General features: G+C 47.1%; 1 protein-coding gene and 1 long non-coding RNA gene across 3 annotated transcripts; one reads left to right on the forward strand and one right to left on the reverse strand.

The window, feature by feature from the left end:
* Nucleotides 1-41,917: 41,917 nt before the first annotated feature.
* Nucleotides 41,918-192,337, reverse strand: PARP8 (poly(ADP-ribose) polymerase family member 8). Of its 2 annotated transcripts, none has more exons than XM_036020161.1 (27): nt 192,309-192,337; nt 185,719-185,820; nt 184,746-184,800; nt 112,651-112,688; nt 105,405-105,494; nt 104,795-104,865; nt 103,230-103,307; nt 102,404-102,498; nt 93,004-93,064; nt 92,453-92,543; nt 86,437-86,503; nt 84,059-84,184; nt 83,063-83,639; nt 81,441-81,491; nt 81,076-81,171; nt 72,831-72,923; nt 67,566-67,691; nt 66,184-66,249; nt 63,248-63,315; nt 61,458-61,506; nt 59,595-59,707; nt 59,271-59,343; nt 58,138-58,207; nt 55,738-55,811; nt 54,062-54,131; nt 53,010-53,094; nt 41,918-43,568 (listed from the first exon to the last, which is right to left on the reverse strand). In XM_036020161.1, the coding sequence occupies exons 2-27, from the start codon at nt 185,807-185,809 to the stop codon at nt 43,466-43,468; spliced, it is 2,577 nt and encodes an 858-aa protein (XP_035876054.1). In that variant the 5' UTR covers nt 185,810-185,820; nt 192,309-192,337; the 3' UTR covers nt 41,918-43,465. The 2 variants fall into 2 exon arrangements, with proteins under 2 accessions (XP_035876054.1, XP_028369556.1); XM_028513755.2 differs by lacking the exon at nt 192,309-192,337 and adding an exon at nt 185,906-186,469.
* LOC118499405 lies at nt 160,550-177,878 on the forward strand. The gene is made up of 3 exons (XR_004901881.1): nt 160,550-161,752; nt 170,107-170,110; nt 177,868-177,878. It is a non-coding gene; the product is annotated as an uncharacterized LOC118499405 (long non-coding RNA).
* Nucleotides 192,338-288,358: the final 96,021 nt, after the last annotated feature.

Raw genomic sequence — 288,358 nt, forward strand, 5'->3', positions numbered from 1 at the left:
GCAATAAAAGCAGTCAGCTATTAGGCCCCACGATGAGTGCACCTCAGACTAATGATTCTAAGGGGAAAAAAAGCCAGACACAAAAAAAGTATATGCACTGTATGGTTCCATTTATGTGAACCCTTAGAAACTGCAGCCTGTCGTGGCGGAAAGCGGATGGTGGGCGCTAGGGGGCGGGGCAGGTGCAGTGGCAGGAGGCGGTACAGACGGGCACAGGGAAACTTAGGAGGAATGGGCGGCTCGTAACCACATGGTGCGTTCTAAATGCTCGCCGTTTACTGCGTGTTGGTTATCCCTCGGCAAAGAGAAGGGGAGGGTGCGGAGGGGGAGGGGTCGGCGATGGCGGCCGGGGATCTCAGGTGTCCTTCGTGCCTCAGACTGCACTGCTGTCTCTCACCTTGACCAGGGCCCCTGGACTTCTTCAGAGTGTTGGATGTGTCTCCGTGCCCGAGACGTGGCCTTGGAGTCCCCAAGGCCACCAGAGGACCGGTCTTTCTGTGCCATCCCAGCCAGAGCACTGACAAGGTGCAGCCTGAAGACAATTTGGAGAATTGGCAAGAAATGGTTTCAACACATCCTGTAAACCTTCATCTCCACCAAAGAGACCTTTCTGTACAGGCCTTGCAGCCCAATGACACTTCCAACCAAAAATAAAGTAGGCTGTGCAGCTTTGCTGAAGGCAGCCGTGAGATCAAATCCAATTTTTCAAATTTATTACATGGTGACCAATAAATCAATTTCACCTAAGCTAAGCATTTGCCAAGTATATGCCCAACAGATTAATCTTAACTGAAGGCCAAATTACATACAGTGTCTGCCAGAAGTAAGGCTGGCAGGAGTGTGGTGGGGGGGTCTGTGAATGTCTTGCACGAGAGATGGACAGTGATTTGAACATTTCACCTAAAATGTCATCTGGTGTGCTTACGTATGATGTTGTTATGTTACAGAATGGCACGCTTATGATTTTGTAATAAAAAGGGGGCATTATTTGTGCCAGACCCTGTATTTTCTGAAACCACTGAGAACAGAGCCAGAAATACACAAATGCCACCACAGTACTGAACTTGGACCTGTTTAGTTGGTTCAAGTGGTTCAAGTCCTTGCCCCTAACCTAACAATACCCACAGTTTGTGAATATCTCATCAGAGCTCCCATTGGATGATAGCTTGGTAGAGAAAAATTAATACAATGCCCTGAGGTACATGAAATAATTCCCTAATAACTACAACTGATTAAGTTCTAGTTTGAGCCATCCTGGGCTTCCAAGCACCACAAGGAGTAAAGTGCAATTCGCCCCCCTAAATCTGAGGCCAGGCACCTGTATTGGAGAGAACTCTAGTTACCGTCAACCGCATAAATGAAAGCGCTTGAATACCACAGCATGCACACAATTAGCTAATAAACTTCCACTCAATAATTATCTGAAATTAGAAAAACAGAAAAGAAAGAACGAGCTTCACTCCAAGTCCCCACTCCCCCTAAAAAGCCTGGCTCTCCAGGGGTGACAGTGACAACCTGTTTGGGGAAATGCTGCCGGACCTTGCGGCGTTAACGATGCCGTGCGGGTTTCGGCAGGGAGGGGAAGCTTGAACACAGAGCCCTGAGAAGACTGCGGTAATTGTGCTCAATGCCAGGGAAAGAAGCCAAACGGCGAGATGTTGAAAATAATACTTCTTAATGAAAAGAAACCTAAAACAAACTCCACAATAGTGCCCTGTTCATGTGTTCACGAGAGCTGGTTAATTGGGGGGGAGGGGGAAAAAAGGTGAGTGGATTGTGTATGGCATATTCTGGAGTCGAAGGTAAACGTGAAGGAGGGCTATTTGGGGGTAATAGAAAGTACGGCACTAAATCTTCAAGGAGTCGCTGCTTAAAATATTGCCATTTTCTAAATTTAGTCTGTGACCTAGAAAAGCGTGACGGCTCAAAGCCTGCAAGTGCCCTTGGGCGGAACTGGCCACGCATTTGGGCTTCTTAGTCAGGATAATGGATTCTGCGCAAGTAAATGATAGCAAACGCTGGAGATAAAAAAGTATTAAAGTAGGAAATAAATGGAATCATAAAAGTCATAGAAGCGTAGGGCTGGGAAGGCCCTTCCAGGTGATACAGTACAGCTTCCTCTAGTGCAAATAGAAAAATCAGAGACTCGAGAGAGCCCACGCCTTGCTCAGATGCACAGTGCAGAAAACTGTTAAACCATGACTTTCTACAGAGGGTCCAAATGCCTGGGACACAGCAGATAGTCAGTAGCTATGTGCTGGATGAATATATAAATCAGTGCTTTAGCCTTTTCCAAAATCTGCATATTAATTGAGATTTCTAAAAATGCACAGTAGCATTTAGTGATTACTTTCGTCACACAATGTGTGAGCCAGTATGGTCAAGGTCAGGGTCTCTGAGCCCGAGGGCAGCGGGCCCCAGGTGTAAGCTGTTCTTTGGATCTGACCCCACTGCAGTCCCCTGATCACTCACTCGTGCCCCAGGCTCAAGTCCCGAGCGCCTCTCTGCCCTTGGTAGCCTGTCCTCTGCCCTCCGTGCTCAGCGGTCACCTCAGTCCCCACCAGGAACAGGAGAGGAGCCCAGAGCAGAGCTCACAGAACTGGGACTTCACGGGGAGTCTGTCAGAGGGACCAACTACGAGGAGAAAGAAGTGGAGAGACTTTGGAGCGCATAGGATTGAAATCTACTTGCAAGTCCATCGAGGAGTCTGTTTTTCTCAAGAGGGGGCAGAGCGGGAACCGGGAAAACACTGATACGGTATCTTACAGTTCTTCGCACACTGCCGAAGCGCCCTAGAGCACACAGGGTGTCAGTTTGCTAGGCTTGCTAGAGCCGAGCACCATCAGCCAGGTGAGACTTCAAGCACAGAATCGTATAGTCTCACAGTTCTGGGGGCCAGCGGTCCGAACTTCTGAGCCCGGGCGGGAAGGATCTGTCCCAGGCTCTCCATAGGGCTTGTAGACTCTCACCATCCTCTCTCTGCATGCGTCAGTCTGTGACCCAACCTCCCCCTTCTGTGTAAGGGCAGCAGTCGCGTTGGGTGAGGGCCCTCCCTAATGACCTCATTTAAACTTGTTTATCTCTGCAAAGGCCCTATCCCCAAATAAGGTGGAACTCTGAGGTGCGGTGGGCAGGGGTGGAGGGGGGACTCCAACCGGTCATTTTGTGGGGGACATGATTCAACCCCTAACACGAGGATGATGTAAACAGTGAGATTTAGTTTTCAGTTTTTTCAGTGGACAGTTACAAATGAAATTGTCAAATGGCAATCTCTTTTCTTTTGGAACCACATGTTGCATTGGTGGATGGTTTATGTCGGGACAGGGTGCCTCTGGGAAACGTGCTCGTTTTTAACTTGGCATTGACTTTGTGTCTGGACTCAAGAAAGTAGCTTCACATAGTCCATGAAAATGGAATCTTTAAACAGACAATGGCAAGAGAGTCTTGTGTTTTAATATTCTGCTCGTTTCTCAAGATCGTGGCTTTACAAAATGGCTAAGATGCATCTGTCTTCTGCTCTTAATGTATCTGTTTGTATGGAAATGGAGAGCACCTACTTTTTGTAATAGTGAGAATCTCGATCAGTAAAAAAAAACTGTTTTCCAATATTTTACAGAGTGGGTAGAACTTGAGAAAGTTGCAGCACACTTACTCGCTAAAACACCTGTGAAGAATTAGGACCAGAGTAGCAGGGTGGTTAAGAGGGTGGAGCCTGCTAGATCCAAACGTGAAAATCTGGCTTTGGCTCATTGCACAGCCTCGGACAATTATCCAGCCCCATGACGCCTCCATTCACTGTTTAATACATCTGTGATAACAGCACTAACCTCGTATGCACACTGCCAAAATGAAGTATAAAATGCTCATAAAACACCTACTTGTAAGCCCTTCTTATTAAAGCATAAAAGTTGGGAGACTGACTTGTTATATGAGCCAATATTATATATAAGTAAAACACTACCCGATTCAAACATGGTTGTGACACACAAAAGGAAAACATGATCTAGATCCTTTCATTCCAGATTCCCTTTCTAATTACGATGCTAGCTCAATCAACATGTACATCATTTTTACCCAAATTGTCAATATGAAGCCAGTCACGTGTATTCACTTTCCAAGTAAAACTTCTTAACCTGTACTCCCTTATTTTTATCGGTAGTTTTTCATCACAAGCACAGTAGTTAAAAAATTATATATTGTTAGAAATGGGTGTTAGAGATGATTTTGTCCAACACTTTCCTTTTACTGATGACAAAATTTACATACAGAAAGTGTTAACTGGTTTTCTTAATATTGTATGTTTAGTTTATAAGCAACTTTTTTTAAAAAATTGTTTTTATTGATTTTTCAGGGAAAGGGGAAGGGAGCAAGAAAAACATTGATTGGTTGCCTCTGGAGCACCCCCAGTCAGGGATCTGGCCCACAACCCAGGGGTATGCCCTGACTGGGAATCGAACCAGCGACCTTTAGGCTCTTAGGCCAACACTCAACCCACTGAACCACACCAGCTAGGACATTAGAAACTTTTGAATGTCTAGCCAAACAGTCATTGAAGTCCAGTAACTCTTCACAGTAATACTAATAGTATTATATTCAGCCACATATTGTCAAACTTCCTTACTTTTCTACCAAGGGAGATTTCATTGAACTTACCAATTGGAAATTAATTGCAGCAGTAATTCCTGATATTATTTAAAATGACTTCATACAGCAAAAGTTTATAAACACCTACCTTTCAGGCAGATAAAAAGGTATAAATTATTCTATTCAATTGAAATTTAAAATTAAACCCCTATAACCTTGATTTATTTAAAAAAGGAAAGATACTCCTAAATTGGCAGTATAACCAAATAAAATTAAGTTTGTGCTTGAGCCCTTGGCTAAATTTATCTCATTGATTAACATGACAAACCCACTACCGATAAGAGACAAGAATGGTTGCTAAAATAATCAGATCTTTCCACATTACCTCCATATAGAGACAGCCAAAGCCACAATACCTTGCCTTTTTCTCTGATCAAGAGATGAAAAAGAAACTGATATAATTTCTATTGACGAGATTTCTAGGAACTCTCACATCTCTGTTTTCCCAAGGGCCTGCAGAATAATAGCTAGAAGAGCTGAAATAATAAAAATGTAAGTAGTGGCTCCGGTTAGCCTTCTCTGGGGAGAAGAAGGCGGTAGCCCACTTCTGGTCGAAGATATGGAGAAGCAAGTGGCTGGCATCGCACACACTTCTCCCAAGGACAGGGCGACCGCAGAGAACAGCTAAAAACAGAGGGAGAAGTCAGCAAACACGAGTGACGGCAGCAGGAGTGAGACAGAGTGTGGAACAGCAGGGAATTTTCACCCACCCCACCATTCCTGTGGCATTGCTTCTGCGAGTGCTGACTCGAAGATGTAGCTTATAGATGAACAGCGTGTTTGCATAAGAATCTTAGGACCTAACTCCAAAAGATACGGATTCTGACCTTCAGGCATCCGAGCTCTGAGAGATTTGCTGACCTTCAATGGGGGGGGCCAGGATGGTGTAAAGCCGGGATGGTGCACACTAGACCATCACTTGATCGGTTCGAGGTCCTCATTGGACCGTGCTTATTGGCACCGAGAGAACTTTCAGTCCCCTCCCTTGGTCTCTTTGTTCTTCTTTCCCTCTCCCTCCTTATAACACCTCTGCCTCCCCTGAGATGTTGAGATGGGCTTCGGGACAAGAGTCCCCCATCTTCTCGGGGGCTGGTACTTGAATAAACCACTTTCATCCTCGCCAGCATCTGCCACAGGAGCTTGGCTTTTGTGGTGGCAGGCAGCCAGACCTGCGCTGGGTTACAAAACGACCTGAGCAGAAGGACAGTGTAGGCGCCAAAAGCTCACTGGACTCACAGCTGGGGAGTGGTGCATAGGCAATTCGGTTAAGGGGAAGGAACCAACCAATAAAAACTCTGTGTTGAAGAAAACAACCTGCGTTTGTGAGACGACAGCCTGAATTTGGGCACAGTATTGCTAACCTATATGGTTTATCTTTTGTTTAGGGTTTACCAGCTGTCACGTTTTATCAGTGGTGTTTGTGGGGAATGTGTCACATAGCCAAGTCTACAGATTAGTAGATTTAGAAGCTGGTTCTAGTTGTATGCATTGTACCTTTTAAGAAATGCAGCCAGATGCGTATCGGCTTTTGAACTTAGGATCTTCCTAGACACCCTACCTGTTGATGAGACCTGGCTGCCCTGCAGCCTTGCTGAGACACCGCCCCCCGTTTCTCGAATCTGCTGTTCTCTCACTTTGGTTCATTTCCTTATTTTGTCAGAGAAAATCTAACAGCTACCCACAAGAAAGTACATAAAGTATTTTTAAGGCCATTTACCTCTTAAAAATGTAGTTCTTTAACTTTCAACCTGACTCGCAACTTAGCTGATTATAGAATTTTAGGTTGAAATTCATTTTCTTTCAAAGTTTGAGACTTTTGTTCCATTATTTTCTAGCTTCTAGTGTTTGTTCTAAAAAGTCTGTCGTCATTTTGATTCTTTGTCCTTCCCATGGGGCCTACTTTTATTCTCTTTGAATGCTGTTATGATTTTTTTTAAATTCCCATTATCTGAAATGCCACAACGTGAGTTGGTGTCTTTCCCTGCTTATGATGCTGGACCCTCAGAGGGCTCATGTGAGGTGCAAACTCATTACTATTAGGTGTTGGCTATCTCATATTGAACTATCTTGTGTTGTTCAAACTGTCATTTATTTGGACTCTTCTACTTTTCAATGTTTTTTGTTTCACTTTTTAAACTACATCTTCAATATTATATTCTAATATTATTTTTGTGTCTGGTATCATATTTTATTTTTCATAAGTTCTTTCTTCTTTTTGTTCATTTTTCTATATCATTCTATTATGGATGGATGCAATGCCTTCTTTCGTCTCTAGGGAATGTGATCATAGTTCTGATGTTTCCTTATATGACCGGTATTATCTGTTCCCCGAAAACTCCTCTTCGTCTCTCTAGCAGTTTTCATCTGTGTCCTCCTAAAATTAACACAACACTGAATTGGAACCCTTCGTGCATGGGCAGGACTCTGTAACTGGCAGGCTTCCCCGCAGAAGAATTGTGTAGAAATCCGGCCGTTTCATCAGGGGACTTTCCCAAATACTAGTAACGACAGATTTTTTTTCTTTCAGATTATTTTCCATGGAGGAATGCCCCGTTCCTCCGCCTGGGACAGGGGCCTGGTTCCCAGTACTCCTAACACTGAGAAGTGCAAGGGCTCTGAAGAGCTTCCTTTCAGCTTGTAAAATTTCATTCCATTCTCCTCTTCTCGGGATGCACCTCTTCCTTGACTCCAAAGCGTCCGGCGTCCCCCGGTCCTGTGTCTCTCTCATTCCGTCTTTCTACGGAATCCCCACGTTCTGCTGGGGTCGTGGGAGAATCACCGGCTGCAGGGCATGGGCGCCACTTGAGCCCCCGGCGAGCTTCCGCCGGGTGTCACGGTGTCTCCCGTGCGTCACGCACCTGCCACCAGACGGGCAGCTCTGTTTCCTGAGTCTGTGACAGGAGCCGGCTTGCTCCTCTTGGTCCTCACCTTGTACAGCGGATTTCCTTTCACTCCTAACTCGGCTTTACCTCATCGGACAATGTTTCAAACAGGATGTGGGCAATTAGCAAGACATGAACCAGGGCCACAGATTCAAACTAACAGGGTGGAGGGGAAGACAGCCTTGCGTGGAGGGGAATCACACACAAATGGAGCGGTGCAGGCAGAATGAACAGGAGCTGTGTGTGTGTGTGTGCGTTGGGAGAGTGGGGGGCGCCGGATGTGATAGAAAAAACAAAAAGATTAAAAAGAAGAGTCTTTCTGAGAAACAGAAAATGATCCAATGGGAGCCGCTGACTGGGAGCCTTGACCACTGAGCTGCAGGATCTGAAACCCACACCAAAGGCAGGAGGGAGCCAGTAACAGATCTGATTTGAAGCAATCGTTTGATGTCATTGAATGGGGGCGGGGGGCTGGAGCCACCGAAAAAAATCCCAAATGAACTGGCATGAGAGATGAGAGAATAATGTTGTGAGGAGCATACTGGAACCCCAGTTCTAATGGGACATGCCAGGCATCATCCTCTTGCTGTAATGGCCCTTTAAAAGGAAGAGTAATATTGAAGGATCTGAAGTGTGTCTTTAGGATTCTGCAATGTCCACATGAAAAGCAGAGTGTTATTCGATTGCCCCCTTACCCCGTCTGCCATGGGAGCCCCCGGCGAAAAGACAGCTCTCAGTGAGCCCGGAAGTGGGCTTCCACCCAACGCCAAACCTGCCAGCACCTTGATCTTGGACTCTGCAGCCTCCAGAACCATAAGAAATGAATTTCTGTTGTTTGAGCCCCTCAGCCTGTGGTGTTTTGCTACAGCAGCCCCAATGAACAGAGATACCAGAGCTGTCACGGTGTGCCCTAAATTCAAGGGAGGGATGTATCAAATCACTTTGGCCAGAAGGAAGCAGCTGACTAACCCATCACGGTGTTGGTCTCCTAGAGAGGACGCCAGCCAGCCAGTACTTGCTGCCCGTATTGCTTTCGCCTTAGCTCCACTCTCTTCGCGTAGGGTTTTGAGGAATCTGTTGACGTGGTTAAGAAAAGAGTGCTGTCAGCGATTTGAAAATAGATCCTGACTATATTTAGTCCATTACTTCACCACCTCTAGGTCTAATAAAAAATATCAGCGCATACAAAACGATGCTGTATTTTGACTCTCCCCCAACGGTCTCCCCCAAGTAATATGAGTTTTATTGGGCTGTAAGAAAAGGAATCCAAACACCTTCATGAAATGGTAGGGTTCACAAAGTCTGGAGCAGGACTAAAGACCCGCCTTTCAAATTCAGCCACGGCAGCGGGCATTTCAGGGCCAGGGCAGAATCCAAAGAATAGAAGTTGTTGCTTTTGTGGGAGAAAACGAGCGTCCATGAGGCAGAGCAGCCAGGCCGCGTGGGGCGGGCGGGGCTCAGATCACACCTGGCTCGGTGGCCGGACGGCAGACTCCAACATCCGCGCCCTTCCCCGATGTGCAGTCTGGTCTCCTTCTCACTCCACGCCTCGTTTAAAAAACCTCCATTCTCCTGGCTGGCGTAGCTCAGTGAACTGAGCTCGGGCTGTGAACCAAAGTGTCGCAGGTTCGATTCCCAGTCAGGGCACATGCCTGGGTTGCAGGCCACGGCCCCCAGCAACCACACATTGATGTTTCTCTTTCTCTCTTTCTCCCTCCCTTCCCTCTCTAAAAATAAATAAATAAAACCTTTAAAAAAAATCTCCATTCTCCTCCCAAAGGAAGAACATTTATTTCACATGACACTCAGCATCCCAGGTAGTTGCTGTGGTAAAAAGTAAATCACATCTGTGACTATTTCCAGGAGAGTCACCGGCCCCTTTTGCACATTCTAAGTTTTTCGTCTTCCTTTTCTCTCCTCCCTCTATCTCTCTCCCTTCCTTCACTGACGACCATGATGCACCAAGTTCTTAAACTGTCCCTGCGTGTATGTATGTCTATAAAACGCCTGAATGTTGTGGCTCTAGCCAATTGAGTCACTGAAAAATATCGAAGAACTCTTATTTACAGCAGAGGGTGGGATTTTTCAGTTCGTTTCTGAGACATGTCCGTGCACAAAGAAATTACCCCTTGGGGATAGGAGTGCTCTGGTTTTCAGAGCAGAATGGAGCTATTCCCAAACTTACTTTGTCTCCGTCAAGGTTTTCGGAAGGCTGGCGCTAACCCAGCCTACTAATTCCGAGTAGGACAGCGCTTACACTATTTCCACTTCCCTTCGTTTCTCCAGTGGCAATCTTCTGTGCTGCATCCCGTGTCTCTCCTTGTTCCCCGCTGACTGCTCCGCCCAGCCGGAGTCTGTGATCAGGACAACGTCGCAGAGCCTGTGACGATGTAGCCGTGTGTTCATCATCCTTCCTTTCCACTGCTCCCGACAGCCTTCGACTCTCCCCCCAGCCCCCCCACCCCCGTGGGGCTCTCCCGCCACGGTGACAGCCTGGGGAAGGTCCCGCTCCGCTCCGGGGGCTCCTGGAAGTCATCAGCAAACACACACCAGATTTTCGACAGCAGCTGAATTACGTCTTTCCAATGCTCACCCACTGACATGTACCAGAGGCAAGTTTATGATAGCTTTCGGGTCTTGTACCTCACAGAGAAAAGATTCATTTCAGCAGATTGCTTCTCTTTTATTTTTTTTATTCCATGGCTAAAAAAAAACAAACTACTGTTTTGAAACCCTGTCTTAAGAGAATTCCCCATTTGCACTTCAGCTGATAAGAAAGGTTGTAAAAACGTTGATTTGTAGTAAGATAATACAGACAATAAATTCTAAGCATAGGCATAAACAAGTGAATTAGCTACCATGAGATATTTTTTTGTGGATGCTTTTGCAGGAGGACAAATGGCAGGCATTCACAACTGCAAACAAAGACGGTTGCTGACCCAGAAAAACCCCGTGGATCCTTGTGTTCAGATTCCTCATTTGACAAACGACCAAATGAGGTTCTGCAAAGGTCACTGTCGGAGCCTTCAAACACCCAAGTGTAATCTAAACACCTGTGTGTGATTGCCTACAGATTAATTGTTTGTTTACGGGGGGAACACAATAACCTGTTTCACTGCGCTGGAGGACAGGACTTCTCGTTTCTCAGCATTCGGACACCCTAATGGCTGCATAGTCTACATTGTCATCTGAGGCAGACCCTTCTCCCTCTTGCACCCAGAGGTGCGCTCGGAACTGTGTGACCAGAACAACGGGGCTTGCGTGCTTGCCAGGGGTGCTGGGGGCCCTGGGGGTGCTGAGTCTGGCTGCAGTGTGCACCCAGCAGGCCCAGTCGCCTCTTTGAGAGAGGAGAGACAGGAAGAGAAATTCATCTCATTGATTATAAACCGTGAAAGTGCAATTGTGTGATCGGCAATGAACATGAGGCTTTCAGGCTTTAAATGTAAATTGCTTAGTCACTTGGTGCTTCCCTACTGCTTTATACGGCATGCATTTTCTGTGCTTTTGTGTCCTCTTTCCAGAGATGGCAGAGGCCGGGCGTTCAACTGCTCAAACCCGCCACAGCGATTTTTATGGGGCCTTGTGAGTAGTCGCACCTATGGCCCACGGGCTTCAGCTGGGAGCAAAGCACCCACGTTTCCATTGCACCTCCTAGATTAAGTTGCATCCTGCCGTGGAGGACTGAAGGACGGGAGCACGGGGCAACGTGCCATTCTCTATTCGGTGGAGAGTCTATTTTGAGTTTTGAACAATCTTTACAAAATACTAAACTTTCAGCTTTCTACTAAATCCAATTTTTTTTTAGGTAAAATATAAGACAAAAGCATGCCACAGCTAAAGTAAAAGTAACCATCAGCAAGCGACTTCAGGTTCTGCCACCAGCGCACCTGGGTTCATCCTTCCTTCCGAAACAATGTACCCTAATCGGGACAGTCTTCCAAGAAGGTAAGCGGAAGCTCACGCTAGGAGACGCTGATGCTAGGAGACCCTGACGCTAGGAGACCCTGACCCAGGATTCTTCCGGTGACTGCAAAGCAGGTCAACACCTGGTGGGAACTCTCTCACCTGCTCGGGGCCTTCTCCTCGTGGACCTTCCATCAGCCCAGAGCCACCTGAGCCGGACCACAGCCTGAGGCGGGAGTCTGAGCAGAGGCACTGAGCTCCCCGACCGCGCCTTCCTCACATCCCAGGTGCATCTCCCTGGCCAACTCTTTCTTCCATCTTTTCTCTCTCTGAGCAGAAGAAGGAGTGTCAGGGAGGAAGCTGGGGGTCCTCCATTGAACGGAGGTGGGAACACACGATGAGAGGCCGTGGCTCCCCGGGCTGGTTTTGCACCGCAGGCTCCCCTGCTACCGGAGGGCGTGTCCGGGCAAGCAGCTGCTCATGATGCGGGCCGCCCTCCAGCGTGTGGCATGAGCAGAGACCTCGGGAATGTGCTGCCTCTCTTCATCCACTGCTGATGCTTCTCCAAGATAGTCGTTCTGTGGTCCATTTGTTCTTTAAACATTCTCCTCTTGTAAACAAATCCACCTTGCAAGGACCAGTAAGCATCCCACCACAATTTTATTAAGAGAATTGAAAGGGATAGAGAAATAACCTAAGTGTCAGGCAGTAAATGAATGGATACAAAGGTGATATGCATATGCAACTGGAATATTATTCAGCCATGAAAAAGAAGGGACTTCTCCATTTGCAGCAACGTGAATAACCGTGGAGGCCCTTAGTGAAATAAGCCAGCCACAGCAAGACAAATGCTGCACAATGTCACTTATGTGCGGAACCATTAACAAAAGCAGAGAGTAGACTGGTTGTTGCCAGGGGCTGGGGGAGGTGCGGGGGGGGAATGGGGCAATGTTGGTTAGGGGGTACAGACTTCCAGCTAGAAGATGAGTAAGTTCTGGGCATCTAACGCACAGCATGGTGATTACAGTTAATAACACTCTATTCTGTGCTTGAAATTTGCTAAGTGCGTAGATCTTAAGTGTTCTTATCACATACACACACACAAAGTGTGAGGCAATGGATGTGTTACTTAGCATGATTGTGGCATCATTCCACGATGTATAGGTAAGTATATCAAAACATGTTGTACACTTTAACTACACACAATTTTTATTGGTCAGTTGTACCTCAGTAAGGCTGGCAGAAGTGGGGAAAAGGAATTCAAAGAAACCCCTCCTCTCTTAATATTTCTGTAGCACTTGTTATCAGTCCCACACATACAAATCTTATTACAGATGACATCATAGCACACGTGTGTGTTACCTGCCTCATCTTCCCTTCAGAATGTAAGCTCCTACTGGGTGCAGCCAGACCTTAGGTGGTGTTTTGTCTTCAGCATTTACTCTAGAGCTTCCCCACCAGTACTTTGGAAATAAATGGACACATACTTATAAAATAGTAAGTCCATGATGATATATACACACACGCCTTACTGGGACTGAGACAAATTAAAATCAATAAAACACCTTGAACACAAGCAATGCAAATATATGTCCTTTCAAACTCCCTTCCTGACAGTGACAATGCACTTTTACCCAACACTTCCATCATTTTCAGCACCAGATATATTTTTCCCCAGGATTTGGGGCCATAATGACATTTTTAATAGAGTAGAAGTTTGCAGGCAAGATTTATTTTCAGAAAACTGAAATACTGCTTTGCAACAAGCACACATCCCAAGAAATCTTGCTCCTGTGCTACTGGTAAGAACATCATTGCTGGCACTTCTATAAATAGAAAAGCCAGGATCAAATTTTTTATCACAAAGGAAAGAGTTACTGGGGAAATCTCTTGTATATGGTAGCTATTTAAATCATTTAAGAAGCATTATCATAGCCATGTTCTTAGGGCAGAGGGAAAGAAACAGTGATCCAAGAAAAACATTCTGAAATCTTTCTGTGCTCTCAGGAAGTTAGGGATATAAAGATTTGTTCAAGGTGGGGGAAAACAGGATTCTGCTTCCTGGTTTATGTCCTTATATTTGCCTTCAATTTGTCTGCTAGGGAGTCACTTTGTTCTGCAGAAGGGGCAAGGGCAAGGGCAAAGAGACCAAGCCAGCAGGAGCTATCAGAAGGGCAGAACACATCAAGGACTGGCCCCACAGCCCCACCCACACATCTGGTAGAGCAGAAGTCATTCACTCACTCATTCATCTATGCACTCGAAAACCTTCTCAGTTCATGGTGCTCTTGGTATAATTTTTTCACAGCAGCAGCAAGGCCAAAAGAATATTACTTAATATTTTTTAAGTCAATTAGTCCAAACAAATTAATGAGTATTTATGTCCTAGCAACTTAGTAGGCATTTTATATATTTAATTTTTTTTTAGATTTTTATTTATTTTTAGAGAGAAGGGAAGGGAAGGAGAAAGAAAGGGAGAGAAACATCAATGTGTGGTTGCCTCTCATGTGGCCCCCACTAGGAACCTGGCCCGCAACCCAGGCATGTGCCCTGACTGGGAATCGAACCTGCGATGCTTTGGTTTGCAGCCCATGCTCAATCCACTGAGCTACACCAGCCAGGGTGCATTTTATATATTTAAGTACATGTGTGTGGATATAAAATGCACATGCCTATGTATATGTCTGTACATATATATATCCACATAAACTGGAAGAAAAATGGTATCTATTTTGTTTCATTGTTAAACGACCACAGTGGTACCCTCATGGGGCGGGTGTGTGTCTCTCAGGCACTGCACACTCTCTCAGACCTTGGGGACACTGCACCGTCACCTCCCCTTTCATGTTTATTTCTGTGCACTGCGTGCTCTTTATCACAGCGACTGCAGAACACTCAGCTCCTCAAAGAGGGGACATCATTACAAGAAGAGTAGCACAACCCAATGTTGAAACTAGGAATGTCCTTAAGGTGAACACTTGTCTGTGGCTGTGAGGCACTTTGTATTGTCACGTTTCCTTGAAAACACAAATACCAGCTGTGTTCTGTGAGCTTCCTGCGGCCCTGGGGCCCGAGGGCACACAGCCCGGGGAGTGTGGGAGAAATTTTATGTGACGTGTACCCGTGTTCGCAGAGCAAACAGCCCTCAGGGCAGGCCCTGCTGCCCGCCAGATCTTTCCTTCCGCAGACTGTTATAAAATAGTCGTGTAAATAATGCATTAGTTCAGACTTCTAGCCAAAATGGAGGCATCAGTAGATACACTTTGCCTCCTTGCACAACCTACAGAAGGATAACAGCAAACTTAAAAACAAACAAACAAAAAAAACAACCAGAACTGCCAGAAAATCAAACTGTATGGAAGTCCCACAACCACGGAGTCAAAGAAGAAACACCCACCCAGACTGGTGGGAGGGGCAGAGATGGGCAGCCTGGTGGAGAGGTCTTGCAGCAGGGCAGTGGCTGGTGGACGGGGCAGTCCCACATTCACGCACGGATAAACTGGGAGGAACAACTGGGGAGCAAGACAGACCCACAACCCAGGGCCCCAGCGGGGAAATAAAGCCTCAAACCTCTGACTGAAAACACCTGTGGGGGTTGAGGCAGCAGCGGGAGAAACTCCTAGCCTCACAGGAGAGTCTGTGGGAGACCCACAGGGTCCTAGAAGGTGCACAAGCCCACCCACCCGGGAATCAGCACCAGAAGGGCCCAGTTTGCTTGGGGGAAGTGGGAGAAGTGACTGAAAGCCAGCAGAGAGCAGAACAAGCGCCATTGTTCCCTCTTGGACGCCTCCTCCACAGACAGCAGCGACGTGGGTTGCCCCACCCTGGTGAACACCTAAGGGTGGGCTCTGCCCCTTAATACGTAACAGGTGCACCAAGACAAAAAAAATGGCCCAATTGAAAGAACAGATCAAAGCTCCAGAAAAAATACAACTGAGCTACAGATAGCCAACTTATCAGATGCACAGTTCAAAACACTGGTAATCAGAATGCTCACAGAATTGGTTGAGTATGATTGCAAAATAGAGGAAAAAATGAAGGCCATGAAAAGTGAAATAAAGGAAAATGTACAGGGAACCAACAGTGAAGGGAAGGAAACCAGGACTCAGATCAACGGTTCGGACCAGAAGGAAGAAAGAAATATCCAACCAGAAAAGAATAAAGAAACAAGAAGTCAAAAAAATGAGGAAAGGCTTAGGAACCTCCAGGTTTTAAAATCTGTTGGAATCTTTAAACATTCCAACATCCAAATCCTAGGGCTGCCAGAGGAGAAGAGGAAGAGCAAGAAATTGAAAACTTATTTGAAAACATAATGAAGGAGAACTTCCCCAACCTGGCAAAGAAAATAGACTTCTAGGAAGTCCAGGAAGCTCAGAGAGTCCCAAAGAACTTGGACCCAAGGAGGAACACACCAAGGCACATCATAACTAAGTTACCCAAGATGAAAAATTAGGAGAGTATCTTAAAAGCAGCAAGACAAAAGGAAACAGTTACCTACAAAGCAGTTCCCATTAGACTATCAGCTGATTTCTCCAAAGAAACCTTACAGGCAAGAAGGAGCTGGAAAGAAGTATTCAAAGTCATGAAAGGCAAGGACCTACATCCAAGATGACTCTATCCAGCAAAGCATTCATTTAGAATAGAAGGGCAGATAAAGGGCTTCCCAGATAAGGTAAAATTAAAGGAGTTCATCATACCAAGCCCTTATTACATGAAATGTTAAAGGGACTTATCTAAGAAAAAGAAGATAAAAAATATGAGCAGTAAAATGACAACAAATTCACAGTTATTAACAACTGATCCTAAAACTAAAACAAAAACAAAAACAAACTAAGCGAACAACTAGAACAGGAACAGAACCACAGAAATGGAGATCACATGGAGGGTTGTCAGCGGGGGAGTGGGACCGGGAGAGAGGAGGAAAAGGTACAGAGAATAAGTAGCATAAATAGTATATACAAAATAAACAGGGAGAGGTTAAGAATAGTATGGGAAATGTAGAAGCTAAAGAACTTATATGTACGACCCATGGACATGAACTAAAGGGGGGAATGTGGATGGGAGGGGGTGTGCAGGGTGGAGGGCAATAAAGGGGGGAAATCGGACAACTGTAATAGCATAATCAATAAAATATATTTAAAAAAATAGTGCATTATTTCATCAGTATTCTTGGAGTTTTAGTAAATTAAGCTTTCTTGAAACTGACTTTTCCCCACATGTATGCCGAAACTTAAACAAGAAAAAAGTTAAGCCACCTATTTGGAAGCTTTCTCAAATACCCCTCTAACTATTCCTGCGGTACCTTTAAATGCTTCTCTAAAACACTCCTTTGCCGTCTTACAGAGGGGCCGCCTCTCCAATGCCTCTCCAGTGTAGTCTGACTCATTCTTCTCAACACAGCGCTCACCGTGGGTGTTCCGTTCGCCGCCTCTCCCCCTCATCCTGCCTGTCATTCCTCGTTTCTTGGTGTCTCCCTGAACCTCTCTGTCCCCTTCAGGCAGACAGAGAAGCTCCGGGGTCTCACTAGGGCACAGCGTGACCTTTCGGGTCGGAGCCTTGGGCACCAGTGAGCCTCATCACTGGCAGGAGGCCGGTGCAGGGGGACGGGGGGGAGGGGGGACCAGGAAAGCGCTCATCACAGAGCTGGAGATTTGCAGAAGCGCTTTTGAGGGAGAGAACATTTTAGCTGTTTCCATGGTCTGGAACTCTATTCTGAAGGCCTGACTTTGCCTGTGTGGGGACCACAGAAAAACAGGGCTTTCCTTGTATTTACTGTGGGATGCGAACGCGGTGGGGGCGGGGCCAGGAGCGAGGAGCTCACTCGCACCCCAGCGCGGCTGCCACCCTATTCCTGGTTCATTTGCTCCTGCTTCCAAATTCCACTGGAAGAAAGGGGGCACGCCCCACCTCCGCAGGGCGGCTCTGCTGCGGGATGGCGCGGGTGGGAGTCCCGTCTTCCGTGACGTGCAGCAGATTCAAAAAGCCAGACTTACGGGCGTGATCCCTTCATAAGTTATATATAAATGTCTCATCACTACGCTGTACTCCTGAATCGAATAGACTGTTGTCTATCAACTGTAACTGAAAAAATTATTTTTAGCCCTGGCTCATGTGGCTCAGTGGATTGAGTGCCAGGCTGTGAACCAAAGGGTTGCTGGTTTGATTCCCAGTCAGGGCATGTGCCTGGGTTGCAGGCTGGGTCCCAGCGGGGCGGGTGGGGTGCATGAGAGGTAACCACACATTGTTTCTCTCCCTCTCTTTCTCCCTTTCTTCTTCTCTCTCTAAAAAAGATAAATAAACCCTGGCTGGTGTAGCTCAGTGGATTGAGCACAGCCTGAGAACCAAAGCATCGCAGGTTCCATTCCCAGCCAGGGTACATTCCTGGGTTGCAGGCCATAACCCCCAGCAACCGCACATTGATGTCTCTCTCTCTCTCTCTCTCTCTCTCTATCTCTATCTCTATCTCCCTCCCTTCCCTCCCTAAAAATAAATAAATAAAATTTAAAAAAAAGATAAATAAAATCTTAAAAAGAATTCCTTGAAAAAAATACTTTTTAAGAAGCCAAACTACTAGCAAGAGACCATGTTGTGTGGCCTTGTGCCTCCAGGAGGGGGACCGTTCACCGTGCGTGTCCGCTCTCTGGGTCCGTCTTTCAGGCAGCGGGCCGCGCGGGGGCAGCAGGCACGTGTGGGAGCGGGAGAGCGGCACGGATCGCCGCCGCCACAGCCTTCACGTGCCAGGGGCGGCTCCGCGGGCCCCCCTCCGTCCCGGACGCCTGCGAGGGGCTTGCTGGCAGCAAGACCAGGAGTCGTGCTCCCTGACACAGCATCACAGCGTGCTGCCAACACTGCATTTTACCTTATTTTAAAAAGTATTTTTAGAAGAGAATGCACTTGCTTATTCTCCAAGACAGCTGGGTTTTCTACCCTATCGGTTAATCAGCACATGCTTCATACCACTTCTGTGCCCCTGGAGGGCCCTGGCTAATACAGATCCACGCACAACCAAACCTCGCTGGTGACTGCTTCTAATCTGTCTTCTCCCTCTGTTGGGTGATGTCCCTCTTCAAATTACACAGGCCAGAAGCCCGACAAATCTCCCGTACCTGATCTTTAATAGTCCCCCCTGCCGAGTTAGCTCCATTTAAACATATTATCGCATTTACTTAAAAGTAAAGCAAAATGAACCAGAACAGCAACTGTGCACCCACAGTGCATCTAGGGTACATAAAAATCTTAACCTCTCTTTGGACAGAGAGAAAGCTCCTCTCATAGACATTTTAAAGGAGAGAAAGACAGATCTTGCTGGAACAGATCAGTTGTGGCTTCCCGAAGAGCGTTTTACAAAAACACAGGTGTTTGGGGCTGAACTGTTCCCCCAAATTTATAAGTTGGACCTCTAATCCTCTGGACCTCGGAATGTGACTCTCCTTGGGGATAGAACCTTTACAGAGGCGATGAAGTGAAAATGAGACCATGGGGGAGGGATGGCCAATCCCATATGACAGATGTTCTCATAAGGAGAGGAGATTTGGAGACACAGAGGAACATTGGGGCACATGCACCCGGAGAAGAGAACCTTCATAAACACGGGGAGGAAGAGGCCCCCCGCCAGCCCAGGAGAGAGGCCTAACAAGAAAGCAAATCTGCTGAGACCTTGACCTCAGATTCTAGTCCCCAGAGCAGTCTGAATATAAATTTCTGTTGTTTAAGCCACCCCAGCCTGTGGTAGTTTGTCACCGCAGCCCGAGCAAACTAGCACAACCAGAAATCCAAAGTCCTGCTTAAACCCTGCTTCTACAGAGTAAGAAACACTTCTCTGAAGTTTGGAGGTCACCCACAAGAGTGTTGTCCGTGCCACAGAGCCGCAGATTGGCCAGAGGGTGGGGGGACAGAGTGGGAAGGGAGCAGGGGTGAAAAGGTAACACAGACGTAAGACATTAAGATAAAGGTAGAATAGGAGAGCAATAACCCGTATCCATTCTAAATCTAAATGCCTGGAAACATTTGAAAAACGCGAATACATTTTGTTCATGTCAGACCAGCAGTTGAGGCAGACCATATTTCTTTCCTTCCAAATACAACCACCCGTTCGGTTCTAGGCCCTCCAACCATGCAAGCACATGGCTGTGTGCGTTTCATTGAATCGTTCAGGGTTTCACGCTGAAATTTGCTTCAGGCAGATAAGCTAAAGGCACAAGGCTGTGTCGAGTTGCCCAGTGACTTGTGATGGACTCTCAGAGCACCGCGCTGCTCCTCTCTGTTGTTTGCAGATAAGGACTTCTCAAAGCGGTCTGTGTGCTTGAGAAATACAGTGAATGGAAAAGTGTCTCAAGTAGGGCGTACGTCTGATGTTTAAGATCAGTACATTATGTCTATTCCAGACCAAGTCAAGGATGGATTGTCTCCAGGTAAGGACACAAAAACGGGGTTTGTGTAACTTAGAGCTGAAATGGAAGGCGTGAGTGAACTGACCCAGTTCACTAAGAAACTGGTCCGGGGAAGCCAAAAATCTCCCCGAAGACCCCAACGCTAACTGACTAGGATGGCCTGAGTCTCACCCATGATCCCACCTGGGCCATAAATAATCATGGGAAATGATGACCCCATCCCCAGTTTCTGCAGGACAGCCAAGAGCCTCGACTCCAAACGGCACAATGCAGTTTATCTCTCTGTGTTTGTTACGCTCCGAGTAAAAACCTGGACATTCGATACGTGAGAGGAAAACCCAACCAGAAAACCGCAGAACTAAAAAACCAGAGAACAATATTGGAAAACACATCTTGAGAGTGACAGAGTTTTGATTGATGAGAAAAATCTCAAATTCATGGCAAACAGTTTTTCACAGAAGATTTTTCAACCTTGCGATGTTGTTTTGAGCAAAAATGCTACTGGTTTTTAAAAGGTCTCAGAGGAGAGGTGTTTAAACAGCAACTTTCCAAATTCCAGAGAAATCCGATTCAGACACCATTTTATCTGGAATTGAAATTGGCATAGAATGTCTCATTTTTGCCTCCTTCCACAGAGAACCTAAAAGTAGGATCATGCATTTCTTTATATTTTAAGTTATAATTATTTGCAAATACTAGAACTTTTCAAAGTATAATTAAAACTATCAAGTGGAAATGAAAAGGCAAACTTCCTTTCCGGAAAGTGACAATGACAGCCTATTTGAAACTATTTTACTTAGAATACGTGTGATACTTACTGACAAGAAACGGGCAGCGGGGGAAGGTGGGCCAGAACTGAAAACAGAAGAACTCCCTCTGCCTCTGAGAATCGTTCCTTCGGGGCATATTTCATGGCGTAAAATCATATTTCCAGGCCCCTTCCTGGCGTCGCCATAGTTATAACACAGAAGAAGCCCACCCCATGGAACGTGCAGCAAAGACCCTGGGTGTGGAGTCAGAATGCGCGCATTGCAGCTCCGTCCCTTGTCAGCAAGCTCACACACGCTCTTCCTCCTCTCTGCCCCCATATGGAGCTGCCAATGGAGACGACATCTTCTCTAAATATTTATTGAGTCGAGGGAACAAACTCTGAGAACATATAAGAAAGATTTCCTACACGAAATGCTACTTCACTGCAATATGGCGTTGCCCCGATTCATCTAGATTCGCTGTATCAACAACAAAGCAAACGCTCCATAATCTCCAATAAAGACAAGAAACTTTTCGGACGCACGTCTGCCTTTTCCCTTCAGTCGTGTTCTGTCACATGAAGGTGCATCGCTTCTCTGAAGTCCGTGGCCCCTCACAGAGAGCGTGGCCGGGTGCTGCAGGGAGGTCCCGGGGTTGGGGGGCAGGGGGATGTCATGTTTGTCGAAGCGGCACGGATCGGCGGGAGAACACAGCACAGTTCTCTGCCCACGCTCTTCCAGGAGGACCTGTGTGCAGTGTCCATCCCCCACTCCTTCCAGACCATCCCCGCTCGTGCGGCGTGGAGCAGCAACAGAGCTGCCCTGTCTGGGTGGAGGTAGACAAGGTGTCTACATGGGGGGCCTGGCCCCTCTGCCAAGTTCAGATTGAAAGGGCCTGATGAGTCATCTAGTCCCGTGGCTTCCGAACGTTTTGAGCACAAAATCTCTTTTGTGAAGTGAAGTGTTGCCCCAAACTCCGAGAGAGAAGACCATCTAGAGTGGCTCTGTCTTGGAGAAAATGGGGAGGAGCAGTGGCCCGCCCCAGCCTCCTCATCCCCCCCCCCCCGGGAACCCCCCTCAGACGGCCACACCACAGAGGTCTGCGGAAGGATGGAAAGAGAACAAGCCCTTCCTTCACTTACAGACAAGGGCCGTTCACCTCTCTGCCGGCGGGAGAACCTGACCCTTTCCTGTTGACTGCATCCTAGGTTCTCTTCATTGCATTATCCCGTTTTCTTCGTTTCCCTGGTTCTTACTCCTGCAGAGCACGGTGGGGCTGGCTGCCCCTGCGGTGTGCTCTGAGTATGTGGGGAGGCTGGGCGTGGGGGGGAAGGTGGGGTCCCTTTACAAAACCGAGGAGAGAAATGTGATGGGTGCCTAATAACTAAGATTCAGTCACCAAAGGTGAATTACAGAAAGGGGGTTCGATGAGGGCGAAAGAAACTGAGAATGCCAGTTCTCAAACTTTGATTTCCCTTGAACACGTTCAGAGTCACTGGGGACTCCAAAATCCCTCGGTTCACGAAGGATTTATCTCTTGATGTTTATGGTAATAATAAATGAAACGGAGAAATTTCCAGTTATTCATTCATTTAAAAATCATGTTAATAATGTATTACATGTTAACACAACTAGCATATTTTTAAGAAAATAACTATATTTTCAGCCCTGGCTGGCGTAGCTCAGTGGATTGAGCGTGGGCTGCGAACCAAAGTGTCACAGGTTCGATTCCCAGTCAGGGCACATGCCTGGGTTGCAGGCCATGACCCCCAGCAACCGCACATTGATGTTTCTTTCTCTTTCTCCCTCCCTTCCCTCTCTAGAAATAAATAAATAAAATCTTTAAGAAAAGAAAATAACTATATTTTCCATGTAAAAATCAGTGAGAAGAGTGGCATAGTCTTACGTGTTTGCAGTCTCACATCTGGCTGTTGGCTGTGTCCAGGACAGCTGGCCGGTTGCATCTGCTCCACGGCCTCGGTGCTGCCACGCTGCAGGCTGCGTGGTCGCTGACTGATGGCGCGGTGGGCGCTCAGAAGTGCCAGGGACAGGAGGCAAAGGGCACCTTTGCCTGGTTAGGAAAATGGTTCCGATCTCCTGGACACGCTGGGAGGGTCTGCAGGGCCTCACAGAGCCCTCGGACCCCCCTCTGAGAACGGCTGGCTCAGGGAGAGCAGACACGCTGTCACCAGGACCACGGCCAACAGGCTGTGGAGGGTGGCAAAGCTGTCGCTTCTCTGCCGGGCTTCCAGGCAGTGGCATCTCCGCGTGGAAACGGGAAGAAGCGTGCATCAAAGCCTGCAAAAGCCGAAACCCAAAGGGGTTGTTGCACACGCAGGCGGCCCTGGCGATTTGTACTGGGAAGGGCAAAAGGAAGTTTGGTCTACACACTCTCTGAGTGTGTAAAAAGAGCGAAGAATAGGTGTGGGAGAAAAAAAATCATTCCTGTTAAATAAACATAGACAAGGCAAAAACAGTTTCTTTTTTTGCCACCGCACTCCCTGCGAAAGATAAGACAAGATTGCTACCACTCACATGGAGAAGACGTCAGACGTCCACCTTACTGAAAGATTTCCTATTCCTGGCACCTCTCAGTTCCGTAGAACAGAAACTGTAGAAAACTTGCTACAACTCCAACATGGACTTGCTGTGAGCAAATGCAACAGAGTGAGAAATCTATGTTCCCTGGGAGAAGGTGACTCTCCAAGGGCGTCTGTGACTTGTTGGAATGCATGGTCACCTTTCTGTGCTCCGGGCCAGGCGTGTGACGGTCAGTAAGCTTTGGAGAGGCCTGGCAGTGTCTGGAGAGGCACCGTGGGCTCTGAACACTGAACCTTCCCTCATTCCCTTTCCTGTCACAGATGGGCTGTGTCCTGGGCCACTCGTCCCCCTTCTCTCAGTGTGCCCTCTGCGTGCCCCCACACCCGACCTCTCACAGCCGTGCAAAGACACGTGCCCGCGCGGCAGCCCTGGGAGCCGTCTGCAGGCCTGCAGGTTGTGAGCCGCTCAGCCCAGGGCTGCCAGGCCCGTGCTTCCACACGCGCGTGCACACACACACGCCCTGGGACTTGGCCTCAGGACGCTTTCCTGTCTGTGGGAAGCACACTTTCCAAAACCTCACTGCGTCCAGAAGAACAACCACAGAGCATTTTTAAATCTGAAATGTAACCATCTTTTTTCCTGAGCTAATGGCTAAGAGAATGATAAATATAAGATATGACACTGCATTAGAATTGCAACTTACACAACTCTAGTTAAGAAAAAAAATTAAGAGTGTGACACCATACATATTTTTCAACTTTTTAATGTACTGCAAACAATAAATTTTCCATGTACTACAAATAATATCTTGTTATGGAGGAAGGAAGGAAGGGAGGGAGGGAGGGAAGGAGGGAAGAAGGGAGGGAAGGAAAGAAAGAGAAAAAGAAAAAGAAAGAAAGAAGGAAATGAAGAAAGGAAAGAAAAGAAAAGGAGTGTGGAAATTGCATAGATTAAAAAAAACTTCTTTAAATGCAAAGATTTCTTTTGTTTCTACCCTCTGTCTTTGTAACACCCACAGCAGCCCATACCTATATGGGTGCTTCTGAAGCAGCAAGGCTCTGAGAGAAGTGTCTCTATGATTACTTTTGAGGCTTCAAGCCCTCAGTCCTGTTTTCACGACTTGAACGTTGCTGTGGCAGGTATGTTAGCATCCGCAGAATCTGATAGAAACACCAACGGCGGAATCATGCGAGTCCATGCCCTATAGAATGTCTCCCTAAGAGGAAAAGTGTCAGGTGAACGGTGACATTCGCCAGAATCCTGCTGGCATTTAGGGATTAGCGTAATATGGAAAAAGAGTGAGGCAAGCAGGAAAAAAAATAGTTTGGGTAAGTGTGTCTTAGAGAAATACTAGTCTGGAAAATTTACATTACCCTTTTCATTTTTCTCAACTAAAAATACAGAGCGTCATTTTACTGGGAACACTGGCGTGCACATTTCTCACAGGAGGCACCGGCCTGCCAGGTAAATGGCCCATCAGGGAACAGGAGAAGAAAGGACTGGCTATGGGGTTCAAATGACCTCAGTGGAAGCTGCCACGCGGCAGAGGTGAGAACTGGCTGTGCTCCGTCACCGGTGCTCCCTGGCCGCCGCCAGAGGACGGTGCCCCTCTGCCTCGGAGCCAGAGCCATGCCGTCAGAGTGCTCTGGGGGCTGAGAACGTGGGCTCTGCTTCCCCGCTCCACCGTGCTAGCCCACGTACGTGGCCTTGGGTGGGCCAGGGGGCCTCCTTCACTCACCTGTGAGCTGTGATGATGCTCCGCCCGGGGCACTCAGGTGAGGCACAGGATGTGAAGTCTTGTTCTGGGATGCCAGGCTGTGGCCCTCTTTTCCCCCTCCCAGAGTCACCCGGCATGCTCTGGGCACTGGTTCAGTGACACGCTGGTTCGCACAGCCCTAGTCACGGATTTCTGTACAACTTTATTAGAATCTTCAATCAAGACGTAACGGACAAAGAGATTTGCTTGATAGATATAAAACAAATGATAGCTCTGGTAGTGAAGATTTGCTCCATGACATACCTATAAAACCTTCTCACCAGATGATCAGAAAAGTTGGAGTTCAGGTGTTTTTTAGAGAGCATTGATCCATGGTCTCGTGCACACACGTGCACGCACAGCTGAGATCCACTACGGACACCCGTCTCACTTCCCGTCCTGTGTTCCTTGTATACGCTGTCTTTGCTAGGCACTTGTGACGCCACTCCACCCGTGAGCTGCCTTGTGTGTTCGAGCCAGCCCCTGGATTCTGTTTTAGATTTCAGGTATAACCTATGAAGTTTCTATTTTTTTTTTGTCATGGAACTCTTTATATAAGTTTCTGCTCCCAGCTTGCAAATAACGCCGGGGCTTGGCTAACCATTTCTCTCGTGAAGCATGAAATTCCACTTGGCCTTGAGTCACACACACACGCACGCACGTGCATGGCCAGAGAGCGTCTGCACCAAGGCTCACACTTGGGAGGGCAGATTGCTCTGGGCTTTTCCTCCCAAGTCATTCTTGGCACGGTGGAGGGCTCTGGCTGGCCCTAAAGAAATTCTGTCGCCTGGTTTCCTGGCAAAGGGCCTCTGTGAAAAGCACACCCCAAGGACACAAACCCGCTCTGCTGGCACTTTCTGGCTCCTGGGGGCGTGAACACCCCCCTCACGGCTCCGGGAGGGCAGCAGCAGGCTGCTGGGGGAAGCTCTTTTTGTCTTGTGCTGTCTCCCCCTGGGCATGGCTTATAAAATTTATAAAGTGCTGTATAACGTTTGTGGCCTTTCAGCCCACTGTTGGGTTGCGTAGCAATAAACATGAAGGCGGTGACGAGGCAACTTTCAATAAAACAGTGCTTTATTGCTGTGGAATTAGCCTACGTGAGCCTTGATCTAACATGACCGTGTCTGCAACGCCAGCGAGCCAACCAGTACACCAAGGGAAACCCCATTCTTATAAAATTCCCCTTGCTTAGCTAATAAGACAATAAAAATGCAATTTGGGATATCTCATCAATATGCAACTTTACATAAAGTTTAGAAAAAAGGGAGAGAGAACCCCTGAAAGCTGAGCTACCCTATTTTGTGTTTATTCTCCAATATCGTGAGCGTAGTATTTTTCATCTCGCTTTTTTCTGTTTAATGCACCCCAGAACAATCCTCCATGCTTTTACGCAGTCTTCATAATCGTCGTGTTCCATAGTAGCACAACTTTTTGGTTTTTTATTTCAGCAACGAGATTCACCTTCGTGACTCCATTTCCGAGTCACCCCAGTGAATGCAGAATTATGAATTCTCTCAGCACACCTCAGGGCCCAGGAGGCCGAGGTGGCCTGCTCCCAGGAGCCATCTATAGAAATCTTGAGTCAGGCTTTGGATTTCAGATGGTGTTGACTTGTGCATTTAAGCCGACCATGTCTAAAGGTCAGGGATAAGAAAGCAAGACAATTTCTGGACATACGCTTCCAAATCGGGTGGTCGCACAGAACCCCTGTGCTGGACAGACCCATCCGTCATTATTTCCTTCCCCTCTTCTACGTGCTCAGTTGCCTCCAGCCACTGGAACGTAAGTGCGTGTTAATGCATTTAGCAAAGATTCCAGATCAACACAGTTGTAAAATCACGGCTTCCTGATACCCGGCAGCCTTCTCTCTCAATTTCTACATAATTCTAGTCCGTCCATGACATTTCAGGCAGCTGGCACAGTGCAGCCATCTGGCAGCCGGCGAGGCAGGCCCCTCTGACATTCTAAGAGGAGGCGTCAGTGGTTCAAGACAGAGCACGCGCTGGCTGAGGTTCACGGGACTGGCGCTGCCAGGCCCTGAGGCTCTTAAGTGATCCGTACACGCAGAGACATCTTCAGAGTGAAGCAGCCGCTGCCACCGAAAATCGTTTTTAACGAGATGAGATATCCCAGCAGCAGCAGCCTTCTGTGACGAAAACAGACGACAAACAAGAACAGTAGGAAGAAAGTAATCACAAAATGCATGCCTTGATTTTGGGGTGGGCGTCTCCTGAGTGGGAAATTTTTTGTGTGTGCTTTTCTAATTCCCTTGCTTACACGTTTCATGGGTTTTGCAGGATAAGTCCCAACTCCCTCGTTTGGACACAAGGCCTTTTGTAGTTGAGATCCGATCACCGTTCCATTGAATTTCCACAATCCTCAGGCCCTGATCTTATGCCCTGCCCGTAAGGAAAGCCTGAGCAGGCCCTGGTCTCTCTTATCCCCTGGTTCTCTGTTTGTGCAGTTTCTGACCTTGAAAAGCACACCGCCTGCTGTTCACCTGAACGCTTTTCCCTCAAAACTCAGCTCCCCCGCACTCTGCAACTCACCAGGAACTCGTTTCCTTTCGTGTTCGGTAGCCCGCACCCGTCATATTGTGGCTACTCCGTGCGTCACGATCCTGGGTCCACTCGTTGGTCCCCTCACCAGTGGCTCTGTTCCCTGAACAAATACTGAGCAATCAGAGGTACCAGGCTCTGTTCTGAGCACAGGGAATAATACAGCAGCCGTATTAGTCAGGGTCTGAAATACAAAACACTCGAGTGTGTGTAACCGAGGGGATGTGCTAAAGGGCACTGGTGATTCGGGTGGAGGAGAAGGATAGACGCAGTCTGTGATTGGATAACGTCAGGACGCCACCAGCATCCTAGGGCTAGGGGGGCCGAAGAAGGAAGCGATGCTACCAGCACACGTGAGCCTGGCCTGCAGGGGCTGGCATGAGCCACGGCAGACCAACAGACTCGGCTGGAGGAGCCACCGCAGGGACAGAAGGAGGCAGAAATGCCCCATCTCCTCCTTCCTGCTGTCAGGTCTCCAGTGGTGCTTCCCACACTCAAGTCCACGGACGTCCCCTAAGGCAGGAGCATGAGGGCTGCCTCAGGGGACGTGAGGTTCAGCTCCCACGGCACAGCAGAGCCACGGAGGAGTACGGTACAGATGTGAGGGCAACAGCACCCCGGATCAGCACAGGGGCGAGCAAGCAACACAACAGTCGCCTGCCCTCGCGGTGTGTAGCATTTCAGTCTATTTCATGTCTGTGCTCCCAACTCCTAGCAGGGTGATCGCGTTTGATAGGTGGGCAATACACACCTTGGATACCTTAACTGATGAATTAAAAATTATGCAGGATAACTAATCTTTATGATTTCAGTGTTCTCTCCACAGCTTGGACAAACAGCTTCATGAGAAAGAAAATATTCTGCATGGCAGCTTTGTCTCTTAATGCCAAGTAAAGAGCACGGCTCGCCCTTCCCCCACGTGAGTCCTATGTACTTGCCCTATTTTCTGTGGGGTTTTGCTTTGAACCTTATACATCTAATAGCATGGCAAGGCCTCATAGTCCTGAGGATTATCAAGGCCACCGAGTCCCAGGCAAGGTGCATTGTGACAATTCCTGGGCTTTATTCTGTTGCATTCACAGAATGGGGCCTGTCCCCACAGCTTTTCTTGCAGGTCACACATTCAGCATCCGGTGAGCAGGGCTCTGGATTGCCCTCCCGCAGCCCGGGCAGGGACAGGGCACTGGGACCAATCAATCTCCAGCCCTGCTGGGGCAGAGGTTGCCAGGTCTCTGCTGAACTGGTTGGCAAAACTCTCCAAGTGCCGTGAGCGGCATTTATATTAGCAGCTGTTCTCACGCCTGTACGGATCCTCTCACAGGCCAGGGTCTTTTTCTGGGCCGTCACAAATGGCGAAAGGAGTTCAGAGGGCATGGCTAACAAATGTTCATATGCAGCGCACCCTCAGTAACTCAGCTCAGCCAGCAGCGGGGTGCCTTGATTCTGGGCTGGCAGCTGTACGGGCCAGAGGGGGCGGGGCCAGAGTCACCCAGAGGCGTGACTGAATGTAAGCCCAAATGGGAGGGCGTTCGATCCACCATCCACCAAACCAAACAGGCAATCTGGCCCACTCCCTCTGCCTTTCCGTCTCAGTCTCCTGACGTGTAAAATGGGGACAATAAACGTGTCAACCAGCAAGGTTACTGTAAGTGTTGAATGAGAACACCGCCTTGCACACAGTGTCAGAAGTCATCCTCACTGCCGTTCTTACTAACGGGAGCTGCCCAGACCGGCACTACGAAGGGGCGGGGCCAAAGGGGAGTGACTTAAGCCATGATTCTGCCCGGTGCCCAGCACAGGACCTGCAGCTCGGGGGCTACTTCCTGCCCCCCCCCCCCCCCGCCCCACAGAGGTCTATTCAGATGTCATGAAATGCCTCAAATGGCTACTCTATGCCAGAGCAAGTGCCCTGATTCCAGGCCTTAGTTGCCCAACAGGGGAAGGGCCTGAGTTACCCAATAGGGGAAGGCTGTGCTATATACAGCGCCTCGGGCCCTCAGGGTGTCTCCCGCCTTTCCTGCCTCCTGTCCACGCTCGGTTTGCTTTTCGGGATAACTGGAGAGCAGGGGGAGAGTGGGGAAGAAAAGGGAAGCAAACATGCCCGAGAAAGGGAAATTCAGAGTGTGTGGAGAGGGCCCAAAGTAAGACACAGATCCGGGCATGGAAAGGGAGTAACATGATCAGGAAACAGCCCTGGCTGGCATAGCTCAGTGGACTGAGCACCGGCTGCAAACCAAAGTGTCGCAGGTTCGATTCCCAATCAGGGCACATGCCTGGGTTGCAGGCCATGGCCCCCAGCAACCACACATTGATCTCTCTCTCTATCTCTCTCCCTTCCCTCTCTAAAAATAAATAAATAAAATCTTTTAAAAATGATCAGAAAACTACACCCTTTGCACACTCACACATCGGCATTTCCACTCTCACACGGGCCTGCAGGAGGTTCCCCTTGCTCAAAAGACGTGCCTCCTCCTTCCCCTGATCTTCGCTGGTCCACCTGTGAGTTTCCACTGGGCCTTCAGGAGTAGCTCCCACACGGGCCAGAAGTCCCTGATAGTCCCGCGCAGGGAATACTCAGAGGCCCAAGTGCGATCGGGCTGTGTTCACTCATTAATCCATTTCTGCGTTGGGCAACCAGCTCGTTCGGTGTGGTGGACGGAGTATCCACTCCGCAGCAGGCTCCGGATGGAGGCCCCTGAGACAGATTTGTAACTCCAGGGCCTTAGCCTCGGAAGACACAGACCTATAAATGCCAATGAACAGTCATGTTAGTGAGATAACGAGAATGTCTAGGTGCTGTGAGAGCAGAGAAACAGAGTGACTCGATGACATTCTACGGGATGTGTCTTGGCTGCGTATCCACTCTTTCTCCAAACCCAACTTGCTCATTCTCTTAGCACTCAATTAACTGGTGAATTTGGTTTCTGTCTCCGGTAGTTGTTTATTGAGGACTTGCTCTATGCTGAACTTGACAGACATCCAAAGTGCAACTACGTCCTTCCCCCGCCCCCCGAGTCTTTACAAAATGTTTTGTCTCGCTCGTGAGACAAAACACATTCTCACGAAGCACCTTCGAACAGACAGCCGTCCGGAAAGAGGGCACGGAAACTGGCCTGAGCCTGCAGACACGGCCTGGAGATGAGCACGGGGAAGGCAGGCGGAAGGAAGCTTCCGAATGAGGGGAGGAGGCTGGGGGCCCCATGGGAGCGAGCAGGCCCCTGGTGAGTGGAAGGGGCGTGGGAAAAGAATGGAGGGCTGAGTCCAGGGCGTTGGGAGGGGAGACCGTGGGCGGGGAGGTTGGGTCGATGAATCCCAGCAAAACGCCAGAGTAATTAATCAGGGCATCCGGTGCACACACACCCGTGCCCAGGGCCCCACTCTGCACTTCCTGGGAGAACGGGAAGGACTAATGGATGAGCTCCAGGTTTTCTTTGCCGACTCGAATACACTAGATAGTTCTGTGGTGAAGACAAGCTGGTCTCTTGTAGCCTGGACCTAACCTTGAACTCCCCGCCTTGGCCACCTTTTCAGATGTCATTCTCAGTCCCTGCCTTTCAGTCCATTCCCTTTGCTCTCTCTGCTGGTGGTTACGTGGGAAGCCGTGGTTACCCTGATTCGTGAATTGTGCTCACGTCGCTTGCCTTTTGTCCTCGGGTTCTAGGGTGATGACAGCTTGTCCACAACGTCACAAAACCCAGTACTGGCTGAAGTTTCACCTGCTCACCTTCCAGACAGACGCCTTTGAAAACGTCTACACACACAGCTGGACCGACAGTTCTCAGGGGCGGGGGAGGTAAGATTGGGGCGCCATAAGGCTGCAAGAAAATGCATATTTCTGAAGACAAACACACTGAAAAACAGGAGACTAATAAATGTGTGTTCTTCACCCCGAAGTCCTTGATGACCAGAAACAACGGCAGCAGAGCGATGGAGCAAAACCAAGTAAGCATTTAAACAAACAATGAACATTATTTATAAAAAGCAGTGCGAGAAATAAGTGGCTGAGAAATAAGTCTGTCTTGGTATTCTTCTCGGGTTCGGTGGGCTCCCGGATTACTCAGGAGGCCTGGCCTTTTTTCCCTGTGGCTTTGGGCCTGGGCTCCTGCCCCAAGGGTCGGGTCGGGTGCAGAACGACAGGCAGCCCCCGACTTCTCTCCCAGGGTCCACCTGCCTGCAGCCCACCAGGAAAGGCGTTCTGAAGGCTCCTCCCACTGAGCAGGAGGACTTGGCTTATTGGCGCCTCCCCCAACCTTTCCTTCTCTTCACAGGAAAAGGGTAATCACGTGGACACCCAGAGGAACAAAGTGCCGTATTTTTTGCCCTGTACAGTGCGTGTCCATATTTTGTGCACATTATACACGGGATTATTATACCCGTTATTATGCCCGATGGTATGTAATCATTATACCCACGTATAATGCCCATCTTTATTTTTCTGTAAAAAATGTAGGCAAAAAAGTGGGCATTATACATGGCAAAATACAATAGCTTTGTCGACTGTGTCCAAGGATATTTCCGTCCCTGGAACCTGGGCATTTTCAAACTGAAGCTGAAACAGGAAGGGGTGCTAATAGAGGAGGGGGGGAGGAGCCCATTGGGATGGGAGGCTGCCCAGCACTAAGGGAGAAGGGGGTCTTCTGGGCCCTCCCTCCTTTTCCCCTCACTGCTGCAGCCCACAGCCACGGGGACACTGACCCGGCCCGGCCCAGCTGTGGCCTGAGAGACAGGCTGTGAGGAAGGTAGCAAGGCAGCTGTATTTTCAAGACAAAACAGGAAGCAGAGGTTGAAGCTCAACTATTTTCTGTTTTCCTAGAGGGGTTTCTCATTGCTGCTTGCACAAAAGTTGTCATTTTGTTGTAGTGAATTTGCAAACCATGCATCTCCCCTCAGTTTATAGTTCGCTACCAGTGAGGCCAAGGACAGGAACCGCTTAAGGAAGTGTTACACTAGCATATGATAATGCTTTCCCTACAGATGTTTCAAACTATATTTCTTAGTTTATTCATCCAAACATACTTGCTGCTCACTTATTCAGAGAGGTGGAGGGTATCACAAAAGCGATACAAACACTTTTGTTTTGTTTGTTTTTTGTTTGTTTTTACATCGGGAGGAGCTTCCAGTCTTGTGCAAGGCTCTGCAGCCGACTGCGGGGGAACCCACAAAAAAAAAGTCCACGTTAATGGCTCCGAGGTGGCGGCAGGGGAGACAGAGAGTGCACCGGGAGACGAGCTTCCGAGAGAAGAGGTTTCCTTTGAGATTTCTAAGAAGGCAAGGGAGCGGTGGAACGATCTGATCCAGCAGACGGGGTAAAGACAGACCGATTTATCAGAGCCCACAGTCCAGTGGATGCAGGGCTGAATGGGGACGCCTGACTGGCGTAGCTCAGTGGATTGAGCGCGGGCTGTGAACCAAAGCATAGCAGGTTCAATTCCCAGTCACGGTACGTGCCTGGGTTGCAGGCTATGGCCCCCAGCAACCGCACATTGATGTTTCTCTCTCTCTCTCTCTTTCTCCCTATCATCCCTCTCTAAAAATAAATAAATAAAATCTTAAAAAAAAGAAAAGATACGTGAAGTGATCCTGTAATACAGAAATAAGGATAGAAGAGTGTTTCGTTTCTTCACAGGGGGCTGAATGCTCTGCTAGCATGTGGGGTCCACACAGCGATGGGGACGCACGGGGTCTCCCCAGGGCGCCCCTGCCAAGGCCTTCGAGGCTCCATAAAAGGCACCTCCCACCAGCGCCGGGGCCTCGTCAGCGTGTGCAGGGCCGGACCGCCTCCGTGCGAGCTTCCCCTGGCGGCCGCTCGCTCTGCCAGGGCCCGCACGGCTTCCCGCAGCTGAGCCTCGGCCTCTGGACACCTCCTGTCGCCGAAACTGGGACACACCAGGGGCTAAAAAAAGTGTGTTTGAATAGATACATGACAAGATTAGAGTGGGCAAATATAGCAGCAGTCCGGAGCTGCAGAGGGACGTTTTGGAGGGAGACTCAATGGCCCTTGCAGGCGCGGTGGACCGGGCGGGCAATCAGAGTAGTTTTCACCCTGGGGACGGGGCCTGGGGGCGGCTTGGGGGGAGCTGAGGCCATCAGGAAGTCACTTGCGCTGCTATTTCTACGGGAAATGCTCTGTGCCTGCTTCCAGACCCTCATCCTCAGGCTTATGCTAGCCGAAATCGTCTTCTGAGCTGGGACAGAGCTGCCGATTGGACAACAGGTGTACAGTAGTTTGTAGGGGAAACAATGCAATAATCGATCAATAATAATCCAAGAATAAACTGTCTTTCGAGCGCTGACAGCAGTACACCTACGCCGGCCCACCCTGTATTTATGAAGTTAGATGTTTGCTTACCTATTTTTTAAACACTGCTTTATGTTAAAAGGCAAATCGTGTATTTTACAGACGCTTCCTCCCTGTCCGCATGCAGCTTCTGTCTCCCTCCCCTGTCTCGTGTCCAGGGTACGACCCGTCCCATCCACCCTCAACGAGTAAGGAAACTCCCGCAACGAGGAGGAGAGGTGAGTGGCGAATCTGTCATTCATGAAATTGCCATGCAGCTAAATGGAGCCTCTGCCTTTCTATGTCCCCCAGGTCGCCCCTGGTTTGGTGGCAGGGGCGGAGGAGGTATGAGAGAGACGGAGACGGTGGTCACCGTCAGTGCAACGCGGGCGGACCCACTCTTTGCCCCTGTCTTCATTCAGGCTAACGGAAGTTGAAAACGCTGTGGAATTGCAAGGTTCTACGAAATTAAACAACAGTCGGAGTAAAGTCACGTGACTCGGCCCATCAAAGTAGGGGGGAGAGACGAGGGAGGAGGGGGCTGTGGGCATGGTGTTGGGGAATGTAGTGTTTCCCACAGAGGAGCCCCAGGAAAAGTGGCGCCCCTAAGTCAGTGCTGCAGGAGGACTACAGAACATGGCAGGGATTCGGAGCAGAAGGACATCGGTGATGGCCGGGCGCTCCAGGACAGAGCCACGTACGTCCTTGAGGGTGCACGAGCTTGGCCTGGAATTATGGGCAAGTTGGCCGTAGGCAGAAATTCAGGGAAAAAGGATTCCGAATAATAAACTGCGGAAAGCTACACTGCTCCAGGGCCGCTGTGCGTGAGAACTAGAAAATTGACTGTGCCGTGGGCCTACTACTATCAAGAAATGTGTATCCCAGAAGTTAACCGAGAAATACATAAAGAATAGAAATGTTCCCAACTACACAGCTGAAAAAATTTAAGTTGATGTCACAGAGTAGTTAGTGTAATAAAATTCATGTCCGTTACAATTTACACCGTGTTCGAGGAATGCAGTTCCTTTGGGAGGGAATTTACTTCCCCGTTGGCTTACCACTGTAGATGTGCTCAGTCCCACCTCTGATTTATCTTTATTGGTAATGAATGTCAGTCCTCCGGCTTCAAGTATCATCTGCCATGTATGTCAAGGAGTTAATGACCTGTAAACGAACTCTTGGATGTGCTGAGGAAGCTCATTATTTAAGGTAATTATTTAGCAAAGCAATGATCCTTTGGTTATGCAAATTACTGACATTAAATTATAAATTGGTTAAGTGTCCAGTTTTATGTTTCATTCTGGGCCCTCAGAATGACCTTCCAATCCAGGTATTGCTTGACCCAAAGTCAAGGTGAAAAATGAGAAGGCAAAAATGTATATTTCAAGGGTGACAGGGTGGATGATGCCAACATCCAAGGATTCCTACCTTTCCTGAAGGTGATGGAGCTGGAGCCTGTGATGTTGATGATGATGATGATGATGGTGATGATGACGACTTTGGCTTGTTATATTCCACCTGCTGGATAGTTTAGGTTTATGAAAGTTATATGCCAATTATAAAACATTCTAAAGATTTTTGGCTTTCCTGTCACTTTATCTCAAGATCATCTTCATCAGACATGTATAATTTACTTGTTTCTGTGCCAAGTGGCAAACATTGATCCGGTCCCGGAGACCACCTGTGCTGGTGGCGTGGAGGAGGGGGGTGGGGGAAAGCAGGTGAACCCGTCAGCCTCTTCATCGTCTGCGAAGTGACACGGGTGGGCTGTGGTCAGATGCTCGGGGATGCAGGACCATCTGGTGCAGGCTGGGAGCGCGCGGGCTGAAAACTGATGGTGGTCCACGAGGAGTAAAAATTGCAGGTGGGAGTGGGGCTCAGGCAGAGAGAAGGAGCCGTGGGAGGAGGTGAGGAGCCTCTGGCCCACACCTCCCCCCCCCTGTGGGAGGGGCCACAGTGGGAAGGGAGGGGCTGCAGGGGGCAAAGAGGGAGGCAGCAACCAGGGGTCTGTATTTACCGAGTGATAAATTGGGAGATGCAGAAGGATATTAAGTCAGAGGTTTACAAAATCAGACTTGCGCGTTAGAAAGATCAACGCAGCTTCCGAAGGCTGAGAGGGGGCCGAGCCCGTGGTGATGTTAAACACACCCAGTAGCCTACTTAGCAGAGGCCGAGGTGTAGCAGGGGGGTCTCCTCGGGTGCGGGGTCAACCCTTTCCTTGCTGCGTCTGGACACGCGGCACTCCAGGCAGAGCCTGCGAGCATGCAGCGCGTCCAGCGTCTTAGCCATCCGGAGGCTGCACTGCTCGCAGGGGCCAAGGATCTGTTCTGAGCTGAGGGCACCGGATTCCATCAGGAAGGGCCGCTGGAGGACACCGATATAACCCGCGTGCCTGTTACCAAAGCGAGTCACGGGAGAGGCCAGGAACACGCAATGTACCCCGGGCACAAGGAGGACGTGAAACGGCTCGGCCGCTGATTGGTGGGGATGGAGGGGGAGGGCCCGGGAACGCCTGTTCCCCTGGGAACCGGCACAGGTGCTGGTGTGGCACCTTCCACTGGATCCCCGAGAGGCCCCGAGGAGAGTGGAAGGGTGGGCCGGGGGCACTGCTGCGTTTACGTGGGGTGTCCTCGGGACACTGAGGAAGAGACGTGTGCGTGGCACGTTTGATCACATACATTGGACGCTCCGATTTCAGAGGAACAAGAGCTGTAGGCTCAGGGGTCGTCGCACTGCGGTGGGAGTTGGAGTCACCGGCGGTGGACAGTGTCTTCCAAGCAGTGCCTAGTGGAAGAGGCCACCGTCCTGGGCAGTGGGCCTGTGTCCCCGACTATACTGCACTGTACACACACACACACACACACACACACACAATTCAACAGGTCTGGGAAAGAAACGATGTCACATGGACACAGACCTGCTGAACTGCTGTGACCGTTTTCTCACAGCTGAGTTGAAGGGTCTGGTTTTACAGGGTGAGGGTGTGAGGTGTCTGCAAGCGCCCCCTTGTGGCCTACAGCATCTGCCCTCTACACGTCCCCTTCACAGGACTGAGCATGCGCCCAGAGAGCAAGCCACCTGGCCACTGCCTTCGGTGAGTCCTCCCTTTCCTGCACAGAGGAATTTGATTGATCTCTAACACAAAGCCCAGGAGGACATCATTCTCAGGGTCTTCCGTTATCCCTGTCTTACAGACTGGGTCTCCGGCTTCCCCACTTACTGCTTCTTTCTAAATCCTCTGTCTCTTCCTTCTGTCATTTCCCCCAGTTCTTTGTCCCATCCTGTGTGCCTTCATCAGAATGACAACGGATTTCTAACACGCCTGGCATCCTGCCTTGCTCAGAAGCCCTTCCGAATACAGCCGCCGGCACGCTTCCCCCACGCTGCTGTCCTACTGTCTGTCACCCACAGGCTGACGACACGTTCCCCTGGCCAGCCATCGCGTGCAGACGCTCCCCCCAGGCTCTCTAAAGTGAGTTCACGCCCAGCCTGTGCAACGGTCATCCCCTGGCGGAGCGCTGCAGGGCTGTGGGACCTCTCTTCCCGGCAGCCCCCAGCAGTTCCTGTATTTGCTGCGTCGGTTCCCAAGCGGGGACTTCAGCAGTAAGGAGTGTGGCTTACTACAAAGGAGAGACGAGACTCAGGGACCCCCATTCTGGGTCTGGAGCCTGGTGGTCCCTTTGACAAGGTGCTCACCTTCTCACCTGTAAGAGACGGAGGGACCTGCTAGCACATTCCACAGAGTTATTTTGTGTGAAAAACGAGGCAAGCTACATGAAAGGACTTTCTCAATTAGACAGTGGCTGCGAAAAGCAAATCCTGTCTCATCAAAAATTCCTCTCCTCTGAAATTCAAGAAAGCATGATGTTCTTAACTATGGGTTCGGTCAGCATCTTGGAAATTTTCATTCTCTTAGAAGTTGTAGGTCACTATTATTTGAAATAATTTACAAGAGGGGCCTGGAATTGGGACACAGGGACATAGAAGCCAAGTGAATCCTCGGCACATTCTCAGGGATCTCAACAACGGCTTTCCCAAACAAAGCAAGAACAAAGCCTCTGGGGCATCAGGTCACTGGAGCGGTGAGAGCGCACCCTGCCGGCGCCTCCCTGCAAGGACTGAGCACGTGTCGCAGGGAACAGCAGCTCCCGAAGCCGCTGGACCAAGTCTAAAAGTATTAAAACCTTTGGTGGAGGAATCAAAACTTCAAAACATATTTAAGTGCTTTCGGATCTATGTATTACATACAAAGCAAAAGCAGGTGTACAAGCAAGTGACTGTGACTTCGTTGCAAAAAGATTCTGAAAAGCGGCGTCAGTAGAAATCAGGAGTCCACGACTCGCTGGCACAAACGTGAAGATGGAAAACGTCACTGAAGTTGCCGAGTGCCAAAGCACGCGTGAGTCTGGGGAGGCCCACCCGCGTCCTCGCATCCCTAAGCCGGCTTCCCTAGGCGCCAGGTCCCCCTGGGCTGTGAGGGACCCAGTCGGTCCGTTCCCTCAGCCTGGCCTGCATTTTCGGTCTTTTCCACTCGGCATGGCCGGCCTTGTGTTATTCTCGGATTATTTCCAAAGGGGGTGGTTTCCTTCGCCTGAACAGGTCGAAAGCGCCTTCCGGCCACGACAGAATCTCATCCTCTCTATTCCTTGCACCGACCAGACCCTCCCCAAGTGTTCTGGGAGTAACTGGAACCAAGCCGGACAGGAGCTTGGTATCTGAGGTCTCGGCTGCAAATGTAACGTTAGTACAGAATTATTTATCGTGAGAATGTAAACTTAGCTCCTCAGAAACATTGACTGCTGTGTTTATAGAACCATATCCATGTACGGACTCATGTCTTATCAGTGAAATGAGATGTGTTTTACAAAAAGTGGTGTCTTAAAATCATTTTCTAATTCCTAATCAAGTCCAAAGCGCTTCTGGAGGGTTCATTCGAAACACTCCGTTTGAAATTATGCCAAGGCGTCTTTAAACAGAGCATACACACAAAGTGTACAAAAGTGTCTTCAATCCTGTATTCTTGGACATAATTTGAAATTATACTGCTGCTCATACAATCAGTTAAATCGATCGCAACTACTCAGGGAATACTGGCATGAAGAGATGTTTTTTTTTTCCTTTCAGTCCCTCGTATTTTAAAAGTATCTTATGACTGAAAAGGGCAACATCACTCTCAGAGTGTGTTGAGAACGTCAAATACCTAGTCCCCAGAAGCAAGATTCCTCACGAGGAGTATCTAAGCCTAACCGAGTTTTCAAAGTAGCGCCCACATATACCGCACTTGTTGAACAAAGTCAGATTTATTGAAAGTAAACATTTACATTGGCTACAATGTCAGAACTATTACAAAGCTGGATAAAAGAGGCTTAAGTAGCAATAGAAAGCAAGTGCAATAAAAAGTGAATAGAGAAAATATTTGGCCTTAGTGATCTCTTGGCAGTATTTACATTATGTACATATTGTTAAATATTTATAATAACTCTAAGGCACCAAAGGCTAAATAGCAGGTTGCAATACTATCTTTGTGCACAAAAGTCAAAAAATTTATTGTAAAGAAGACTATGTAGTTAAAGAAACATAGGCATATCTTAATGTTTACATAAAGGAGTGGCTGCGTTATTTTAAAACCTCAAATGATACATTAAGTATTGGGCAGATTGAAGAAATTATTTTTAGAACATTAAATTATGTTGACTCTGTAAATAAGCACTATTTTTTACGGACTTGCTGGTAAATGTGTAATGTAATCTATTCTTCAACACGGCTTTTTCACACTCATGGGTATGTTTTGTCTAAAAACTACTTGAAATTCTTTTGACCTACAAAAACTTATCCTAATATATCATAGTGTACACAAAACCCCCAAGAAAAATTAACTGGATAATAATATACACATCAAATTTATATATAATCTGACAAAAATTTAGCAGGCATTCAATGCCAAAATGCTTGAATATTCAGTCTGCCGTTCTGGCCCAGGAGTTGGGTATTTTAATCTTTTAACTGTTTGGGGGTGGGGGGGGGGGCCCTGTTGGTGGCTTTAGGTGAAGGGGAGACAACTGGCCCATGTGGAAAACCTATCTTAAAGGGAACTAGTTATTTTCAAATTTTGCCACTTGCAATCCCCTCCCAGAGCTCATTGGGAGTTCGGCACGTCATCCAGCGCCAGCGACTGAAATATCCAATCACGGCACTGACGAGAGATAACAGACAAGTATCTGTGTCCTGACGGTCTTGACAGCTGAATCACTTGATGACGTCTACTGGTAAAACTCCATTTCTTCCTCATACTGGAAACCCAATTCACCTTAACTGTTTATCACTTGTCTTGAGGTAGTGTTATAATGAAGAATTCATCAAGACAATAGAATAACATCCTAATATTACTAAAATGTGCTTCAAGGGCCACTGTGAAATCCATCCGTTGAGACAGCAGATGGTCCAGGGTGAGTGGCTTGCCAGACGTAGGAACTTACTACCCGATAAAGATGTCCAGATTTTGACAAGGGTAATGAATGTATCCTTACAACGTTCTGAAACCCCATACCCTAATCGAGTTGTAGAATTATGATCAAGTACTGCTAAGATTCTTTCAATGACGATGAAGATGTATAGACTTGCCGATTAAAGGTTTTCTTCCTTTTAGCAAAGGGGAGGATAACTGGGGATTTCTTTTCTACATGCCTAAATTTCTCAATGAGAAATATTCAGGGCATTAACCACAGTTTGGGTTGGTTTCTTATACGTCATCGTATTTGATAGTAAGTTTAAGGGCTTATATTTAAATCTTATACTGTTATATTCAAATTTTAAATTTAAAAACCACCCTCAAGTCCAACATTTGACTGACATTTGCTGAGCAACAAAAATAAAAATCATTTCAATGTAATGCAGTCTAAGGCACTGCGAAAGTACCTTAGTACTTAATAAGTATAGTATTGCTTTTTTCCTCTTTTTGACTGATCATTTCCTTTTTTAGTACAGTGGACAAGAACAATGACAAATTATTCATAGTGAAATAGTCAACAAAGTCAGTAATGCCAGAAAAAGTACAACTAATAAAGTAAGGTATTTCTTCCCCTCCTTCAGGGATGAAAATGATTGCCTTTGCTCAAAGGGTTGGTATCACTAGTAATGGCTACACAATTAATATAACTATTACAGAGCAGCAGTGAACAGACTTCAAACAATTATATAAACACAAAAGAATGTCACATATTTGGAATCAGCAAATACGGCCATAAGTATCATCTTAATGTGGTGACTGAATCAAGGCATGGCAATAATCATGTTGAAACTTCTACCTTTTAAGGACCTGCTTGGACTCTGGAAGCAAGCTATTTATTTACTAATGGTGTTTACTGAAATTAGATCCTTTAGAAGCAAAGGTAAGCAAAGGTATCATCAGTATACTATAGTATTCCCCGTATCCAGGTTCCCATGAAAAGTTTGGCTCCACTTGGAGTATTTGCTTACGAAGGATCTGACAGTTTCTCGAAACAAATCTGAAATTTGTCATTCTGCATCGCAACAGCATTCTATTAATTATCATGAGAAGATGCCTTATCATAACAGGTGTCTATTGTCTATACAGTATTATTAGGCATTAAAACTATGGACTGCATCCCTTGCTCTGAGAGGGGAATCTGCTTTCACTCTTCAATCGACAGAGGTTACTATTGCGCCAGCTTTTCCTCACCCCTCTCTCTGTAGTATCCCTGGTCATAGAGGGCCCCCTTGCTGCTTGGATTCGAACACTACACTCCTGACAGATCGCTGTTTGGTGAACCCTCCACAGATCGGGCCGGTGGTTTTAACATGACCCCTGAAGGCGCTGGAGGAGCCTCAGTGGTCCTCACGGCCACACAGGTGGGGGGCTCTAGGACCTCACTTTCCAAACCCTGCCCTGACATCTTCATATTTATGTCATATACACAATGCCCCATACAATTAACTTGAAAAAATAATTTTGTTGCTTAAAAATGTTTCTGAGACACAGTCAGAGGGACTTGGGTTAAGCAAGCAGCCCTCTTGCCCCGCCAGAAGTCTTCGGATGTCCGCTCCCAGGACACTAGGCGGTGCTATCGCTTGGCCCTTGAATGCCAACATCAGTCCTCGGTCTCATGTGGGTTCAAGGGTACAGGTCGACACAGATCAACATGTTCAGTGGACTGTACCACCACAGTTAATACCCCAACCATTTCCAGTCTCTTTCTGCAGAAATCGATTATTTACAATCTCAGAAAACAAACTGATTAGTAAAGGCTTCCTAAATAGCAACCTTTCATACCGTGTATGACCTTTTCTGTCATCGTTTATATGCCAAAGGACATAAATGCAGAAGTTACAGCATTTTACTTGCAGATGACGCCACGTTTTTATTTTTTTTCTTTCTACGGAAATGAAAATCAGACAGGAGCCTTGATTCAGGGTTCGACTCGGGTGGCAGCCGGGATCATTGAACTGCTCTCGCGAATGACCCTGCTCCAGAGAGGTCTCGTGGAAAAAGTAAACTGTCCATTAAAACTTGTAACGAGCGAGACAAAGCAACAGAAACGAGACGTTGGGGAGCACACGGCCCTTGAAAGGAGGAGGATGGCGCTGGTGTCGTTGTTCTCTGGAAACTTATTTTGCGTCCTTTTAATATAAAAGAAATGTCAAAGTTTGTCTTCTTTCTCAATATGAAAAAAATAAGCAGAGGTATTGGATGAAAAAATATAAAAATGCTGGTGTGCTCTAAATAAATTAAAAAAAAAAAATGTTCCGCTGTAGGAAATAAAAATGCACACTAATTAAGTTCTGAAGCCTTCTTATGAAGCACGGGCTCATTTGAATATGGATTGAGTCCACCAGGGGCATCTATTTTCCCAAATTATGACTTTTAGATAACATTATTAAAGAGCTGAGTTTTCCTGAAGAAAACATTCTTTAAACAAATAGAAAAATTGCCTGCAAATATTTTCAGGGCATGAACAGTAATGGTAAATTTGGCTTATATCTTGGTTTAGGGCTAGACTTCTGCTCACTGAATATGATTTCTCTTCACCGAATGAGGATAGGACAGCAGAGCTGCGCCATCTGTTGTCAAACACACATGTGCATATACACACGTGCATGTAGACACACACGTGCATGTAGACACACACGTGCATGTAGACACACATGTGCACAAGCACACGTTTTGATGCATGAACCTACAGTTATGAAGAATACAAACTTTTGGGCAAAGCACTGCATCTAAGCCTAATTGTTTTTGTATAAGAAAAAGTAACAGGAGAATAGGAAACATCCCTCCTCAAAATATCTGAATGCTCATACACCACTCAGTGTACAGCACATCAGGATGTGCAAACATTTTCCTTATTGCAAAGTATCGTATAGATTTAGACATCATTATAAAACGCTCTCAATTCTATTTTGGCGACCTAAAGTGTCGACATTGTAACTCCAGATTTCCAATTTAAGAGTTTAATATAAAAATATCAGCACGAAACTGTTTTTTCAATCTGTTTATTGTGGGAGCAACCCAAACTTCAGTTTAAGTGCTGCTGTAACTTTTACGACGAGATCCCATCACCCTACAATTGATAAAGTGTGTATACCTTTTTAGGTATTTAAGGAGATACTTAGAAATACTAAGAAAAGAATCAGTATTCAAAGGGTTAATTTTGTTCGTAATAACAATAAATTATTTCGTCATCTTCTTCAGTTCAAAACCCAGCTTTGAACCCGAGAAGGCCTTCAGACCATGCGCGGGGCGGCCCTCTAGCCGGTGGCGGTCTGGTTGCCGATCACCCGGAGGATCTCCCTGTGTATGCCCCCTTCTTGCGTGTTAATGTTCGCATCCCCCACCTGGCCGTCCTCGTAGCTGCAGCAAGAAAGAGAAACATGCAACATTAGAAGCACTGAAACACTCAAAAGACAAATCACAAAGCATTTCCAGCAGCTTCAAAATGTTACTCAGTACCTGGAGCACACAACCTGAAAGAACGAACAGCGGAAGACAGGCCAGTCTCGGTTGAGTGTGATAACGCGCGTGCATCGCGGAACCCAGAGCCGCCTGCATCGCTGAACCCCTGGTTATTCTCTGCCGGGCCTGACCTGCCCCCCCTCCTCTCTCTTTACCCGTGTCTCCCCGCAGAGCAGCACCTGAGCGGCAGGCTGCGCCCCAGCGGACGGCTCCCGAGGCAGTGACGGGAAGTGGCCGTGAAAAACACGCCTGCTCAACGCCCTCCTTTCGCCTGCCCTCGCCCCTGCCTGCTGCGACCTTTACTCATTTCTCAGATCCGTTACACTCCACGCAACCACCACAGCCTCTGCCACGCCAGCCTTCTAATCGTCATTCCGTGGTCATCAGCGATGCTTTGTGTCCCTTTTCACTGCCTGTCCCATGGGGTCTGATGAGAACGCATTCTTTGTTTGTGCTGGTCCTTCACATAACAGTGCAAGTGTGCTAAGTTTAGCTCAGGAAGAGAAGGGAGGATGAAACTCGGAAGGACAGCAATGACCAAGTCCTTCAGAGAAAAACAATTGTATTTTAGATAGTCATTCATTTCCTGAAGAAGCAAGCCTACTGGGACAGAAAACGTTTCCCAAGAATGAATGGTTGAACTTCCGTGATAATGTTCAGAGTAGAGTCGGCGACGCATCCGTGTCACTTCATAAAGGTGACGTCCAGAGAGGAGCTTCGGAGAAGTGGTGGGCACGTCACCCCAGACCCCCGGGGTGTAAGCGCAGCCTCTGAGATGCATCTGCGTCTCGGCTTTTCCTCATTGCGTGTAAATGCTCCCGAGATAGCACAGCACAGGGACCCGAGACAGACGGCACGAGCTGTGAGGACCTACCCCTGACGTAAGCAGCTGCTGGGACCCCAAGGGACGACCGTTTGCACCAAGTTTAAACTCCTAACAACCGACTCAGATTGGCCTGTGGACACGGCTAATTCTCGCCCCACAAGCGTGCACTGCCCCCCCCCCGGCCCCCATATAGAAGACCCTGGGAGGGGGAACACGGCTGGGAGGAGGAGCATGGTGTATGTGGTGCACGGCCCCATTATAAACACTTTCTCAGAAGATCAGGCAGGAAACTCCCCGCTACGAACTAGAGAGAATCTGCAAAGTGAAATGCGTGAGAAGTGTCCAGATCAAAGCGGGTGCTTTGTGGCGAAATGTGTAAAGATGCATTTTATTGGGCAAGAAAGTTCTTCATCCTGGCGTTTGCAGAAACCCTGGCTACCCGTTGGACTGAGGGTAAGGTAAGCCACCCCTAACGCCACGCCCAGGCTGGGGCGGGGGGTGGGCAGCCTGCCCGAGGCAGACAGTGCTGTTTGACCCAGCCTGGTGCCTCTGGGACTTAGATTATGGGAAACGGAAGCGAATGACAGAAAGAGGACAAAACAGACACAAAGGCCACCGTCCTTAGAGAGAAGTGGGCAGGATGGAAGGTCTCAGAACTGTCTTGGTTTTTGACGGTTTCCCAGTTTCCCAGTACGCATGCATGTTGGCTCTGGCCCTACGGCACTTTTGGTAGCCAACACACCTGCTGTGTGCTCCATGCTTTGGACACAAAGTTGACAAAGATATGCTTGGCCTTACTGATACGCAGCCTACATACCACCATTCCCACTCCTTTCAGTTTAGAGTTGGCCTTTGGTTCAGTGCCCCTTTGTCCACGGCAGCGGTATTTACAATGGCCCAGACACGGACGCAGCCCACGTGTCCATCAGCAGATGAGTGGACAAGACATCTATGGGACATTTACACACTGGAACCCTACTAAGCTGTAAAAAAGAAGAAAATTTTACCCTTTGTGACAGTGTGGATGAACCTGGAGAACATTATGCTAAGTGAAATAAGCCAGTCAGAGAAAGACAAATACCATATGATTTCACTCATATGTGGAATCTAATGAACTGAACTAACAAGCAGAACAGAGACGGACTCATGGATGGAGAGCAGGCTGACAGCTCTGGGGGAGGGGAGGGGTGGGGGGGGAGGGGAGGGGTGGGGGGGGGGAGGGGTGGGGAGGGGAGGGGGAGGCGGGGAGACTGAACAAGAGGAAAAGGACTCATGGACACGGACAACAGTGTGGCGGTTGTGGGGGTGGGCACAAGGGGGATAAATAGCAATGGAGAAAAACACAACAGAAAAAGGGATTTTTCTGTATCACCGAACTTCTCATTTCTTCTGCAACCCACTGCGACCGTCCGCCTCACCCCACTGCTCTCCGGACAAGTACTGCCCACGGCTGCCCACGGCTGCCCACGGGCTCCTCGCTGAGGAGCTCCGGAGCTTTGCCCGCCGCAAAGTCTCTAGTCCGCAGCGTGTGGCACGGCTGACTGCTCTCCTTCCTCGTACTTTCACTTTTCAATTCTCGGCGACTGTCAGTAACGCTGCAATGAACACAGGGGTGCATATACTCTTCCCAGTTAATGCTTTGGGTTTCTCCAGAGAAATTCCCGGCAGTGGCATCGCTGGGTCATCGCTGGCAGCTCCATGTTTAATCTTTTGAGGAATCTCCACACTGCTTTCCACAGTGGCTGCACCAGTCTGCAGTCCCACCAACCGTGCACGAGGGGTCCCCTTTGACAGTTGACACTCAGACTTATTTTCTATTAAAGGTGGACAGCAGAGCGGTTAGACACCATACACTTTACAAAGTGATCCCCCCGGCAGGCCCAGTCCCCACCCAGCAGCATCCACAGGGACCACAGCATTAATGACGGTGATCCTTCACATCCCCACACACACACACACGGGGGGAGGCGGGGGCTGAGCGTGAGAGCGAGATGGAGACGGAAAGTACCGAGACAGAGGCATCTTCTTCTGTTGTTTCCGAGGCCTGCCAGGAAGCACTGCAGCTGCAGGCTGAGGGTAAGACCGGCTGAAAGCATTCGGGTCCCCTCCCCCACAAAGCAGATACGATCGCGGAGGAACACAAAGTAGCCTGTGACTTGGTCAACTGGCTGAGCTCGAGAGGCAGTGGGCGGCGGTGGCCCGAGGGCGTTGGCGACAACCCGGCAGACGCAGCCCTCAGGAGCCACTTTATTGGCACCGCGGGCAGACCCTGCGCTGTCAATGAGAAGTCCCTCCCAGTTGGGGAAGCAACACGGTTTAAAAAAAAAAAAAAAGAAAGAAGCAGAACAAATTGTCAATAAAGAAACGACACGCCTGACTGGGGTTTTATGAAGAAAGAAAAATAACTTACGTCCCCAGGAGTATGAAGAGATTGCTAAAACTTTCATTAAAAACACACTGTTTTGCTTACCAAGCGGCAAGAGAGAAATTAAGACGATCGACAGAATTTGGCTGCCGGGGCCTCTCTCGGGGATGGGAAAACTCGGAGAAAACTTGGGGATGCTTTGACAACCTCTACTCTCCAACTGTGACTGCAGCCTGGAGACAGCTCCCTTCCGAGGCTGGCACAGGTAAGTCTGCTGTCTGTCCCCCAAATCCAGGACCCAGAAACGACGGCACTGCTTTCCACGAGCGACAGAAAGAGGTCGCCGTGACTGAATGACACCCAGCTCCTGCCCAGAGGGTCCCACAGGGAACCTGATGCGCCCCCACAGCCCGTGTCCCATCCCATCACCGGGTTAGAACACTGGGTCCCTTGCCATTGCTTCCGTCCGATGTGTGTCCAGTGTTTCTGCACAGGAGGCGCGACTCTGAAACACGGACACCATTTGACTTTAACCGGGCAGATACCAGTTACGAAAACAATTGTAGGACGAGGCAGCCCGGGCGGTACAAAGCAAGGCGAGGAACATTTGGTTAGTAAAAACAGATGTCACGTCTGATGGGGGTGTTGGGAAAGGGCCCCAGAGGTGACCCTGGGGTCCAGACGTGGAAGGCGGGCTGCAGGTGAGTTGGGGGGAAGGCCGGTCACTTGGACCAGCTGACAGTGAAGACGCGGGCGGGGAAAACCACCCCCAGGCTGTGGGCCGCCACTCAGCAGTTTGTGCGGGTAACTGGAGGAAGGAAAATGGGCCCCACATATCAGGGGGGCATGTTTGTTTGTGTTGGTTAAAAATGAGCAGGCTGGGGGAGCCAGGACTCAACAGAAGTCTGCTTGTGGAAAATTAATGTGGTATAAACAGCGTGATCTTAAAATTCTATGTGCATAGCAAGGTAAGCTACACCCCAAAGGATGAACCAGAGTCAACTCTAAACGGAGATATTACGGGCGATTTTCTTCTTTTCTGGCTTCCCCTGATTTCGGTTTCCGGCGATCGACCAGGCGGCAGGCACTAGGGCGCTGACCGTCACGTTTGACAAACCGGGCATCGCGCCAACTAATCAGGGGCGATGAGGAGGTCGAAGCCCCAGAGAGTAACTCGCGCTCTCTGGTGCGCTCCGGGGAGAGGATGGCCGAACCACGGACACGCAGGTGCTGACGGGAGGACGCTGAAGGGACAAGCTGGGGCGCCAATGATGCCTCCGTGAGCAAGGAAAAGGAAAAGGAAAAGGGCAACAGCAGCGTGTGGCAAGTCTCCGACCTGAAAACTAAACGCAGGGGCTGGGGAAGTAGAGATGCTGGCGGGGGGGCACTCAGCAGCATTGGGCTGCCCTTTGCACCCACTGGATTCGAGGTGTCGGCAGACTTCCCGGGGGGCGTACTCAGCAGGCAGTTATGGGGCGGGCAGTTCATCACTCCTCCTCTCCGCCAGGCACCATGCGAGGTGCCCACACCCCAGCCCGACCTGAAGGAGGTCGCCGAGTCGTGCGGAAGACCCTCCACGTGCAGAAGAACGACCCCCTGATGAAACCCGCCCGGGAGCACCCAGGAGCCCAAAGCAGCGGCACCAGGAGGGCAAGGACCGCTTCTGGGAGGAGCCACGGCGAAGAGGGGTGGGGGCCCGAGAGAAGAGGGGTGGGGGTCCAATAGCAGAGGGGTGGGGGTCTGATGGAAGAGGGGTGGGGGTCTGATAGCAAAGGGGTGGGGGTCCAACAGACAGTAAGAGGGGAGCGAGTGGGTGAGAGCACCCGACCCAAGCTCAGAAGGCCAAGAGCCCGAGTGCCCACCGCAGGCTACAAAGCCCGACACCCTGGGGTGAGAAACAGCGGCCGCGAGGCCGGGGGCTGCACCCCCCGGACCTTCCAAGGCAGAGAGGTTCTGGGGGAGGAAGAAGGGCAGAAGGGCGGCTGGGTCCCCTTCCCCAAGGAGACTGGGCTTCCTTCATCTTACAAGCCGCGAGCAGCTGTTCAGGGCTCTGAGGCAGGGAGTGATGTGGCAGTTCAAATCTGGGAGGGAGGTCTGGGCTGGAGACAGGGAAACTGGATTTATTACGGACCGGGGACCAAGCGAGTTCCCCGACCCCGTCGGCGGCGTGCGGCCACGCGGCTCCCCTGAGCCGTGACGGATGCTCTGCCATCCGGCTCCGAGAGTAAGCCGTCTCCTCCCCGGGTTCCCCACCGGGCACCGGTCATCTTTCGTAAAGACAGCGCTCGTTTCACTGAACGGCCGTCCTACGGGTCTTATTTTGTAAAATGTTCTTGTATCTGCCTCTTTAGGTGCAGTTCAAACTTTGACCTGAAATGAAAACCACATGTAATCCGAGATATTTTCCTTTTTTGCCTTTGCCTCTGCTTATTCATTGACACGGGCTGAGGAGCAAGTGCCTGCCGGGCTCCTCGGGGCTTGGTGTGCGGGGCGGCGGGGTGCACGGGGCGGCGGGGTGCACGGGATAGTGGGGGCAGCAGGGGGAGGAGCTGGCCTCCAGGGGCAGTGAGTAAGACGAGGTTTAAAAGGAAGCTCTGCAGTGAGCTGCAGAACCCCAGGGGGATGCATTTTGATTAGGAGCACTTGGGGGGGGGGGGGGTTTGTGCTGGCCCTTCTAGGTAAAATAGGAAGTCCTGAGACTCCAGCTCTTTCCTGCAGATGGTCTGTTTTATTTGAACTTCCCTGTCCTTAAGTTTCTGAGCTTCTTGCCATCTTTCGAGTACTAGGAGGGGGTATAAATCTTAAATTTCGTTAATAGACAAAATGTGGAAACGATTCATGGGCAGACCCGTCTGCTCTAAATCAAAGAAAAACGGGAGCATGAAACACGTGGGCTGTATCCTGGCTGGTGTGGCTCAGTGGACTGAGCGTGGGCTGTGAACCAAAGTGTCGCAGGTTCGATTCCCAATCAGGGTACATGCCTGGGTTGCAGGCCATAACCCCCAGCAACTGCACGTTGACGTTTCTCTCTCTCTCTCTATCTTCCTCCCTTCCCTCTCTAAAAATAAATAAAATCTTAAAAAAAAAGATTCTCTCTTAAAAAAAACAAAACAAAACACATGGGCTGCAACACCAAATAAGCAAGACCCCCAGATCCGGTGTCTCTGAGCCTCTCCTCGGACCCGCGGGGACGAGGGGCTGTGCTGTGGTGGGGGACTCGTGGCACCAGACACACGTTCTGTTTACCTGCCAAAGCATCAGTTACCTTCCCTTGAATTTTATTATTGGGGTTCACTCACAAAAAAAAAAACAATAGTAGGTTTTCTTCTCTAGCCCTCCAAGTTCCACTCACTGTGAAATGCGTATTTTTGTCGTATGCGTGCAGAGCACGGCACGCCGATTCGGTTTCCATAGCCTCTGTGTAAGTTCCGCTCGTGGCCCCTTGTAAAAAGCTGCCTTGGTTTTGTATGTTGACCTTCCTGTCTTTGCACACATAGGCCCCAGGTCAGTCCTGAGACCAAGCTTTAGCAGCATCTCCTAGAATTGCTGAAAATTCTCGAAATTGGCCGGAATCTGTTCATAACATCTGAATTATTACATTTTTTTTGCCTGGAGCATTTGCATTTGATTAAGTTTATTCATTTTGGAATCTTCCAACAAGATGTTTTAAAACCTTCTCATTTTCCATTTTTCCCCCTAAGGGAAATCTTCCTTTAAATTTTACTTTCATTTTTTTCTGATATAGTAGTCTGTTCCCTAAAATTCCCCCCCTCAATTTTTCTCTCCTTCTGTGTTGTTATTTACTTGCTAGAAAAAATAAGATTAGCCTATCTAATGATCATTTTATTATCTCCTTTATGCTAAAAATCTGATTAGCATGGAAGTTACTTTAATTTTTAATATTTTTACTTACTAACAGAGAAAAAGGCAGATTAATTTATATACTAGTCATCAGGCCAAGCATCTAACATAAGAGATCATATTATTAAAAAAATTAAAAAGGAGTGAAGTAAGAACAGAAATAGACTTTCTCTCTGAAATGGGAAGTTTGTGGTAAGTTGCTTCTTTCTCATCAAGTTATTTTTCACAAAGATGTTTCCACTCACTGGGGGGCACTTCACTGGAATTCTGCGAAATCATTTTATAAAGAAAAAAATGGATGGCTGTAATTAGAATGTACATTAATTAGTGGATAGATTCCCCTTTCGACGTGTTTTGAATCTTATCAATTTTAGTTAATTAGGCCCTTCTCTCCAAAGGGTGCAGGAAAAAAGGATGAGATCTCCTTTGTATTTATGAAAAAGTGAAAATCATTATCTTAAGAGAATTCTTTCCTTTGTATTATTTGAAAAGTATTGGAATATACTGGAAGTATCTTCTTCTCTTTTCTTCAGATGATTTTTCCTTAATTTTTTTCTCCTCATGAAATAATCTTTCTCTCCACTAAACACACACACACACACACACACACACACACACACATGCATCCCACACATGGGTCCCTACGGATTTATTTTATACATAATTTATGTGAAATTTCAACAAATTACCACTTGAATGCTTATTGCCTACTTAAATACCTGGAGAGGTTTTTTTTTTTTAGCTCAACAAATTTGAGTGTTAGGGAGATGCTAAAAGGATCAGATTCAGAGATCAGTGGCAAGCTAAGCAGGGGACTTTGGACTCCGTCCGTACGCCCCCTTGGCCCCTGGTCTCCAGGGTCTGACCAATGCAGAGACACTGGCAAAAGGTCGAGGTCGAGGTTCCCTGGTTCCATCCCCACAAGGGCAGCACGGCTGGCTGCCGCCATCCCCCAGTCAAAGGCATGACCCCCTGTCAAAGCTGCTGGCCTAGAGAGGTCCCTCCAGGCGGGTTCTGATGGCTGCTTCCTGTCCTTGTCCTTTTGGACCTGGGGGTGCATGACAGCCTTGGTGCTCCCAGATCCAGGCAGCTCCCCCAGACCCACGGTTCCCTAGCTCCACACCTTGGTGAGTGATCTACCCGTGGACGGTAGGCATGACCCCACTTTCACGGGCCACTGGTTTCTGGCTGGGAGCCTGGCTGATAATGGCCTGTTCTACTGTGTCTGCAGCTGGTGCCTCACTGTGTCTACTGACGGAGCTGGAAAAGTTACGAGAGTTGGCTCGTGCTTCCTTACAAAAAACTGGTGAGTCTCTGCCGCCTCGCCACTAATGAAGGAATCTATCTACAGACATGCATATGCCTCGTAATAGGCAACTCATGTATCAGTATGTATTCTATGCACACTGGATGCACAGATACATAATATATGAAACTGCATCGTAAGAAATTCACAGTTTTCATACCACCCAGAAGAGAGCCAGGCGGCTGATAGCATTCCCGAGGGGAACAGACCGTCAGCAAGCTAACACAGGAAACGCTACAGACAGCTGGGGCTCTGGCTACACGAGCCATCGGAGCCATCTCGACGCCATTGTTTGGGCGTGGTGGATGAAAAACAAGCCGGTGCCACTTTTCCAGCTTCTTTTTAGAAACCCACAGTGACGTGCAAAAGAGATGCTCAACGCCCTCCTGCGGCCCCTTCTGGGAAAGGACGGTGGATGAGGAAGATATAGGGGAGAGAAAAGGGTTGGGGCTCAAGTGGGGGCGGGTGAAAATCAGACCAGTCTACCACCCTCGTTACCTACTTAGGGATAAGAAATAGTGCTTTCATATTTGAATACACTTATGATACAGCTGTGACAAAAAAAAAATCTACAGCACGTCCTGTGTTGCCAACCTATTAACATCTGGAATGTAAATCGGCTTTTTATAGGGACAAAACCTTCTCGTGATTGTTTTCATTCCGTGTTCTAATATCTGTAAATATAACAGCTGAGTATAGATGTGTATCTACATGTATACATATATACACACATATATACATGTCTACATACACACACACACGTATGGACAGATGGTTAAAGAGACTATTTGTCTTCAGTGCTACATTCGCATTGAAACGTCGCCGGGTTTTACAGCTTATTAAAATGAAATGAAAACATGAAGTTGACGAGAAATGACGTCTGTTAGACACCGGCGGCCAAAGTGGCGGAGTGAACGTGCAGTCCCCACGGCCCCACTCCTGGGGAAGCCGGGGGCACGCAGGCGGGCGCCTGGCACTTACACGAAGAAGAACCGGGTGCAGACGTGGTCGGTGTTGGGCACGACCCAGATCTCTCCGTGTCTGTGCAGGTCCGGCGAGGTGATCACTGCAAGCCCAGGACAGAGCGAAAGGCCTTTACTCTCAGAAACCGAGAAGCGAAAGTACGTGCGAAATTAACATACGAAAAGGTGTTTACCCTCATTAGCTATCACGAAACGTAAGGAGCCCTGGCTGGCGTAGCTCAGTGGATTGAGCGCAGGCTGCGAACCAAAATGTCCCAGGTTCGATTCCCAGTCAGGGCACATGCCTGGGTTGCAGGCCACGGCCCCCAGCAACCGCACATTGATGTTTCTCTCTCTCTCTCTTTCTCCCTCCCTTCCCTCTCTAAAAATAAATAAATAAAATCTTTAAAAAAAACTACAACAACAACAACAAAAAAGAAACCTAAGTAAAAACGATGAGATGCCACTCAACACTATGGTGAAAATGTTCAAGACGGTTAACAGTGGCTACCAAAACTCCCAACACAAGAATGAAAAGTTCAGCCAGGGCCAATTTTTTTTTTTTTTTTGGCCAAAAAACAGATTTTAAAGCAAGAACACAGAAAAATATATGATCTTGCAAATTACCTCTATTAATTTTTCTGCCCCAATTCAGAACAGAAAAACCATTTCAGTGCAGGAACAGAAAGGCTGAGGGGTTACTTTGTCAGGGACTGGTTCATCTTTAAACATTTTCATCATGTTACCCATTCAGAAACCAACTGGAAGGGGAAGGTGGCATGTCAGCAGGGGAGGTAACTGGTGCTCGATCAGAGAGACCCCCTCGCCACGCTGAAACATCTGCCAAAAACACAGTGTAGCTCTGTCCGCGCACTGGCCACCTCTGCTCTTCAGTTTTACCCTTTACGACCTCTCTTTACGTCCCCGGTGGCCATTTGCACCCTTAGAGATGGTCGTAAGGAATGACGCTTTCACTAGGCTACTGTGAGCATTCTGCAAATATACGCAAGCTCTCAAACACAGATCAGACTGAGAGTTAACGACACAAGGTTTGCAAAAATGACATCTTACCTTCACATAAGGCTATGCATTTCAAGTTACGGCTTTGCAGGAATTGGGATTGCTGTCCTTTTTTCTGTGACTAAATTCCCAAAGGAAAAAAAATTAGAGTGAAAATGGGCAGTTACTACATGGATCATCAATAAAGAACAACTGTCACTAAGATAGCTCCAATTTTTTTTTTTGGTAACTAAAAGGCCTACAGATACTAGCAGCAATGTCCTTGAACTATCTCCTAGGGGCAAACTGTATTTGCTGTATCATTTAATTCTGTACATAATCATTATTAAGTCACTCTCGAAGTAAGTGAACTAAAAACGCTAAATCACAGTGCTATGGCCTCACAACACATAATGAGAACTCAAATTTATTTCTACTGGAAGCCTGGAATCTTGACTACACAGGAAACGAAATTAAAGTAGCATAATCTTTTCAAACATTAAACTCAATTATTCCAGATCACCTAACCGTGCAAAACCAACACATTTTTTTAGCATCATCAAGCCACAGAGGTTCAGATAAGCCTCATGTGGAAACTCTGAGGTTTTGTTTAGATATTACCGTATTTTTCAGACTATAAGATGCACTTCTCCCCCCCCAAATTTGGGAGGGAAATGGGGGTGCATCTTACAGTCCAAATGTAGCTTACCTGGCTAGTAAAATGTCGTTTACATTTACCTTGGTGAAATACTACGTTATTTTCGTCATTAAATATTTTACCACACATTTTGCTTCAGAATTTTTTTCCCATTTTCCTCCTTTAAAACCAAGGTGCATCTTATGGCCTGGTGTGTCTTATAGTCCTAAAAATATGGTACATTCACTACACTCTTTTTTTTTTTAATTTAAAGTCATGTTTTTCATCAGATGGATTTTAATTTGTCCAGAATGCCTGTTTTCTTTGAAACAAGGGATTGGTACTTGCTCTGCTCTCCGCCTGCAACGCCCCGCCTACCGGAGAACCCCACGGCAGGCGCCCTCACCACCTACGGATCTCTATTCCGACAGAGGCTTCTCGGGCGCCCTCTCCCGGCCACCCCCTAGGCACCCCACTGGCCCTGTCCTCCGTCCCAGAGCAGCCACCATCCCCTTTCCCTGACTCTCCTCCATAATGTTCGTCACCATCTAGCATTCTACCTACCTACAGAAATATTTGCCTGGCTAGTATAGGTCAGCAGATTGAGCTCGGGCTGCGAACCAAACTATCGCAGGTTCGATTCCCAGTCAGGGCACATGCCTGGGTTGCAGGCCACGGCCCCCAGCAACTGCACATTGATGTCTCTTTCTCTTTCTCTTTCTCTTTCTTTCTCTCTCTCTCTCCCCCCCTCCCTTCCCTCTTTAAAAATAAATAAATAAATCCTTTAAAAAAGAGAAATATTTAGTTTATCGATACTGAATACGTATCTAGTGTATTTATTCCCTCAGTAGAATGAAGGCTCCGAGAGGACTAATTTTCACTTATCGTTGTCGCCTAATGTGTTGGGGAGTCTCCATCATTACAGCGAGAGGCCAATTAAATACTTGCTAAATATTTACTGAATAAAGGCATTTTGGTTATTCCATTTCAGGGTGGGTTTTATGTCCTTATGAGTAAGGGCCACTTAAAATAATTTTTCAGACTTAGAGGGCCCAGGTGTTTATGGGAACCCTGCTGGTGGGCGGAGCCCGAGCTCCCGCCTTGCACCCACCTGGGATCCGCTGCTGCTTTTACTGCCAGAGGCCGGTTCGTCCTTGGCCGACACCTTCTGCTTCTTGTTCATCCCTGCAAACATCAGCAGGACAAGGACTTAGGACCAGGACTGCATGAGGCAGCTCAAATACCATCCCTCTGCACTGCCGAGCTCCACCTTCGGCGGAGGGCTGATCGCATCGGGCCCCTGACGGAGACCACGGCCTCTCGGAGGGGCGGCGGCTGTGACCTGGGCACCTGGGGTAGCATCAGCGGGTCCCAGGAGTCCCGGGGGCGGCCGAAAGCAGGCGATCCACCGGCGCTTCTTTGCAATGAAACGGGAATAGGATGCTCTCTCCCATAAAACACAATACGAAAATTCTCCAAGTACGGTTGTAAAAGGCTCTCCGACATATTCTTTTATTCTTACCATCCAATTAGAAGATAAGGGATTGGAAACACGAACAATACAACAAAGCTTATGCTGTAACTTAACTGCACTAATTGTTGACATACGCTCAATTCCATGTGGAATTCACTGCTTCTCCTAGTAAAGAAAAAGTGCATGCACCCTTTTGCCTGTGACACTCTAAGTCTTAGCCTGCTCTGCTAATGCCATGGTTTTTCACTGTGAAAGATCTTCAACAAAACAGAACTGAAATGTCCATGTGTTTCAGGGCTGGCAGACGTGTAGCTCTAGCTAACGTGAAAACGTCCCTCTACCGCTCTGAAGTGAAGGGGCGTGTTCACACGTTCTGTTGCCATTTCAGAGGGCGTCTTGGGCAGGAGAGACAGAGCCTGTCCGAAACCAGGGCGAACTGCACCTCCCTGCGGGGGCTCTGGCGAGGTTTTCTGATCAAAGATGCTCCAGCAACTGGATGGCGGCTGGGGGCCTCCGTCCGGGCAGATGCGCCTTCTCACAGATTTTACTCCCATCTGTGTGCCCCCCAAACCTTCCCGTGGACCCATCTGAGGACCCCCCACACCAGCCTCAGGAGCAGAAATCAAAGCACTCGACGAGTTGTTGAGTTCTCCTTTTCTGCACTGAGGATGGTTTTATTCAAAGTGGTTTAATAGGAGTTTTTTCCTGTGTTCTCTTTTAATAAGATTTAGAGTCTGATTTATGCTGATTTTAATTGTTTTCTCCACTGAACCAGGACATTTCATTTCCTACGCTGCCTCCTTCTTTCTAATGCTATTCACTTCCCCAGTGTTATTCTGGCACAGCGTACGGTCGGAGATCGCGGCAGCGGTATTTCTCAACTCAAGTCACTTCTACGCTGCGACCTGCCCTCCCTGCTGCCAGGAGATGGGGTCTAAGCCCACGACCTTGAGTACAGAAGGGCTTGTGACTGCTATGACCGAGGGTGTGGGCAGGCAGCGGCGGGTCAGCCCAGGCACTCGGGTGTGCCGAGGGCTCTCAGGACGTGTGCTGTGCAGAGGGGAAGGGAGAGCCACTGAGAAGCAAGTGTTGTGACCGGAAGAGCAAGAAGGAGACAGGCGGGAATTGGGCAGGTAGGCCCGGTCAACGATCCCCTAGTCATGAGACCTCGACGTGTCCTTTCACATGAACACTGCTCCCGAAGGGTTTCATGTGATACAATGCACACACGTGCATGAGCACACACACCACGCCAACTACATGTGCAAGTTCCCGAGCACAGAAACACTTACAGCACTTACAGGTGCAACGGGAAACCCACTGAACACCGAGTTGTAGAAAAGGTGGAAGAATTTCATCCGTTACTAAGTACTTTCTACGTCAACAGAATACATTACTATACTGAAAGGTCACACTGATCGCTGTAAACCAGTCCGAAGAATTTAAAAATACAGAGAAGAAGTCACCTGCACTTGCACTCTCCGAGGGTGGTAACCGCTAACAACTCGGCGATCGTCCCGCCCACAGTCTGAATTTCCCACACTCCTCAGCGCACGCCTGCCATTGATGCTACAATGGTTTTTTTTTTCACTCAACTTCATCAAAATACTAACAAGAAGTTGCCAATAAGTAGGACAATGTTAAGGGTGTTTTGCTGAGCCTAAAATTTCAATAATGTTTAAAACTTCTACGTGGGATACATACTAATCCAAAGACAAGAACTGGCATGCTATAGAATCACACCCAGTGACAGTGAAGGAATATGCACGAGTACTTGCCAGCACACATACAGAAACGATTGAAATGAAATGAAAACTGATTTTGAAATGGACCAAACATAATATACCGTCTTGGACACTAAGGGAATTATCAGAAATACATTTTGAAATGTGAGTTTTATGTTGTTCTGACATGTATCAGAAAATGTAACACCAATATGTCCAGTAAGCTCTAGTCACTTGGCAGGCCATTACGCCTGACAGACAAAGAAATAAAAAACCCCACAAACTCGGGGTTAGCAACGAAGCACCAGCTTACCTGAGTAGCCGAATGATATGCTTGACATCGGACTAAGGTAGATCCCGCTTCCGTACATGGCGCCGTGGAGCTACAACGGGAAGAGGCCTCAGTCAAAGGTTTCGAACGTTAGTATGTTACAGCAGAAGGCAATCTCATAGGGAAGCGGTGACTGTTAGAAAGTGATGAAGATTTTATCGCAAGGTCTGATGTGTCTGATCCTTGTCCCTCACATGCAGAGTAAGTTGACATGTGGAACATGACGGAGGCAAAGCTCCCCTCCCCCAGCAATGACAGCGAGAGTCACTCATCGTAAAGTACCGTGGTGGGCTTTGCGTTCATGAGTCTAGCATTCCAACAACAGAACAGGCTGAAACATACGTCACCCACTAGCAAATCAGTTAACTGTCCTACTCAGATTTGCATTATCCAACACAGTCATTCCACTCTCAACCTCTAAATTTTTCAAGTTACCGAGTTTCATTAACTGGAACTCTCCCCCGGTCTGAGAAGACACTCAGAACAACTGGAGTTCTCTTATTCTGTGCTCTAGGGACCTGGCCCCGTCTTCCGTATGAATTGGAGTTATGAACACGGACAGTCACTCAAGTCGTCATCAGTGAGTGAGACCCGTCCCAGTGACGTCCTTACGTCATCAGACTGAACAGGGCCGCATGACAGTGAGGGGTGGGGATGGTGGGCGTGAAGGGCATACATGAGGACGAGGACTGGACCACGATGCACTGGGACTCCAGGTGCTGCCCTGGAGGCTGGACAGCAGCTACCACAAGGCCCTTTGGTGTCAACTTCCCTACTAGCCCCCGCTTCCTCTCCTGTTAAAGTCACCACCCTGAAGCGGTGCTCCAAAAGGTGTGTTCAATGGACAGACAGAATGCTTGCGGGGTTTTGCTTTCTGCAGGAGCCTTTTTTCGGAAGTTCGCAGGGATGTCCCTGTTTGGGCATAAGGCAGGTCCACCTTTCCTTTTCATCCCTGGACGGTGGATAGGCCGATTCTGCTCCAGTGACTTTGTGAAAGCTACTTATCCTACTAATAATTGCATGTAATTAAAAAAAAAAACACACCACCAGGAGGGCATCCAGAACTCTAGGAGTGGAGAGCAAGGAGTGCCCAGGAAAGCGTTCAGAAAGTTTACCTGCAACCTTGTGTTGGAGGCAACCACCAGGCCGTTCCTCAGGATGGAGTGCCAGTTCTCGATGTGCGAGCCACTGGAGTGGGAGCAGGGGAAAAAGCGGAGCCAGAGATCAGCGATCTTTGAAACAGCAACCACACATCGTAATAAAAAAACATCGTAAGTCATGTCGCCTTCTAGAAGTTCTGGGTGTTCAGGTCAAGCATTACGTGGTTGACTGTTCAGTGTCAGCCAGCCGCAGCCCGTCACTAAAGGGAAGGTTGCGCTCCCCACGCAGGCCTGAGGACTGAGGGGAAGACGCCCCTGCCCACCCAAAGCCACACTCACTGGAAGGCGAAGGTGCTTCCGAAGAGTTTCTTAGCAGCTCTGAAGTTGGATTCTTTGGCGGGCGGACTGCTGAGAAGCAGGAACTGATGCGGCGTGTGCATGAACTTCAGTTGCTGCCATGGAAAACAGTGACAAATGGGACAATGTTTGAGTTAACATATTAATCAGGCTGCCGACAAGTTCAAGTTTTACTAGTTTAAGAACTGCCTCGCTTCAAACCATAGTAACTTTATGCTAATCACATTAACGACACCATTCATTTAAAACGGTAACCATCAGTGATGGTATTGTTACCATTACTGATGGTATCACTGTACCATCAGTGATACAGGAATGGTATCACTTACCATTCATGTGTAAGTGCTAAATCATGGTTGCTGGTATGAAGGATAATTCTTTCAGCTAACAGAAAATAAATAGGAGACTGACGATCCAAAGTTGTTTGCATTTAGTTTTGGAATAAACTGTAAGATATTCAAGATCTACTTTCCTAATCACATTTCTTCTGAAGAGTTTTTTTATTGAATTTCATAAGACACTAGCTATTCAACTAAATAAATAGCCTGAGAGTTTGCTAAGCAAAAAAGATAGTTCAACAGGTTTAAATTGCAAAAATTATGATCATCATCATGCTGTATTTCCATATATTGGGTTGGCCAAAGTTCGTTTGGGTTTTCCCGTAAGGTGGCTCTAGTAGTACTTAGTTGTCTCTAACTTCATTGAAAACAATTTTGTTAGGCTGTATTGTGACAGCTGTCATATCAGTGCGTGCTTAAAAAAATTATCAAAATTGATGAATTTTGGGCAGCCATTTTACAATTGAACACGGAAGAAAATACACAGCATGTTTGGCATATTGTGCTTTTTTACTTCAAGAAAGGTAAAAATGTAGCTGAAATGCAAAAAATGATGTGTGCAGCGTATAGAGAAGGTGCTGTGATGGACTCAGCATGCTGAAAGTGGTTCGAGAAGTTTCCTGCTGGAGATTTCTCACTAGGTGAGGCTCCACGTTTGGGCAGGCCAGGTGACGCTGATGGCAATCACATAAAAGCATTAACCGAGAACAGTCAATGTTATGCACCATGCGGGAGGTGGCCGACATACTCAAAATATCCAAATCAATAAAGTCATTGGTAAAAATGAAAAATGTGTCTTTAGTTCACAGAAAAAAAACAACAACCCACATGGACTTTTTGGCCAACCCAGTATTTAGAAAATTGTTCACTGCCTACATTCAAATACTGTTTCCACTTTGTTCTAGGAAAGAAATTGAAACAGAACCTTTTGAAGAAGTTGCCTGACCAAGGTTTGTAAGTTTTGCCTTCCCACCTAGGAACGCACGGAGATGGGAACACCACAAGGACTCTCACGGGCGAGGGACTCAGGGGCAGGGCACCTGAGAGTTCACATGCAGCTCTCGGGTGAAGGCGAGAGCGGAAACCAGGGCCCACTAGCTTTCTCGTTATTTTGCAGGCCTATCGGGCCGATGCGTACGCTATCTGCGGGCATTATCTCCCCCAACACAGAAAAGCAGAACTGGGCCAGCACGAACCTGACAATGATGAAAGGCACATTACTCTTTTCTGGCCAATCCCCAGATGGCATTCTTTCTACCCGCTTTGGAATAACTATCTCACATTGACTTTGGTTTATTTAAAAGTTCAGGGCAACAGCCTGAATTTGAAATCCTGGAAAAGCTTGAAGATGTTGCAGATACGGCCATTTCACACTGAAGAGCTGGCCTTAACTGGAGCCCCCTTTAATGTGCGGGAAAGGCTGGCACACAATCACAGGGGTCCACTCTCACAACTAACAAGTGCCCACCACCCACCGGCCGTGTGTACATGTGAAAAAACCACTTACCCTGTTCACTGGCAGTTTCACGATGTGTGACCTGTTACTCGAAATGACCCTGAAATTGATGAAAATAGTCCATCAGTCAAAAACATTTGCCAAAGGTAAAGTTTTATTCCTTAGTTGGCAAGTGATTGAAACCTACTTTTACTGTGACACAAACTGCATAATAATTTTATTTAATTACATTATTTTGCTTTGCTTCCTGAAACAATTTAAAGAGCTTAGGTAACAAAAATCATACTTTAATCTGAGAACAGATATTTTAATCTTATCTTCTTTAAAACTTAAGATATAATTTTTAATCATCACGATCTCAAAAATCGGCAAAATGAGCATCTCTGAGTATACTTTCAAACAGTAGTAATCTAAATATTAGAAAGATTAGAAGTTGACACATACAACTGCTTCTTTGTCCCTCCCTACATTACCTAATTAAAAATGAGTTTTTAATGAAGATGTTTTTCTCTAACTATCTGAGAATCAATTTGGGCTGATACATACAATGATTTATACACAAACTGTTATTCAACATACTAGACACTGAAGTTGCAAAAATTAAATTCAGGTATCGGAAAGAATTGTTTCATGTATACAAAGTAACAAGCAGGGAAATGATAAAACACTTTGGTAGGGTTTTTTTTTTCCTTGCAAGTGGAGTGACTGACAAGCTGCAGGAGGAAGAAAGGGTTCCGGGTGAAAGGTTCCCCATCAGGAGGCCGACTTCAGGGTCAAGGACCTGTGACCCGAGAGCCGGACCTTCGTTCGGAACGTGACGGAGCGTGAGAATTTTCACGAGTACAGTGAAAACCGTGTGCGCTCTTTTACTGAACTCAGAATTTTAGCAACAGACCCTAAAACATTCCAAGAAGGAACATTTCTAACCCTAATGTCTGTCGGTCGTATCAGGCTAAATTAAATGTGTATCGTAAAATGTTGACTAAGTGGAAGTTACTAGAATCATGAGGGATCCAGAATCTTTCTCCTTTGCCCAACTTCACCTGATTTTTAAAAACGTCCAGGCCCTAGCTTAGAATAAACACTACTCACACCAACCTCTTATAATCTTTACGGTTGTACTACTGCATGAGAATTGTGATGATTTCCATAGTCAGAGTTTTCAGTGGTCTCAGAGAGACATGTACATAAAACCCCGAGAGGCATGATGAGTAGATACTGCTGCTTCCATCCCAGACATGGGACACCAGAGGGCCCATCACCTGAACGGCGTTATGCAAGGTGAGTCCGAGACCCGCCGGCCCCAGCCTTAGCGGGGCCTCCCTCAGGGACCCACGGGGGACGGGTCTGTGTCCCTCGCCTGCAGCATCGGACAAGGGGTTTATCAAGTTTATGTCATCGCTGGTAAGGGAGCAAATTATACAACACATACATTTCAGACAGATGTTCAATCATAAGTGAGTTTTAGCACTCAGTCCTCAGCTAGAAAATGAAATACACCAGAAGCTGCTTCGCCAGGTAAACCTAGTTGACGACATTTTTAAAACTGGAGACAGTGGCTGCCAAGCCCCGCCCCGCCCCCCACCCTCCCACCCCCGCCTCTCCACGCAGTGCATGCAGCAGCATCGTCCTCCCTGTGTGACGTGCGGGGTCTAACCACAGTGGGAGTCACAGCCGCATGGACTGCACAGTCACCGGGCCCCAAGGGCTGTGCAGTGGTAGCACTGCAGGGTCTGCGGAAGAGGCTCGCATCCCGCCCCCCGGCCCCCGGCCCCACTCTCTTAGAGCAGGCAGCAGAACGCGATGCTGTTTTCACTGAGAGGAAAGCTGAAATTGCGTACCACTGCAGCAGGGGATGAGCAAGGGGGTCCTGTTTATCCATCTGCTTCTTGATTTCCAGGTACGGCGCCTGAAAGAAAGTTATTCCACTTCTTGACTTTTCTTAAACATCTCCCTTTTTAAAAAAAATATTTATTTGTTTTTAGAGAGGGGAGGGAGGGAGAAAGAGAGAGAGAAACATCAATGTGTGGTTGCTGGGGGCCGTGGCCTGCAACCCAGGCATGTGCCCTGACTGGGAATCGAACCTGCGATGCTTTGGTTCGCCCCCCCGCGCTTAATCCACTGAGCTACACCAGCCAGGGAACATCTCCCCCTTTTTTTTGGTCTTTCTGCAAAAGGAAAAGCAGACTGAACAGGCAGGCGTGCCTACATCTAGTGAAACTGGAGACACTGTGGCCCTGACCAGGTACCAGTGACCATCGCCTTGTGGCTCCCCTCCCCGTAGGGTGAGAGCTGGGAACTTCCCCGGGGGGACACAAAGGGCAGACCGACCTTGTGCCGAGAGACTCTGGTCTGGTTTCCACCCACTGGGCGTGTCTCGCAGGCCGCCTGCTGCGTCCCCACTCAGGGCAGCCCAGTGCCGCCAACCGTGAAAGGTGTGCTGTGCCCACCCACCGCACCTAACTTTCCAGAAATCTCCACTTAACCCTTGAGGAGGTTTCCACACCCCCGAAGCCCTATTTCCACTTTGCCACAGCGCCTCTTGTCCCCTGTCCTCCTTAAAAATGTCCCTCACTGTGTCTCAGCTGGGGGTGCCTTCAGCTCACCGGTGGTTGGTCCTCCCAGTAAACCCTGTGTTGCCGCTCTCAGTAAGTGCTCCGCACCGTTTCTCTTTGACAGTGAAAGACTGTCCTTAACCTTTAACCAACACTAAAGAAAAACCTGCCACTGCCCCTATGCACGCTCGCACGTGAGGTATGGACTGCAGTGCCGCCGCTCTTTACTTAGAAAAAAACTGGATGAAATTTACACAAGGGCCCTTCTCTTAAAAGTATTTAATGGCACTTATTTACCTTTTCATAGAACCAAGGGCAGTCTGTCTGTGACAGTTCAGGTCTATCTATAGGGCAGAACATTCTACAAACCAGGACAGTATAGCGTGGTGTTTATTTGGAGAGGTTTAAAGAATCGGATGCAGTGACACCGGATAGCACCCCGATGACATGCACGCAGAGAGGGTGCGGTTACTGGTCACCACCTTGGCGGTGAAGAAAGCAGAGGCATCAGGGATGCAGGGACTTGCCAAGGGCACAGGACGGCCCCTGACAAGCAAGGTCGACACATGGGAGCCCTAACCTCCTTCTCCTCGGCTGACACTGTCGTCCCCACCTCCTCCGCCGGAGGAGCTCGCCAGCCCATGCCCCAGAACAAAGGCAGGCATTTCCCACAGTGCGGTCGGGAGCCAGGGGTGAGGCTATTTTTAATCCAAGAGCGGCCCGGGGGTAGGGCAGGGTATAAATATCCCGCACCACAGGCTCTGGGGACTAAAAATGTTTACTTCGCTTTGTGTCAAACACTGCACAGGTTCTCTCTTCTCCCTCAGTGGAAATGTGGTTTATTGTTTTCTTTTCCTTGTACAAATATAATACATCTTTGTTTGAAAAGATTCACAATACAAAAAGGCGCAGGCATGGACAACAACCGGGAAGGGATGTCAAATAAGCAAATGGAGTTAACTTGTGAGTTAAAAGGCTCTTGGTTACCAGTGTCGACACAGACTATTTGTGAATGAATGAATATTTGACTACAAGAATAGATAGGTATCAAAAGACTCAAGAATCAAAGTTGGGAATGAAAAACTGCATGTTTGAAACACATTTTCAGACGGATTACAGACAACAGGAGGGGAGATGGGTGGGGGCAGGGGAGCGAATGCTCCGTCTCCTCCCCATAAAGGAACAGAACCTTTGAGTCCCTCCCCAGAGAGAGGAGGCGACCCAGGGTAACGGCACTGCTCGTCAGCCGGCAAGGGTCTCTGGGCAGAGCAAGACTTGACCCCATCTTCTAGACTCTGTGCTGCTGTGAACTGGAAACGATTCACTTCTATATCAAATGATGAGCTTTAGGCCCTGGCTGGGTAGCTCAGTCGGTTAGAGCATTGTCCGATCTGCCAAGGTTGTGGGTTCGATCCCTGGCAAGGGCACATACAAGCATCAACCAGTGACTGCATCAATAATCGGAACAACAAATCGATCTTTCTCTCTCCTTTCTTCTCACTCTAAAAAGAAAATAAACCAATGAAATGGAACAAAATAAAATGATGAATTTTAAACCTCTCTCCAAATCTTTGGCAGCGGAAAGGGCCCGATAACTCAAGAGCATGTGGTTTGCCAAGGGCCGGACTACCTATGGCAGAGTGGCAGGTCAGATGTTGGTGATGAACCCGACCCGCGCTCACCCAACCCTTCCGTCAAAGCCGCTCTCCTAAAGGCCAGAAACACGCACTCATCCTCTTAGGAAGTCTGCTGTCTCCCCACGTTTCTGAGATTCTGTACTGTCGCTAAAATATTTATGTACAACTTAAGTAAGCTTGATAGAATATTTGCTTTAACACTAAGATGGTACTTTAAAATGATTACCACTAGTTAAAATGGACAGTTTAGGAGGACAGTGCCAGACTTACCCTTTGCCTTAAGAGAGCCCGACACACCTCCATGTACTCCACCTCTCCCTTGAACTTGAGAGCAGACCATCACGACTGTGATTATGCTATTACCGTCCCCCCCCAAGTCACAGTGGTAGTGGGCCAATACGCTTGTGCAAGGCAATCAAACATCCTAGCACAGCCCCACTTCAACGTTTTGGTGGTTTTAATCATACTCCCCTATAGCAGAAAAGCCTGCGTTTCGCTCCACGGCCAGCATGCTCAGGCATTTTTTTCAAATATGATCGTACTCAAGCAAAACGGAAATGTCCGGACCGCAGCTGCCGCACTTACTTGCGTCATTTCTCTGATGGAAGTTATGCTGTCCAGTGCTTTCATCACGCGGTCGTAATTCTTCTTCTGTTTGAATAAGAAAAGAAAATGAAATAGATACATAGTATTTTTGCAAATCTGTGCATTACTAAAGAAATGCATTATTTCTGTACAGGAACCTTCCATCCGAGTCCACTGGAAAGCCATGCCCGCGGCGGGCACCCGGAGGGCAGACTTCCATACGACGGTTCAAGGACACGGGGTGTGTAACGGAGCCAGAGGGGGGGAACAAAAGAAAACAGAGCCGGGCCCCACGAAGCACAGGAAATCGCGCCCAGCCTTTTTAGAGGGGAGCCGATGCACGCCCAAAAAGGGGGCCGGGTTCCTGACGCTGCCCTTTCACACTTAACACGTACGGCACGAAGGATAAAGCAAGCGTGAAATCCTGCTGAAGTCCAGAAATCCACCATTAAGTCTTAGGATTTCATTTCGTTTTTATTTCCATTTAACGAGAACACTGTTAGCCCGAGAGGATGACTGGCAGGTGCGTATGTAATGCCATGCGCTCGGCGGACCGTCCACTCTAAGTACAATGCCAACGGGTCACGAGAGCACCGTGCCAGGGAGGCAGGAAGTTTTCCCAAGGAAATCTTCCATGGTCACTGTGTCCAGAAAATGCTCGCAAGAGGAACATCAATCGAGATTAAGGCAATTTTAGCTGTCCCGCCGTTTGAAATTGTTATTTCAGAAGGATTCTGCTCAGTAGCCATTAATATTTGTGATATCAGTAGCCATTAATACTGTGTTCTCAAGAAATGCCAGCTGATGGACAATATGAATTGAACTATCACTAGCCTTCAGGTAACTGGAAGGGGTGGGGGGGACAAGGGACAGTGAGTGAAAATGCAACAGAAAAAGGGAAATGTGTCCTTTTTAGACATGATTCTTATAAGTAGTTGCATAAGCTAGAAGCTCAGAAAAATAGGTATGAAGTTACAATACCCATGTGGACCACTATCACTGTCGACCAATTGCTGCAGCTATTCATTCAGCCGCCTTCCACGCGGGCGGGCTGTGGGAGACCAGAATGAGAGAGGATTGGGCGGGTCTAGTCCTGTGGCGTTCTGGAAGCACCTTTGCAGCATGAAAGTTTGGGGGAAGGAGCAGGGTACGGGCAGGACAGAAGGTGGAAGCAAATGCGGTTTGTACAACAAGAATCCCGTTCCCAAAACGGGTGCAGGGTCCAGACAGTGGTGGGTAGGCTGGGGGCGGGGGGGAGGGACAGCGATGCCGACAGAAAGCCAGAGCTGCCAGGGCTGAATTCTCAGCTGTGGTTGGAGGAAGCGGTGGCGGGTAGGGGGGTGGGGGGAGGGTAGGCAGGCCGTTGCCAGGCGACTCCTTACCCTGGGGTTGAAGGCCAGCATCTGAGGGTCATTGGGGTCGACCACAGAGGGATACGGCTCGAAAATGACAACTTTTCTCGGCGACTCCAACGCAGACCGGCACATGGACACCAGCAGGTCCACCACCTTGAAACGCACACAGAAGAGAGTTACTGCGCGTCCCTCCAGGGCCTGGCCACTGCTGCTCCCCCCGGGGTAACATTCATTAGGACAGACCCGGGGTTGCGACAAGCCTCTCGGATCTGCCCTTTGTGACTCCAGACCAAGCCTGACTGTTCACTAAGGAACACGTGTTGCTTCCAATCACTCTCATCCTAACATCTCCTAGTCGTGGACACACGAGGTCTGTCCAGAAGGCATCCAGCCACGTACTATGAAAAACAGAGGCATTTACTGAAGAAGATACAAGATACAAGAAGAAACACTGTACACAGGACAGTGACGCTTCAGTCCCCTTCGAGGTGGGTACCGTGGGACCTCGCACAGTTCTCCCCATCGCCATCATCAGCTGCCACGTTGTATTTCCCTGAATCTCACTGACGGTCTGAAATCTGTTCCGTTTCAAAGGCGATTGTAGTTTTGGGAAGAGCCAGAAGTTGCAGGGCGCCAAATGTGGGCTGTGAGGTGGCTGAGTCACCTGAGTGATTCCATGTTTCACCAAGAAGCTCTGCATGAGACAGGCTGCATGAGCTGGCACACTGTTGTGATGAAGCTGCCAGTCACCAGTGGCCCATTGCTGCGGCCTTCTGAATCATCCGAATAGTTTCCATGGATGAATGTTCAAGCTTAATGCAAAATCTGATGCACACGCATTGCTTCATTCGCTCAGTCATTTTGGATGTGAAGGCCACACAGTGCACATGCTCACTCGAGGACATCGACTGCCCCCACTCGTGAGTACAGTGAAGTTGTCATCCTTCACACGTGTGCATTCCAGTCCACTCTCCTTGGCTGCCAGGTCACATCGACATTGCACAAACCATTCTCGGTATATTAACAATGGCTGGACTTTTTCCGGGCAGACCTCGCGCAGTACGTACTAACACTGATCTAGTGTCTATGACAAGACAAGGAACGAGAGAAACAGGTCCTTGCTCTCACAGAATTGATGTTCCAATGAAGATGATGCATAATAAAAAAATCAGTTAAACAGATGCTTAAATACAGTCACTGGTCATGTTAAAGGTTATGAAAAATCAAGCGGCCATTGGAGATGAGGGCAGGCATGGTCGGTGCTTGCATAGGGTAACTTTCCCACGGGGTAAACCATGCACTTTGAAAACCTAAAGATAACAGCTGACTGGGATTCCTTTTACCCAAAATCATGTGTTTCCCCGCTCCGAGCATCTAAAACTAAAGGCTCTGCTAGGATCTTAGGGCATAAGGTGAGTGCTACAGCCAGCCAGTCAGATACCTTTCTTCTCAGACTGAGTAAGAGAACTGAAGAGCAATTTGGAGGATGGCTAAGCCCCTTAGACTAGAAATGCCCTCCAGGAATATTAAATTCGAGCAACGGCAACCACATCGGGCCATTCGACGAGTAAAAACAAAAGGTCTCCGAGTTTACAGACCACATGTCTCCGGAGGCCAGCACAGGTGATGCACCTGGTGGGGCAGGACCCTCCCCCAACCCAGCACATGTGGGCAGGAAGGGGCTCAGGGCTCTGGCCCGTGAGGGAGGCTCAAGTGCAGGAGGATGAGCAAGGCACACACTGGAGCCCCCACAGCTACACGCTGTATTCTGCGAAGAGGGGAATACGGTTTGCAGGCCAGTGGCCTTCAAACATTTCGATTGCGACTCCCTTTCTTCTGTGCAAAGAAGAGCTTGTTTGAGAGCCCGGCACAGGAAGAGTAAACGGAGCTGCTCTGCAGGGCGCGGCGTAACATGCAGGAGTCAGCTCCTGGGAGAGAATTCCCTTCCGTCTGGGGAAACAATCCGTGTCCGTGTAAATGGCAGGGTTATCGCCAGGCTACGGGGCACCTGCCTTCCAGTAGTGGGAAGGAGGTTTCACTTTAGAGCAGACACACTGACTTCTCCGATTTCTGGGTACCAATGTTCGGAGTTGAATCCCTAACTTGATCTGATGAAGTACCTGTGCTTTGTCAACCTTTATACAATCCACAATGAGTTTCTCCTTAAGAACCGTTATTTCTAGAGGCGTACCTTTACTAATATGAGAAAATGCACCTGTTATTCTATCAACCTAGCCTACTGCTGGCATCACGTTGGTTTTCCGTCCAATAAACTACTTCCGACTTCTAGACTGTAATTCATTCCTTCCCTCTTCACATTGTTTGAGGGTCAGTTTACCCCCAGTAAAATGCACAACTGTGAACTGTACTACTGGAAGAATTTGTTTTATATATATGTATGTATACACACATAAATACATACACACGTATATGGCAATGTAAATATACATGTATGTATATTTGCACACACAGCTGTGGACAGTTTAATTATTTTCACAGAGCTATCAACAGTGCACATTCAAGTAGTGGGGGTTTCTGAGCAATATTAGTTCCAGGGATGAAAATAACTTAAACATTTAAAAAAAGAAAGAGAGAAGAGAAAGAGCCACCATGGTCAGACACATCTGAGAAGCCCTCTGAGTGGATGCTGGTCATTTTCTTTCTTTTAGGGATTCTCATGGCCTCTAATTCACACATGTGTGCACCTCGGATGTAGGGCAATGCCAAGTTTTATATTTGAAAATTATTTTCATCGTGGAGCCATTTTATTCCACATCGCGTGGGATCAGTGTTCTACTACTGGTATTATTTCTCATCTATAACTCATTACTTCACAAATACTGTCCTTAGTATTTCACTGTATTAGTTTAACCAGCAGAGAACCAGGTTAAGGTTAAGGGACTGGGCACAAACCATGGCCCGGGCTACCCGTGTAGACTGTGTACCCTCCCCTAGCGGGACGCCTGCTTGTCACACAGGAGGCCTTGACCATGGGAAAAGTGACAATATAGCCGGTGTGTGACCACTTTACCCACCCATCTTGGTGAATTTTATAATAAACGAGAGGCTGACACAATTTTAGTGAAGCTATTTTCTCCTTTCTCTTCACTACCTGCAGGCCCCGATTTGTGAATCGTGCATTCATTTTATCTGTTCATGGGTTACGATGTCTTCCTGGTTTGCTCAATTGTTATGAGCTTTCACAGAATTAGGTTTGTGGCCAAGAAACTTTTTCCTTTTTCTTTTTTTTCATTCTCACCGAAGAACATGCTTATTGGTTTTAGAGTGAGGGGAAGGGAGGAAGAGAAAGAGGGAGAGAAACATCCGTCGGTTTCTTCTCATGTGCACCCCGACCTGGGGCCGAACCCGTAACCTAGGCGAGTGCCCTTACAGGGACCAAACCTGTGACCTTTCCGTTTACAGGGCGACACTCCAGCCAACGGGGCCACGCCAGCCGGGGCAAAACTTCCTCATATTTAGCTCTTAAACGTTCATTATCTCTTCAAGTATAGGCTGTGAAGTATGGCCCTGACCAATGTGGCTCAGTTGGTTACGCATCATCTTGCAAAGCAGAATGTCTGTTCGATTCCCGTCGGGGCACGTGCCTGGGGTGCAGGCTCAGTGCCTGGTCAGAGCACACGTGCAACCGATTGAGGCTTCTCTCCTTCTCTCCCTTCCCTTGTCTCTAAACAATAAACAAACAAAAACAAACAAAATCTTTAAAAATTACAATGTGTGGGCTTCTACCTGTTGCTCTCTTCCTTTATGGTTTATCATTTACTAAATGCATAAACTGATGCGCTGCCTAATTTGTATACAATATTTTTAAACAAAGCTAATTTTCAAGCCACATGGAATTGACACACAGTCCAAAATCAAGAGCTAAACTGTTTTCCCAAGGCTGCAGGTCATTTCTTCCACCCCACTTACTGAATCATCTGTATGTTACCACTTGCTGTGCTACCTCCTTTAACATGTAGTAAGTATATTTACAACGATGTACTTTGTGGGTAATCTGCCACTTTATTTCTTGACACTAATGCATTTTGTTAACGCACTGCAGGCCTGCATGGCATGTTTTTGTATGTGGGGGACCTAGCCTCCCTTAATTAACATTTTTTTTAGTTCTCTCTTGTTCCTTCTGATTTATGAGTAGTTTAGCTAGGCTCCATACAAAAAAAAAAAACAACAACAAAAAACCCAACTGGCATGTTGAGGAAATTGCATGAAGTAGTACATTCTGGCATCTTTATCATGCAGTTCTTCCTTTCCAGAGTCGTGGAGTGCTCCTCCACCTCCCAACTGCTGTTGTTTTGTGTTTCTCTCCTCCTGCCGTAAATACCGCTACCGTCAAACTGAGTGCTCGCTTTCCATGAGCTGCTCTGCCCGGCATCTTCTCACCTAAGTTTTAAAAATGAACTGGCTTCCATTTTACGGCACTATAGCCTTACAAATACATTTTATTTTTTGTTCTTTTTTTAAAGATTTCATTTATTTTGCCCTGGCTGGCATAGCTCAGTGAATTAAGCTCGGGCTGGGAACCAAAGTGTCCCAGGTTTGATTCCCAGCCAGGGTACATGCCTGGGTTGCAGGCCATAACCCCCAGCAACTGCACATTGATGTTTCTCTCTCTGTCTATCTCCCTTCCTTCCCTCTCTAAAAATAAATAAATAAAATCTTTAAAAAATGGTTATTATTTAAAAAAAAGATTTCATTTATTTTTAGAGAAAGGGGAAGGGAAGGAGAAAGAGGAGAGAAAGTTGCCTCTTGTGAGCCCTCTACTGGAGACCTGGCCCACAACCCAGGCATGTGCCCTGACCGAGAATCGAACCAGCGACCCTTTGGTTCACAGCCCGGCACTCAATCCACTGAGCCACACTAGCCAGCGCTATAAATAAATGTTAAATAATATAATGGACGGGGCTTCAATATCCCAACTTCACCACTTAAGATAGAACCACAACTACCTCCCACCCAGTAGAGAGCTGGTCTAGTTTCTCCCCCAGCAACTGCAAGAGCTAAACTGTTTTCTCAAGGCTGGGGGTCATTTCTTCCACCCCACTTACTGAATCGTCTGTGTTTTACCAGACGATTCACTGCAAAGTGACAAAACACGCATAGCATACAGAGAGCAAAATTCAGCTTAGACCTAAGATATACAACCATCGCCAGTTCGCTTTAGAAATGCACTCTCAGACATCTGCCGAGCAGCAGAGTGGAGGTAACTACTGGGCCGGAATACAACGGGCCAGTGCGATCCAGGACGGACAGGACGGGCGTCCGGGTCAGTACCTGCGCCCCCGTGGCGATCTCGTCGGCGGCTTCGTTCATCACGCCCAGTGTCTGGAAGGCGAACACGCACAGCTCGCGCTCACACACGGTGGGCTGCAGGAGAAGGAGGGGTCGGTTACCACCTTTTACTCATTCCCTCCCTCAGCTCCCCTCAGTCAAAGTCATGACATGACACTGACAACAGGAACAGAACAGACGAGGTTTTAGGATGATGGCAGAAAGAGAGGGAGTCCTATCACTTCGATGAAAATTTCTGTATTTAGGTCACAACGGGTAAATACACATTTCCTGAGATGAAGTCACAAATAGGACGGAGAAATCCATCACGGCAAGTTGTAGGCATTTACTGTAAGAACAATTCAGCAATATGCTTAAGCTGAAAAATTCATCTCTCCCGATTAAATACATTTGCACGAGATATATTTTCTCTTTAAAAAAGCAGATACTTAAGCTGGTGATGCAACAAAAAACGAGGTTCAACCTCACATCTGTGTAAAAGAAGTCAACACAGGAGAATGCCACCTTTTCCTGAGTGATTTTCTTTGGAAGAAAGACACATGCCTCTGCTTCCCTGCTCCCCAGCTCCTGCAAGATTGCTTTTGTCGCAAAGACTTTTGGCTTCACTAACCCCCTGGCATCAACAGCACTGAAAGATACACGGCGCAATTGCCCTGCAAGAGCTCCCTCTCATCTCTCACATCTAACCCGGTGTCATGGGTGTGATTGATCCTATCTGCCGCGTTACATTGCATTAGGTAGCTGATGGGGCCGAACACAAGGCAATCGGCGGAGCCCCACGCCGCAGAGAGGAGGCATCTGTGAGGGCCACTGCCCTGCGCCTGCCTATTTCAGGCCGGCTGGTCCGCGGCTTAGCCCGTGGGGAAGCAGGGCCCGCATCCTTTGTGCTGAGAATGGGCTCCCACGGTGGCTTTGTGGATGTAAAGCATGACGGATCTCAAAGGTTTCTGGTTGACGGGCCCCTGAGAGAAAGAATCTTAGGGGGAAATAAAAGGGCTGATAGATTTCCCGTGTCAGCCTGAAATGCGCAGTTTGAGTCCATTTCAGAAACGTCAGGAAAAGCTGCCTATGGGAGGGAATCCACTGGGAAAAGTTCTTCATCTTTCTAGACTTGAGCAACACAGACGACCCTATCTAGCCGGATATACTCAGATCAGACTGTGCAGCGTCTGTTTCTTTTATCTGAATGGTTAACTCGTTCTTAATCTTCTACTGTGTGTGTGTGTGTGTGTCTAAGTGCTTACATGTTTAACCCTCAATTTCCCCCACCAACACTGGCTTGTTTCTTGTGTTTTGGTTTACTTTCTGGGAGCACGGTGCGGTCTGAAATGATAAAAGCCGTCATTTGTGGTGCGTTTGCCACAGTGCCAAACACCACTGCTGGTGTTTGAGTACAATAAAACTGTATCCAAACGGGAGTCCGGGGAGAGGATGACCTCTGGACTTCATTCAGGGCTCGGGAAACAAATCCACGCCTCACTTGCCCCAAGTTCACCGAGGCAGTGAACAGACACAGAAGGTGCTTTATTTTTAATGCCCGTGCCAAGTAACCGCTTCCTATGACTAAAACCCATCAATCCCAAAGCCTTGTTAAGTGTATAGGAGTAACGATTGGTTTTTATATTTTCATTTGAACCTTGGACAATCAACCACACTTAGTTAGTGATTGTTCAAATAGGTGTGTGTGTGAGTGTGCACGTACATACTCCAGGCACTATGGTATCAAGTTGTTGCCTTAAACAATGACAAGGAAAATGAAATAAAATATAACCTGCTACCCTAGACTGGAAGGTCATTTTTAGAAATATAAAGCAGTCAATTTTGAGATGAACATTTGCAAATTAGATTTTGTAGACTACTGAGCCCCCCCTCCCCCAGGTTTATCCACATTCTGTGAGTTCAAATGTCAACTCAAGATGAAACCCTAAAAGAAATCTCTCCAATCATATTATGTAACCACGAGATAGCTCATTGTTCACAGGAAGTACCTGTTACTCCAACAGGAGACCCCGAATCAATCTTCCCTAATGAAATAAGGAGTTACATTTTGGATTAGCATTCTCACACCTTGAACCAACTCCCAGCTAACCCCTTACCCCACACAAACTCCGCTGTTGCTGTTACTTACTCAGAAAAGTCTGGCATGGACTCAAAAGAGAACATAGTAATTTAATAGCTATTACTGGATAAGTGAAATGATGTGTTTTATTATACATACTTTATGTGTGCTTAAATATAACTAAATGTGTACAGTACTTACTAGCTCGTTTTTTAAAACTTCTTCAATTGACTGACTTTAGAGACAGAGAGGAAGGGAGAGAGAGAGAGAGAGAGAGAGGGAGAGAGAGGGAGAGAGAGGGAGAGAGAGGGAGAGAGAGGGAGAGGGAGGGAGAGGGAGGGAGAGAGAGAGAGAGGAAGAATCCATGCATTCACAGGTTGGTTCTTGTTGTGCCCTGACTGGAGATGGAGCTCGCAACCCTGGTGAATCGGGGCAGCACCATCACCAACAGAACTCCCCAGCCAGGGCTGCGCCTTCGTTTTTGCTCTCACAGTAATTCATTTCAATTTGGAAAACGTTACCTGTTCTCCATGTTATGGTACTATATTGCTTTCGAGCAGCAAGTCCCTATCATTTAAACTGCAAAACCAAGGTGAGTGCCTCTTACCATTCCACACCACATTTGCAAGTTAATATTCATTATGCACCATTTAAAAGCATGGGGGATTTTTATGTCCCTAGGATAAAACTTATTTTAGAAGTTTTTAAGCTAAGCGGAACACATTTTGAATTTTATTTCAATGAAATCAACTTAGCATGGTATAGGTGAGTAGTTTTCAAACCTTTTTGCCAACCTCTTTGTTCAAACAGAGCATTATATGCAAACCCAACATAGAAAACAGATGAAAGTGGACACTATTTCCTGCAGGAGCATGTGTGCATGGTTCCGTTTTCCTATGTGCAGAACAGGGATAAAAATCACATCCAGCTCTCCAGGCTGATAAGAGGACCAACCAAGGAAGAGAATCAAGTGAGGTGAGGTTTATAAAACTTCCTGGAGGTTGAGAGCTGTGTAAATATCAACAATATTAGATAACCTAGATTAGCTGCTTCTTCTTGTTTTTCCCCAACATATGCACAAAAATAAGTGTTTAATCAACACTTGTACTGAAGCACATTAGGTAGTATTTTTATTTTCAATTTCGTGTATCAGAATTCTTAACTCATTGCTAAAATCTTTCTTGCTAAAACAGAAATACAAAACCTGCAAGCCTTTAATTCTCTGTATATCTGGTTTTACAATCAATGGTTTGGGTTCTTCTCACGTTTTGGGGGAGACACACACTGGGTGAGGAAAAAGATTTATTGCACATCAAGAAAGACAGGAATCCCAAAGAGACCAACACAGGTCCACAGAAGACAGGATAAGGCCGGACTACACCCCAACACATGGTGACCCCAACTGTCTCCTACAACTAGAGTTACTGTTTGATCGTCAAAACCAGTTTCCACTTAATTTGGATGTAAAAGAAAATCACATTTTTGAACTAAAAGCTTCTTGGTGTAACTGTTATTTAGCTTAGCCTGTAGCTCAGACCTTAAAGTCCCAACTTTCAGGCAGGGACAAACAGGGCTGAATAGGACATACTTTTTCATCCATTCTTCAAAGGTCAGACCGGAATACAGGAAGACCTGGCTCTTTTCCTCTTGGGAGGTAAAATAGGACATATCCAGGTTTATACTCAGTTTCTAGAGAATTCTCATGGAAATGCTTTAAACTATGACCAAATTATAACTGACTATTAATAATTTCACTCTGAAAAGAAGAACCTTAGTGATGAATATTTGTGTAAGGTTGACAGTAAGGCTGGATACTCAAACATACAGATTCTCAGGTTTCCCGGCTGAGTTTGCTACAGCCGGATTGGGCCATGTTCTCCGGTGGTGAGAACAGACTCCCAGACTGATGGATCCACTCGGAGCAAGTCGCCTGGGTCACCTTCGCACGGCCAGAGGAGTGAACGAGGCCACAGTTCTTACATCATACGCTGACGTGGGTAACGGGAAAGTCTATTAACTGAGGACACACAGAATTATCGCCAGTATCAGTGGCGAACTACCCGCTTTGTAGAAACTCTATCTACACAACCGTGTGGTTTTCTCCTTCGCAGCTCGGCAGCTCACGGACGGGGATGGGAGGGGAGGACAGCCGCACTGATGCGGGACCGGGGTGCCCGGGTGGGTGTGAGGAAAAGGCAAGGGCGCGAGGGACTCGGAGGCTGGTAAGACTGAGTGAGCTCTGTCCACGCAACCTTTCCTGCTGGGCAACGCCCCCTGATGAAGATGTCAACAGGTAATTAGCACCTCGGAGCAGCTGCTGCACTAACACTGCAGCTGATGCAAACAAAATACAGGGAGCCTATGACTTGGTGTGGGCGTGGTTTTCCTGGTGAAGATCAAAACTTCGCCACCCCCCCCACCCCCCGGGAAGGCTGGGCATCTCTGAGTAATCCTCCTGATGATGCTGATGGGAGTTTTATGCAGATTAGAGTGTTACACATCAGAACTGACACCTGGGAGTGACGTTTACGTATCAGCTTTGTAAACAAAAGAGAAAACTGGAGCATTCTGCTGTGTCTGAAGAAGTAGTTCAGTTCCCCACGTGGCAGACACCGTGGCAGGCTCACCTAGAGATGAGCCAAGCAGCAGAAGAGCAGACGCAAATGAAAACTTTAGGAGTTTGGGGGGAAAAGAGCGCTTTGGTCATAGTGAAAAGACAGACTTGGAGAAAAGAGAACAAAAATTAAGAAAGACAGGGAACTGTGAAACAGGAAGATCTCACAAAGGCAGTAACATTGGACACAGGATTCTATGGAAACCAGAGAGCTTTGTCTGACTTGTTTAATCACCAACTGGGTTATAAATTATTCTCCTTGTGTCTCTGGGATTTATGGGTTTGTGACATGTCATATGGACTGAATAATGGTCAATGACTCATTATTAATATACCATAAGAAATTAAATTTCTAACAATTTTTATACGTTACTACTAAAATCTTACTAAAACATATTGCAACAGATCTAAGAAAGAGAAAGAAACACTGAGTGAGCTGGATTTAGGTGAAATTTCTAACGGAACCAAAGGCATAACTTTGTTTACCGCTCTTCCTTTGACTATGAAATGTCTCTTTGACTGTCATTTCCCGATCTGATTTCCTCTGTCAATCACCTTACTATTTAAGAAACCAAAGTAATTTTTCTGATTTCCTTAGGTATCGGCCTGAATTACAGCAACACAACGACCAATGGATATAACTAGTCATATTTATGTAACAAATCTTGTTTTCTCTCTTGTTTACCAGCATGCTTCCACTTCCAAAACAGTCAATTTCACTGGTTCAGAATGACGTAAAGTGAAACGAAACTTGAACTCAGGGACAGAGAACACCAATAGCAACTGTGAGATTTCTGGCACTTACTCTAGGGAAGACCTGCCAGTCATTAAACCACAAAGAGCGAACCCCAATGACGTGTAGAGTAAATGTCCAGGACGCAGGAAAAGCCAACTTAACTACACAAGTCAAGGGTCCCTCCATGACACAGAACCACGGCCTCGATGCCATTCTGCCTGAGTTCAAATCCTGCCTCTGTCACCTAATGGCAGTGTGGCATTGAGTGAGTAACCGTCTCCCTCATCTGTAAGGCAGAGACAGTAACGATACTACCCGTCCCTCAGGGTTACTACGAGGATTAAATGAGATAACCCACGGGAAGCACTTTGAACAGAGGGCCACATAAACAGCTCTCAAAGCAGCATGTGCCATTACTACCAACACTATCATCTCCTGCAGTGGACAGGACACTGCTGGGGACCGAGCTAAACAGACCAAAGTTGACAGGTGGACACCCGCAAGTAAAACACACCTCCTTCGGGGATAAACCGAGACGATCAAAGAACTATGAATTCCCTAGTCACACAACTACACATTACCACGCCCACATAAAAATAATTTATGCAGATACATAATAAACAAATGCTGACTTAGTTAAATCTGGGTTTCAGAATCGCAATATAGGTCTGTGAGAAAAAAGCTAACTGGCAAAAAAACTGCATAGGAGTAGCAAGGAAAAAATTTTATATACGTTTCCTATAAAAAGTGAAATGAAACAAATACATCATAAAATCTGACAATTATGCTTGTAGATGCCTATTACAGACGTTTTCTAAAGTATAAACCTTGAAGTACAATGGCTTAAACGTTAAGATATAAACTATGAAGCTCTTAGGAAAAAATACATAGCTAAAAATCTCTGAGATCTTGAGTTACCCAACAGTCCCACTGATAAACTTGGATTCCATCAAAATTAAGAACTTCGTGTGCCACAGAAGCACACGATGGAGCATACAGAGGTCGCGTCCTGGAGCGGCACACCTGAAATTTATGTGCCATTAACCGATGTCACTACAATAAGGTTAATAAACGAAAATTAAAAAAGAAAACCCAGTACACTAGAAACCAATCTAGAATACTGAACATCAACAGTAATTGAAAAAAGCCCACAGAAAAAAGAAAATTTTTGCAAATCATATATTTAATAAGAATATTCAGCATATATCTATATATCTATATAAGCTAAATAGATATATAGACTCATATATATCTAAAGAGTCTATATAGACTCTTACCAACTCAACAACAACAACATAGAGCTGGAAATGGGGAAAGCATTGGCACAGGCCTTTCTCTGAAGAAGACACACAGATGGCCAACAGGCACATGACAAGACGCTCACAATCATCAGTCGTTAGGAAAGTGCCGACCAAAATCACCATGAGCCACAATTTCACACTGTGATGGCTATACATAAATATATGTGTGTGTGTGTGTGTGTGTGTGTGTGTGTGAAGACATGGACAAACGAACCATCATACACCTTTGGCAGGAATATTAGAAGGTCAAAATAGCTTGGTAGTTCCTCAAAACCTCTTAAACAGAGTGTGTATGTCCCAGTAATCCCACTGATCCGTGAGTGGACACACAAATGTTGTGTGCCCGTGGTGGCATGTGACATCCTTCTACCACGGAGGGAGTCAAGCACAGATCCACGCTGCGTGGACGAACCCTGAAAACATCAACGGGAAGGAAGCCCAAAATAAAAGGCCACATGGTGTGTGATTCTATCTGCATGAAGCGTGCAGAACAGGCAAATTCACACAGGAAGGAGGTCAGTGGTTGCCGGGGGATGAAGGGAAGGGAAAGCCGGGAGTCGCGGCCAACAGGCAAGCGGCTCTTTCACGGGTGACAGACACGTTCTGGACCTAGCGAGTGGCAATGGCTGCAGAACACTGCGAACACACTGAGATCCAATAAATAGTCCACATGAAAATAGTAAACAATACCAGACGGGGGAGGGGGCTCAGGGGGAAAAGAAGGGGGGCATCAAGGCAAGGAGCATGTATAAAGGACTCACGGACAAGGACAGCACGGGGGAGGACTGAACATGGAAGGTGAGGGTGGGCAGGGCAGGGGAGAGTCGTGGGGGCGGGAAACAGGGACAACTGTAACTGAACCACAATAGAAAATAAAATAATAAAAATAGTAAATAATGTTCTATACATTGTATCTCAATAAAAAATGGCAAAGCTTGAAACTGGATACTTCTCCCCACAATGCACATCGACTTTATTTCTGTACTCCCTCAATCATACCCCGAATGTCTGTGTCAGTGAGCTGGCGTTTTCCGAAATCGTTATTCTGCCTTTCCGCATGCTACCATATGCCTCTTCTAGCTGGAATGAAGATGACCCTCTCCTTGCAGCAAGCATCTTAAACTGTTTGGCTCTGAAGAAACCCGTGCACAGGTTTCCATACGTAGCCCTGGACACTGATGTCTGTCTCCATCCACACGACACGGACGATCTAGGACACACAAGCAGGCGGACACACAGGCGCACGCAGATAAAGGGACAGGAGGAGAGAGCACGGACAGGCACAGGCAGGAAACACGGTGAGAAACAGTTCCCTGTTGCAACACGACTTGCTCGTGCACGGGTTCCTTCAGAGACAGTGATTCGCTCGCTGGTCAAAATCCTACCCCTTTGGGTATTAAATAATTCACTCCCCAGAAAGCATGTACTGCCCATGCGGCGACTCGCTCATTGTCACAGCTCAACCCTCTTCCCGGACATGCGACATCGACACGGACGCCCCGCCGGCGGGGACTCACCCTCAGCATGGGGCCGTTCTGAAACACGTGGCGCTCGTCGCAGACCACGCAGTACTCGTTCAGCACGGGGATCCGCTGCTCCGCAAACTCGATGGTCTGGACCGCACGACGCGGAGAAACAGGAGGGCAAGGTCACACATGGTCTGAGAACCCACTCAAAGCATCGCAGGTTCGATTCCCAGCCAGGGCACATTCCTGGGTTGCAGGCCATAGCCCCCAGCAACTGTACATTGATGTATCTCTCTCTCTCTTTCTCCCTCCCTTCCCTCTCTAAAAAATAAATAAATAAAATCTTTAAAAAAACACACACCCACACCCACTCAAAACTAAAATATTTCTACAGCGGTTGGGGTCTTCGCTCCTACCTGCACCAGGAAACCACGATCTCGTACTGGAATGCATTTGGCACCATTTGCCTACACAAAGCAAAGTAAAAGAAAAACAAACAAACATAAATTTAAAAATGGGGAAACACGTGGATGATAGCCTGTTACTCTGTACAACTGTGAACACAGGCGTGATCCTTCTAGGGTCACCTGTGATGGAGTTAAGTCATTGATAGGACACTGGGACTGTGGAGTTTCTGTATGGTAACTGCCGTTCTGCCATTACTATTGCGATCTTTTCCTAATAAATGAATAGTCTTCATTTCTGATCTTCTAGTAAACATGACTGGCATCTTTACATGATCACGAAAAAACGTATTTCCTCTGTTACTCATTGTCAAAGGCTCCCGCCTCCTCCCTTCGTGTATTTCAAACTCACTTTACAGTCAGGTACAATTAACCCTTTAAAGTCATTAGTCAGGACTGAAAAGCTTGCAACTCCAAACTATGATATTAAGCTTAACCACACGAGAGAACAGCAAGACATTTTCTTTTATAGAATCTGAGATTATCTATCTTAGGTCTAACTAATACGGGAAACTTTCTACGATGGAACTTTGACATTCTTTTCTGTATGTCCTTCACACCAGTTTTAGTAAGAAACGGGCTCTAAGGATGCCCGTCTAAAATTATCAATCCATCCAAATACATTTTCTTAACACAAATACGTTTTTTGTGGTAAAATGAACAATTGAACTGTAGAAATAAATGTATATGAGAAATACAACATTCTAAAAACAATCTTTTCTTTTTGCAATTTCGTCATGGCTAGGTGTATCCATATTAACACTGAATAAATAAATATGGCCTTCCCAGCACAGATACCCTCCCCCACACTTAGCAAAAGCAAATATTGTATCAGCTATGTCATGTAAACTATATATACATAAGATAGGTCTATTTCTTTACCTGAAACTGACTATAATACAGATCACTTTGGAGGCCAATTTTGTGTGAAACTGACTTCCAACACCACCCAAGTCCTCAAGTTTTAATACCGTCACCTCTCCTCTCTCTCCACCCCCAAAACCAGCTTTAGGATCAAGTCACTGGGTTCATAGCCACCAAGAGCAGCTTCAAGGGAGGCAAAGAGGATTGATTCAGCTGTAAATGTGGCTTCTCTGTACAAGTCATGGTGTTCACGGGCCAAGGAAGTTTCCTCTTAGACATAACAGAAAGGACAATACTCTTAAGTGAATTCTTAGACAAACCTTACCTTCCACTCCTTACGTGAGAAAACTAGAGATCAGGTAAACCTACTTAATCAAACATTAAAATTTTAGCTTGCTTACAAAGACGGGCTCTGTGACTGCAACTGGCATCTCTCCATTTGCAGGAGCACTCATTACCATTTGCACTGGACCTCAAATCAATAACCACATTTATGTATATATTTTTTTTTCCAGAACCGAAACTCGCATTCCAGTACCCGTTGCAAATGTCTGGTAAGCAACATAACGTTTACAAAACCCAGCACACTCTCAAAAACAAACAAAATCGCGCTTCTTTCCTCCACCAGCTCTCTCCCCATCTCTACAAAGCCTCTCCGGCTGCACCTCGGCCTAGGGCGGAAGAACTCGAGAGGAAAAACGGGTACGCACAGCGGGCTGGGAAGAGGAGGATGAAGACGGGGTCAAGATACCAATAAGCCCTGAGGTGAGAGAGAGCCTCCGGCCCTCGGCGGCGGCGGCGGGGGGCTCCGGGCAGAGCTCCGGCTTGGAGGACTTGGGGGCGCTGGCGGAGGGCTTGCCGAGCAGCTTGTGGTTTTTCAGCCCGTACAGTTCGTCCATGCGCAGGTGGCTGGAGTACGACCTGCTCAGCAGTTTGTGGGGCTTCAGGGTGGCGCCGTGCTCGCAGCGCGGGTCCCCGGAGCAGGAGCGAGTCAGCAGTTTGTGCGGCTTGAGGGCCAGGCCGTCCTCCTGCTTGGCGGCCGCGGGGCAGGGCCGCGCCAGCAGCTTGTGCGGCTTGAGGGCGGGCGGCGCCGGCTCCGCCCGGGGGTCGCTGGACAGCGAGCGGCCGAAGCTCCGGTGCGGCGCCTTGGGGGCGCAGGCGTCCTCCGCCTTGACGGTGCCGGGACAAGTCCTCCCCAGCAGCCTGTGCGTTTTGGAGACGCCGTCTTGCTCGGCTTTCAGCTTGGATTTGCTCTTACCGCAGCCGGGGGGAGGGTAACTCGGCGACCTTCAAAATGGAACAGCGATTAGCACAGGGCCCCAGCAGGAGCAGAACTCAGTTGCGCGACAAACGCCACCGCGCCACCGCACCGTCAGCCTACCCAGCTACAAGGGAAATCTAAAGTGTGTGCGGAGTGGTCACAGGAGCTGAAGTGCGTTTTTCCTGAAAAGCAAGAAAAGATCATCAGGTTTCTCCCCTCCTACTTACTCCAGAGTGCTTTATGGAACTAATTTAGGCGGAGAGAACTCTGTGATTGGAGAGCAAGCATGTATCAGAGCCAGCCGAAGAGAGCACTTTTTGATGAAGTGCCTGTATCTCGTTGCCTCTTCTGATGCGGGAGTAAGGGGCAGGCTGCTCTGAACTGAGTGACGGTGGGATCGCACGCGCAGCACCTAGCCCCACGGGGCGAAGGGCCTGCCACCCACCTGCGCAAGGTAGAAAACAAATGCAGGGGGGACTTGGCTTTCTTCTCCGACAGCTTCTTGCTGTGCAGGCAACTGGATTTCTCTTTGCTCTGCTTCCACTGCTGCGTGACGAACGTCTGCATGATCCTGCCAACCCAAAGGGAGCCTGTTAGCACAGCCCCGGGGACACTTAGTATCGGATCGCGGTGTTTATTATGCAGAGAGCGCTCTCGTGGAAGGGAAACGAGCCAGCTCTTAGCGAGAGGCTGCTGCAGAACAGCCCACGAGGCTTCTGCATGCAAAAAAGCACCACGCAGGAACTTTTTGACTTTATGAATTATTAATGTGTATCATCACGACATAGTTAAAATACCAGTGACAGAAGAATTGATCAAAGGATAAACGGATTTCTAAAGATTATAATAAAGTGACAGCCCACGGCCCGTGAATTTGGCGGAAGTGGCAAAATAAAATCTGAACTATGTTGTTGGTGCCAGGCACACGGTTTGAAAAATTCTTAATAATTACAATGTTATTTATGAGGATTCAAGCAACATCAATTTCTTTTTACTCGATTTTGCCTGTTTTTCTTCGTGAGAAGTACAGCAGAATAAAACTATAATTTTAAGGAAAACTAAGCCGGGGGAAACCAACTTCCTAGGTAAATAGGAGATCAGTACATTCTACCTTCGGTACAGCCCATTTTGCCTATAAATATGATGGGTTTTTTTAAATTTTCAGTGACTCTCAGAAGGCAGGGATCGGGAACCCCTGCAACAACGTGTCCTAAGTCAAGCCCACTTCCCCGCAGTGCGTGGTGAAGAATCCTGGCATGCCCACTGTGGACTCACAGCCCTGTTTTCTGAGAAGGGTCTCAAGGGGCAGCATCTTCTCTGTGGCCCCTCTTTCAGGTGGCCGTGGCCCCTTTAGGTCTGATATTTAAGTAGGCGGGAACTTTTACAATTAAGCATGACGGGTGCAATACACTGAGTATCTTGACTGCCTTTCAGGTCAATCCCGCACTGCTTGTTTTCCATGCTCTTCTCGGCTACTGGGAACATGGACTGTTTTTGCAACAGAAAAATGGTACTATCACTTGTTTGTAACTTACAGTACACCAGGAAGTAAAACATGAGCCTCAAATACAGACTTTTTTCTCTTTAAGTCTCACGACACCCGCAGAAAGAAGTTATTATTGCACGTGTCCACAAATGAGGGAAGGAGACAGAATCTGCCTACGTCAGCCTGTACAGTACAACAACAGCGATCACACCTGCATCACCAAATATGGGCTGACACGTGTGGACACGTATGTCATTGAAAGGGACAGGTGTGGCCCTAGGCACTGAGCCAGTACTAATTTCTCAGTATCCGTCAGGGGTCCCCGGACTAACGCGCACCAACGGAGGAGGTACAGCCCTCCGACTCTGCACCCCAGCCGTCGTCTGCTGGCTGAGAGGAGGTCAGCTGTCACGTGCGGAATTATTTTGGGTCTTTTCAGCAGCGGAGGTAGCGAGGAAGGACGGCGTGAAACTGATAATGGTGCACAACGAACTTACCAGTTCGTTGGAAAGTCTCCTCAAAGCTCAGGACAAGGGAAGATTTTTAATGTACACTTAAGTTCTGAAGATTTTCTTCATCCAAGATTGCAGCAAGATTCAAATGTCATATTACAGCGTGCAGCTGTACTCGGGACAATAAGTAATCCTTGGACGTCTCCATAAGTACGAATTCTTAAAGTTAATATTCTAATAACTATGGAATTTATTAAGTTTAGATTCCGACTGTGGCTAATTGAGGTGCACACCCATGTTGCAAAAGTCAGGCTGAGTGGGGCAGATCTATGTCTACAAGAGATAAATCGGCTCATGGTACGAGTCAAAGACCACACAGAGAGTACTGGGTTTCTTTACAAAAGGATCGTTTCAAAGGGGCGCAGGTGTGGGGACAAGGGGCGCAGCGGGAGCCTCAGCAGTCTCTGTGGAACTGTTCCCACCTCTGAGCACCAGGGGACACGCAGAGGGGCCGTCACTAGAACCCACGGGGGAGAGAGTCAGGCACAACCCGGAGCACACAGACCTCCGTGGTGACCAGTCACTGCAGGGCAACTCACAGGAGAGACCCAGAGGCATGAAATACTATTCCCACGGGCCCGGCTCCTCCCGCAGGTGCCCTGAGGGACGCAGGGACCCGGGTCCTCCCTGGCAGCCTCCACAGGTGCCGCGCCAGCTGGAGGGGATGGGAGGGTGACCTTGGGAGGCCGAGGGGACACGGCCCAGCTCTGACCTCAGGCTTTGCCAGCTAAGGAGGTGCTCACTTCAAAATGGGGAGAATGATGAGCAAGGGACAGCCCGAGTCTCCTGCATAGAAAGTGATTTCTTAGTCTTTGGAAAACTTACTTTTTCAGCTGATGTCCCAATCCAAACCGCTCTTTGGTGGAAATCTGAAAGACATCAACAGTGGGCACTGCAAAGAGGGAAAAAAGATCAGTCGAAATGGGGAGCTGGCATTCCACCGTCAGCCGGGCAAGGAAGGGGAGCAACACATGTAACCCTGGGTGCACGCACACAGAGGAAACCTCGTACCTAGAAGAAAAGTTACACAGGTGCCTGTTTATACGTTGTACAGTATGTGATACGCACGCATTTAAAAATGGTGCAACACAGTGCTACGCGTCAGTTTTATGCTTCGTGTACAGAGATTCTGAAGATCATTGTTGATCACCGTTTGTTGTATACTAAGGTACAGTATGTGTGTATATAAATACAGGGTCCAGCACTAATAATGCCCCTCCTTTTATTACAAAATCTTTCATTACAAAATCATAAGCATGTAATTCTGCAACATGACAATATCACACTCAAACACACCATTTGATGTTTTAGGTGAAATGTTAAAATCAAAACTATAAATGACACCCCTATTATGATGCTACCAACCACGCTCCTTCTGCCAGACCCTGTATATTATATATACACAATAATAATAAATAATCTTCATAATACACATAGTAAGTATAAACAGGAATGTGTAGACAGTATACCGGGATGTCTAGCCTTTTGGCGTCTCTGGGCCACACTGGAAGAACAGAAGTTGCCTTGGGCCACACATTAAATACAGTGACACATAATCACAAAAAAATCTCCTGCTGTTTTAAGTAAATTTCCGGTTTTGTGTTGGGCCATCTCCACAGCCATCCTGGGCTGCAGGTTGGACACCCTGGTGTACTTCTCTCCCGGTGGAAGAGAGAGGTATGTGTAAGCTCACACCGTTTTTGTAGCAAGACCACAGGGGATGAGAGTGAGGCACCGGAGCACGCCCTGCCACGGGCTTCCTATTTGGGCTGTTTCTGTGAGTTAACAACGATGTCTATGAAATTAATAGCCTCTCAGAAAAGGCACTCACCACTCACCAGTCAATGGTTTAAAAGAGCCCTGGCTGGCGTAGCTCAGTGGATTGAGCGCGGGCTGCGAACCAAAGCATCGCAGGTTCGATTCCCAGCCAGGGCACATGCCTGGGTTGCGGGCCACGGGCCCCAGCAACCGCACATTGATGTTTCTCTCTCTCTCCCTCTCTTCCCTCTCTAAAAATAAATAAATAAAATCTTTAAAAAAAGATTATTTGAAAGAATATACTAATAAAATAGGTTCATGTTTTTAAAAAGGTGAAAGTCACTCAAATTTTCCTTGTCATACAGTTCAGGTTGGGAAGGGCCGCTTAAGACACATGGAAATCATTCCAACACTCTCAGCGCGTGGACAGCGAGGTCTCTGACACAACATGGTCTGCACAGAAGAACCTTTCAATGTCAGTGGTGGCCCACTTCAAAGTCAAAGCGTCCCTATCCTTGAGATCGGAAACCAGACCACCATACCAACAATTCTGGGAAAATATATAGAACATCCTAAGAATCGTAACCCTCATTTCTTTTTACTTAGAGTGTATTTCCCCACTTACAATAAAGATAAACCTTATCTTTAATTTCAAGGAGGATAAGGAAGCCTATTTCTTCCCATCTTATCACTCCTGTTCACTCATAGATATGTGGTCAGATTAGCCCTCGCCAAATTTAGTTTGCACAGTGTGATTCATACATTCCCAAAGCCTAGCAATAGAAGTGTTTCAAAAAGAACTCAACGAGGTCAGTCTAAACCCTGTATTAGTCATGCAGCTTTTCAAGCTAATTTTACCATAAATACTGATACCCTCCAAGACACGTTGCAAACAGTCAAGAGGTGCTTTCTCACCATTGTATTTGCTTGCAGTAATGCAAATCATAAAGTAAAAATGATCCCTAACTGTTCTTTTCCGGAATAATAAATGCGTTCCTTTTTAGTATCACTGTCTCTTGTTGTTGTCATGTATGTCCAGAAATGCCCCTTTTAAATTGTATGTTTCCCTTGAAATTTTCCTAAGAAGGAGATAACCTCTGGGGACATGTCCTCCTGAGACGGCAGTGAGGGTGGGTGGGCTGGAGGGAGCTTCCTCGTGGACAGTGCACGATGGAAACAGGAGGCACCAGCGAAAGGGACGGGAACTCGCACTGAGGTCATCTCCACATGAGAAACACGGGGAGAATTCTGCCACAGACAGGACGGAGGGAAGGGGCCCTGCAGGGCTGGCCCCGTGCCCGGAACCACGGGGAAGGAAGCTAAGGAAGACCCCACTAATGCATCCCTAAATACGTGCCTCAGAGCAGTTTCCCTGAGGGTCGGACTGGCAGGCTCCCTCCTGAAGCAGACTCGGACCTCTTTCTTGCCTCTTGCTCCTGGGAACCACCATCTAAGGTCAAGTTAGACCCCGAGTGAAGATCTGGGCCCGAGAGCTGACTATGAAATCGCTCCCAGTAGAAACCAACAGAGGAGGAGGAGGGAGACAGGAAAAGGGTCCAGTCCCCGCTTTGGCCTGGCCCAGTGGGGAACACTGGGGCCTAAATCACAGGACAAAGCCCATCCGGACTCAGGGCAGGGTGGCTGGGCCGCAGGACACGCACACCAGCCACACCGAACGAGGGGTGAGGGCGCAGGTGAGGGCTGCCCGGGAGAGAGCGAGCCCCACTGTGTCTAATGGGGAAGCCCAGGTCCCTGTTGGCAGCAGAGCATGAAGACCCTGGGGAGGGGGTCTGAGGGGGCCGGAGGGGGTCAGTGGGTGGCACCAGCAGAGTCACAGACCCCTCCGCCCCCAGCTGTCAGGTCTCAGACTAATAATGCATCTGGAGAAGAGAAAGGGTGCAATTCTTTCTTCCTTCTTAACCGAAGAAATTACACACAAACCACGCTGACTCCTGAAAGAAGCACATTTCAGCTCCTGCTTCCACACCGAGCGAAACAAAATTCCATCTACAGGAATGAACTCATCAGGTGGACGATTACTGATTTACATTCACACAATTCAGACCAAGAGTACACAAACAAAATGAATGCAATTAATGAGACAGAGGAAACAGTAAGTGAAGTCAGGGAAGATGGTAGTTAAATCAAAAATAGAAGGGAGACATTAATCGAAGACTGAATGAAGAAGAAATTCTTAATGGAGTCTTAATGTCTACTTAATACAGTAGAAGACAAATGGGAAAAAAAAATGTACAACACACTCTGAGATGAAGGATGAAAAACTAAGATAAATGACAGGCAGCAGTGGTTGCTCCTGGGAGCAATTAATGTGCTCCCGTGTGCAACACACACCCGGGTTTGTGCGCATTGCACGTGGGGTCGTTACATCCATTACTGTATCCACGGCATGTGATCATTACACCCGTGTATCACGTGCATCCTTATTTCTCCCTCAGAAATTTGGGCAACAATGTGTGCATTATCACGCGACAAAACACAGCAAACGGAAGACAGGTGTTCGATCTGACCCACATATACCACGGTGGGGAGATCAAGGAGGAACAAAATGATTACGTAAAAGTTGTTTGAGGTGAACTAAGACTTAGGCATATCAATAAAAAACATACAAAAGGAACATCAAGGAGAAACAGAAAAAATAGCACAGTAAGTACACATAACGAACTGAACAAAATCAAATAGATTTCTTACAAGGGAACAAAGTTAAAACACTTCAGATACAAACTAGCATGATTTTTTTCTAAAGCATTTTTGTCTTCTGGGGGGAAACTATGAGGAACCCATACATTTATACTCGATCAAACTTGTCTTGCTCACCAAACCAAGGGCCGTTCTCAGGCAGAAAAGACAAAGCAGAACCTCTGTGTCTTTGCTTTACATACTATTACATACGAGATGAAAAGAATCAAATTATGGATGAGTTATAAATAAGTGATATTGAACAATAAAATCATCTAAGCATGAATTACAGTAATCGTTGAAATCTTCACATTTATAAAATTGTTCAACTACTTATAAAAGCAACTCTTCAAAGAGATAGTGTGAAGAGAAATCTCTGCCTGAAACTGGAGGTTATGTTAAACACGAGGGACACCTGGCTGGCGTAGCTCAGTGGATTGAGCAAGGGCTGGGAACCAAAGTGTCCCAGGTTCGATTCCCAGCCAGGGTACATTCCTGGGTTGCAGGCCATAACCCCCAGCAACCACACATTGATGTTTCTCTCTCTCTCTCTCTCTCCCTCCCTTCCCTCCCTAAAAATAAATAAATAAAATCTTTAAAAAAAAACAAAAACGAGGGACAGTGGTGTGATCACACACAAGCAGCCACACTCTTCTCTCCCATATGAGCAGTTGGGGAGAGAGCAGGGGTAAACTGACCCAGTTTCATCCTGAGCCCCGATAATTCAAAAACACAAAAGCTCTGACATCAAGGCTTCTTTTCTTTTACTCACGATCAGAATAAAATTAAATAGGCGCATCTAAAAGAAAGAAAAATATATACACCTGTCGGCTGGAATACCGTGCAGCCACCACGCATCACTCTGTTTCAGAATACTCGATGAGGATGGTCTCGTGACGTAACTCTAAGATGTGTCACTACTCACCGATTCAGTGTCAGCTTCATGAAAATAAAACGCGTATGCATGGAAAACAAACTGTACTCAGCTGCCTGGGTATGGAGGGATGATGCATAATTCTTTTTCTTCTTTACCACATTTGTATACATTCGAAACGATCCAAGTACAAAATATCTACTTGCCCTTGCCTCACATGAAATCACATCACTCACTCTGTTATTTGTACCGAGGGCGGGTTATTTAGGTAGAATGCGTTACACCCAAGTGGGAAAGAGGAGACGACAGAATCGTTTTCAAAGTGTGAACGCTTCCTATATGCTTCATCAATTGGAAAGGACAGCCACTTTCCTTACGTGAACGCTAACAGTAGGTGTAAGTTCCCTGATGTGGCTGAAAAAATAAAACACGCAGAGACCACGCCGACGTGTGCACAGCGGACTAAAGACGGCCGCAACCTTGGCAGATGCCACCCACGCCCCGTCCCCTGATTCCAGGTGGGTGCTTCCTCTCCCGTGATCAAGAGCATACAGTGGAAGGCTCACTGAGCCTTCTCCCAGGCAGTGCCCACACCCTCTCTCTCGGAACACTTCCTTCAGGACCCAGCCACCCTGCTACAAGAAGCCCAGACCATGTGAAGGAGTCCTGCGTGAGGCCGGCGCTCTGGTTAACGGTCCCAGCTGGGCTCTGAGATGATGTCGTGTCGACTGCTGGGCATCCAACCCAGTGGAGCCTTTAACGACAAAAGCCTCATCCACCATCCATCTGACTGCAAAAACATGGGGGACTCCCAGCGAGAGCAGCCCAGCTGGACCCAGAATGGTGAGGGGTGGGCGGTTTTGAGCCAGTATACTTGGGGTGGTCTGTTACGCAGCAGGAGGCAACTGGAACAATGTGACTAGATCCAGTTGAGTGCGTGAGTGTGTGTGCACACGCCTATGTTAGCTAGGAGAACAGGAGTTTAATCCAGTAAGTCTTGGAAACCATTGCAATAGGATCCCTCGTCATAAGTAGCTATCGTTTGAAGTAAAGCAAAATCATCCCTAAAGCTACGGGAAAATGAAAATAGTACTATGACTTCTATTTTCAAAAACAGAAAGATGTTACACTTAGGTTCAATTCATCGGTAATCAAAGGTGAGAAAAACATACATTAAAACTGAACCTCAGAATCAGAGACATAATTAAACCTAAGGGCAACCCAAAATATATTCACTGAGCTATTGCTATATGCGCCGTTCTCTTTGAGGATTTAATGGGCTCATTCCACAACAACTTGTCAACTTCTGAAATCTAAACAACTACATGTTACAGCTTCTCTTTCCATGAGTTAGATTGCCAACAGACCATCTTCGTTGGGATGCAGGTGCATTTAAATTTTTTTATCAAGACAGCTGCAATTACGCTCAGAATTACCAAACGAACAGTCACGTTGCTTAATGCACAATGCACAACTAGTTAGAACTCTAAATAACAGGGAAATAAACCTCACCTGGGCCATTCAAATACTGCGTAAGTGAACAGTGCAGTCGGACAATGATGGGCTCTGTTCGAACCACTTCCCAAGCCACCGCGATCTCCTCCTGTGCAAGTACATGTATTTTGAAGATGAATTAGTCGTCATTTAGAGTCCTTGATGCAGCTTCCCAATTAGAACACATTTTAACTTACTTTGAACACATGCATAAATCATTAAGGCCTACACATTTTCTCAAAATCTGCTGGTTTGTAAAAAGAAAACTGAACTACTTTTAATTTTTGCTTTCTCATGTAAAAGTAAAAATGAAAAGAAATGCTGAAGTACTATTCTAAGAGCACTAAACTGTAAATTTGAGGGTGTATAGTATTAAAAGAACCAACACAAGTATATATATACATAAAATCTGTTTCTTCAACACGTCATATTGGCATTTCTTCCTAAATCACTCTGAAAAAGTCAGTATGTTGTTAATAGTATTAGAAGAGAAACAAAAACTAAATCCACCCCAATAAAAATCAACTTTTAAAAAATGTAGCCGTCATATTGCATCCATTGATACTCACATCAAGAAAGCTAACATCAATATGCAGATCGATATCTACATCGTCAATGGCTCCATATTCCCTGAAAGCAAAAATAAACATCATTTTTTTTCAATTTCCTTAAAAGATGGTGTGTCCTAGGTTATTTTATACTAAAAATTTAATCGTGAGTTCTCATCCCCGATTTCCAGATGGCTCCGAACTGACTGTGGACCTGAATGAACTAACTCCGCCCGCTGGACCGTCGCTGCCTGTGACCAGCGTGTAGCATGCAGACCCCTTCCCATCCGTGTCCGCACGCATTGGTGCGAGAGCTGCTCGGCTCCTGGTTCCAAACGTCCCCGGTGCTCCGTGGCTGATCCAACGATCTTCTCACGCGACCTGTGCTCTCACCGTGCTCCCACAGGATGCGGAGCTGCTTCTGGGGGCCGGCAGGGGGGTTGGGGCATGAGGAAGGGGTGGGGAAAGGATCTACTGCCGCAGAAACAGGTCCACGGGTTTCCCGTCCACGTCCGACGTCCGTGGCTCTGAAATGGACCCAGTGCTCTGCCGCTTCAGTGTCCCTGTGTCTCCACAGGCAGCTCTGACAGCCGGACTCATCGAAACTAAAACTAATAGCAACAGGTACGTTCCACACCAAGACGTTATGGGGACCAACTCTTCTCCAGCCTGGGAGTGCCACACACCAGCACATTGTTCAGAACATTAACAAAAGCGTGTAGAACAATGGGTTTTATATTCCCCACATACACACACCTCTATTTTTGGTGTTTTTATAAAATCCTGGTTACAAACGCTATACAAAGTGAGGGAGACGAGGGTAAAGGGAACAGAAATGGCAGGAGCTAAATGGTCAATATTTATCGGGCACTCGGGGCCCCAACTTGCGCTCAGAATTTCACACACGTGCGACCACCGCGCACTCATTTACAGACGGTCAGGCCAGCCAGCCGCCGTCCCTCTGCAGCACAGCAGGGGTTTGAACATGTGTGTCCTATTTATTAGTGGAAGTGCTTAATTAGTTCAACAGTCAATAAGCTGTAACTCAGGGTTGGAAACCAGGTCATCCGTTAATGGATGATCTCATCACGGCCTCCTCATAGCCTTCAGACAAAGCGACCATTACTGTCCTCATTTGCAAATGAGAAAACTACGGTGTAGCAAAGTACAATTTGTCAGACGGTGGGTAAGAAGCAGACGGAAGGAAAAAGTGAGGTTTTGAGTTGATGTCCGACTTCAACATTGTCAAGTGTAGTATCTGTTATATAGTAAGCACCCAATGAAAATTTCTGTGTATTATATGTATATTCAAATAATGCTAAAATGATACCAAATTGTGGGACTTTTACAGGGTTCAGAGAAGGCATATTTAATGATAAATGGTTTATGTAATTTCACAAATAGAAGAATATAGGCAGTTTTTTCACTTTTGATATCTAGGACCCAAAACTTCAGCATATTAGAATATAATAAATTAGCCTCTCTGTTTTCCCTATTCTCCCCTTAAAAATATATTAACACAATGAGCATATTTTCATTATTTACAAAACTGTACTCTGTGTTTTCTTGGTAATGCTTTTAAAAGTTAAGAAAAGAAAAGGGATAAAAATTATTCACATAGCAATTAATTTTTTTAAAAAATTGCATGTGTCAAAACATCTGTGTCATTCAAAGGAAGATCCTTTATAACCTTATGCAAATTCAGACATGATATGTAAATGTAGATACAAAAACGTATCAAATCAGCTTTGAAATTATACAGAAACCAAGACAAGAATGCAAACCAGGCACACGGAGCACTTCTTTCGCGCCTCGAGTTCAGGGCGCAGTTAACGTTCCCGCAAAGGCCAACACTCAGTTGACCTCAGTAAACACTCAGCCTTTTCACGCCACACACACAGCCTCGGTCACGTACTCCTCTTTCTATTTTTCTCACAGCCCTTTAAAAAAAAAACAAACGCCATCTGTAGCGCACGGGTTGTTCAGAACCAGGGCCCACAGCCCAGTGGTCATCATCCGCTGGCTGGGAACACTGGCAAATTATTCACGATACAAGAAGTCAGCTCTCAGCAGCGAGGCCAGCTGAAGAAGCCTGTGCTGCGGGGGAGGGCGGATATTGCTGACCGCCGCAGGGACACGCCAGTGGGGAGAGGGCGCCTGGGCTGCAGCCGTTCCCAGGAAACAGTCACGTGAGGAACGGTCACACTTGGAAGAACGCATGGAACAGCAGAAACGGGGGGGAAAGGAATGCTGAACAGAAAATACGTCAGCTATGGCATGCCGACACAGGATTTTAAAATTACTCATTACTAACGAAGTGGATATAAAAATATTTAATATTCTGCCCTGGCTGGCGTAGCTCAGTGGATTGAGCACGGGCTGGGAACCAAAGTGTTGCAGGTTCGATTCCCAGTCAGGGCACATGCCTGGGTTGCAGGCCATGACCCCCAGCAACCGCACATTGATGTTTCTCTCTCTCTCTTTCTCCCTCCCTTCCCTCTCTAAAAATAAATAAATAAAATCTTTAAAATATATACATATTTAATATTCCAAGGGAAATGTTCAAATATACTGTACTTATGGAGCAAGTAGATTACAAAAAAAAGTATGGAAACTAGAATACCTTTTTTATACAAAACAGATTTAGGAAAACCAATAAAGTAAATATAGAGTACTTACAGAATAACTATAAATGTGGGCAGAACTTACTTTATAAAATGTGTCATGTATTTTACAAAAATGTGTGCTTTTTCTGATTACCAAGGTAATATAGACTCATTATATTAAATAAGAAATTTTTAAAAAAGAAGTAACTTGGAACCGCCACTCAGAGATAATTCATTCGCTCCCGTCCCATTGCAGACCGGACTCTTTCATACACTAACACATCATATAATACACAGAATATATTAAGGATAAAATAACGGGTAGAGATTTTTGTCCTGTTCTCTCAATTTTCCTGTGGGTATTGCTTCCATATTGTGGAACATTTTTCTAAACTATAAAGTTAAATGGCTGTATTTGTATAAATAAAATTCCCTAAGACAACATTAGGTTCCTTTCAATCCTTTTTTTTGTCACACTCCAGATAGTGATAAAGAGCTCTCTGGATAAAGTATCTAGGAGCATCCATCTTCTCACAGAAAACTTCTAGCATTACTGAGCACAACAAATGGCATGACTCTATTTGGGAGTCTTTTTTGGTTTAGGATTTTATTTATTTATTTATTAGAGAGGGGGAGGGAGGGAGAAAGAGAGAGAGAGAAACATCAATGTGTGGTTGCTTCTCATGTGGCCCCCACTGGGGACCTGGCCTGCAACCCAGGATTGTGCCCTGACTGGGAATCGAACCTGCGACGCTTTGGTTCACAGCCCGCGCTCAATCCACTGAGCCATGCCAGCCAGGGCTCTATTTGGGAGTCTTGATGCACGTACCCCGTTTAGTCACTGAGTGAAAAGACTAAGGCAGTTCCCCATCACTGCAGCCCGGCCATCCCTTCGGCCTCGCCAGCAACACCGGTCTCTCCCCCACGCGTCCCTGCCGGTTTCGGAGGAAGAGTAACGTTTGTTTGGGTTTGTTTATGACAGCAGGACCTAGTACGTGCAGAGGCAGACAGAAGGATGTCAGAGATGCAAACCAGGAAGCAGCTGACTCACAGCTGTCTTCTTCGGGAAGGGACCTCCAGGCCACGTGCTTCTCCAGAACTTGGCCAGGAAGTTGTGAGTCAGAAGGTGACATGTGCTCTTTGAAACCTTTTCCTATGTGAACATCTAAGTATTCCTTACGTGATCTCTCCAACACTTTTCTGGTTAAAAGTTAGTGTCGGCCCAATTCCTAACACTATCCATTCCTTTCGAAGAAAATAAAGGGAAATCAAGGGCTACAGGTGGTGGTGGTCACCAGAGCAGGGCCCAGACTCCCACAGACTCCCACAGACCCCGAATGAGAAGGCGCTGCAGGCAGTAATGTTTGCAGGTGCCTGCATGCTGCCGGAGTAGATCGGTAAACGGTGACTCTGTCTTCATGCCACCCTTCAAAGCACGAACAGGGCTGCGATATGCAAACCGATTTCTGCTGTGCTTCCCTTTGCATGTAATGCCAGTCACTGTGTTTCCCGCTGGGGGAATCCCGAAGCGAGACTACGTGTCCAGACGCGTGTCTGGGACCACAGGCTCGCTTCCCTTCTGAACGACGTTCAGTAGCAGCCCCAGAGCTGACGGGCAGCAAGCAGGATGGAGGCGCACGCTTGTGCCTTGAATGCAACTTGAACTGTGAGGCGAGGGGCCTGACCCTGTCCTGATGCCGAATGGGGTTTGCAATAACTCAGAATAAACTCGCGCACTCCCCGTATCCATTCCCTGTGAAACGGCCACTTCGGAGGGAGCTTGAATTCCGCGTGCAGGTGAGGCAAAGAGCGCAGAAATGCTCTGATGCAGCCACGTCAGCCTGAAACTCGGGGTGTGGAAAGGAACTGCCCCGCAGGTTTCTCCCCAGCCCCCCTCAGCGGCTCTTCCAATGGACGATTCCCAGCTCCGGATCTGGCTCTTTGATTCTGCATATTTACATGGGACCTCGTTTTTTCTAGAGCAGGGTGGGGCAAAAGGAGGTGTACAGTTGTTCGCATGTCAAATACTACACCAATTAATAAATAATAATACAAGGAAAAACTGTTTCACATATTTGCAAGCTAGGAACCTACTTTTGCCCCACCCTGTGTGTGAAATGTATTTTTCCCATGAACACGTATGTTTGAGGGCACTTTGTGTTAGAATTCTTGGCGACTCCTTCTTTCACTAGAAATAATCAACACAACATCCTCACTAAGGAGACACCACATAAATACTCGCAATAGAATACTAGACTGTCTAGGCTGGTTCTCCTTTCTCTGCAAAATTACAGCTTATTCATTGTAGAACGGTCATGTTTTAAAATACTGCCTCATCAACACTAGCAGTGATTTTGCTGGCTCTAACATAGATCCTTTAGATACCTAGCTTTCCTTTATTAACTGTCAAGGAAGTTACATGTACACTTACATACATGAAACTCTACCGGAGCTCCTTGGGAGATAAACCTCTACTGCTATTTAGTTATTTCTGCCTTCAACAACTGGTTGGTTGTATTTTTGCGGCGAAGCACGCTTTGTGAAGAAACAGACACCTTCCTGTGACATCTGGAACCCCACAGCTTGCCTGTCTGTCTCCGCAGGCCTGCTACTCAACGTGTGACTTCGCTCAGCGTGGGAGAGACGTTTGTGAATGGGCCAAGAACTACGCAAACTCAGTCATCGGGAAGAATCCGGGCACGCTAAAGCATCTGCCAGGCTGTAGCCAAAGTAGCTGTAAATTTCTCTAGAGGACAACAGGGCAGAGGAGAACTTAGAAACCAGGCCCAGCTAGGAAAGGACGCCCAGAGACAACAGTAGTGAGTAAGAGAGGCTGCACGAACAGAGGCTGCACCTCCCCCCGCAGCTTAAAACTCCTGCTTTGGCCTGAAGAAGGCGCGGGCCCTGGGAGCCAAGGTGGCCGTGTGGGGACTGACCTCCTGAGGCTTACATCTAGGTCACACGCAGTGCTTTTCAAAGATGCAGTCCCCTTTGTGCCTTTGTCCCGTGGGCCCCCCACTCCTCAGACTCAGCCTGCCTTCTCCCTCGGCTCCAGACGCGGGAGTGGGAGACGCAGTGTGTGGAAAGGACACTGCAAACATCCAACCCAAGCAAGATCCGCTTTCGGCAACTGACACGCTTCAGTGCAGGTTATGCTGGGCGTCAGGAACATCCTCAAAATCTCCGTGTTTTAGGACAAAGCAGGATTTGAGTCTCACTCACACCACATGGTTACAATGGGACCAGGAAGGGGGGAGGGGTGCTGCTCACTGCAGTCACCAACGGGCACAGGGAAGGGGTCCAGAAGCCACGGGGCTCGCACCCCAGCACTGTGCTCACACCGAGCCGACCAGAGCGAGCTGTGTGTGCACGCCTCGTGTAAGAAGGGAAGGGGACCCCAGGGGACCCCGATCCCAGCACAGGCCGGAAGAGGGCCAGAAAGCTGGTCAGCCACCCCGGGGGCCGCTGTGCAAATGGAAACCTAGAAACCCAGAGAAATGAAAGTGCTCCTCCCAGATCTTTGTGGAGGATCCCACTTTCCCTTCCTCTCCCCCCCTCTGGAGATCTGAGTTTGGGTGGAGCTTCAGTACAGTCGCGTAGGCTCCTCAAATCTTAACGGGGGTACCAACTCCAATGCGCCTATTACGAACGCCCGCCCACGAAACGCAATTGAAACACACAACGGGCACACTCTTCCAATCTACGTTCCACATGAGCCGCAACGCCACTCACACGGCTTCAGCTTTTCACAGGGAAGGTGGTGGGTGTGCCATAAAGCAAAGCCTACTTTCTACGGGGTGCCAGCTCGAAACCTCGCAAGTGGATTATCAGAATCGCTTCGTTCCTGAACAAATGAGAATGTTGTGACTTCCAAATCCCTTCCTGTTGAAAAACGTGAATCTCAAATTGCTTTCAGATGACAGCCATCAACGGTTTTTAAAAATAAATGCAGAACTAGAAGAGGAAATTTATAACGGAGAACACAAGCTACCTTCATTTTGTTGCACGGCCCCAGGTGGGGCGTCTTCAAATGGATCCCGGGTTAATCGTGATCCCCCGAGACCTACCTCGCTTCCCACTCAGGAGCCTGTCAGTCGGTGCAGTCAACACAACCAGTACTCTGCCCCCCGACACGGCCAGGTAGGACTGACATCATTTATTTTATGAAAGTCCCTCCTTCTGTGCCCTCCTGCACCCTTTCAAGATGGCTGCGCCTGCACCGAGGCGACCTCGGAGATTCCCATCCCTTACAGAGAACTCCGATGTGGTTAGCTGCCTTCCTCATTAGATGTCACGAGAAAAGGAATGACACCGAATAGCCTATTATGCATATTGAGGTGCTCCTGCTCGTCAAACCCCATTAAGTCCTTATAAACCTCAATTAAGGAAAAGAACAGCTAATTAGAACAGTCTGTTTTCAACAGCAGTAGAACTCTGCAAGGAAGATGAGGCCAAGACCTTATGTCTAACTACTCCCTGTCCCCGGTGCCCGGCCCTCAGTCTTTGGGACTAGACAGTGCACTCGTTCTTGCTTATTTTAAGTGAATCAAACCCGGCCTGCTGAGACTCCCCTCAGTACCAGCAGGCCTCTGGGAGGCGTGCATTCGGGAAACGCCCTCAGTAGCAAGAGCGAATCCAGAGCGGGCCAGAACACGGTGTGCCTATGTTAAGGTTTGAACTGGATCACAGCTTCCAAGTGAAATAAGGGGGAAATATAATCACAACCACGTGTGACTTCAGGAACTTCGTTTAAATAACATTCCATATTCCTCTAACGTCAACCTTTGAAAAATTATCCATAATTTTATTAATAATGGAGAATATTACTAGAGATAATCATTAGGTATTTAGTAAATGCCTACTGAAAAAAATTCATACATACGTGACCATATAATCAGGGTCTAGATAGCATGGAAATGTGTTTTAAAAAGATTTAAACTAGCCGTGACCGGTGTGGCTCAGGGGGTTGGGTGTCGTCCTGAAAACCGGAAGGTCCCCAGCCGGACTGCCGGTCAGGGCACAGGCCCCAGTTTCTTCCCTGGCTGGGGGCATGTGAGAGGCAACTGGTCGATGTTTTGATCTTATGTTGGGATTTCTGTCCCTCTTTCTCCCTCCCTTCCCCTCTCTGTACAAATAATAAAATCTTTTTAAAAAAGTTTCTAACTGTCAAAGCAGTCAATATATGCTATGGTAGTCCTCTAAACAAGAACACATATTTCAAATGAAAAGAACTTGAAGTTTCTGTTTTCTTGTATGATTAATTATACCCCACAGACTTTGTTTTAGTGTGGGAGGGGGTAAAATTACTGTGATTACAGATTTAAGCTTTCAAGCACAGTTCCACTGAAGTTAAAAAAGTAGTCATTGTTCTGGACTCTCTGCAGATAGTCCCGATTGCCTCCTTCGTTTTTTTACTCTAAAACACACTGAATATCCATCCACATGCCCTACCCTGGTGCTGTAGCGGGGGGTCCAACAGGAAATGCAAAATTTGCATTCCCAGCTAATTTGCAAACACTTTGATGACTGCCAAGATCCACTTTTCCAATATAATCCCCATCACTCTCCCTCAATGACAGCTTAGTGCCCCTGCACGAGATGGTGGGTTTGGGTGCACAGCCCCAGCTTATTTAGGCTGCCGGTGCCTGCGAGCTGCTGCTCCTACAGCGGAAACGAAACATCTGGCAAGTATAAATAAACTAGAGCTGCGCTGCACTTCCCACGTAAGAGTACTTGCACGGTCTCTCAGAATCTGGGCATGTCTGTGGGAAAGAGCGTAACCAGGTCAGGAATGCTGCCACTGCAAACAACCAAGGAGGCAGCAGTCTGACGTTCAGATACACCCCGTGCGATGCGGAACAGCAGAACACAAGCACGATCCAAAACCCAACCGACAAAACAGGGCACTGCCCAGTAAACAGACACCTTACAGGATGTGAGGCGGACAACAACCAAACGGGATGGAGGTCCCCGGGGCAGAATCCCTCGCTCCTCTGTGCGGGAGACTGGACGGAGGCTCGGAGAGCTGGCCTTTGCACAGGGCTGGCGGAACCCACAGCGGGGGGCGGAGCGGGAAGCGTTCCTTGGTCAGAAAACCGCTTACACAAACGCCCAAAGTCAAGTGGGACCCTGGCACGGGCAGACGGCGGGAACGTTTCCGGTTTGGGAGGAAAAGGCCAGAACCGAGCTCCGGCTGGAGACTGGCTAGCATTTAGGCAAAGACAGGAGTGTGAGGTCATCGGCTCAGGCCACGGGAGGAAGGCGCCAGGGGGCACAGAAGGGGTTTGTGAGTGAGGAGGGTGGGCGGGCTCTTCTGAATGATGAAAACTAAGAAAAAATGGTCTACACATGTATCGCCACTGAATAGTATATTAAGGAACCACAAAGGTATGTCTTTCCTTCCTGCCTGTTTTTGAGGGCCTGGCAACACACCCCTCCATGATCTGGTCACCAGGGGCCCCACGTTCTGCACTGTCTTGTTCATGTGACTGCGCCTGGGGACAGCAGGGGCCCGAGGGCCGAACCTATTATCGATGACGACACGACTGAAGGCTGAGGCTTTGTCAGACTAGCTCTCTAAATAGGTCGTTTTTAAATGCAGCCAATGCAATCTTAAACCATGAACAAAATAAAACAAAAAAACCCATATAGCCCTAGGGATGCCATTCTATAGAAGTAGAAACACATTAAAATCTCTCAAACATTTTCAAACATAATGAAGCCAGGTAAACTTCCACTTAAACATTTCCGAAAGAAAATCCCCGTGACTCACCCCGAATGACTCTAACTCTTCTTCGCCGAAGGAGCGTCCTTACCTGAGAGAAACCGCGTGTGGCCCGTAGATCTCTCTGACCGCCGACAGGTCGGCCTCGAGCTGCGGGTGCTTGTGCAGCTCCCCGTCGTAGTTCACCTGCGGGGCGGCCACGGGTCAGCAGGGGCGCGGGGGAGGGGGGACCGGAGGAGCAACCCGCAAACCGTCTCCTCATCATGATTCTACCCAACTTACAAAGCCCCGCAGATCAAGTAGTTCATAGAAACAGAACAAGACACCTTATGTGCCCATGTCCTAAAATGGACTGCCCAGTTACAGTGTTAACATTATCCTGGAACAGTACAATGCATTCTTTTATATATACATACAATAAATTCTTTTTTATATATATGTAAAATATATATGTATATATGCACCTAGTGGCTATGCCACTTCTGCATCTTTAAATTGTGATTTTCTTCCTAACAACCTTCAACAAACAGTTAACATTAGCACAACCCATTATCATGGGTTTAAAACGAACAACCCATGTGTTCGTTAGGACCATTATCATTTCTAAACCCTGACCGAGCACAGTGTGCTGAAGGAACGTCAAGCCAAAAGCACAACGAGACGTGGTGTGCACAACCGCATGCAGAACCACGACGATGAGGTAAGCCACACGCACCGTCCGTTAATGACTGCGGCCAAAAAATGCAGAAGTAGCCTTGGTCTCTGAAGATGCGCAGAATATGAGACGCGGATGAGTCCCGGGGACGTCGTCGTTCCAGAATCCGGAACCACACGGGTCCCTCACTCAGGTTGTGAGCACACACGCCCACCCACCGGGACACCCATGTCCTCAGACCTGGAGGACCTTGTGTGCTTACCTGTCCTCCGTAATAGAATTCTTCAGAGTCATTATCGCCTTCAGAGTCCTCCTCCACTGTGCTGCTCTGCCTGGACTCCTGCAAAGGACAGAGGAAGAAGGCAATGTCCATGGCAGGCTGGTTGGCCTCCCTCTTTCTGAAAAGAAAGAAGCAGGTGGCCACACCAGGGGGGTCTCTGCGTATCGCCTGGATTCCGTGTGCAGATGCTCGCGTGTGGTGTGAGCCAAAACACGACCCAGGCAGCAAGAGACTTTCTGGAGAGTTCATTAAGCTCCAGGCACATATTTTGCACATCCGAGTTGTAAAATTTAATACCTGATATATATTTCATATTTAATCAATATATATTATATAACATTATGTTATATATAAGTAATAATTAATCAATTTATAGTATTTCACATATAACCAGTGATAACTTTCCATTTATTCTGATACAACATCTAACAAGCTCATGCTAATTCAATTTCTTTACATTTAAATTTCTAATCAGTCTATACTCAACACCAGCTCGCCCTGCGTTCAGGTGAGCGGGCTCCACTCTGTGTAAGCCCCTCTGCCTTACACCACAGATGGTCCTCACACCCACGGCCAGCCCCACACGTGGCATAGAAGAGGACACGGAGTCCAATGATATAAAAATGACATGATGGGAATAAACAGGAATCGCATTATAAAAAACTTTCAGAATATAGAAATTGCTTTCAATTTCAGATTCAAAAAAGCTAGGCATGATATGTAATATGCTTAACTTGAAGTTTGAATTTCTAATTAACCGAACTACATCTGCTGTGTGTCCACAGTACAAACAATGAAAATGCACCTGAATTAACTAATGGTTCCTATTAGTGACTGTCCCTGCTCCCAACCCTGTTCAAATAATCAGGAAAAGGGTAGCCTCCTTCAGATACGTACAAGAATCTGGCAATACGATGTTTTATCATCCCTAAATTTCTAGACCAGATTTCCAATGCTTAAAACAAACACTTAGAGAAAGAAATCTGGGTTTGATAAAATGCTAACAGTTTTTGGCATTAGCGACAGTACTGCTAAATCAGTGGTTCTCGGCGCGGCTGGGGACGAACGGGGTGACCCGCACAGTGCCAAGAGGGTCCTGCCGCCTGCACTGTTGATGTGACACTCGCCAATATCAATAAGACAACCCCCCGGCCTGTGCCACTTTAGCTAGAGGTCACCTTTTACAAATGGAATGTTAAGGGTTCCATAAAGACCATGGATAGCCATACACAGCTATCAGAACTCTAACTTGCATACATGCTCCTCAGTCTACATTATTGGATGAAAATATAGAGATAGGATAGGTTTGTATGCACTTTATTTAGACAAATAAGACATTCCATTATTTTAAAGGGAGCCTCCTTTTTCGAGTTAATTTTAGGCCACGACCCTTCCCACACAGGAAGTCCCTACGGCACAAGGTTTGAGCTTCACTCACTGTATTCAATCTTAATCTAAATATCAATGACGATATCAACTACAAACATACAGCAAATTTAAAATATATCTATACTGTTTAAAAGAAATATAAAATATAATCTACATACCTCCCCATTTTCCTTCTGCAATTTGGATCTTATGGATAAGCAACAGTTAATGTCATTTGTTTTTCTTAATTCTGAAAGTTATAAATTAAAAAAAATCATTTTAGTTTTCCTATACTATTAACAGACATTCACAAGATTCAGTCTAAAAAATACCCTTTAGATGATTCCCTCCTCTGCAAGAAGATGAGGGGGTGTTCTGAAACGATGCACGTTGGGGGGTCACGTAACATACGAGCCCTCCTGCTTTCTCACGGCTCATAAACACACAGGTGAAGGGAACGCTTCCGCACCCCGTGTGCTTCACGGGGTCTCTACTCCCCGAGTGTGCGTTTCAGTGTGCATTTTGTCTAATGGTATCGTTACACATGAAATGCTTTCATAAGAGTAAATATCCACATAACATACTATACAAGACTTTTTTAAAGTACTGTTAATTTATGCACCTAAAAACTGTTGAAAAACAAACCAAGGTACTTTAGGTAGAAAATGTGTATGAAAAACCGGATTTCTAGATGCTGAAGATGTTACATGAGCTGAAGGAAACCAAAACACAAAGTCACCTACAATGAAAACAATATCCACCTAGAACAAATAGAGTAATTCCTATTACCTGTTGCTATTCGATGAAAAATTACTGGAATGGGTTCTGTAGTAACTAAGACATCTTCATCATTTTCTGAACTTGACACATACGTATTATCTGCATAGAAATATAGACAATTAAAGGCAGAGTAACTGGAAAAAGTACATCCTTTACAAAAACATAAAGTTACGTCCACATCACTTCTAACACTCATGAAGCACACACTATTGTTCTAATAAATGTCAGGAAAAAATGAAGCGAATTGCAAATTTATGCGTGAACTAATTGTAAACGGCCTCCTTAAAGAGGGTTGCATCCGCTAGAGAAAGAGAGACTTTGGCACAGACACTCTCCGAGTGCGTCTAAAATATTTCACATGTGGCAGCGACTCGTCTGGATGCAACTGGGTGTCCCCGCTCACGGAGCAGGCCCTCCCACTGCCAATCTCCACGGCGGGAAGCAGCGTTCGTGGACGGGGGGAGAGGGCCCAGCGCCACACCGGGCGCCAAAAAGACTCCACGCCAAGTAGCTACGGAATGTTAGGCTGAAGCTTTTGTTGTAAATCCTCTTTCCCATGCAACTCAACTACATGTTTTGTTTTCTGTTCTTTAATTTTTACTTTTCAATCACAGTTCACTATCAATATTATTATTTTGTATTAGTTTCACGTGTACAACACAGTGGTTAGACAATCACATACTTTACACACTCTATGTTCTTAAACTGATACAAAGTCTCGCAATTCTTCCACAAATTAACTTTATCTGAATAATAGTGCACACGTTAAATGCATAGAACTTTGAGTTATTCCACGGAACACTGAATCATTCCGTAGATTCCTTACGTTTCTTAGGCATGTTTTGTTTCCTCTGGAAAAGATACTTTTATCAATTTAGGATTGTCCCCTGATAAATACTGATCCTCAAGTATATGGCCTCATAACAGAACACACCGCTGTTTACTCCCCTTTGTCCACTGGCAATTACAGGGCATCTGGGAGCGAGCGATTTAACAGACACGTCACCAGCTCATGAATAATGGTCCCGCAACACATGCAGCGATGCATAAAGCACACGTAAATATAAAAACAAAAGCATCAAATGTCCCCAACACGGCCTGGGAGCCCGCAGTGATCCCGCCAGGGGAAGAGGGTGTTCCGATGACCGACTAAACGCCCCCTCGAAGACCGAGTGGGGTTTTCGTAACCCTGGGCAGTGCCGGGAGGGCACTGACAGACACCAAGTCACGGCTGTCCTCCAAAGGAGCTCCTGTGCTGTCTTCAGACCCCGCGTGGGTGAAGCCTGGGGTGTGAGTCCACAGAGTGGCAGCACCACCCTCAGACCGAGGGCTCCCGTGGCTACCCAGGGAGGTCACAGGACACGCGTGGGGGTGAGACCGAAGTCAAGCAGGTTGCCTCCTGACTCTGACCCGTTCTCATTACAAATGTCGCCTTGCTTCGTGTCCAAGCGGCGTTAAGGAGGGTGTGAGATTTCTGTGTTTGTCAAGTGGGGCTGCAGATTACGAAGCGGATGTGATACGACTTTGCTTTCATTGTCTCATCCTTAGCTGAACCTTCTTATCTGGGGTCTCTTCTTTCAGGAACCTATTATGCTTCCAGGCGAGGATTTGAATAACCCTGTATTAAAGTCAGTCTTTAAGTTTCTTAAACTCTCATGCAGAGCCCTACTGATTCAAAGTCATCTGCTTCTGAATCACTTCACTAGCCTTGCCCTGTGCACGATGGGCCCCTTGAAGCAAACTTACGGAGAAAAGGGAAATTAAAAGGCAGCATCAGAGCAACAGAGGAACAGCTGGCCACCAACCAGAAGGGGAGACACGGAAACATCTGTCAAGCGGACATGGTCTCATGCAGTGTGTCAGTGTCACGGGACGAGGGGGACCTGACTGAGCATCGGGAGGCACGTGAATCAGGGCTTTCTGGGTACGAACGTGGGTGTCAAGGGTGAAATGGCTTACGGGCAGGGGAGTCACAGAAAGACAGCGAGATCCGGTTCAAGAGAATAGAGTCTGGTGAACACACGCTGTTTAAGGCTGAGGGACAGGATCATGTATCAAACTTACCATTTTCTAAGAGATTGTCTACCAGTTTGAATTTTGATTAGTATTTAGGCATTAGAACACTTTTAATTTCTGTTTTGGGCTTAATTTACTCAAACCACAATTGTTGGGAACTGCCCTGCCTGGTTTCTGGAGCTGTATGTAGTCCCCCAAGGCTAAGGCTGAGTAAAGGACCTTGGGACCATACGCCACTTGGGAGACAAAGCTTATCTTCCTTGTAGGGGCACCACCTCTGCCCCCTTTCTCTTCACCCTGCTTGGCCCCAGGGGGATGACTGGTGAGCCGATGACGGGTAAGATTCCTCAAGGGAGGGATGACCTAAGACAGGCATGGTCGAAAAGGGGCTCTCAGGGAAGGACTTGGGGGGGGCTACAGGAAAAGGGGGTGATGGACCCTCACCCCTCAGCTTTGACATAGCCTGAGTCCTCATTCTGTCTGCAAGAAGTCTCCTAACCTCTTGGCTGCCTTACTTCCCCTGCGTGACTTAAGCCTGAAGCAATGCTGGAAGGGGGTGCAGCCCTGTGCTGGAAAGGGCGGGTTCCCTAGGAAAATCAGGCCTAAGAAAGAATGCATAAAATCCTGTGAAACCTGCTTTGCTAATACCCTCAATTTAAATGATAAGAGTCCAAGCAGGAAGTGAGTTTGTTCCCCAAAGTTTTATGGCCCTTTAACTATCTGACCCTGACTCAGAATAGGCCCTCAGAGTTCTTTGAGTGTTATCTATGGTTTAATCATTTCTGCCTCACAATGACTGATGAGCTTTATTCCTGTGCAAACTGAACCCAACAAAGGCCTGTCATGGCAAGGGTCAGGACGCTCTCCCCTTGAGAGAGAAGCCGTGCCGTCCCTGTTCCTCCACGGGACTCGGGGGTCCGTGTGAATTTGTCTCGTCTCATCCATAACACCGTGGACCCCACGAGCTGGGATCCACGTCACACAATGTTTTCAGGTTTCATGACAATATCTATCACGTCGCCTTTACAGTGGAATTAACAGGCCAGATCAGAGAGGTCTACGGGACCGCGGGAGCTACGGAGAAGCACCTGCTAAACTCCGGCTTTTACTCTATTTCCACGGCAACACAATTTAGGCCGAGTCATTCCATTATCCATCCCTATGCAACTTGAGGGAAGTAATGACACACGGCAATTACACTGCTGTTATAACCTAGGTATTTTCCTTGAACGTTATACGTAATAGTCATGTTCACCCCCCAAGCCAATCAGTTATTATCCCTCTTTTGACGATGAAGAAACCAGGGCTGAGAGAATTTAACTTGAGTACTTATGTAAGTAATTAAAGTACTAATACTATAGTGGTGAAACTGACTGAACCCCAAAATCAATGCTTTGATATTTTTTAATAACAAAAAGCTGTCACTGAACAACTGTAATAACTTGTAGAACATATAAAACGGATGAGAGAATTCACACCCGCTGGTGGGTTAGCCTCCTAATTAAAGGTGGCGTGAAGAGAAAGATTCTGCTGTTCCACTATCGCGAAGCCAGTCACCTACGACCCACAACAAGCTCACCTTTGAAAGATAAAATGCTGTCCACAGTGTGAAAGCCATCCAGAAGTATGAGTAACCCAGGAGGCTGTTCTAGTTCTTCACTTTATTTTGAAGAACCCGCATGCCATTTGGGATTTCATTCACCTACATGTTATATCATGTATGCATGCATAAAACTCAATCAAGACCACTAAATTTTCATCTTCGTGAAAAAAATCTATGAAAGGAGTTTCAATACATGGCACAGGTTACTTAATAGATTAAAATGATACAGTGACAAATCTGTTTCCTAAAAAATATCCAGGGCAGCATAACCCTGAATTGGGAGGGTTTCTGTGACAATTTCCACAGGGCAATGAAAAGTTCGTATTTTCAGACTTAGTGATGAGCTGATCATTGAACCACATAACCCAGGAAAAGGGGCGGGGGGTGCTGAAGAAAATTACCAATAGAAATTAAACCAAAGGGGAAAAAAGACAAGAACAAAGACAAAACAACAGAAAGGAGAAATGAATGCAGAGCTATAAAAGACTTTTAGGTTTATACACCGAATACTGAAGAAAACTTGCTAACAAATCTGGACATCTCACCAACACAGTGCGCTTTAAGAATAACACACGTTTTAAAAAATGACTAAGAAACAGAAAAACAGAACAGATCAAATCATGGCAGAAAAATAAGACAATTGCCATATAACCATCCTCAAAAAAGATACCAGGCTCCGAAAGATTTGCTTGCAAGTTCTAGCAAGTGTCAAAAAAGTTGACTTCTTTTAGCAATTTGAAGTCTTTAATAACGAAGTATATAAAGATGCACATAATTCTTATAGACCCACCCTAAGTTATCTGCTAGTATAACCTGCCATCTTGTTGTTGGAGAAAGCAGGTATGGTATCTTGACAGATGCCAAACAGAACTTGATAAAAAAACTTAATACTTATTCTTAAAAAAACTTGGCAGATGAGAAAAGAAACACCGCTTCCTTTTCTGGAAGAGAGCAAGCCCATCCACTGATTCTGCAAGAAAGGACAGAGCTGCCAATGGCTACATCCATCCCTGAGAATTGTCCGGAGAGCGCTAGCCTCTGCAGCAGGCGAAGAAACACCGGTGTGGGCACTGGAGAGGAAGGCAGCTGCAGGACGTTTATGGAACCTTGTCTCTCTGACACATCAACGTGCTCACTGCGCGTCCGTACGAATAAACGTGGGCCAACGCTTAGTAAGCGGGACTATACTGTCACGGTCACACTCACTTTACAGAGAGCAGCACAGAAATACGACGACCACCTCTCCGGGAGTGACAGGAGCCACAGCTGCATCACAGACCTGGTTCCATCACCAAACACCGTGTCCCCGGGAGACGCTGCTGAACTTCGCTCAGCACGTCCCTTTAAGACGGCCGAATAGCCCCTGGTCTGTCCCCACAGAGACTGACATTTAGAATCGAGTCAATCACGTCCAGGACAGTACTCGACATGCAGCGCACTCACCGCGTCAACCAATCCAAAACCCTACCCTAGGATTCACCAATCTCTCCCACTCTTGGCCTCTAGTTATACTCCTTTACTCTTTAGAAACGAAATGATACCGGAAATTCACTACCAACCGCTCCAAGAAAGAAATTCAATTTTTAAGCAACACACATGAAAACCAATGGTCTACTTTTAAGTTTCCATTTTTCTATACTGTTATTTCCAAGTGGGGCTTGTGAATGGTGGGGTAAAGAATAGTACCTCTCGGCCACAAGAGGGAGCTAAACATTTGGTTCACTTGATTTATTGAAGGTGGCGTCTTTTACCACATTTCCTGGGCTACAGAATAATTCCCTCTCTTCAAGGTGGGCCTGGGTTGGTGGTATCATTCCTACCACTCTAAGCTAAAGCCCCGCACTGCTCACGGCTGATACCTCTAGGAGCTGCCACTGACGAGAAGCACGATAATGATAACATTTACAACAAACAGTGGGGCTTTTGTTTTCCTAACATACTTAGCAAACATTCAACATAAAAAAACATACTATATCATAACAAACGAGAACTGACTGCAAAACCATCTACAAAAATATATTTCATTATAAATATATATTTCCTTGGCTCTTCTAATAAAATCTTCCCAGAATACTTTTCATACTACTATTAAAACACAGGCGTATCTTTAATAAGTAACTACCCTTGTAAAGCTATGCTTAAAAAATATGGAGATAATATCAAAAAATGGTAATAAGTAAACTGTCTCTGTGACATTGGAGCCTATAAGAAGATTAAAATCCAGAATGCATAATACAAACTGCCACGGGAAAAACTTTGCATAAATGCTAAGTTTTACAATGTCCTCATGCTGTATTATAAACTAATTATTTTTAGAAAATACTCAAAATACGCATAATCAAAGTCACTTATATCGATCTAGTCATGTCATACAGAAAACCGGGATACCGATCATGCAAAGTACGTGAGTGAGTAAACTCGCTAGATGTCAACAGGAATTGGCATTATGGTCCCAACTTATGGCCCTGACCGGTCACAGCGGCTACTTTGAAAACCATCTGAATTTATTCGGTCAAGAACACTGGAGTAAAATAAACATACACACACAGGGTGGGGCAGGACGAGACTCATAGTTGTGAGTATGCAAAACAGTTTATTCTTGTACTACTATTCATTAATTGTGGCAGCAATAAATAACCTTGCCCCGCCCTGTACATGCGAAACACAGGCAGTTAACATGGGCTATTCCTGCGTGACGGATTCTTGCACCCTTTTCACGGGGGTACACGAATCATATCGTGTGTGACCCACACTAAGTCGGCAGTGCTTCTGCTGGGTTCAGGGTGAAACTATGGACACATTTCTGAGGGAAACACTGAAGGGAAACATCTGGTCAGCATTCCTGGGTTATCAAGGCTCCAGCGTCAGCTCATACGGCCTGGGCTCTGGGAGGTTCCAGTGAGTCTGAACACAAGGCCGACAGGGAAGAGCACGCTGTTTGCTTTGCAGAAAAGCGGGTCAGCAAGGACCTTCCAGCTGGACTCTACGGACAGGTGCATGTGGACCTACCGACGCACCTCAGGGCACAGAGTGCAGACAGCTGTGTCTGCGGAAGATGCCCAGTACAGGCCGTCCGCAGGCTCTGGGGCACTGGGTTCAAATCCCAGCTCTTCCTCCTACAGCTGGGCCATCCCCACTCATTATGATTTCCCCATCATACAATGGGGAAATGAAGGACACACTCCCACACGGCTGCGGTGAGAACTGCTTACATACATACTTAGGGAAATGAAGAAAGGTTCATTATCTTTGGCCATTACCATTATTTTAGCTGTTCCGTTTTTACCAATTATTTTTACATGATGAAAAGCCAAACGATGACCCAAAACCAACAACTACACCAGGCTAAAGAATCTTTATCTCATCGTAATGAAGTCGGTATCGGGGCTGAAGCTCTCCCAGGGGCCCAAGGAAACCCCTTTTCACGGGGAACCGACTTTGACTCTGACCCGCGGCCCAGAGCACGCGCGCGCCCGGCAGGAAGTCAGCAGAGTTCTGCTCCCGTGTGCTTAAGGCTCCCCTGCGGCGCCTCCCCCAAACACATCTGCATGCGTGTCACAGCTCCGGGAGAAAAGCATCCTCCCAGGCGTCGGAGTGCAAATATTTGTAATGAAAGTAAAAAGAAGAAAAACATACCTGGGTAATCTTCAGACACATGTACTGAATAGGATACACTGTTCAAAAGGGGAAAAAAAAGAGAAAAAAAAGGCTCAGGTTACTGCTACGGAAGACATGCTTTTACAAAATAAAAACCAAAGTCCATTCATACAGATGTAAGTTATGCAAGAAAACACACAAGCAGATTAGAAAACCCCTTTGACAGCTGACGTTGGAAACGTACAGATTTTTAAGACGTATTTGCCGTGAGTATAAACAGTCTTTCTCCCAACACTGACAATTTCTTTAATATACATAGGTAGGTCTTTTTCTTTTTTACCTCAGCAATGTCTAATATTCCCTGATTTACAACCACCGGTGTTATTTGCAGAAGTTTTTTTTATCCAATCATCTTTTATCCAATCATCCCCAAATAAAGTATCCCTCCTGTTTAGCACGACGGCCAAGAATCGAAAGACTTGCTTTGAATATCCTTCCCCACCGTATACTGCGCTTTTGAAAGAGATGCTTTTCTTCCAAAATTTAACACGATGGTGGCAGGGGAACTCATAGTTTTTCATCAGCCAGCCCTGTGTCACCACTTCGGCACAGAGGGGCCAACGTGTTCCAGAAATCATCCTTACGCTGCGCTGGAACGGCGCCCCACCCCTGTCTCAGTGAGCCTGCTGCCTCCACGTGACTCACGGGACGCGACCCACGGGACCCGGGGGCCCTCAGGCTCATCTGCGCACCGGTCTCTCTCTGTCAACCAGCCTGTAGGTCTCGCCAGGCTAGGGCCTCATCCGCTTGTGTTTCGGGCAGTCGCCCAGTGGAATGCACGATGCGCAGGCCACACTCCGTGTCAACTGTCCGAATGCATGAGTGCAGCTGCCACCTGCCACCGAGAAGTCAGCGTGTAGTTCAAGTTCAGCCTAATTAACTGCCTGTTAAGACCTAAAACATCAATTCTCCCTGAAGGACCACGCAGAGTACGGTCTAGGCACAGCATCGCTGACACAGTGAGTCCAACACAACGCACGTGATCTGACACGTGAACGAGCAGGAAAACCCAGCCTAGGGCGAGGCGAGCCTGAGCCCAGCACCGGAGAAGCCCGCAGTGGTGGTGAAGCACTCACTATCCCCACGCCTAGGGATGCCGCGGAAAGTGCAACTGAAGAAGAAACAAACAGAAGCACATTTCCAGGGTCTTGTGGGACATTAGCAGAGAAGCAAACATTTTGTGTAATTATTGAGTTTAGAAAGGGGGGAGAGGGAGGGGGAGAGAGGGAGGAGAAGAGAGGGAGGTGGGGAGAGAGAAAGATAATAATGCAGGGGAAAAAGAACTAAAAATCTCCCGACCTGGGTGAAAAACACAGATGTAGACACTGGAGAAGCCCAGAAAACCCCGAACAGGCGAAGAACAAGGAGAACAACACCCAGGCATACAAACTGCCGAAAACCAAATCTAAGGGAAAAAACTGTAAACGAAAAAAACTGCTGCACGAGATACAGGGAAATGACGATAGTGTTGAGTTCCACGAGAAAGCGTGCTGGACAGAGGACGGCAGACAGCCCGGGGCTGGGGCGGGGGTGGGGGACAACTGTGACCAGAACTCTACATCCAGACCACACATCCGAAGGCAAAGGGAGAGGCTTCCAGATGGGGGGGGGGGGACTGGAAGTCTCGCCCCTCGGAGCCGACATGCAAGAAACCCCAGAGCATCGCTTCCCAGCCTTCCGCTAAGATCGAGTGTGAAGAGACCCCAAACGAAGGTCTCTGGGCTGAGTATCAAATATCCAAGGAACAGAAAGCACCAGAAATTATAGATATAAAAGACTATTTTTCTCTTAATGTTTTAAAAATACATGTGACTATTTACAAATTCTCACACTTTACTGTGGGACTTGCAACATATCTAAATATAATAACACACGTGACAATTCCAGCACCGGGCCAGGGAGGGGTTCGTGGTCCCACACAGTTCCAAGGTGCGTACTTCTTACGTGAAACGGTACGGTTTTCTCCCGAAAGAAGACAGGAACTGAGGAACAGAAAACAGCAGGGACGAACAGAAAGCCAATAGGAAATAAATGGTGCCTGAACCCAACCGCTGCAGAAAACGCGTTAAACGCTAATGGACTGAGAGCACTGAACAAACTGAGTAAAAAAGCAAGATCCCAACCCACCAAGCTGTTTTGTGAGAGAGCCACATTCAACAGATTGCCGGCAAAGGACGGAAAAGGTGTGCCCAATGGTGAGCACCAGACTGAAGTGCTTAAACCAGCATCAAAGGCGCCAACACACAGAGCGCGCTATGATAGAAGGGGAACCTCATCAAAATGACGAGCAAAATCACAAACGTGTCAGCCCCGAACAACAAGAGCACGAGGCAAAACGGGACAGAATTATTAAAGGGAGAGAAAGACAGTTCCACCGAGTCTGAGCAATGGACAGAGCCAAATCCAAAAAAAAAAAAACCACAAAATCATTAAAGACATAGAAGATCTGGAATGGATTTGCATGGAAAACTACAACCAGAGAATGCTCTCCTTTTCAGGGGGGGGATGTTCACCGACACAGAGCACATCCCAGGCTGTAAAACGAGGCTCCGTCAATCTGAACGGACGGGGGATGATCCCCAGAGTACTACGCACCCCAGGTTCCGGGCTGAGCCTGCCCGCAGGACACTAAGCCTGAAGTCCTCCCAATGTCATTGCCTTGGACAATTTGTGCCTGACTTTGGCTCTGTGGCCGTGGGCCTGGGCAAGCCCAGGTCTCCGGGACTCTGCCACTCAACACTGACATGCCGCTCAGTCCTTGGAAAGGGGGTGGGTAGGTGGAGGCAGGAGGGACTGAACAAGGACGTACGGAGGACAGAAAGGGGAGGAGGGATCAGTGAGACCCAGCAATGATATACTGAGCTTCCATGAAGCGTGTTTAATTGTTCAGTTATTTCAAGAAGCATTTCTAGCCCTGGCTAGCGTAGCTCAGTGGATTGAGCGCGGGCTGGGAACCAGTGTCGCAGGTTCGATTCCCAGCCAGGGTACATTTCTGGGTTGCAGGCCATAACCCCCAGCAACCACACATTGATGTTTCTCTCTCTCTCTCTCTCTCTCTCTCTCTCTCTCTCTCTCTCTCTCTCTCTCTCTCCCCCCTTCCCTCCCTAAAAATAAATAAAAAAATAAAATCTTTTAAAAAAAAAAAAAGAAGCATTTCTTGGTAACTTGGTATAAGTCAAACATTGTGTTAATGCCAAAGTAGATTTAGATAGAAAAAATAATTGAGAAATGACTCTGAATCATTGAGAGGGAAACAGAGACGGAAACGTGAGTATGACAAAGGAACACCAGTATCTTTTTTTTTTTACTTTTTATTTTAAAATAGGTTCGCATGAAGTTGCAGATAGTACAGGGAGGTCTCACGTACCTTTCACCCAGCCCCCGCACCGATGACACCCGTGTGCCCACAGTGCAGGGAATCTCCATGGGTGTAAAGTGCGGTTACAGTTCTGTGTCATTCTATCGTATTTGCATCCGGCACCCCCTGCCGCCAATCAGGGCACAGAAACTGGCTCAGATTTCCCTCGTGCTCCCCAGTGTAGAGTCCCTTCCCCACGACACCCCACCGCCGGGCAGCCACCCACCAGTTCTCCATCCCTGTAATTCTGTGGTTTCAAGAATACTGTATAAAGGGAATCACGGAGTATGAGACATAACAGTCTTTCAATGCAGATTTAGTTTTTTCAAAAATACACCGAGAATGGCAATCTTTAGGATACAAGGAAGAAGAGGGCGATCAATGTAAGAAGCTACTGTCGTAGTAAAACATGAGCCACGTCGGTGGGGAGGTCTCCGATGGGAAGGAGAAGGCAGGAACAAAAGACACCCCCACCCCCGCCCCCACCAAGAGCCCAGCTTGGGAACCATAGCCGGGAACCCCAGGCCAAGAATCAGGGGGAAATAACCACGTCAACGGCTCCTCCAAGGCGCCGGGGGAAACCCACACTCTCGCCTCACGTGAAGTTATTTTCCCAGGATCCGCTCCTGCACACAGCGGGCCCGCACGCAGCTGAAACGGAGTTACTGACGATCCAGGCGGCCCTCCGCGGCAGCACACGGTGACAGGAGCCTGGGGCGCTGCCGGGTGACACTCAGCACCGAGGTGCATCATTTCCCACCAACAGCAGCGGGCTTCATCTGTCACCCAAATCAATGTCTGCACCCGCGGCGAAGCCTCGATACGTCCCCACGCCGATCTCCAATCAGGGAGCCGGGGGTGGTTAGAGCCAAACGAACAACTCCAGTTCCAGCGCGGGGCCTCACTGGCTGGGTGGCATGAGAAATGCGATTTCTGCACGCTCAGCGCAGTCCTTCTGCAGTGAAATGACAAACTCCAGACTTACTTTGCAAGCCTGCGGTGACAATGTAATGGCTTAACAGGTGTCGGGCCCGCAGGACAATCCCAGATGGCAGCATACGCAGGCTCCGGGTCCGCTTCCAGCGCAAGCGGTAAAAATTCACCGAAGTGAAATTTCACATGAATGAGTGTTCTCTGGGGAACAGAATTTGCCCAGAACCATAACACACACATCGCATTCGTCAGAGACAAAAGCCAACACTGGTGATTTTACTTTATGGCTGCGCGATCCTCAGGATATCGGGAGACATTGCCATGTCCAGGATCAGACGCAGTTTTTCGAGTGTAACACAGAGAGCGAAAGCCCTGCGAAACGATCCAGCAGCACCTGGGCCACAGCGTTTTTTGGGGGGATTGCAGGGGGGAGAGGGGGGCACCAGAAGGAAAAGCCCCAGAGCTGTCAGAAGGGAATCAGTTTCGGTCTGCAGCCCACAGCACGCCCGGGCAGCAGCCGGCGGCAGCGGACAGCGGGGACTGAGAGTGGGACCGACCTCACAGGTAGGGCTGGAAGCAGGGCAGAGGGACCAGCCGGATGGGGTGAGCAAGGGGAGCGGGTGCCGTGCATAATAAACACTGGAGCAGGAAAAAAAAATACTGTGAAGGAGTGAACGCACAAGGTGAGCGTGAGAAGGAAGGAGGTCCTGGAGCCAGCTTGGACTCCTGATCCAGGAGAAAGCCGGCTGGGCATGTGGGAATGCGCTCAGGGGCAACTATACGGAGGTGCGTGGTCAGAGAGAGTCGGGTCGGTAAACGTGTTTGGTATACGCTAACGCACAACACAGCGCTAGGTTCTTAGCATCGCAGGTTTAAAACGAGAATCTGGAAAGTATTTCTAAGCCCCGGAGCATGGTTTTAAATAAAACGGTTGCTTCTGCCGCTCACCCCTCGGAAAGCGTCTGCCCAACCAGAGCCCCTTCTCGACGGCCCTGAGTCTCCGAGGACGGTCACTATCTACCCAGTCTTGCATTTTCTTTATACATTTGTTTACTCCTACGGTTAAAATCATTCCTAGGGTCGTTCTTGTGTCTAAACTCACCACTCACTCCATCGCCATCCTATTCCTTCTGAATTGTCTACAAAGAACTCAGAAAAGGTTGAGTTTAGATCTAGTTCCCAAGTGCACAGACCTGAAAATATTCTGTACAAACAGTAGGGAGCCCATGGAAGATGGCAGTTTTTTTTTCAAAGATTTTGTGTATTTATTTTTAGAGAGGGAAGGGAGGGAGAAAGAGAGAGACAGAGAAATATCAATGTGCGGTTGCAGGGGGCCGTGGCTTGCAACCCAGGTATGTGGCCTGACTGGGAATCGAACCTGCGATGCTTTGGTTCCCAGCCCGAGCTCAATCCACTGAGCTACGCCAGCCAGGGCTAAGATGGAAGTTTTAACACAACAGAGGTGGGAACTCAGACTCGAGATGAAAGAGGGTTGGATTTAGAGGTCCTTGCAGAAGTACTGAATTCAATATCTGTATTTTATAAGTGAGGCCTCGAGTGTGTGCCTTTTTGCCACCCCAGACTCACAACGTCTGGACCCCGAGCTCACGCTTTTTCAAGCAAAACCCAGGGGTTTGGAAAGAGCAAGCAAACCCTAGTTTTTCCTGGGCACTCCCTTTCGCCTTACTCTCCAAAGTCTAAAACGATGTCTCTGATAAACCCAATCCTTGCCTATTTTATCTCTCCCACTTAGATCGCTTCTGGAGTTTACTTGAGAAAAAAGCAAAATGCAGAAACTAATAAAAATGTTGCAGCTGATGGCAAGCAGTCCCTCACCCTAGGCACAAAGCTTAGTTAGGAGTAGGTGTCTCAACCCCGTCCGTGCTCGCCCGCGAGAGGACAGCTGAGACCGGAGGATGTATGGGCCCCACCCCACTCCCAGGCCCCCGTGGGCCTCCACAAACAAAACCCACGCCAGCACTTGGGACGCCTCAGTACGACGGGGTGTCAGAGGCAGCCCAGACTCCCACCTCCAAGAGCAGCCCCTGCCTTAGAGGCCAGAAGAGGGTTTGGCACGCCTGATGCTCACGTCTGCTACCTCAATGCCACGCACCTCCCCAAACTGTCATCGTCCCTTCGTGATCGCTCTTACCTCCCCAAAATATCGTCTAAGGACCCAGGTCAGCCAGCTGTAGCACCCTCTGTCTTTACTGTGTTAGTTATCAATGATTTTGCCACTTACCCCGAGTTGGGGGTTCCCAGCGCACTCTCTCTCTCTTGCTACAAGTGCATCACGCACATCCCTGTGGACAACCGAAGCTGCATGTAGTTCCCCACCTCGTCCCCCACCCCGACCTTCCACCCCCGAACCCATGGCTGCCCCTCAGGCCTTGCGCTGCTCTCCTAAAATCGCAGCTGCCACATCCCACTTCCGAGCCACACTGTCATCAGTTTTCAGCCCTGGCTCCTCATTCCTACTCTGAGACATCATCCACCTACACCCACGCTTTTGCCCCTCCTGGTCAGACCCTCTCGGCTGCCTTCCTTTCCTTCTGTGATCACGGGTACCTGTGCCCCCCACCTCCCCCCCACATCATACACCCCCAGCTCGGCCAGGCATCCTCCTCCTCCCCTAGGCCTGGGCTCCGAATGCCGCTGGAAGGACACTGCCCGTGAGGGTCTGGAGCCACCCCCACCCGTGCCCTCACCGCAGCCATCCACAGCTGGGCTCCTTGACCCCGGAACCCACCCCTCGGGGAGGTAACTCCTGTGCTTTTTCTCCTCCGGCGTTTCTTCAGGCTGTTCCAGCGTTCCAACGCCCTGCACAGCCTGCCCTCTCCCTCAGCACGTCGAGATAAAACAGATCCTCACGTGGTTGCTGCCCCAGGCTCCCTCCCAAGTCTGACTCCCACTCAGCCGCCTCCAGGCTGGCAGCTAGCTCCCTCCTTGTGCCCGGAGAGGAGGAAGTGTCTGTCCCTTCATGGAAGACCAATCCGTCTCCTGGACGTGTAGACCCCACGCTGCACTGGGGACACCTAGTTCTACCAATTTCATCTAACAATTCCACGATCTGAAATTCACCGAACATTCGTAAATATGGAAGCAGGGAAAGATTTGCCCACACAGGTGTTAAAAGGGGCACAATGGAAAATGAAAAGGTATCCAAAAAGGCAGCAGGGCCAGTAACACGATGATATGAACTCACAGCCGCACAACGCAACACAAGGCAACCGTGGAAAAGTCACAGCGTGAAATCACGTGTAATGAAAGAGATAAGCGTTTCTGAGACATTCAGATATGTACAAACATTTGGACAACTGTGACACGTATTTTCATTGCACATGTGTAAACACCTATCTGCTACAAGTAAATACTGACAGAGGCATGGCCTGAAAAATAATGACGAATTTTCAACAGTTGTTATCTCTGGGTTATTGGATGAAAGGTACCTTCATTCTTTCTGTGTCTATGGATCACTCCAATCTTCATAGTAAGTGTGTGAAAAGAATAAAAAGCTAGTAATAGATTTCAACCTTTACCTTGCATCCGTTTGTAACGATCACCTTCCTTTTCCTTCTTCTTAAGTCAAGCTGTACACAGAGTACGCTAACCCATTCCTACTACCTCCGCCCCCGGACGCGCCCTTGACAATCCGGCTTCTACCCCGAGTACACAATCTACAGTTCTGTTTCTTCAGGTCACCGTTGGCCTACTTTTTCTAGTCCTTTCCCTACATGCATTCTCAGGAGGAATCCCTTCAGAACCCAACCTCTGCCTGGAATCTCTCCTGCGTTTGAAGGTGCTCTTCTTAACCTCTCGACTTTCATATTCCACGGGTCGCGCTGTCTCCGTATTCCAGCTCCATTTCTCCACACAAGTCCCTGCACCCACGACCAGGAATCTCCTACCAGCCAGAAGCAGAAGCCCCAAAAATCCCACCCCTCCAATCCAAGCAGGGGCTGCTGCTGCTGCTTTTTTCTTCCATTCACATTTTCAATAGGATACTCTATAAGCTAACTAAACCCAACACACAGAACACAGAACTCACAGCCTTCCTTCCACCCGTGTTCGACTCGGCAAATTAAACACCAAGAAATGCGGGCCAACGACAGCAGCAGCCAAGGTGAGGAGGGGTGGCTCCACCTCCCCCTGGATCCCCTGGGCCTGGAGCCCCCGGTCCCCTTCCGGGGCAGGGAAATTCTGCGTTGGCGGAGCTGGGCGTGAGCATTTCTAGAAAGCGCTGAGCATGTTTCTGAGGAAGGTGAGCTCCAGACCTCGTTTCCAAACACACAGACACTTGATGCTGCACAATCAAGGTCTGACTCCTCAGCACGACTTCTCTGACCCGCCCCCTAACTAGGTGGCCAGCCCGGACCCTGACGGAGACCCGCAGACCTTGCTTCCGACCATTTCAAGGGCAATCGTTCCTGAAACAGGTCCCCACCCCCCACCCCCCACGCAGAGGAAGTGGGGCCAGACTGTCTGGGTTTGAAATCTGGCTCTGCCACTGTTCGCTGCGGGAGGACGGGCCAGACGACTACCAGCTGTCTGCCCCGGGTTCCTCTTCTGTAGCACCTGTCCCTCGGGGCCGTTGGGGGGAACCAACAACTTAACACATGGAAGGTGCTGAGTAGAAAAGAAAACACCAGAGTACCCAAGAAGCCTTAGCTACGTTGTCAGTAGCATCACTATCATTATCACCACCCCTACACCCAGGCTTGCGGGCCTGGAACACATTCCCTCCCCCCTCAGGACTCCACCGCAGGGACGACGGCCCGTGAAACGTCCCCTACACCCCAGGCAGACTCGGGCGTCCCTCCCCGTGTCCCCCGCCCCCTGTGTCCCCTGCCCCCTTGCCGTGACCTGTCGGTCTTCTCACCTGAAGGTTCAGGCCCAGCCCCTTCCATTCCCCAGGTTCCCAGGGATCTGACGCAGTGAGTGAGTTCCAAACGCACGCTCGAATCACTTCCTTTTCTAAAACCACTGAGGACACACCACGGCAATCCCTGATGGGAGTACCTGCCACTCGGGCAAGTGTTTAAATAGTTGATGAAAATCAGCAAATGCTGGTACCCAAGAGCTCACCCCGTGGGAGGTGCACAGCACCCACTCGCCTTCTCGCCTCGGGCTTTTCGTGATGTGCCGGGGGACAGGCCTCTGACTGCCACGGCCCCTGCGTGCTCTCGCTTTCTACCTTCAGATCTACACGAGGAGGGTGCTACTTGCACTATAACCAATCAATCCCAACGGAACGAGATGAAGTTCACTGACACAGTACAGGGGACAATCTCTGAGGTGCTCCAGAACAAAAACAAAACGAAACAAAAAGCCCCAGCTATTTTCAATACAAAAGAACAGAAACCGCCCTGGCTGGCGTAGCTCAGTGGATTGAGCTCGGGCTCCGAACCAAAGCATCGCAGGTTCGATTCCCAGTCAGGGCACATGCCTGGGTTGCAGGCCACGGCCCCCAGCAACCGCACATGGATGTTTCTCTCTCTCTCTCTTTCTCTCTCCCTTCCCTCTCTAAAAATAAATAAATAAAATCTTAAAAAAAAAAGAACAGAAACGTTAGCATTCCGAACTGATCAGCAGTTTGCTACCTGAGTCGTCATGAAAGCCCCACCGTGGAAGCCTTCACGTAATCCGCCCCTGCCGTGACAGTGTGGAGGAAGGAACGGGTCCGGTCCCCTGGACAGAAGAGGGCGGTGGTGTGGAAGCACCGCGGGTCCCGAGCGAGGAGTGCGCCTGCTTTACTCAAGGCCTCTCCTGTCAACGGTGCACACGCCTGCTCCTCCTTACCTCTCCACATGAAGACAGGGCCACTGAGTCCCCACCCACAGGAGACGGCACATCTGTGCCACCAATGAAATAAATCGTTGGTAGAGGACAACTTACGTCACCCTTTACAAAGACAAAAGGATACAGACGCTTGCCAGAGAAAACATTTAGGTTCTCAGTAATAAACATGTTCCTATTCTCAAGGCTTAACTGGATCATCTCTAAAGTTATTCTTTCAGCAAGTGAAGGGTGGAAAGGAATGGTGTCCATCTGTTTGACTTTTCCAGAAGTGGCCGAGTCAGGAACTTCTCCGCCTAAATATCCTACTAGAGGCCACGTGCTTGGACTTTTAAGCAAACTCTCTTCCCAAAAGGGATGAACGTGAGAGACCGAAGTTGGCCCTGCACGGTGCAGCTCAGTCGGTTGAGTGTCTTCCCACAGAGCGAGGGCCTGCGGTTGGTTCACTTCCAGGTCAGGGCGCATGCCTGGGTGGCAGGCCTGGTCCTTAGTTTGGGCACACGAGAGAGGCAACCAGTCCATGTTTCTCTCCCTCTCTCTCTCTCACTCCTCTCTCTAAAATAAATAAATCTTAGAAAAGAAAAGAAAGAAAGATCCATGTCCTCCTCTGATTAGAAACCTAGATGAACGCCTCGTGGATGGCATTGATACACCACGTGGTCTGAGCCGAGTTTTCTCTTACCCTCCCTTAGTCAAGTGCGAGAGCCCACAGTGTATTTAAATAATGACGTTCTGCTTCTTTCTCATCCTTTAGTCATACACGAGAGTAAAAAATGAGGGCATGATGCCATTCCAACCAGATGTGACCAGCGGGCAGAGCGGGCCGAGCCGCCAGCACCTCATTCATCACATCTGAACGTGACCCCGCCCCCCCTCCTCCTCAGACAATCCATGTTGCCATGTTTCTTCTCTGCACCGTTTGCCACCGCAATCCACCGCCGCTTTGATAAATATTCCCCAAAACGTAGATTTGCCTCCGCTGTTTTACATCGGAGCCCAAGTTATAAATGGTGATAAAAATGTTTACAGCGACTGCGAATGATTTACACAACGTATCAAGGCTGAAAGCTAAATATGATGGAATAATTTACAACCAGAGCGAGGTTTTGTTGGGGCAAGAAAACGCATTTTAAGTAAACACCATAAATATTCAGAGATAACTGCGATAGGCACTACGCTATTACCTCGGCAACTTCCTCGGATATTTGCTGGACATAAAAGCAGTTCTTTCCAAAATAATTTTTGTGAACTATCAAGCACAATTCTTTTTTTTTAAAGTTAAATGTATTGCAGTGGCTCTGGCTAATAGCATGACACGCATTTTTAGCGTGCATCAGGCATTGTGCAAGACACTGCAGGGTCCAGCGCACCTGCGCACTGGGCCCTATCTTCCTTCGAACACGGCCCCGCGCCTCTTGGGGGGCAGCAAGCACACATAGGGCCCCCCTCGGCCCTGGAGCGCGCATGTTCCTTCTGCCTGGGGTTCTCTCTCCCCCTTCCGCCCACACTCTGTGCCTTGTTAACTCAACTCACACACCACCCGCTGGGAAAAAAACCTCCTGACCGCCCCTCCTGGACAAGGGTACATCTCCCTCCAGGGCAATGGCACACGGTGCTCCCCCCACTGAGTCTATCATGAGATTAGAAGGCGCTTCTGCTCTGTTCACCAGAGTATCCCCACCACGACCATGTAACTAGCACACAGTAGGGGCACCGGAATCATTTGTGGAATGACTATTTACCAAAAATGGGCTAAGTCCTTTCACATTCCAACTCGGAATGACCTTCATCCCACAGTTTCCCAGTGAACATAATGCGGTTCGCAGCCCGAGGTGCCGAGCATGCAGGCTCCAGAATACCGACCGTTTCCAAGCCGTGGGGCCTGAGCAAACCAAACCACCCGACTCCCTCCCCTTATTTGCTCAGGGAGCTGGCAGCGACTTCTGAGCCCTGCCAAGGGGATTACAGGGAAGGCGAAGCGCCGGAGAAAGCTTCTGGGTTATGAAATGAGAGAGGATCAATGAACACCACTTCTCAGCTCCCTCCTCACCCTGCAAACATCAAGAATGGGAAGAAGCAAAAGCATTCTGTCCTGGATCCCCCAGCCCCTGTGGGGCCCCCCCTTCCCCTCCCTGTTGCAGGCGGGGGCCCTGGGGTTTGCAGGAGAATCCCCCTCCCAGGTGGAGGGGGCGGAACGAGCAGGTAAGCCCAGCAGAACTGCGACCTGTCTCTCCCTACAGTAGGAAAGAGAAGTCCCCTGCCCAGCAGCCAGCCTGTGGCCTCCGTGGCTGGCGGAGGGAGGGCGGTCTGTCCAGAGGAAAGCCCGAACGGTTGCCTGAACGGTTCCCGGTCCCGGGAAGACGGAAGGAGGAAGCACAGACCCCAGCTCCTCTGGGGAGCTTACACAGCAAGGCGGAGCTTAGAAGGTTTCAGAGACACAGGCCGAGCCACAATCGAGCCAAACCCCAGTCTGTGATCAGTGAACTGACTTATTGTTGCCTGAACAAGGGTTTTTCTTTCGCTGTTTAAGCCAGCACGTAGTATATGCCTTTCTTACAACCCGAACCAACCTAATGTGTACACAGAACTACTAAACTGCTTAAACTGCTTATTTTAATGTAAACATCTACAAGCTACTTAATTTTTTTAAGATTTATTTATTTATTTATTTTTAGAGAGGGAAGGGAGGGAGAGAGAGAGAGAAAGAAAGAAACATCAATGTGCGGTTGCTGGAGGTCATGGCCTGCAACCCAGGCATGTGCCCTGACTGGGAATCGAACCTGCGATGCTTTGGTTTGCAGCCTGCGCTCAATCCACTGAGCTACACCCGCCAGACTGCTACTTAAATTTTTGAAAAAAAAAAAAAAAAAACTAATAGATATTTAGCCCTGGTAGAGGATACACTAGTGATTTATTTAGATTTGTAACAAATACCCATACATTTTATGGGACTTAATGACCAAAGACAATGAAAATACACTAGACGTGGCATAACAAAAGTCACAAGGTCACGAGTCTGTCTTTCTGTTTGCTAAAGACAAGGTCATTTGCTTTAAGATGTAATACTCTTTCCCCTTGTGCTGACGTGGGTTCAGCCCCTCACAGGCATGTGACTTACGGCTGTGTTTCAGCGCCACGCGGACACAGGCGTGGGCTTGGAAAGGGGCGTCCCGTCCACGGCCTTTCCTGTTTGCTCTGGACCGCAGCCCGCAGCGAGGCCAGCACCAAACAGGGGAGAACAGCCGGACCTCCAGACCACAGGAGAGCGTGTCTACGTGCTTCCTGAAATCCAGTAGCCTTTCACTCCTCATTAAGCTTTTGAGAAATGACTCATTCTCACAAGATTAATGGGAGAAGCATAATGATTTGAAAACAATGGTACTGTTCTTACATCTGACATGTTTTGACCGCAGAGTTAATCGATGCCGAGATACTTGACTAAGCAAACGCAGTTCATTGTGAGCCAGAGAACATGTAGCTGAAAGACAGCCTCACAGGGACAAATCCGCAGCACCAAGAGAACCACGTGTGTGAACGGCTTTCCCCAGGGGACGGGGGCGGTTGGACACAAACAGTTACAAGCACGGTGCCAGTTCTGAGCATGTGTCTAAACCCAACCCTAACAGTGGGAGCCGAGGGGACTCAGCTACGTCAGAGCCAATGAAACAAGAGTGACAAAAGACCGCATTAGCTGGTGACACATTTAAGCATGACCATTTTTGTACAGGTGCTGTGGCAGTTTTAATTTTCCATTTGTAATGGATATAAGGAAGACTCTCGTCCTTTTTTTTCTTTTTAAGCTACATTTTCAATTCTGTAGGCACTCCTTTTATAAATGAAATGGAACTGTTTTAAAAGAGCACCTAATTCTTCCCTGATCCCTCCAGAATCCAGAACCATCCAATGTATGACCTTACTTGTCACAAACATATTGTTACTTCCATAGGTTCAGTAAGAATTGGCCCCCCTTTTTACCAGACAAAACTACTGTGTAACCAAAGTCATAACTAGAATACATTTGAAAATGATTTTCATTTAATCAGAAATGACAAGACACTCCTGGAGGGGCAGAGACTGCCTTTACACGGGAAACAAATGCCCACAAAACTGTCTCAGGAAAACGGGCCTCATTCCTGGCCAGCAGGTTCCCAGAGTCACTGAGGGGGATCAAGGCCACTTTCTGGGAGAACAGAAATGGCAGCACACTTTGGGAGCCTCAACCAGCCAGAATTTTACCCAACGACATAGAGACTGAAGGTGAAATCTGTGGAAAACAGTTCCTTGGTTTCTTCTAGCCCCACAAAAGCAAGTAACAGAGGCGTTTACAAGTCCAACCAGGATGTCTCGTGAAAATTTCTGCAGAGAAGTTAAGTCCATCACCTTAACAGCTCCGGGCTTCTAGATTTGCCAGCTCAAGGAGGCTTCTCTGGCCACTGAACACTCTCCTAGTAGCTTTTTCTGACGGAAAACACCTGCTTACTCATGATCAGAGGCGGAGGACTCAGGAAGAACTGTCAAGAACTTAACAATGGGCGAGAGACTCGAGGGACTTCCCACTCGGACGCTGGGCACTGTGTAGTGGACGCTGCACCGATGACTGATTCTAAAGGGGTGTCCGACTGCCTCAGGTCGCTTAAAAGCTGAAGCTGTAAAGAACTGATTGTCCTTTAAGTCATTCCTGTCCATGGCCTTACAAATTACTGTATTTTTTCTGGCCAAGAATATATACCTCCAATTCTCTTGTGAACCATTTTTCATATGCAAACATAAGCAAAGCAGCTCTGGGACCGATAAATAAATGCCTCCTTATTTCAGATTAATATAGGCCCTAAACTGATTAAGTCAACTTTATAAATGTAGTGGACTTTGCTTAAAATACTTTTGGTATCTTGAAAAGTTAGTTAACTGAAAGGTTTACAAATAGGGGTGGTTTAATAAATAATAGTGTATTTTTACAAAGATCCTACAGTCACTGGTAGATGCTAAGACCCTGTTTGTGTTAAAAATTTGAATTTACATGTGTTTATTCAAATATGGATTTATAGTTGTATAGGGCCCCGCTTGGGGGGAGAAGGTAGCAAGGGTAAGCTTTGGGGGGGAGGTTTCTTGGATCACTGGTTATTGTTATTTGCCCTTCTATTTATTTCTAGAACGAACCATGAATCGTAATCAAGCACACAGGGGAAAACGACTAGAATTAATTTTAACATTCTATCCCATGATTCAAGGAAGAATGCTTCATGAATGAAACGGGGAAACTCCTCGGTACCCCCTGGCCACATCCTACGCGTCCTTCGGGAGTTAGTTCCCATGTTCACGTTCCCAAGTCCCCCCTCGCCGCTTCCCCCACCCTGCACGACCTGACCCAGACGATACCAAGTTCCTTTGCTAGACCGTCTCATGGGGTCCTACGCTAACCCTCGGAGAACGTGTCGGTCACAGTCTGGGTGAATAGCGGCGGGTCACTGCTCCTTCCTCCCACTAGATCTGACTTCTCCATGTACCTTGGTCACTGTGGTGTCCTAGTTGCCCGAGATAGGTGCGTACTGGCTCCTAACAGGGGCTCGAAATACAAGCATTCAGCTCCCTTGTCAGGCACACTGAATGGCTCCTCAAGTCTGGTAGGAGAAGAAGTATCTCATGTCCCATCAAAGATAAGCAACCTCAACCAGGCAGCCTGCCTCTGCCTCTAAGTCAGGTTTTAGAAGAGAGAGCCCTTGCCTGTCCCTCGGGGAATACATGTTTTACATGTGTGATATTGTAAAGGACACGCTTTGGCCCAGCACGTGTCTGCACGCATCACACCGTTGTGATGGAATTTTATCGTGGTGTGTAATGTCGTGACATGAGAACCAAGGAGCTGCACGGCCTGTGTTTACACATCACACGCAGAGGGTTTGGGGACACGCATCTGCAATTCAAATGCTCAAAATCACGGCAATGTCACACTTGAGGCTTGCAACGTGGAGGAAAGCATCTGAGCAAACAGCAAAGGACACTTGAGCCTCTTAAAATTTCAATCTATGCAGGCCATGCAAGTACGTTTAAGTAAATTACAGAATATTCTGTCCGGACAGCCCCCGCGGAGCCAAACAAACGTGAGCTGGAACCCTGCAGCGACACTGCCACGGGACGGGCGCCCCCATCCATCCGGCCTCTGGCGACACTCTTCCAGTCCCTGCAAGCCCGTTTGCTCATGATGAACTTCCATCACGGCAATATATTAGAGTGACATTGATGATGCTGAGGCCCTAGCATGCAGGCCTACCGCTCGGTTCTGCAGACATAATGAACTCGTCACGGTCTGGATAGAGGGTGGGCGTCCACACCCCGCCGGCTCGGCTCCCCCTTGCCAGGCAATGCACGGTTACAGAGTCAAGCTGTATCTCAGCATCCTTGATGCTGGCGCTGTGCATGCACCGAGGAAAATGGGAAACCCCAGCATCCATGGAAAGCCACTTCTGTTTTTGAAAATAGGTAAAGCTCTTGGCTCCAAAAAAGTCAATGAAGAAACTTCTCAGGGTGCAGAATGCAGAGAAAAGCGGGGGTTAGGGCGGTGGGAAAGCAAGTCAGCTGCCTTTGTTCGGTCCACCTAAGCGAGCAAACGCACACTCGCCATCCTGGGGCACCCTGGCGGGGGATTATACACTTGTAAGGACGTGAACTAGGAAGGAAAATCAATTTTACATAACGGTGAATACATTAGTGGCAAACAGACTTGTCCAAAATGATTATGTAACTCTCAGCAAGCAGGTCGCCTACATGCTGCCCTGTTCTCCCCCGCAGGGCTGACCGCTGAGTGGCCACCGCCACCTTCATCCTGCGGTGACAGCCCAGAGCTCACGACGCACCAGGCGCGGTGCCCCACACAGCACGGAGGTCTCTTCTCGCTTCCCCTTCCCCTTTTCTGACAAGAGCCAGAGAGAAGGAAAATGATGAAACTTCCTTTTGTGCGATTTCCTAACCCCCATGTCATCTCCACCCTCAAGAGGACCTTCAGAAATTATTATGAATGCGACACAGACCAACGGAAAAAAAGATAAATATCCACATGGTCTTTGAAATAAAATCTCCATGAAAGAGGAAGATGAAGGTCCATGTTAATGCCTTTGCATCACTCTCACCCATGTTTTTACAGTTAATATCACTGTACCATCAGCTCCCTCAAGAGTTTTTGGAAGCTTCCAAAGTTACTGTTCATCACAAAATGTGCCACTGAAGTCCGCCTTCCTCCCAGTAACGCCATCGGGCACCGAGCAGGGAGCGGGGACACCTCGGAAATGCTCCACACGGGACCAGGCGGCTGAAGGGAGGCTTTGGGGCATTTGGGTGCAATGCGTGAGGACACCCCAGAAACGGATGACTCCTGCGGATTACAGGAAGAGACGCACACGTGTGTGAACCAGATGTGCAGGGGACTCTGGGGGCGTGGTGGTAGAACAAGTGATCACACTGAATAGTCAAATGAAGCCGCACATCAGGAGACAAGGCTGAAAACGGTAATAAAGACGTTAGCTTCTACCCTCGATGTTGACAGGATGCCCCTTTTTTTCAGGTCTAACAAATTGCAAGGCTGGGAGCTAATAATTAGCAGCCATTTTCTAAATTATTTAACAACCACTATTTCTGTCTCTGGATATAGTTTAATTGAAATCTAAACATAAATACTGTTATTGCAGTGTAAAATAATCTTTCAAAAACAGACTTATTATAAAATATTAAGCAAAGGTCAACCGGTCAGGAAATCATTGAAAAGCTTTTAAAAACAACTTCAAAAATGTTTAAATATGAAGTTCTTTGAAGCAAAAGAAAGTCTTTTTCACCCATTATGGGTATTAGTGATTTGAATCTTCGGTTCTCTCTCTCTTCTTTTTAATCCGTGCCTCAGGACATGCTTAGAGAGAGGAAGAGAGAGAGAGAAACACTGATGCGGGCTGCCCCTCTGGTCCCCAATCAAGGATCAAACCTGCAATCTCTTAGTGCGTGGACGATGCCCCAACCAACCAAGCCACCCGGCCAGGGCTTCGGTTCTTTTTAAAGAGTCAACTGGACCCAAAAGTCCAAAGGAAACCATCTGTTATGCCAGAAACGAGTGTTGAATCCGTTTTGAATCAGCCATCTATGACCGTAGATCAATAACAAAAAAGCACGGTTATATGAAAAGTACTCAGTGTTATTCCCATAGTAGTTACAAAAAAAAAAAAAGATGCAGTTCTGCTGAGTCAAAATTATTGCATGTCATTTACATCTGTCATTAAAAAGAGCAATTTTTACTACATTGCGTTTAAAGCCAAATTACTCAACAAAATGTGTCCAACCCAGCCCAGTCATTAGCTTTTATGCAAATATCATTCTGCAGATCAACGACATCCATTCAGAATTTCTTTCAACCATGTTTAGCAAATCTGTACAAAGCACTGTTTGGATGTGTAGCAAACAGAAAACTGGGTTTGAAATTTAGAGGTAGTCGGCACTGATTTCTATGGGTAAGGACTACCCTATGATTCATGCTTGTTAAGATTCTCTCCCAATACTGTACATAGCTTATTTTTTCAGATTCTAATTCCCAGTTTTCTTACAAGCAAACGCTAAATTACTGTCTTTTTATTGCACTATATTTCCACTGAAAACAATAATAACTAAAGAAAAACAACCAATATTCTTATGCTTATAGGCTAATTCTTTGGGGAAATTAATGGTGATAAATATCATAACTGCTTATCTGAACTCCCAGTGGCTAGATGTGCTTGGAAATAGAGAGTTTTCCATATTTCAGGAAGGCACCCGAGTGCACCTTACCATGAAAAACAGTAATATATCTGCAGAGAGAGGCATGAATGTTCCCATTATAAATCATCCGATGCCAGTTCAGATCAGTTCGTCACTAAATACGGGCCAAATTTGTAAAAATAATTTTGCTTTCAATTTTCAGAGCGTTTTAGATCCAGAAATTCTGAATAATGTATTGGGTACAATCTACATATTTCAGCCTTTAATAGCTGAAAGTATGGCTCACGAGGCCGTGCTCTGTCAGTAAGCAAACACATAACTAAATCATCATCAGGAATCTACACATAAGGAAAGCCTGGAGTCCTATAGCTCATGCTTTCCCAATGACTGTATCCAGAAATAACAATAATAATAATGATGATGATGATGATGAATTAAAATATCTCAAGGGGATAATGAACACTTCCCATCATAGCGAGGGCAGGATGAATACGTCTTCATAGTGGACAGAACAGAAGGTTGTCGAGACCCTACACTCAGGGCTCCGCGACACCCTTCTCTCCCTCAGCACGGAAATGACTCGAGACCCCCTGCCCCGGAGCTCCCGGGTCTGCACGCGCCAGACCCGCACAAGGAAAAGCGCACTGCCGTGAGTTTCCTACTTGGCATTTTCATTTCGCTCAAGTCCAGCCGAGGAACATGCTCATTCTCTTGGCCAGGACAGCAAAAAAGAGAAATCACTTTTAAAAAGACTTCAACATGGAGAGACTTCTATTTTGATTTCACTCTGTCAAGGCTGACCCAAGAATAAAAGGCTTTAGAAATGGAAAAAAAATAATGGGTATAATAAATATGATCCGGATTTCAGGGTGAGAGTGGAAAAGACATCACCCGAAGCACAGCCTCACGCTGCTGGTGAAAAAGTAAATGTGTAGGGATTTGTCCCATTCCCTGTGGAATCGGTAGCAGCGCTGGGTTCTCCGACATTTTCCTCCAAGTCTCCGACTTCTTGGGATTTTGCTCAGAGCTGGCTATGGCAAGAAACTCTGACTACTCTGTGACAAAATCTAATCTTTCTTCCTCAAAATATTTTTAAAGAGAGTCAGCAGAGAAAGCCAAGCCCCACCAGATGCCCTTGACTTCTAGGTAATATCCTCGTCTCCTGACGAAACGCCCATGTCCGTGGGCTTACCTCGTCCGCTAGGGCTCACCTTTGATCTCGATTAACAAAAGAACTTCATACTCCAAAAGCACAAAGTTGTTTTCAAAGGAAATCACTTTACCTATAACAAAGTACCTCCCTGGTTTCTGGCACTGAGTAAATAGTTCATCAGCTAAAGTACTGGTTGATAATCAGCAAGAAGATCCAATTCCATCATATCAACTTCTTTCAAGGAATAAAAAGAGAAGTTTGACACTTATAAAGTTACATAGACGAAGAAAGAAAAAAAATGATATAACTAAGACCAAATGAAATCAAGTTAAAATTCTTCTACAATCTGTATCGATCACCCTATGTTTTACGTTTTTTAAAAATCTGTTTTGATTTTAAAAGAGGAAATATACCCAGGTATTTGCCCTAATCGGTAACAGACAAGCAAAAAACACTTCCTAATACCTTAGGTTAATACATTTTCATATGAGTTCGCTTCAAGAAAACATGCAAAATATTTATTTGACTATACTTCCGTTCTCAAATGCATCTAGTTCTTTTCTCTTCTCACATTCCAAACTAAATTCTGTTCAGGTAAGGGGACCCTTAATAAAGGACAGGAAATGGTTCAAGGCCAGGCCTCACAGTCCTAATGTGTACTGCTTTTTCCCTCTTCAGCCCAGCGAGCATCTTCCTGTTTAAAGGCGCAAGGCGGTGGGTAAGAAGGGTACTGAAGCCGCCCCCACAGTCCGACTTTCTCGGTAACAAGAGGGTGGAAAAACAGTGGAGGCAACTAATCTGGGAGAGACTGATGGAAGATGAGATGTTCATACCCAACTGAAAAGAAATCATTCAAAAAGAGTTAATACTCTCCGAACTGCAAAGAGAAATAAAATGACTCCCGTAACACTCAGACACAAAACAGGGCCACCTACCTGGGCCTCTCCCTTTACTTACAGGTGAGGCGACGAAGGCGCAGAGAGGCCTACTCCTGTGCCCTTGTCACACAGCCCTTGACCCAGAACTTAGGTATTGTCTGGTGCAGATGGCTTTCGACCACTTTGATCATTTTCATAATGATTTCGCTGAATTTGTACAGCACATTTATGAACAGTACGGGCAGCAAACACCAGCTCTTGCTCCAGCTCAGACATCCATCAATAAACCAACCGTGAAATGTATTTAACAGCCAAACGTGAAGAAAAAATTATTTTTCCTCTCTATATTGTTCCCTTAGCAAAGCGATTTATGCCAATGGAGTCACCTCCAACTCCCACTGGCACCGGTTCTGCGAGTCGGTACCGGTGCACAAGGAAGGCTCCCCTCGTGACAAGGCGACTGCTGGAAACGGCTCTTATTTAGTCCAGTTGCCAAAGCAATGAGAGCAAAAATTTGTCTAGTTTTAGTCTTTACATGAATGGGAGGAGCCATGGGCAACCACCGCACATTCACGCGCACCAGAAGGCCGGGCCACGACGCTGCCACGTATCTTAGTGCATTCTGAGAAAAAAAAATTTAATATTTAGTCAGTTTGAATGAAAATGAACTATTGCCTTTTTCTACAATGAAAATCGTTGATTTCTCTCAACACGTTATTAAATATTCTTCAAAGTTAACATATAGGTATCTCCCACACGAAAGGATATGGGAAAACTCTAAAATATTCCACATAAACGTTCATTTTGAGTGTATCGAAATCATACTTTATAAATTATATAACATTCTGAGCTTTGCTGGAGAAGCGACCAATTCAAAAATACTTAAGTTTCTTCATAGTAAAGTATTTTAAATGTTAAAATATTCGTTTTCCTCTCTCTTTTGGAAGTATTTCTACACCAGACAGTCTTGGAACAGGGAAGGCAACACATTCTGGGACGGGCGCATCTCCAAGTCTCGTACGGGTGCCCGCCCCCATGCCCCCCAAAGAAAGAAACAAAACAGTCTGAGGTTAAGAACTGAGCAAGTTGGGGGACCCTAACATTGAAAGTGAGAGTCCCATGAAAGCAGAGGCCCAACATAAACACAGTGTGCCTGACAGCCAAGGGGAAGTGAGCGAGCCGTCAGTTCAACTGCACTTGGAGTATCAGAGAGGGGAACCGAATGAGAACGATGTCCACTCTGAGACTGCATGCAAGTATCAAGACGACAACTTTCTCAGGGCTCAAAAGGTTACAGTCCACAGGGGCATTCTTACCGTTTTTGAAGGGCCAATTCATAGATCATGCAAAGCTGATCATTCCTTTAAGTCAGCCATACAGCACCCACGCGTCACCCGGACCCACTCTGATATCTAAAGCTGCAAACACCAATGAGGCCTCTTCATTGGATGCTGCCACTCCATGGAGGAAGCAAGAGACCAGCTTAGAAATGTTCATGAGGATTAAAAGGAAAGTTAAGCCTTAATTTACTTCCACCCAGAAAAATGGCACGAAGACCCAGGGAACGCTGGCAAGGTTCATGCCCGCCTAGCCCCTATCCCTACCACGAGACCTTCCCTCTCAAACCCGCACCGTCCTCAGCCGTCCCTACAGCACGACTCCCAGGAAGCGATCCGAAGGGGGAGATCCCTCACGACCAAAAGCACTACAAGATGAAAGCGCTTGAGAGACTTTATAGATCTGACAAATACTTAGCCCTTCGGAGAAATGACACTGACACTCAGAGTGAAAAGAATAAGCAAATGAGTTGAATAATGAGTTCTCATCAGTTACTGACAGTCAGAACTCAACGTTCAACCTCGCGTGGAGCACAGAACCGATGACGGAATGGGGACAGGCAGGGCGTGTGACTCGGGATGTTTCCAGTCCACCGAAGGAGAGCGCGGGGAGAATGTCGCCGAAAGAAATGAGAGCTACCATCACGCCAGATGCTCTGCAGAGCGATGAGATTGCGCCATAAACCGGAGCAGGAAACGAGGTAAGGGCACAGGGAGGGAGTTTCCCAGACACAGTGGGGATTGGGCCGACATTTCTACATGAGTTGGAGAAAAGAGTTGGGGGGCTTGAAGCACACCACCCTCATCCTACGAACTGTTGCCATTTCAGCCCGCTAGCTCCCCACCTAAATGTGGAATCCAGGCAAGCTCAAGGGCAGAGGCTGTGCACTGCTCTTCTATGTGCTCCCTGCAGCCCCCGGCACCGTGGAAGGTGCAAATCAACATCAACCTTCACGCGTTTTGTTGAACTGAGAGCCACCCTACAGGTCACATAGATTATCTGAAATGTTTTATCTTTAAAAAACACAGTCTGCACGCCCCACTGCCGAAGTCTGATCAAAGCAGTTGACATAGGAGCCACACCAAGAAGAACCAGGCGGATCGGCGTGAGTGGGTCAGCGTGTGTCTTCTCTGGAGGAAGCAGGCCAGGCTCGGTGGGAAGAGGAGCCAGTGCCGAGACTGGGCACACTGCCATGGGAGGCGGAATCTGGCTCCCAAGAGAGAGCCGGGGCTGACTCACCACGTGTCCACAGGTGCCCACCGCTCTTGGGCAAGGAAGCAGCTCAAACGTTCACAACACGGGGGGAGGTGGGCGTCCCCACCCTACAGCCAGCCCTGCTGAGTGGTCCTGCCCTTCTCGGGGGCCTTCAGGAGCCGGGGAGTCTACGTGAGGCCAGTGTGCACAGCAGCTCCCTCGTGGGTTTTCCCGAACTGTGGACAGGGAACTGGCTGCACCGACGCCGTGCCCAAGCCAACCTGATGAGACAGAGCTTTGTTCCTGGGGGCTGTAAATGGAGACATCGTGGGCAACGCGCAGGCCGCTTCACAGCCGTGAGTGATGCTGATCCGTGTGCTCAAGGGAGAGACACACACAGCCCCGCCCCCTTCAGATTGCGCAATCCAGTCCGAGGCAATCACGCCAGCAAAAACCATCGTTTATACAACGGGAAAGGAAGTAAAGCTTAGACGGTAACTAACGAAACAGATTACATGTCCTTCACTCATTCAATAGACTTCTACCGAGCACCATTTATTCACCAAGGCCTTAACTGCGTCCTGTAAAAAAACACCCCAAATCACTATTGTGCAGTGGAGGAAGCCGAGACTGCCAAGTGCAGGCACTCTCCCAAGTTCAGATACAGGGGAAGCTTCAAACCCAGATCTGCCTGACCTACAGCTAAGGAGGAGAGTTAAAAAAATAAAAATAAAAAGAAGCTGGGAGAGAGGCGGCTGGAAGCAGCACGGCAGGGCTGAGGGAGAGGCACGTGCAGAGCAAGGCCGTGCCAGCGTCTGAAAGGGCGGCGTGGGGATACCGCCGCGGAGGTGGCTCCGCCGCCGACAGCGCAGCCCTTCGGGGAGGCTCCCGCAGTTGGGACTTGGAGGGAATCTCGCGTGCGTGCCCAGAATCACAAAAGCCATCCAAGCAACACGGCTCACACACCGGTGAGGCCCGACAGCAGCAGCGCCGTTCTGAAATGCAAACGCACCAACAGAAAAGAACTCGCTGATTGTGTTTCAGAGACCCTGGCGTCAGACCCGACAGATCTCCTGCCGCCGCCGCCCTGGAGGACTACCGACACCTGTTTCAGCCCCAGTGCGGCGCAAACCCCCGGAAGCGTCTGCCCTGGAAGAAACAAATCAGTGAATTGATAAATCACCCTCTAATTCATCTTATTTAGCCCGCTCACGTTGCTCTAATTCCCAGCCATTATTTCCAGGAGACGTGTGACATTATGTCTGGATTTCACAGATCCGCCCCGACTGAGCATGTGTTCAGGTTGGGGAGCTATAGTTAGCCGATCCTTTCCCACATCACGGTGATGAGTCAAACGTTAAGACTCTTATTTAGCCCTCTGTGCGAGCACCTTGCTCAAGTGTAAATGGGTCAACAGCACACTCTCTCTTCGTACTTACTCAGATATTAGTAAGCCTTTGCCTCTAGCTAATACACGCGTACACAAATATGATGCGAGTGGTTTATGAGAGACAACTAAATGCCTTTAACAGGCATTAAACGACGTCTCCAGCCACAAAAGTTCAGAGATTTTAACTACAATTATAATGATAACAATATTAAACAAGAGTATAATATACCGCCCAAATCTTTATTGGTACTGCTTTTATCAGAAATGTTAAAACCGACAACATAATCACTATATTATCCATTAATAAAACAATACACTATAGGCAGATGAGAAGAAAAGAGACGAATTAGAGGACATGTCACCCCATACAATGAGTGGCTACTTCTGACGGCCACAAGTGTGATTCTCCCTCGTCCACACGCCCACCGGTCAACACCGACTCATGGGGCTGCACACTCGTTTCTGAACCAATCTACTTCTGCTTTTTCAGTAACGGGTAGCCGAAATGACTGCTCCCTACGCTGTGCTGGCACGGGCTCTGTCTGCGTCACTTCAAAGGAAACACACACCGTTCCACGTCTGATTAGCTGTAACTTGTTTTGAATGACTCTACTGAAAAGTTAGCAATGTGCATGCTTACTAAGGTGAGTGAAAGGAAAGAATCCACTTTTACACGTACACTAGAATGCCACCGAACTACGAGTTTGCTTTTTTTCCCTCCGAGAGCCGAGAGGAAAGGCATGCCATGTGAATGGGCGGCAATCGCGGCAAGGGTTTCTATAGTTGCTCGTGGAGAGTATTTATAGGCCGTCTCGGCACAGATGGGCCCTGCCCAAGGAGGATCATCATGTCTTCTGGAGGATTCCAACTCCTTGACTTAAAACTTAGAAGGGAAAATACATTTCTCGTAAATTGTAGCAAACATTTCAGTTTTTCTAGGACTTAAAGCTTTGCAAAGAAACTATGTAAGAATCTCCCTCACTTCTCTAACGTTAAAAAAAAAACATCTAATAGGGAATAGAAACAAACTTGTTTGGGAAAAAGCTAAAAATATCCCTCACTAATGTATATGTTTTCTTCTCTTTATTTTTCTAATTCACTTTTCTCTGTTATTTTCCTCCTTCAAAAACTTATTCTTGCCTTTAGTTATAGGATTACTACCACCCCGGGTCAACAGGTAAACCATGAACTCCACGGATCTCACTGTCAAGGGGCACGGAAGGGCTTCCCCACTTCTCACATTCCAGGGGTGGTGAACGAGAAAGCCAAGCGAGGTTAGGAGGGTTCTTTGCTATCATAGAGTAAGAAAGTGGCAGAATTAGCTAAGAATCTCGAGTTCATGCAAACCCCAACGTCCTACATGAAATTAAATATTAATCCGCCAAGAACAAACAACCACTTCTTTCAAGAGAGAAAAGGCCCAGCCTTTGATACCCACTTAGTCACATCAATAGGATAATCATCTCCGTCAGCGCCAAAATCTCGAGAAGGCAATTCTTTGATCCAGAAAGTGAGAACACTCCACTCCTCGCAGACAGTCACTGAATCGAAGACTCAGACAAGGGCTTCAAGGAGACGTGGGATGGCTCTCCACCCACTGCTCCCAGAGGCAGGGAAGGCAGCACTTACCCTAGGCCCCCAGAGTAAGCTTTCCAAATAATCCAGCTTACCAAAATAACCACCTGAGAAACAACATATTCTTTTAAAAAAGTATCATCCATTACAGGCATAGGAAAGTTGATTCGCAAGGCCAAGAAATGCTTAGCTTATTATCGATATCTGCATCTAAAGCAAAAGCTATTACCCTCTTTAAAAATCCACTTTACCATTCATCAAGTGAAAATGCTGAGCAAGAATTAACAACGTCTCTCTAATCAATGATTTCAAATGGCTTCTGATAGCTGTTGACTGCGTCCACGCTGCAATATGATCACTCCAGGAAGCTGGGAACGGGACAACACCGTCACCCGTGGTCTGCCGCAGACATGCGCACGGTTCAGAGGGAACTGCGATGCCCTCCTGACGCTGGACTGACCCACACACTCCCAGGGAGGACACAAGCCCCCTCCCTGCGCAGGGCCAGGGTGGGCCTGGGACAGTCGGAGACAGCAGGAGACTCTTCATTCCGAGCACGCAGGACACCCACGCCTGAGGACGCTGGCACGGCACCTCTGCCAAAGACAGCGTCCTGGGTGCACAGAGTCCCGGTCCCTCCGGAGCGCACAGCTGGACTCCACGGTCCAGGGGAGTCTGAGAAGCAGGTACCTTCTGCTCCAGATCCTTACGTGACATTTCAGGAGCTCAGCACAAGACAGGCCGACTTCTCAGCCCTGTCACGGGACACGGAGGACAGAGAGGGTTTCTCACTGCACAGGGGACCCCTCGAAGGCTCCGCTCATCCTCCTCTGTGCCCCATCACATGCACAGGCAAGAGCCTCACGGACACAGCCTTGAAGCGACAGACACGCTACGCCGTCCACTCCCTGGGGTCACTCTCAAGCGCGATTGCACCTCACTGGCAGAAAGGCTGGGAAACGAAGCCCAGCCACGCGCCCAGGGGGAAAGGGTTTGGTGAACACACAGAAGCTTGCACCATAGCATCTTTTGACGTTATTAATATGTTTGGCTAATGGCAAAATTTAATGATTTTGACAACTGTCTTGTTACCTACAGAACTTAAGTTTTCAGGGGCAGTAGCTTCCGTTAGGAATGAATGGCACAGGTAAACAAGTACAGATAATTTTAAAACAGATCTCGGCAATCCCACGTTCCCTGTTTAGTCCAGCTGTCCCTCATCCTTCAATGACTGCACGGAAACACTCACTGTGAAAACTGTAACCTGTGTTACCTGGACACAGTAAAACGGACACAGCTCAGGCCTGGAAAATAAAACCTCATTCACTGACTTAGTCACGTTCCTCAGTACTATCACAACATGTTCAGAGCATGATCGAGATACCCAGAAAACACAACGGACACAAACAGGAAAGGTATAAGAACTACCCGGGGGGGAAAAAAAAAAAGAGAAAAACCAGAACACAGCTTTAGCAGTCTTTAAAAATGATTACATGTTGCATACAAAGACAGGACTTCTTACCAACTCATACAACAGAGTTTTACTATGAAAAAATTTTTCTATGAATTCACTCACTGCTTATTGCTAAAGAAAACACTGTATAGATTTTTAAAAATTTTAAGAGATGCAGAAGGCTTCCACCTCAGTCCCAGCTCCCACGTGCTGCTTGGACCGCTCCCCACACCTGAACTCATCAAGTGCAGGACACGGGGCCTTGGGGCGTCACATCGGCGTGACTTCTGGAATTCGGAGAAAATGGGAGGGGAGCTGAGCAAACGGAATGTTCTCTCAGGAACGTGGGTTCTGTCCTCTGAGATGAAGAACTGAGTGCGTGGACACAAGCCGCCATCCGCTCCATGGCTGGCCGGTGTCCACGTTGCAGGGAAACATTGCCAGGGCGTGACCACGTTTATGAAAGCTAACACTCCGCTGAAAAATAAATGCATTGGGTCTGCGGCACTCACCGGTGTTCAGATGGCCTGTTAGCTGGGACGGGGCCCCCACTGCCGCCCCCTCCGGACAAAACCCGAACTGAGGCGGACCCCCCTTCAGAGCAGGGAGAATGCTACTGCAGGTTCCTTCCCCGGGCCGGGGAAGGGCGGGAGAGTTTTATCGCACCGCCAAAGCACTTCGTACAGGACCCTTGCGGAAGGTAGGAAACCAGTTTTTCCACCCCCTGTGAATCCCTTTAATGACGTCACCAGGTTGCCCTTCTGGCCACAAGCAGCAGGAGACGCGGGAGACGCGAGGTTGGAGAAGGAATCTGGGCTCTGCGCACAGCGCCCTGCCGAGCTCTCCGGGGCTGAAGGCCCCAGGGAGCTGGGGTCCCAGGCTGCGCTGGGCCCCGTGGGACGGGCACGGACGGCGCCCTCTCATTCCCAAAGACCCACGAGGAGGGAAAGGGAAAAGCGGAAAGCTGTCTCACGCGCATGATCCATTTCAGGGAAAAGCAGGCATCGGTGGTATCGGGGGACGGACGGGCTGGCAAATGCTGCTCCCGGACCCCAATATCTACTCACCCCCTTTTTCTACAGAAACCGGATGGTTAGCTGGGGACACAGGTGCCCCAAACCAAGACTACTTCGCAGCCTCCCCTGCACCCGGGAATAATGATCGGACCGTCCTGGGCAATGCGGTAGGCACACACAGCAACTCGCCGCAGCGTCGGGCATCATCCGCGCGAAGCGGCCGGACCGCGTCCCTTCCAGCGCACCTCCTCCCCCTGCCCTCCGTCCTGATGCTGGGGACAGGGGACGGGGGACCGGGCAGCACCTGGGCCCGCTACGAAGGAGGGAGCCGCAAGGGCCTGTGTCCCTGAGCAGCGTAACCAGACCTGCCCTGGAAGACTGACCGACAAGAAGAAAAACAAACCAACGAACGAACGAACTGTAAGCCAAGGTTACTATAGGCGTTTTGTGAACTGCAGCCCATCGGCTGGTGAAGACCCCGAAGCCGAAGCCCTGACAACGCACTGGAGGGGCGGGGGGCGGGGGGTGTGAAACCCACAGCGCAGGTCCAGGTCCCCTCGGGGGGCGGGGACTACTGCAGGGTTAGACCCTGACCCCTCGAAGGCGAGCAAACCGGTGTCTACTTTCGGAGCTGTGAGAGGAGACTGCCTAAACCTCCTTCTTCTGAGAGCATCGCCACTTAATGAATGTGTTCCTGCTGATGGAATTCACAACAAGAATAGAACTAGGTCAAATATTCACGTAATTTTGCTGGAGGATTTAATAACAGTTATACCTGACAAGACACTACAGGCTAAGTCTCTGAATTTCCCCCACTTTTGCATAAAAGCGATCAAGAGGAGACTCTGGCCCTCCGTGAAGAAAATCATTTCCAACGACATCCTGCGTATTTTACTTCCAAGGACCAGTCTTTCTCGGAGGGAGCTAGTACAGTATTTTTATAATTTCCCTTTTTATCTTTTAAACTACTTAACTTCTGAGAGGGACGAAGGAAACATTTTAATATGATTCTTCTTAAAGCCTACAAAGGACTAAAACACTGGCAATATTCTCTGTCCAAGTTCCCACTGGAACTGGTGCACATCCAAAACTACATATACGAAAATATGCATCTGCTTTCTCCATGGTTCTAAAAGCATACCCTATTTATTCCATAACACGTTTACAATTTTTGTAAGAAGACATTACACAAGACTGCTTCTTTGAGAGAAAGAAGTTACCAAGGCCCATTTACCTGTGTATCACTTTCAAAATTCAGTACTCAAAGATATCGAAATATGGTCAAAATTCCTCAATTTTAATATGAATTTCAATTGGTCACAACTGTGTAATTCCTTAACACTTATACTCTCAATTCTTTTCTTTCTTTTTTTTTACAATGACTGGTGGAAAAGTTATATTTTTAATTTAATTTTATCATATATACTCAGTACAGTATTCATTTCTCATTTAATATGGCTGTCTCCAAGTATAAAGCAATTTGAGCAACACTGCGCATTATTACACTTTAGATGAAAAACCATTACATGCTGAATCAATTTCTTTTAAAATTTCATTTGAGGAGGCATACAATTATAGGTACTCAGTCGTCATCAATTTTTAGACATCATAATGCTTAAGAAGGATAAACATAACATGAAATTGCATTTGAATTTGTAATTTATTTCAACGCTATTCCAACCACTTATGTTCCCTCTGTCTTGACATTTACATGAAAGAGTGTATCATTAATGATCCAAATGCAAATCAGAGCAAAACGCAAGGCCTCGGTTAATATTGTAGTATTTTTAAAGTTTAATTAAAAACCAAGATAAAACACTGTTAATTGATAAATGGCTTACTCAACTTTAGCATAATTTTAATTTTGAAACTGAATACTGACATCAAAAAACATGAAGCAAATTAGTACACCTTTAGAAATAGTAAAGAATTTAATTAATCCTTTGCTCACAAATTTTACTTTTTTTTTGGTTAATAGAGGTAACATGCTCCTTAACTCATCTCTCTTTTCACTTTGTGTCGATGAAAATAAAATTATTCTCAATGTTCCTAAATCCTTTCTTTTCCAAATGAGGTCATTGTCACAGAGTAAGCAGTCACTGAATGACCGGTTTAAAATCAGGGGAACGAACCATCCGTAGAGGGTGTTAGCAAGTTCACTGTCAGATGAGGAATCACAAGAGGTGGAATTCTTAATTCCACCGTGTCAGAGAACAGATGCAGCCGTCCGTGTCTGTGCTGTCCTACCAGCTATTGCCCTGCAAGCCTGCTTCTCATTGCGAGGTTGCCAGCGGGGGGAGGGGCGGCTGGCTCTTCAGGGCCAAGGGCACCAGTGGCCCTGGTTTCTGCGCCTGCGACAGGGACTATTCCCAGACACGTGAAGCACTGTTCTTGGCCTAATAAGGTAATTGATCATATATGGCATGCATTTCATTTTTTAAAAGCGTCCGAGTAGAGAAATCTAAGTTTCTGTTCTCCCAAAGGCACGAGGAGGAAAATAAATCTCTTTTTGTACCACTCTGAGTCTAAATCACGAATGAAACCATTCTCTCTGGGTATCAATGACTGCTTAAGAATTCCGGCAGTGCTAGCCTACGGACGGAGGGTGCTATATACTCAAATTTGAAAGCTGATTGTTCCGAACTCCTATTTGCCATAAGCAGTATTGCAGATGGGAATAACCTAACAATTCTATGCAGTTCACGGTGCAGCTAACTTACTAATATCCGAGTAAGACTCCACAGACCGAAGCAAGCGAGGACGGCAGACATCAAAGAGTTACTCACACACAGAGTATTCGAAGGTGGGATTCTGTGGGTTTTCCAACCTTACTGTAGCGTCAGTAAAATGAACCGAAAAGTCATTTGATGGAAGTTGTGATAAAAACTGTACTAAATATGTATACCCAGCACTAAACTACAGTCGGGCTTGTTTCATACAATGTACCTGAACATTTAGAGAATTCAAAACAGAATAAAACAGCCGTAAAAAAATAAAACTCACAGCCAAGTCATGTTTCTTCCAGTCAACTGCAGATTACCTCATGATCTGTATTAGTGTTGGGTCATCATGATGAGCCAATCAGATTACAGAAATTTACCCAAGTTCTTTTCACTTAATTCTTTTTCTAACCGATTTTGAGAACTCAGAAAGGAGATACGTACTCACGTGAGGTCCAGATCCCTCAAGCAATATTCCCTTCACAGCTGCTGCTAATACTGTTCTCAAGTCCTAATCATGTTCAAATTAACCTAACACCATGGACAAACAACATAACAACAAAATTATTTCCCTCTTAATTTTAAAACCCTCTACCGTAGCTGAGGGTTAGATAGAATGTGTCCTTAAGGAGGCTGAGCAATCTTCAGCTACTTACTTCAAAGAGATAAGGTGTCCTAATTTTAATAAGTATGACTGAGCATTTTTTAAGAATTATCACAATGTCAGCTTTGGGGAGTGTAAGATAAACAGATAAAACTAATGCTTTCTGCTAATATTTTCAATTGAAATGCACTTGGTTACGAAGTCTCACCGATCTGTGTTCCACATCTCAGCTTCTCTCTTCATCAGAGGAGGATGAATACGCAGACACAGCCAGACAATATCAAGTACACAAACCAGGAAAAAAAGGTTTTGAAAAAAATACTCTTCAAAAGAACAAAAAATAAAAAATTGAGCAAACCCTTGAAAATGAAAAAGACATACTAACAATTGAAAATTTAACAAAAGGGTTGAAGGATAAAACTCAAGACATCTTTAAAAAGCAAAATAAAGAGATAAAGACATGGCAAGTACAAAAATAAGAAACAGAAGATCACTACAGAAGTTCAAAAATAGACTCAGAAAAAGGAATTTAAAACGGTGACCAAATATTGTCAAAGGCAGAGTGTAAAATAATTTGCTAGAAGAGCAGTTTTTGTAGCAAAGGGTCTTGCTGTGAGCCTTAAATCGAATAGACTTTAAAAAAAAATGTCCACACAAGGCAACAACATTGTGAAATTTCAGAACTTTATAAGGATAAAAAGATCTCCAAAAAGCTTCCAGAGATACAAGACAATTTACATATAAAGGAATTAGCATCAGAAAGGTACAAGAGCACTCGATACCACTAAGATTATTGGGCAATTATCTCCAAAATTATGAGGGAAAAGTAGTTCTAACCCAGAATTCCGTACCTTCTCAATCAATTACAATGGAGATCAAATAAAGATTCTGTAGACAGGCCCAGGCTCAAAAACATGACCTCTACCACAGCTGTCCTTTGGCGGCTAAAGGAGTACACGTTTCAAAGCAAAGCAGAGTATGGCGTCCAGAAAGCAGGACGCGGCGCAGGGTGATGCTGAAGAAGAACACACGCATCAGACTGGCAGAGAATGGGGTTCGGACTCAAGCAAACAGGAGGCTCAGCGAGGGCTCCAGGGTGGGGAGGGAGTGGGTAGAGATGGCCATTTGGTGTGTCTGACCATTTGGGGAAAGTACTGAAAGCCAAGACAAAAGTTCTAAAAGAACTGGAAAAAAATACATAATCAAATAAAGGCTAATGGAAAAATCCATAGGTAATTTTTGACCCTCAGAATAGTCAGGTTATGGGAGGAAAAAAGTACAAGATTATAATGTTACAGCAGCGGCACGGGGCACATTGACTGCTGATGCAACCAGAACTTGTGAAATGACGATACTGAGAGACTGTGGAGTAACGAAGTGTGAGAGAGAGAAACACTAGCGACGGGCACTCGACAGGATCTGCCTAAAGTGGATTAAATCAGTCAAGACTAGTTTAAACATACTATGTTAAAATATGGTACATCTGCCCTGGCTGGCATAGCTCAGTGGATTGAGTGCGGGCTGGGAACTAAAGTGTCCCAGGTTCGATTCCCAGCCAGGGTACATTCCTGGGTTGCAGGCCATAACCCCCAGCAACCGCACATTGATGTTTCTCTCTCCCTCTCTCTCTCCCTCCCTCTCTCCCTCTCTCTCCCTCTCTCTCCCTCTCTCTCTCTCTCTCTCTCTCTCTCTCTCTCTCTCTCTCTCTCTCTCCCCCACTCCCTTCCCTCCCTAAAAATGGATGAATAAAATCTTTAAAAAAAAATATGGTACATCTGGTTGATAGAACACCATACTGTCTGATTTCCTAATTACACGTGTATTTACTTCCATGAATATAGAATTAAAAAAACTCCCCATTGATAACAACAGATCAGAGCAAATAGCAGGGTAACACTGGCATCAACTGAAATCCAAAAAAAAAGTGGTCAATACAGTCAACTTTCAAAAGATCGTCTCGGCAGGCAGTACGGTCCCTACACTTGGCTCCTGTCCCCTAAAAAGTGGCAGAACGTGTCCACATACGTCTTTGGAAGACCTCCCAAAGATTAAGCCTTAAAATCATTCCAACATTATAGTCAGACACTAAGAGGTTAGTTTTAATGACTGAAGAATTTCAGTCAAACCTTCAGAATTTGCCTACTGTTTCTGAAAAGAAACTATGCATTCTAAGTTAACTGTCAAGTTTATTTGTTACTGTGAAATGAGAACTAAAAAAAACAAATTCAAAACATCTGCAAAATAGAAAAACACCCTCAGAGAATCATCAAACGAGCAACAACTGGAACTTGTAAGGATCAAAGAAAGTGTCTTTCCTGCAGGCCTTGGAAGGTGAATATTGACTGGTCACGAATTTATGGTAACTGAATGATGAATTATATACTCTTCTCAAGAACTACGCTTACACTATACATACACAACAATTTACATTGATGCATGGCTGACAAGTGTCTGATTTAGTAAATCAATAGATGCTCTTGCAAATGTGTATAAAAGGATTTTATATCAGTTTACAAAGAACATACTGATGGAGTGAACCACATAAATATATGCAGATCTAACACTTACACAAGACTACCCAATAAAAAGTAGCTATATAGATTTTTGTGTAAATCGTGAAACCCCTGAGAAGTGACTTCATAAGCAAGATGTATGTGGACCCATATATGGAAAGGGCAGAAATCAATCACCCTAGGTGACACGCATCACAGTGGACTATTAAAATATGAACTAGATTAACCCACATTTTATTTAAGTAAGAACATTCTGAAAGCACAAGGTACTTGACAAAATGAAAATTGTTGGTTCTTTTTAGTTCTCATTACTAGTAATAATACTGCTATCGCTTCCATTTACTGTGGGTACAGTTCTAATGTGAATTAAATATTTGTGTGTGTGTGTGTTACAGCAAGTTATGATTCCTAATGTACAAAAGGGAGAGACTGAGTAACTACCCAAGATCATGAAGAGCCTGAATTCAAACTAAAACTTTTGGACTTGAAGCCCTGATCTTAACCACCCAAATTACTGGTAGGTAGGATTGTTTCTGACATGAACCACCATAAGTTTACAATCCAAAGGCTCCAAATTTAGTAAAGAGTGACAGAAAGATTAAATGATTTTTCAGATAAAAGAAAACTGATACCAGACCCGAGAAGTTCTGCGTCCCACGATTTTTTAAAAATAGTTTTCAAAAATATTTGAAATCTAGGCTATGGCTGGCACAGCTCAGTGGATTGAGCGGGGGCTGCGAACCAAAGTGTCACAGGTTCGATTCCCAGTCAGGGTACATGCCTGGGTTGCAGGCCATGACCCCCAGCAACCGCACATTGATGTTTCTCTTTCTCTCTCTTTCTCCCTCCCTTCCCTCTCTAAAATAAATAAAATCTTTTAAAAATATTTGAAATCCAATATACATGCAAAAGAATAAGATGTCAATCAGATGTGATTTTACACCATAATTACTGGCAAGAGTGGAGAAAATTACAACTTTCACCATTTCTGCCCAGAATATGACGACACAACCAGTTTAGGGGAGCACTGTTGAGTGGGAGCTTATTTTAGTCCAACAACTCCATTTTTAAAATATAACCAAGAGAGGCTCTAGTTCAAGTATTCAGACACACAAAGATGCTCAATAAAATCAGTACCTAGCCCGGGCCAGTGTGGCCCAGCTGGCTGGGGCATCATCCCATAAAATGAAAGGTCATGGGTTTGATTCCCAGGCACAGCACATGCCGCTGTGGCAGGTCTGGTCCCAGGCTGGGCGCTGACTGATGTTTCTCCCTCACATTGATGTCTCTCTCCCTCTCTCCCTCCCACCCTTCCCCTCTCTAAAGTCAATAAGCACATCCTTGGGTAAGAATAATAAAAAATTAGAATTAGTATTATACTGTAATAGTGATATATGATCATTTCACAACATAACCAATGTAACCTAACCCAATAATCTGAAAGTATAGACATATACCATGCTTTATGAAAAAGATACATTTCTAGTATGCTATACATTCAAAATCTGTGTTTCAGCTGAATAATGCAGGGTCTTCATTTTCAATATAAAATTATTCATTAATGATTTTTTTCAAATAGCACATTCCTTCACTACTTTGAACACATCCAGTATTATTAAAGGATTATTTTGTATATACATATATAAAATAATTGCATAAATAAACAATATATATGCAACGAAGGCACTACAATGTGACTAACAATCTGAAATTTATCTGTTTTACTAAATAACAGGAATCTTGAATTCATAAGTATTCTAAATATAAACTAAAAATCAGTATGTTAAAAGTTTAAAATATTTTCCTGGTCCAAATGACAAACAAGTGTATCTTAACCATTTAAAACTCAACAAATTTTAAAAACTTAAACATTCCAAAAATATTTGTCTCACCTAAACTCTAACCACCTTCTTCCCAATCCTTTTTTTCAGCCAACTTTGTCTCTTTAGCAACCTCATGATTTTTCCAGACTTCAAAAGAGCCAATCTTATTAACCAAAGTCACTTCAAAAATGATTATTCAGCCCTGGCTGGTGTGGTTCAGTGGATTGAGCATCAGCCTGTACACCGAAAGGTCACCAGTTTGATTCCCAGTCAGGGCACACGCCCATGTTGCAGGCCAGGTCCCCAGTTGGGGCATGCGAGAGGCAACTGATAGATGTTTCTCTCCCTCTTTTCCTCCCTTCCCCTCTCTCTAGAAATAAATAAAATCTTTTAAAAATGATTATTCAATCTGTAAATGTAATTACATAATTAGCATGTCTTACATGTTAAGTGCCACTTACAAAAACTATGCTAGGGAAAGCAAATTAATATTTATAAAAAAGAGTGCAGATGGAAAGAAAGCATTTTCTTCTTTTTCCGAAGAAGTAAAGCCTTTGTCCCCAGGTAACCAGACCACTTGGCTTTGAACTTGAACAATTTCCTCAATCCCTACCCCACACACCTGGTCAACACCCAAACCTGCTAATTCTGCCATTTAATATCTCTTCAACCCATGTGTGTATGCCCCCTCTTTAACAGCCTCCTTTATTAAAAATAATCATATAAAACACTTCCCATTTCACTGTTCTGCTGACAAAAACGTGGGAGAGAAAGAAGGGGACAATGACAGGCTGCCAAACCTTCCATCTGTGTTAGGTTAACGGGACTCCAAAGGTTGGAGCTACAGCTTGAGTTTATGCCCGTCATTACCAATGAATCACATCTAAAAGCAGAGGAGGATATTCAAACAAGGTAAGACTTAAAACACAGATTCTACAATAAAAAAATCCTCCGTGGCCCAATCTGGGAGATGTCCATTTTCCAAACAGATACAGAAAGTCCGGGTCATTTAAAAACCATTTTAACGAGCATCAGATGGAGCTGGAGTACTACCTGGAGGGTTATCTAGTAACTGCTTTCAGTATGAGAGTGAGGATCACTAAGTATAATGATTATCTAGGGACAAGGCTTTGCCAAATTTTTTTTAAAAAGATATGCAAGTTTATGGAACAGTAACTGAATCAGCATTACTACATTAATTTAATACTGAATATGTAGGAAAAAACATAACGTTCAGAAATGATGCTGACACAAATGTTATTAAGCATACGCAAACCAAGTGACCACAGGCATATTAAAATGAGAGAAAACTAAACATATATTCCAATTCTCTACGAATTTAAATACTTGCCTTAAACCACTGTTGAGTCAATTTAGGTCGCATTATGTTTACCTCCTTGTAACTGATCAAATTAAGTCTCCGGTTGCACTGCATTACAGAGAAGGTAAAATAAAAAATAAATGCATGCTTGCAAACTACAGGCTTCAAGGGGGGAAAAAAAACGGTTTTATGTGCAAGCTTATTGCCTTGTCTCCCAACTGTGGATGAAGTTATCCACAGAAGAATCAATAGTTAGATAGAACTCGGCTTTCCCTGCAGAGAAGCCTCATGCTCCCGGAGAATGTTAAAGAGGAGAGCCACATAAAGCCAAGTTCTGTCCCCAGCACAGTGGCAACAGATGACAAATGCCAGCTTTCGTCCGTCCTAAACCCGCACGCCGCTTTTGTCTGGAAGCTGCTCCTGGCACAGCTGCCCCTGGCACAGCAGAAAAAGGACAAAGGATCTCAAGTCCGCTATCTCCTTGACTGGAAACCAGCAACAACAGCCGAAAGCCTCCCTTTTCTCCCCAGAATGCCCACAGTTGGGCTCTCAGGAATGGATGTGGACTTAGTCTGGTGTAATTCAGTAATTTTTCATGGAGACAGGTTCCATGAGCCATGCCGTAGACCTTCTGTGTGTTAGTGAAACTTTTGCTTAATGAAATGGGTGATGTTATCCTCTCAAAAATGTATCAGGCAGAGAAATGCCCTGCAGTGCACCTGCAATGTCCCAGCACCTTGGTGCTGTGCGCAGTCTGGCCCACGGTCCAGCTCCCCTAATTAAAAATAGGTCACCTGGGCCCCGTTCAGACCGAGCCAACCTGAATGTCCATTGCCACAGATGCCGCCGTGGCCTCGAGACCCACACGTTTGAGAGTGAACGCACAGCGCAACTTTTACAGCACCCCGACAGTGGGGGTGGCACAGGGGTCTCCCCAGGACCCCATCCGGGAGGAACGCTGGGCAGGTGCGGATGCCCCAGGAAAGACGGAGTCAAGCAGCCTGCCTCTGACCACCCCGTCACGGCGGTGCTGCGCTCTCGGGCAGGCCAGACGTGAGACTGGAAATGAGATCAGGCGGGTCAACACTTCGCAAATGGCAAAGTCTTAAGTCACTGCGGGGGCTGCGGTTTTCTCCGAAGATCCCGACTCTTCCCTCCTCAGTGCAGCACCCACCGGGCCCGCCACTCAGCGCACAATTACCTAACACCACCCCAACCTGCCCGGTGACGGATGAGGACGCAGCCGGCGGAGAGCAAACAGACACGCTCCACCCGCAGGGGACTCCCACCGTCATGTTCCATGACAGTTATCACCCCCTTCTAAAAAGGCCCACCCGGTCCAATGACACCGCGGTGTCCTCATTTCCCAGAGAGAAGGATGGGGGGAAGGGGTGGGTGACATCTTCCCCCCACAGTTCCTAGGAGGCAAGGCTAAAATATTTTTTAAGAACTTTTTTTTTTCCCCTGGGAAACTAAGTGACATCCTGTTCTGTCTTCCCAGCAGGGGGTGGGTGACATGCCTTGAATAGACTCCCTTGGTCCACTCTGAACTTGCTAGTTAGAAGCTGTGGAAGATCTTGGCTGGCTGCTCTCACAGAGCCTTCCTCTCCCTGAGAGCCTTCCAGGCGCTCCTGACCCCGGGCTGCTTCTGAGGTTTGCTCGTTTCCCGTTTACTGCCTTGGGACGTGTCGCCCATTCCGAGAGCCGGTAAGGCAAACATCTCATCGGGACGTGACACCGACCCGCTTCGACTGGGTGCCGGTCTCTGGTCCCTTCCCTGCTCTCCATGGAGATCCTGCCGCGTGTACACCTCTCAGGTGTCATTTCTGGCTTCCTGTGAGACAAAGGGTCATTTCGTCACCGTGATACGTAAAGAGCCTGCCAGGAGGGGAGAGTGCGTCGGTGACAAGACCCACCACCCACTGATGTTCTGGGATTCTACTACCCTGGAAACAAAGGGGAAGCTTTTGATTCACGTGAGCACCTGAAGCGCAAGGGTCGTGTGGCCTCACCTGTCTCCCTGGCGCCCAGGTCTGCTGCAGTGGCGGGTGAGTAGGTCAATACTTCACACGTGTTGTACTCAGAGGGTTTATCTACACCTCCAGTGTAAGCATGAAGCACCAACTCTCCCTTCACGTGCTCAGGGACTCCACTAAGAAACAGTCACTGGCCTGGCTGGCGTAGCTCAGTGGATTGAGTGCGGGCTGCGAACCAAGACATCACAGGTTCAATTCCCAGTCGGGGCACATGCCTGGGTTGCAGGCCATGGCCCCCAGCAACCACACATTGATGTTTCTCTCTCTCTCTCCCTCTCTCTCCCTCTCTCTCTCTCTCCCCCCCTCCCCCCCCCCCCTCCCTCTCTAAAAAAATAAAATAAACATAAAATCTTAAAAAAAAGAAACAGTCACTGGGCACCTACTATGTGCCCAGCACTGGGCCAGACCCTGGAAAAAAAAGGAGTCACTGGGCACCACTGTGTGCCCAGCACTGTGCCGGACCCTGGACAGTGGCGAGCCCCAGGCAAACAGGACGTCCAGGGCCCTGGTGGCGGCCGCAGTCCACAGAAAGAGATGAGACTTTCACCCAATCACCACATCTAAGTATGTAAACTTGCAGTTATGAGACTGTGAGAAATCTCCACTAGGAGGATGTAACCAAATGAGAGAGGGAGGAGCAAGGCTTTGCCATGTGACACGAAGGTGACCTGAAGGACACGAAGGAGAACAAAACGCAGGCAGTGCCCCAGGTCCCGCCCAGCAATTTTTTCCATGATTAGCAAAACTGGTTACAGTAACCGAGAATTCATATGCCACGCGCTAAAGTGCATTACGGATGACAAACGAAAAGATGACACAAGTCAACGCAAGTCGTGTCCACACACGCCGAGAATGTTGGCAAGACTTGATCTGAGCCCAACGTGACAACTGCCCCGGAGCAAGATCTCAAGTGCTCCTGGGAGTCACGGTCTGCAGTTCTTCTGTGCGTTGGAAATTAACGTCGGGAAGAGGACACACAGATGGGGACAGCGAGGCTGGGACGGACCGCAGCATGGTTAAAAAAGACCGTGTGCTCTCCTGAGGGCAGTTGTGTCTTTGAGGGGTGGTACCTGCGGCATTTCCAAGGGCTGCCAACCGGGATGCACAAGGGCGAGGGACAGAACTGGCTTAAGGACCTTCCACCAAGGACGTCACAGGCCTGGGGCATGGCTGCCCACCATGACCTGCCCAGTTAGGGGTGTAGGATGTCAGCACCCCTTTACCATCCACACTCACGGAAAGAAATACAGCTTTGAGTATCCACCAACGTCTATCTATCATCCCCCAAAATGATACACAAAATTTGTTTTAATCAAGAAAATGATACAGATAATTCTGGCTTTTTATTTTCTTTTTCTGGAATCAATAAAAAGCTTTTTGATTTATTAACATCTCAATTTCAGTGCTGGTTTTCTTCTTTCATATACTATTGGCCAGGATCTCAAATAAAAGAGATTAAGATTTCCAGATAAAATCCTGGCACTCTTCGATACCTTTCCAAAAACTCTAGAATCTTTGCTGCAGAAGGAGACGAACATGTTTGCAGACCCATTCCCTTTAAATTCCCGACTGTCCGTCCTGGTGGGATGTCTGGGTCACCACCACAACTGAGAATAAGGACACCCAGGGCGAGGGAACACAGCCCAAGAGAGAGAAGGCGGAGTCCCCCGGAGCTGAGAGCTGGAGCTAAAGGTACAGAAGCACGAGCAATTCGGAAGCTAAAGAGTCCACTAAGGCAAGGGGCAAGCTGACACAGAAGTGTACGTGTAGAAACGTGGAAGCCTGAAACGCAATTAGGGGGAAAAAAAGAAAACAAAAACGAAACTAAGAGTGGTGGGAGTACAGTCAAGAGGGGAAAGGCTTGCTGAAAGACACAAAACAGAAGGTGACGAATCAGAGTGCGTGAGGGCGGGGGGCAGGTACGGAGCACCAGCCAGTGGATGAGAAACAAAGAGTACAGCGTGATTGCAGGGCAGAGGGAAGGGGGTTCCGACGGTAGGGTCCCAGCTGCCTTGCAGGTTTCATCTCCTCCAGGTACAGATGACAGGCTGATTATTCAGGAAACGTAATGGATGTTCTCCACAGACATTAAAGTATGACACCTTGGATGCCCTGATGTAATTCAAAATTTGGGACAATTTTTCAGCTCCCCAAGTTTCAACTAATCTTAGAATGAAACTTCTGGCTTTCACCCAGGTAAAAGCCTGAAAGAATTTTGATTTAATTTCTTTTAAAAAAAAATGTTTTTGTATGGCAGCCCAGAGATTCTAAAAAGTGACTGCCAACTAATAAAACAGAGATCAATCTCTGTCCGCAATCCTTTGCTATATTATCTATTCGAAATGAACTCAGCATAACTGTTTTTTCTTTTCCTCATTTGAAACAAAATCTTCACCTCTCCTGGATAAGCAAGCATTAGATGATATCCTCTAAGTACGGACGTACAGATTTAAGTTATAAGACTTACGTAATTCCTCACACTGAAGAGCATGCATTTCTTTCATCTAAATCATGTGTTTGTTCAAAAAGTAAACAGTAGATTCAAATTAAAATACGGTATATCAAAATAGTGCCACGGGAGAGAATGAGTCCGCATTCACCCCAGTGGACAGGGCTGGGATCTGTAATCCCCACGGGCGCTCTAAATCACGCTATCGCGGCTCCAGTGCCCCGAGGCCCGAGGTCTGCACAGTCACACGTAAATCAAGCCGCGCTTCTGGGAATAACAATTCTGTATCTGCTGAGTGAGCCCTACATCAAAATAATGTATCGCTAGGAAAGACGTTTAGAAATAATCCATTACTCGACAATGCAGTGACGCAAGAACACAGAACCCAGAAAGGGGAAAAAAAAAAACCCCTGAACCCTGACCGAATGAAAAACAGTGACATTTATTTTTTAAAGCACCATAAAAAAGCCTTATAAAAATACTCTGCTGTTTTATTGACAGTAATAACCATCAATTAGTGAGTACACATTGTGCGGGCAGATTCCAGAACCTACCGATTTGCGGTCACGAAGCGTGCGCCTTAACTCACACCCACTTCGCCGACCTGGTCAGACTCGAGCAACCGTGGCCGCCCCGGGCACTGATTTCGCAGGTGTGAGCGGCCCAGCGCGAGCCGGGCTGTGACTGTTTTTCGATCTCTGAGCACCAGGGGCCCTGCACACGGTCACGGTCACACCGGAACCCCAGGCCGACCTGACAGTTCAGCACCGGCGTCCAGGCACTTGCACAATGGGCTGTTCTCACTCCATTTCTACACTTGGGAGCATATCGTCCCACAGGTCACACAGAGCCGAGTACACACGGTCCCTGTCTCCAGGCGGGGACTGTCTCCCAAGCTACACTGTCGGACTTGTCGTTAAACCCAAGGTTCTTGAAGACACTCAGAAAACGCCCCCAGGACGAAAAATTCACATAAGCAGAACTGAAGCCCCTTCCCAGGCCCTCCAAGGGGATTCCGACCAAACCTAGACGAATAAACTAAACATGAAAAACATACTCAAACCCATTATACATTAAATAAATGCAAATTTAAACTGTAGTAAGATTCAACTTTGTGTGTGTGGAATTGGCGAAAAGTAAATGCTAACCTCCTGCAGGAGCTGCGCCACAAGAGTGCTCACACCGGTGGAGAGGGTGTCACTTTCATCAGGGTAGTTTCACAACGTGTGTCAACAGACTCAGAATTTCCACTCTAGGGGTACATTATGAGCACAGAGGCAAGAGCAACAAAACCCGAGGGTCCTTGCTCGCTGCCGCGTGCTGAAAGCAAAAGAAAGGTTCGCAAATAGCTGTTCCAAAGCTAATGTGTGGCACATAAAGGGGTCATAGACATTTATTACTGCTGTTATGTGGAAAAGGCCACTTGCAAAACATTTATGACCGTCCCTCTTGATACATAATAAAGAGAGGAGAGGGAGAGACCAATTGTTAACTGTTAACACATTAGCTTCCGGTGCTGGAATTAAGAAGCAGTATTTCTCTTTTAAAGATTTTTTTTCTTATTTATTTACAGACAGAGGAGAAGGGAAGGAGAAAGAGAGGGAGGGAAACATTAATCGGTTGCCTCTGGCACGGCCTCCACTGGGGACCCAGTCCACAACCCAGGCACGTGCCCTGACTGAGAACCGAACCCATGACCCTTTGGTTTGCAGGCCCATGCTCAATCCACTGAGCCACACCAGCTTCTTCCTTCTTCACAACCTCTGCCTCTCCAAGACTTTTGGAATACGTATGCACATCTCTGAAGTAGGGTAGGGACAGTGTAGATAAGGATGTAACAAAACACAGGCATTTAGAACCCTAACCCACACTGGTCTAAAACGTTGAACACGATCTTCTCCATCTGTACTGGGGTGATGCCCTGTATTAAATCTGCAAGGTCTCATCTGCTATCTACATGGGCCTGATTACAGAAACTAATGAAGTATTCTGCAAATGAAAGTTTAGAATTCTGTAATATTACCCTGGACTCTGAACACGTTCTTCTATAAACGTAGTTAACGTCTATCCTGAGATAGGTCCTGACCTCCTAAGAAAACCAACCCCCATCAGCAACACCCGGACAGACTTAATTTCCTAACGGCTTCCGAACGCGGCTGCAACGCAAAATGGAACCCCTGCTCTGCCTGGAGATGCTCTCCCCTGCAGTGTTAACAGAATAAATGAAGGGTGAGAAAACACCAAGGCATAATAGCTACTTCCCATGCTTCCCCAAGTTCTATTTGTGAGAGGCCATTTAAAAATCAGCAGGGGAATTCAGGATCGATTGTAACAAATAATTAAGAGCAAGGGAAAAGGAGCACTTAAAATACTCCTTTCATTTATCATCACCTGAGAATTTGGCTTCACCTCTACTGAGGGCATTTCCGTTTGGTGACCATCGCGAACACACCCACGTTCGCCTCGCGGGAAGAACCGCTAAGGGCGGTGCCCGCACACGCACAGTGGCAACGCTGAAAGCTCCCCTCTCCCTGGGCCCGTGATTTTGAGACACAGATAAGAACAATATTAGAGTCCTGCTTCGAAGGACTTAAAGGCAAGGGGTGACTACAGGCGGGAAAACCAACCCTTATAAGCCCCGGTTTTAGGTATGCCGCCAGCCACGCAAGCGCAGGGGCCAGGGAGCGGGGCAAGCATCTCTAAAACGAGGTGATGCCCTGGCTGGCATAGCTCAGTGGATTGAGCGCAGGCTGCGAACCAAAGTGTCGCAGGTTTGATTCCCAGTCAGGGTACATGCCTGGGTTGCAGGCCATAACCCCCAGCAACTGCACATTGATGTTTCTCGCTCTCTATCTCCCTCCCTTCCCTCTCTAAAAATAAATGAATAAATAAATAAATACAAAAATTATTTAAAAAATAAAAAAAATAAAACGAGGTGATGACTGACCAGCTGTGACCACGGAGGCTGCCGCTTACCAGATGGTAAGGTTTAGTCAAAGGGATTAGAGAGGTAAAGGGCATTAATTTTTATTGCACCATCTTATGGAAGACAAAGCAATATTGGGGACCAAGGGGCTTTCCTATTAATAGGCCTAATTTAGTTCCAGTAGCATTCTCCTCCTTCTTTCAAGAGCCTTGATTCTCCCCTTTAACTCGGACAGTGTTAATTGAAAAGAAGGAAACTGTTCTTGCCCTGAGGAAGCACAAAAGACAGAGTGGGGGATGGGGGATCTGAGCCACGTGACCTGCTGCACACCAGGCTACGTGTCAGGGGCCACGGTAGCGCCTGCGAGAGACGTGCAACCCGATCTTGAGGGTCTCAGGGGAAAACCTCTCAGGAAACGACGTCTGAACTGAAATCAAAACAAACAGGAGTGAGCCACGCAAAATAAAAACACACGTCAAACGTAACTCCAGCGGCGGGCGGTGAGTTACGGCCAGGACCAAGGAGACAGACCGCACCACACGGCGACCGAGGACCAGGAGAGAGCAGAGTCGCTCTGCGGTCGGGGAGACAGGAGGGAGCGCTTGAGGAGGAGGAGGTCACCCGACTAGATTCACACTTCAGAGAGATCACGCTGCCGTGGGTGGAATGGGGTGGAATGGAGCAAGACCGGGAGAACAGAGAAGCATCGGGAAAGGCTTCGGAACCACCAAGGGAGAGACGGACAGTTGGCGATCGGACCTCGGAGGGAGCTGGGATGGAAAGCAGCCGTCTGAAGGGCAGAAGGAGGCACACTCCCCGGAGAACACGGTGATTCCTTCTAAGCGGGGCGTGTGGGAGACGAGGCATCTTGGGTGCCACCCATGTGTGTCCCAGGAGTAGCTGCGGGTGGATGGTGGAGCCGTGCAATGGCCCAGGACCTTGGGAGGGGGTAGGAGGCAAGTTTCATGCCTGATATGTTTAGCTCGAAGATTCCTAAAAGGTCCAAGTTGCGGTGTGTAGCACACAGGTGGACACAGAGAACACAGGTGTGGGCTGAAAAGAACAAAGGCTACAGAGTTTGGACCATCCGGGCCCAGCCAGGAGCCCATCCACCCCGCAGGCCCGGGGGAGGCCCTGTGGACCCATCCAAGGCCAAACTCGACCACGTGCCAGGGAGGCAGGGCGGCTGGAGCGCCAGAGGTACGGCTGGCTGAGAGTGGTGGTCGGAGGAGGAGAGAGAAGCCGGGGATGTGGAGACGAGAACACACTTCCGTCAGAGCACCTGGCTCTGGAAAGGGGGGAAGCAGGGACAGGAGGAGGAGGACACGAGGGAGTTAGCATTTGCAGGATAGCTTGCTTTTTTTTCCCCTCTTTTTTTTTTAAACAGAAAGGAACTAATGAGAAGAAGGCAAGTGCAAGGGGCCTGGATCACAGAGGAGCTCGATCTGCGGATTCCAAGACACCCTTCGACCGCAGGAGGTGGTGGGTGACGGGGTGCGCCCGGCCCCAGAACCGCACCAGGTGTTCGGAGCCGTGACGTTTGCCGGGTCCCACGAGCACAGAGCAGGTGTAGCAATGCTGGGCAACTCTGCCTTCCCCGCCCTTCCCTGTGACCCTCACCGCGGCGCGGGGGTGTGGCTGGGGGGGGGGCCCACGAAAGGTCTGGGGAAGTGGGCATGTCGCCCCTCGGCTGAGGTCCTGAGAAGCCCACACAGAACACTCCGGGTCCTCTCCTTCCCCAAAATGGAGACAGCGAGACACGGATTTCACAACAATGCGTGTCCATGGCAGGGACTCTTACATCTGACCCCCAACTGATGATAAATATAAAGAGAGAAATCAGCTTTGGTAATAGGAGGCGGCTCGGTCTTCAGAGTCACTTGGTTACCATGATGGAACTAGGCAATACTCGCTGAAGGTAGCAAACGTCACCACTGGCCAGGAAAATCCAAGCTGTCCTCACTGACAAGGAAGGATGGGGTAGAAAAGGGACAGAGAAGCCAGGGTCAAGTTTCAGGCAGGCCAGCCTCCTGGAAAAATCACACCTCAGGTAACTACAGACTAAAGAACAGCTTCCCCAAAGGGCCAGAGGGCCGAACAGCGGCTTGAGAGCCCCCCAGCAACAAGGCAGTATCCCCGGAAGAGCTCCACGAGAAAAATTATGCATCTTTAAACATCCTCCCACACCCCACCCTGTGCCTCTGGCACTAACGAGGAAGCAGCTCTGAATGATGTATCTGTCCAAGATCAAGTGCACCAAAGTAATCGTTTTCCTGTCTCAGTGCCCTGGGCCACCGCGCAACCAATGATGTATCAGTAATATATCAACCAATAATGTATCAACAATATATATGGTCTTCACCGTCTCAGCCCACAAGGCGATGCAATAAAAGGAACACAGTACACGTAACGGCGCATTGTATGTAAACTGGCTTTCCTTCAGGTAAAGAGTTTAAATACCCCTCGCTGGTGTAGCTCAGTGGATTGAGCACGGACTGTGAACCAAAGGGTCACCAGGTTAGATTCCCAGTCAGGGCACACGCCTGGGTTGCAGGCCAGGTCCCAGTGTGGGCCACCTGAGAGGCAACCACACATTGATGTTTCTCTCCTTCTCTTTCTCCCTCCCTTCCCCTTGCTAAAAATAAATAAATAAAACCTTTTTAAAAAAGAGTTTAAATACTACTTGAAGAATACCTGAAGAAATCAAGCTAGACCTAGCTTCTCAGCAATATAGAAATAGGGAAAACTCTCCTAATTAGATTTTACACAGACATGAAAATTACGTGATTCTTCATTCCTGTCATTATCAGTTTACAGTATTAATACATACTTTGTCACACATGGGTCTGGAACCCGAACCGATAAAGTAAGATGAACTGTAGCATATTGTCCAAGAAAACAACATATTTACACGTCATCCTCTCCACCCTCTGCACTGGCTTGGGTGCTTCTTCGTGACATGTCCCCATCTACTTCCGAGGAGTCGCTATCTGCTGTGAGGCCTCTTACGCAATGCCTGCCCACCAGGGGTCTTCGAGGTTCCAGGCAAAACCCCGGAGAGCAGCTACTGAGGCTGCCGGGCACACTCAGAGCAAGGAGTGTGTTCTGCGTGTGCTACAGAGGCTGCGTGTCAGAGTGGAGTGTCCCCATGGGGCACAGGCCCTTTCTTTGCTTAAGAGAAGTCCAGCAGTGCCCTCAGCGTTCCAAGGCCAAACGTCACAGTAAACGATGCAACGAAGACGGAAAATCTCTCTCTGGTGGACCTGGTGGCTGCCACACCAACACGTACTCGCTATTTCTTAGCAGCAGTCATTCCATCTTCTTTAGGGCAGTTAATCTGGGGACAGCTAATTTTACTCCTGACCCTAGTGGGACGGGATATGGAATTAGGCCTAAAATAATCCACTTCTGGAAACCTCTCTCCCTGCCCGGATACGGGAGGGGAAAGGCCACTGGGTTTTTGTCTGCAGCTGTCTCACAGTCCATGAGAAAGCCGTGCGAGCTGACGTGGAAGGCGAGAGACAGCTTTTGGAAGGAAACCAAGTCCTTTAAGACACTGTCAAGCTCCGAGCCAATCAAGCCAGAAACCCAATGTACCGCGGCATCCAGAGTCGGGGAAACTGGAACGTCCCTGGATTGAAGCCAGCGGAAGTCGAGGGTTCTGTCACCAGCAGAGGAAGGCACCCTGACATTGAAACGTCAAGGCCTTGCTCGCGTGGGGTCCGCGTTCCACGCCTGGGGACAGAGATCTGAGCATTCCAGAAATCCTGGCTTGCCTACCCCATTCTCTAATCAACTACAAAAGACATCTTAAACTTGCAACGCTAGGGCCATGATTAGGAATGTGAGGAGGTCTGAATTTCTGAAAAAGGAAGGTATCAGTAGTCTGCAGCAACTGTTGTAAGCAGGACCGGGGGAAGCAAACACTTCATCTTCGGTGGGTGGGCATGCAGCTGGAGCACAGGGTCCCCCCACCCCCACTGCCCACCGTGTGCTGGTGAGCACCCCACCTACGGAGAGACCTCACCCCACCCCCCTCCAGTCTGGGAACAGGAGGAAGGGCTAGAGACACCCGCCACAGGAGACACTTACTGAGCTCTGGACTTGCAAAGGTTCCTTAAAGATGAAAGCATTTATAAAAGTCCACGCTATAAATATGAAACTTAAGGGAGTCCGGGAACTCACTCCTGACACTGGTTCAAATAATACCAGCTTAGCCCTAAAAAACAATCAGGTTTCTCGTAGGTGCGTGGGATTCAAGCCCAAGTTGGATACTATTGCTCTCAAAACTACATTTAGACATCTTAGTAATTTTATGACATTACCTAAGTTGAAAGAAACAGAATCTACAAATACACATAAAACTTTGGCGGTCACTTATTGTTATTCTCAACCCAGCATTTTTCCAGCCCATAACTTCCGTGACGGTTCAGCATCTTTTCGTCTTCACAGGTTTTTAACCGAGACGACATGCCTAAAACCTTGCTTTACCCAGCCAGCCCGAGACATCGCCACCTGTACGCCATCGCCACCTCTACGTTACCCTGCGGATTCCAGCACCATCATATTCCTTCCCCAAAAACACAGACCCAAACTGAGAAATAATCACGGAGAGAAATTCTCCTTTCTATACTCCTTTAGGAAGCAGAGACTTTATTTCTTTTCAAACCCCAAAGACAGGCTCAGGCACACCCTATGAGTTTACCTGCATTTACCTGCTCAGACTAAAATGAAAGATTTATAATACAAGATTAACCTTTAAAGAGAAGGTTGGCATTTTTAGTCCAAGCTGTTCCCTCGCACACTGAAGTTCAAGAACCGACCAGCCAAGCAGCCCCCTGAACCAGAACACGGTCCCCAGACTCTCTGGGAAACAGGGTGCGTTTTCCTGAGAGGACACCCTGCAAACGCACCCTGGAAATGTCCGAATGTATGTCCTTGACAATGAACACGCAGGGCCCGGCAGAAGTCGGGCCTGCTTGAGTGTGGCTGGTAGGGTGATAACACGGGTATGAAATAATTTATAGTTTTAATTTGAACAGTTCACCTAAAATGTCATACGGTGTCCTTGAGTATATGATGATGTTACAGAATGATGTGTTTATGATTTTCTAAGACGTTGTCATAAAAACGGGGCGTTATTTGTGCCAGGCCCTGTATTTGAATTCAACGGTGGCGTGACAAACGCTTTTTTAATGCCAATGAAAGGATGTGGCTAGGAGAGACTTTGTTAAAATTTCTACTTCGTTACATTTCACACATAACAACTATAAGGTTAAAGTTACTCCCCATGTGCCATCTAAGGTAAGAAGCCTGAGGTATTTTCATGAAAAAAAGTCATGCATCATGAGTTTATGTTGGTTGCTATTAAAGTCTGAGGGATTTGTTAATAAGAAAAAAGTTCATAAAGCACTGATTACAATATAAAAAAATGATGTTGTGTCTCTCTCACAGTAGAAGGTAAAGAGTACTTCTAAATTTAGAAAGGAAAAACAAATCCACCAACTAAAAACACACGTCGGCGATGTTAGCCAGAGTGTTGCTGTAGGCAGTGAGCTAGACAAGACCAGAGCAAAGGGGGCGAAGGGAAGTGGACACGGAGCTTCACCAACTGGGGGCGGGGCCTGTCTGCTTCGCCAGGAAGCTGCAGCTTCACACCCCCGGGGGACCACAGCATCGCTCCGCGGAGGGGATGCACACACCTCCCTTCCCCTGTCAGTTCGGGGTTGTTGGGGGGCACAGAGCGCTGTGCCGGGTCATCGAGGCCTGGGAGTCTCACTAGGGGGTTTGGATTCATCAGAGCCAGTGGAAGCTCGGGAACGTCATGGGTTACTTTGAAAGAGCAGCCCTGGCTGGCGTAGCTCAGTGGATTGAGCTCAGGCGGCGAACCAAAGTGTCGCAGGTTCGATTCCCAGTCAGGGCACATACCTGGCTTGCAGGCCACAGCCCCCAGCAACCGCATATTGATGTTTCTCTCTCTCTCTCTCTCTCTTTCTCCCTCCCTTCCCTCTCTAAAAATAAATAAATAAAATCTTAAAAAAAAAAAAAAGAAAGAGAGAGAGAGGAAGGAAGGAAGGAAGGAAGGAAGGAAGGAAGGAAGGAAGGAAGGAGGGAAGGAAGGACGAGCAGCCAGTCTGTCCCCAAGCCCAAGCTAACAAACATAACCCCAGGGGAACAGAGAGGCAGGTACACGCACTCTCTCTTGCTCTCTCGCGCTCTCACCGCCCCAACCCAGTGATGCGCTGGTGCCCCGCATTTGCATGTTCTCTCTCGCCTGCGAGCACACAGCCACTTGGCCGAGCAGCCACTGGGGCCTACGGCAGACTGCGCGGGCTCTGAAGGACCGAGCTCTAACGTGCGGCAGGCACTAGGGCACTGGCTTTCCTCTGGGCCTTGCCAAGGACACAGCTGGGCTTCTTCCACAGCGGGATGGAGGGGGACGGGACGAGGAAACCCAGGGGCAGGTTTCTACCCGAATAACCCATTTTGCCACGTCACAAGCTCCTGCACGTGGGTCCTCGGCATGCCTTCCTTGCAATCCCACGGAAGAGCCTGATTTCCACCCACAAAAAAATCAACTGTTGCTGAGACTGGCAATATGATGTGGCTGTCCAGTAACTCACACTACGATGGAAATTTTAAAAATACGATTTGAATAATGTAATGAGGACAGGAGTCACCCTAATCATCTTCATAGTCCCAATCAGAACACCTGGTACAGTTTCTTCCTCCTACTCGGCGTTCCACAAATATTTCTAAAATAAATTAAGGAATGAACGATGGGAAAAAAGAAAAAGCGATAAACAGCTCCTCTGTCCCCTGGGAATTCAATGCACTACTTTCTTTTAAATGTAATTAATCCTCAACGTCCTTGTAAAATGGCCAAAGGGGAAATGCATTTACATTGCATCTGAAATGGCTGGAGTCGGTGAGCAGGACCAAACGTTTTCCTCAAGTAAACGCGGCACTGGCGCTCCAGCGAGGACCAAGGATGCCAAGCATATTCCCTAGGCGGATGGCTTTCCAGGGGAGCCTGACAGGCATTCCCTGCAGGAACTCTCCTGGATCCTGTCGGAACCCGTTCCAGGGATGGTGTTTGGCCACTAACCAGTGCTCTCCACCATCCCACGGCTTCTAAAGTTCCTTGTCGGCCCCTTCCCCCTTCCTAGTCCACAAATGCTGGGACCGAGTCTTTTTCCTAGACCAGCCCTGATGTGAGGCATTCCACGTGCCTTCCCCAAAAGTCCTCACACTTCTCCGACCACAGGCTCCAATGTTAGTCCAGGAAGGAGAAAAAAAGTTATCACACTTGCATACACATAGAAGAGATCACAGAAAGCCCTGGCTGGTGTGGCTCCGTGGGTTGAGTCCCGGCCTGAGAACCCAGAGGGTGCCAGTTCGATTCCCAGGTCAGGGCACATGCCTGGGCTGCGGGCCAGGTCCCTGGTTGCGGGTGTGTGTGTAAGAGGCAACTGATGGATGTATCTCTCAGAGAAACTGATGTTTCTCTCCCTCTTTCTGCCTCCCTTCCCCTCTCTCTAAAGATAAATAAATAAAATCTTTTAAAATTTTTAAAAGACAAGAGACCACGGAAAAACAGGTTAGTAACATTTGGAAATAGCATTATCACCCTACGTCACCTCAGCTGATGCACAACTCAGCACTTATGTAACGATATCCTATCTTCACTATTCATGAGGACACTCTTTGTGAATTGGAAGTCTGACACAACATTGGTGGGACCTAATTTTAAAGGTTGAAAATAGTACAAGGCCTCCAGGTTTGATTTCATACGGGGAAGATTAAAGGGACGCAAGCAAGCACCGGTGATCTCTGTGCTGGGGACACTGGAGATTGCTGTTTTTAACAGGAAACATCTGGCATTTAAAAGGCCACACTTCCACGCCCCTGCGGTAACACGGCGGCGATCACACTGAGCACCATTCTGTGCTCTCCCTCCAGTGAGCCGCATTAATATCAGCACGTGAAACGAACGTGTTAAGTGACTATAAACAAACCCAAGTGATTTCATTAAAATTTAGTTTAGCAAAATGCTAACTTTCATATTCTTGGCAGAAAACCTTTTTATTCATATTCCAATCCAACGAACAAGTCACAAGCAGAGGAAGTGGCCTCAAACGTTAGCTACACCCACCCCCAAGCCCCCACCAATACGTTATTCAGTCATGCTCAGCTCCGACGTTGGCGACACGGACCACGTACTGACCCTGGGGAAAACAAGTTTCCCACGGCACAGCCTGGATCAAACAGCAAAACTCCAACCCCCTGGACACTCCCGTCTGCCCGCATGACAAACAGGCACCGCCCGCAACACTGATACAGTGTATGCCAAAGCTCTACATCAGAGGACACAGAGTAACAACCATAACACCAAGCACAGAAGAAAACAAAACAAAATAACTTTTAAGCCATCAAGAAATGTCACAAGGCCACGTGTGGTTCCAGAACAAAGCCTGTGCCGTGTTAAACAGGATTCAAACAAGCCCGGTGACGTGGTTTCCAATGACAACCGCTTGGAAAAGAAGAACCAGGTGCGGGAGGCAGAGGCTAGGGTTGGGGCGCCCCTCCCTCTGTTGGGGCCACAGGAAACACGGGAACAGTCCCCCTCAACGATGATCACCCTGAAGAGCTGGTTTCTGCGCTCCGACCCTCCACCAGGTGTTCGGAGAACTCGCCACGGAAGGCAGCTCGGTTCTGGCTCTTGTGTCTCCTCCACGACTTCCAAGCAAGGACTCTATTTTGGATGAACTGCTTTACAACTAATAGAAACGGAACCTAAATTTTACATGAAGCTCTTAAACACAGTTTGGGGCTGTCAAAATAACGAAACCTGTGAATTTGCTGCTATAGATATGAAAGAGGAACGTTCCCCATCTCTCCTTTCCGGCTTCCCAAGTGAATCACCTCTAACTTTAAGAAAACGGGATCTAAGCCCTGGCTGGCATAGCTCAGTGGATTGAGCGTGGGCAGCGAACCAAAGTGTCGCAGGTTCGATTCCCAGTCAGGGCACATGCCTGGGTTGTAGGCCATGGCCCCCAGCAACCGCACATTGATGTTTCTCTCTCTCTATCTCCCTCCCCTCTCTAAAAATAAATAAGTAAAATCTTAAAAAAAAGAAAAAGAAAAGAAAACAGGATCTAAAAGGTGCTCAGAAGTGACCATCCGCCTCCGGGATGACGAAACGACTTCTACCTCATAGACGGTGACCCCACAGACCTTCCACAATGAGTGAACTGGATTAAAAGCCAAACTCACTTAATTTTAAGACCAAAAAATGAAACAAACCTCCACTGCTCAACAGTGTTTCACGGAAACAATTTTTTTAAGTGCCACACGATAGTTCAAGTCTTGCTTAAAATTTTAAGCAAAAGTCATTGTTTTCTAATGGGAGGGATCACATATACTTATGATTCTCCTATTCTTATGTCTGAGGTAATACGTATACTCTTTAGCTGGAACTGAAACTCACTTCTGCTCTATATCATCCGGGAAGTTATCTACGTAAGTTAATTAAGGAAACTAAGGTCCATCTTTTGAATTCAGGGGAAAAAAAGATAACATTCGTCATTTTATAAAATTTTAACCATTTGCAAACTTTCTAACGCACTTAATGTATGCGTGTGCTTCTTTCAAGGAGAAAACCAAAACTAATTCTTGGTTCTTTGTTTGAGTAGCAACGTATGGCTTTTCTGAGAATCAGCCATGTCCTCAGGCCCCGACAAAGGGGACCGAGCTAACGGAACTGTACCAAATGCATCCACATTATACTTTTTTATTTAAATCTGACTCTGTAATCCTGTCCTCTCGCCCCACAGCTTCCAACATGACGCGGAGGCTGCCCCTCACGAAGCGGGAAGCCCGAGTTACCAGCGTGTGTGACCAGAAGGCAGGTAACAGTGAAACACGGTGTCTGAGACAGTGAAAACTTTTAAGGGAAAACCTACAGGAGAAAAGTCAATTGATTTATTTGTCAGTATTTCCTCCAAAGGAATCAATGCCCAAGGTCCCAGTGATCACGGCCGCCCCGTAAAAGCTGCAGATGTGTGTGTATGAAATACATGCTGTGAACAGACGGGCAGACACGGGGACCACGGACAGACAGTGGGAAAACAAGATGGTTTCTGAGTGACCTCCAGACGCGCTGTCCATCCCACTTTCCTCATCTGTTGCAGCAGCTCCAACGCCAGGCGAATCCTCGTGAAAACACGGGGACTCGCAGAGAGCGTGGGAGAGGGGAAGGCAGGGAGCTGGGGAAACTCCTAATTCGGGGCCCTGGCCCCCAGGGTGATGAGGGCAGCTGAGTGGCAGGCCTAACGATGAACATCCAGTCCCAATACACGTACCCTTTCCCGCAGAATCTAAAGCTAATTTACATGATCAAACAGACACTTTAATTAAAAATGTCAATGTTGAAGCAACCAGGCTATCAGTATGCACCAAGTTGTTCTAGGAGTCTGTTCCTTCCAGCAGCTTCTCTGGACACCCCTGCCGTGGGGGAAATGAGGCACCGGCTGGGCAGGGGCCGAGGCCGAGGCTGACGGAGGGGCAGCCCAGAGGGAGGGCAGAGGAACTCTCTGTCTGTCCCTTGTGAGTGGCTCTGTTCACCTGGTGTCCCTTGTTCGCTGTTCAGTAAGCCTTGGTTCCGCTACGGAATCTCCTTATTATCAAAACCCGTGTGTTTTACTTAGGTCTCCAAAATATACCCTAGTCCCTCCTTAGCCACAGTTTTAGTTACCAGTGGTCCACCATGGTCCAAGAATATTAAATGGAAAATTCTAGAAATAAACAATTCACAAGATTCAATTGCACGCTGTTCTGAGAAGTGGGGTGAAATCTCGCGTTGCCCTCCTCCATCCCGCCAGGGACCCGACTCATCCCTCCGTCCAGCTTCTCCAGGCCGCACACACGCCCCACCCACCAGTCCCTTGGCAGCCAAACCAGCCATCAGATCAACAGTCACGGCATCTCCATGTGTATTCAAGTCACCCTTACGTCACTGAGTATCGGCCCCACGGCACAAGCGTAGTGACTCGGGCAATTCAAATACGCGGAAGAGGATCCATCAAGTGCCCCCTGGAAGTGACAGGTTCAAGTGCTCGACCTAATACAGAAGGGAAACCGAGTGCTGAAGGTGCTGAGATCTACGGGAAGAACAAACCGTCTGTCTGCGGACTGGTGAAGGGAGAAGAAATCCGTGCTGGTCCGGCGGTTGCGCCTCAAAATGCACGTGAGGGAAAATCACAGGACAAAAGGGCGTGGTTCCACCCACGGTTCTGACGTCCACCGACGGTCTTGGAACATCCCCCACCGACCCACCGCCAAGGGGGAGCGGCTCCTGCCCATCACATCAACCACCACATGGGGGGGGAGCGGGGGGGGCAGGGTAAATGCATCTGCCATGGGCGTCAGCAAAAGGGAGTATCCGGCTCTCCAAAGAACATTTACTTCATTGGAGTGTCACCCCTGCGTCACTTGCATTGGAACTGCCCCTTGCCTGCTGGGTCAAGTGAGGACACAGCCATGAACTAGAGAGATTTGTTTTCCTATGGAGAAGGTTATTATATGTCAGACGGTGCGAGAAAAGTCAGCAGGAACTGCCAGATGCATCCGAATCCCGAAGACCTTCTAAGGGTGGGGGAGGCTGGCGGGACGTGAGGGACCTGCCCAGGGACCGGCCCCGGGCTCTGGTGGCCCGGAGACGTGTGTCACTGAGTCCAGAGCAGCTGAGCTCTCGCTAGGCCACAGTTCAACTCACAGAAGGGGAAAAACACAAGGGTAATAAGCAAATGAATACAGACCTAAACCTATCATTTTTCAAAATAAAAAAAAAATCCCCACTGTTTTAAAGGGACAGGTGACATGCAGGCGCCCAGCACGTGGCAGAGGGAAGGCAACGTCCCCGGATGCTGTGGTGACCCCACAGCGGCCCAGAGGGAGGCTGGGGTGCGCTGGGGGCGCTGGGGGGGGGGGGGGCTCGAAAGAGCAGACACTCTGAGCAAACAAGTGCTCTCGCTTTTCTTCACTTCTGCGTCCATTTAGTATGTTTTTCAGAAGCTGTTATTGGATGAAAGTGCACCCTGTACACAAATGCCTTTTCATTTTTTTAAGATTTTATTTATTTCTTTTTAGAGAGGGAAGGGAGGAGGGGAGAGAGAGAGAGAGAGAAACATCAATGTGCGGTTGCTGGGGGCCATGGCCTGCAACCTAGGCATGTGCCCTGACTGGGAATCGAACCTGCGACACTTTGGTTCGCAGCCCACGCTCAATCCACTGAGCTACGCCAGCCAGGGCAAATACCTTTTCAATGTGAGAAAAACCTGCATTCCCAAACCAAGTAGGGCCGTCGTCCCACGGGACAAAGGACATCTTTTTGCGTCCGTATTCCGCCTGCTCCTGGGGTCCGGACCCCGGGAATCAGAAGCCGCTGTGAACACTGACATCACGTTCAGCCTGCTCAGCCAGGTTACGCCTGACTCTGTCAGCAGGCGCAGAAGGGGGTACCCCGGGCCCCAGAGGCCCCCACCCCCGCACGTTCCCGAGGAGGGCCCGTCGTCACGCCTGGCCCGTGGCCAGTTCCCAGGAAAAGAGCCCGGAGCCCTCGACACATCCCGCCTGATGCCCATGCCCCGGGTCCCGGGCCGCACGGCTCCTGTTTGCTAAGACAGTTAACGCTAACAAACGCGATTGACGCTGAACATCTGTTTTCGCTCCGCGAGGCCGGAGCCCGAGCGGCTGCCTTCAGTCGCCGCGGTGCCGCGTGGGTGTGAGTCTGACCGGCCCCTGATAAACATCCTGCAGACCACGGTTCGTGGGAGCGCCCCCGGCGGGCCTCTCACAGGCCGTCATCACGTGTCACTGCCGGGAAATGAAGAGCATCCTCGTGGTTCTCCTGGGGAGCCACCAGGACACGTGCGCCTGGCTCCTCCTGGACTGCGCCCAGTGGGTCTCGGCCCTTTGTGGATGTTGGTGTCGGAATAAACTACAACGGTGAACGTAACAGTTTTCCGAGGGCTGTGCTGCCTTCCAGAGCAGCCGGTCTCTGAGCCCTTCCACCCCGTCACCTAATCCCGTCCCGCACACCCTGCAGTGTCACGACTGCCGCTTCCCGGGCGGGACCAGCAGGACTGGAGCAGGATAAACCGTCTGACGGGCTGGGTTTCAAAAGGAATCACGTCAATCCGTCCACGCCGCTCCACCATACGGTAATGTTACGGGGTTGTAAAGAATGTTTCAAATAATCTTAGAACCTAACCAACATTCACCCTATGTCCTTTGGAAAATATTAAAACGCCATTTCATAAAGCTTGAAAAATGTTCGGACTGTAATTAACCTGCAAGTACAGTCCAACTTCGACGCATGCAGAATGTGATGTATCAGAATTCAGAATACCTCTGTGTGGTTCTGCCTGCAGCACTGCGGCCAGCAGTTCCGAAGATTGTACATTGTTCCCTGCCTACTGACTCCTGCCCGTCCTACAAAAACCCATTTCCAGAGTAACAATTCTCAGGGCTTCCCATGTCCGAGAACAGTGGGTATGAGCACGTGCGTGTGTGTGTGTGTGTGTGTGTGTGTGTTAGAGAGAAAGAGGAATGAGTTCCTTAATGTCTTCATGTGTAGGGTGTCATGCACTCTTTGCCTGTTTGGGAGGAAAACCTAAGATTCATAGTCATGTCAATGCTTTGCAGGTTTGTGTACATATGCGTGCAAGAGAAAAATGTCTCCAATATAGTTTACGTTTAAGTGGAGTATTCAGCCTCGGAAATATCGGGTGGCACCAGCTCCCATTGGTTTTCCTGGACAAGCGCAGTGGCGTTAAATCTTGTGTGTCAGCAGCGACTAGGAAATTAACAGGCACGGAATTCGTGTGAGACCTATTAGTGTTTCTTGAAATGCTAAACAATTCCTTTCAGTATAGTTTTACAATCTATATTTCAATAAAATTAGATCTCTCATTTAAAATTGCAATTTTTCTTCTCTGTAAGTAGCTACGTGCTAAACCCGTCATCTAGGTTATGCCGTTTAAGGCACCTTTTCAGTATTTCTCATTTTCTGTTGACACATGTCATTATGTTAGGCTCAGGCATATGACACAGTCACTAGAGATTTATGTCCCTTACGAAGTGACCGCCCCAGAAAGTCTGGTACCCACCTGACACCAGTCATGGCAGGGTCTGGCACACATAACGCCCCCTTTTTTAAAATCATGAAATCTTTTATTACAAAACCAACAGCATGCCACATTCTGTAACGTAACAGTGTCCTACACAAGCACACCACGTGACGTTTTAGGTGAAACATTCAAATCGCCGTCCCTGGCGTGTGAGGCAGTCGCGTACCCGACCAACCACGCTCAACCAACCACACGCTCGTGTGTGCATCTCGGCCACCAGCCCTGGGTACTGACGACCCCCCCCCCCCCCCCCCGCTGTACTTCCCATCCCCGAGACTGTTTCAGTCCCTGGCAATCTGCACTTTGCAGTTGCTTCTCCTTTGCCACCCCGCCCTCAACCTGCCTCCCATCCGGCAGCCGTCGGTTTGTTCCGAGGCGCTTGCTTGTGTCTAAGAAGTCCTTCAACTTCCTGTAGAGAGGAATCTTCATCGAGAAGCAGAAAAAGTCTTGGTAAACACCTGCCTCTCTTCCTGGCTATTTTTTTAAACAGGTCTTACTCTTTCCAGCAGTTTTAGGTTCACGGCAAAACTGAACGGAAGGCACAGAGCTTCCCATACACCCTCTGCCCCGCCCCCCACACGCACTGCCCCCCCCCAGCCTCCCCACCAGAGCTGTGCCTTTGTTAGTAATGACGGACCTACAGTGACACGCCAGCATCACCACGGGGACTCCACAGTGTACCTTCCCCAGTGCTGGACACTGTACCTTCCCTAGTGCTGGACACTGTACGGATTTGGACAAATGCATAATGACACGCACCCACCCACTACGGTACCCTACAGAATAGGTCCAATGCCCCCAAGATTCCCTGTGCTCTGCCTATTTGACCCTCCCTCCTCCTAACCCCGGGCAACTACTGATGATTTTGCTTTCTCTACTTTTGTGTTTTCCAGACTGCCACGTAGCTGCACTCATGCGGTGGGTGGCCCTCTCACTGAGTAATAAGCACGTAAGCTTCCTCCATGTCTTTTTATGGCTTGACAGCTCACTCCTTTTTAGTGCTGAGTAACATTCCACTGTCTGGATGGACCACAGTTCCTTCGCCCATTCGCCTCCTGAAGGACATCTTGGCTGCTTCCAGGTTTTCGCAATTTCGAATGAAAACGGCTACAAACATCTTGTGCGGGATTTGTATGGGCGTAAGTTTTCAGCTCCTCTGGGTAAGTACCGAGGAGCATGAATGCTGGACCGCGTGGTAAGAGCGTGGGTGGTTTTGTAAGAAACTGCCCAAACTGTCCACACTTTGCATTCCTATCAGCAACGAAGGACAGTCCCTCTGGCTCCTCCTCCTCACAGCGTTTGGTATTGTCAGTGTTCTGGATTTGGGCCTTTCTCACCAGCAGGTATGTAGTGTTAAGCACGTGCATTCTGATTTCAAAGTCCATGTGAAATGCAACCTTTCCCAGAATGTACCCTCAAAGCTAGAAATGTCAGCATTCCTCTGTTTTAAAAAACTTTTTGTGAAAATACCTCCCTCAGTAGCTTGTTCCCTGCTAATCCCCCACCGCAGGGAAGAATTTTGTGTGTACTGGACCCCTAGGATTAAGGATACTGCAAATTTCAAGTAAGTGACACAGGAAGTTGTTGGGAACCGCCCCGCCTGGTTTCAGGAGCTGCAATCCCCCGTGGCTAAGACTCAGTCAAGGACCTTGGGACCATACACCACTTGGGAGACAAAGCTTATCTTCCCTGTAGGGGCACCACCTCTGCCCCCTTTCTCTTCACCCTGCTTGGACCTGGGCGGATGACTGGTTAGCCAATGATGGGTAAGATTCCTCAAGGGAGGGATGACCTAAGACAGGCATGGTCGAAAAGGGGGCCCTGAGGGAAGGACTTTGGGGGCTATAGAAAACGCAGGGTGATGGACCCTCGCCCCTTGGCTTTGACATAGCCTGAGTCCTCACTCTGTCTGCAAGAAGTCTCCTAACCTCTTGGCTGCCTTACTTCCCCTGCGTCACTTAAGCCTGAAACAATGCTGGAGGTGGGTGTGGCCCTTGTGCTGGAAAGGACAGGTTCCTTAGGCAATCAGGCCTAAGAAAGAATGCTTAAAATCCTGTGAAACCTGCTTTGCTAATACCCTCAATGTAAATGATAAGGGTCCAAGCAGGAAGTGAGTTTGTTCCCCAAAGTTGGCCCTTTAACTATGTGACCCTGACTCAGAATAAGCCCTCAGAGTTCTTTGAATGTTATCTATCGTTTAATCACTTCTGCCTCACAATGACTGGTGAGCTTTATAAATACACGCTGTATTCCTGTGCAAATCGAACCCAATAAAAGTTTTTCAAGGCAAGGGTCGGGGCGCTCTCCCCTTGAGAGAGTGGCTAGGCCACTCTGAGGCTTTTTCTTCCCTTGAGAGAGAAGCCGCACTGTCCCTTTTTCTCCACGGGACTCGGGGGTCCGTGTGAGTTTGTCTGGTGTCTCATCCATAATGCTGCAGACCCCAGGAGCCGGCATCCGCGTCAGGTCGTCGGCACAGAAAGCTCCTATTAAATCAAACTGGTATGACTTCAAATAAAAAATCAAGGTTGAAGTCTTTCTTGGCAGAAGTTTCATCATTCCGGGGCCAAATTCAGCCAAGAACATGCGCCCCTTCTTGGAATCACCTAATTGAAACTCACGGAAATCACCCTTCGAGGCTGGTTTTCCCATCAAGAGGGGCTGCTGCAAAAAGAGTCAAGAAAGCACTTGATTCACGGTGAATTATCTGAACGTCTTAGTTCGCTAAAAATGAACCTGACCATTCACTGAGCAACCCTATCAAACCCTGTAGTAATCACAAAGCGACGGCCACTTCTCAGCTGGAGGGCCTACCTCTCTCCTTTCGCTGCCCTTCTGGCTGGGGTGCGCTTTAATGAGACATGAGGACTGCCTCCGCTTCCATCTAGGAAGCGGATTCCACTGCCATACGCACGCCAGCGTCTAGGGCTTTGTTCTGAAGATCAGTGACATGCACACGCACAGACCGACACGGGCACTATCGCAATCGCAGAACTCGCTCCGTGGAGATTGTGCACACGGACTTCCGAATGAGATCCCTAGAACCGACCAGATCCTCAGCATGCGTGAGGTTCTCCTGCCTCCACCGGGTCCCCAAAGCCACGGAGCACACTCGCACACAGAATGCACCTGCCGAGGCCGTGAATCATTCTAAGTGCGTACCTGGCCCTGCGTGCACAGGACTGCACTCGTGGGCGGCGGCTTCCTTCCCCATCCGTGTGCGCCCGAGGTGAACACGCCCTAGGTGAACTTCTTCGGGGCGGGCGCAGGGCATGTGCTTCCTGGCTAATGTTGAAAAAGTTCTGGGAATGTTTTTGGTTTTTTTTAAAAAGATTTTATTTATTTATTTTAGAGAGGGAAGGGAGGGAGAGAGAGAGAGAGGAGAAACATCCATGTGCGGTTGCTGGGGGTCATGGCCTGCAACCCAGGCATGTGCCCTGACTGGGAATCGAACCTGCGACACTTTGGTTCGCAGCCCGCACTCAATCCACTGAGCTACGCCAGCCAAGGTAAGTTCTGGAAATGTTTTAAAACTCCAAATGAGTCCATTTCTCATTCCGTCACTGGGAGGATAGGTTTACAAAAGAGACACCGTCGTTGATGTTCTAAAAGTATTTTTTATCCAAGAAGTGAAACATGTAGATCTAAGTCCAGATCTCCCTCAGCATGAACATCTCAAAGAGGACACTCCATCCAAGACGCTCCCCGGCAAGCTCCCCCGCAGGCCAAGCAACGGATCCACAGAGGACGCAATGCACGCTCCCACAACTCAGAATCCTCATCCGTCTCTGACACTTCCTCGCGGGGCCGGTTTCGAACCCTGCACCCAGAGCACCTGCCGACCTCAGAGCGCTGAGGAATAAATAAGTGAGCATCGCGGAGAGCCCTCATCTGAAAGGGGTTCAACACAACAGGAGAGAGACCCAGACAAATGCACCCTCACGTGTAGAGAAGTGAGGGGCATGCAATGCCGCATGCCTTTCACGGAAGCTTTTCCTGTCATAAAGCAAGTTCTATAAAAATCACCGAAAATACATTTCTTGGGGCTCAGTGTGAATCGGCAATTTCCACTTCTGTTACAGTGTACTGTTTATCCAGAAACTATTTTTAATGAATAAGGCGCGGGGTGTGCCAAAGCATGTTCCACAAAGCAACTCTCTCAAGATGTTCCAGCTCTGTCATCAAATAAGTCTGCAAAGCCCTGCATACTTCACGCGCCTCTTGGATATGCACGATGCACACTGATATAAAAAGGCTCTAAAAGCTGAACCTTAACATTGTTTAAGATGGTTTAACTAAGCATTTCCCAGACATATCTGGCCACGTACCTAACATCTAATGAAACAGCATTTAAGAAATACTAAGAAATATTCATTATATTCTAGGCACTCTGCTAGCAATGAGAGCTCTGGGCTTTAAACAGAAAATTTATTTTGTACTTGCCTTATTCTTTTACACAGCTCTGTCAGCAACAGCACTTTTTTTATTGATTGATTTGAGACAGCGAAAAGGAGGGGGGAGGGGGGAAGAGATAGGGAGAGAGAGAAAAAATCAATTTGTTGTTCCACTTATTCACGCATTCATTGGTTGATTCTTGGGTGTGCCATGACCAGGGATCGAACCCACAACCTTGGCATTGTCAGGACAATGCTCTAACCAAACTGAGCTACCCAGCCAGCGCTAGTAATAATATTTTTTCCTGCTTTTGTCTTAATTTTTTTCCCTCCAGAAATGTGAAAGCCTAACAAATGTACAGTTGCTATCAGTCTCTGGTTCACGTCTATACTTTGAATTCAAAAATAATCTCTAAGTGATTCTTGGATAATAACCTCTACTTGTTTTTTAAGCAAAACAATGATGAAAATCCAACTAACTGCAGCCCTGCAGAGATGGCTGGCAAATCCTCAGAACACTGTCAGGCCATTAGCAAATGCAATTTACATTCCGAAATGTTCAGAGAGAAATCATCTTGGGAGAAGTCGGTCGGCAGCTAGCTCGCATCTTTCTGTCTACTAATTTCTCCCAGGGAAAAGCGATCGGACCGCACAACGGTTTGACGGAGCCTCCCTTTTAAATGTAACACTGATTGATTCGTCACCCTCCATTTAATACACCAAGAAGGTGTCAGCCACAAACGAGGATGCCACTGGTGTGTAAATAAACTCCACTCCGGGAGTCGCTGCTGTGATTCTACAATGGATCGCCTGTCATCCGGTGACAGGCTCATCCTGTCCCCCTCCGATTTCCCTCGTCCTCACCTTGTTCCACGCACCGTCTCCCTCTACCCTCTTCGTGAGCACCAATCCGTCACAGAATTCCACAGAGATGTCGCTTGCGGTCCCAGGCAAGTGTCAATGAACTGGTCTTTGTAATCATAAAGCCATGATCTTAATATCCAAAACCAAGTACATTATGCGCCACAGATGTTATCAATCAACGAACCCGGACCGGCCGTGCATGCCTAATGCGCTGACTTACACGAAGTGCCTCCTCTGCGGAGAGAGGAGGAGGCCAGCACAGAGGGAAGGAGTGAGTGGTGGCGGGAACCCGGGAGGTATAAACGGAAGGCTGGGGGAGGCGGCTGGCTCCTGGGAGCCGGGAATAAGGGTCTGCATGTGACAGGGAGGAAGCCAGGGTTGCATTTGCAACCTTCTGAGCAGGTAAATGCTCTGACTTAGAGAGTTCAGATGCTAATAAACGGCTAGGTGAGGAGCTGCCAATCAAAAATGGGAAGACCCTGGGTTCACGACCTTGACTGGAATCCCGCGTGTGGGCAGGTGGAGGGACGACGACGACATCAGTGGGAGTCAGTGGGGCCTCGTAAGAGGTGGAGAAGGTGGGACAGGACACCTGAGACCCGAGCCCCGGACCTGGCTCGGGTGATGGGGCACTGACCTGGGGAAGGCCCGGAAGAGACGCTCCCAGAGCCGAGGAGGGGCTGGTTTAACGTGGTGGGCGGAGCTGTGGGATGGCGGAACCGAACGCTGACAATGTGTCACACTGAGACGGGATGACATGCACTGCCCATAGGAGCGTTAACTTCTTACTAGTCTTTCCTGGGCCATAGGGCAGATGGAACTTCAGACGTTTAGAGACTAAAAGAGAGAAAGCTTAGATGTCAATAACTGGACTAAAATGTCATAGTAAGTCGCTGGCAGCTCCCTTAAAAAGCCAAGATTTATCTACTATTACGGCTCAGTCTATCCCACAGCAAATCTGTGCAGGGAATTACAAAATACGTTTAGGCCTGATGAAATTTCACCGTGTTTTCCTTGTGTTAATGCTGCAGAGAGCAATGACAGGAAATTTCAACGGACTGGCCCAATATTGCATAAGGACCGCACAGCCAAGGCACATAATTTTTCTGACTATTCCTGCTCAGCCCTGGGCTCAGGCACCCCCCACATGCCGACCGGCAGGTTTTCGATGCCAGCCTGGCAGACACACCCGGTCCCAAAACACTCCCAAGTTCTCCAGTCGGCCAATGCTCCTTACCCGGCCCCGGAACAGGCACTCACACTGCAGTCTGCTGCCTCTCAGTCACAGGGAGTCATTTAAATCACCCAGGCCTCAGTACCCGTCACCATGAAACATAAAACAAAACACCTACTCGTCTTGGTTGCAAACTTGGGTTGTGGGGCAGGCAAAAAGGACACCAGAGAGTACGGTACGCCCAATAAACACAACTGCAAGTACTATCTTCATCCATGAAATACATGGAGTTTGCACATTTCGTTCACAGAGACCCTTCCATAAAGGTATACTTGTGTTAAACGTGGTGGTTACGTTAGGTCAGTGGTTTTAAACATCATTGAACAGCACAAACCTTTTTCAAAGAAAATTTCCCCCAGAACAGAGCCAGAGCAGCCGTCACAGAGAAAGGGCCGTGCGAGCACCGATCTCGCCCACTCGGCTTCCTCGACACCCCACCCCCGCCAGGCACCCAGCTTTCCGGGGAGGTCCCCAGGGATCCAGTGGGCATATTTTTTTAAGTCATCATTTTGGATAATACAAAAGTACAATGGCAAGAGAAACCAACTAAATTTACTTTTTTTGAGATTTTATTTACTTATTTTTAGAGAGGGAAGGGAGGGAGATAGAAACATCAATGTGCGGTTGCTGGGGGCCATGGCCTGCAACCCAGGCATGTGCCCTGACTGGGAATCCAACCTGCGACACTGTGGTTCGCAGCCAGCGCTCAATCCACTGAGCTATGCCAGCCAGGGCCTAAATTTTCATTTATAAAACTGAGCCTTCTTTTCATTCTGAAACCTTGAGGAGCACTTCATGGTTTCAAAGTAACTGTCTACATCCAGACTTCTAGAACGAGCAGGTACTTCTTTCCTAATGACAGCTGATGACTCTTTTTGGGAGGATGGGGGGGGGGGGTATTGGGGGGACGACCTCTCACCCCCCCCCCCGCCCCTGCAGGCGAGCCCACTTCTCCTTTCCGAGAGTCGAGGAAAGCAAGTGCACTTGGCAACCAGGCAGACGGGTTCTCATGGCCTCCCTCCCAGGAGGAAGAAATTACATGCCAGGGATTATCCCTCACGCCCGCCCCCCCCCCCCCCCGCCGCCCCCTGCAAAATCTACTCGATCACCAGAGCGCTGTTCACTTTTTAAAACTGAACTAAAAATTTTTCAAATCCAAACTCTCCAGTCTGCCGCAGTTCCCACAACTATGATCCTACACAACGGCACTGTCTGTCTGCCCCCAGAAGTCATGTGAGCGTGTGACCCAGAGAACAGGGCTCGCAACTCCGGCAGAGGCAACTTCTGTAATCCACTGATTTAGTAATTCGGCCAACATCTACTTACTGAGCAAACGCAGTGTGAGAGGCCGAGAGCCACCGCTGGGCACACCGCACTGAGCAGGAGGGCCCTGCCTCCACCTTCAGACAGATACTACGAGAACGGGTGCTAGCGATACAGCTTTAGAAACACCTGGTGGTGCTGGGCAGGGGACAGGCTACCAGGCAAGGCTTCTCAGAGGGGAACCGGGCTCAGGGCGGTCTGGGCGGGGCAGGCAGACTAGGAGTGAGATGGGGAGGGGGCATGCAGGGTGCAGGTGGTGCTCCAGACAGCACGTGCAAAGGCCCAGGGGCGGGAGGAGGTGGCAGACCTCAGTGTGCACATCCGAAATGCAAGGGGCCGTAGAGTCGCAGCACCATTGTGACCCAGTCCATGCTCCTGAACAGTTGGGTGAACACCGGCTCCCCTAGAGCAACGGCGCACTTCAAACCATGCCCCCTTCCCCCGGCCACGGGAAAGGCTGTCTTTTCCTGCGGTCAGGGGGGCGCCTGTGCTGGCAACTCAGGACACCTGCCCACTATTAGATTCCTAACGTATGAACCATGTCTAACACAAGTATCAGATTCCTTACACGGAGTCACATGCCTAGACTGGAAAAACTCCCAATTTAATAAACATGTCTTTATTCTCCTAGCCTGTCCAAAAAAAAGACATTGTTGTATTCTTGGATGACGAGTTGTGAGAGCTCAAAAGAATATAATATGGTCTTTAGGCACAAATATCTTTTTTTAAATTTAATCTTTATTGCATTTTCCCCAGTGCCATTTAGCCCCCTTATACCTCCTTCCCCCCAGCAATCACCACACTGTTGTCCGTGTCCATGAGTCCTTTTTCCTTTTTGCTCAAACTCCCACCCCATCACCTCCCCACCCCCACTAGCTGTCAGCCTGCTGTCCACCTGTGGGCCTGTCCCAGTTCCCTCGTTAGTTCAGTCTGTCCATGAGAGTCCACGCGTGAGTGACATCATATAGTATCTGGGCACACGCATCTTATATGCACGGAGACGGACAAAAATTCTGAGAGAACAAATTCTAAACATTAATGAAAGATGGAGAAATCGTCTTTTTGGTTCATCTCTTTCTCTATTTCTTCCTACAATAAACAATCAATCACCATTTGTGTATGAAGTCCACAGGGCCTGGGCCGGGGCAGGCCAGGCCAGTGGGGTGCGGGGGCCGGGCAGGCAGGCAGTGGGTGCGGGGGCGGGGGGTTCCTCCTGTTCTCCCCGTCCCCAGAGACTCAGCCCATTTCCCATCTCCCAGTAGCTGTCCCCACCCACTCGACCCCTTTAGTTTCTTCCCTCAGTAACTGCAGGTCTCCCTGGAGGTGAGACGAAGGACCAGAAGCCCTAACCTTTGCGGCCTCAAGGAGTTTAAGGCCAACAACAAGGGACAAAGGACAAGGCCGGAGACCACCAGCATGACAGCACAGGGAAGGAACAACGTTTGCCTAAACTCACAAACCACGTACAGCTGAGGGCCCCAGCTTATAGGTCTCGGCACACCCCTGAAACCGGGAGGCAGCCCCGGGCGGGAGCCCACGGCAGGCCCTGGCCCCTGGCAGCTCCGAGGAGCCCAGGCATCAGAGGTGTTACAACGACCATTGCTGAGATGAACCCGTCTCGCCAGACACGCATACACGCTCTCAAGCACATGTGGATGGTGCTAATCATCAGACTCATAACACTTAACACTCCCTTTCTCATCCCGCTGTTTCTCAGTCCAATGACACTGCAACGCCACCCTCAAGAAAGCACCTGCCTCGCTTTTTGATGGGAAGGGGCCTCTGTCCGTGCTCAGAGGCCAGGGACACGCAGGCAGAGGAAAGAGCTCGGGTCTCCAGCCAGCCCGAGCAGGCCCCGCCAGACAGCTACCCCTCCTCTCGCTGAGCCAGCCTGGGCACAGTCCTTAAACGCAGAGCCTTGCTTTGCACGTCCCAAGGTGAGAATAAAATAATTCCATGAGCCTTCCCCTGAGGGAGAACTCCACGAACCCGGTTCTCCAGCTGACCGTCTGCTCCCTCTCCCTCCTCCTGAAGTCGGAACAGACCGACAACCGCCGCTCCAAAGGCCCATGGCCCAGGCCACCGGCCAGGCCCGGCACTGTCACCTCCTGGCATCCCCTCGGAACCCACAGAAACACAAAAGACAACACGTAAAAAAAAAAAAAAACCTCAAGATATTTTTTTAATAGGAATATGTTAAGATCAATCCCTGCCTTTAGAACAAAGTGCAACTCATTCTTGGAGAGTGTCCGAAAAGCAATGGTATATTCAGTTTTATCAACATACAACTGGAGTTGGAAATTATTCTTGACGTGCGTTCTCAATGGTTTAGATGAAATGAAAGTCAAAGACAATGCAAGACAAACACGGACGACCTCACCCTAAAATCCCTTCCGTGGTGAAGTCCAATTTACCGGACCCGGCACTGGGAACTGAATACTTTAAGTCGACGAGCACATGAAGTAAAAAGAGAGCAAGAGTACTGTAAGGGCACAGCTCAATGAGGACTGCACTGTAAGTATGGACGCGCATGGAGTTAAGCAGTATTTTTTTATATTTTTATTTTCAGGGGGAAAAGTGCCTTCTCTGTTAGGAACCCCTAAATGGGTCACGGTTAGAAGGACGGATACTGGGGCACCTGAACCACCTTTGAACCCCGAACTGCCCTGCAGAACCGGCTTCTGAGAAGACGAAGCCGTCGGGTCCCGGGCGGCGGCCCTGATTAGTTTTCCCCTTTCCCAGGCCTCTCCGCCCGAGGAGCCCGCGCCCCGGGGGTTTCGGTCCGGGGCAGAAGGACCCCGGGGCCCTTCCCGGGACTGCGCAGGAAGGCGAACATCTCCCACTTTAACAGCAGCGCTTCCCTCGCTGTACAGACAAGCAAACCGAGGCCACACGAGCTCGGGCATCTTCCCGAAAATGATAAACCTCGGGAGCTGAAAAGCGCACCCTGCGTCTTCCCAGCCCACACGGCTCCCCGGATGAATAGCCATTCTACATAAGACTACAGACCGGCTCGCTCGCCCAGGGAGTGTCTTCAACACACGGTGTGTAGGTGTGCCTAGGCTCCCTGCACTCCCAGATCTTGCAATTTTTGCAGATTGGAAAGTAAGGCCCTCCACCAACAAAGGAATAAGGGCTTTGCTGAAGGCTCAGATGACAGTTAATATCTTTGTAGCAGCCAGGTAATTTTTAAATTAAGGCAGATACTTTGTGTTTTTAGACATAATGCTGTTGCACACTTACTTAGGCTACGGTATAGTGTGAACGTAACTTTTATTTGCACCGGGAAACCACAGTATCCCTGTGATTAGCTTTATTGCGATATTCGCTTTATCTCGGTGACTGGGAACCAAACCCACAGCGTATCCGAAGCATGCTTGTATTTTAACTGGTAACATAACCTAAGAAGACATTAGTCATACACCAACATCCTCTGGATAATAAGTGGAGGAGCGGTGTTAATTTAGTTGAATCTTCTCTAAATTAATTACTCTTTTTATCCATAATTACAAAGCTGATGGTAAATTAAAAAGTACTGTCATTTTATTCTCTCCCAATAAGTACATACAATAGGTTATATTTTCAACGAGTAAATCAAATCAATATCGGAACCCTGCGTGGGGTAGTGAACACACAATACAATATACTGATGATGGACTATAGAATTGTACACCTGAAACCTATATAATTTCATTAACCAATGTCACCCCCCATAAATCCAATAAAAAGTAAAAACAAAAAAACTACATGATAAAAAGACAAAACACACACACACACACACACACCCCAATCCTGAAGCTTAGACGTGCTGCACCTACGAGAAACCGAAGGGCTATTTTAACTAAAGCTCCTTCTGGTTTTCAGATGTAGATTGCAACCCAGACCCTAAGCGCTTTAAAGATTCACATTAATTCCAAGTTTTTTAAAAGATGTGCTCACAGAAGAAAGCGTCTCCTGCAATCTGTAGGTTCGCACTTGTTTCCATCAGCTAAGAGGTATTTTGGAATGCGGTCAACGACACTGAACACCAAGTCCTCGCAGCAAGGAGAGGCCTGGGAGACAGTGCTCTCACCCTTGGAGACAGGGCTCTCACGCTTGGGACCACAGCTCTTTCAGTTTTAGGCCCCGGTGTCCGGAAAGGGGGGGCCAACGGGGAGAGCATCCTAACTTAACCAGTGAAGACAGCAAGGCATGTTCCAGCGGCCACCTTTCCCTTTAAGGCTACCTCCTCAATACAAAACTGCATTTGGACTCCTTTCACACTGCCAACAATTTAGTATTAATGTGTGCACATCATTCTTCCCCCTCAAGAAAGGAGCCCTCCGCTCCAGCTGGAAGTAACTTCCCAACGCTCTCCTGCAACTAAAAGGGAAAACGAAAAACACCACTCCTTCAAAAAAAAAAAAAAAAAAAAAGTATGGAGAACTGGCAGGCCGTGTGTTTATGTCAACCTTAGAAAAGATGGAGCAGCAGCTCACCGGGAAAAGCGTTCCCTGTGGCCCGACTGTGTGTGGACTGTGGGGCATCTGATGCATCTCACACTGCACACACCCGTGCTCAGGTTCTGCACCCGCCCGGCCGTGTCCACCCCCAAAGGCCCGAAGAGCAAACTACAGCGTCAACGTGAAGAGTGCAGCTCTGCTCCCTGCCTGGGGCCTGATCTTAGAAATGCTTGGCTCGAATATATTCCTGTCTCCTCTGCTTTTTAAAACCGAGGACCTCAGGCTTGGGATGTGGTTGAAGGGCAGAAACAAGAGGAAAAGAAAAAGAAAAGAAGAAAAAAAAAACCCCAAACGCGGACCGTACTAAGAACAAAGGAAACGCCAGCGTGTGAACAGGAAATGAAGCAACTCTAAACAAATACCTTTTGGGGCCGCCGACGTAGGTGAAGGTAAAGGTGGAGTCGGAGTATCTGAAATCTGAGACAGAAAAGTCGTGTTACGAGCTGGCCCCGGGGTGGGTCTTCTCCCCGAGTCAGGGCTGGGGCCCCGGGCTGGCGGAGCCGGGCGCCCGCGCCGCCGCCGGGAGGCGCGGGCTGGGGAGCCGCGGGGACCCCTGGCGCGTGGGAAGGGATGCCCCGCGCGACCGCCGCGGGAGGCCGCCCCCCGCAACAAGTGCCGGGCGCCATGGCAACGGCGGGAACAGCCCCGCCAGGGCGGCCGGAAGCGGCCCCCGCCGCGCTGGAGGCTGCGAAAGCCGCGCGCGATCCCTCTCCCGGGGGAGCAAGATGGACGCGAGGCGACCGAGCGCGGGGAGGGGACGCGGGCAGGCCGGGCGTCGCGCGCGCCCGGGACCACGCGCTGCCGGGCGGAGGGGGCCGGGCGGACCCGCAGGGGCCGGAGGTCGGCCCGACGCTGCCCGCGGGGCCTCGGCGCAGCCGGCCAGCGCGGCGCAGCGCAGCGGGCTCGGTTCCCGGCCACCGCCGCCGCTCAGCCCGTTGCGCAAATCCGCCGGGTCCCGCCGCCCCGCTCGGTCGCTGCCGCTGAAAGCCCGGCGGCGGGCTCGGGCGCTCCGGGAGTGCACGGTGGGGTGGGTGGGGGTGGGGGGCTCAAAATACAACCGAGGCCCCCGGCCGGCCCGGCCACCCGGGTTCTGCCCGCGAGGCTGCCGGCTGCCCCAGACTGGGGGGAGGGGGGGAACGGGACCGGCTGGCGCCCCCTCCCCCTGTGGGCTCCGGCTCTCGCCGCAGCAGCTGTTGCCAAACGAGCCCCGGAAGGGGGACGTGCGACCCACCCCCACCCCCGGCCACACACGTCGCGGTCTGCCAACTGGGAAGGGGGCGGCGGGCGACTGGGGAGCAGGCGCAGGGTCCGAGGCTCGGAGCGGCGAGAACTCACCTGCAAACAGGCAGTCCTTCTCGGCTCTGGACTTCTGGATCACGACGTCGATATCCTTCTGAATTCGCTCTTGCCTTGAACACATCCCCATGAAATCCACCCCTGGAAAAGAGGCAGCCGCTATTTCCACCCACCCCACCCCCTCGCACGCTTCCAGCTTTCTTAAATACTCAGTTAAAAATGAAACCTCTGGCCGAGGCAGGGGCTGAAGGCGAAGTGGCTTCGGAAGTGATCCTGGGTGAGGGAGGAGGCGGCGGGGGAGGGGGAGGGGGTCAGCTTTGCATTCCCAGATGTGACCGCCCAGCTGCCGCTCGCCGCCGCTGGATTCCAGTTTCCTGCCTCCTGACAAAGGATGCTGATGACACCGAGTCTCACTTTCTCCCTTCCCTGCCCGGAGCCAGGGCCGTGGGGGCCCGGGGTGCTGGCGGCGGCCGGAGAGCGAGCAGCGGCGGGGCGGCAGGCGCCGGCGAGGGGCGAGCCCCGCTCCGCCTCCCGCGCGCACGCCCCCCGTGGCCCCCACGCCGGCCTCCACTCCCGCGCACACTCGCGCCCGCGGGCGGTGCCGAGGCCGCTGCAGCGCTGCCCGCCGCAGACCCTCCGCACCCGCTGCCCCGCCGCGCGGTCACCCGGCCCCGGCCGCTGGTGCTGCGCTCGTCGCCGCCGCGGTCCCGGGCGCAGGCCGGGTTCCCCACCCGGGCCGCCGCGCGCGCCGGCCTCGGTGGGAATGCAGGTAGTGAAGGCGCCCCGGGGCTCCCCGCCCCCGCCCCCCAATCACCACTTTTATGAATGCCACTCCACTTTCGGAAGGAATTATGAGTCAGATGGAAAACCCTAACCGGAGTGGCCAAGGAGGGCGGGGGAGGAATAAAGGAAAATCTTTTAAATTGAAAAATAAATAAATAAAACGAACAAATCTCTCCTTGTTGCCACATCAGGCAAGGCGAAAAAGCTCTGGAATTACCCCAGACGCGCACCCTCCGGGACCCTTCCAGCCAGAGTCTTCCTCCCCCAAACGGAAAGCGGTTCAGCCCCTTTGGGCTGCCCTTTACGGGACGCTGCCCCTTTTGAGGGGCTTCTCCCACGTCCGAAATCCCACAAGTTCTTCCCTCATGGGCATTTCTGTCTATAAAAAAAAAAAAAGGCAGACTCAACGGGCACGGGTCAGGGACTCCCTAAAATAGAAACATCTGTCTGGCTAGTTGGAAAAGGGCACCCCTGTGCCAGTCAGTCAAGGGAAGCGATTACGATCCTCTGGCCTCGCTTAGAAATGAGATAGATACTACTCTGAGCCCCACCTACTGCTCCGCCTCAAGGCGCCCGGGGCTGGTGCAGCTGCCCGGCCTAGGCGCTGCCCTGTGCTTTGGGACGGGCGTCCAGTGGTCGATTTCCGACTGCTCCCTTCTCCACTGAGAAGGCTTCTCCGGGCAGACTGCGTGGCATCTGCATTCCCGGGGCCTGGTGCAGTGCCTGGAATATGGGAGGGAAGTGGCTATGTTGGTTGCGTGCGTGAAGGGCTGTGCCTTGCAGCGTCTTGGTAGGTACTCCAGTTTCAATCGGCTTCCTCATCAGCTTAAGGACCCCAGAGCAGTCAGACCAGCTCAGACCCCTTTATCAGCCCTGTTCAGACGCAGACAGTGACAATGCGATGTTTAGGAGAATTAAGAATGACTGTCATCACGGGCAGATTCTTAAGATCCTGGGAGAGACAAAGGCCACGGGAGATCATGTGCTCCAGTTGTTTCCTCGTGCAGAAAAGCAAACAGGACACTGTTGTACGGCCCCGGGAATACATCACACTGATGGTGAATGAAAGGCTTCCGGCCCAGGGTAGGGCAGGTTCAGGTCCTTCCTGGTTTTCTGCTTGGCTGACCACGGCACCTCCTCCTCTCCCACACTGCCGGGAGGGTCGTGCGCACTTCCTTCTTCCACTGGGTGCTCTAACTTCTCCAAAAAGCTGTAAATCCGCCCTGTCACAAGTGTGTGTGTTACGGCTGTCTGTCCACAGAGCTTGCATTCCCAAAGCAGAACTTCGACTACGAGTAAAGTTGAAGTCACTTTAAAGCTACCGAGTGTGCTGTTGCCTGGATCACCCTTCGGCTAGACCACTCTGTAAAACTGGCCTCCTCTCGATGTGTGCAATATTTGATTCCCGCCCCCCAAGCTTCACAGGCTGCCCTGTCTTTGCTCAACACAGCTAGCCTCGCTCTGTGCCTGCAAGATGTGATACGTTTCAGTATTTTTAAATGTGAAGGGATAAGATTAAAAAAATGGAACCTAGCCTTTCTCTCTAGTATGCATTTCTGCAAGATAGGTTTCTCAGTCAATACTACACATGCCACGCATGGCATCGTCGAGCCACGCTGGATCTTCATGGCCGGATTCTTCCCACCTCTGCCCACAGCCAGCATTCCGCTGACCCTGTCTTGTCTCAGACTCTTTTTTTTTTTAAGATTTTATTTATTTAATTTTAGAGAGGGAAAGGAGGGAGATAGAGAGAGAGAGAGAGAGAGAGAGAGAAACATCAATGTGCAGTTGCTGGGGGTCATGGCCCGCAATCCCAGCGTATACCCTGACTGGGAATCGAACCTGGGACACTTTGGTTTGCAGCCCGAGCTCAATCCACTGAGCTATACCAGCCGGGGCTCTCGTCTCAGACTCTTAATCAAACATGTGCATCATGTGTGCTCTTATTAAAAACTGTATGCACCTTTGAGAGAAGGGGTTTCTATCCTTGCTCTAAATACTCATGTGTGCATGCACATGCATGCATTCAGGAACAGAGCATGTACTAGGCCCTAAATAAGAGTGTTAGATCCCACCACTCACAGTGGGAGAACTCCGGCCCTATGCCATGGTAAGCTGGAGACAATCTATGTGGGATGACTGAGTCTAGTACAAAGGCTCACCAGTTTAGAAAAAAGGATCCCAAGCCAACAGATAGAAGTTATTAGAGAAAAAGCATCAATTTCCCACCGTGCCGAGAGGCCCCCACTGCGGTGTCAGGTAATGGAGATGTGTTAACTCTCACGCACCCAGAGCGGTGTGAGGTGGCCCCAAACACTTTACATGTGGTCACTCACTTCACATGTACACTAGCCCTCACGGTGGTAGCTGTTCTCTCACGCTTCACAGTGTACAGAAGAGGAAACAGGCACAAAGGAGTTCATTGACTCGTCTCCATTTTTTCTCACCAAACCTTTCAGCAGTTGAACTGAGCTTTAAGAACAATGAATGTTCTCTCTGGGGAGCAAGTGGCAGGGCCAACCAGAGTAGGTGCGGGAGGAGGACAATCAGAATTCCTGTGACCCTTGTGCCCCCAGTGGCCTGGAGCACACGCCCTAACAACGTGGGCTGGTCACAATTTCCCTCCCCTGCCCCGAAATTCCCTTCCCAAAGGAATCCCAACCCTTGGTGACTCTTAAGAAAAAGTCTGCCCTCTGCTATGCCCTGGGGACTGAGAGAAGCGGGTGGGAAGTAGGGTTAGCAAAGAAACCGCCCCCTTTCCCAGATGCATGGGTTGCTGTCAGGAGCAAAGGCCCACAGGCGTGCCTGCAGCAGCCTCTGTGGCCTGTGGGAACATCCCGTGACAGCTTGCCTCGGTGACGGGGTCAAACAGGGACACGGTGGGCCCCAGGGGTTTCGCTGGGAGGAGATGACCAGGGGTCGTTTGGCCTGGGTGAGGAAGTGGGATTTTAGGGAGAGAGGGAGGAGCTCCCAAAGTTCTTTTCGATTATTAGATCTATGTAAGCTCCTCCTGCAAACGGTTCTGCAATGGAGAGAATTCCGTGAAACTCAGAACACCTGCGAGGCCCACCTGGCTTCGTGCTAACCCAGGGGACTCAGGCAGCCCTTTCTGTACTCAGCTGCTAGACTTCTGCTGTGGGCGGGAGAGGCGAATCCTGGAATCCTGACCTCCTCGGAGAGGTCCAGCAATCACAGTACGAGCAACGGAGACTCAACCTTCAATGAACTCAACACAATGAGGGAGAATTTTCAGCCGTTTGCTGGGAAGTATGTCCCAGTTCGGCCCTAACCCGTGGCCGTTTTGTGGTCTTACGGCCTTTTCTAGCCTTAAGAGGTCCATGGCCTTACTGCACTTCACCCGCGTGGAGGCTGGAGCGAGAAACCTGGACACTGGTTCTCGCTCCAAGGGTCGCTTCCCTTTCGTCTGGCCTGTTTCTCTCTAAACTTTAATCCCCGCCTCTCACCAGCCCCGGAGGGATGCCTCGCCTTCCCATGCAAATGAGCTCATCCATCTCGGTTTGGACTCCTGTTCTTTCTACTCTGTTCTGAATACCTCTCATTTCCTTTATTTTTATTTACTTTTTTAAAGATTTTATTTATTTATTTTTAGAGAGGGAAGGGAGGGAGAAAGAGAGAGAGAAACATCAATGTGCGGTTGCTGGGGGCCGTGGCCTGCAACCCAGGCATGTGCCCTGACTGGGAATCAAACCTACAACACTTTGGTTCTCAGCCGGAGCTCAATCCACTGAGCTACGCCAGCCAGGTCATGTCCTTTATTTTTAAAAGTGCATAAATACTGCAACAATAGATATTTTCTGGGAAAACTGATTAAAACAGACGTGAGTGCAGAGAGTAAAATCCCCACCCATCCTAATCCTCAGTTCCCCTCCGCACCCCAAAGGTAACTGGCGATTATAGTTACGAGGCACCCCTTTCATTCTTGCATTCTTATATCCACGCAAATGCTTGTGTGTCCAGAGAGGGACACACACACACACACATTTTAGTGCAAGAGGAAACACATAATACATGTTGTTGTGCAACTTGAGCTTCCCACCGTCTCGGAGAACTCTCTGTGCAGGGACAGCCAGCGCCTACCGTGCAGCCACTGCGGAGAATTTTATTGAAGGGATGCACCCCAATACATTTTAACTGTGCCTCTTCAGTCACGATGGGCTTTTGAAACGTTTTGTGATGCAAACAATTTCCTGCAAATGCACATCTTTATGCACAGCTTTAGCAGTTTCTTTGGGATAGATTGTTGGAAGTGGAAAAACTGGATCACCAGGGACTGGCGATGGAAAAATTTGATAGGTACCAGCAAATCGCTCTCAAAATTACCTCATCACGTTACACTACACCAACTATTTCTGAGAGGACCCAATTCTTGGAGCCTTTCCTAACAACGGCAACCACCCGTTTTTAAATCTTTTCTAATCAGTTGGATACAGAATATTCATCTTGTTTTTATTTCTTTCCCAGATAATTAGCGAGGTTGGGCATATTTTTAAATGTTTATTGGCCAATGAGTATTCAACTATATTGAGTATGATTGCCTGCCCTATCCGCCCTATATTTTCCTGCTGGGGTTTTTTCTGGCTTTTTATTATTTATTCATAGGAGATCTTTATATATTCTGGACAGCGATCCCTTTTCTATTATGCTTTTTAGTCACATGGAAGTTTAACATTTGTATTTATTAAGAATAATGAAAAAAAAATTTTAAGGTAACTTCTTCGGACCAAATACTGCCTGCCCTCTTCAAAAAATCTTTCCTTGTTTTCAACTCACTGTCATTCCCTCTTCCCTGAACTCCTCGTTTCTAGCCGGTAAGTTCCTTGAAAGCAGGAGCTGGTTTTACTCATCTTAGTATCCACCACGGAGCTGGAAGTAGAGACTATTTTAATGTACTGCACAGTAGTAAAATGGATAATTATCAGGTTGACATAAAGTCTTAATCATCGTCTTTTTTTAAGATTTTACTTATTTATTTTTAGAGAGGGAAGGGAGGGAGAAAGAGAAAGAGAGAGAAACATCAATGTGCAGTTGCTGGGGTCATGGCCTGCAACCCAGGCATGTGCCCTGACTGGGAATCAAACCTGCGACACTTTGGTTCGCAGCCCGCGCTCAATCCACTGAGCTACACCAGCCAGGGCCTAATTATCATCTTTTGCCGCTGGTTTAAATCCCTTGACATCTAGATCGCCCGTGACTTACTCTCTGTTTCCACTGGCCCTGAATGGCCTTCCACACAGCGATGAGTCTGTTGGAGGTGCTCAGTAACCGCGCATTGATCCATCGCCTGGAGTCTGTTACTGTGTTATGACCTTGTACTTCTCAGGCTTTGTTCTCAAAAGGGGAGCGCGTCCTCAAGAGACTTCCATGGGATATAATTATCTTAGGAGACTTCCCCCCAAAATGGTTCCAGATTTAAGTCAGTTTGAGGAAAAGCGGATTAAATGAAGTTAAATAGTTTTCTCTCCCATTAATTTGAGTCCGTAATATGCCTAACTGTGAGGGACATGTGGTGTTTCCAAAAAATTTCTAGACGACTGAACACTTGGAGTTTTGGGTTTTTGTCTGTAAGTTGTGTTCCATGTAATTTCTATTTTGTGTATGTGTGTGTGTGTGTGTGTGTGTACATACACTTAATTCATGCAAAAACTTACATGTATTTCTCCTTTGTCACATCAGTTGTGAAACACCTTCAACACTCATCTCCGGGAGGCTTGTGATGACGAGCTCTCACGTGTCACGGGATCAGATTCCGACTCTCCAACTCAGCGGAGATCTACCTGCACAAGGTACACAACCACGTTGTTACGACATCAAATCTGTTTCCTCACCTGAAAAACGGGGAGAATAATGGCTCTTCCCCCCTAATGGCTAAAAAGAGCATTAAATGAGATAAACACCCGAGAAGAGAAATACAGAAGTTGCTTACTCTCTTCTCCATGGCGCGGGCGGAGTGCGTGGGCTGGGGCGTTGTGAGGCCTCCGCAGCCGACGCAGAGATGCCGATCTCGGGGTAGACCTTGACCATGAGCCCAGTGACACCACCGAGAACGTCAAGGCTAAAACCCAAGACAAGGAGGGCATCCCGCCTGAGCTGCGGTGACTAATGTTTGCGGGCAAACAGCGGGAGGATGGCCACGCCCTCTCGGACTACGACACTCAGACAGTGTCCCGCAGCGCTCCGGACTCCGCCTGCGGGGTGGCATCATTGGGCCCTCCCTCGCCAGCTCACCCCGGGGTACAGGTGTGACAAGAAGTACAAGTGTGACAAGACGATCTGCCACAAGTGTTATGGCCGCCTGCACCCCCTCCCCCACTGTCAACTGCCTCAAGAAGGAGTGTGGCCACACCAACAGTCTGCACCCCAAGAAGGTTAAATAACGCCCTTCCATCACCTCCTCTGGCCTATAGGGTGGTCTTCTGCCTGTTCCCGGGGACCCTGAGGCAGCAATAAGGTTTTCCTTTCATTGGCTGGAGCAGTAAACAAAAAATTGCTTAGTAAGAATTAATTATTATTAAAGGGCCGTTGAAAAAATTCTTTCCCTCAACACTATGTACAATGGACTGATTCTGCCTTTATTTTCCCAATTAGCCACGAGTTCTCCACAGGCTTGCACTTGTGACAAGTTATAAGTCTCTGCATAGGGACGTGGTCCTGGGTTCGGAAGCTCCCCGTGCGTGGTGCTCCGTGGGAAGCCGGACGTGTTCGAGCTGGAGGAAGGCACAGCAGGGACTGCAGAACAGGTGCCTCCCGGCAGGTTCAGGTCTCATCATCCATCCAGTCTTGCTCCTGAGGTCACACCCAGGGCTGCTGTGTACGTCAGGCAACACTGGGCTGTATCACAGACCCCGATGCAAACCAGTGAAGGCGAGATGCGATGGGTTGGTTCATACCTGGGAAGGATGCTCGGATGCTTGGAGGAAGAGCCAGAGGAACCTGGGGCTTGGGGGAATTGAACTGGGGACTCAACCCGAATTTTCTCTCCTCCCATTTCCATTTCTGCTTGGCACTTTTCTTTCAAATAGCAGGGAAAATAGCCCCATGGTAACCACAAAGTTGTAACTTTCCAGCTTAGGAAACCAGGTGGCAGAAGGGTAACTGCCTTTGCCCGATGACTGTACAGTAATCCCAGGATAAATGTAACAGAAGCAGCAGCCCACCCCGGGGCAGGGGTCTGCCCTCTGGACGAGCACCGATGCCGAGTGGAGGCGGCGCTGTGACTTTCAAGGCCCTGGTCACGTCCCTGCCCCACGTCCAGGGCAACGTGTGGGAAAGAATGAAGGAACATCTCTTACTGGTCCCCTACTAGTCTGATTTAAAGAAAAAATCATTTACAACACCAGTTCCCGTGTTTCTCTATGCTGGATCTGGGATATTCACTCATCTTTGAGGGGGTGCATGCTATCAAGAGATGGATTATTTTATTCCTCACTCTCGGATTCCTTCTCACTTTCACGGTGTAACAGCTGCAGTCACAGGCCAGGTTGACTAGCGGCTCCCCTCCTCTAGGCTTACCGCTGTCACAGCCCTTAACACTCTCTCCTTCTCCCTTTCTTTCTTCCTCTCATCCTCAGCCAAGGACATTTAGAGACGGAGGAAGGAAATGAGAGAGACATCGATCAATTACCTCTAGTACGCATCCAGACCAGGGACTGACCCTGCAACCTAGGTATATGCCTGACCGGGAATCGAACACACAATCTTTTGGTTATGGGAGGATGCTCCAACCAACTGAGCCACGCTGGCCAGGGCTTTTTTTTTCTTTCTTAAGAGGCTGAGCAACAGTGTTCAGGGCCTGAGCAATTTGCTCTGTTCAACAGTATTTCTCTTAAACTTAAGCTACTGTGTGAAACGCAGAAAACACTCAATAAATACTTGAAAGAGAGGCAATGCCCTCCTGGTGTGCCAAGTAGCGGCCCAGACCCGGGACAGATAGCGGAGGCCGAGCTGGGGGCCGATGGTTTGGGGGTGCCCGTGATGGACGTCGCGGCAGCAGGAGGCCTGGAGGCCAGGCCGTGTGGAGCCAGTGGCACAGGCTTGCCAGACCAACCGCACACTCGTCCTCCCCCTCCGCACCCGGGACTTGCTGCGGCAGTGGGAGCACTCTGTTTACCGCGGGCACCGGAATCAGTACGAAGCAGGCCTCCAGCCGTTTGGTTTTCCACCAGAGGCCTGACTAGTGCACATTCACCATGCCAGCTGGGGCATGGACCCCGGGGGAGGAGACAGGAATGTTGCTACACTTGAAGCCAGGGAGGTGCAAAAAATCAAATCGTGGAGGAAGCGATGGGCTGAGCACAGACCCATGGATTGCGTGGCCGTGGAAGCAGTCGGAAGGGAAAGCACAGGACGTGGCTTGCTCTGTACCTGCTGGCGAGGTCTTCAACCAGTCTGCGCCACGGACTTGGCGGGAGGTGAGGAAAACAGGCACCTGAAGTTACTGCCTGTCTGGGCAGCTCCGTCTTAGCCAGCAGCCTCGCCTAGAGCGATGCCCGTTCCACGTGACCTGGCTCCACCGCGGCCACAGGCGCAGCGCCGCTTTGAGCCAGTGCCACGGCCCACATCCCCCAGCAATGCGGCCCTCTTCCCCTGCCGCCCGGCACGCCCATCCACCGAGATGCTGACACTAGCAGGCTTCCAGCCAAAAGGTTGCCAACTCTAACCATGTTTTTTCTTTTCTATCTAGGTTGTTTAAGGTGTGGTCTGAATAGCAGAGGTGTGAACTAAGTGGGTTTTTTCACCTTCCTTCAGAATCTATGAATATATATATATATATATATACACACACACATATGTATATATGAAAAAGTTTATTTAAGAGAGAGGGAGAGAGAGATGCAGGAGGAGGAGGAAGAAGAAGGAGGAGGAGGGGGAAATAAAGAGGGAGGAAGGAAGAAAGGAAAGGGAGAAGGGAAGGGAAAGGAAGGGAAGAGAAGGGAAGGGAAGGGAGGGGAGGGGAGGGGAGGGGAGGGGAGGGGAAGGGGAGGGAAGGGAAGGAAAAAGGAAGGGGAGAAGGAAGGGAGGGGAGAAGGAAGGAAGGAAGGGGAGAAGGAAGGGAGGGGAGAAGGAAGGAGGGGAGAAGGAAGGAGGAGAGAAGGAAGGAAGGGGAGAAGGAAGGAAGGGGAGAAGGAAGGAAGGGGAGAAGGAAGGAAGGAAGGGGAGAAGGAAGGAAGGGGAGAGAAGGAAGGAGGGGAGAAGGAAGGGAGGAGAGAGCGTCCCTTCCAGAGCGGCTGAGACGGGAACAGAGCAGTGGCAGCAGCAGCACCACACGCATGCCGGGTGAAATGAGGAACTGCATCAGAGCGCCGTTTCAAAGCCACTTTTGTCATTGAGGATTTTGCTCTTAGGAAGTGTGATCTGTTATCAGTGGGCTGGCTCTGGGAAACTTCTGGCACGCTGTCCCCGCAGGAAAACACCCGTCTTCCTTCCCCCCTGGTTCCTGAGCCCCGGAAGCAGTCCACAGACTTCGTTCCCTGCGTCTGATTCTCTCTTCTCTCGGGGTCTTCGGCCTTCCTGCTGCCCTGTGCAGGGAACCCCTTGGGTTGAAAATAATTGCCCTACCTGTGTAAACTTGGTATAGTTTACAAGCAAAATTTATCATTGAAACAGAAATGAGAATTAATATTATCACTTGTTACTGCCACGGAAACGTGGTTACAGAACAACTTAGCATAAATTCAATACAAATGTATTATTCTTCACCCATCCTATAAAAGTGAGCCATCCACAAAAAAAAGGTGTCATAGGGCAAATTTTAGTAAATCAAATGTAAGTGCCATTGACATTGACAATATGCATTTACTTCGATAACTAACAAAGCATTTATTACCATTTTATTGTTTATGTTTTTTTGTTTTTTTTAATATTTTATTTATTTATTTTTAGAGAGGGAAGGGAGGGAGATAGAGAGAGAGAGAAAAATCAATGTGCGGTTGCTGGGGGTTATGGCCTGCAACCCAGGCATGTACCCTGGCTGGGAATCGAACCTGGGACACTTTGGTTCCCAGCCCGCGCTCAATCCACTGAGCTATGCCAGCCAGGGTTATTGTTTATGTTTTTATCTCTTTTTTCCCCCTTCTTCTTAAAGAAGACCCTTTAACATTTCATGTAATACTGGTTTGGTGGCAATAAATACACATCTAACAATGATAGAATATAAAACATAAAATAAACAAACAAGCAGAAAAGAAATAGGTTCATAGATATAAAGAATATTTTGGTGTTTGCTAGATGGGAAGGGGGTTGGGGTGGGATGAGAAAGTTGAAGGGATTAAAAAGTACAAATTGGTAATTACAGAAAAGTGACAGGGATATAAAGTACAGCATAGGGAATAATAGTCATTAATATTCTAATAACTACGTATGGTATCACATGGGTACAAGATTTATTGGGATGATCAGTTAGTAAGTTACATAATGTCTAATCACACCTGAAACCAATATTGTATGTCAACTGTAATTGAAAAAAAGTTTTAAAATGATTTATCTTTTTTAAAAAAGTAAAGAAAAATGAATTAACAAAGCAAACTGCTGATATTCAGTGTTTATACTGAAAAATCCTCCTGCCTTCCACCCTGCTTGGGGTGACTCTGGCTGTCGGGAACCGCCCTGCCTGGTTTCAGGAGCTGTAACCCTCTCGTGGTGGCTAAGGCTGAGTGAGGGACCTTGGGACCATAAGCCACTAAGGAGACAAAGTTTATCTCCCTGACAGGGGTGCTGCCTCTGCTCCTTTTACTCCACCCTGCCTGATCCCCAGTGCTTGATCGGTTAGCCAATGATGGGTAAGATTCCTCAAGGGAGGGACGATCTAAGACAGATATAATCACGGGGGTCCCCAGGGAAGGACTTGGGGGGCTACAGCAAAAGGGGGTGATGGACCCTTACTCCTCGGCTTTGACATAGCCTGAGTCCTCATTCTGGCTGCAAGAAGTCTCCTAACCTCTTGGCTGCCTTACTTCCCCAGCCTGACTTAACCCTGAAGCAATGCTGGAGGTGGGCACCGCCCTGTGCTGGAAAGGGCGGGTTCCCTAGGAAAATCAGGCCTAAGAAAGAATGCATAAAATCCTATGAAACCTACTTTGCTAATACCCTCAATTTAAATAAGGGACCAAGCAGGAAGTGAGTTTGTTCCCCAAAGTTTTATGGCCCTTTAGCTATCTGACCCTGACTCAGAATAAGCCCTCAGAGTTCTTTGAGTGTTATGTATGGTTTAATCATTTCTGCCTGGCAGTGACTGATGAGCTTTATTGCTGTGCAAACTGAACCCAATAAAAGCTTGTCAGGGCAAGGGTCAGGGCGCTCTCCCCTTGAGAGAGTGGCAGAGGTGCTTTGATGCTTTTTTTCCTCTTGAGAGAGGAACCGTGCCATCCCTTTTCCTCCACAAGACTCAGGAGTCCATGCACATTTCTCACATCCCATCCACAGTGTGGCGGACCCCACGAGCCAGGGTCCATGTCATTTGGCTTCTTGCCGAGTAGAGTGTACATCGCCGCCCCTGCCTTTAGACTTGTCTATGGACTTATTTTGGCCAATCGGTTGTTCTCAGATATGAACATGCAGGAGCTTGCCATGGGCCAGTGTGGCTGGACTTGGTCTGTGCACTTCTGGCATCACTACGAGAAGGACAGAACCGAGGTGATCAGGTGGTTCCAGGGAGGTGAGAGGCACGTCCGGCAGATGTGGACCCAACTTGCAACTGGGCACCACACCCAGTCCAGTGCAGCCTGGATCAGGCACAGACACAAGAGCAAGAACAAGTGAGCATTGTGTTAAGTCCTAGAGTCTGCAGTGAATTTGTTACTCAGTGCCTTCGTGGTCATTGTTGACTGGTGCAAACAGTAAAGACAAAAGAGATCAATACAAATGATGTGCACACTCCACCAGACCATTGTGGGTATAAACTAGAAAACTTTGTCTTTTCTTGAAAAGAAAACCTGATCCAGCAACTTTATACCTACAAAGAGGGGTTCACGCCTTCGTGGCGGCTCCCCATTTGTCAGGTGCATGCCTTCTAAGCAGAATGGACATTCTGAAACCCAACTTGTTGCAAAGTCAAATTCTTTACATCTGAGTGGTTAGGTCTCATCATATGCCTGGAAACCGTACTATAATAACATGTTAAGGGTACTTATCTCTGAATGGTGGTCTTATGGATATTTTAACTTATTTCTCCTTACTTTAAATTTTCAATAATAATGTGGATTATTGGGGTAATTAATTATTGGGATAATTATACAATTTTAGTTTATTTTAAGAAGAACAACTTTCGCCTGATTTTCAAATTATAGATTTTCTTTCATGTGTCTCCCTGTGGGAATTTCAGAACAACGATAAATAAAGCTAACAGTGCTACCTTTCAGTAAGTAAGGCATTCATTTTGCCTTTACTCTGTCTTTCACAGCTCCAAAAGATTCTCTGCATGAATGTCGGCAAAACCCTGTTTCTAGGGCCGCATTTCAGCAGTGTTTACATGGTGCTAGTGGGAGGCTCTGTAACAGGGCTGTGTCTCTCCAGGGCTCGCTCAGGAGCAGGGCACTGCTCCTCCCTAGAAACCTCCTCCGTGCCCTTTCACCTGGGGGCACTTTAGGGGCGTCAGTAACCACCCCTACGGGCACTGACGGGGTCACTAACGACCTCAGCTCCATGCAGGGGGCTCTGCGTGGGCCACAGAGGGGAAGTTCGGCCAGCTTCACCCACGTGGTTGGGCAACAGCCTGCTTGTGCAAGCGGTGGCTGGGTTAGCTCCTCCGGGCTCCGCATCACGCTCCCCGAGCCACACGCCCTTGGCTGCACGTCCTCACTGCAGCCTCCTCCGCTCCTGCCAGTGTGACTCTGCGGTGGGAGCTCTCCCTCTAGGTCTTCCCCTTCTCTGCTCTTTCAGTGTCTTCCCTTCCCTCTTGTCCATGTCCACGCAAGTATTTTGGATTTGGGGTTGTTTTTGTTTAAATAAGACAGTGGGGGTAGGCTCTGCTCAGCTTCAAAATACCTTCTGAGGTCCAGAGCCCTCTATATATCCTGCAGGCTTAGAACTTCAGAACCAAGGCCAGAAAGATATTTTTGTGTACTTTATATTTTCCCATCCTTAAAAGTTCTCGAGAGCTTTAAGATGGCAGCAGAAGGAGTAAACACGGCTCACCTCCTCACACAACCACATCAAAATTACAACTAAAATACAGAACAACCATCACTCAGGACCATCCGAAATCCAGGGGAATGGAAGTCTGACAGCTGCAGAATTAAAGAAACCACATCCATCTAGACTGATAGGAGGGGCGGAGATGGGGAGTGGGCCGGTCCCATAGCCACCTGTGGGGAATACACATTTTGAGGGGGATATCTCAGGAGTGAGGAGTTCCAGCCGCACACCAGGCCCCCTGCCTGGGATCCCAGGGCCAGGACGATAAGTCCCCACAACTTCTTGCTGCAAAAACCAGTGTGGATTGGGTTGGTAGAAGACATTTCTGTAGCCCCAAGCAGATCCTCTTCAAGAACCCACACATACATTTATCTACTCGGACTCACTCCCTCTGAGCTCCAGCACTGGAGTAGCAGCTTGAAAGATAACAGTGGCATGAAGGGAGGAACTGAAGTGTCTGGCATCAAGGCAGGAGGTAGGGGCCAGCTTTCTCCCAGGCAGAAAGGCGGTCAGAGGTTGTTGTTACTTTTTTAAACCCTTCCGCCACAGAGCCGGTAGGCGGATGCCATGTCTGAGACTCTATCAACCTGGCTAACACTGTTTGCCCCACCCTACAGATACCCTGAGACTCTGTCCCACCCAACTTACAGGCCCACCCAAGATATGAATTGCTGGTCTTGGCTCATGCTTCACAACTTCCTAAATCCTATTAAACAAAGAGCAGCTGCTCTCAGTAACCCCCTAGCAGCAGCCAGCATAGATACACAGCTTGACTTTGCCTGGGAATCTCCAAGCCCAGCATAAGTAGCGGCCTTCTAGACCGCTTTATAGCTCAGGCAGGGTGGCACCAGGAAGAACACAGGTCAGGGCTGACCTTGGCCTGTATCACCCTGGAAAGGCCAGAGCCTGCACACCCAGGGGACAGCTACAGACCATGTCCAAGTACTACCACAATGCCACCCACACAGCTGAGTCACCATGGAAGGCGGAGGTTGGTGGTCAGTGGTCACAGCCAGTCCTTGTGGCTGACTGGTCTGGGTGAATCCCTCCCACTGACCTGCCAATAGCAATCAAGGCTCAACTACAAGAGGAAAGTGTACTGAGCCTGCACAAAAGGCACACCTCCAGTATTTAGCTTGGGGGATAGGGGAGGTTGTGCCACTGCGCCTTACAGGACACCTAATATAGTAGGCCATGTTTCCAAGACGGGGAGTCACAGTAGCTCTACCTAATACATAGAAACCAACACAGCTAGGCTGCCCAAATGAGCAGACAAAGAAATGAAGAAACACAGCCCAAGTAAAAGAACACATCAGCCCCCCACCCTGCAAAAAATGCTAAATTAAATAGAGATAAGCAATCTATCAGATGCAGAGTTCAAACACTGATTATAAGGATGCTCAAGGAACTTAGTGAGGACCTCAACAGCATAAAAAAGATCCAGTCAGAGATGAAGGAATGAGGGATACACTAATTGAAATAAAGAACAATTTACAGGGAAACAACAGCAGAGTGGATGAAGCTGAGAATCAGATCAATGACTGGAACATAAGGAAGCAAAAAACAACCAATCAGAACAACAAGAAGAAAAGAGAATCCAAAAAACAAGTATAGTGTAAGTAGCTTCCGGGACAGCTTCAAGCATTCCAACATTTGTATCATAGGGGTGATAGAAAGAGAAGAGAAAGAGCAAGAAATTAGAAATCTATTTGAAAAAATAATGTAAGAAAACTTTCCTAATTTGGTGAAAGAAATAGACATGCAAGTCCAGGAAGCACAGAGTTCCAAACGAGATGGATAAAAAGAGGCCCACTCTAAGACATCATAATTAAAATGCCAAAGGTTAAAGATAAAGAGAGAGTCTTAAAAGCAGCAAGAGAAAAGCAGTTAGTTACCTACAGGGGAGTTCTCATAAGATTGGCGATTTCTCAAAAAGAATCTTTGCAGGCTAGAAGGGATTGGCAAGAAATATCCAAAGGCATGAAAAGCAGGGTCCTACAGCCAAAATTGCTCTACCCAGCAAAGCTATCATTTAGAATCAAAGGCAGATAAAGAGCTTCCCAGACAAGAAAAAACTAAAGGAATTCATCATCACCAAACCATTACTATGTGAACTATTCAAGGGACTTGTTTAAGAAAAAGATGAAAACTATGAACAATAAAATGGCAATAAAGACATATCTATCACAAATGGCATCTAAAAAACAAACTAAGGAGACAAGAAGAACAGAGACAGAATTATGGATATGGGGAGTGTTTTGATGGTTGCCAAAGGGGATGAGGGTGTGGGGGAATCAGGGAAGAGCTGAGGGGATTAAGAAGTACAAACAGGTCGTTACAGAATAGCCCTGGGGATGTAAAGTACAGCATAGGAAATGGAGCAGCCAAAGAACTTGTAGTATGACGTTGTAGTACAACCCATTGATGTGAATGGTGTGGGGACTGCCTGAGGGAGTGGGGGTGCTGGATGGAGGGGAGCAAAGAGGGAAAAACTGTAATCACATAATCAATAAAATATAAATTTGCCCTGGCTGGCGTAGCTCAGTGGATTGAGTGCGGGCTGCGAACCAAAGTGTCGCAGGTTCGATTCCCAGCCAGGGCACCTGCCTGGGTTGCAGGCCACGGCCCCCAGCAACCGCACATTGATGTTCCTCTTTCTCTCTCTTTCTCCTTCCCTTTCCTGTCTAAAACATAAATATAAATAAATAAATCTTTAAAAAATAAAATAAAATATAAATTTAAAAAATAAACTAAAAAATTCTTGAAACGATTGGGCGAGAGGGAGACAGAGAAACGTAAAATAAATAAACGATGCCATAGATGGGAAGGTAGCTAGAGATACATATTTAATGAATGGGCATAGTATCCCCTCGGAGTTATTTTTTCTCTGCACTAGGTTTTAAAAGACAACATGTGGCCGCCTTCTACCAGAAAGGTCTAACTTTCCACCCACCAGTCTGCTATTTCCTCTGCTGGAAAGGGCCGACGAGCTGCTGGAATTTACTGTTTCAGAGGAAAATGTGCAGCCAGCAGATTCCGTTCAGCCTCACCCGTGCTTTTTACTGCGGCCTCCACGGATCAAAGCCCTGCCCGCCCCCCGCGTGGCCCACCGCTCCCCCTGACTCACCGCTTCCGGCCCAGGTCTCCTCGCTCTCGGAAGCGTTGGCACAGTGGCCTCTTTGTCCCCCGTGTCATGATGAAGAAACCCGCTGTGTTTCAGTTTCTGTCTGAAAGCCCCTTCTTCCTCGTCTTAACCACAAAGCAACTGCCTGGAAACGAGGCTGCCTGCAGCACCCGAACTTCTCCGCCTCCGAGCTCCGGTCCTCCCCGTGCCCCGTTGCTTTCGGACGCGCGTTGCTCCACGGTGGGTCTCCAAAGTCCAGTTTTTTTCACCTGTTCTCTTTTCTTAGAAAAGATCACTTTCACTTTCGGTTAGGAAAGGATTGCCATCGCTTCAGACGCTTTGAGGGAAAGAGCATCCTCTGATGTGGCCCCATGGTCCAGCTGTGAGTCCTTGGCCCCGTTTGCACGTCGGATGTGTCTGCGCTCCCGCTGTCCTCGAGGACCTCTGCAGGCTGTACACCTTTCTTTCTCAGCACCGAGTTTTGATAATCATTTTTTTTAAAGCTTTTATAGTTTTTTTAAAGATTGTATTTATTTATTTTTAGAGAGGGAAGGGAGGGAGAAAGAGAGAGAGAGAGAGAGAAACATCAATGTGCGGTTGCTGGGGGTCATGGCCTGCAACCCCAGGCATGTACCCTGACTGGGAATCGAACCTTCGACACTTTGGTTCGCAGCCCGCACTCAATCCACTGAGCTATGCCAGCCAGGGCCAATAATCATTTTTTTAAACCTGGGTATTATTTGCCTTTCGTGGGCTGCCTCACATACCATCTGAAAGTGTGATCAAAATAATGCTACAGATGAATATTTTTATTTTGGCTTGTGCATTGGCTGAAGGAGACGCTTACAAAGATGCGACTATGTGTCAGGACACGGCCGAGGAAAGCCTTCCCTGAACTTAGCGTACCCAGAGTTCTCCATGCAAGCACACGTATCCTAAAGAACTGTGCGGACCCAACACCAGCCCTGCAGTCGATCCGGTTCACCCTGCCTTCCGGCCGACTCCGCCCGCGTGCTTCGTGTGGATATCACGAATTGGGAAAGAGAGGGCCTTTGGAATCAAATGACTAAAAGAGAAGCGCTTGTGGGCTGCACATGTGCCGCTCCAGAGGCCGGGCCTGGAGGCGGAGACCAGACTGAGAGAGAGGGCCCTGTCCAGGGGGGTGGGGCGGGGTGAGGGGGTGAGGCCGCAGCAACTTCTCCGCAGCCAAGGCCCTTCCACGTCCAGCGCAGAGACCCGTGCGACCCACGAGGATGTGGGACCCGGGCTTGGAAGGGCTTGGAACTGATTCCCGAGGAACACCTAAGACGTCCCTTTACCACACCTGCGCAGTCACGTATCGGGGACCTGTGTGAGTTAAGTCTCCCCAGGTTCGTCTGCAATGTCTTTAATCGTGGCTTGTTAGGATGTCAAATCGGGATGCTTAAAAGAAATCGTAAGGCCGAGTATAAAGGCTGAAAAAAATGAACAGGCTAGGAAAACCATTCATTCATTCATTCATTCACTCATTCAGTGAGCTGTTTATGAACAAACCTGATTTGCTTCATTACTAATACAGGCCCTTAGGGGCCTAGTACACATTCCTTTGTAAACATCCCTCAGGCTGTCTTCAGTGTATATATGTATATATGTTACACATGCATATGTGTGTACGTGTATATATGTGTATATATACATATAGACACATGTGTGTGAAAACATACACATGCACACATACATGTGGTTTACCTTCCCGAGATAACTCTAAGTTCTCAGAGGAAAGGCCCATAATTCTTATTTCACTTGACTCCCTTAGAGTACTGGTAAGCACGCACAATTAGATGAATGCTTATAACAAGTATCACAGAAAAACCCATCTTTTTGTAAATACTCTCCATCATTTTCCACCTCCCAGGCCCCTGCTATGCTGCAGGGAAGGCAGAGATGGTGACACTCCCTACCCTTCAGCAGCCGTCCCGGAGACACGAAGATGTGTGTTGTAAAATGTTGCAGACGCCGTAACAGAGACTGCAGCGGGAACGGCTGGTCTGCAAGGTGGCATCCTCAGGCTCGGAGTGCAGGGGCCTGGAGTTAAATTCCGGCAACACCACTTACTTCTTTCGGGACTTTGGGAAAATTACTTCCGCTCTTTAAATCACAGTTTCCTCGCCCTTAAATAGACATGGTAAATAGTTCTTATCTCATGGGATTGGTATGAGAGTCAACAGGAATTATGCATCGATTAAACTTCCCCAGTGCTTTACGTTGCCAATGTTGGTCTTTGCTCAACAATCAAATGGGAAAAAAGCAGTTCGTCTCTGAAGCAAATTCCCCATAGGTGGTCTACGGGGAGGTCTGGAAAATCCCAAGCCTAGAAATATTGAAGGCGAAGAATAAACATTTGTTTGTTTACATGAAATATATATGTTAAAGATTTTATTTTTAGACAGAGGGGAAGGGAAGGAGAAAGAGAGGGAGAGAAGCATCAATATGTGCTTGCCTCTAGTGTGCCCCCTACTGGGAACCTGAGCCACAACCCAGGCATGTGCCCTGACTGGGAATTGAACTGCTGACCCTTTGATTCACTGGCCAGTGCTCAGTCTACTGAGTCACACCAGCCAGGGCTGAGAAATTTCACAATCATTGTTAAAAGATAAACACATTGAGAAAAATTATTAGAGTGATACACAGCAGATAAAGAGATAGTTTTTAAAAAGATTTTATTTATTTTTAGAGAGAGGGGGAGGGAGAGGGAAAGAGAGGGAGAGAAACATCAGTGTGTGGTTGCTTCTCGAATGCCCCCTCCTGGGGACCTGGCCCACAACCCAGGCATGTGCCCTGATTGGGAAGTGAACCAGCAACACTTTCCTTTGCAGGCTGGCACTCAATCCACTCAGTCACACCAGCCAGAGCAAGAGATCATTTTTTTAAATTTACAAATTATCCTGAAAACAGTGAGGAACCCAATATACAAAAGGATCAATGCTATGGACACATATTACATAGAAAAAGAGAAACAACAGAGAAACAGAAGCAAATTAACAATGCATATGTGAAAAGTGACTCAATCTCACTGATAGTTCAAGGCATTTGAATCCAAATAGCAACGGACTACCGTTTTTCCACTAATAGGGTGGCAAAACTTACATTTGGTAGCATCTAGCGTTGTTGCTAGCTTGAGAACAGGGGCTCTGCTCAGACACTCTCATAGAATATGCTTAGTGACTAAATCTTTTCTGCATCCAATGCAGTGGCATCTACAGAACTCAGCAGTGTATATTCCCTTTGACGGAGCAGGCCCGATGATATCTTTGTAATAACATGCGGGCAGGGGCACTCGCCGAAATGCTGTTGGCGAGGACATGTTGGGAACCATCCGAATGACCATTCGCAGCAGAGCAGGTCAATAAACAATGGCGTACCTTCTGCACGATGCTCCGAGCAGTGACTAAAAGCATGCGGTGGAGATACAGGCTGTGACGAAAGAGTTCTGCGGCACATTATTAAATGATAAAATCAAGGTTCGTGAATGAATAGGACACACACGGGTGTGGTACACCGAAATTATCTACGGCACCTCCCTCTGGGGAATAAAACCATAGGTAGGGAAGAGGAAGAGATTTATTTTCCATTTTCCACCCAACGGGTTACTTAGATCTAATGCCATGGAGTTTATCATGTTTAGAATGAAATAAAGAAATAAACAATGTAAACGCATTTTAAGCACTTGGAATGTGAATTAAATATCAGTAGACTAGAAGTCTAAAAGGTTAGAAATCATTGGGTAGAGACTGGACTATAGCAACCTCGTAGGTCACAACTTTTAACTGACCTATACCTTTTAGCATCTCAGGTCTTTCCGAGAACATTTAAAGCTTCCTATTCTAGACTTCAAGTAATTCTTTGGTATTTTATTTGGTTCTTTTCCTGCCCAGGCTTAGCAGTCCCAGACCTCAAATTGCTCAATCTTCTTTCTGGCAAGCTAAATGCTTCCTCTTAAAAAAATAATAAATTCTTTTTCATGGGTGCATTTCATAGGCTTTTTGTACGACCTGTATCTGTTTCCTTTTGTCTGATTAGTCCTTATCCCCTTAGATTAGTAGGTCCTCTTTCTTCAGAACACTTCTCAGCTCAGCTGTTGGCTTTTTGGCTTATAATCAAAACTCAATTTCTGATTTGTCCTAGAGAGAAACTCATGGAAGGCTGAATAGCATATTCATTAAAAATGTAAACCTTGCAAAAACCCCTAACATAGAGGCTTTACCCCAAAGACACTTCCAACAGTCAATGTGGCCATTCATTCCTCCCAACCAGCAAGTTTTCCTTTGAATTGCTCCACCTTTAACTCTGTGCATTGCATGTTACCTAGCAGCAGACAGACTGCTGTGAGCAATTATAATACTCATTGCTGAGAGATGCGCCTTCTTCCTCAGGCTCGGCTTTTTAGGGGGATTGCACGATCAGGGCCCTAGGTATTTCGGGGAGCTGTCCCCTGGAACTGTGCTGGCCCTCCGGGGAGCTAGTGCCTCTTTAATTATTTACAGGTTCACACATTCATGAATGGACTCGCACATTCGCTCAGGAGCGGAATAGCGATAACATGAACCGTGTCAGACACCGAGGAAAGAAGGGGAAGCTGACGCGGACGCCGGAGGTGCCATCGGTCCGGAGCGGCCTGCATCTCTCTGTCAGTGTCTGGGTGACAGTGCGGGCCACTGTGCCCGTGTGTGAGTCCACGCGCTAGGCCCATCAGAAATGGAGGGGCCCTCCAAGCATCCACACGGGAGCCTGGGGGACAAACCCTACCTGGAATACACTTGCATATCTTTGGGCTGACAGCCAAATTTATGAAAGGGAGACCGTCTCCTTGTTTTAAAGTAGTGTTTAAATGACGAAAGCATGACACCTCCATCGTGTAAAATAGTTAGGCGTGCGCACTGCCAATGTGAATAAAGTCGAAAGATTCTCTTTTCGTTTGCTGTGTCCATCTTTCTTCTTTCCTCTCTAAGGGAAAGAGTGTAGCACGAAGGCCTCCAAACTACAGACGGTGGTGTGTGTGTTTGTGTATGTGTGTGGGGGGCGTACGTTAAAGTATTTGCATCTGTAATATACTCGTATATGTCATGTAGACTAAACAGTGCGTACATAAATATTCAAACTAATGGAATGCTCTAGACATAGGGGTCAGAAAGTTGCTCCCTGGGACATACGGGCTCATGTGCGCTTCCAGACCATCCAGCCGAAAGCAGGCTCACTTTGTCAGGTCAGCGAAAGTGGGGCTCCCAGGTCGCTCCTCGGATTTCTGTTCTAACAGCATCTCAGTGGCCAAGTTTGCCGCAAGGGGAATGCGTGCCGTGGCCACACACACACTGCTACCTGGACAGTGACCTCCTCGGCCACGACAGTGTTGGAGTGGAAGGGCCACGCGCCGGCTGCTGGTTCTGGTCGGCGGTGCCTTCAGCTGATTAAACACGACAGGGGCACGGCTGTTACACTCAGTGAGGGAGAGCCGAATCGCCTCTCTGCAAGGGCCAGCAGTAGCAGAGGCGTGAGGAGCAAGAAGAGTCTCATGATGACGCGGCACATCAGACCCCAGAACGGAACTGAGAGCTAACAAGGTAGAAGCAGAGACGCACGGAGGGTAAGAAGCATTTGCATTGTGTCATTGCTAAACCTCTGCGTTGGGTTACCCCCGAGTCTTCACTGTCATCTGAATTCTCTTTACTGTGTGAGCCGCTTGAGTTACACTTTTTGCTACTTGCAACTAAAATGATCTGAATGTGCCCTGGCTGGCGTAGCTCAGTGGATTGAGTGCAGGCTGGGAACCAAAGTGTCCCAGGTTCGATTCCCAGCCAGGGTACATTCCTGGGTTGCAGGCCATAACCCCCAGCAACCGCACATTGATGTTTCTCTCCCTCTCTCTCTCTCTCTCTCTCTCTCTCTCTCCCTCCCTCCCCCTTTCCCTCTCCCCCTCCCTTCCCTCCCTAAAAATAAATAAATAAAATCTTTAAAAAAATGATCTGAATGTATTCGTGTTATATTAGTATTTGCCAACAAATTTAGGAGAATACTTGTGTGCTAACATCTCAGTTAGTAAAACAGTCCATGTTTAAGTCCATTTAGAAAATACCAAGGGTTATATTTTATACTTTTAGAGATTTGTGAAGCACAAAAAATATTAAACACTTCAAGCAGTAAAAAAATCTAATTATGATCACGCCCACAAGTTTTTATATTTATTAACTAGCTATTCCTTTTTTCAGGTAATATCTACTGAAGGCCTGTAACGAATCTGTTTTCTGGTATTGAAAACACTGTTCTGGATTGGGGGTAGGGTTTCATGTTCCACTTTTCCCCCAAGATTAGAATCAACATATGTCGTCAGGACATTTGGACCCAAACACCCGAGACCATTTGGACTGTCAGTGTATCACTTGTTTTGTTGCGTTGTTTTACATAACGTGTTTCCGTCCGAGCCAGAAATATGAGGTCTATGTGGTTCCATTTTTAAGAACAGCCAGACTTAAGATATCTTTGATCTTTACCTCGAGTGTACTTGTTGAGTTTTATTCGTTCTACCGGATGTAACACAGATTAGATCTTGAAAAGACAAATGTTTGCTGAGCAAATGGCATTCACACATCTTCGATGCTAAAGCCTATACACCCGAAACCTAACACGTCTGACTTTAACAGTAAAGACGTGTGTCACAGAGATATTGGGGAGCTCGTGGAATTGTTGAAAAGGCTGGAAATGTAGAGTCAAGCCTCCCTGCCAAGAAGCATGCCCCCAACAAGGCTGTAGAACTAACCGATCAGAGAGGAAACCGCCGTCACGGCCGCTGGAGCTGCCCCCCGGCGGGCAGCCGGCAGCCCGGCACCTGCAGCTCAGTCCCAGGCCGGCTGCTAACCACCGCCGCCCGCCACAGCGCTGCGCACCACCCAGCAGCCACCCCAGCAGCTGCTGCACTGCCTCCTCGAGAAGCAGAGAGCACTTCGCTGAGTTTGCGAGCTTTTCCAAGAAGTCCGAGAAGTCAGAGTTCAGCACGGGCAAACAGCTCGGCCGCATCGCGCTCACAGGCTCGGACCCGGCTTCAGAGGAGGCGGAGCGAGCGAGCAAGCAAGCAAGCATTGGGCATGCAGCGTCTCAAGCAAGAGGTGGTGTCTTGCTCCAGAGTCGACAGGCCTGGGGACGCCCTCACGCACAGGAATACAGCTCACACAGTAACAAGTAGCCATGTTCTGATGGGCTCAGTATCAGCATAGACTTTGATTTTTTCTTTAAGATTTTATTTATTTATTTTTAGAGAGAGAAGGGAGGGAGGGAGATAGAGAGAGAGAGAGAGAGAAACATCAATGTGCGGTTGCTGGGGGTCACAGTCTGCAACTCAGGCATGTGCCCTGACTGGGAATCAAACCTTCGACACTTTGGTTCGCAGCCCACGCTCAGTCCACTGAGCTACGCCAGCCAGGGCTGATTTTTTTCAATGAAACCCTAAGGCCCTAGGCTTCCTCCTAACAGAGTGCGACTGTCAGTATTTCTCCGCCAAGGGAACTCCTGCCTACACTCTCTCCAGTACCGTGAACTTCTAACAGCCTCATCGGTCAACGGGGCCCACTCTGAGTCTGAGAATGCAGGCTAATGTCCATTTCTCTTCTGAGTCCCTCGCTGTATTAATTTGACATTACATCACCTGTGGCTTCAACATTAAGTTAACTACCCCAAACATATCCTGTACAAAAAAGAGGGAGCATGGGAGACGAGGGAAGCAGGAAAAACCTGTAAGATGTTACATATTCAATAGGTATCCAAGGTCGGCAGAAGTAACATCATAGTGTGTGGTCGGTAGGTGACAGGAGTGTCTCGCACGAGATGGACAGCAATTGGAACATTTCACCTAAAATGTCACAGGGTGGGCTTGAGTGTGGTATTGTTATGCTACAGAACTGCATGCTTATGATTTTGTAATAGAAGATTCTTAAGTAATAAGAGGGGGCGTTATTTCTGCCGCACCTGTAGAAGACAGCACAGGAAAGGAAATGTGGGCGGAAGCAAAGGCCCTGGTTTCTCTGAATGGTGCCCAGGCCAGTCCTGGGCCCGGTGCCCTCAGCCCGCATCTCTGCTCATCAGTGTTCCACCCACAGGGTAAGGTGGGCAGCTCCTCATTTCTGATGGACCTGTCCTGCAGCACCTCCTGGCACACGCTTTCTGGGGCCATTCTCACATTGTTTTTAAGAAACCAATAGACTGTATTTTTAGAGCAGTTTTAGTTTATAGAAGCACGCTGTAGAAAGTACCGAGTTCCCACACTTTCCCTTTTTGTTCGCCACCCCCACCCGAGGTTGCCCTATTTTAAGCCTCTCGCGTTGGTGTGGTGCACGTGTTAAAACAGAGGACCCGGTCCCGACACAGTGTGATTCACAAGCGCCTGCAGGTGACACCAGGGCTCCCTCTTTGTGCTGCGCAGCTCTATGGGTTTCACCAAAAGCCCGACGTCCTGCATCTGCCAGTACAGGGTCGTCCAGGCAGTTCCGGCGCCCTAAAAATGCCCTGGACTCCGCCTACTCATTCCTCTCCCTTCAAGCCCTGGCAGCCCCTGGGGTTGCCCTGTCTCTACAGTTTCCGGGACATGGCAGAGCTGGGATTTGACAAGATGTAGCTTTTTCACACTGGATCTTCCACTTAGTGATCGCATTCGTGTCCTCCACATCTTCTGTGGCCTCAGAGCCCCTTAAAAAAAAAAAACACTGAATAGCATCCCATTATGTGGATGTACCACTGTTTATTTACCCATGCCCTCGTTGAAGGAGAGCTTGGTTGCTTCCACATTTTTTTCCAATTAGTCTTCATTAGTTTTTACCATAGGACTTGGCAGAATTAGTAGCCATCCAAGGGAATCCCCTAAGTTCTTCTCCTTGTTTCTCAGAAATTGCAACTTAAATTCCCCTCCAGAGTTCAGGGCTTATTGCCCCAGCCAACAATGTAGCCGCTTCCTAAATGACGGTTTCTCCAGAGCCATGAGAAGCCCCGGAAGGCCCCGTCAGTGGAATATTACGGTGATCCTCCCCTTGGCTACTAATTCAGCAAAATCTGGGATCTCAGAGATGGGAGACAGAAATTTGGAAAGATCAGTAGTTGTCAATCAAGGTGATGCCCATGGCCCAGGTCAAAGACTCGTGTATTTTTGCTCTGTGGGGACGCCATGCAAGCTCATCCTCGGTCACCGGTTCAGCCTGCGTACCACACCCTATGGCATCAGCCCAAAGCTTCAAGCCAGTGTCTCCAAAGCTGGCACTGAGCAGAGATGTTCACAGAAGAGTCACCATTCTGTAATCACCGTTGTTTTGGGCTAATAGAGTAAATGATAAGTCAGGCAAGTCCAGTAAATTTACCCTTTTCTTATACAGTGAATTCCTTGCATACACACAATATAGAATCAGATATCACGGTAGCAGACGCGGCGTTCAAGAATCCCAGGGACAGGCACGCTCAGAGCAGCTCCGTGTGCAGATAAAGACAGGGCAGCTCCGGAGTGAATATCTCTCCCCTTATAAAACTCCCTGCCGCCACCGGGAGAGAGAAGTCCCGATATTATTAACAAGGCTGCCAAAAGCTGAGTGGCTTTGTCACCCAAAATATATGATTGGGTGCGCAGCCTTGGTCCCTGTAGCTTGCGTGTTGGGCAGCCAATTAATAGTCCTGGCGGACAAACTGGCCTTGAGGAGGGATGGGGCACGTGGCGGAGCCCCGCCCCGCCGCCACCAAGGTTGCCTGTTCATTCGGTTGTCTCATACCGACGTGTGTGATTGGCAGTCTTCTTGCCCGTGGCTTGGTGAGCATTCGTGTGAAGCACAGATGTCCACATGCTCGGGCCCATCCTCAGGGCCTCATCCATGCGGTTCTTCCCCCAGGCTCATGGTCACTTATCCTCCAATCTTGTTCTTTCCCAGCCCCTGATCCTCTAGCCGGATCATGAGTCACAACCCCTACATCAACAATAGCTCTCTGTGCAGGAGTCGTGCACAGCCACATATACAGCTTGAAGTTCTTTAAGGTTGCACTCCCGGGGACCGCAATGCCTGCGCCACCCGCTTCTGGCGGATGCTGATCTCTGCGCGCGCCGGTGCGTCGGCCTCTGTTCTTCCGCCGTTGGGCAGCTGCCTGGGGAGCTGGCCGTGAAGGCGTCGGTGAGGACTGGGCAGGAGCAGCAGTGCAGAGACAGCTCACGAGCTCACTGTGTCTTCAGGGTCTGTTCCGGCTCACGTCCACGTACACATTATTTCCACCTGCTGATGGAGTAGACCTGGGAACGGAGTAGCACTGATTTCATCCTAAGCATTGCATGTTGTCATGTTGGTTCTGTTGAGGGGACTTCACTCTCTACAATGGCCCAGGATCAAATCACGAGGCATTTCTTTCAAAAAAAAAAGTTATTTTACCAACAAAGAAGCATTTGCTCCAAATTCTGGGAACTTTGGAGAGGCACCCCAGATGACTAGTGTAAAGGAAAATGCTGTATTTACATTTATAGTAAAGTAGGTTAGAAGATTACTTGATGCAAGCAAAGGCAACCATAGGGTATTAAATCAATGGGAATGTCAATAAAGAAATTTATAATGCAAATGAAATAGTGCAATCATAAGGCAAGGAAACATAGGTTATTCAGTGTAAAGTTAACATGACAGGAATGAATGATTAAAAATAAGGACAAATTTATACATTCTTTTTTTTTAAAGATTTTATTTATTTACTTTTAGAGAGCGAAGGGAAGGAGATAGAGAGAGAGAGAGAGAGAGAGAGAGAGAGAAACATCAATGTGCGGTTGCTGGGGGTCATGGCCTGCAACCCAGGCCTGTACCCTGACTGGGAATCGAACCTGCCACACTTTGGTTTGCAGCCGGCGATCAATCCACTGAGCTATGCCAGCCAGGGCTGACAAATTGATACATTCTAATACATAAATATTTACATCAGATTATCCCAGGTGTTTGTGCTTGATGAAAAGCAATGCAAAACCTTATAAGATGGCAACACTGGATTTCTACCTAACAAGGAGTCTTAAAGTAGTTGCTTCCAGGGTTGGTTTGGTGGCTCAGAGGTTTCTTAAAAATCTAGTTTTTTTTCCCCCACTCTTTAACTTGGCCTTCCTTAGGGCATTGAATTTCATCACCAGGCTGATCAGTTTCACTTCCCAGTTGTAAATAAACAGCTGCTTCAGCTCTAGATAACTCGCCCTTATTTGAAAGTTCCCAAAGCAAGAAGGTAGATAAAGAGCAAAAAGGTCTTCTCCTTTTCTTGTGAGGGGTGAAATCTTTCCCAGAAGCCTTCAACAGACTTCCTCTTATCTCAGAGCCAGAAGCAGGCCAGAGACCTGCCTCTCACGATCCCTGGCAGAGGGGAAACGGCGGTGTGTTCCTGACTCAGAATTTTCATGATTCATCCACGGAGCCCAAGGCCTTAAATGACAAGACGTCTGTTTTCCAGGAAGAATGGGAAGGAGCTGTGGGATAAACAGCCAGACTTTCTGCGTCAATTATATTTTTGTGGATGTAGTATCCTTTACAACCATCTGCAGTTTGAAATCTACCCTGTTCTCTAGCTCTGTGATACATTGGACGATTTTGACAGTGTAATATGCAATGATTTCACTAGCGTATTTTCTAAACATTGGACTGATGGAAGAAGGTAAATTCATCTATAAAATAGCCACAGTGAGCCCTGGCTGGTGTAGCTCAGTGGATTGAGCTCGGGCTGCGAACCAAAGCATCGCAGGTTCAATTCCCAGCCAGGGCACATGCCTGGGTTGCAGGCCATGGCCCCCAGCAACTGCACATTGACGTTTCTCTCTCTCTCTCTCTCTCTCTCTCTCTCTCTCCCCCTCCAGTCCCTCTCTAAAAATAAATAAATAAATCTTAGAAAAATAAAATAAAATAGCCACCATGAGCTAGTCTATTACTTGTCTCCAAATCTAACAGAGGCCAGCAAAAGGAAACCATTGACTGGGCCAGAAATTGAGCATGTATGAAAACATTAAAAGGTCCTGACAGATGCCTCTCCATGCACCTCTGATCTGAGGAAAAGAACTACACAGACAAGAACACCACGTGCAGAGAGACTGCTGGGAGAGGAAGGAACATGTAAGAAATATATTTCCCAGTCAAAATTCTGAAATTACGTGAGGGCCGTGTCTGGGCCAAGGTTTCTCAGAGAAACAAAGCCAACAGGGGATTATGGACCGAGGCCGGCCAGTCCCGAGGTCTGCAGGGTGCACCCACAAGCTGGAGACCCAGGGGCACCAGGTACCGTTTTAGTCTGAAGGCCTTGCAGGCTCGAGACCCTGGAAGGACTGATGTTTCGTTCAAGACTGCAGTCAGAGGGATGCTGATGGCCCAGTTCACGAGCAGTCAGGCAGCGAGCCTCCTCTCTTACTCAGGGGAGGGTCAGCTTTTTGTTCCGTACGGGCCTTCAACTGATTGGGCGAGGCCCAACCACATTAGGGAGAGAAACCTGCTTCGTGTGCTCTACTGATTTAAATACCAGTCTCACCCCAAACACTTTAATGGGAATACCTAGAGAACTGTTTGACAAATATTTGAGCACTATGTGGTTCAGTTAAGTTGACACATAAAATTAACCATCATAGACCTGGTCAGTCTTCAAAATGTACAGATTCTTGCAAACTCTGGAATAACCATTGCAGTTGCACTGAAGGTTACTGAACATGCCCACATTACTTTTTATTTTTTTTTCCTGTGTCATGGTGTCCAGTTTGTGAAAAGAACAAAGTTAAACTCAGTTCTTTGGCATTTTTCCATCCTCTGGTCTACTTATTGAGATATATGTCGTGTATGTTAACTGTAAAATTTAAAAAAAAAACACATAACAAGTAACAAATAAGGTTTGAGTTGAAGAAATTAGAATGGGCCAGTTTAGGAAAAATCAGACCCACATACAGACTTTTACTGAGCACTGTGGACCGGAATAGAAGGGGGCACCTGCCCAGCCTGTGGTGACGGGTCCATCTCCACACAGGTGGGAGTGCTTCAGAAGCAAAGGGAGTCCTTTCCATTTAGGTCGCGTCCATGCAGGTAGCAGACTAAATTCTACTGGCGTGTGGTTCTCTTCACATGCTCCTTACATCCCCAGACACCCCCAAGGCCCCAAGAAGAGCCACTTTCTAATTCTAAAATGTAGCATACTGTTACTGTGCAGTGACAGGCCGACTCATCAAGTATTCATTATGCTCTGTCCACGCTGCTTATTTATCACTGAAGTTTAGCAGACAATGGGTGACATACACATCCTCATTGCCTGAAGTACTCAGCTAGCTGTTCAGGCAATTTGCATTTCTAGATCTATCTATTCTTCGGTTATTGCATGTACACGATGTATTTACTTGTCAATTATGTTATTTCTAAGTGGAAAGGGAAGCCCCGGAACTTGTAAGTAGAATAAAATGTGTCTGTTCCCAATTTGTGCAATATTGAAACGGGAATGTAAGACAGAACTATCATCCTTTCCCAGTTCATTTAACTTGGTATGGAAAACACATGGTTGGTATAATAATTGGCTCCATTCACTAAGCGCGCTGCAGCCAAGAACACTTAAATATAACCTCAACCATCTCAAGTGCTTTTTTGGTGCAAGAGGACAGTATCATTCATTTGAAAATTGAAAATCTTAGGATCACAAAGTTTATCTTGCATAATATTTTCTAAAGTCAATAGAAAGAAATAATGCTGATCAGAAGAGAGATTACTGATTGGTCATAAAGTGAAATTTTTTAGATATTGGTAATCAGATTTTAATGAAGAAGAAAAGAATTGTAAATAGTGTACTATAAAGCTTCTGATGCGGAATTACATTTATTAATTACATTACATAAGTGCAATAAAATACATTTATTAATACATTTTTTTAGAACAAGGAGAGTTGACCTTCTAAATGCTAACTGGCTGGGTACAATGCTTTCAAGAAAGCAAAATGGTGGACGGGAAGATACAGAAAGCATGTGTTTACTAGCTGGTTTCTAGATCCCTGAGCTCTGTAAGCTTATTGTTTCTCCTCTTTGCCTTAATGATAAGGAAGAAGAAACCTGCATCCAATTGTTTAAGCAGCCTCGTTCATTCAGCGAACATAATTGCACCACATGCCTGTCTTAAATTAAAAATCTTGGTCTCGAGCTCTGCCATCTCTATTTTCAATTGGAACGGAATAACCTGTTTTGCCACTGAAAGCAGAGCCAGCATTTGCTCCTTCTCATTAAGAAATGTGATCGTTTTTGCTTGATGAACTAATTATGTCAGCTGCAACTTCTATGAGGCGGAGAGGAGAGTCTTTCCGCCTGCCCGGGCAGGGCTCGCTCGCTGCACTGCTCACACAGGTTACCTGGGGAGTCGGAGAAACTGCAGAGTCTGCTTCCCGAGCTCTGGGAAGGGCCTGCGATTTGTCTCCTTAACAGGCCCCCCAGGTGAAGCTCACCTGGTTACTGGTCCCAGGACCTCTCTCTGGGCAGCAAGGTCCAGAGCAGGGCTGCCAAACTCATTGTCACCGGGGGCCACATCAGCCTGCGGTTGCCTTCAAAGGATCGAATGTAACTTTAGGACTGTGTACAGGGAACCACTCCTTAACTGTTAAGCAAGAGCTCGGCACTGCCGCCGGGTAGAAACAAGGTGCCGGCCTGGATAAAACAAGGTGGAGGGTCGGGTTTGGCCCGCGGGCCTTGTGTTTGCCGCCTGTGCTCTAGAGAGTTAAACGCTGGACAAGTATAGGCGTGGACAAATGTAAACAAACGTTATAGACCTGAGAAAAACTTCATTTTTAAAAAAGCGATGTGTTTAGCCTGTTCGGAATAAAACTCAGGAGGGTTCCAGGAACTCACAACCATGCTGTGTGTGTGAGAAACATGGCCTTTAGTCCCTCCTTTATTTGTCAGTACAGCAATTTGCTCGCTCTCAAACTGGTATAATCATTGGCTTTCAAGAGGCTCAGTGCATGTTATTTCCTTATTTATTTGCTGAATGAAGGCAAGTAAGGGTTAGAGCCGCTATCTGGAGAAATGTATTTGAGAAGAAAAAGCCTGAAGAAGTTATATTGCTAAAAAAGAAATAGAATTGAATGAGAATAAGGAAGATCAACTCGAAATGAAGACTATGTAGTCAGGTATGAACTGTTAGACCCTTGATGAGATTTCCCAGGTAACATGAAATAAGAATGGCAGAAAAGGTCAGCTGGAATATTTAAGATGTGGTGGGAGCCTCGGAGCAAGAAATAAAATATCATAGAATCTGGCGCTAAAATTTTTATTCACCTTACAGAAAATAGGAGAGAGAGAGCAGTAGACCAGAATCAACAGGAAATGGAAGAAAGAGGTATATCTGCAATGATTAAAACAAATAAACCTATAAATAGATCTGTTTAAAGGATGTTTTATGAAATTTAGCCTTATAGAAAATATATCCTAAGAAAGACATTATGTATGATCAACAGTTCATAATTAACATATAAAACAGTTAGATTTTATAGGATATAAATATAAGGGAGAATAATCTAATATAAAATATAAAAATAGAACAATATGTAATTTGTCTCCGTGAACAAATTTGGATGAAGAAAGTAGTGACTTTAGGGTTATGTTAATAAAAAAATACAAAAAGGGATTCTGTTGTGTTGGAAACTAGAGGATAAAGCACTGAGTGACTTAGTGCTCCAGTAATCGAGTGAATATGCATTGAGACAATGAGACGCCTCCCAGCCCTCGGCCGGGTGTGTAGAGGGGGCCGCAGGGAGAGCTGGCCGGTGGGGAGGGGAGTGTGCTGACACAGGCGCTTTCGGGTCCAGCCCATCCCAGCGTCAGCTTGTGCCGGGACTTCCGGAATGCAGTTTGGAGATGTGTGTCTCAGGCTTCAGAAACACTCACAAACCGTGATTCGCTCATAGTTCCTGTGGGAAAATGATTACGTCATGTATGCAGATCCATGTTTATTGTGACATGACTTAAAATGGTGTTGATATAAACCGCACTTCCGAAACACAGAGAGGGGCAGATCAGTTCAACGTGTGATAACAAAGAGGTATAAGGAAATGCTGTGTGATTATTTAAAAGCACATTTAGCCCTGGCTGATGTGGCTTAGTGGGTTGGGCCTCATCTCACAAACCAAAGGGTCACCAGTTCCATTCCCAGTCAGGGCACAGGCCTGGGTTGCGAGCCAAGTCCCTGATGAGGGGTGTGTGAGAGACAACCAATCAGTCTCTCTCCCTTTCTTTCTCCCTCCCTTCCCCCTCTCTGGAAATCAATAAATAAAATCTTTAGAAATCGTTTGACATAATGTTTTCAACAGCAGGGGATTTTTTTTTTACCAGCTTTATGGGAGACTAGACCGGCTGAGCCTCCACCCTCGTATGTAACATCTACAAACACTAGATACGATGTACATGTCACTTTTCAAAATGTATTGCTAACCTGCAAAGGAATGAAGGTAAACACCGTGGGCTGCCATGAGAAGACATAAACCTATTTGCCGAAGAAAGTGACTGGACATTGCCCTAACCTGGGGAAGAAAAAGGACACACAAGTGCAGGAAGTGCAGAGTTCCGAACAAGACGAACTCAAAGAGGCCCATGACACGACATATCATAATTAAAATGGCACAGTTTAAAGACCAAGAGAGAATCTTAAAAGCAGCAAGAGAAAGACAGTTAGTTACCTACAAGGGAGCTCCCATAAAACTTTCAACTGATTTCTCAACAGTAACTTAACAGGCCAGAAGGGATTGCCAAGAGATATCCAAAGTGATGAAAAGCAAGAACCTACAACCAAGATTACTCTTCCCAGCAAAACTATCATTGACAATCAAAAGATATATAAAGAGTTTCCCAGACAATAAAAAGCTAAAGGGCCCTGGCTGGTGTGGCTCAACGGATTGAGCGCGGGACTGCAAGGCAAAGGGTCGCTAGTTCGATTCCTGGTCAGGGTACATGCCTGGGTTGTGGGCCAGGTCCCCAGTGGGGGGCATATGAGAGGCAACTACACATTGATGTTTCTCTCCCTCTCTTTCTCCTTCCCTTCCCCTTTCTCTAAAAATAAATAAGTAAAATCTTAAAAAAAAAAGCTAAAGGACTTATTACCACCAAACCAATAGTATAAGAAATGTTAGAGGGACTTCTTTAAGAAGAAAGGAAAATAATTATAAAGAATAAAAATAACAATAAATATGTACTCATTAATAATTACTCTAAATGTAAACTTATTAAATGCTCTAGTCAAAATACACAGGGTAGCTGAATGGATTAAAAAAACACAAAAATGAACAAACAAAAAAACACCCCTATCTATGCTGTCTATAAGAAAGCCACCTCAGAACAAAAGATTCACACAAACTGAAAGTAGAGGGAGGGAAAAAAGTTATTTTATGCAAATAAAAGCAACAACAAAAACTGGGATAACAATATTTCTATTAGACAGAATAGACTTCAGAACAAAGGCTATAATGAGAGACAAAGAAGGACACTACGTAATGATAAAGGGATCATTTCAACAAGAAGACACAACCCTAGTAAACTTTTATGCACCCGACATAGGAGTACTTAAATGTATAAAGCTAATCTTGCAGCACAGTAAAGGAGAGAATGACAGTAATACAGCAATAGGGAGGGGATTTTAACACACCATGGACATCAATAAATCTGAGAGACACACAATTAATAACAAAAGAGTGACCTTACATGACACACTAGACCAGGAGGATTTAATTAGGACTTTCAGAGCATGTCGCCAAAAGCCACAGAATATATAGCTTTTTTCAAGTGCACATGGAACATTTTCTAGGTTAGACCACATGTTAGGACACAAGACAAGTCTCAGTACATTTAAGAAGATCAGAATCACATGAAGCATCTTCTGTGACCACAGTGGCATGAAACTGGAAATCGATGATAAGAAAAAGGAAAACCACAAACACATGGAGGCTATGAATATGTTACTAGACAGCGAATGGGTGAACAGTGAGGTCAAGGAGGGAATCAAAAGATTCCTTCAGACAAATGGAAATGAAATCCCAAAAACAAAATGCGTGGGACACAGCGAAAGCAATCCTGAGAAGGAAATTCATTGTGTTACGGGCTTACTTCAAGAAGCAAGAAAAATCCCAAATAAACAATCTAACACTTAAAGAAATTAGAAAAAGAACAACAAATAAAGCACAAAGCGAGTAAAAGGAAGAAAATAATAAAGATCAGAGGAGCAGTAAGCAAAATAGAGTCTAAAAAATTACAAGAGCTGGTTCTTTGAAAAAGATAAACAGATTGATAAACCTTTAACTGGACTTGTCATGAAGAAAAGAGGGACAGCCAAATAAATAAAGTCAGGAATGAAAGAGGAGAAGTAACAACTGATACAGCAGAAATACAAAGGATTGTAAGAAAAGATTACAAACAACTGTACACCAACAAACTGGACAACCTGAAAGAAATGAATAAATTTCTAGAAACATACAGTCTTCCGAAACTGAATCAGAAAGAATCAGAAAAGTGGAACAGACTGATTACAACTAATGAAATTGAAGCAGTAATCAAAAAACTCCCAGTGAACAAAATTTCTGCACCGATGACTTCACAGGTGAATTTTACAACAGTCATAGGAGAAATAAAACCTTTCTCAAACTATTCCAAAAATTCAAGAGGAGAAAAGACTCCCAAGCTAATTTTACAAGGCCAGCATTATCCTAATTCCAAAACCAAATAAAGACTCTACAAAGAAAGAAAATTATAGGCCAACATCCCTGATGAACATAGATGCTAACATCCTCAGCAAAATATTAGCAAACTGGATCCAGCAATACATTAAAATGATCAGATGCCGTGATTAAGTGGGATTTATTCTGGGGATGCAAGATTGGTTCAATATGTGCAAATCAAAACATGATACAACACGTAAACAAAGGGAAGAATAAAAATCATGTGATATTATTAATAAATGCCAAAAAGCACTTGCCAAAATCTAGCACTCATTTATGATGACAGCTCTCAGCAAAGTGGGACTACAGAGAACTCGACTCAACATAATAAAGGCCGTGTGTGACGAACCCACAGCCCACGTCACACTCAGTGGGGAAAAGCTCAAAGTGTTTTCCTTAAGATCAGGAACAAGACAAAGATGTCAACTTTTAGTACTTTTGTTTGATGTAGTTTTGGAAGTCCTAGCCATGACAATGAGTGAAGAAAAAAATATAAAAGGCATCCAAATAAGAGAGAAAGAAGTAAAACCATCCTTATTTGTGGATGACAGGATTCTATACAGAGAGAGCTCTAAAGATTCTTCTCCAAAACTGCTAGAACTGATAAATGAATTCAATCAAGGAGAAGGATACAAAATAAATATTCAGAAATCGGTTGCATTTTATATGCTACTAATGAACTATCAGAAAGAGAAACTAAGAAAACAATCTAACTTAAAACTGAATCAAAAATAAAATTATCCTTTAAAATACCTACGGATAAATTTAACCAAGGAGGTAAAAGACCCGTGCTTGGAATATTGTGACACTGAAGAAATTGAAGAAAATGCAAATAAATGAAAGCATATACAGTACTCATAAATAGAAAGGATTAATATCATTAAAATGTCCACACTACCCAAAGCGAACTATAGATTTGATGCCACCCCTATCAAAATACCAACAGCATTGTTCACAGAATTAGAATAACTAGTCCAAAAACTTACATGGAACCACAAAAGGCCTTCAATAGCAACAGCAATCTTGAGAAGAACAAAGTTGGAGGTATCACAGTACCTGATATCCAACTATATGCAAGGTCATAGAAAACAAAACAGCATGGTATTGGCATAAAAACAGACACACAGATCAATGGAACAAAATGGAGAGCCCAGAAAGCCATGCCTATATGGCCAATTGATATTTGATAAAGGAAGCAGGAACATACAATGTGGCAAAGACAGTCTATTCAATAAATGATTCTGGGACAATGGACAGATACATGCACACAAGCAAAACCAGACCACCAATTTACACCATGCATGAAAATGAACTCCAAATGGATTAAAGACTTATCATGTAAGGCTTGAACCATAAAACTCCTAGAAAAAAAAAACCTATGGCAGTAAACTCAGCCATATTGTTGCTGATACGTCTCCTCAGGCAAAGGGGGAAAAAAGGGACTTCATGAAACTAAAAAAGTTTTTGCACAGACAAGGAAACCATCATCAAAACAAAAAGATGAGCTATTGAATGTGAGACTACATTCACCAATGATACACGTGATAAGGAGTTAATATGCAAAATGTATAAAGCACTCGTACAACTGAACATCTAAGAAACAAACAATCCAATTAAAAATGGGCAGAGGTCCTAAATGGACACATCTCCAAAGAGGACATACAGATGGCCAATAAACCCATGAAAAGATGCTCAGCATCACTAGTCATCAGAGAAATGCAAATTAAAACCACAATGAGATATCACCTCACACCTGTCAGAATGGCTACCATCGATAAATCAACAAACACCAAGTGTCAGCGAGGATGTGGAGAAAAGAAGACCCTTGTGCTCTACTGGTGGGACTGCAGGCTGGTGCAGCCACTGTGGAAAACAGTGTGGAGTTTCCTCAAAACATTAAACATGGAACTGCCTTATGATTCATTGATTCCACTTCTGGGTACATAGCCAAGGAAACTCACCACACTAATTTGAAAAGATATATATATATATATATATAATTCCACGTTCACTGAAGCATTATTTACAGTTTCCAAGATATGAAAGCAACCCAGGTGCCAATCAATAGATGAGTGGATAAAAAAGCTGTGGTGCTTTTATAAAATGGAATATTGCTTGGCCACAGAAATAATGAAATCTTAGATTAGGGTATTATGCTAATTGAAATAAGTCAGATAAAGACAAATATCGTATGCTTTTTACTTATATGCAAAATCTGAAGAACAAAGCAGATAGACAGACAAAACAGAAAGAGGCTCATAGATGCAAAGACCAAACTGGTGGTTGCCAGGTGGGAGGGGTTGGGAAGGACAGATTGAGAAGGTAGTTACAGAATAGTCATGAAGCTGTATAGCACAGCATAAGAGATAGAATCTATAACATTTTAATAACTGTGTGGTGCCAGGTGGGTACCGGAAATATCACGCAGAACACTTTGTAAAGTATATTATTGTCTAACCACTATGCTACACACCTGAAACTACTCAATAATACAAAATAATATTGAATGTAAACTGTACTTGAAAAATAAATTCTTCATCGACCGTAAAAAAGAAGTATAAAGAAAAAGTATAACCATCTCCCTCATGAACCTAATGGCAAAAATTCTAAACTAAAAATTAGCAAATCAAGTCTAGCAATCTAGGAAAAAACATCATATAAAAACTGGGTTTAGCCCATGAATGCAAGGATTTTTACAACAGAAAAAAAAATCTATAGGAGTAATTCATGACAGTAACAATTTAAAGGAGGAAAAGCAAATCATCTCAGGAGAGACAGAAAGTGAGTTCAATAAAATTAAATAATTAAGCTTGGTAAATCTTTTTAGCAAACTAGAAGTAGAAGAGATTTTAGTGTGCACTTATAAATCAGACACAAGGAGAGGAGGTTCGATGCAGGTGATTGATTACACAGTGTTGGAAACCAAACCAGGAATGGAGGGCCCGCAACTCGAGAGCAGGAGACCAGCAATGCCCCCCTGGGACAGAGGTTAGTGGTAGGAGGTGTTGTCCTCAGAATCCAGAGGCTGAGACTGCAGGCAGGTTCTAGAGCCGCCATCAGCATCGTCTAGTGCAGCTGGCTTCATGGAAGGAGGGGCCATCCGTCAGGAGCTGGGCCCTCGGAAAAGAGCCAGTTCTGCTGCAGACACCACAGGAGGGAGGGAGATGATGCCATGGCCTGTCCCAGTGCCCCCCGGCAGCTGGCCTCGTGAGAACCTGCACGCCGAAGACTCCTGGAAAGCTGTTTTCCTGCAACGCCCATCAGGACAAGAGGGTGAAGAGGAAGGGGTCTGAGAACGAACCAGTCTGGGCCCCAGTAGAGGACAGAGCAGAGCAGGGAAGAGAAGGGCCGGCCCGAGCGGGTGGGCTTCACAGACACTTCAGTGTATAATTTATTAGTATTATGTCATACGTATCTCAGTATTTAAGTACGTTTCAAAACAGCATCATGTAAACATGCATGTGCACTGCAATCCCATTATTGTTTCATACACATTTGCATACGACATTCAAGTACACACATGTGGAAACACACGTGAACTCCGGGGGAAAGAGAATATGAATGGAGACCCCTCAAATTATAGTCACGTTACAAGAACTGAATTCATGAAGGATGAAGCAAATTGCAAAAGAAAAGACCGCTCGCCTTTAGAAATGGTCCGCGAAATGTTCTGTGATCGTTGGAAATCCCCCTGTGGCACCCTTAGGGGCGCTTCATTGGACTGCAGTTTAGCTCGGAAGCTTAAACGTCAGTGACCGCGTTCGTTCTACCTGGAGAAAGGATGTCTGGCCAGCAGAAGGTTAATCTGCACGGAGTCTGGGAGAGGGAGCTTAGACGCACTTGAGCCGTGAGTTTGTCTAGAGCCAAAGGACAGCTGGTTCGCTGGACTGAAATTCCGATGTTTTTTTTTCTTTTGACGTGAATAGGTATCGATATAAGCCAGAGAAAAAATATTGACAGTAGGTTGATTTTAATGGTGACTGTTTCTAACAATGACTTTTGCGTTATTCTTTACTATTTTCTATGTCCTTTCAATGTGTCTTTAGTAGATAGTATTTTTAAAATGTGAAAACAGCAATGAGTAATGCACTAAACCGTGACCTTCTCCATTGCCTTAGTCTGTCCGGGCTGCTGTGAACAGGTTGCCACAGGCGGGGGCGGGGGGGTGCCTCGTGAACAGCAGGCATTTATTTCTCACAGCTGGGGGGCGGGGGCGCTGGGAAATGTCTCCCTGGTTCCGTCATTGCCATCTACTTGCTGGGTGCTCACATGGCAGAAAGGGCCCCGGAGTTCCGTGGGGTCTCTTTCCTATTGGCACTCATCCCATTTCTGAGGGATCTGCCCTCACGACTGGACCACCTCCTAATGCCGCATCATCGTGGGGGTCTGGATTGCAACATGTGACTTTGGGGGGGATACAGGCATTCCGACAGGGTGAGACACAGATAGAAAGCGGCTGGTCCACCTCTCAGTCTGCCCAGGAGGAGGGCTTGCCTGGGTGTGGGGCTTCTGTGGCTAAACTCGAGACAGCGCTGGGCATGCCATGACTGCAGAAAAGTCATGCAGGAGCTCAAGTTTTCACTGCGAATTTCTGCCTTGGTCTACAGCCCTGCCTGTTCTGACGCACAGGGTGAGTACGCCTACAAAGAGAATGGAATCTCTATAGCCTGCCCAATTAAATACACAGGTCCTCCGCTTCCTTGTGAGAAAATATCTTCCGCTTGTGAAACCAGTGTCTTGGCTAATTAGCTGAGAGCAGAGCCTCCGGGGGCTGGGACAGAAGACAGGTTCCCGGGCGGAGAAAAACGGGGAGCTGATAAAAGCAGCTGAGAGCAGGCCCTGGGAAAAATTCTGCAATCTCGTCGTTCCCGGAGGGCGGGCCTTGCTGCAGAGTGAAAACGTCTGTTCCGGAGACGGAGCTCTCGGGAGGAACTCGAACGCGGGTCTTCGCAAACCAGAGTGAGAAGAAAAAGTGCAGAAGAACACGTGTGCATATAACGGTTGCGCTTTATTTCTCTTTGTCATTATCTTGCGTGTGGGTGCCCCTTGGGATCTCTTTGGGAAAGAGGGGCGTTGTATTGAACAAGGCAGGACTTGGAGTTTCTTGAGCATCTTGGCCCTCTGAGGTCGTTCTCAACCTTGGCCGCTCAGTAGTATCACTTGGGGAAATTTTTAAATATTCCAATGCTGATGTGAAGTGCAGTGTAGGGAATATAGTCAACAATATTGTAGTACCTAGGCATGGTATCAGATGAGAACTGGATTTATTGGGGTGACCACTTCATATGTTATATAAATGTCTGATCACTGTGTTGTACATGTGAAACTAATATAATATTGTATGTTGACTGTAAATGAAAAAACTTCAAAACATTTAAAAATAAAATGGAATAGACTGTCCCAATGCCCGGGTCACACTCCTGACTTGGGGAGCAGGGCAAGCATCCCTGTTTCTTTAAAGCTCTCTGACCTAGGAGTGATTCACCCTGTAACACCGCAGTTTCTAAAGGAACATAGATGTTGTGAGAAGAGTTGTTGCCGCCACGCTGTCCCCCAGCACAGCTCAGCCTGCAGAAATCCCTATGTTGTCAGCTGATGCAGACACTGGCCCACAGTGTCCGAGTCATTATGGATGAAATGAGACATTCATACAGACAACTGAGTCCAGTGGAGGAAAAGGGACAGCATGGCTTTGCTCTTGAGAAGAGCAAAAGCCATGGCCTCCACCATGACAGGCCTTTATTGGGTTTCTCCACCCATTACATGATGGTCCTCATTTACTCTGCACAGGTTCGCTTTAGCTGGTTACCTTTTACAGAAAACAAAGGAGCCAATGCTGCTCATCACATCGCAGAAGAGGGAGATTTGCCAATGAAAAGGCAAAAGTGGTTGAACCGGTTACACTCATCCTTGGAAGGGTTAGCATGGATTTTAGGAAGTTGCTTTGCAGTAAATGTCCTCAATTCAGGGTGAGGGAGTTTTAGCAAAAAGCAAGCCTCATAGTGGCCTAAGCACAATGCAGGCCTGATTCCCCACAGGAGAACCTATCCGTGGGCGTGGGTCCTGTGCATCTCCCAGTGGGAGCTGGGCCCACGCCACGCAGAACAGTCTCCTACAGTCAGCACTTGGACCAAATTGAAGAGATGCATCATTGCCATGGAGTGCTGCTCGGTCCTGCTCGAGGGCCAGCTCTGTGGGCGTGACAGAATCAGGCTTGAAACACGTGCAGAAACGCGCTGGTCCCACTTTATCCCAGTCAAACCCAAATCTCCATTTGACTGTGTCAGGAGTATGAGTGAAAAGAAACAGTGATCCCCACGTGAAGCCAGGGCTCAGAGCCAGCAGGCAAAAGGCTATTGTGTGCAAACAGAAGAGGGATAGGCTCCATTTCAGGAGGCAGGCCCGCCAGACTTTGAACTCAGAAGAGGCTAGGCAGAGAACAAAATAGAACAGTCGAGCTGAAGGTCTCAAAGAGCTGGTAGACAACAGGGTGTCAAATTCAATGAATTCAGTTACTGTGTGAAGATGAGCTGGAATATAATTTTACTTCCAGAGATGTCACTTAGGCAAAGAGAGTGAGCACACGGAGTGTCCTTCAAGGAGCCACGGGGTGCTCTTCGAGTGTCTGCAGAGACGCTAGGAGGGTTGGATACGAAGTCCGTCCATTTGCTCCACAGGCACGGGCTTCGTTTCATTTTATTTACGCAATGGGATATGTTTAGCCACCTGGAGGAGTGCCTGAGAGTGGATGTAAAATGGAAAATGTAGTCAGTGAAGACTGATTAATAACCATGGGCAAAAAAAAATAGGCCGAGTGGAAAAAATTATTCATGTAATTACTTCATTTTGCTGACTGCAGAAGGATTTGTTTTGGAAGGGGTTTTAGCTATGTAACCGGGTAGATGGATAGAGCAGGGTACGGTCTCAAAATGACATCACACAATGTCGTTCACCACGTGAAATCAGTTTGACCCGAGAGAGGTATGCCACGTTCTGTATCTGCCTCGGGAGACGTTTGTCTTGAGGAAACCATGACTGTACAACGCAGTCTCCGTGGGAGGAAGTAGGAAGACAGAGGACTTTCCTGAAAATCATGGACTTGGAATTATCCAACTGTACAGTGACAAGGCTTATTTTTCTTAATTTACAGACCAAACTGCATGGGAGGAAACAGAAATGGCTCCTGATCATTTACCTGATTATTCATGCTGACAAAAACATGATTAAATAAAGGCGAAAGTAAAATGTGAAATTCTCCTCTAGTCTGGCACCACCAGACTTCTAGAAGGTCATCGTGGTTCATGGTTTCCTGAGTGTCTTTCTAAAAATGATGTACTGTATATCCCCCTGCATAGAACATATACCTTTTTCTTTGCATGCATATATTTTTACTGATGTTCGAACACAGTTGTCTCCATGTTCCCACCACACTCTCCCCCATACTCCCTACCCCCACCTCCCACCCTCAATCTTACCCCCCTTTGCCTTTGTCCAAGTGTCCTTTCTATGTGTTCATTCATGACCCTTCCCCTTCTTTCCCACGTTATTTCCTTCCCCCCCATCCTAAACAAGTTCTAGAAAATAGAACTTTATCTTTTAGAATTAACAAAAGGATGTTCGGGACCTAAGAGCTGTGCTTTTCCCTGGTTTGACTGAGATATAACAGATAAATAACATCATGTGAGTCTAGGGTGTGCAGTGATTATTTGATTGACATATACATCATGAAATGATTGCCTAGGCTTTGTGTTTTTGTTCAATAATTTATCTCCAAGGCATACACTGTGACTGCAGTGTATGCCTATGTCATGCTTTTTAAAAAATGATCTGCTGTCCAATGACATTAATAACATGCTTTGATTTATATACTCCTGCAAAATTATCAGTGTGATACATTCCTATCTGTGAAGTCGCTGCAGGATGCACGAATTTAACCGTTTCTGATGCTGTGACCGGATGTGCTCCAAAACACAGCCCCAGTTTGCAGTCCCACCGGCCTCATACAGGAATGTCCAGTACCCACACCCTTGTCACTGTGAAATATTATTGCATTTCTTTCTTTTTTAAAGAACAGTTTTTTTAAAACTAATGACTTTTTAAAAAAGATTTTATTTATTTATTTTTAGAGAGAGAAGGGAGGGAGAAAGAGAGAGAGAAACATCAATGTGAGGTTGCTGGGGGCCGTGGCCTGCAACCCAGGTATGTGCCCTGACTGGGAACTGAACCTGTGACATTTTGGTTCACAGTCCACACTCAATCCACTGAGCTATGCCAGCCAGGGCATATTATTGCATTTCTTAAAGTTTCACTGAACACTGAATTTTAAAATATAATCTGATGAAAGAAAAAAACAGTTTCTGCTTCTTCAGTTTGAAATTCTCTGATCATTAATGAAATTAAGTATCAACATAATTTTTTTAAAATGCAAATACTGAACAGATGTGTAGCTATAATAAGTGTCAGGAGTGTATAAGCCACGAGTCCTGGTAAAAACTAAGTGTCAGGATTCCCGAGAGAGCGCAGTACCGACCGGCCGCGGAGCTGGGAAGTTCCCACAGAAATCCTAGCTTTTTCAGCTCCTCGTTTTGCAGATGTGGGCCATTGGCTTCCCTTTCCCTAAATTTCAGTTTCTATAACATCCAAACTGGACTCAGTATCATACCCACTTCTTTGGATGTTATGATAATTTAAGGAGTGACATCTGTGCAAGTGGTTAGCACACTCCCTGGCACACAGAGAGCACTAGTAAGCACTAGCGGTATGAGGATGCTTGTCATCACGTGTGTGTAAGAACAAGAACAGAACGTGTCAGCCAGATCACCTCGGTTGTTCACATTCGAAACATCTTAAAATATGCTGCTGGCGAAACAAGACGCCTACTCTGTTCATCGGGAGAGACCCCTTCTGTAACCTCCATGGGCAAACAGCGTTACTAAGTGAGGACATCAGCGCTGAAACCAGATCACAACAAAACAAAGAAAGCAGAACGCACAGGCGCACACCACACAGAAGCCTTCACAGTGGGCACATGAAGCTCTCGCAGGAGAGTTCGCGGTGGGTGAGGGTTGACGTTTCATCACCTGGAGCAGGTATCCCCTGGGACTCCCTGCCATCAGCTCACCCCCCTCGCTCACTGCTCCTCTTTTCCGCAGTTTTATATCGTTGCCACTTGTCCCTTAAGTTCACTAATCACCCCCACCCCTATGTTCTTATAGTTTGAACCATTTTATCAGTTTACAATCATCTTCCCTTATGAAGCGGCAGTTCACAATGTCTATGCTCGGCCGTTTCAGAGCACCTGGTATCCTTTCCTTTGAATCGCCTTCCCCCCATCCACAACACGGCATTATTTTCAATTAGTTCCCAATCAGCTCCTAATTGTCCGTGCTCTGTTAGCGCTCGCCAGGTTAATCCCGGTTTAAGCCAATGGGTTCGACTTCTTCAACAAACAAATCTTTCATGAAAGCTGCCGACACGCCAGAGTATTAACAGAGTCTGGTTGCATGGCTTTCCCCGGTCCTTGATCTTTCTCTTTCTTTGTCTTTGGGGGAAAGTCCATGTGTCCTGGTGCTAAGAAAAAAAAAAATTATGATAAAGAGCAGAACACACAGTCCAAGGAGGCCAGAATATCCTCCTTAAAGCTGACGTGGTGCCAGGTGCAGATGCAAGGCCCGTGAGCTGGGCGCAGGGCCCTCCGAGCCCCGCCCCTGGTCACGTGCCCGGCAGAACCCACACACCAGGTGGGACGTGTTTTCCAGGGTGCCTGCCCAGCGCCGAGAGTGAGAGAGCGCCCTTGTGTCAGGCGCGGTGATACGGTTCCCACGGGAATTCATGTTAGAACGTGGAAACAACGTCTTTATTCTCAATCTTGAAAGTAATGTGGGCTTATCATTTAAAAAAGTACAAAAATGTCTAGCCCTGGCTGGCGTAGCTCAGTGGATTGAGCGCGGGCTGCGAGCCAAAGTGTCGCAGGTTCGATTCCCAGTCAGGGCACATGCCTGGGTTGCAGGCCACGGCCCCCAGCAGCCGCACATTGATGTTTCTCTCTCTCTCTCCCTCTTTCTCCCTCCCTTCCCTCTCTAAAAATAAATAAATAAAATCTTTTTAAAAAAGTACAAAAATGTGTAAAACCAAAAGGGAAAAGAATTACCAGCAGTCCCGCGTCCCAGAAATAATCACTGTTAATACGTAGGCATAGACGATCTGAACATTTTTTCTGCAGGTAAAATTAGTTTTCACCAAAAAGGAGCATACCAAGCGTGCTATATTTTTATTTTTATTGTATTTTTCCATTACCATGTATCCCCCTTATGCCTGCCTCCTGCCCGCAATCACCGCACTGCTGTCCGTGCCCATGAGTCCTTTTCCCTTTTGCTGGATCCCCCCACCCCCCAACTCCCCCATAGTCGCCACCCTGCTGTCTATGCATGAGTCTGCAAGTGCAGACATTTTTTATATAGACACAATTAGAAAAACAAGTTATTCCAAAATAACATGCACCTCCTCCATACACTTTACAAATCTTTTCTTGCATTTCAGTTACGCTTTTACCTTCCTTGAGATAATAAAGCATGGTATGCCAAAAAGTTTCTTTTTTCTCCCATCTTCACTATTTAAATAGCTGCACAAAAATTCGCCAGTTTTGGTGAGTTCTTTTTTTAAATGCATGCTGATACCACGGCTGTCACAATACAGTGTAACAAAATTGTTTCAAATGAAGTTAAAGGCAACAGAGGGCTACTAGAGTCATCACAGGGGGAAAAAAAGAGCTTTTTGGCCAACCCAATACATTTCATAGTATAACGCATGTAACATTGTTGCATAAAACTTTTACTGAGGCCTCTGCAGGGGAATTTAGGTTGCTTGTGATTTTTCTCTTACAAACATTATAAAAATCATTTTATAAAGATATTGTCTGTATTCTTTGTGCAGGAAAATTACTAGGGAGACTTTCTGGATTGAAGATACACAACAATTTACACCTGACGACAGTGGGTCTAGTTGTCCTTCAACACATGGAACTGTAGAGGATTTGAGTTCTTTTTCTCCGGTTTTGCTACAGCCAATCGCTTTAATCTTTGCTCATCTCTGAAGCAAAATGAAAAAAAAAAGACAAAAATCCAGTACAATGACATACAAGGAGATGAATACATAGACAGAAAGCAGCGATGACCAGGAGTAATAGGGAATGTGCATCATCAGTACTATGAGGAATCAGGGATATCAACGGTATATATTGTTGGTAGAAATGTGGATTTGAACCTTTTGTAAAGTAATCTATAAATAGTCGTTTTAAAAAACGAATAACCTTTTGACCTGCCATTCCACTTTCGGGGCTGGAGCCCCTAGGGATGAAAGCACAGGTATGAAGGACACAGGTTGCAGACACTTAGAATGGGGCCAGGGCACACCTCCGTCGGTAGGACAACTGGTGAAATGACTGGCAGCAGCGTTTTCAGCAGGTGTGCTGCAAGAATGTTCAAAACAGGCAGCGCCTGACTGGTGAGTCAGGGGCACACACCTCTCCTCCCTTAGACTGTCCAACAAAAAAACAACAGCCCATACAACAGTAGCTGTCCGCTGTGAATGAATCAAAATGATACCTATTTTTTTTTGTCACATTGGCCATAAGTCTATTTTTGGTGTGCTGCAGAATTTTAGCAATTAGTTTATGTGTGCCACGAGGTGAACATTTTGAAAGTTGCTGACCTGTACAATTTAGTTTTATATATATATATATATACACACAAACACACACAGATACACACACACACACATTTATCATTTATATCTACACATAAAACTATGTAGGGTAACAGTTTTCATTGTTGCCTATTGACCTTGGGGAGTATTTATACTGTGTAAGTAAGAAAATCAATTTGAGTTGAAGTGGCAAAGTCAAATTATGTTTATAAAGTTTACACAGACTTTATAAAGGGTGACCATTTAAACATAAATTCCTTCAAGATTATTAACAAAGCATGTGAGTTGCTTCGTGCTGCCTATTTTTTATGACCCCGGGCACGTCGGTTCTCGTTTTGCCTCCGTTTTATCACTAACGGGGTCAGCCTGCGCTGAGGCAATGAAAACTCATGGCCCTTATTAGTCTTATTTTTATTTTTATTATTTTGCTCCACTGGGGAAAAGAAGGTTGGAAAGCAATGGATTCTTTTACTCTAAAACTCTTAACAACATTTCAAGGAAGGAATTAACACTTTATCGCATTTATGTATTTATGTCTTCCTAGGAGAAATAAAAGAAATTCCAGATTTGTAGAATTCTTGAATAGCAGAGAGAGAGAGAGAGAAAACAGAATAAGACACCAACCATACTGGCCCTGGTCTAGAGCTCATGGCCTGGGCCCCACCCCTGAGGCGTCCCTTAACCTGAGGAGTCAGATGTTCTGACGATGAGCCCCTGAGTCCAAGACTTGTTGGAGAATCCTTGTCAGGCCACAGCTCTTTAATTTTCTTACATAACCTCAGGGAGCCATTCTCTCTCCAGTGAAAGGGTTGGAGAATCTAGCAGACAGTCTTTTATACATTTAGGGGTCTATTTGTAAAGATTTTGATTACTTCTGGCTTCTTCTTCTTCTTCTTCTTTTTTGCACAACAGTGCAAGTAAGCTCACAATTTCTGTGCTCGTTGGCTGGAGAGCCACCCCTCTGAGATCTGGGTCAGAAATGAAATTAGTAAAGCATCATGTGGGTGAGCAATGCAACCCAAGTTTTCCCAGTCTTACCCTGTAAAGGTCAGTTAGCATCTGCGGTGGTCTGTCTTTAAGTGTTACTATCTTTTCACTCTTTTCCTCTCTCAGAAAACTGGCAGACTCTTTGAGGACAAAAACTGGCCATTTGGGGAATGTTCTAAGGGGTTCTCAGCATCACCTGGGAAGTTGGTAGAAATGCAACCTCGCAGACCTCACCTACTAAAGCACAGCCTGCCCAGTGAGGGCCGAGGAGTCTGGGTCACCTCCCAGGTGACCCTTGGGCACAGGCCGGGGGCATCGCTGCTGCAGCGGTGACGGAGACAGAAGGGAGAGCCTGGCACGAGAGGGTTTGGCTGGGTGCGCCTGAACCCCGCATCCGCGCGCCGGAACGCGTCCGGTAGCGTGTCCGGTTGGTAGTGCTCAGGTGGCCGGAGTTGCATGCCCTTCTGAAAGCTCGGCAGAGTTTCAAAGGTATACATTTCCCCGTTCTCTCCAAAGAAAACAGGAACATCTCGCAGCAATACAAAAATGATTAAAAATAACGCGTGAGGCACGTTCTGGATGTCCACCATGAGGTGTTACTGAACTGTTGACAATCACGCCCTTAGCGTGACCCGCCACCTGACCTGGTGAGCGCTGCAAACGCACGGCACCTCCGAGCACAGAGTTAAATGGGGAGCCCGGGCCTCGCGGGCCCGGAATCTGAGGAGGACCTCCTGTCATTTGAAGGAGTTCTTACATATTTCACTGTCGCTGGAGAAAATTTATGAATTAGGTTCAACAGTCTCTTAAACTGGATGGCACTCCTGTTTTCATCGGCCTATCCATATAATAGACAGGTGACTTGCTGAACCGTAGCTCAGAGAAAACAGTATACAGGTTTACTTCTAGGTTGAGTGAATGGACTTGGACTTACGGCAGGTAAGAATCGGGGAAGGCAGGTGAGTATCAGCAAACAGGTAACGGTGAAGACGTCGCAACTTTAAAACACAACTTGCAGGGGTTTCCTATGTAATTAAAATGAAGTTCGCTATTATTTATAATCACGGGAAATTGCGGGATAGATGTGTATGGTTTGCTAGATTGCTTTAAATAAAGTCTGTGTTTTCTTTCTGATTGTATCACCAAGTTAGCACATTTTTCTAATTTATAAAATACCTTAATTAATCAGGGCTCTCTAAATGTGCCATGCTGGTTTTATGATTCAACTAAATGGATTTACAATAACTACTGTTTTTTAAAAAAGTGTTGTTCCTGGAACTTGAGATAGGGCCACAAATCATTACCCTGTCCAGGTAAAATCACAGCTCACTCTGGAACAAGCTCTTAAAATTTCACATATGACAGAATTTTAATATAAATTTTTATGTCTCTATAATGCATCTGCTTAACCTGCATTCAATATGCTAGTGAACTTTAAGATATTGGGACAATAGTACATTGAAATTTTAATAAATAATCTCCGAATAGTCAAGCAAAAATTTTAGCATATGCACACCCCTTATTTTTTCCCACGATAGAGTGGCCGTGAGGTAAGAGAGTGGGCAGAACGCACACCTGCCTCTAGCGCCCGTCAGCACAGGCTCATTTTCACAGCTTCAAGACTTTTTTTAAAAAAGATTTTATTTGTTTACTTATAGAGAGGGAAAGGAGGGAGAAAGAGAGAGAGAGAAACATCAATGTGTGGCTGCTGCGGGTCATGGCCTGCAACCCAGGCATGTACCCTGACTGGGAATCGAACCTGTGATGCTTTGGTTTGCAGCCCGCGCTCAATCCACTGAGCTATGCCAGCCAGGGCCGGCTTCAAGACTTTTAAGTCAGTGTGCACGTGGGCACAGCGTGGGTAAGATGACCGCCGTGTTTTTGTTTACTGGGGCAAAAAGGGAGTGACTTTCTAACAGTAAAAAGTTATGGGTGTGCCAGAATATAAAAGTAAGCTTTAAAATACAGATTTCAAGGTATGTGATAGTTGTAGAATATGTAAGGGAATTAAAGTTTGTTCACTATGTTTTATGCCTGCAAGTAGAAAGGAAAGCTAACGAGTTAAAAGAGCCTTAGGTTAATTAAATGTAGTAATTGTGTATGGTTACACTGCAACAGTTATGTACTTTTTAGGGGGGACTGAGACATGTTTTATGTTTATGTTTATGTATGAAGACTGGCATAATAACTGCCAACCAATTGATTTTTTAAAATAAGCTTGTCAATTGGTGACAATAATAATATATACTTTGTGGGTAAATTTAAGGCCCTAGAACTCCCTATTATTACCCTTCATATGATCTTTTTTTTTAATGCTATTCACCCTTAAGAGCTTTACCGAATGAGTATGTATTTTACCTCAAACAGAACTGCATTCTCCTCCATTGTGATTTTGTTTGCTATGACAAAAAATATACCCAATTTTTCGCTCTGGTTATCAACATCTTTTTCCCTTTAAATATATCTAAAATCCTTTCCGCAAAGTACCAATCAGAAGTTGAGTCATCTGGAAGAAATATCAAAAGAGCTTCAAAAACTGTAATAGCATAATCAATAAAAAAATAACTTAAAATCTAAAAAAAAAAAAAATGCACCAGGCACTGCTGATGCCGTGAATAGCACGGCAGGAAGTCAGCCCCCGGAGGCGGCCCCCACAGAGCAGCCAACTCCGTGCCCACGGGCAACCTTGTGACTCTAGCAAGGGCATGAGTCAGGGTTTCCAGGACTCGCGTTTCGTAGAAGCAGGTGAATTCAGGAAGGTAGACCGCACAGCTCAAGGCCAGCAAAACAAGAATTACTGCATAGGACTAATGGGACTTAATTAAGTAATTTAATTGGTGTTGATTTAATTTTCTATTGAGTGAACATGATAGGAACCCATTTCTTTCTCCCGAATCTATCTCTAGCCCTCGGTTTAAGAGACTGAAGGTATAAGAACTAAATGGAGAAGCCTGAACAAGTCCTCAGGGTTGAGAAAAAAACACCTTGTGAAACTTCTTCGTAGAGAATCAAAACTAATCAGCTGCCAAGAAAAACATACAAATAATGATTTTGTAAAAAAAATTAGGATGTGTATTACTTGGGTTTGTCTAGTAAAAGACTCATAACATTAATTATAATGGTTAAACATTATACAAAGATACTCTTAATAAAGACCATTAACTTTTCACGACAAAGTAGTTATTGGTATTGGTTCAGTAAGAATCTGTCCTCTTTCCTCCCTGAATATGATGAAAGAATCCAAGTAGCAGCATTACCATGCTACAGAGTTCATCTAGCTAGATAACACAAACCCAGGGATGAAAACAAGTGCTGTGTTTGGCCTGCAGAAATGGTGCCTGGAGCGCTCTTCAAGAGTCCAACCTGGGACTTGTGCTGTGACTTAGAGAAGCTCAGCCCTGCAGGTGGGAAAATACCTCCATGGCACCTCTTGGCAGAGCAGAGACACGGAGAAATGTGGGTACCTTCTGGAAAAAGGACAACCTTAAAATTGTAAGTGCTGCAGACGAAATCAGGCACAGGTGAAGTGGATGGTTCAGTCTGCCTTCTACTGACTAGGAAACACATAGGAATAATTAAAACCGTACAGGCTTTACACACCTATAGACAGCAGAAAACTACTGAGTCTTAGTACCATATTGTTCCATTAAAAAAAAAAGCACTGGCCAGTGTGGCTGAGTTGGTTGGGCGTCGTCCTGTAACACGGAGGGTTGCAGGTTAGATTCCCAGGCAGGGCACGTGCCTGGGTCAGCAGGTGCGTCTTCAGCTGGCCACGTACGAAAGGCAGCCCATGGATGTTTCTCTCTCACATCGATGTTTCTCCCCTTCGTGTTCTCCCTCCCTCCCCCACTTTCTAAAATCAGTAAGTATGTCCTTGGATGAGGATACATCAATAAATAAATAAAATGTAAAAGCATTAAAAAACACACAAAAAAGTAATTATACATTAATCAACGTTTCTGGTTCCATCCATGCAAACAAAAGGAGTCAACGTAAAATACAAAATCAATAACACTGAGACAAAGCAAGTGTCAGCCAACCCATGCAGCGCGACGGGGGAGGAAGCACGACCACAGGCACTGTAAAAACAGAAGTGGCACCTGGCACGGCCACCGCTGCGAGCACACACACCACATCCCACCGCGGAGGGGCAGAGAGGAACAGCAGCCTCGCAGCCCCTTCGAGAAAAGGCAGAAATGGAAGACTCCCCGTGCCGTCCTGGTCCTCCGAAGGAGACCCCCAGGGGGGGGGCATGTCCTCCGAGCTGCTGACTCCTTCTCAGAAACGACGTGACCTTCGACGTTCAGAAGGCCGTTGTCTGGACATATGTCTTGAACTTGGTGACTATGGTAACCATTGTCAAACTGCCAGTTTCCATCAGGAACAGACACATGGGAAGTCCATAGTCTCCATATACTGTTTTGTTGTTGTTGTAAAAACACCTTCATCCTGTTTTTTTAATTCCTCAGGCCACCTCTGAAGTCTGACTTCCTTACGTGTCTTTGCCAGGAAATGTCCCTTTTGCTTTTTCTGTCTGCTGGTGCGCCTGAGCCTTCCTTTCGTGCCCACACACACACACCAGCAGGTAATAGAACCTGCAGCTGTATTGAGGGTTTTATGCTTCACTGTTCACTCTCAGTAGGAAGGAATATTTTTGTCATAGCTTTCTTAACAAAGGACCAAAACTCACCCTGAACCAATACATGTCCTTTATATTCCCTTCCGGCGAGAAGGATTTATATTTCCAGCTCATTATTTCAGGACTGAACTCTATCTCGCCCTGGCTTCTCATCCTCACCTCATCTATGTCCCCGCTGCTCTTACAGGCCGACACTCGGTCCAGCGTCTGGGTGTCCGGCGTGGGCTAGTCTTGCTATGCCCTTGACCGTTGCTCCTCCTTACATATCCTGTGCCCTGCACCCAGACCGTCTTCCCTCTTATTTCCTAACACAGTTCTCCAAGTGGGGTCACCCACGCATTGAAAGACCTAATTTTAGCCCCTGCCCTGATAGCTTGCCTGGGCTGGTTTTTGGTTCTTACCATCTTCAAATTCTGAAAACATCATCCAGATTGTACATCATCTGCAGCCGGCCAGTTCCCCCGGGGCCTGCCTGTACAAAGCAGGGCGTTTTAAAGTTCCGTCTCCCCGTCTATCCCGTCTCGTGACAATCGGAAGGGCCGTGCGCCAACCCCGGACAAACGGTGATGACGGTGATGCGGCACAGGAGAGTGTCGCTTCGGGGGGGAGCTCGGGAGCGCTTCTCGATGGGGCGTCCGCCCAGAGCCGCTCTGGGGACAGAGAGTGCGGGGGGCACGCGGGGTGTGACGTGTTGCAGCAGGAAGGGAAGCCGGTGCCTGGGAGCCGTCCAGGGAGAAACAGGGTCCACAAGCACAGAAAGACAGGGGGTGGGCCGGCGGCGACGAAGGCAGGTGGGTAACCCAGATCGTCTGGGTCGCCGGCGTGGGGGCAGCTGGCCTATGGGGATCAGTGGTTGATGGATCCAATCATGAGCACCACTGGGGGACCTGGCGGACCGGGCGACTCAGGTGGCCGTGCAGCAGGGGGAGTGGCTTCCCAGTCACAGACGCGCCCACAGGCCACTGGACCTGTAAGGCTGTCCTTCATTAAACTGCCCTGGTGCTCTGTTGACCTCTGATGACCTTCACAGAGCACCGGCTAGATGGGTGGATGGCAAGGGACACGAGAGAGGGCAATGCAGGACATTTGTGTGTGAGTCCCTATGTCATTCGCCGAGGCACGACCCGAGGGGGACAGTAAATCCAGTCACAGTAGATGACAGAGGGCGTTCAGGCAGAGACCACAAGCAAAATATTTCACAAGTGTACAGACAAATGGTGTTCGACCTTGCCTTCCAACAAGCTTCTTTTTTTTACATTTTTTAAAAGATTTTATTTATTTATTTTTAGAGAGAGAAGGGAGGGAGAAGAGAGAGAGAAACATCAATGTGCGGTTGCTGGGGGTTATGGCCTGCAACCCAGGCATGTACCCTGACTGGGAATCGAACCTGCGACACTTTGGTTCGCAGCCCACACTCAATCCACTGAGCTACGCCAGCCAGGGCTCCAACAAGCTTCTTGAGAAAGGTCCGGCTGCAGCCCCACCTGCCCTTCTTTGGGCCGGGGGCAGGGGGGGGGCCTCTTCTACCTGCTGAGTCCCTGCTGGGGAGTGCCTGATGTGTCATTGAGAGACGGCATTTTCACACCACTAGCAATACTGACCTATAAACGAAGGCGAGTTTGTATCAAACAAAAGGCTAAAATCAGGGGATGATGACAACAGAGCAATTACACAGTGTCCTTCCTTACCTGGGGATGAGTTAAGGACAACATTATAGAGGCCTGAGGAAATACCACTGTATGAGGAAAGAATATAAAAATAGCCAGAGACCAGGACTCACAAGCCTAGCAATGGGTTCAACGGTTTGGCTGTGTTTCTCACCTGAGCTGCAATGGTCTCTGTGAAAAAGTTTCCAATCTCCATGCCAGGGGAAAGAGGGGAGCACATATTAGAGAAAGCCGATGGCCATCACTTCAAGTTTCACTTCTGTTTTTCTGCACATTAGCTGCCGTTTCGTAAACAACATTTTAATGTGTTTTGAAAATCATTTTTAACCCTGCTGGTTTAGCCTTTGTATCAAGTGAATAGGCGATTCCACTGGGGGAGGATTAGAGGCTCGTAAGTGAGAATCAATATTTCATTTGGGTAATGGCTGAAAAAAATCCCCACTGTCAAAATAAAGGAGAGATTAAGCCACGATAATAACTCAGAAGATAAGAGAAGTGCGAACTGGGAGGAACGACTTAATTCATTCAGCGACTTAAACCTGTGGCCTCCGTTCTTCATGATGTTGTGACACCTGCTTGCTCCCCAAGCAAACTGGTCTGTAAACAAAACACTCGAGGGAGACCAGAACGCCACAGCGAATGCACCTTGTCGGTCACAGTGCACCATGGAAATGACATGTGTTCCTGCTGATCTGCTTGCACGAGGCGGTGGGGATTAAGGGCAACCAACACTGGTCCCTCAGCCAGAGACTCGAGCTCCGTCTCGTTCAGGACTGGGCGCTGACCCGTTCTGTGTTTTGTGCAAATGGGCTGACTTTCTCCCTTTCTTGACCTCTGATGGCCTTCAGGGTCTCTGGGGAGGACACAGCTGGGTGAGAGCAAGGCAGCGTGGTCTGAGTGGGAAGCCAGTCTGAAGCAACGGGTAGATTACCCCACCAGGCAGGGCAGCATAGATTAAGCTGCGCTGCATGTGGGGCCACGCCACGGACTCCCACCGGACTGCTCACTTCTGCACTGCTCAGCACGCCCTGAGCAGCTGCGGCAGGAAGTGTGCGGGGGTGGGGCGGGGGACCTCAGCTGAAAGACGCGGTGTCTGCCCCGGCTGGCCCTGCATGCTGCAGAAGCAGGCGGAAGAGGTTTGCTTGCCTCCTGCCCCTTTTGACACTACGCGGTCAGAAAAAAACAACCCACCCACCAACCAACCAACCAACAGCAAAAAGAAAAAGTGCTGCATGTTTGGAAGAAAGGGGCCTAATGTGTAGGGAAAAATGACAAAGTCTGGAACACAGCACCCCAGAGAAAGAGAAGAGAGATAGCAGTGTATGCAAAGGTTCAAAAAACACTAAGGAGCTACAAAATGGTAATGTGAGATTTTTACCTAAGAGTATCTATCTTCATTATTTTGCGTTTGTTTTTGAAGTGAACCTCCTTCATCCAGGTTATTGTTGTTGTTCTTTTCAGGATGGTTTGTGTGCGTTTGTTTGGGAAGAAGTATCCGTTGCCTTTGTTCACCTATGTCCCCTCGAGCCAAGTGATGTGTATTAAGATCGTATTTTAAAAGGATGTGCATTAGGCACATTTTTAATGCTTCTCTGTAGGACTGGAGGGAAACACTACGGTGATAGTGGAGCGTATAACGGAATGTGTTCTCCAGCGAGTGAGAAGCACTGGACAAGACGCCGGCCGTGTAGGGCTCTGTGCTGCCACCCCAGCAGCTCTGACCAAGGAAGGGCAGTCCTCGGCCGGACTCCCCCGGGGTTGCCGTTGACATGATTAGCGGTTACTGGCCAGGAATGGCTTTGAAACTCATGCACATGGGAAGAGAGGGGTGACAGCCCACTGCAAGGCAATACATAGTATTGCCCCCAAATAAAATGTGACTATCAAATGTATGATGAAGCTGGGGTGTCAGGAGAAGCGTTCCAATACTGACCCAGAAATCAGGGAGCACGGGCTTCTGGTTCCTCATCGAGAAGATGAAGGAATTGCGTTTACGGTCTCCCAGGGGCCCCTTGTGGGGTCTATAGGTGTTCAGTAACTGGCCACCACAGAATTGAGAGGGACAGGACCCGGCCCATTTGGAACCAATAAATAAAGCGGGAAATTAATGAAATAAACGGACTACTTCTGCCCAAATGACTGTTTGAAGGAAAAAAGAAAGAGGAAGGAAGGAAGGAAGAAGAAGGAAGGAAGGAAGGAAAGAAAGAAGAAGAGGAGGGAGAGGAGGATGAGAGGAGAGAGAGAGAAAGAGAGAAAGAGAAGAAAGAAGAAAGAAGAAGAGAGAGAGAGAGAGAGAGAGAGAGAGAGAAAGAGAGAAAGAGGAAGGAAGGAAGGAAGGAAGGAAGGAAGGAAGGAAGGAAGGAAGGAAGGGAGGGAGGAAGGAAGCCACATGAAACCGTATGGTGCAATGAGAAGAGGCTCCAGAAATCAGAGAGCAAATGAAACTGAACACATGGATTTCTGGTGGTGGGGGTGGTGTGAAGGGAGACACCGGGTGGCTGCGGATGAACGAATCAATATGCAGGAAGAACTGGGAGACAGCCCCTGGTCAGCCAAGGAGTCTCATCCACTCGGCAGCGGAAAGGCAGAAGGAGGGAAAGGGTACATGGGCCATGTCGACTAGACGAGAATGATCCAGACAGCAGGGCAGCAGGCCCAGTGGAAGTGGACCGTGTACAGCCCTGAACACCTGCCTTGCATTATAGAAGCGGGGGGGTAGCAACAGGGCCCGAGACGAACGGAAGAAGCAGGGAGTGGAGGGGAAAGGAAACCATCACTATGATTATAATTACCTCAGTATTTTCCACGCACTGAGACATTTTACATTTACCCCTTGAGAATGTGGTGCTTTTCTTTTGAGAGGAGAATAGGAAATTTTCTAATGGGCTTACTCTTAAGAGAAATAGAGTTATTTGAGGATAACGTCTCTACCTACAGCAGTTACGCAGAGGAGATTTCAGCTGCATCCCAGGGAAAAGGGAACAGCACTAAAACTAAGATAAAAGACTCCTGAAGCCCAACAATAATGATCAATATGAAAGGACATCCGGTCAAAGTCCACACATTGGTCTGTACGTGCTAACATCTGGATTGTTAATAACAACAAGGCGAAAAGGAAAGGAAAGGAGAGGAGAGGAGAGGAGAGGAGAGGAGAGCAGAGGAGAGGAGAGGAGAGGAGAGGAGAGGGGAGGAGAGGAGAGAAGAGGAGGGGCAAGTCAATAGCAAATAGCAGTGCATTTGGATAATCCTGTGACGGCTGTCCTGTATTTTCAGAAACCTGGTCTCAGTTGAACTTCCAGATGGCCTTGGGATGGACGACGGCCACTTTCCTGGTAATGTCAAAATCCATTTCTCAAAACTCAGGAAACCGGCCGTGGCACATAAAAGGATGAACATATACCGTGAGAAATGAGAATGCATTTAAAATACAGGACGTACCTTAACAAATATTTTTTAAAAATTTCTTGTGCTTACCCTGGCTGGCATAGCTCAGTGGATTGGGCACGGGCTGCGAACCAAAGTGTCACAGGTTCGATTCCCAGTCAGGGCACATGCCTGGGTTGCAGGCCATGACCCCCAGCAACCGCACATTGATGTTTCTATCTCTCTCTCTTTCTCCCTCCCTTCCCTCTCTAAAAATAAATAAATAAAATCTTTTAAAAAATTTCTTGTGCTTATTCACTATAGTAAAACTTTAGGAACTATTGAAAAGCAAAGATGAATCACTCATAAACTCACCACCCTTACTAGGGAAATTTTTAAACATTTATGAATACAGAGTGAGAGCAGAACCAGTCCCCCTGGGACCCGTCACCCGTGTTCAGCGATTGTCAACATTCTGTCAATCTTGTCATCTATTGCCCCGCCCACTCCAGCACACAGTTTCGATTAGTGGAAACTGCAGTATTCTAAATCCAGTTCCACTCGCCACTACATTTTTTCCAGGAAATACTTCACTCTGCATCACTCGCAGATAGACTTTCAAAAAATATAACCACGATACCATGATGACACATAAAAATTAATAATCATCCCTTGATATAATGTCCCTGATTCTCTAAAAAAAAATGTTACTTTGGAAAAAAAGACACATATGCACCTCCCTAGTTTTGTGAGCTGTTACATTCCTGGTGGAGCTCCGGAAACAAGGTGCCTGACCTTCCGGCGCGCAGTTCCTCTGAGCCGGCCCGGGTTCTGACGTGGCTGGGGCTAGGAGTCCTGATTCCCTTTCAGATGCTCCTAGGCGCCTCAGGAACTCTCCAAAGAGTCCTCATACTCTTCCCTCGGGGAAACGGAGTTGTACGTGCACTGGTGTCTTGGCTCTGAGACTTGATCCCTACAGACTAACTGCAGTAAAAGGGAAGGTGGAAACTCCTATGCATCCGTGTTGATTCTGGAGCGGGGGCAGGACAGTGCGTGTGCTCCTGGTTAGGAGAACGGTGAAGAAAAGAGTTCAACTGGACAGATCCGCTATCAAACCTTCCGTGCTTCCTAATGTCTAACACTTACCATGTCTGATGCCAATATGTCATCCCAGCTCTCCCCCCCAGGGCCGCCCTCATGGCCACTCACTTCCTTGCCCTTGACGTCTTGCCCTTGTTCGCCATTATTGTAGACAATGAGGCCACACTGCACGGAAGTCATCCTCATCTGTAAGTCACCCTAGCGGCCGAGAAGTAGAGCGAATCAACCCAGACATGCGGGTGCTAGGACCTTGCGCTTCATCTGAGAGCTAGACGGGATCCACTGGGGAAAGAGGTTTGCTGACTCCCTTACTGGAAGCTTGGAATTGAAAGCTATACCGCTTCCTTAATCTCCTCCCCAGCGAGCAGCCTCCTTCTCTGGGGGAAACTGGGAATTAATTGGAAGGGACCCTGGGCAGCCCTGAAGTGACCATGTGGCCCTCCCAGCATTTGCTCTTGTCCTAATTAATGCCTCTTCCTATTTGCAGCTCATGTATTTTCTCTCTTGCTATCTCCAGTCTTACACTAGAACCAAAAGATTATTCACTGAGATAGTATACTAGGAAACATTTTTTTTTTGCAGCAACCCCCAGAAATAGGCAAAGATATTATATGTCATCTTGACCATTATCCCCTGCATCCAAGGCCATTGGCTGAAGACATTCCAAACTGGCAAAATTAAGTAAATAAAGATATTGCTTAAGTACAAGGAAGATGATTGCTTAGCTCGACCTCAAGAGCAGCACAGCATTCTGTTGGAGACTCAGATTCCCAGGAGAGGACGTCTCTGTTGGCGACCTGTCGGTCTGGAGGGGCCGGGCCACCGTGACGGGCTCAGAGCACATGTCGTGAGGAAAAGGGCAGGCAAGGGCCCCTGGGAAGGCAGTCGGGCACCCCACTCACAACTGGGGCGTTTGTAGAGAAGGGACGGGAGAGGAAGGGTCAAGGTCGTTCTGCTTATGGATTCCATCTTTACACAGAGAGCTTAAATGTGAGAAGAGTGAAAAGATAAAAACGGGAAGGTGTGCATAAAACCTGGGTCTTTTCAGAGCAAACACAAAGAGACGTGAGAGCGGAAGTGCCAAAAGGGCCAAGGGGGAAAGATGCCAACGGAAAGTTCCTGAAAACCAGCCCTGGCTGGCATAGCTCAGTGGATTGAGCGCGGGCTGCGAACCAAAGCATCGCAGGTTCGACTCCCAGTCAGGGCACATGCCTGGGTTGCAGGCCACGGCCCCCAGCAACCGCACATTGATGTTTCTCTCTCTCTCTTCCCTTCCTTCTCTAGAAATAAATGAATAAAATCTTAAAAATAATAATAAAAAAAAGAAAGTTCTTGAAAACTGAAGGAAGAGAAATCTCGTGTAATCTTTTCAAAACGGTACTTCAAGGAGTCAGTACATAAAAACAAATGGAGCAAACCAGCAACATTAAAATGGTAACAGTTAGACATCCAATCAATAAAACTAGACATTTAATTACATTTAATGAAGCGAAGGAGGATTCCTATCGTTCGTTGCTGAGTGATGACGGCAGCCTCCTTTGGTTTTTCAACCTGAATGTTTCTCTGACCCCAGATTTGACACTGTGATTTGGCATTGTTCCAGTAAACGTAGGGAGGCACGTGCTAGTTTCCCACGGCTGCAGCAGCCCACTGTCGCAAACTCAACAGCATGAAACACAAATCTAGGTTACAGCTCTGTAGCGCCCAGTCTCGCCTCTGATCTGACCTTCCGTGACCTTCCGTCGTCATCACGCCTCTCTCAGAATGAAGCTCTGGAAGCTTCTCTGCTTGTAAGGACTCGTGATTAGGTTGGGGCAGTCGGGGTCATTTTATTTCAGTCTGCCAATGAGCAGCCTGAGGTCCGTCTGCAACCTTAATCCCTTTCATGTGATACAACACGTGATGGTTTCCAGAGGGTGGGGCGTGTGCACCTTTGGGGTCATTACTCTGCCCATCACAACATGCAGTAGAAGGAAGGTCTTTTTTTATTTTTAAAGATTTTATTTATTTATTTTTAGAGAGGGAGGGGAGGGAGAAGACAGAGAGAGAGAGAGAGAGACATCAATATGTGGTTGCTGGGGGGCTGTGGCCTGCAACCCAGGCATGTACCCTGACTGGGAATCGAACCTGCAATGCTTTGGTTCGTAGCCCGTGCTCAATCCACTGAGCTACGCCAGCCAGGGCAAGAAGGTCTTTTTAAGAAGCAGGAATATACTTGTTAATATTTTTAAATAATAAGATGATCACCCAGAAACCTAAGGAAATCTGTAAATACTAATGAATGCATAACTGAATAAAGTGGCCAAAACTAACAATAAAAATGTGAAAACTCTATGTGAATTTATAAAACAGGAAATTATTGATATTATGACCTATTAGGAGTATGATGGTGTGTATGTGCTTTGGCACTTTTCAAAGTTTTCTTTCATGAGTATTATTTTCATTGAAGAAGAATAATTCAACTAGGTTTTAAAATAAGACAAGTATTAGGTACATATTTTTTAAAGATTTTACTTATTTATTTTTAGAGAGGAAAGGGAGGGGAAAAGAGAGAGAGAGAAACATCAATGTGCAGTTGCTGGGGACCATGGCATGTGCCCTGACTGGGAATCGAACCTGTGATGCCTGGTTAGCAGCCCGCACTCAATCCACTGAGCTACGCCAGCCAGGGCAGGTACATATTTTTAAAAGGAACTTTAAAAGGAACAAAATAATATTTGAAAAAGAAAAGAAGCATACTAAGTTGTGAGATAGCAAATTCAATTATTTCAGAATTAATACAGAAGTTTAATGCCATTTTTGATAAGGTTACAATGGGGATCACTGTAATGTAATTTTATTTTGTAATTGAACCAAGTTTTCATGAAATGTATTTGGCAAAATAAACAGTGTGAGCAATCAGACCATTTTGAAAATAAGAAGAGGATGCTAGGGACGCAGCTTCCCACCAGACATAAGGTGTATTTTGAAGCTACAACGCGTACAGCTGGAGTAGAAGTGTGTACAGACGAACTATGAAACCGCACAGACGTGCCAGAACTGGACCGTGCCTGGGCGTCCCTCTGAGTAAGGGGACACTGGCACGCACATGGAACCTGGGCCCGTCTGAAGGTGGAGACAGACAGGTGTTTGCATTAGGCACATGTCAAGCAGGCCCGGGCTTGGGGGAGGAGAGAAGCCCCAGCGTTAACTCAACTTCTCTTATAATTTTTCTTACACTTGATTTACCACCAAAACAGACAAACGCACTTCTAGCATTTGGGAAATCTTATTTAAAAACTCCCAACATCCAAGAAAATCGTTCAGACTCTCCAGCTTCGACGTGACCCCTGTTAAAGCTCCACCAGCAGAAGCTAACCAGGCTCAAGTCTGCAGCTGGACAGAGTCACCCTGACGGACCTACAAGCCAGGGGCCACTGCAGAGCAGCTGGAGTGGGGGGTGGGGGGGAGGGGGGAGGGGGGAGGTCTGGGCTCCCGCGGAAGGGTGCTGCGGCAGCTGTGGGGAGGGGAGACCGGTTCTGGGCGGGGCGCCGCCCCCGCGGCTGGAGTAGGAGAGGCGGGGACTAACTAGGGTGGGTGCCGTGGGGCGCGAGGGCCGTCTAGCCACTGGGTGTCCCCAGGAATGGGTGGGAGGGGACAGCAAAGACGTCCAAAAGTGTCCTTGATAACAGAGCAGCGGTCACACCAAGAAAGAAGGGGTCAGGGTGGCAGGGTGTAGTTGCCCCGTACGACCTTGGAAGAAAGGACGTTTCCCGTCGAGTCTGCGGTGAGTCTTCTCTGAGTCCGTCCTCCCGGCCTGTGAACAGCTGCTCCGTGCGCGGCCCACGCGGGTTTTCAGGACTGGAGTTCACATCGACAGCCAACTCCGGCTGGATTTCCCGTTGTGTCATAGCTTCAGAAAACAGCTGTGTCTGTTGATAACCGATTTAATATTAACAATCCAACAGAGAAGCACGGCCAATGTCCGTGGTGGTGGTTCCAAACTGTGCTACAGGGACAAGGATTAATGACTACAAAAATTCGGCGTAAGGCTCTTGTAAGAAGAGTTTGGCCTGGCTGGCGTAGCTCAGTGGACTGAGCGTGGGCTGCGAACCAAAGTGTCACAGGTTCGATTCCCAGCCAGGGTACATGACTGGGTTGCGGGCCACAGCCCGCAGCAACTGCACATTGATGTTTCTCTCTATCTCCCTCCCTTCCCTCTCTGGAAATAAATGAATAAAATCTTTTTTAAAAAGAGTTTGGGTTTGAGTTTTGCTGTAAAGGAGAGAGAAATTGACAACCAATTCTGACACACCAATTGAGCCACACAGCCAGGCTGTGGGCCTGAGCAGGAGCTGGACGGAGGGTCGGAGCCGTGGTGAGGTGGTGGTGGGGCGGGGCGGGGGCTGCGGAGGATTTTAGGACCCCTTCCCTCCTTACCTTCTTCTGCACACAGCTCTTCCTCAGACCAGCACGAGTGCTTTAGTCACCGTTTTCCAGACGCCGCCTGCAGGGTATCTCCTTCCCTCAGTCTGACAGCCCTTTGGAAAGGGGGCGCTCCTGGTGGGTACCAGGCTCCGAGGAGGCAATGAGGCCCCCCTTTGTCCTGCTCTCCCTGCAACCCCAACCCTCCACCCCCGCCTTCTCTGGCTAAGCTACATTCCTGTTTAACTTCTCCCTCAACCCCGCCTACAGGGGAAAGATGGATGGAGGAATAAATACACATCAAGAAGTAGCAAGGGGGATTCTGCCGGGGAAGAAGGGTGGTCAGAGTTGTTGAGGAGCGCCGTTGAGGACCAGGGCAATGCGGTTTGGCAGGGGCTGGTGTTCGCAGAACTGTTAGGCCAAGCAGTTGATTTAAAACTCCTCCATAGGGGGAAAGCATGCACCCAGAGAAGGCCACAGAGAGTCAGCAAAAGGACCTCTAAGAGTGAATAAACTCCATCCAAGGGGCGGAAAAGTGGGGCGAGGAAGACTGGGCTCATTATATTGACAAATAATCTAATTACATGTAAGGGGAGAAAACAATGTTCCTCCGGGAAATCTGGGCTCTCGGGGCTGCCGCCACTTTGAAAGTACAGCCGCGTGTAGGTGTAATTTGGTACCTACAAATGACACTGATGATAAAATGGAAAAGGCAGCAGAGGGGAAAAAAAGTAACAATTTGAGTTTACAGTAGTCCCCCTCATCTGTTTCAGTCTCCAGAGTTTCAGTGACCTGTGGTCAACCTGTGGCACAAAAATATTAAATGGCAAATGTCAGACATGAAGAATTCACAGGTTTTAAATTGCACAGCAGTTCTGTGTACCATGACAAAATGATTTCTTTGTCCGGTGCCTCCACACTGCACATGCTACCTGCCTGTCTGTCCCTTAGTAGCCATGGGTTACCGGATGGACTGTGGTCCAGGGCCCTAAGGCTATGTCCCCTCCTCTCATAATGTGGACATCACTGTCAACTCACAGTGTCACAAGAAGAGGGGTGAGTGCAGGGCAGTGAGATATCTGAGAGAGTGACCACATTCACATAACTTTTATTTCAGGACATTGTTATACGTGTTCTGTTTTGTTATTAGGTTTGCTATTGATTTCTTACTGTGCCTAATTTATAAGTTAAATTGATCATGGGTATGTCTGTATAGGACAAAAATACTGTATATATAGAGTTCAGTACTATCTGTGGTTTCAGGCGTCCCCTGGGGGGGGGGGGTCTTGGAATGTATACCCCACAGATAATACAGGAATATTGGATAGTGCTTATAATGTTTTACTATTTAATATTTGTGGAGGTTATAGTGGTTTGGTGATCAGAATAAAAGAATGAAAGTTGAATTAAATCAGTGATGGAAGGCGTATAATCACGTTGTTAGACATTATGGATATTTGAGATGTCTATAGTAACTGAAAGGGAAATCCACATTTCTTATTGTGAGATACACATGTTGAAACATTGATTTTCTACTGGGGCGAGAGCAAGGAAAAGGGTAAAACCGATGAACTAAAATGGTGAAAAGAGTTGCCTCAGTACCTGGTGCAGTGGGGGCATGAGGAAATACCTTTTTCAGTCTGGATAAACACAATTTTAAAACGGCATTCAAACATAATATTATTTAATTGCCATAAAGTGCAAATGTCTACACTATTAAAGAGTGGGGAAATTAGCTGAACTTTTTTGAAATACAGGGAAAAACATTTTTTTAAAGATGTGCACAAATTGCGTGCAGAAAACCTGACATGTGGAAGAGAAAATGACAAGCGTTAGGGTGTATGAAATTAGATGCATGAGAATGCGGATAGCGAATGCATTTGATTCCGGACAACGGTAATTTCATGGGGTTCCAATTAGTCGGTACTTTATAAGTATTTATTGAGTGCTAACTGCATACAGAGTAGTGTGCAATTTTGCCTTCAAGAAGAAATGCTTTATCCTCACTCATCCAAAATTAATCATGAAAGTAAAGTAATATAACATTGAAAAAATGTCATAAATGTTGAAGAAAAAAAAAGAGACAGCATCTAGGAGTAACCATGGCAGGAATTAAATGGGACACGATTCTTCCCGATAGCTTTGGATGTCGATTTCCCTTGTGTGTTTTCATTTTCTGGTTTGCGACCAAAACCTTCAGTATTCATCAAATGTTTAACAGCCTTCCTGGTTTTTTTTTTTTTATGAGGTTAACCTCTTTACCAGTAAGTAATTTCTGATACAGAATTTTAATAGCAAATCTCATCGGAAAGCATGTCTCTGAAAAATTAATTTGAAGATGAAGACGTTCTGTGTAGACACATCTCTAAGGCGAGAGGCTGTGGTGATGTCTCTGGGGAGCTCTGAGATCTTCTTCTAAGAGGACAGGCGAAGAGCCTCTCCGCAGCGCGTCCCAGGGGCCGCACGGAGCGAGGAGCTGAAATTTCTCCGGAGAATGTCATTAGGGATCAAGACTGAATTTCTATTTGGCTTAAGAAGCGACAGAGTTCCTGCTGGAGTTCTGAGGAGTCAACTTAAAAGTCAGCTGCTTCCGTCCTGGACGATGCCGGGGCCCCCACAGAGAGAGCAAGCGTGTTTCTTCGGCAAGAGGACGTGGAGATAAAGCACAAGAGAAGCTAGTTTCTCCCTTTTATCCCCCAATTTCCATCGTCCCCACAAATATCCAGGCCATTTTTTCACCCTGGCTGGCGTAGCTCAGTGGATTGAGCTCGGGCTGCGAACCAAAGTGTCGCAGGTTCGATTCCCAGTCCAGGGTATATGCCTGGGTTGCAGGCCATAACCCCCAGCAACCTCACATTAATGTTTCTCTCTCTATCTCTATCTCCCTCCTTTCCCTCTCTAAAAATAAATAAATAAAATCATTAAAAAAATATCCAGACCATTTTTTAAAATCTTTTCCTTGTTTTCATTAGTTGTTGTTTTTTTTTTTTTCACTTTAACTTTCCCAGCTCCTTGCTGCCTGAAAGGCGGGGGACATGCAGAAAAAGCTGGCCCAAATTCATGGCTCATAAATAGCCACAGTGGCAAAACAATTTTTTTTTAAATTTGAATTGCATTGTAGTTTTTCAAGGACTTAGCTGTATGATGGTCTCATCTTACAGAATCCTCTGAGGTATATATGGCAGTGGATCCTACGTATTTTTGACTTGTGAGTAAACTGAGGCATGGGTCGGTGAGTGATGCACTCACAACGGAGAGTAATGTCCTAACGAGTAGTCTCCTGGGGCCTGCTGTGCAGTTCTGAGTCGTACTACCCCAGGATGCTCCCGAGACCGGGGATGAGCCAGCAACTCCAGACCCCTGGGTAACAAATCTGAAAGACCATCCTTAGCCTGGAAAATGGGGGAGCCATGTGGGTGACGGAGTGAGAAGCAGCTAAAACTAAGGCCTGCCTATGTCTGCTCTTCTCTGCAAAGCTTTCTGGGAAGCCCAGAGAAACACAAGTCACTGACCTTCAACCAACTAAAAAGATTGATTTTGAACAAGAGGTACTCCTCACAGACTTAGGAGATTTCGCTGAAATGAGGCCCGAGAACACAGTGTCTACGGGCCAAGTAAATACTGTTGGTTGAGTTTCATCCTCCACGTCGGTGACTTCTAAATTTGTCTCTTGGGAGGACTCCAGCTTCCCGGCCTCCAGACCTCTCTAGGGCCCCGCTTGGGCTAACCCTGCGCTGGAGGTTGCTTTTTTGTTTGGCTGGCTTTTTGTTTTGTTTTAGGGAAAAGAGAGGGTACATTTTTGAAATAACGTATGACCTCGAGTAGCAATTCTCAGTCCTGGCATTTGAAAATAAACTCACAACCAGGCCCTGCCCCAGAGATTCTGAGTTAATTGGACCCAAGCAACAGCACGGTTTAAAGCCCTCAGAGGGTCTAACATGCAGCTAGTGCTGCGAGTCGCTGTTCCCAGGACATCGTAATTGATGTGTTTGTAGAGAAGCTCCAAAGAGAACATCAAAGCTCGCTGTAGCACTACACGTACTCAAAACATTAAAACACCAATTAAGAAGACATGCATACCGAGGAAATGGCAATTTTGAAAAGGGATTCAGAGCTGTGATGGGATTATGAATGCATACAAGTTTGTAACTGGGTGGATTTCACTCTCCTGTTCCAGGAAGCTACAAAGAGGCACATGTTTGAAATTGTGCTGTGACAGGGGGAGAAGATTCAACCCAATCGACGTGGATGAGAGGCCGAAGAGAAGCTTTGATGCTTACGGCCAAGATGGTGGCATGGTAAATGCAGTTCTGGGTTCTCGGAACCTCCCACGACCCCATCAAAGTTACAATCAAACTGCAGAACAGCCACCATCATTTAGAACCACCTGCAATCCAGCTGAACAAAGTCCCACAACTGAGGATTTATGGAAGACGCCACGTTGAGACTGGGAGGAAGGGGAGACCTGGATAGCCGGGCCCACACCCACATGTAGTGGGTAAAAATCGGGAGGGATATCTTGGTTGCAGAGGTTCCCCCCCTCACCCCCCGCCGGCGAGGAGCAAGGGGTCTCAGCCCTACAGCAGTCCCCCAGTCCGGGGCTCCAGTGCCCGGAAGAGAAGTCCCCATAACTTCTGGCTGCAAAAACTAGCAGGGGGCTGTGGCTGAGGGAGGCGGGGGCTGCTGCAGTGCCAGGAGGTCCTCTTAACAGGCCTGCACAGGTACTTGCTTGGACTCACTCCCTCTGAGCTCCAGTGTGGGGCAAGCAGCCTACAGGCGCCAGGGGACACACAGAAAGGAACTGCACTGTCTGGGAGGGCAGCTGTCGCCCAGACAGAAGTGCTGGCAAAGGCCACTGTTGCTCTTCTGAGCCCTCCCCCTGCAGGGTCAATGGAGGCAGTCTGGCACCCTCACCCAGATGCCTGGACAACTAAGGGAAGCAGCTTCCCATAACCTTGAGAACGGGCCTGATACGTAGTTTTCTCATGGCCTAGAGGCTGGGTCTGATGGACGGTTCCCATAACATTAAGTGAGTTCGCATGCACAGGATCTTGCTGTGTTGCATAATGTATTCTGGCTCCCCGCTGGCTTTGTCTGTGTGTAGTTTATCAGGGGGTAGAGGTTTCCCACTGGGGACATGCAGCCTGCAGCACGTGTGGGTTGCCCACCCTTGAATAAAGGTGTGTCGAGCATCCCCACGGCTCTGTGCATTTTCTTCCCATCTGCCTGAATCCAGAGCAGACCTGCTTGGCCTTGACGGGCTGCAACGCACCTGCCCCTGCAGGCACCGGTGTGAGAGCCATAGCCGAGTCTCCATCACCCTGGCTCACACTGTGCCCCTGCTCTGGGGACTCCCAGACACCCCCCACCACACACACAAGATGCTTCCAGTGCAACAGAAACATTTCAGGCCAGAAGAGATTGGTACACAATATTCTAAGTGATGAAAAGCAAGGACCTACAACCAAGACTGCTCTGCTCTGCAAAGCTATCGTTTAGAATTGAAGGACATAAGAGCTCCTTAGGCAAGAAAAAGCCACAGGAGTTTGTCCCCCCCCAAACCAGTAATACAAGCAGTCTTCTTTAAGAAGGAGAAAAAAATAGATTAAAATGTGAACAGTAAAATGGCAATACATATATATTCATCCACAATTCCTTTAAGTGCAAATGGATTGAATGGTCCAAACGAAAGACATGCAGTGGCTGAGTGGACACCAAGTAAGACTGTTACATATGCTGTCCACAAAAGACTCGCCTCCAATCGAAAGACACAGATGGAAAGAGATGGAAAAGTTATATTTAATGACAATGGAAACGAGCAAAAGAACCCGGGTTGGCGATGCTTACAGCAGACAAAACAGACAGAAGTGGACTTGAACACAAAGGCTATATAACAAGAAACAAGAAGGACCCAGCAATTCTGCTCCTGGGTATTTATCTGAAGAAACCCCGAACACTAAATTGAAAAGAAACATGGACCCCTATCTTCACTGTGGCAGTACTGCCGGTAGCCAGTGTGTGGAAGCACCCTGGGGGCCCATCAGTGAGTGACTGATAGAGAAGTGGTGCATCTATACAAGCAAATACGACTCAGCCATAAAAGAGGAAGACGTCTCGCCATCTGCAACAACAGTAGAAGGAGCTGGAGGGTGTTGTGCCGAGGGAAATCAGTCAGACAGAGAAAGAGAAATACCATGTGATTTGAGTTATATGTGAAATCAAATAAATAAGCAAGCAAACAAAACAGAAACAGACCCATAGACACAGAGAAAGAACGTGTTGACAGCTGCCAGAGGGGCTGGGAGGAAAAGGTGAAGGGATTAAGTACGAATGGGCAGGGACAGAATAGTCACGGGGGATGTCGGTACAGCACAGGGAAGATAGTCAGTAACATTGTGATAACTGTGCATGGTGCCGGGTGGGGACTGGACTCATTAAAGGGATCACTTCTTTTTTTTTTTTTTCAATTTTATTTAAACTGTTGTTACAGTACACTTTTCTATCTTTTACTCCCATCCCCGCCCACCCACCCAGCCCTTCCCTCCTTCCTCCCATTTTCACTCCCTGCCCCTAGTTTTTATCCATGTGTCCTTTATCCTCGTTCCTGTAAACCCTTCCCCTTTTCCTCTGAATTCCCTCTCCCCTCTGGTCACTGTCAGCCTGTCCTCTATTCTAGTGTCTTTGGTTATATTTTGCTTGTTTGTTTGTTTTGTTGATTAGGTTCCACTTATAGGTGAGATCATATGGTATTTGTCCCTCACCACCTGACTTGTTTCACTTAGCATAATGCTCTCCAGCTCCATCCACGCTGTTGCAAAGGGTAGGAGCTCCTTCTTTCTCTCTGCTGCATAGAATTCCATTGTGTGAATGTACCACAGTTTTTTGATCCATCACTTCTTAAATTATGTTCTGTCTAATCATCGGGTCATACACCTGAAAAGCCACTCATTATTAATTTAGTTGTGTGTTTTTTTCCTGGATAGCTCGCGACACTTGGCAGCAGGGTCTCGGGGGAACCACCTGCACGGTACCTGGGACTCGGTCCTACGGGGGTCACTCCCTGACTCAGGCCATTTGTTGGGGGAGAAAGGACCTTGGCATAGGGAGCCCTGTGCCCCTCTCCCCTCTCCGCCCCTGCTGAGCATTCCCTCCGCGAGGGGAGGCAGCTGTGCTGACTTAGAAGCATTAGGCAGAACAGAAAGGTGGAGAGAAAAGCGGCTCATTGAAAGATACGTTTTAACTTTCTGTCTAGAATGTTTAGAATAAAAAGAGCAGGCTTTGGGGGAAGCAGAGGGCAGGAGATCGGCCTCACCCCTCTGTCCCTTCCTGGGGGAGCATCACGTGAAGGGGACCGGGCTAGATGAGAAGTGGGGAGGGGCAGGGGGGCGTGCTGGAGGAGTGGGGGGGGGGGAGAAGGCGGGGAGGAAACTTCAGGAGGGCACAGTGCTGCACCTGCTACAAGGCAACAAGGCAGAGGGAGGCTTTGAAGAGTTTCTGAAAAGATTTGCTTGGACCTTCCCTCGGAGGTTCTGGGGCCATCCAGAAATGACTCTTCGAGGCAAATCTATAGAATTGCAGGCCCCTGTGCCCCCGTGTCCAAAGCTTTAACCTTGCCAGGTGAAATGATTAGTTTTCCTCCGTCAGGACTCTGACGGAAAGCCGCTGATGAATTTACTGCCACTTTTGAAACAACGTCTCACCTCTGTAGAGTTTAGTGTTTCCAACCAGCTCACGGAGACACCTGGGTGCTACCATGAGGAGTCCTTACATTCTCCGCCTTGCCTAAATCCAGCTGCATGCATGGAGCATAACCGACAATCGCTCTTTGACTCCCTTCATAGGTTTTAACCTTTTTGAACTGCCTCGCGCCATCCACGTTGCACGTCACCTGTTTGATCCTCTAAGCCAGCACAGGGCATAGACAGAATGTTATTCTTATCGATTTATGTTTTGTGAGTTTCTAAAGCAAATGCCTGTGCCTTGGGACACCTCCGTGTGTGGTCCCGACCGGCAACATCAGCACCCCACCCCTCCCGCTAGAATTGCAGGAGCTCAGGCTCCGCCCCAGACACACTGGATCTGAAACTCACAAAAGGCAATTTAACAATATCCTACAGTAGTATTTGCATGGTTGGAGAAGTACTGCAAGTTCAAGTGCTTAGCCAGATTAGCTAACACCATCCTCTCAGTTGCCTGTTCACCGAAGACACGTGGAAGGGACTAGCGGTACCACTGTGGTATATAAATGAGAAATCTTTATAAGGTGTGTTTGCTTTCCTATGAAGAAAAGACATAGTGTTTTCCATTTTCCTATCACCCCACAATCCCACCAATCCCACCACTGGCTGAATTCCCTGATCCGTGGCCGGTGCGAGCAGCTGAAGGGCCCGTTAGATGCAGTCTGAAGAATTCCCAGCTGAAAGATCACCACACATGGTTAGTTTCACAACTCAAGTATTAAGGACAGTCATTGAAGACTCACATTATAACCTTTGAAAGAAAACCCACAGGGAGAGCTCCAAAACACGCAAGCCTCGCTCTCATTGTTTGGAGGCAGCACTGAAGGACAGATGTCACCAGGGAATTTTGCTCTCGCCTTCATCCCCTCCAGCAGAAATGTCAGTGTCACAACCAGCATGCTTCACAGGGCTTTTAATTTGACCTTGAGAAACATGTGCTTGATAACAGTAAGATTCTTTCTGCACGTATGGATGCCGATAGCATTTAGAAATAGATCATGAAAACCCAGATCCTTGATTCTAAAACTTGACTCCAGGCTGTAGTGCTTTGATGTCTTCTTTTAAGATATCTGAAGAAGCCCTGGCTGGCGTAGCTCAGTGGATTGAGCGCGGGCTGCGAACCAAAGCATCGCAGGTTCGATTCCCAGTCAGGGCACATGCCTGGGTTGCAGGCCATAACCCCCAGCAACCACACATTGATGTTTCTCTCTCTCTCTTCCTCCCTCCCTTCCCTCTCTGGAAATAAATAAATAAAATCTTAAAAAAAAAAGATATCCAAAGAATAGGGGCCGTGGAGCAGTTTGACTTACAAAGAGGCACTTGGTGAAACACCACCAACATGAGTGTCTCAGAAACGTTTCCATATGCACCACTAATCTCATATGATAATAATAATAATAATACTATTGTTTAGTTTATCAACCTGTTATGGGCTGAATAGCTGTGCCCCTCCCCATCCGGCAAATTCATACATGGAAGGCCTCCTGCCCAGGGTGGCTGTATGACGAGGGAGACTGTGAGCTATAATTCGTGGCAGTGGGGCCCTCATCTAATCGGGTTGGTGTCCTTAGGAGAGAAGCCACAGAGAGCTTAGCCAGCCTCTTGGTCATACGAGGGCACGGCAACTCTGTGAACCCAAAGTTCTCTCCGAGTTGCCGGGGGCTCCAGAGTCCCTCCCTGCCACTGGCTGGGCGCCTTGCAGGACTCTCACTCACAGAGCAGACAATTTTTAATGAGTTTGCTTATCGATTTCACTTCTCGTGGAAGATTAAAAACGGAAAGAATGAAAAATGCTAGAAGTCCGGTAAGTTTAGACACACGCAGTGCCGTGGGCATCTGCAGCCTTCTGTTGAGTCTAAAACACAGTCTCCCTGTGCTTCCCTTCAACAGCGGGCGTGCCTCGGAAGTCTGCGGGCCAGTGGGAAGGGACCCACATCCCCCCTGGCTTAAAGAGGCAACGATGAGGTGTCCTTGGCAACGACCCCCTCTAACCTCACCACGCTGCAGGGGGGCGGGGACCGCGTCCTCTGGGGCGCACGCAGGGTTAGCCCAGGGCTCGGTCCAGGCGGCAGGCTTCTAGCGAATTTACGCTGACAGAACGGATAATGAAATAACCGCCGGGATGCCCCTCGGAGCTGCAGGCCTTAGTTACCCAGAAAATTTACTTGTACGAGATGCAGATAACTCCAGTTGTTGACTGTTTAGTTGTGTTTCTGAAAGGAGTTGTGCATTTGTGGGAGGCCAACGCTGAGGCACTAGGTTACCACGGTTTACCCGCTATCATTTCTCGTATTTTCTTCATGGAGTGCACCTAGAACAAATGCACACAGTATACAATTCGCAAGAGTTCCTGACCCAGAGAGATCCGATTAAGGTCACTTGGATCCCTGGGGAGAAGTTGGGAGTGGCGGGTGGAGGTGCTGGCCAGGCAACACAGGGCGGTCTGGGACGGGATTGGCTGGGAAGCGGGTGCCTCCGGAGCCCGTGGAAATTCAAAAAGGGCTGCTGCCTGGCTCCGAGCTGGCTCCCTCTCAGGCTCTGGCTCTCAGGCCCTTCCCCCTCCGGGATGCCTCGGTGACGCAGCCGCAGCCGCCTGCCTCTCCCAACGGCAGGCCAGCACTTTGGGTGGGAGGAACTCAGGGCACAGCCCAGGGTCAGGCCGGCCTGGCAGAGGGTGGCGACAGGGTTGCTCTTTGGGTGTTCTAGAGGGGACAGGCTGTGAGGCAGAAGCTTGCCGTTCTTCCAAAATTGTGTAGTTTTGTATCTTATGTTGTTTTAGTTTGTAAACTAACTATAGAAACAGGATAACAGGGAAAAGATAGAACTCAGGTGGTAGAGTTTGGCCTTAATTGACGGGCTTAAGTGATTAAAGCTGGGACTTGATAGGCTGAAGTGACTGCTTTTGAATAAAGACTCTTTTCCTTTATCACCAAACCTTTGCCTCTGGAATTTTTGCCTGGAGGGCGGCGGCGGGCAGCGGGCCCCAAATGCTGCTGGGTAACATTCCTTCCCCAAGGTTACCTGCACAGGCAGTGCCTTCCCTAGCCGCAAACACAACCCCTGGCTCCTTTCTCATCCTGTCCTACTGTTAAATGTGAGGGAAATTTCATTTTATTCATCTCAGTGGCTTTAGGGATGTTGCCCAAAAGAAAGCAGGTGCTCTTTATCGTAAAGTAAACTTGTAATTACAACGATTTGCATCCCACCGATGAAATGCTGTCTAAAGTGCAATGATCCAGAAGTGTTCTTTGAACATTAAAGTAAAAATGTGTGTTGTTTTTCCTTATCCCTTCCTGATGAAGCTGGGCTTGGCAGGGGCCGAGTCTGGGCTAGTGCCAAGTTTATTTCCAGAGTTTTCGATCGGAGAGCAGTCCGTGTTAGAAACCATGAAGGGAGCGCTGTGAGTCATCACGAGGTGGGTGTTGGGTGTTGGCCAGGAACTTGAGAGGAGAGAAGAGATCTTTATTGATCAGTAAGGACCAATACAATGCGGTAAAAGGAGCTGTGCACCCTCGGGATGCTAGAGATACTTCCTGGACTTTCACTCTAAATAGTTGCCTCACCTTGGGAACTTGCCTTAGCGTCTCAGGGTAAGGGGCCCTACACATAAAACAAAATTCTAAACGTCTTTGCAAAACTGATATTTGGTAATTCTCACAAGGCTGGCTATAGGTTGTCTTAACCATTACAAAATCTCTTTATTGATTTGAAAGTATTAAAGAACCTATAATATTATTTTAGTACACTCCCCTTTTCCAGTTCACCTCCAAAGTTAGGATTTTTTAATTTAGGTTTTTTTATAGGATTTCCGGATCTAGTTTTTTACTAGAGCAGGAAGATTTGAAGTGCACATGCTACTTTTTGGCCTAAAAAAAATGTTTGTTATACTTTATGTGACACTGAGTATGTATATCTGTATGTGTGGATTTTTTTTTTTTTTGGCTACAATCAACAGCAAAGGAATCTACTTGGATGCTATACTCTAAGTTTGCAAAGCAACTGACTTTAAAAAAATTACATTGGAAAAACTTGGGACTGGAGCCCTGACTCTTGCTTTGACCTGAATACCAGTTTTCTCACCTACAAGAATATAGTGAATAATAGCACTCTCTAGAGTTGACATAAAGATTAAATGAGATAATTCACTTAAAATGCTTAGCTTAGGGCCTGAGAAACTAAAATTCCGTGCGCTCTTGTCCTATTTGTTATGTCCATGTGCTGGTATATCAGATCATTTTTTTTCTCCTTTCAGTGTTGCCCCATGGGAGTGACCCCATGAAACCGTTTTTGGTTTTCAACTGGGAGAGAACTCAATTGCTGGAGACAGAGAGATGCTTCCCTGACGTGCACATCCCCTCCCCTTCCTTCATGTTTCCAATAACAGCTTTGTTGTGATAGGAATCACCTCCCACATAATCCCCCTCAAAGTCTACATTTCAATGACTTGACTTGTATTCAGACCGGACCACCAACACCGCGGTGAATTTTATAACATTTTAATCACTCCACAGAGAAATCGGTGCCCGTGAGCAGCAACTCTCCTTTATTTCATTTTGTCTGTGAAAGTGAGTGGAAGGCCATTCTCTTATGGAAACTGCTCTCGGAATAGGTCAGTGTTGAATAAATGAGCAGTCGTAAGAGGAGAGTACGTAACAGCAATACACTAGAAAATGACACACAAAATGTTAATGCCATGATGCGATAAAATTCGGGGAACCCTGTTTCAAATCTGTAGAGTAAGATAATCTCTGTGAAAAGGTGACATGCTATTCCTCATTCCTCTTGTCAAATAACACCATTCTCATGTTGTTCTTTTTGGCAGTCATCACGAAACATTCATTATTCTTGATTGAATACTATTCTTCTAAGACTATATCCTTAGGAAATCATTCAAACTATCAAAATAAACATTTTTTGGAAGAGTCCTGCTGAAGGTTAGGATGAGAAAGAACACGGCAGATCTTCCCCCCACCCCCGAACAATCAGTTTGTTTAAAACCATCACTTTGTGACCAGCCTGTTTCACGGGCAGAAATAAATCTGAAAGAACGAACTGCCCAGAGAGACGAGCCCTTCATGGAGGTGAGGAGCGCTTTCACCTGGCGCGGTGGCTGGGGCTGGAGGCCAGGTCAGCAGAGGAGCAGGCCCCCAGAGCAAGGACGGCCTGGCTTTCACCAAGAGAAGTCCGCGCATGTTTTTCAGCCTGTAGGCTGAGCTGAGGGCTCTGAGTCTGAGGAGGCCTCCTTGCAAAAAGTGGTTTTCTCCAGTCACGTTCTTGACTGTCATCAAGTCTCGGTCGCGCCTGGAAATTCAAAGAGCTTGCATGACCTTGCAACCTCACAGTTTAGAGGCCCCTTATTTTCATTGTCTCCTGCTCTCAGAAGTCCCGCCGTCTCCTAGACATGACGTTGCGTGGTCTCATGGTCTTACGGTCCTGCAGTGACTGGAAAGAGTGTGTGGACAGGGATGCAGGGCATCCCTGCGGGTTGAAATGCAAAATGATGCGGTCACTCTAGAAGGTGGTTGGAACAGATGGACAACTGCAGGACGTCAGGGTGGGGGGACGGAGGGAAGGATGGTGAGAGATTAGCCACAGAACGTTTACGCACGACCCATGGACATGGGCTGCAAACGGGGATGGACCGAGAGAGGGGGGAAGGGCTGGACAGAGGAGGCCAAAGCGAGAAAAAGCAGGACCGCCATAATAGCGTAAACAAGAAAAAAGAAAAGAAAGGAAAGGGTTGAGGAGCTCCTTATAAGATTAATCATGCATCTACCTATGGCCCAGAAATCCCACGTCTAAGTGAAATGAAAACCTGTGTCCCCACAAAGACTTATCTAAGAATGTAGACAGCAACTGAATTCATGACCTCACCAAACTGGAAATACCTGAAGTGCCTCTCAACACAGGAACAGATAAACGAATTCACACCATGAAATACACTCACTACTGGGTGACAGAGAGGAGCGAACTACAGATAATGGACTACGTGGGTAAACATCACAACTATTATGCTGAGCCCAAAAAGCTGGGCACAAGAACGAATGCGGCATGATTGCTTCTCTCTCATGCTGGAACAACCCCGACTAATATCTGGTGAGAAAAAGTTGGCCGGCGGCCTGGGGACAGGCAGATGGGGCAGGGGGACACGGCGGGACTGACGGACAAGGAGAGCTCATTGATCTGTGTACGTAAGGTTCGTGTACTTTTATATATGAATTATGTCTCAACAGAGTTGATTTCAAAAAAGAAAAATGTGCTTACAGGCTTATGTAAACTTTCTAGAGAGTTATTTGCTGGAAAACATCCATTTGAGTGTTCCCTAATACAACAAACAAAGAAACTGAAACCGACTGACGGCCAGCACTCGGGCAGCCGTGCGGCGCGACTCTGGCGCCTCGGCGGGCGCCGCGGAAGAACGGCGTCACGCAGGGCGGTTAAAATCGCTGATGATTGAGACCATGTAGCAGCATGACACATGTTTAGGATATAAACAGAAAAATGTAACTAGGCATCTTAGATTAAAAAAACTAGAATTTTATGGATTGCTGTCATTGAGATTGATGGGCCTCATAAACCGAAGATTTATAATCTTGAAAAAAGTCATAGTTGTTTTTAGCTGAGTACACGTTACTGATAATGTGCAAACAAAATAACCATAATAATAAAAATTATTCTGCCAGCAAAACTCAGGGAGTGAAGTAGATCAAGTATATCCAGCTGGCGTGGTTACATGTGTGGGAATTTATCATCATTTCCTCTCAATAAGAGTAATAAAAGCTTTTGTGGAAATTTGGCATGCTATGTAAACTTTTATCACTTCTAAGCTTATTGTAAATATTAATGTTTGCTAAATAATTTCCTACTCTATTGTATTACTAAGTAAAGCAAGTAGCATAAAGTTTGTATCTCTGTGCATTATTTTTTGTGTAAATAATGTGATGGATTTTATCAATATATCAGTTTATTTTCAAGTGTAGCACCAGCCAACATTTGTATTGTTTTTTTTTTTAAATTATGATTTTCAAGAGAGGGGAAGGGAGGAGAAAGGAGAGGGAGGGAACATAGAGATAGAGAAAAGCATCAATCGCTTGCCTACCATATGCACCCCCACTGGGGACCGAACCTGCAACCCAGGCATGTGCCCTGACCAAGGAATCAAACCATCAACCTTTCAGTTTGTGGGATGACACCCAATCAACTGAGCCACAATAGCCGGGGTGCACTAACCAATATTTGTGAAAAAATGTCTATATATCATCATTCCTCATGTTTTGTAAATATCTAAGATTATAATAAAACTTTACTAAGCGTGAACCAACATCCTACAACTTGCAATAAATTCACGTCTCAGTTATAGACTATTTCTAGGTTAAAAATTCCAAAACAAAACATTTTTAGATTTAGAAAATACATGTCAGGTTAAGTTTCCTAGAAATTATTACCATATTGTTGTAAAACCTGTTCTTCATATAAAAATATAAATTAAATATACTAACCTGCATTCTAGGCCTGTTCGGTGTAAAATAAAACAGTAAGAAAGACACCAGTAGTACCTGCACACATTTTAGTGTGGGAAAACACTCAGAGGCAACTCACCTGTCCAGCATTGTTAGCATCTTCAGAAACAGAATTGATGCTGATTTCAGTTGTATTTGTACCTGTAACCTGTGCTGGACAAGGACGCCGCGCGGTGCTCACAAAGCAGCCTCAGGTGACACAGGAATAGACAAGAATGTGATTTACATTTTGGCCTCAAGGGCAGGGGATACAAAAATAACCAGGATTGGAGCTACTGTGGGAGATTTTCAGAGTAGCCAACAGTCAAGTCAAGTGAGGCTCCCGATCCTTCCTTCATGGGTGGGGAAGGGTGCAGCTGGGTCGGTGCACTGCCACGTTCACAGTGAAGGGGGTCACGTGGTCGGATGTAAGCAGTCAGACTGCACAGGGCCACTTGCAGGGAGAGAGAGAAAGGCAATATTTCCTCCCACAAACTAGAGCTTTCTTAAGTCCAGGGTTGCTTTCTACATGTAGACATCGATGTATCTAGAATAGTTCACAGTTTAGAAAAACAGATGGTGGCCAGTTTTCCTATTGCTTCTGATGTGCTGTCCACAAAACTCAGGCCCCTGGCAAGTGCCCTCAGTGGCCCGTGATTAGTGTCTTGGCAGCTGAGGAAGCACTGTTGCCCGAGCTGCTGTGACACCGACCCTCAGCCACGCGTTTCCCGGGCACAGTCGCCTGTGGCTTTGACAAAATAGATGTTTCCACGCATCTGTGTACTTGGAAAGTAAAAGAAAAACAAACTGGTCGAAAATAAAGTGGATGCAGTCAAGTATAGAGAATTTTCTTTCTTGGTATGGCAGAACTTCCTAAAGAACTGAAACGTTAAAATGAGGTTTTCAGTGTGGGTGGGGTCCTTATTTTTATTTGTTACGTGTGACTATTTATACACAGCATGTAGTTTATGGAAAGCAGAAGAATCATTTACACACGATGAGTTTATCTGCAGTGACGAAGTTCTTCTATACGAAGTAGTGGATGGAGTTTCACACCAAAGCCGAGACCCAGGTAAGACTGTTCGTGTGTTCCATAAATAATAGCTCTTGGAATTTAACTACACCCCTTGGGCCATGGTGAGCAAAATTAATATGTTTTTCTGCTTTTATTTCAGTCTGTGGGGGAAAGAAACGCATTAATGAAATAATTATAAAAACAAGACCTGGCTAACAATCTTGCTGAGAGCCTTGAAAGAAAGCTGAATATTATTCTAAGCATGCAGGGGAGGCGTAAACGGTCAGGCCCGGGCTTTCTGGGAACTAATCATTGGAGCCGAGGCCTGCAAGGCGAGGAGGAGGACCCAGGCAAGGAGAGGCGCTGTAAGAGGAGATGAATGTGAGCGCAGAGGGCCTGGGGCAGCAGACCACCGAGTATTCAAGGACCTGAAAGCTCGAGCGGCTGGAGTTCAGGGCGAAGGAGACGGTGGGACAGCAAGGGGCTGATGAACAAGGCAAGGAGAAGAGCGTGGGGGTGTTGACTTTCTCCTTAGACAAGCGGGGGAACAGTACAGGGTGCTAAGCAGGGGAGGGGGGGCACGATGGTATGTCAACAAGATGCGTTTTGGTTTCTGTGTGCAGCACAGTGGGACTAGATCACATGAGGTGACCGGTCACAGAGAAGACAGAGAGAAGCTTTGGCTGGGGGGATGGCTTTGGAAATGGAGAGAAGGAGGTGGGAGGGTGGGGGACGCAGTTCAGCAAAAAGCGGGCCTTGAAGAGAGACTGAGGACGGGGCGCTGGGGAGCTTCTGGGGAACTGGAAGGTGGTCACTGTGGCTGGCACACGGGGACCAGGAGAACCATGTGCCTGGACCTTTCCTGCAGGCTCCATTAAGGTTTTGTGAAGGAATTTAGCCTTGGGAAACCATCAGGGGACTTAAGCTTGGAAAGGAAATTTATTTATAGATTTTTTAAAAGATTTTTATTTATTTACTTTTTTAGAGAGAGGGAAAGAGAGGGACAAAGAGAGGGAAAGAAACATTGGTGTATGAAAGAAACATTGATCAGTTGCCTCTTGTATGCCCCCAGCCAGGATTGTGACCTGACTGGGAATTGAACCAGTGACCCTCGGTTCACAGGCTGATGCCCAACTCACTGAGCCATGCTGGCGGGGCTAGAACATTTGTATTGGTAAACAGTCACTCTAGGCACTGCTTTGGAAGACAGCGTAGCTGACTTCAGCGTCCCCGTGATCTGTGCTAAAGCCTGCAGCTCAGGTTTGACTTGTTGGAAATGTCACACTATTTTAAAATATTGTGAGCATTTAATAATACGCCGAGGCTTCAAGGGGGTTCACATGCTTATCTGAGAGCAGTTATAAAAGCAGAAAATGAGGAGTCTGTCACAGTGTCAGGATTATTCCTCGTTTCAAATTCGAAGGCATCCTCATTTGCATTCAAGCATATATGTGTATGCATGCATTTAAAATGCTAGCCAGCAGCTTCTCTATTAGCAAAGAGTAGAGCAAAGGACAGGTCAAAGGCAGAGCTGTGTTGAGTACATAAGGGCTGCCACATTTGCCACAGTCTTTGTTCTCAGCATTGAAAACAATTTGGAATAGGTGAGGTATGATTCTTCCCCTTTACTTGTGTGTTACAAAGCTGTCATTTTGTTGAAACTATGATCACCTTCAGTCTAAGACAGAGTCTGAAAACTGAAAGAAATTCTGTAATGCACTTTTACAAATGGATGTGGTGAATTACCAATTACCTTTCTATTCCCCCTTCTTCCTCTTCTCTTTCCCTCCTTCTTCATCCTCTGAGTCTGTTCCTTGTGTAATTTTTCCACTGAGCCAAAAAATGTGGATACAGTTCGATTTTGAGGACTGTTCGGTGCAGCTTCGTCCCCACACACCTGCCTTCATGGTCGTATTTCCTCTTCAACCCTGACCCACTGTCTCACATTCAGTCTCGTTACCCAGTGGACAATTGTGCCCTGTGACGGAGGGTCCCTTGTGTGTCATTGTCCTCGCAGATGTCAAGAGAAAATCATTTGGAAATTGGAAATCCAATAAAGAAAATAAGGCCATCATAATTTTCAGGCAATTATGAATACATTGTTATAAAAATGATTATTGACAAAAACAAGTAACACATTCAGAAATTGTAGTCATCTGGGAGGAAATCCACACTATTGATGTACCAACAGTGAAACTGCTCTACCATCAAACCTTTTCAATCTGATGTTCTTAAAACATTTAATGAAGAGGATGGTAATTTCCATAAATAAATTTTATAATTTAAAAAGATGGAAACTGTTAAAATGTTAAGATCGAAGAGACAATGATACAATTGGAAGAGACTATGTTCTAATATATAACCAAAATAATTATTTTTATTGCACATTGCAAATGATAGCTATTTTCACTGCAAATTAAAACAGACATAAACTAACACTGTATTATAAATATTAAAAATAAGAGAACATAATGAATAAATACATGCCAGTTAATTTGAAAGCCTAAAAGAAGTAACAATTTTCTCAAGAGAATACATTAAGATAATCAAGCTAAGGCAAAATATTGAAAATAAAAACAAAAAATATTAGAAAACATATATAGACTAATAACTACTTCATCAGGTAGCTTAATGGCAATATCAATTAAGAACATTGTTTAGCTGTAGAAAAGATTAAATTGACTTCAAGTGTCAGGACACATGCTGAAGAAAAGAGTTTTCTAATCTATCAACTAAACTATCTAGGGCATTGAATCACAAAATGTGTTTTTAAACTGTGTATAGATCTGACTTGAAAATATGATAAAAACAAGCTGTGCTATTTCAATAACTGTATAATGTAAGTACAAATAAACTATTTTTTTACCTCTTTAAAGTCTTAACTTCAGTTATATTTTGGATAACTATTTTAATCTTGGTACAAAATTGAAACATATAATTTGTAGCCGTTGACAATTAATAGAACAATATAAATTTTTTTGGCTTACATGTGAAGATCTATTTTATCTAATTCATACTATATTATGTAAAATGTGGGAAAATGTCATGTAAGAAAATGCGTTTGAATCAAGTTTTCTTTAGGAGACTTTGTTAAAGTAGCATCAGTACAATGGTACAGTAAAACATGCTTTATTTAATTTCTTTTCTTTTGTTTGACTTAGTTATTTCAATTTTTTAAACCACACAGATTGATTCTTGGTGCAGTATACAGACATGGGAGTTTCTTTTAATGAGAAGTGCAGTTGGAGAGATGCCTAAAGTTTCCTAAATGATTCATGTATGGCGGTATAAAGGTAGCCAGATTATGGTAACTTTTTTTTTCTTCCTGAAAATGACTATAATCTTTAACTGCTGTGAAATGAAACCATAAATTATAACCTAGATGGCAAAGACAAAAAATCTGTCAAAACACATTCAAAATTGTTAAAGAAATAAGTAGACGTGTCTGGGTGAATGAGATTTAGAACTCCTTAAGCCTTTTAATTTTAGAAAGAAAAAAGAGCTTGAATTTTAAGCTCTCAATGGAAGGACAAAAGAAAACAAGGCATTAACTTCCCCAGCCTCGCTGCCATTATCCGGATCATCCATCCATATCCTTTATCCATCAAGTTACATAAAATTTTAATAGGAAGAAATGAGTTTTACTGAGAGAGGAAAATAAATTTTAGGAATTGAGAAGACTTTTTTCCTTTTCAGCTCTTTTTTATTCTTGTTTATTCTGTGACAAAAATTGTCCCAATTTTTCCTCCTTCGTCCCCTCTGCCCAGCCCAACCCCCACTGCCACAGTCAATCCCCACACCATCATCCGTGTCCGTGGGTCATTCATACATGACCTTTGACTAGTCCTTTCTTCTGCTTTCCAGCATTCCCTCCCGCCCTCCTTCCCCCTGGCATCCGTCAGTCTGTTCCCTGTTTCCGTGTCTCTTGTTCTGTTTTGCTCATTAGTTTGTTTTGTTCATTAGATTTCTCTTAGAAGTGAGATCCTAAGGTATTTGTCTTTCACCACCTGGCTCATTTCACTTGGCATAATAGTCTCCAGCTCCATCCATGCTGTCACAAAAGGTAGGAATTCCTTCTTACTTTCTGCTGTGTAGTGTTCCATTATGTGACTGTACCACAATTTTTTAATGCATTCACCTATGGATGGGCACTTAGGCTGTTTCCAACACTTGGCTATTGTAAATAGCACTGCTATGAACATCAGGGTGCATAAGTTCTTTCGAATTGGCAATTTGGGATTCTTGGGATATATTCCCAGCAATGGGATTGCTCAGTCAAAAGGCAGATCCATTTTTAATTTTTTGAGGAAATTCCATACTGGTTTCCACAGTGGCTTTACTGTTACAGAACACGGGGGGCGGGGGCAAGGGCAATATACTATTATCGAAAGGAACCCCCCAGGTTCGTTATGTCTGCCACCTTATAAGAAAGACATCTCTCAATGCCAGAGATTCGTGAAAAGGAAAGGAAATGTTTATTTAATACTATACAGAGTTAAAGTAGTGACCTCATGTCTTCATCAAAATCCCAAAGTCCCTTAAAACACCCACAAACACACACAGTCCTTCCTTCCCCTCCTTTGCCCAGTCTGGGGTACCATATCTCAGGAAAAGAAATAGAAGTCTGTGGCTCAGGCAGCCCCCGGTTCTTCCCAGTAATCCGTCTCAGCTGGTAGGCCTCCCTGGGTTCCCGGCACCCTCAGCTGAGTCGCCGGGATCTCTGCTAAAGCTGGGTGGTGGTTCCCCCTTCTAAAGCTGCGGGGGTCCCTACTCTGACAAAGCCACGAGGTTCTCTTTCCACTGCCCCAGCCGCATGGTCCTTCTGTACAATGGCCACGGGAGTTTCCACTCAGCCAAAGCCGAGTGGCTCTCCCAGCACAATGACTGCAGGAGTCTCCACTCTGCCAAAACCGCGTGGTCCTCTCCCCAATGGCTACCGCGTCCCCGATTAAATCCCCGCGCCAATCTTCCTCCGCAGCCCTATTTCCAACTCCTCCCACAATTGGCTACACTTGCCAGCACTCCCATATCCTTCCAGCTTTACTGGGCTGCCATAATGGGTCTGGGCGGCGTGGACCCATTATGTGGAGCCAATCTTCTCCAAATTCTCACGTAGCTGCTATAACTAGGGGGAGTTGCCTCCCAGTTATATCTTGGGGGGAAGTTACTTCCATTCCCCTGGCTCAGAGCATGGCCACAGCTATTTAACATATCTATGCAACCAGTTAAAGGTTATAGATATGTTAAATGACCATGCCAGAGGTTAGCTGCAAAGCTGTTGCTATGCAAAACAGCTCTCAATGACCCTGCTCCATTTGTCCCTTCCCCCAGCTCACACCTGTGAGGGAAGGGGTGAGGACATCCTAATATTTCCTGGACACCTTGAGTTCTGGACCCCATTCCAAATCCCTATTTTGCCGCCCCCCCTTGGCTGCACCCTGTTACAGTACCAGTCTGCACTCCTACCAACAGTGCACTGGGGTTCCCTTTTCTCCATATGCTCACCAGAACTTGTTGTTTGTTGATTAACAATAGCCATTCTGACAGGTGTGAGCTAACATCACACTGTGGTTTTAATTTGCATGTCTCTGATGGCTAGTGATGCTGAGCATTTTTTCATGTCTATGAGCCATCTGCATGTCTTCTTGGAGAAGTGTCTATTCAGGTCCTTTGCCCATTTTCTAACTGGATCTTTTATCTTCTTGGTGTTGAGTTGTATGAGTTCTTTATATATTTTGGACATCAAACCTTGGTCCAGTGTATCATTGGCAAGTATGTTCTCCCATACAGTCTATTCCCCTTACATTTTGATGATGGTTTCTTTAGCCATGCAGAAGCTTTTTGATTTTATGTAGTCCTGTTTTTTTCTCTTTATTTCTCTTGTCCTAGGAGATATATTGGCAAAGATATTGCTATGTAGGCTATCTGAAATTTTACTGTCTATGTTTTCTGGTAGGACGTTTATGGTGTCATGACTTATATTTGACTTTTATCCATTTTGAGTTTATTCTGGTGTATGGTGTGGGTTGGTGCTCAAGTTTCTTTTTTTTTCCTTTTTCTTTTTTTTTTTTTTTGCTGTAAGCTGTCCAGACTTCCCAAAACCATTTGCTGAAGAGGCTATTTTTACTACATTTCGTGCTTCTGTCCCCTTTGTCAAATATTAATTGACTATAGAGATATGGCTTTATTTCTGAGCTCTCTATTCTATTCCATTGATCTGTATGTCTGTTCTTATGCTGGTACCAGACGGTTTTGATTACAGTGGCCTTGAAGTATAGTTTGATATGAGGTATTCTGATCCTTCCAACTTTGTTCTTTCTCAAGAATGCTGTGGCTATTCAAGGTCTTTGTTTGTTTGTTTGTTTGTTTGCTTCTATATAAATTTTTGAAGTATTTGTTCTAGACCTGTGAATTATACCATTGGTATTTTAATAGGAATTATGTTGAATCTATAGATTACTTTGGGTAGTGTGGACATCTTAATGATTTTAATTCTTCTGATGCATGAACAGGGGATGTTTCCATTTATTTCTTCAGTTCCAATTTATTTCTTTAGTTCCAATTTCTTTCTTCAGTGTTGTGTAGTTTTTTTGAGTACAGGTCTTTTACCTCTTTGGTTAAATTTATTCCTAGGTACTTTATTTTTCTTGATGCTATAATAATTGGGATTTTTTTTCTTTAGTTTCTTGATGCAGATCCAGGCTCCTGGGGTCCCCGGTGTTGTGGATGAGATATGAGACAAATTCATATGGACTAATGAATCCTGTGGAGGAAAAGGGACAGCACAGCCACTCTCTCAAGGGGAGAGCACCTTGGCCCTTGCCTTGACAAGCTTTCGTTGGGTTCAGTTTGCACAGGAATACAGGGTGTATATGTAAAGCTAATCAATCATTGTCAGACAGAAATGATTAAACAATAGATAACATTCAAGGAACTCTGAGGGCTTATTCTGAGTCAGGGTCACATAGTTAAAGGGCCATAAAACTTTGGGGAACAAACTCACTTCATGCTTGGACCCTTATCATTTAAATTGAGGGTATTAGCAAAGTAGGTTTCATAGGATTTTATGTATCCTTTCTTAGGCCTGATTGCCTAAGGAACTTGCCCTTTCCAGCACAGGGCCTCACCCACCTCCAGCATTGCTTCAGGGTTAAGGCATTGTTTCAGGCTTAAGTCAGGCAGGGGAAGTAAGGCAGCCAAGAGATTAGGAGACTTCTTGCAGCCAGAATGAGGACTCAGGCTATGTCAAAGCTGAGGGGTGAGGGTCCACCACCCCCTTTTTCTATAGCCCCTCAAGTCCTTCCCTGAGGGCCCCTTTGAGACCATGCCTGTCTTAGGTCATCCCTCTTTTGAGGAATCTTACCCATCATTGGCTAACCAGTCATCTGTCTTGGGCCAAGCAGGGTGAAGAGAAAGGGGGCAGAGGTGGTGCCCCTACAAGGAAGATAAGCTTTGTCTCCTCAGTGGCTTATGGTCCCAAGGTCCTTTACTCAGCCTTAGCCATGGGGGATTACAGCTCCTGAAACCAGGCAGGGCGGTTCCCAACAGTTTCTCTTTCTGATAGTTCACTATTGATGTGCAAAAATGTCATCAACTTCTGAACATTGACTTTGTATCCTGGTATTTTGCTGAATTCACTTGTCAGGTTGAGTACTTTTTGGCGGAGCCTACAAGGTTTTCTGTGTACACTCTCATGTCATCTGCAAATAATGACAATTTTACTTCCTTCTTTTCAATTTGGAGGCTTTTCTTTCTTCTTCTTGTCTGATCACTGTGGCTAGGACCTCCAGTACTATGGTGAAGAAGAGTGATGAGAGTGGACAGCCTTGTCTTGCTCCTGATCTTAGTGGAAAAGCTTTTAGTTTTTGCCCATTGAGTATGATGTTGGCTGTAGGTTTCTTGTGTATGGCTTTTATTATGTTGAGGTATGCTACCTTTATTCCCACTTTGCAGAGTGTTCTTATCATGAGTGGTTGCTGGATTTTATCAAATGCTTTTTCTGCATTTTTTATATGATCATGTGAATTTTATCTTTCATTTTGTTTATATGATGTAACATGTTTATTGATTTGAGAATGTTGTACAATCCTTGCATCCCTGGGATGAATCCCACTTGATCATGGTGTATGATCTTTTTAATATGTTGCAGGATCCAGCCTGTCAGTACTTTGTTGAGGATTTTAGCATCTATGTCAATTAGAGATAGAGATATTGGCCTGTAATTTTCTTTCTTTCTGGTGTCTTTACATGGTTTTGGGATTAGGATAATACTGTCCTCATAAAAGGAGTTTGGGAGTCTTCCCCCTTCTTGAATTATTGGGAATATTTTGAGAAGAGGTATTAATTCTTCTTTGAATGTTTGATAAAATTCACCTGTGAAGCCATCTGGTCCAGGGCTTTTGTGTGACTGTAGTTTTATGATTATTGCTTCAACTTCACTAGTTATTGGTCTATTTAGGTTTTCTGCTTTTTTTCTGATTCAATTTTGGAAGATTGTATATTTCTAGAAATTTGTCCATTTCACCCAGGTCGTCCAACTTTTAGGTGTATAATTGATTGTAGTAATTTCTTACAATCCTTTGTATTTCTGTGGTATCAGTTGTAACTTCTCTTTAGTTTCTGATTTTATTTGTTTGGGTCTTGTGTTTTTCTTGATGAGTCCAGTTAAAGGCTTATTAATATTGTTAATCTTTTCAGAGAACCAGTTCCTATATTTATTGATCATTGAATTGCTTTTAAGTCTGTATGCCATTTAATTCTACTTGTATCTTAATAATGTCCTTCCTTCTATTCACTCTGGACTTTGTTTGTTGTTGTTTCTCTGGTTCTTATAGATGAAGGGTTAGGTTGTTTATCTGAGACTTTTTTATCTTCCTTAGGTGGGCCTGTATTGCTATGAGCTTCCCTCTCAGGACTGCCTTCGCTGTGTCCCATACCTTTGGGGCTGTTGTGTGTTCATTTTTGTTTGTTTCCAGATACTTTTTGATTTCTTCCTTGATCTCATTGATCTTCCTTAACCCATTCATTATTTAATAGTATGTTATTCAGCCTCCATGTATTTGAATGTTTTCGAGTTTTTTTCTTGAGGCTGGTTTTTAGTTTCAAGCCATTATGATCCGAGAAGATACTTGATCTGATTCCAATTCTCTTGAATTTGTTGAGGCTTGTTTTATGTCCTACCATGTGGTCTATCTTTGAGAATAACCCCCGTGCCTTTGAGAAGAATGTATATTTTGTTGCTTCGGGGTAAAATATTTTATAAATATCAAGTTCATTTGCTCTAGAGTGTTGTTCAATGCTGCAATGTTTTTTGTTGATTTTTGTTTGGGAGATCTATGCATTGTTCATAGTGGAGTGTTAAAATTCTCTATGATGACTGTATTGCTGTCAATCTCTTTCTTAAAGTCCACCAGGATTTTCTTTATATATTTAGGTGCTCCTATATTGGGTGCATATATGTTTACAAGGGTTATATTCTCTTGTTGAACCACTTCCTTTAGTACTATGTAGTGACCCTTTCTGTCTCTTGTTACGGCTTTTGTTTTGGAGTCTATTTTGTTTCACATAAGTTAACTGAGAAGACTTATACTGTACAAACCTCATCAATAAATGCTTTAATTTGGATACTATAATTAGCAATGATAACAGTAATACACAAAGCAAATTATGAGAGTAAAGTGATTTTTCTTCTTGCTTGGCTATAAAAGATGCTTTTTTTAGAGCACATTAATACCAATCCCTTCTTAATGTAAGCTTGGATGTCAGCCCAGGTACCATTTCTAAAAACACTAAGCATTTAGCAAGGCATTCTTTAGAAATACATCAGCAGAATTGCCTAGGGGAGTTATGCATTCCTAAGTATGCATAACTGACTAAGTATTCATTAGCAACTTTTACAGAAACCTTTCGGGCCACTTTCACATGGGACCAATGAGGCTATTCACTAAACTTCTTAAGAAATTAATTCCAAAATGAAAGAATTACATTTGCAATTCAAGAAATTTAATAGAAATGCCAATTAATCAAGTTTTCTATTTAAGAAATGATTAGATAGACTTCAAAAATCAAGATGGCAGAAGGAACACTTATTTTTTTTATTTTGAGCTGACCCTTAATTTCTTCCTTTTTTTTATTATTTTTATTGTTAGTGACCTGGACACCTTAGATCCACAGATCTAAACTTCCATCACAGTTGTCCCAGTTTCCCCTCTTTGTCATTCTCTGCCCATCCCAGCCCCTGTACCCACAGTCAGTTCCCACCCTGGTCCACGTCCATGGGCCATTCATACACATTCTTTGCCTAGTCCCTTCTCCTCCTTTCCACTGTTATCCCCCTCCCACCACCCTTCTGGACACTATCAGTCTGTTCCATGTTTCCATGTTTGTGGTTCCATTTTCTTCGTTAGTTCATTTTATTCATTGGTTTCCTCTTATAGGTGAGATCTTATGGTATTGCTCTTTCACTGACTAGCCTATTTCACTTAGCATAATACTTCAGTTCCATCTATGCTGTTGCAAAAAAATAGGAGTTCCTTCTTTCTTTCTACTGAATAGGATTGCACTGTGTAAATGTACCACCGTTTTTTAATCCACTCATCTACTGATGGGCACTTGAACTGTTTCCAACCCTTGGCTATTGTAAGTAATGCTGCTGTGAACATTGGGGTGCATAAGTTCTTTTGAATTGGTGATTTGGGATTCTTAGGGTGTATTCCCAGCAGTGGAAAGGAACACCCATTAAAACACCCCTTCTTGTGTGCATTTTCTTTCTCTTTCTATATATATTATCACATACACATATGCATCTCTTCCCCTATGTGTGTTTATATACCTATAAAACAGGAAGAGTGATATATGGATAGAGGTCTAGATGTAGACTCTCCAGCGTCAGAACAAGAAAGCAGCGTCTAGGTGTCCAGCTGCCAGAAACAGAGAAGGAGCATCGAGCAATGAGCTGACTTGAGGCCATTAGACCCTGCAGTGACTGTCACCCAGGAAGTCATGGTGGCTGAGGCCTCAGCCCCTGCATAGACAGAGAAGCCAAGTCCCCAAGCCCTACACACAGTGGGGAGTCTCAACTTGGAACCATCTGTGACGCTGGAAGATGGGATGTTAAAAATGACAAAGGAAAATATTTCATGTTGAGAAAATGAGCAATCTGTTAGGTCGCAGCGAGGAATGCGCGGCTGGAGGGGAAATAAAGCAGCCTCCCAGCGCCCCCCCCCCCCCCCCCCCCTGCCATCACAGTGTGACAAAGAACTTGATGACGGAGGCTAGCAGCAAAAGGGAGACCTGTCTCACCCACTCACTCAGCGCTCCTGAGCCTGGGTTGCTAAGATTGCCAGGTGTTCCAAACATCAGAAGCAAAAACAGCACAGGAGAAAGGGGCATCCTTGAGACTCTGTGCTGGAAAAGGAGCCCCTTAGCAATTTCACTAAGACGAAGAGTCTTTACTAACTGAGAAAGAAAGTCTTTGTAGCTGGACATTATTCCCAAGTTTTAGAAGGGTGAAGGTAAGGGGAAACGTAGAAGCTAACTAAGATATATAACCCCTGAACCCCAATAGTTGGATACTTAGATGAGCTGAGTGCCCACCTGTGGCCTCAGGGCGAGTGCAGAGAACGAACCTGCCAACGAACTCACGAACAACTTCATTTCCTCCACACGAGGAGCACTCAGACGCGCCGCTGCCTGCCTGTGGTTCCGCGCCTGTGTGTGTCTCGTAAACAAACTTGCTATCTCATTTCCACTGTACGTGTTTATCTCTCACTTGAATCCTTCTCTTGCGAGCCAGACAGGAACTGAGAAAGGAGCTTGAGGTGGGGGCGGGGGCCTCCTGACTCAGATCTCTCCCGGGGAACACACCAGCCAAACTGTAATTAAAGCTGTGCACCGAACCAGAACCGTGCAATAGACAAAGCAAGGCCGACAGAGTTACAGAGGAAAAACCCCAAATCTACAATTCTGGTTGGAACACTTCAACCAACTAATTAAGAAAGTGATAGGTTATGCAGACAAAAGGTAGGCCTTGAAATACCTGAACTTGATTAATATTTTTTAGCCGAAAGACATTTTAGAGGATTATTCATCCAACATAGAATATATATTTTAAATACACATTTTGCACCTTTGTAAAAATGAATCATTACCTTGGATACAAGTTTTAAAAATGTAAAACAATAACATTAAACAGTTTACAACTCTTCCATGAAAAATAAATAAAATTAGAAATCAGCAACCAAAGATATCTATGAAAACACAGTAATTTGGGAAATAAAATATCACACTGCTAAATAACACACATTGATTGCTAAGTAGCAATGGAGATTTAATAACACATAAAACTAGTAAACCAAAAAGGCACAGTATGTCCCAACTGGTGGTCCTAAATCAACATTTGGATGGAAATGTATCATTTCATATCCATTAACTAAAAGAAAAGATGAGTTAAGACTAAATAAATTTGGTGATTGTCTCAAAAAGTTAGAGCTGTAGTAAACTGAGAGAATGTAGCAGAAGAAATATCAAAGGGAAAAGCAGAAATTAATAAAGGAGAAAGCCACAAGAGTAATTGGAGCAACATTAACCAAAAATCAGAAATGAAGATCCACAGATCTAAAAGATAATTCACCTAAAAGACTAAAAGGTAATTCACTGAATGGATATTCTGAAAGCATCATAAATAAAACCTGGAGAACACAGATAAGATTGGTACAGTATTTTGGAAGGAAATAAAGAGCCTACACGAAAACCTTTTTAGCTTATAAGAAAACATAATGCATGAATATATATCAACACATTTGAAAGGATAAGTGAAATCACAATTTTCTCAAAAGATTAAAGTATATCAATTAAACCAAGACAAAAACAAACAGAATGCATGGAAAACCTATCAATCTTCCTCAGACGTGGGCCCCAATACAAGTCTTCGGGCACAAGGAGTGTAATGAGAGGACCCCACCTCCGCAGTCTCCGATGGGGAAACGGACAAGCCAGGCGGGGAGGAGAGAGAAGGTGAGCAGGGAGCATTCCCTGGGGAGGTTGCCCAAGGGGCAGCCCGAGGGCTGTGGGGAACGCCCCCCAGAACAGGGCTGCTCACGGAGCAAGAAAACCAGGGCGTGTTCACCGCAAACTCGCGTCTTTCCCCTGCTGAGGGTTTCTCCCGGGGGTGTCAGCTCCCTGGAGCCTTGGCCTGCTCTGCTCAGGAGCCAGGGAGAGCCCGCCCCAGAGAACCGCGGGTGCATGCAGCCGGCGCTGCTGGCGCACATGATGCCCGGGCGTTACGGGCAGGCCCGACGCCTGGGCTGGAGCACCCACTTACGGCCTCGGAGAAGAAATTTCAGCCAGGTGACGGAGGGAGGACAGGGGTGGGGAAGCCCTGTCCCAGGGCACCGGCGTGAGGGCCTGAGCGCCCCACCTCTGCGCTCTCGGGCCTTCTGATCGGGCGGGGCAGCTTGGATGCCAGCCGGATCGCCTTGGTTTGGGGTCATAAGAATAGACTCTTCAGACGATGTGAGACGTGTGTGGGCATCCAGAAACGAAGAGGACATTCCAGTTAGGGAAGACCAGCATAAAACAGGCAAACGAAGAGAAATGAGAAAGCTCAGAGCTCGTGTATATGCTAATGAGGGACCCAGGCTGACCGGAGCAGAGAGGTGGATGCCAAAGCTGGCCTGGACAGCAAGGCTTGTTAGCGGCAGGTGATTCGGAGAGATCTGGGATATGACTTTTTATCTAATTGACACCGCTAGCCACTTTAGATAGGAAAATAACAAAGCAAACTGTTGCAGGAAGATCCGTTTATCAGTAAGGTCAAAGGCGGATGTCAGGGCCCAGAGCGGCCGTGATTCCGCGTGCCCGTCGACCGGGGGGTGGCAGTCGGGCCGGAGAGAAAGGAACTCAGCTGAGAAGAGCAGCCCACAGCATTTCAGAACCGAAAGCACACCGCCCACTCCCCACCAGCGGGACCACGAGGTGACTGAAGCCGAGAGGGGAAGTGTCTCATCTGACGTCACAGGGCCAGGTAGCCGCCGGGCCGGGAATAGATTTCGCTCCCTGGCTGCTAGACCAGAGCTATTTTTACATTCGAAGGCTCCTTCTTCCCATGATAAGCAAATAATTGAGCCCTGGTGGTTACATTTAGACTTTCCTTTCCCCTTTCTGGTTTGAGGCTTAAGAAAGGAAATAAGAAATGACTGTCAATCTTCTTATGTAATCAGGAGGCATTTTAGAACTCGATAGCTGGTTAGACATGAGGTTTGAAATCAAATGTGGGCTGCAAGACGCATGTTTACATCCACAGCTAACAGCTGAGAAAAAGAAAACATATTTTTTAAAAGATTTTATTTATTTATTTTTAGAGAGAGAAGGGAGGGAGATAGAGAGAGAGAGAAACATCAATGTGTGGTTGCTGGGGGCCGTGGCCTGCAACCCAGGCATGTACCCTGACTGGGATCGAACCTGCGACACTTTGGTTCGCAGCCCGCACTCAATCCACTGAGCTACGCCAGCCAGGGCAAGAAAAGATATTTTGACAGAGAAGATGAAATTGCGGCAGCAGAGATGACAGCAGGCTACCTAAGCACAGGTGGTCACCACGAAGGTGGGCACATACGTGACCAGGAGGGCCCGAGGGTCCCTGATAGAGGCGCCGACTTCAGTCACACATCCTCTTGATCGCATAGATGCTTCCTGCAGTTACTCGTCTCATCACATTTCTCCGCGTCCCTGCCCTGCAAGACCTAGGATCGCACAGGAACTTCCTGTCTATTTAACTTTGGACAGTTTGACTACTCTCTGAAACCCGGTTGCTTGCCACATGATGATGCCCGTACCCCATTTATGATTTTACAACTAGACAAAGTCATTTTTAAAGGAAACTTCACGGAGTAAGATTTGAATGTCTGGAAAACATATGTAGATATAATATCTAATTCTATGATTTTGCTAGGTACATAATGTACAATCTTGTTTTAGTCAAGCACAAATTAGTCTCTAAAAAATGTTTAATAAGGATATCTTGAAATTATTTTTCAGGTCTGTCTGAATCTCTACGGCATTTATTATGAAAGGACTTTTTCTTTCCTCCCTCCCTCCCTTCCTTCCTTCCTCTCTTCCTTCCTTCCTTTTTTCTCTTTTCTCTTTTCAGATAGACTTTATTTTTTAGAGCAGTGTTAGGTTTATAGTAAAATTGAGAGGGAGGTACAAAGGTTTCCGATGAACTCCCTGTCCCCGCACATGCATGACATCTCCATTACCAACAGCACTCCCCGAGTGGTGTATATATTTTTTTAACCGAGAATGAATGTACACAAGCTGACACGCTGCCAGAGTCCACGGCCTCCCTTCAGGCCCACTCTTGGGGGTGTACATTTCACGGGCCAAACTCTCTGTTAGCATTCTGCTTAATTCAGAAAACAGTTCATAAACGTGGTACCGCCATCCCCACTTTAAAGATGACAAAACTAAGATACGTAGAGACTAAGTAACCGGCCAGTGTTGATAGGATCCCTAAGTGACAGAACCCGGGTCTCCCGTCACGCACTCGTTCCTAAGGTAGGAGACGGAGACCTGGTCCGGAGCGGCTGTGTGCCAGCGCTCTCTGGCGCTCACCTGCCTTCCCACCACACCTCTCCCGGGCACGCTTTTCTGTCCAGTTTCTCCGTGTGCCCCGAGGGTGGCCCTGCAGACAGACGGTGGCCAATCCTGTTTATCTGGAGAATCCCTCAAGGTGAGTTCCCAGGGCTGCGAACTGAAAAATGTCGACACTGACGTGGAACGACCCTCCACCCCCCAAACCCACGATAAGGATATCTTGAAATTATTTTTCAAGTCTGTCTGAATCTTGACCAGAAAGGGGGGACTGTGCTGTGGCCCCTCGGTGCTCCCAGAGCTGCACGGTCATCTGGGAAGACCCTCGAAGCCTCTTCTACCCTCGGGATTTCCTGACGGAAAGGCGAGGAGGAACAAATTCCAAGGATGTTCCATTTGAGAGTAACTGACAGCCGCATGACACCTCAGAAGGACCTGGAAGGAAGGACGTCTCTAAACGCACTGACCCTCAACTTAGTAACTCGCAGGGAGCTCAGGTATTCATCCACGGGGCAGCGAATATTCATTCACCCCCAGGGTAAGCGCGCTTGGCATCGTGCCATGAGCTGGGGGTCCCTGGGAAAAGGGTGGGTGTGGTCCCTGCTCTCCTGGAGAAAACAATGAACAAGTGAGCGAATGAGTGAGAGTACACAGCGTCAGGGCAGGAGAAGTGGAGGCACAGCATCAGAGGCCTTGTGTTCTACTGGGCGGCCAGGGAAGGTGTCTCGGAGGGCGAGGCCTGCGAGCCGAGACCAGAAAGGGGAGGAGGAGCCAACCCTTCGAGGGGAGGGAAGTGGAGTTCCAAGCAAAATGAACTCCCAGAGCAACGAGGATGAGAACCCGGCTGGTCCGGCGGCAGACAGGAGGCCCAGCAGCTGGAGCCGCCAGGGAAAGGGGGTCCAAGCGGAAAGTGGAGTAATACATTGTGAATTGAATTCAGTTAAAGCGTTCTGGCTTAGAGGCACGCCACAACACCCCTTAGTAGATTCTAAAGGCTTTTTATTGTTAAAAGTGAATGAGACAAACACCAATAAAAGTAAGGAAAATATTTGAACACATACTTTCCCAAAAATAACACCCAGAGCATGGTTAACAAGCACAGGAAAAGATGCTCAACGTTGCAACCGAGCAGGAAAATGGAAATGAGCAAGGGGGATGAAAACGGCTCCAGTGCTAAGGAATGATAATGTCAAGTGCTGGGAAGGATGTGGGTACAACTAGTTCAGAAGATAATTTTGGAAGTTCCTTATAAAGTTCAACTTACCCTCACTATGTGATGATGTAGCAAACCAACTGCTAGAGTTTATCCCAAATAAATGAAAAAAAAAAAAAAAGATCTACCGAAGAGCTTGCACATGAATGTTCCCAGCAGCTGCGTGGGTACCAGCCAGAAGTGAGAGCAGGGCGAGGCAGGGCCCGCCTGCACGTGGGGTGTCAACGCAACGCCACAGTTCTCAGCAAGAGGAAGGACCACGCTGCCGATCTGTTCACCTGTGCGGATGGGACTCAGAAACGTGAGGCTGAGAAGGAGTGAGACGCTTACACACACGTGCACACGGCCAGCTAGAATGCACAAATATCTCCACGTCGGGAGAAAGAAAGCGGAAGCTGATGAGCCCGGTGGTTGTCGGGGGCCGAGGATGGGGAGGGGCGGCTGCTAAAGGTCAGGAGGGAACTATTTGGGGTGATGCAAATGTTCTAAATCTTGATTGTGATGATGGTGATGGGGGTATGTGGGTTTGTCAGAACTCATTGAACTCCACACTTAAAATGGATATATTTTACTGTATGAAAATTGTGCCACCATCAAGTTCATCGGAAAGAAAAAAAACACAGTAAATGAACTTGTTTTTGTTCATGTTCCGCATTATTGCTCATAAGTACTATTTTCCATAGAAAAATAGAATCCTCTGAATGAGATTAGTTTATCGGGTATTAAGGAGACCTTTGTATTATGGGTTTTTTTGTTTAAAATTTGGGGCGTTGTTATTAAAGAATAATAACTGTAGATATTCAAAGGAAATTTTACAGAAAGATGTTTAATTATTATTTTAGATTTCTTATAGACTTAAGATGAAATGTGTCCCAAAGTGGATGTCTTAAACCTCCCTAAGAAACAGAGCCCGAGTCAAAGCATACGTCCTAAGACTCCACTGGGGCAGGGGGTCGATGCCGGGGGAGCAAGAGTGAGGGAAGGCTGAGTCCAGGGAGGAGAAGTGAGTCCGGGGAGGAGGAGGAAAGGACCCAGCAGGCCACAGATTCGGACGGAAGCACAACAGGTTCCTCCCCATCAGCAAGAGAGGCTCTGAAAAAGGTCCCGAGGAAGCCCCGATCTCCGGAAAAGTTTGAGAGAGAAGAAAAGGAGAGAATTCATCTGCACTGGCCTCTTTCCGTTCGCCCACCTGCTTCTAAGTTAGGCCACTGGTCTGAGTTCCTCCATGGGGCACTAAACGCCCACACCTCCTGAGCTGTGTTATCAGGGGCTGGGGAGGCCCTGGCCCAGATCCCAGGGGACGACAGTGTATCTGAGTCTGGACACGCTGGGACAACCTGGAGCCACCGTGGGCCTGGGCGTGGGCAGCTGTGGCTCCTCGCGGCCGGGGCAGAAGGCTGCGGCCAGCCGGCTGACACCTGGGAGGCCGAGACAGCAGCTGTGCGGCAGATGAGGGACCCGGTGACGGCAGGGGCATTCTCACGAGCAGCCTGTCGGCGCGTTGGAACAAATGAGAAGTGTGAGGTGCATGAAGTGGGTTCTGTACTCTGCATTAGAAGACTCTAGAAGACAAGCGAGCCTTTGTCATTGTAGGGTACCTTGTCCTTCCAAATTTTTGGAAAATTTGGTGGCGGTGACATTTCCCTTCCTTCACTGTTTTGGGAAGTGAGGTTACTGCTTCAAACTGTAAATGATATTTGGTGCATTTATCCTAAACACCTCCACAGGCATTTCTTCTAAAGACACATTAAATTTCTTTCGATGGTATTACTACATTTTATTCCCACCGTAAGCCCATGTGCACTGCTTTATTAAGCAAGAGAGTTGTACGTACATTCACAACATTCACCTGCCATGATCCATAGTGAGGTTCCTTCTTTGTTCAGTTGAGTCCAGTTGAGTTCATTTGCAACTCAACCTTTAATTAAAAATGAAGCAAAACAAGAAGACATCATTTTTGTGTATGCAAAATGTGAGTTCATATAAATTTTTATTCAAATAAAGCTGAAGGCCACCTTAAACAATACACGTTCACCTTAAAGTTTAAGAGGGGATTATATTTTTAGAATCTAAATAGTATGTTCAACATTAGACTGAATCCATTTTAGGAAAGTAAGCAAATCCTACTTAGTTCGTGACTTTTGGCATATCAGATACTTTCCGTGTGGAGTCTTGTGAATGTTTTGCATCCTTACGATCCAGTTGTGCTAGAACTTGATGGAGCCCATTCAGCTGCTGTAATCCTCTGAAACTCCACCGGCCCCACTGAGCAGAAGGGCTCAGGCATTCGTCAAGCCTGAACGTGCTTCTCCTTCATCCCATTTCTCAAAATGTGTTGCATGTTGGAGAAAGTACATCTACATGTTCTTGCTGGTCCCAAGTCATCTAAGCTTGGGTTTTTTTTTTCCACCAAGAATAAACCGGGGGAAACATCTTGTTTCATTTCTTTGTAGGGCTAGGAAACTTCTGTTATCTCAGGGGGAAATTCTGGGGCCCATGTGAGTCACGGGTTGCCTTGGGAAAACATAAAGTTCTACTAATTATCGAGAGCCTGTTTTGAAGCAAATAAATATAAGTGAGTATGGATTATAGCATGATACATATGATACCAGATATTTTATGCAATGGGACACAGAAAAGCAACAAGGATAGGATTCTTATTTCAGAGAAATAAGGTCATAAAACTGGTCAGGGACCAGTGGACATTTCAGACTTTGAAAATCTGTGAGCAACTACGTTTTTGTTCTCTCAATGCCCGTTGTATTGCAAGGCAACTTTTGCTGGGTCTGACCTTAAAATGTAATGGAAGGAGAAGGGATATTCTCCATAGCCTCATTCAGAGCTATCTCAGTGGTGTTTGGATCCAATATATAATCTCCATCCTGAAGCTGGCAAAGCAGGGATCTCTAGGTCAGAGACTCAACCCGTTGATTCTCTTTAATCAAATTAAGCTAGTTTCAGACGAACTAAATATTTCTGCTTGATGACAATCCTGGTGCACGCTTTGGATCAACTTCCATAATCAGAATGATATTGCAGACACTTCTCGCGGGTGACACATGTGTGCACGCACATGCTCATGCACACACACACGAGACTTGACACACACGTGATACCACAAATCTTCCTGACAGTGAGCAGCCTGGTCAGTTTCCATGGCACGATATGTGGATGATGACGAACACGGAGGGACTCAACCGGTGCCACCGTCACATCTACTCTGGGTGACCTGGGGTCCGCCTCCCAGTGCCGTGTTTTTACTGTATTTTTCTGTCCATGACCATTTCTTCCCCTAACACCCCCCTCTGACCTTTTTGCTTGTGTATGACTCTGAAAATTATGATTTGAAACTGGGTAGAAAATTCTAAATAACATTAGTATTTATAGCTGAAAATTGAGGAAAGTACTTCTCAACATTGAAAGTAGGAAAGACAAATGAGGATTTTTTTATGCTCAAGATAATGCTTTGTTTACTAATGCTCAAATCACACAGATGTTTGTGAGGCTGCAAATGTTTGGTCAATAGATTTTAAATCGTTATTTATTAAAATATAGAACATGTCATACATTCCAAAAGAACAAAAAAAAATAACAAAAATCCATATACTAATCACCCGGCCTGGAAATACAAACATTCTGAATACAGTAAGAGTTGATTATGAATCTCTTTTTTTTAAAATTATTTATTTATTTATTTTTAGAGAGGGAGGGGGGAGAGAGAGAGAGAGAGAGAGAGAGAGAAACATCAATGTGCGGCTGCTGGGGGTTCTGGCCTGCAACCCAGGAATGTACCCTGGCTAGGAATCGAACCTGGGACACTTTGGTTCCCAGCCCGCGCTCAATCCACTGAGCTACGCCAGCCAGGGCATGAATCTCTTTTTAATAACATCACACTTCTTCAACTTCTGAGGTCACTGCTCTCCTGAAATTGGTGTTTATTACTACCACGAATATCAGATTGTATTTAAAAACTCATGTATATAACATGTGTATTCTGTGTAATATATACTATATTATAAACCATCATATACATATTAAACACATATGCATGTGTAAGGGTTTTATAATTTTTATTTTAAAGGCATCATATTATATACATTTTCAACAGTAAATTTGTGAGCTTCACACATATGAATACGTGTGGCTTGGATTTATTTATCTTCTCCACTGTATAGCATTTTATTGTATGGACCTATCACAAACTGTCTATTTTCCAATCGATGGACATTTTAGATATTTCATATTATAAAAGGTGCTGTTATCAGTTACCTACTATAATGGGCAGATTATTGATCCTATGACTTGCCAAAATTTAGCTGGCTTGTAGTTTTATAATTTTTTCAATGTTTTAAAAGATGTTTTTACCATGATTTGTCATCTATTTTGTGTTTAAGCAGATTTATTTTCTTCCGGTATTTATATTTTCAAAATTAAATTATTGTGTATAGATATTACCTTGTATTTAATCTATAGAAAGAAAAGACATGGAATATGAGTGTTTAAAAACCAAATTAGGAAATACTCTTTGGGGAGTTGGGGAGAAGAAATTATGTGTTTGCTAAAGATTTTATTTATTAATTTTAGAGAGGGAAAGGAGGGAGATAGAGAAAGAGAGAAACATCAATGTGTGGTTGCTGGGGGTCATGGCCTGCAACCCAGGCATGTGCCCTGACTGGGAATCGAACCTGCAACGCTTTGGTTTGCAGCCTGCACTCAATCCACTGAGCTATGCCAGCCAGGGCTTGAAATTATGTGTTTGGTTTTTATTATTTTACTTTCCCCTCACTATTTTACTTTTTTTTTGCCACCTCAAACTGCATCCACAAAGTGCTCATTGTATTTTTTTAATAGATAAACAATACACTTAGAAATATTATCAATATTTTATAATTCGGGGGTCCACTTCAAAATATAGCTTCTGGGCTGGTGCTTCCCTGCTTCCCAGTAAACTGCACACAAAGGCAGGGAACAAGGCAAACCCCCCCCCCCCCCAATCCTCCCTTAGGCCGCCCACCGCGGGAGCCTCAGAAGAGTATGCATCATCTATATAGTCTGATTCAACCAGTTACAACCAGCCCTGGAGGGCCACCGGGGCCAGGGGGCCTGAAAGGGTGCAAACTTCCTTCTGAAGGTCGGCAGAGAGCAGTATGTGCCAGGGCACGCTCGCTGTGCTTTGAGACGGTCAAGGCTAAAAAGGACCAGGGATTTTGCCAGCTGGTGGTTACTCTGAAGCTTGACATCCACCGTGGTGGGTGGGCGTGGTCACATCGCAAAAACCAACGACGCCTGCAAAGGCTGCCCGTTCCTCCAGCGCACACATCCCGCCCGCTGCCTCGCGCCCCTCATTCCCAGCCAGTCCACACGGCCGTCACTCCACAGCACAGGGGCCGCTGGGCAAACATTGGGGACATTCTAAATGCGTTATTCATGCTTCTCTCTCTCTCTCTCCCCTCTCCCCCGCTCTCCATCCATCCATCCATGCATCCATCCATCCAGTTGGAGATTGTGAATTCCAGAACTTGCAGAGGGAAAGTACAGAGCTGGGGACTTAAGAGGCTCAGGGTCCCAGCGGCTGTGAGCGGTCTAGTCCCTACAGTGAGAGCAGGTCAGGCCAGGCTTGGGGAGCGGAGTGGAAGGGAAATCAGACCCACCCCAACACGGAGCTCCATCCCCAGGTCAGGCAGCCAGTGACCAGAGAAGGGGTGGGATGCTCCTTGGGCCCTAACCACACTGCTTACTGTCGCCTGGCTCATCCTGCCAGAACGGCCTCGTTTTAGCCAGTCAACCTCCTTCCTCAGGGGGCCACGATAGGCACCAAGGCTGGACGGTCTTTACTGCATCCTTTTCCTTCCAGGGTTTACGTGCACGGCCCCTTCCCTGTTTTGCCTAATTACCTTTGACGCTCCCTGCCCCCTGTCTAGACCGTCTGATCCTTCCCCTCTCCATAGACCTTCGGACTTGGAGTCTGTGACTACCGGCCCTGCTGGT

This window comes from Phyllostomus discolor, chromosome 3 (assembly GCF_004126475.2).
Source record: "Phyllostomus discolor isolate MPI-MPIP mPhyDis1 chromosome 3, mPhyDis1.pri.v3, whole genome shotgun sequence".
NCBI lineage: Eukaryota > Metazoa > Chordata > Mammalia > Chiroptera > Phyllostomidae > Phyllostomus > Phyllostomus discolor.

Bases quoted from the DNA above. Each gene is read 5' to 3' on its own strand.
- PARP8 (XM_036020161.1), bottom strand. From the start codon at position 185,809: ATGGGGATGTGTTCAAGGCAAGAGCGAATTCAGAAGGATATCGACGTC. The intron at 104,866-105,404 runs GTAATAGGAATT...TATAACTTTCAG, and splicing joins TTTTCATCGAATAGCAACAG to AATTAAGAAAAACAAATGAC. The intron at 59,344-59,594 runs GTGAGTGTGGCT...CTCCCACTCCAG, and splicing joins GGAAGCACCTTCGCCTTCCA to TGGCTCGCACATCGAGAACT.